This window comes from Taudactylus pleione, unplaced genomic scaffold, assembly GCF_031769625.1.
Source record: "Taudactylus pleione unplaced genomic scaffold, aTauple2 ptg000032l, whole genome shotgun sequence".
NCBI classification, from domain to species: Eukaryota; Metazoa; Chordata; class Amphibia; order Anura; family Myobatrachidae; genus Taudactylus; species Taudactylus pleione.
The window spans coordinates 2,531,261-2,819,618 of record NW_028284434.1 but is presented as its reverse complement, the minus strand read 5'-3'; the positions used below and the strand labels follow the sequence as shown (position 1 = coordinate 2,819,618).

General features: G+C 40.2%; 1 protein-coding gene and 3 pseudogenes across 1 annotated transcript; 3 read left to right on the top strand and 1 right to left on the bottom strand.

Moving 5' to 3' along the window:
- The first annotated feature begins 83,746 nt into the window (after nt 1-83,746).
- Nucleotides 83,747-283,511, top strand: LOC148538911 (uromodulin-like). The gene is made up of 18 exons (XM_088451930.1): nt 83,747-83,900; nt 84,245-84,292; nt 101,706-101,858; nt 159,959-160,197; nt 169,969-170,082; nt 188,870-189,065; nt 195,421-195,564; nt 213,923-213,940; nt 214,879-214,893; nt 224,463-225,305; nt 227,488-227,592; nt 232,489-232,697; nt 264,625-264,776; nt 268,158-268,397; nt 274,499-274,661; nt 278,132-278,231; nt 279,370-279,387; nt 283,147-283,511. The coding sequence occupies exons 1-18, from the start codon at nt 83,819-83,821 to the stop codon at nt 283,224-283,226; spliced, it is 2,919 nt and encodes a 972-aa protein (XP_088308056.1). The 5' UTR covers nt 83,747-83,818; the 3' UTR covers nt 283,227-283,511.
- LOC148538914 (RNA-binding protein 7 pseudogene) lies at nt 126,939-127,715 on the top strand (annotated as a pseudogene).
- LOC148538913 (5S ribosomal RNA) lies at nt 244,701-244,819 on the bottom strand (annotated as a pseudogene).
- LOC148538912 (5S ribosomal RNA) lies at nt 248,740-248,858 on the top strand (annotated as a pseudogene).
- Nucleotides 283,512-288,358: the final 4,847 nt, after the last annotated feature.

The following is a 288,358-nucleotide window of genomic DNA, read 5'->3' as shown; positions in this document are numbered from 1 at the left end:
AAGGTACCTGGTGAACCAGCAGGCAGACAACAGAGATCGGTAAGTTAACATCACTTACCTATGCACAGCATAATAGTGTATTCCAGTACCTGATGCTCTGGTTCTGTTTCTATGTGATTTCGAGGTGGAGAGGAATTGTGGAATTATCAACATACCAGTAAAGAGGGCTCGAGATTTTTCCAGCTTGGACAGATTACATCAACAATAACCACATTATCATCACACTAGTGCAAAATATATTGTAAGAACATACTGCCAAAAGTTTTTGCCACCAGGTTAAGCCAGTCACATTGATTATTGACCATTTTCATTAAGAACGCCCATCCAACAGCAGGTGGTTCACACCGGGACTTTTATTCCAGCCATTAACACTCTGAGTCTGAGCTCGACATACCTAACACTTATCATCACTTATACATATATATACATATATCTAATTTTTTAGTTAAGTGATCTCCAAGCGCTGAAGTACCTTTTTATATTTTAGTACTTCCTTCACGAGGTTAGGGTACCTCGTACACTTTAGCAGCTAGAGACCATTATAACACACCCTTTTTGTAGTGCAGACCTACCATATAAGCATTTGATCCGAATACCCTACAGGTTTGCAGCTCAAAGGATACTCACTCCCCCATACATGGGCCTATTAGATTCAAGAATATCTAGATTAGATAGGGCCAATACAGTGTTCACACAACTAGATAGTCAAAAATCATTAGATCCATTACATGACAACTTTTGCCAAACCTTTATCAAATTAGAAAAAATATTATAAAGAGAAACTAGGTTATGGTGGGCCAAACAGACCATACAATGGTACACTTCACACAATTTGATACCAAAAGGAATAAAAATGAAAAAACGACCGACTCATAATAAAGACAATGCTGTTTTCATAGAGAAATGGGACAAATTGTTACATGACTGCTCCATTAGTTTGATGAAATTAATCATCACAGAGAGGGAATCAGAATTAGAGACATTGAAAGGGGAAATAGAGAAATTAGATGCTACCCTAGAACCCCACAAGGCAGATCAGGAATACCAAACTTTAGAACAATTGATTAAACAAAAAGTAGATAGAGAGGAGGAATCAATTATCAACACAAAAAAATCCAAAATAATTAGGGATAGATTTGGGAGCACAAGGACACACCGACAAAAATCAAAGGTCTCCCCCAGAAAGAGAACATCATTAGACTTAGACTGTAAACATTTAAAACTAAAAATAAGAATAAAAAAATAAAGAAAGACAAAAATAAAAAAAGATCTAAGAATACCTCTGATTTTGGTGAACAACCCGAAGGTCAAAGGAGAGTGGGTACACCCATATATAAAAAATTGAATTTAACATATCAGCAGTTTATGACCCGACTACACACGAAACCAATAGGCAACAATGGGACAACAGACATCTTAAATTTCAGTACATATAGTGAGGATATTACAGACAATTTCTCCATTCACTCGTTAAATTAGTTACGTCCAGAAACAGACCATTACGTTAACACTGCTAGACAGTCATTTGAAAAAGGTTGGAGGGATTCATCAGCCCCTAATGACACTCTTATGGGGGGAAACATACTATCCCAGCCTACAAACATAAACAGCTCTGAATCACTGATAAGTGCCATCTAAGAGGACCTCTCATCCGCAAAAAAATGGGGGGGAAATATTTTAGAGTTGGGTACACAGATACCGCAATTAAGGAACCGAATCTTGACATCCCACAAAAGGAAATTTAAAAAAAGCAAATCTCTTCATGAGCCATTGGGAGGATAATAATATCTGGTCCTCCAGCGATCTTGGGGTGAACTTGGTTCTCTGGCGTAGGTATATAGATGCCATCTTGTTTGTGTGGCAAGGCAGTAAAACATCACTGGATGCCTTTATAACACGGAATAATGAGAATGATCGAAACCTCGTCTTTACAACACAATACAGTCAGGAACGAGTGCAATTCCTGGATCTGGACATATTTATCCAGAATAACAGGATACAGACAAAGACACACAACAAACCGGTTGATGTTAATAGTTACATCAAGGCTGACAGCAACCACCACCCCAGTTGGATCATTGGCATTCCCATGAGCCAGTTTACCCGAATTAGGAGGAATTGTTCCAATATTGAAGACTATATAACACAAGGTAACTGTCTTAAGGATAAATTCAGAGAAAAACACTACGATATGGAACAGGTTGAGGAGGCATTCAACAAATCACTTAGGAATCCCAGAATGCCACTTTTAGAGTACAAGGACAAAAATATAAAAGACTCAAATAATAAGTTCTACTTCATAACAAATTATTCAGGGGCAGCACACAAAGTGAAGAAGATCCTCAAAAAACATTGGTCACTACTCCACATGGATGACAAACTGCATTCCCTACTACCCAGTCAACCAGATATAGTCTTTCGTAAGGCTCCAGACTTAGATAGAAAACTAGAGATCACTCACATTAAATCAAGTAAAATTCACTATGTACAAAAAACCTTGGATGGTCAGAAAGTCAGTGCAGTCTTCTACCATTGCGGCAAGTGCTGGGCATGTAAACAATTACATTATAATAGCACTACTCCGACTACAGAAATAGCATCAGTCAGAACCAATAAGAAATATAGGATTAAGGAGCTTATTACCTGTGACACCAACAATGTGATATACATGTTGACGTGCCCGTGCCAACTCCAATACATTGGGAGAACTACCCGCCACTTAAAAATTAGGATCAGTGAACACATATCTAACATCAAAAAAGGATTTGTGGGACACAGTGTTTCAGACCATTTCAGAATGGTCCACAATAGCAATCCAGTAGGACTTAAGTATACTGGAACAGAGAAGGTTCAGTTTAACTGGAGAGGTGGGGACCATTTAACCAGAATTAATCGAGTAGAGAGCCACTGGATTTTTGAAATGAAAACCCTTCAACCAGAGGGACTAAATGTAGACCCATAAGCAATCATCTACAATAATAGAATGAGTCAGCAGGGATACTTACTGACCCCAATATTTTGGTCAGGTACCCAAGAGGGGTGTGTTATGCACATCCCCGGTATACAGTTGGAAGTGAATTAATATGCTATAATGAGAGATTAACACCATTGAATAGGAGAACAATGACACCATGTTTATTAGTCATACATGTTTATGAATAGCACCATTTCCTTACGAGAGAGATTCATTATTTTAAAGAGGCTATACAGGTCCAACACATTTACCTCTCCAAAAATATGACCTTTTTAAGAAGTACTAAGAAACAACACAAAAATACAAAAATAAAAAACGAACATATCTTTATGGTTATAATCATATTAATCCAATATAACATTTTTATAAATGCTGGTATAGATATATAAGCCATAATAGCGACAATAACCCATGGGGTTACTGCACAAGGAACATCTAGTGAAACATTAACGAGTGCATTTAACATGGTCATAAGCATGTAACAACATGTTTTAGAAAGCCTGAACACTTATGGATGAGAAAATCACACACAAAATGGCCGCCCCCAATGTGGAGACTATTTTTGATTACAAGCCATTATGAAACGCCCATAGGATGAAGCACAGCCTTGGGGAAAGACTAATATACCCATAGCACAAGTGTTTGTCCCCGTGAAGCCCACTGAACATGCGCACCTAAGCAGATTCACAGGAAGTACACACAGACTCTAGTGGCAGAATCGGTGCGGCAACAGGCACCACACATCTGGAAGTAACGGAACTAAAGATACATGCAAGCTCCGGTAAAGTATAAAAGATGTACTTCAAGCCCACTACACCACCTTCCCTTGAAAAAGTCTCATACAGAGATGAAACGTATTGGGACATTTTTTTTACTTATTTTGGACATACCCATATTTATATATATTGTTGTTTCCTTGTATTTGTCATCACCCCCACTTCCCAGTTTTATATACCTGTGTATACCTGCATCACTGGCTAGTGAGCAGGAATAAATATCGACTTTTTAGCCCTTATATTTGGTTACATTACTACATTAAGTGGATCATCTTCCATATCCTACCACCCGCACATCATTTACTCTGTGGAGCAAGGTACCTGGTGAACCAGCAGGCAGACGACAGAGATCGGGTAAGTTAACATCACTTACCTATGCACTGCATAATAGTGTATTCCAGTACCTGATGCTCTGGTTCTGTTTCTATGTGATTTCGAGGTGGAGAGGAATTGTGGAATTATCAACATACCAGTAAAGAGGGCTCGAGATTGGTCCAGCTTGGACAGATGACATCAACATTAACCGCATTATCATCACACTAGTGCAAAATATATTGTAAGAACATACTGCCAAAAGTTTTTGCCACCAGGTTAAGCCAGTCACATTGATTATTGACCATTTTCATTAAGAACGCCCATCCAACAGCAGGTGGTTCACACCGGGACTTTTATTCCAGCCATTAACACTCTGAGTCTGAGCTCGACATACCTAACACTTATTATCACTTATACATATATATACATATATCTAATTTTTTAGTTAAGTGATCTCCAAGCGCTGAAGTACCTTTTTATATTTTAGTACTTCCTTCACGAGGTTAGGGTACCTCGTACACTTTAGCAGCTAGAGACCATTATAACACACCCTTTTTGTAGTGCAGACCTACCATATAAGCATTTGATCCGAATACCCTACAGGTTTGCAGCTCAAAGGATACTCACTCCCCCATACATGGGCCTATTAGATTCAAGAATATCTAGATTAGATAGGGCCAATACAGTGTTCACACAACTAGATAGTCAAAAATTATTAGATCCATTACATGACAACTTTTACCAAACCTTTATCAAATTAGAAAAAGTATTATAAAGAGAAACTAGGTTATGGTGGGCCAAACAGACCCTACAATGGTACACTTCACACAATTTGATACCAAAAGGAATAAAAATGAAAAAACGACCGACTCATAATAAAGACAATGCTGTTTTCATAGAGAAATGGGACAAATTGTTACATGACTGCTCCATTAGTTTGATGAAATTATTCATCACAGAGAGGGAATCAGAATTAGAGACATTGAAAGGGGAAATAGAGAAATTAGATGCTACCCTAGAACCCCACAAGGCAGATCAGGAATACCAAACTTTAGAACAATTGATTAAACAAAAAGTAGATAGAGAGGAGGAATCGATTATCAACACAAAAAAATCCAAAATAATTAGGGATAGATTTGGGAGCACAAGGACACACCGACAAAAATCAAAGGTCTCCCCCAGAAAGAGAACATCATTAGACTTAGACTGTAAACATTTAAAACTAAAAATAAGAATAAAAAAATAAAGAAAGACAAAAATAAAAAAAGATCTAAGAATACCTCTGATTTTGGTGAACAACCCGAAAGTCAAAGGAGAGTGGGTACACCCATATATAAAAAATTGAACTTAACATATCAGCAGTTTATGACCCAACTACACACGAAACCCATAGGCAACAATGGGACAACAGACATCTTAAATTTTAGTACATATAGTGAGGATATTACAGACAATTTCTCCATTCACTCGTTAAATTAGTTAAGTCAAGAAACAGACCATTACGTTAACACTGCTAGACAGTCATTTGAAAAAGGTTGGAGGGATTCACAGATACCGCAATTAAGGAACCGAATCTTGACATCCCAGAAAAGGAAATTAGACACGGTAGAAGAGGCTGTAGGGGAGGCTAAAAAAAACAAACAAGATCCAGAGCCATTACAGACACCGGACACCCTATAGGAATTTTCAATGTGAGTAACAAAACATGAACACAATCCCGAATATTGGTACTGAATAAAGGTTTAAAATTCGCCCCAGACAATAAACTTGAAATATTTTCCACATATATGAACATTAGGAGCTTCACAAGGAAACTGAATATTAAGAAATATTTCCTTGACAAATAGGTTTATTCAACGCAGAATTCCAATTATGATAGGTACAAACACACGAGTCTAAAACCCCAGTCGACATTTAATCCCAGCCATCTCAAAGGTCACTATGTACACACCTTTGAGAAAGAAGTCATGAAAGATATTCATGAGATGAATATCAAAAACAGACGTACCACACCCAATTTAACTAAAATTAAGATGAGAGCATTACAAGATTTGAAAAATGACACGGATTTGGTCATCAAACCAGCCGACAAGGGGGGGGGGATTGTGTTACTTAAAAAAGAGGACTACCTCAAGGAAGCATAGGATCTTAGGGGATACCAATACCTATACTAAACTAAAGAGGGACCCCACACAACAATATCAGAAAGAACTAATGACATTACTAAAAGATGGTTTAATAACAGGGATTCTACACAAACAGGAATTTGATTTCTTGAATGCCCCCCACCGGGTGATCCCGGTATTTTATTATCTGCCAAAACTACACAAAGATCCAGCTAAACCACCAGGAAGGCCAATCACATCAGGGATAAATTCCATGACTGCCCCTTTATCCCAATATATAGATCAATTTCTACAGAAATACGTGAAGAAACAAATATCCTATTTGAGAGACACAACACAGGTACTTAACATTATACAGGATATGGTGTGGGATGAGCATTGTTGGTTGGCAACAAGTGACGTTACGTCACTTTGCACTGTTATCAACCACACCCAGGGTTTAGAAAGCATCAGGTATTTCCTGGAACAAGATGGAGAACTAGATCCCAATCAAATCACATTCATACCACGGGCCATAGAGTTTATCCTAACCCACAATTACATGTGGTTCGAGGATGAATTCTACTTGCAATGGTGTGGAACAGCAATGGGAATCAAGTTTGTCCCAAGTTACGCAAATCTCTTCATGAGCCTTTGTGAGGATAATAATATCTGGTCCTCCAGCGAACTTGGGGTGAACTTGGTTCTCTGGCGTAGGTATATAGACGACATCTTGTTTGTGTGGCAAGGCAGTAAAACATCACTGGATGCATTTATAACATGGATTAATGAGACTGATCGAAACCTCGTCTTTACAACACAATACAGTCAGGAACGAGTACAATTCCTGGATCTGGACATATTTATCCAGAATAACAGGATACAGACAAAGACACACAACAAACTGGTTGATGTTAATAGTTACATCAAGGCTGACAGAAACCACCACCCCAGTTGGATCAATGGCATTCCCATGAGCCAGTTTACCCGAATTAGGAGGAATTGTTCCAATATTGAAGACTATATAAAACAAGGTAACTGTCTTAAGGATAAATTCAGAGAAAAACACTATGATATGGAACAGGTTGAGGAGGCATTCAACAAATCACTTAGGAATCCCAGAATGCCACTTTTAGAGTACAAGGACAAAAATATACAAGACTCAAATAATAAGTTCTACTTCATAACAAATTATTCAGGGGCAGCACACAAAGTGAAGAAGATCCTCAAAAAACGTTGGTCACTACTCCACATGGATGACAAACTGCATTCCCTACTACTCAGTCAACCAGATATAGTCTTTCGTAAAGCTCCAGACTTAGGTAGAAAACTAGAGATCAATCACATTAAATCAAGTAAAATTCACTATGCACAAAAAACCTTGGATGGTCAGAATGTCAGTGCAGTCTTCTACCATTGCGGCAAGTGCTGGGCCTGTAAACAATTACATTATAATAGCACTACTCCGACTACAGAAATAGCATCAGTCAGAACCAATAAGAAATATAGGATTAAGGAGCTTATTACCTGTGACACCAAAAATGTGATATACATGTTGACGTGCCCGTGCCAACTCCAATACATTGGGAGAACTACCCGCCACTTAAAAATTAGGATCAGTGAACACATATCTAACATCAAAAAAGGATTTGTGGGACACAGTGTTTCAGACCATTTCAGAATGGTCCACAATAGCAATCCAGTAGGACTTAAGTATACTGGAATAGAGAAGGTTCAGTTTAACTGGAGAGGTGGGGACCATTTAACCAGAATTAATCGAGTAGAGAGCCACTGGATTTTTGAAATGGAAACCCTTCAACCAGAGGGACTAAATGTAGACCCATAAGCAATCATCTACAATAATAGAATGAGTCAGCAGGGATACTTACTGACCCCAATATTTTGGTCTGGTACCCAAGAGGGGTGTGTTATGCACATCCCCGGTATACAGTTGGAAGTGAATTAATATGCTATAATGAGAGATTAACACCATTAAATAGGAGAACAATGACACCATGTTTATTAGTCATACATATTTATGAAAAGCACCATTTCCTTACGAGAGAGAATAATTATTTTAAAGAGGCTATACAGGTCCAACACATTTACCTCTCCAAAAATATGACCTTTTTTAAGAAGTACTAAGAAACAACACAAAAATAAAAAACGAACATATCTTTATGGTTATAATCATATTAATCCAATATAACATTTTTATAAATGCTGGTATAGATATATAAGCCATAATAGCGACAATAACCCATGGGGTTACTGCACAAGGAACATCTAGTGAAACATTAACGAGTGCATTTAACATGGTCATAAGCAAGTAACAACATGTTTTAGAAAGCCTGAACACTTATGGATGAGAAAATCACACACAAAATGGCCGCCCCCAATGTGGAGACTATTTTTGATTACAAGCCATTATGAAACGCCCATAGGATGAAGCACAGCCTTGGGGAAAGACTAATATACCCATAGCACAAGTGTTTGTCCCCGTGAAGCCCACTGAACATGCGCACCTAAGCAGATTCACAGGAAGTACACACAGACTCTAGTGGCAGAATCGGTGCGGCAACAGGCACCACACATCTGGAAGTAACAGAACTAAAGAGACATGCAAGCTCCGGCAAAGTATAAAAGATGTACTTCAAGCCCACTACACCACCTTCCCTTGAAAAAGTCTCATACAGAGATGAAACGTATTGGGACATTTTTTTTACTTATTTTGGACATACCCATATTTATATATATTGTTGTTTCCTTGTATTTGTCATCACCCCCACTTCCCAGTTTTATATACCTGTGTATACCTGCATCACTGGCTAGTGAGCAGGAATAAATATCGACTTTTTAGCCCTTATATTTGGTTACACTACTACATTAAGTGGATCATCTTCCATATCCTACCACCCGCACATCATTTACTCTGTGGAGCAAGGTACCTGGTGAACCAGCAGGCAGACGACAGAGATCGGGTAAGTTAACATCACTTACCTATGCACTGCATAATAGTGTATTCCAGTACCTGATGCTCTGGTTCTGTTTCTATGTGATTTCGAGGTGGAGAGGAATTGTGGAATTATCAACATACCAGTAAAGAGGGTTCGAGATTGGTCCAGCTTGGACAGATTACATCAACAATAACCGCATTATTATCACACTACTGCAAAATATATTGTAAGAACATACTGCCAAAAGTTTTTGCCACCAGGTTAAGCCAGTCACATTGATTATTGACCATTTTCATTAAGAACGCCCATCCAACAGCAGGTGGTTCACACCGGGACTTTTATTCCAGCCATTAACACTCTGAGTCTGAGCTCGACATACCTAACACTTATTATCACTTATACATATATATACATATATCTAATTTTTTAGTTAAGTGATCTCCAAGCGCTGAAGTACATTTTTATATTTTAGTACTTCCTTCACGAGGTTAGGGTACCTCGTACACTTTAGCAGCTAAAGACCATTATAACACACCCTTTTTGTAGTGCAGACCTACCATATAAGCATTTGATCTGAATACCCTACAGGTTTGCAGCTCAAAGGATACTCACTCCCCCATACATGGGCCTATTAGATTCAAGAATATCTAGATTAGATAGGGCCAATACAGTGTTCACACAACTAGATAGTCAAAAATCATTAGATCCATTTAATGACAACTTTTGCCAAACCTTTATCAAATTAGAAAAAATATTATAAAGAGAAACTAGGTTATGGTGGGCCAAACAGACCCTACAATGGTACACTTCACACAATTTGATACCAAAAGGAATAAAAATGAAAAAACGACGGACTTATAATAAAGACAATGCTGTTTTCATAGAGAAATGGGACAAATTGTTACATGACTGCTCCATTAGTTTGATGAAATTATTCATCACAGAGAGGGAATCAGAATTAGAGACATTGAAAGGGGAAATAGAGAAATTAGATGCTACCCTAGAACCCCACAAGGCAGATCAGGAATACCAAACTTTAGAACAATTGATTAAACAAAAAGTAGATAGAGAGGAGGAATCGATTATCAACACAAAAAAATCCAAAATAATTAGGGATAGATTTGGGAGCACAAGGACACACCGACAAAAATCAAAGGTCTCCCCCAGAAAGAGAACATCATTAGACTTAGACTGTAAACATTTAAAACTAAAAATAAGAATAAAAAAATAAAGAAAGACAAAAATAAAAAAAGATCTAAGAATACCTCTGATTTTGGTGAACAACCCGAAGGTCAAAGGAGAGTGGGTACACCCATATATAAAAAATTGAATTTAACATATCAGCAGTTTATGACCCGACTACACACGAAACCAATAGGCAACAATGGGACAACAGACATCTTAAATTTTAGTACATATAGTGAGGATATTACAGACAATTTCTCCATTCACTCGTTAAATTAGTTAAGTCCAGAAACAGACCATTACGTTAACACTGCTAGACAGTCATTTGAAAAAGGTTGGAGGGATTCATCAGCCCCTAATGACACTCTTATGGGGGGAAACATACTATCCCAGCCTACAAACATAAACAGCTCTGAATCACTGATAAGTGCCATCTAAGAGGACCTCTCATCCGCAAAAAAATGGGGGGAAAATTTTTTAGAGTTGGGTACACAGATACCGCAATTAAAGAACCGAATCTTGACATCCCACAAAAGGAAATTAGACACGGTAGAAGAGGCTGTAGGGGAGGCCAAAAAAAACAAACAAGATCCAGAGCCATTACAGACACCGTACACCCTATAGGAATTTTCAATGTGAGTAACAAAACATGAACACAACCCCGAATATTGGTACTGAATAAAGGTTTAAAATTCGCCCCAGACAATAAACTTGAAATATTTTCCACATATATGAACATTAGGAGCTTCACAAGGAAACTGAATATTAAGAAATATTTCCTTGACAAATAGGTTTATTCAACGCAGAATTCCAATAATGATAGGTACAAACACACGAGTCTAAAACCCCAGTCGACATTTAATCCCAGCCATCTCAAAGGTCACTATGTACACACCTTTGAGAAAGAAGTCATGAAAGATATTCATGAGATGAATATCAAAAACAGATGTACCACACCCAATTTAACTAAAATAGAGATGAGAGCATTACAAGATTTGAAAAAATGACACAGATTTGGTCATCAAACCAGCCGACAAGGGGGGGGGATTGTGTTACTTAAAAAAGAGGACTACCTCAAGGAAGCATAGGATCTTAGGGGATACCAATACCTATACTAAACTAAAGAGGGACGCCACACAACAATATCAGAAAGAACTAATGACATTACTAAAAGAAGGTTTAATAACAGGGATTCTACACAAACAGGAATTTGATTTCTTGAGTGCCCCCCACCCGGTGATCCCGGTATTTTATTATCTGCCAAAACTACACAAAGATCCAGCTAAACCACCAGGAAGGCCAATCACATCAGGGATAAATTCCATGACTGCCCCTTTATCCCAATATATAGATCAATTTCTACAGAAATACGTGAAGAAACAAAGATCCTATTTGAGAGACACAACACAGGTACTTAACATTATACAGGATATGGTGTGGGATGAGCATTGTTGGTTGGCAACAAGTGACGTTACATCACTTTGCACTGTTATCAACCACACCCAGGGTTTAGAAAGCATCAGGTATTTCCTGGAACAAGATGGAGAATTAGATCCCAATCAAATCACATTCATACCACGGGCCATAGAGTTTATCCTAACCCACAATTACATGTGGTTCGAGGATGAATTCTACTTGCAATGGTGTGGAACAGCAATGGGAATCAAGTTTGTCCCAAGTTACGCAAATCTCTTCATGAGCCTTTGTGAGGATAATAATATCTGGTCCTCCAGCGAACTTGGGGTGAACTTGGTTCTCTGGCGTAGGTATATAGACGACATCTTGTTTGTGTGGCAAGGCAGTAAAACATCACTGGATGCCTTTATAACGAGTACAATTCCTGGATCTGGACATATTTATCCAGAATAACAGGATACAGACAAAGACACACAACAAACCGGTTGATGTTAATAGTTACATCAAGGCTGACAGAAACCACCACCCCAGTTGGATCAATGGCATTCCCATGAGCCAGTTTACCCGAATTAGGAGGAATTGTTCCTATATTGAAGACTATATAACACAAGGTAACTGTCTTAAGGATAAATTCAGAGAAAAACACTACAATATGGAACAGGTTGAGGAGGCATTCAACAAATCACTTAGGAATCCCAGAATGCCACTTTTAGAGTACAAGGACAAAAATATACAAGACTCAAATAATAAGTTCTACTTCATAACAAATTATTCAGGGGCAGCACACAAAGTGAAGAAGATCCTCAAAAAAACGTTGGTCACTACTCCACATGGATGACAAACTGCATTCCCTACTACTCAGTCAACCAGATATAGTCTTTCGTAAGGCTCCAGACTTAGGTAGAAAACTAGAGATCAATCACATTAAATCAAGTAAAATTCACTATGCACAAAAAACCTTGGATGGTCAGAATGTCAGTGCAGTCTTCTACCATTGCGGCAAGTGCTGGGCCTGTAAACAATTACATTATAATAGCACTACTCCGACTACAGAAATAGCATCAGTCAGAACCAATAAGAAATATAGGATTAAGGAGCTTATTACCTGTGACACCAACAATGTGATATACATGTTGACGTGCCCGTGCCAACTCCAATACATTGGGAGAACTACCCGCCACTTAAAAATTAGGATCAGTGAACACATATCTAACATCAAAAAAGGATTTGTGGGACACAGTGTTTCAGACCATTTCAGAATGGTCCACAATAGCAATCCAGTAGGACTTAAGTATACTGGAATAGAGAAGGTTCAGTTTAACTGGAGAGGTGGGGACCATTTAACCAGAATTAATCGAGTAGAGAGCCACTGGATTTTTGAAATTAAAACCCTTCAACCAGAGGGACTAAATGTAGACCCATAAGCAATCATCTACAATAATAGAATGAGTCAGCAGGGATACTTACTGACCCCAATATTTTGGTCTGGTACCCATGAGGGGTGTGTTATGCACATCCCCGGTATACAGTTGGAAGTGAATTAATATGCTATAATGAGAGATTAACACCATTGAATAGGAGAACAATGACACCATGTTTATTAGTCATACATATTTATGAAAAGCACCATTTCCTTATGAGAGAGATTAATTATTTTAAAGAGGCTATACAGGTCCAACACATTTACCTCTCCAAAAATATGACCTTTTTTAAGAAGTACTAAGAAACAACACAAAAATAAAAAACGAACATATCTTTATGGTTATAATCATATTAATCCAATATAACATTTTTATAAATGCTGGTATAGATATATAAGCCATAATAGCGACAATAACCCATGGGGTTACTGCACAAGGAACATCTAGTGAAACATTAACGAGTGCATTTAACATGGTCATAAGCATGTAACAACATGTTTTAGAAAGCCTGAACACTTATGGATGAGAAAATCACACACAAAATGGCCGCCCCCAATGTGGAGACTATTTTTGATTACAAGCCATTATGAAACGCCCATAGGATGAAGCACAGCCTTGGGGAAAGACTAATATACCCATAGCACAAGTGTTTGTCCCCGTGAAGCCCACTGAGCATGCTCACCTAAGCAGATTCACAGGAAGTACACACAGACTCTAGTGGCAGAATCGGTGAGGCAACAGGCACCACACATCTGGAAGTAACGGAACTAAAGAGACATGCAAGCTCCGGTAAAGTATAAAAGATGTACTTCAAGCCCACTACACCACCTTCCCTTGAAAAAGTCTCATACAGAGATGAAACGTATTGGGACATTTTTTTTTACTTATTTTGGACATACCCATATTTATATATATTGTTGTTTCCTTGTATTTGTCATCACCCCCACTTCCCAGTTTTATATACCTGTGTATACCTGCATCACTGGCTAGTGAGCAGGAATAAATATCAACTTTTTAGCCATTATATTTGGTTACATTACTACATTAAGTGGATCATCTTCCATATCCTACCACCCGCACATCATTTACTCTGTGGAGCAAGGTACCTGGTGAACCAGCAGGCAGACGACAGAGATCGGGTAAGTTAACATCACTTACCTATGCACTGCATAATAGTGTATTCCAGTACCTGATGCTCTGGTTCTGTTTCTATGTGATTTCGAGGTGGAGAGGAATAGTGGAATTATCAACATACCAGTAAAGAGGGCTCGAGATTGGTCCAGCTTGGACAGATTACATCAACAATAACCGCATTATCATCACACTAGTGCAAAATATATTGTAAGAACATACTGCCAAAAGTTTTTGCCACCAGGTTAAGCCAGTCACATTGATTATTGACCATTTTCATTAAGAACGCCCATCCAACAGCAGGTGGTTCACACCGGGACTTTTATTCCAGCCATTAACACTCTGAGTCTGAGCTCGACATACCTAACACTTATTATCACTTATACATATATATACATATATCTAATTTTTTAGTTAAGTGATCTCCAAGCACTGAAGTACCTTTTTATATTTTAGTACTTCCTTCACGAGGTTAGGGTACCTCGTACACTTTAGCAGCTAGAGACCATTATAACACACCCTATTTGTAGAGCAGACCTACCATATAACCATTTGATCCGAATACCCTACAGGTTTGCAGCTCAAAGGATACTCACTCCCCCATACATGGGCCTATTAGATTCAAGAATATCTAGATTAGATAGGTCAAATACAGTGTTCACACAACTAGATAGTCAAAAATCGTTAGATCCATTACATGACAACTTTTGCCAAACCTTTATCAAATTAGAAAAAATATTATAAAGAGAAACTAGGTTATGGTGGGCCAAACAGACCCTACAATGGTACACTTCACACAATTTGATACCAAAAGGAATAAAAATGAAAAAACGACCGACTCATAATAAAGACAATGCTGTTTTCATAGAGAAATGGGACAAATTGTTACATGACTGCTCCATTAGTTTGATGAAATTAATCATCACAGAGAGGGAATCAGAATTAGAGACATTGAAAGGGGAAATAGAGAAATTAGATGCTACCCTAGAACCCCACAAGGCAGATCAGGAATACCAAACTTTAGAACAATTGATTAAACAAAAAGTAGATAGAGAGGAGGAATCGATTATCAACACAAAAAAATCCAAAATAATTAGGGATAGATTTGGGAGCACAAGGACACACCGACAAAATTCAAAGGTCTCCCCCAGAAAGAGAACATCATTAGACTTAGACTGTAAACATTTAAAACTAAAAATAAGAATAAAAAAAAAAAGAAAGACAAAAATAAAAAAAGATCTAAGAATACCTCTGATTTTGGTGAACAACCCGAAGGTCAAAGGAGAGTGGGTACACCCATATATAAAAAATTGAATTTAACATATCAGCAGTTTATGACCCGACTACACACGAAACCAATGGGCAACAATGGGACAACAGACATCTTAAATTTTAGTACATATAGTGAGGATATTACAGACAATTTCTCCATTCACTCGTTAAATTAGTTAAGTCAAGAAACAGACCATTACGTAAACACTGCTAGACAGTCATTTGAAAAAGGTTGGAGGGATTCATCAGCCCCTAATGACACTCTTATGGGGGGAAACATACTATCCCAGCCTACAAACATAAACAGCTCTGAATCACTGATAAGTGCCATCTAAGAGGACCTCTCATCCGCAAAAAAATGGGGGGAAAATTTTTTAGAGTTGGGTATACAGATACCGCAATTAAGGAACCGAATCTTGACATCCCACAAATGGAAATTAGACACGGTAGAAGAGGCTGTAGGGGAGGCCAAAAAAAACAAACAAGATCAAGAGCCATTACAGACACCGGACACCCTATAGGAATTTTCAATGTGAGTAACAAAACATGAACACAACCCCGAATATTGGTACTGAATAAAGGTTTAAAATTCGCCCCAGACAATAAACTTGAAATATTTTCCACATATATGAACATTAGGAGCTTCACAAGGAAACTGAATATTAAGAAATATTTCCTTGACAAATAGGTTTATTCAACGCAGAATTCCAATAATGATAGGTACAAACACACGAGTCTAAAACCCCAGTCGACATTTAATCCCAGCCATCTCAAAGGACACTATGTACACACCTTTGAGAAAGAAGTCATGAAAGATATTCATGAGATGAATATCAAAAACAGACGTACCACACCCAATTTAACTAAAATAGAGATGAGAGCATTACAAGATTTGAAAAAATGACACGGATTTGGTCATCAAACCAGCCGACAAGGGGGGGGGATTGTGTTACTTAAAAAAGAGGACTACCTCAAGGAAGCATAGGATCTTAGGGGATACCAATACCTATACTAAACTGAAGAGGGATGCCACACAACAATATCAGAAAGAACTAATGACATTACTAAAAGATGGTTTAATAACAGGGATTCTACACAAACAGGAATTTGATTTCTTGAGTGCCCCCCACCCGGTGATCCCGGTATTTTATTATCTGCCAAAACTACACAAAGATCCAGCTAAACCACCAGGAAGGCCAATCACATCAGGGATAAATTCCATGACTGCCCCTTTATCCCAATATATAGATCAATTTCTACAGAAATACGTGAAGAAACAAAGATCCTATTTGAGAGACACAACACAGGTACTTAACATTATACAGGATATGGTGTGGGATGAGCATTGTTGGTTGGCAACAAGTGACGTTACATCACTTTGCACTGTTATCAACCACACCAGGGTTTAGAAAGCATCAGGTATTTCCTGGAACAAGATGGAGAATTAGATCCCAATCAAATCACATTCATACCACGGGCCATAGAGTTCATCCTAACCCACAATTACATGTGGTTTGAGGATGAATTCTACTTGCAACGGTGTGGAACAGCAATGGGAATCAAGTTTGTCCCAAGTTACGCAAATCTCTTCATGAGCCATTGGGAGGATAATAATATCTGGTCCTCCAGCGAACTTGGGGCGAACTTGGTTCTCTGGCGTAGGTATATAGACGACATCTTGTTTGTGTGGCAAGGCAGTAAAACATCACTGGATGCCTTTATAACACGAATTAATGAGAATGATCGAAACCTCGTCTTTACAACACAATACAGTCAGGAACGAGTACAATTCCTGGATCTGGACATATTTATCCAGAATAACAGGATACAGACAAAGACACACAACAAACCGGTTGATGTTAATAGTTACATCAAGGCTGACAGCAACCATCACCCCAGTTGGATCAATGGCATTCCCATGAGCCAGTTTACCCGAATTAGGAGGAATTGTTCCAATATTGAAGACTATATAACACAAGGTAACTGTCTTAAGGATAAATTCAGAGAAAAACACTACGATATGGAACAGGTTGAGGAGGCATTCAACAAATCACTTAGGAATCCCAGAATGCCACTTTTAGAGTACAAGGACTAAAATATACAAGACTCAAATAATAAGTTCTACTTCATAACAAATTATTCAGGGGCAGCACACAAAGTGAAGAAGATCCTCAAAAAACATTGGTCACTACTCCACATGGATGACAAACTGCATTCCCTACTAACCAGTCAACCAGATATAGTCTTTCGTAAGGCTCCAGACTTAGGTAGAAAACTAGAGATCAATCACATTAAATCAAGTAAAATTCACTATGCACAAAAAACCTTGGATGGTCAGAAAGTCAGTGCAGTCTTCTACCATTGCGGCAAGTGCTGGGCCTGTAAACAATTACATTATAATAGCACTACTCCGACTACAGAAATAGCATCAGTCAGAACCAATAAGAAATATAGGATTAAGGAGCTTATTACCTGTGACACCAACAATGTGATATACATGTTGACGTGCCCGTGCCAACTCCAATACATTGGGAGAAATACCCGACACTTAAAAAATAGGATCAGTGAACACATATCTAACATCAAAAAAGGATTTGTGGGACACAGTGTTTCAGACCATTTCAGAATGGTCCACAATAGCAATCCAGTAGGACTTAAGTATACTGGAATAGAGAAGGTTCAGTTTAATTGGAGAGGTGGGGACCATTTAACCAGAATTAATCGAATAGAGAGCCACTGGATTTTTTAAATGAAACCCTTCAACCAGAGGGACTAAATGTAGACCCATAAGCAATCATCTACAATAATAGAATGAGTCAGCAGGGATACTTACTGACCCCAATATTTTGGTCTGGTACCCAAGAGGGGTGTGTTATGCACATCCCCGGTATACAGTTGGAAGTGAATTAATATGCTATAATGAGAGATTAACACCATTGAATAGGAGAACAATGACACCATGTTTATTAGTCATACATATTTATGAATAGCACCATTTCCTTACGAGAGAGATTAATTATTTTAAAGAGGCTATACAGGTCCAACACATTTACCTCTCCAAAAATATGACCTTTTTTAAGAAGTACTAAGAAACAACACAAAAATACAAAAATAAAAAACGAACATATCTTTATGGTTATAATCATATTAATCCAATATAACATTTTTATAAATGCTGGTATAGATATATAAGCCATAATAGCGACAATAACCCATGGGGTTACTGCACAAGGAACATCTAGTGAAACATTAACGAGTGCATTTAACATGGTCATAAGCATGTAACAACATGTTTTAGAAAGCCTGAACACTTATGGATGAGAAAATCACACACAAAATGGCCGCCCCCAATGTGGAGACTATTTTTGATTACAAGCCATTATGAAACGCCCATAGGATGAAGCACAGCCTTGGGGAAAGACTAATATACCCATAGCACAAGTGTTTGTCCCCGTGAAGCCCACTGAGCATGCTCACCTAAGCAGATTCACAGGAAGTACACACAGACTCTAGTGGCAGAATCGGTGAGGCAACAGGCACCACACATCTGGAAGTAACGGAACTAAAGAGACATGCAAGCTCCGGTAAAGTATAAAAGATGTACTTCAAGCCCACGACACCACCTTCCCTTGAAAAAGTCTCATACAGAGATGAAACGTATTGGGACATTTTTTTTTACTTATTTTGGACATACCCATATTTATATATATTGTTGTTTCCTTGTATTTGTCATCACCCCCACTTCCCAGTTTTATATACCAATGTATACCTGCATCACTGGCTAGTGAGCAGGAATAAATATCAACGTTTTAGCCCTTATATTTGGTTACATTACTACATTAAGTGGATCATCTTCCATATCCTACCACCCGCACATCATTTACTCTGTGGAGCAAGGTACCTGGTGAACCAGCAGGCAGACGACAGAGATCGGGTAAGTTAACATCACTTACCTATGCACTGCATAATAGTGTATTCAAGTACCTGATGCTCTGGTTCTGTTTCTATGTGATTTCGAGGTGGAGAGGAATTGTGGAATTATCAACATACCAGTAAAGAGGGCTCGAGATTGGTCCAGCTTGGACAGATTACATCAACAATAACCGCATTATCATCACACTAGTGCAAAATATATTGTAAGAACATACTGCCAAAAGTTTTTGCCACCAGGTTAAGCCAGTCACATTGATTATTGACCATTTTCATTAAGAACGCCCATCCAACAGCAGGTGGTTCACACCGGGACTTTTATTCCAGCCATTAACACTCTGAGTCTGAGCTCGACATACCTAACACTTATTATCACTTATACATATATATACATATATCTAATTTTTTAGTTAAGTGATCTCCAAGCGCTGAAGTACCTTTTTATATTTTAGTACTTCCTTCACGAGGTTAGGGTACCTCGTACACTTTAGCAGCTAGAGACCATTATAACACACCCTATTTGTAGTGCAGACCTACCATATAACCATTTGATCCGAATACCCTACAGGTTTGCAGCTCAAAGGATACTCACTCCCCCATACATGGGCCTATTAGATTCAAGAATATCTAGATTAGATAGGTCAAATACAGTGTTCACACAACTAGATAGTCAAAAATCATTAGATCCATTACATGACAACTTTTGCCAAACCTTTATCAAATTAGTAAAAATATTATAAAGAGAAACTAGGTTATGGTGGGCCAAACAGACCCTACAATGGTACACTTCACACAATTTGATACCAAAAGGAATAAAAATGAAAAAACGACCGACTCATAATAAAGACAATGCTGTTTTCATAGAGAAATGGGACAAATTGTTACATGACTGCTCCATTAGTTTGATGAAATTAATCATCACAGAGAGGGAATCAGAATTAGAGACATTGAAAGGGGAAATAGAGAAATTAGATGCTACCCTAGAACCCCACAAGGCAGATCAGGAATACCAAACTTTAGAACAATTGATTAAACAAAAAGTAGATAGAGAGGAGGAATCGATTATCAACACAAAAAAATCCAAAATAATTAGGGATAGATTTGGGAGCACAAGGACACACCGACAAAAATCAAAGGTCTCCCCCAGAAAGAGAACATCATTAGACTTAGACTGTAAACATTTAAAACTAAAAATAAGAATAAAAAAAAAAAGAAAGACAAAAATAAAAAAAGATCTAAGAATACCTCTGATTTTGGTGAACAACCCGAAGGTCAAAGGAGAGTGGGTACACCCATATATAAAAAATTGAATTTAACATATCAGCAGTTTATGACCCGACTACACACGAAACCAATGGGCAACAATGGGACAACAGACATCTTAAATTTTAGTACATATAGTGAGGATATTACAGACAATTTCTCCATTCACTCGTTAAATTAGTTAAGTCAAGAAACAGACCATTACGTAAACACTGCTAGACAGTCATTTGAAAAAGGTTGGAGGGATTCATCAGCCCCTAATGACACTCTTATGGGGGGAAACATACTATCCCAGCCTACAAACATAAACAGCTCTGAATCACTGATAAGTGCCATCTAAGAGGACCTCTCATCCGCAAAAAAATGGGGGGAAAATTTTTTAGAGTTGGGTATACAGATACCGCAATTAAGGAACCGAATCTTGACATCCCACAAATGGAAATTAGACACGGTAGAAGAGGCTGTAGGGGAGGCCAAAAAAAACAAACAAGATCAAGAGCCATTACAGACACCGTACACCCTATAGGAATTTTCAATGTGAGTAACAAAACATGAACACAACCCCGAATATTGGTACTGAATAAAGGTTTAAAATTCGCCCCAGACAATAAACTTGAAATATTTTCCACATATATGAACATTAGGAGCTTCACAAGGAAACTGAATATTAAGAAATATTTCCTTGACAAATAGGTTTATTCAACGCAGAATTCCAATAATGATAGGTACAAACACACGAGTCTAAAACCCCAGTCGACATTTAATCCCAGCCATCTCAAAGGACACTATGTACACACCTTTGAGAAAGAAGTCATGAAAGATATTCATGAGATGAATATCAAAAACAGACGTACCACACCCAATTTAACTAAAATAGAGATGAGAGCATTACAAGATTTGAAAAAATGACACGGATTTGGTCATCAAACCAGCCGACAAGGGGGGGGATTGTGTTACTTAAAAAAGAGGACTACCTCAAGGAAGCATAGGATCTTAGGGGATACCAATACCTATACTAAACTGAAGAGGGATGCCACACAACAATATCAGAAAGAACTAATGACATTACTAAAAGATGGTTTAATAACAGGGATTCTACACAAACAGGAATTTGATTTCTTGAGTGCCCCCCACCCGGTGATCCCGGTATTTTATTATCTGCCAAAACTACACAAAGATCCAGCTAAACCACCAGGAAGGCCAATCACATCAGGGATAAATTCCATGACTGCCCCTTTATCCCAATATATAGATCAATTTCTACAGAAATACGTGAAGAAACAAAGATCCTATTTGAGAGACACAACACAGGTACTTAACATTATACAGGATATGGTGTGGGATGAGCATTGTTGGTTGGCAACAAGTGACGTTACATCACTTTGCACTGTTATCAACCACACCAGGGTTTAGAAAGCATCAGGTATTTCCTGGAACAAGATGGAGAATTAGATCCCAATCAAATCACATTCATACCACGGGCCATAGAGTTCATCCTAACCCACAATTACATGTGGTTTGAGGATTAATTCTACTTGCAACGGTGTGGAACAGCAATGGGAATCAAGTTTGTCCCAAGTTACGCAAATCTCTTCATGAGCCATTGGGAGGATAATAATATCTGGTCCTCCAGCGAACTTGGGGCGAACTTGGTTCTCTGGCGTAGGTATATAGACGACATCTTGTTTGTGTGGCAAGGCAGTAAAACATCACTGGATGCCTTTATAACACGAATTAATGAGAATGATCGAAACCTCGTCTTTACAACACAATACAGTCAGGAACGAGTACAATTCCTGGATCTGGACATATTTATCCAGAATAACAGGATACAGACAAAGACACACAACAAACCGGTTGATGTTAATAGTTACATCAAGGCTGACAGCAACCATCACCCCAGTTGGATCAATGGCATTCCCATGAGCCAGTTTACCCGAATTAGGAGGAATTGTTCCAATATTGAAGACTATATAACACAAGGTAACTGTCTTAAGGATAAATTCAGAGAAAAACACTACGATATGGAACAGGTTGAGGAGGCATTCAACAAATCACTTAGGAATCCCAGAATGCCACTTTTAGAGTACAAGGACTAAAATATACAAGACTCAAATAATAAGTTCTACTTCATAACAAATTATTCAGGGGCAGCACACAAAGTGAAGAAGATCCTCAAAAAACATTGGTCACTACTCCACATGGATGACAAACTGCATTCCCTACTAACCAGTCAACCAGATATAGTCTTTCGTAAGGCTCCAGACTTAGGTAGAAAACTAGAGATCAATCACATTAAATCAAGTAAAATTCACTATGCACAAAAAACCTTGGATGGTCAGAAAGTCAGTGCAGTCTTCTACCATTGCGGCAAGTGCTGGGCCTGTAAACAATTACATTATAATAGCACTACTCCGACTACAGAAATAGCATCAGTCAGAACCAATAAGAAATATAGGATTAAGGAGCTTATTACCTGTGACACCAACAATGTGATATACATGTTGACGTGCCCGTGCCAACTCCAATACATTGGGAGAAATACCCGCCACTTAAAAAATAGGATCAGTGAACACATATCTAACATCAAAAAAGGATTTGTGGGACACAGTGTTTCAGACCATTTCAGAATGGTCCACAATAGCAATCCAGTAGGACTTAAGTATACTGGAATAGAGAAGGTTCAGTTTAATTGGAGAGGTGGGGACCATTTAACCAGAATTAATCGAATAGAGAGCCACTGGATTTTTTAAATGAAACCCTTCAACCAGAGGGACTAAATGTAGACCCATAAGCAATCATCTACAATAATAGAATGAGTCAGCAGGGATACTTACTGACCCCAATATTTTGGTCTGGTACCCAAGAGGGGTGTGTTATGCACATCCCCGGTATACAGTTGGAAGTGAATTAATATGCTATAATGAGAGATTAACACCATTGAATAGGAGAACAATGACACCATGTTTATTAGTCATACATATTTATGAATAGCACCATTTCCTTACGAGAGAGATTAATTATTTTAAAGAGGCTATACAGGTCCAACACATTTACCTCTCCAAAAATATGACCTTTTTTAAGAAGTACTAAGAAACAACACAAAAATACAAAAATAAAAAACGAACATATCTTTATGGTTATAATCATATTAATCCAATATAACATTTTTATAAATGCTGGTATAGATATATAAGCCATAATAGCGACAATAACCCATGGGGTTACTGCACAAGGAACATCTAGTGAAACATTAACGAGTGCATTTAACATGGTCATAAGCATGTAACAACATGTTTTAGAAAGCCTGAACACTTATGGATGAGAAAATCACACACAAAATGGCCGCCCCCAATGTGGAGACTATTTTTGATTACAAGCCATTATGAAACGCCCATAGGATGAAGCACAGCCTTGGGGAAAGACTAATATACCCATAGCACAAGTGTTTGTCCCCGTGAAGCCCACTGAGCATGCTCACCTAAGCAGATTCACAGGAAGTACACACAGACTCTAGTGGCAGAATCGGTGAGGCAACAGGCACCACACATCTGGAAGTAACGGAACTAAAGAGACATGCAAGCTCCGGTAAAGTATAAAAGATGTACTTCAAGCCCACGACACCACCTTCCCTTGAAAAAGTCTCATACAGAGATGAAACGTATTGGGACATTTTTTTTTACTTATTTTGGACATACCCATATTTATATATATTGTTGTTTCCTTGTATTTGTCATCACCCCCACTTCCCAGTTTTATATACCAGTGTATACCTGCATCACTGGCTAGTGAGCAGGAATAAATATCAACGTTTTAGCCCTTATATTTGGTTACATTACTACATTAAGTGGATCATCTTCCATATCCTACCACCCGCACATCATTTACTCTGTGGAGCAAGGTACCTGGTGAACCAGCAGGCAGACGACAGAGATCGGGTAAGTTAACATCACTTACCTATGCACTGCATAATAGTGTATTCAAGTACCTGATGCTCTGGTTCTGTTTCTATGTGATTTCGAGGTGGAGAGGAATTGTGGAATTATCAACATACCAGTAAAGAGGGCTCGAGATTGGTCCAGCTTGGACAGATTACATCAACAATAACCGCATTATCATCACACTAGTACAAAATATATTGTAAGAACATACTGCCAAAAGTTTTTGCCACCAGGTTAAGCCAGTCACATTGATTATTGACCATTTTCATTAAGAACGCCCATCCAACAGCAGGTGGTTCACACCGGGACTTTTATTCCAGCCATTAACACTCTGAGTCTGAGCTCGACATACCTAACACTTATTATCACTTATACATATATATACATATATCTAATTTTTTAGTTAAGTGATCTCCAAGCGCTGAAGTACCTTTTTATATTTTAGTACTTCCTTCACGAGGTTAGGGTACCTCGTACACTTTAGCAGCTAGAGACCATTATAACACACCCTATTTGTAGTGCAGACCTACCATATAACCATTTGATCCGAATACCCTACAGGTTTGCAGCTCAAAGGATACTCACTCCCCCATACATGGGCCTATTAGATTCAAGAATATCTAGATTAGATAGGTCAAATACAGTGTTCACACAACTAGATAGTCAAAAATCATTAGATCCATTACATGACAACTTTTGCCAAACCTTTATCAAATTAGTAAAAATATTATAAAGAGAAACTAGGTTATGGTGGGCCAAACAGACCCTACAATGGTACACTTCACACAATTTGATACCAAAAGGAATAAAAATGAAAAAACGACCGACTCATAATAAAGACAATGCTGTTTTCATAGAGAAATGGGACAAATTGTTACATGACTGCTCCATTAGTTTGATGAAATTAATCATCACAGAGAGGGAATCAGAATTAGAGACATTGAAAGGGGAAATAGAGAAATTAGATGCTACCCTAGAACCCCACAAGGCAGATCAGGAATACCAAACTTTAAAACAATTGATTAAACAAAAAGTAGATAGAGAGGAGGAATCGATTATCAACACAAAAAAATCCAAAATAATTAGGGATAGATTTGGGAGCACAAGGACACACCGACAAAAATCAAAGGTCTCCCCCAGAAAGAGAACATCATTAGACTTAGACTGTAAACATTTAAAACTAAAAATAAGAATAAAAAAAAAAAGAAAGACAAAAATAAAAAAAGATCTAAGAATACCTCTGATTTTGGTGAACAACCCGAAGGTCAAAGGAGAGTGGGTACACCCATATATAAAAAATTGAATTTAACATATCAGCAGTTTATGACCCGACTACACACGAAACCAATGGGCAACAATGGGACAACAGACATCTTAAATTTTAGTACATATAGTGAGGATATTACAGACAATTTCTCCATTCACTCGTTAAATTAGTTAAGTCAAGAAACAGACCATTACGTAAACACTGCTAGACAGTCATTTGAAAAAGGTTGGAGGGATTCATCAGCCCCTAATGACACTCTTATGGGGGGAAACATACTATCCCAGCCTACAAACATAAACAGCTCTGAATCACTGATAAGTGCCATCTAAGAGGACCTCTCATCCGCAAAAAAATGGGGGGAAAATTTTTTAGAGTTGGGTATACAGATACCGCAATTAAGGAACCGAATCTTGACATCCCACAAATGGAAATTAGACACGGTAGAAGAGGCTGTAGGGGAGGCCAAAAAAAACAAACAAGATCAAGAGCCATTACAGACACCGGACACCCTATAGGAATTTTCAATGTGAGTAACAAAACATGAACACAACCCCGAATATTGGTACTGAATAAAGGTTTAAAATTCGCCCCAGACAATAAACTTGAAATATTTTCCACATATATGAACATTAGGAGCTTCACAAGGAAACTGAATATTAAGAAATATTTCCTTGACAAATAGGTTTATTCAACGCAGAATTCCAATAATGATAGGTACAAACACACGAGTCTAAAACCCCAGTCGACATTTAATCCCAGCCATCTCAAAGGACACTATGTACACACCTTTGAGAAAGAAGTCATGAAAGATATTCATGAGATGAATATCAAAAACAGACGTACCACACCCAATTTAACTAAAATAGAGATGAGAGCATTACAAGATTTGAAAAAATGACACGGATTTGGTCATCAAACCAGCCGACAAGGGGGGGGGATTGTGTTACTTAAAAAAGAGGACTACCTCAAGGAAGCATAGGATCTTAGGGGATACCAATACCTATACTAAACTGAAGAGGGATGCCACACAACAATATCAGAAAGAACTAATGACATTACTAAAAGATGGTTTAATAACAGGGATTCTACACAAACAGGAATTTGATTTCTTGAGTGCCCCCCACCCGGTGATCCCGGTATTTTATTATCTGCCAAAACTACACAAAGATCCAGCTAAACCACCAGGAAGGCCAATCACATCAGGGATAAATTCCATGACTGCCCCTTTATCCCAATATATAGATCAATTTCTACAGAAATACGTGAAGAAACAAAGATCCTATTTGAGAGACACAACACAGGTACTTAACATTATACAGGATATGGTGTGGGATGAGCATTGTTGGTTGGCAACAAGTGACGTTACATCACTTTGCACTGTTATCAACCACACCAGGGTTTAGAAAGCATCAGGTATTTCCTGGAACAAGATGGAGAATTAGATCCCAATCAAATCACATTCATACCACGGGCCATAGAGTTCATCCTAACCCACAATTACATGTGGTTTGAGGATTAATTCTACTTGCAACGGTGTGGAACAGCAATGGGAATCAAGTTTGTCCCAAGTTACGCAAATCTCTTCATGAGCCATTGGGAGGATAATAATATCTGGTCCTCCAGCGAACTTGGGGCGAACTTGGTTCTCTGGCGTAGGTATATAGACGACATCTTGTTTGTGTGGCAAGGCAGTAAAACATCACTGGATGCCTTTATAACACGAATTAATGAGAATGATCGAAACCTCGTCTTTACAACACAATACAGTCAGGAACGAGTACAATTCCTGGATCTGGACATATTTATCCAGAATAACAGGATACAGACAAAGACACACAACAAACCGGTTGATGTTAATAGTTACATCAAGGCTGACAGCAACCATCACCCCAGTTGGATCAATGGCATTCCCATGAGCCAGTTTACCCGAATTAGGAGGAATTGTTCCAATATTGAAGACTATATAACACAAGGTAACTGTCTTAAGGATAAATTCAGAGAAAAACACTACGATATGGAACAGGTTGAGGAGGCATTCAACAAATCACTTAGGAATCCCAGAATGCCACTTTTAGAGTACAAGGACTAAAATATACAAGACTCAAATAATAAGTTCTACTTCATAACAAATTATTCAGGGGCAGCACACAAAGTGAAGAAGATCCTCAAAAAACATTGGTCACTACTCCACATGGATGACAAACTGCATTCCCTACTAACCAGTCAACCAGATATAGTCTTTCGTAAGGCTCCAGACTTAGGTAGAAAACTAGAGATCAATCACATTAAATCAAGTAAAATTCACTATGCACAAAAAACCTTGGATGGTCAGAAAGTCAGTGCAGTCTTCTACCATTGCGGCAAGTGCTGGGCCTGTAAACAATTACATTATAATAGCACTACTCCGACTACAGAAATAGCATCAGTCAGAACCAATAAGAAATATAGGATTAAGGAGCTTATTACCTGTGACACCAACAATGTGATATACATGTTGACGTGCCCGTGCCAACTCCAATACATTGGGAGAAATACCCGCCACTTAAAAAATAGGATCAGTGAACACATATCTAACATCAAAAAAGGATTTGTGGGACACAGTGTTTCAGACCATTTCAGAATGGTCCACAATAGCAATCCAGTAGGACTTAAGTATACTGGAATAGAGAAGGTTCAGTTTAATTGGAGAGGTGGGGACCATTTAACCAGAATTAATCGAATAGAGAGCCACTGGATTTTTTAAATGAAACCCTTCAACCAGAGGGACTAAATGTAGACCCATAAGCAATCATCTACAATAATAGAATGAGTCAGCAGGGATACTTACTGACCCCAATATTTTGGTCTGGTACCCAAGAGGGGTGTGTTATGCACATCCCCGGTATACAGTTGGAAGTGAATTAATATGCTATAATGAGAGATTAACACCATTGAATAGGAGAACAATGACACCATGTTTATTAGTCATACATATTTATGAATAGCACCATTTCCTTACGAGAGAGATTAATTATTTTAAAGAGGCTATACAGGTCCAACACATTTACCTCTCCAAAAATATGACCTTTTTTAAGAAGTACTAAGAAACAACACAAAAATACAAAAATAAAAAACGAACATATCTTTATGGTTATAATCATATTAATCCAATATAACATTTTTATAAATGCTGGTATAGATATATAAGCCATAATAGCGACAATAACCCATGGGGTTACTGCACAAGGAACATCTAGTGAAACATTAACGAGTGCATTTAACATGGTCATAAGCATGTAACAACATGTTTTAGAAAGCCTGAACACTTATGGATGAGAAAATCACACACAAAATGGCCGCCCCCAATGTGGAGACTATTTTTGATTACAAGCCATTATGAAACGCCCATAGGATGAAGCACAGCCTTGGGGAAAGACTAATATACCCATAGCACAAGTGTTTGTCCCCGTGAAGCCCACTGAGCATGCTCACCTAAGCAGATTCACAGGAAGTACACACAGACTCTAGTGGCAGAATCGGTGAGGCAACAGGCACCACACATCTGGAAGTAACGGAACTAAAGAGACATGCAAGCTCCGGTAAAGTATAAAAGATGTACTTCAAGCCCACGACACCACCTTCCCTTGAAAAAGTCTCATACAGAGATGAAACGTATTGGGACATTTTTTTTTACTTATTTTGGACATACCCATATTTATATATATTGTTGTTTCCTTGTATTTGTCATCACCCCCACTTCCCAGTTTTATATACCAGTGTATACCTGCATCACTGGCTAGTGAGCAGGAATAAATATCAACGTTTTAGCCCTTATATTTGGTTACATTACTACATTAAGTGGATCATCTTCCATATCCTACCACCCGCACATCATTTACTCTGTGGAGCAAGGTACCTGGTGAACCAGCAGGCAGACGACAGAGATCGGGTAAGTTAACATCACTTACCTATGCACTGCATAATAGTGTATTCAAGTACCTGATGCTCTGGTTCTGTTTCTATGTGATTTCGAGGTGGAGAGGAATTGTGGAATTATCAACATACCAGTAAAGAGGGCTCGAGATTGGTCCAGCTTGGACAGATTACATCAACAATAACCGCATTATCATCACACTAGTGCAAAATATATTGTAAGAACATACTGCCAAAAGTTTTTGCCACCAGGTTAAGCCAGTCACATTGATTATTGACCATTTTCATTAAGAACGCCCATCCAACAGCAGGTGGTTCACACCGGGACTTTTATTCCAGCCATTAACACTCTGAGTCTGAGCTCGACATACCTAACACTTATTATCACTTATACATATATATACATATATCTAATTTTTTAGTTAAGTGATCTCCAAGCGCTGAAGTACCTTTTTATATTTTAGTACTTCCTTCACGAGGTTAGGGTACCTCGTACACTTTAGCAGCTAGAGACCATTATAACACACCCTATTTGTAGTGCAGACCTACCATATAACCATTTGATCCGAATACCCTACAGGTTTGCAGCTCAAAGGATACTCACTCCCCCATACATGGGCCTATTAGATTCAAGAATATCTAGATTAGATAGGTCAAATACAGTGTTCACACAACTAGATAGTCAAAAATCATTAGATCCATTACATGACAACTTTTGCCAAACCTTTATCAAATTAGAAAAAATATTATAAAGAGAAACTAGGTTATGGTGGGCCAAACAGACCCTACAATGGTACACTTCACACAATTTGATACCAAAAGGAATAAAAATGAAAAAACGACCGACTCATAATAAAGACAATGCTGTTTTCATAGAGAAATGGGACAAATTGTTACATGACTGCTCCATTAGTTTGATGAAATTAATCATCACAGAGAGGGAATCAGAATTAGAGACATTGAAAGGGGAAATAGAGAAATTAGATGCTACCCTAGAACCCCACAAGGCAGATCAGGAATACCAAACTTTAGAACAATTGATTAAACAAAAAGTAGATAGAGAGGAGGAATCGATTATCAACACAAAAAAATCCAAAATAATTAGGGATAGATTTGGGAGCACAAGGACACACCGACAAAAATCAAAGGTCTCCCCCAGAAAGAGAACATCATTAGACTTAGACTGTAAACATTTAAAACTAAAAATAAGAATAAAAAAAAAAGAAAGACAAAAATAAAAAAAGATCTAAGAATACCTCTGATTTTGGTGAACAACCCGAAGGTCAAAGGAGAGTGGGTACACCCATATATAAAAAATTGAATTTAACATATCAGCAGTTTATGACCCGACTACACACGAAACCAATGGGCAACAATGGGACAACAGACATCTTAAATTTTAGTACATATAGTGAGGATATTACAGACAATTTCTCCATTCACTCGTTAAATTAGTTAAGTCAAGAAACAGACCATTACGTAAACACTGCTAGACAGTCATTTGAAAAAGGTTGGAGGGATTCATCAGCCCCTAATGACACTCTTATGGGGGGAAACATACTATCCCAGCCTACAAACATAAACAGCTCTGAATCACTGATAAGTGCCATCTAAGAGGACCTCTCATCCGCAAAAAAATGGGGGGAAAATTTTTTAGAGTTGGGTATACAGATACCGCAATTAAGGAACCGAATCTTGACATCCCACAAATGGAAATTAGACACGGTAGAAGAGGCTGTAGGGGAGGCCAAAAAAAACAAACAAGATCAAGAGCCATTACAGACACCGGACACCCTATAGGAATTTTCAATGTGAGTAACAAAACATGAACACAACCCCGAATATTGGTACTGAATAAAGGTTTAAAATTCGCCCCAGACAATAAACTTGAAATATTTTCCACATATATGAACATTAGGAGCTTCACAAGGAAACTGAATATTAAGAAATATTTCCTTGACAAATAGGTTTATTCAACGCAGAATTCCAATAATGATAGGTACAAACACACGAGTCTAAAACCCCAGTCGACATTTAATCCCAGCCATCTCAAAGGACACTATGTACACACCTTTGAGAAAGAAGTCATGAAAGATATTCATGAGATGAATATCAAAAACAGACGTACCACACCCAATTTAACTAAAATAGAGATGAGAGCATTACAAGATTTGAAAAAATGACACGGATTTGGTCATCAAACCAGCCGACAAGGGGGGGGGATTGTGTTACTTAAAAAAGAGGACTACCTCAAGGAAGCATAGGATCTTAGGGGATACCAATACCTATACTAAACTGAAGAGGGATGCCACACAACAATATCAGAAAGAACTAATGACATTACTAAAAGATGGTTTAATAACAGGGATTCTACACAAACAGGAATTTGATTTCTTGAGTGCCCCCCACCCGGTGATCCCGGTATTTTATTATCTGCCAAAACTACACAAAGATCCAGCTAAACCACCAGGAAGGCCAATCACATCAGGGATAAATTCCATGACTGCCCCTTTATCCCAATATATAGATCAATTTCTACAGAAATACGTGAAGAAACAAAGATCCTATTTGAGAGACACAACACAGGTACTTAACATTATACAGGATATGGTGTGGGATGAGCATTGTTGGTTGGCAACAAGTGACGTTACATCACTTTGCACTGTTATCAACCACACCAGGGTTTAGAAAGCATCAGGTATTTCCTGGAACAAGATGGAGAATTAGATCCCAATCAAATCACATTCATACCACGGGCCATAGAGTTCATCCTAACCCACAATTACATGTGGTTTGAGGATGAATTCTACTTGCAACGGTGTGGAACAGCAATGGGAATCAAGTTTGTCCCAAGTTACGCAAATCTCTTCATGAGCCATTGGGAGGATAATAATATCTGGTCCTCCAGCGAACTTGGGGCGAACTTGGTTCTCTGGCGTAGGTATATAGACGACATCTTGTTTGTGTGGCAAGGCAGTAAAACATCACTGGATGCCTTTATAACACGGATTAATGAGAATGATAGAAACCTCGTCTTTACAACACAATACAGTCAGGAACGAGTACAATTCCTGGATCTGGACATATTTATCCAGAATAACAGGATACAGACAAAGACACACAACAAACCGGTTGATGTTAATAGTTACATCAAGGCTGACAGCAACCATCACCCCAGTTGGATCAATGGCATTCCCATGAGCCAGTTTACCCGAATTAGGAGGAATTGTTCCAATATTGAAGACTATATAACACAAGGTAACTGTCTTAAGGATAAATTCAGAGAAAAACACTACGATATGGAACAGGTTGAGGAGGCATTCAACAAATCACTTAGGAATCCCAGAATGCCACTTTTAGAGTACAAGGACTAAAATATACAAGACTCAAATAATAAGTTCTACTTCATAACAAATTATTCAGGGGCAGCACACAAAGTGAAGAAGATCCTCAAAAAACATTGGTCACTACTCCACATGGATGACAAACTGCATTCCCTACTAACCAGTCAACCAGATATAGTCTTTCGTAAGGCTCCAGACTTAGGTAGAAAACTAGAGATCAATCACATTAAATCAAGTAAAATTCACTATGCACAAAAAACCTTGGATGGTCAGAAAGTCAGTGCAGTCTTCTACCATTGCGGCAAGTGCTGGGCCTGTAAACAATTACATTATAATAGCACTACTCCGACTACAGAAATAGCATCAGTCAGAACCAATAAGAAATATAGGATTAAGGAGCTTATTACCTGTGACACCAACAATGTGATATACATGTTGACGTGCCCGTGCCAACTCCAATATATTGGGAGAAATACCCGACACTTAAAAATTAGGATCAGTGAACACATATCTAACATCAAAAAAGGATTTGTGGGACACAGTGTTTCAGACCATTTCAGAATGGTCCACAATAGCAATCCAGTAGGACTTAAGTATACTGGAATAGAGAAGGTTCAGTTTAATTGGAGAGGTGGGGACCATTTAACCAGAATTAATCGAATAGAGAGCCACTGGATTTTTTAAATGAAACCCTTCAACCAGAGGGACTAAATGTAGACCCATAAGCAATCATCTACAATAATAGAATGAGTCAGCAGGGATACTTACTGACCCCAATATTTTGGTCTGGTACCCAAGAGGGGTGTGTTATGCACATCCCCGGTATACAGTTGGAAGTGAATTAATATGCTATAATGAGAGATTAACACCATTGAATAAGAGAACAATGACACCATGTTTATTAGTCATACATATTTATGAATAGCACCATTTCCTTACGAGAGAGATTAATTATTTTAAAGAGGCTATACAGGTCCAACACATTTACCTCTCCAAAAATATGACCTTTTTTAAGAAGTACTAAGAAACAACACAAAAATACAAAAATAAAAAACGAACATATCTTTATGGTTATAATCATATTAATCCAATATAACATTTTTATAAATGCTGGTATAGATATATAAGCCATAATAGCGACAATAACCCATGGGGTTACTGCACAAGGAACATCTAGTGAAACATTAACGAGTGCATTTAACATGGTCATAAGCATGTAACAACATGTTTTAGAAAGCCTGAACACTTATGGATGAGAAAATCACACACAAAATGGCCGCCCCCAATGTGGAGACTATTTTTGATTACAAGCCATTATGAAACGCCCATAGGATGAAGCACAGCCTTGGGGAAAGACTAATATACCCATAGCACAAGTGTTTGTCCCCGTGAAGCCCACTGAGCATGCTCACCTAAGCAGATTCACAGGAAGTACACACAGACTCTAGTGGCAGAATCGGTGAGGCAACAGGCACCACACATCTGGAAGTAACGGAACTAAAGAGACATGCAAGCTCCGGTAAAGTATAAAAGATGTACTTCAAGCCCACGACACCACCTTCCCTTGAAAAAGTCTCATACAGAGATGAAACGTATTGGGACATTTTTTTTTACTTATTTTGGACATACCCATATTTATATATATTGTTGTTTCCTTGTATTTGTCATCACCCCCACTTCCCAGTTTTATATACCTGTGTATACCTGCATCAGTGGCTAGTGAGCAGGAATAAATATCAACTTTTTAGCCCTTATATTTGGTTACATTACTACATTAAGTGGATCATCTTCCATATCCTACCACCCGCACATCATTTACTCTGTGGAGCAAGGTACCTGGTGAACCAGCAGGCAGACGACAGAGATCGGGTAAGTTAACATCACTTACCTATGCACTGCATAATAGTGTATTCCAGTACCTGATGCTCTGGTTCTGTTTCTATGTGATTTCGAGGTGGAGAGGAATTGTGGAATTATCAACATACCAGTAAAGAGTGCTCGAGATTGGTCCAGCTTGGACAGATTACATCAACAATAACCGCATTATCATCACACTAGTGCAAAATATATTGTAAGAACATACTGCCAAAAGTTTTTGCCACCAGGTTAAGCCAGTCACATTGATTATTGACCATTTTCATTAAGAACGCCCATCCAACAGCAGGTGGTTCACACCGGGACTTTTATTCCAGCCATTAACACTCTGAGTCTGAGCTCGACATACCTAACACTTATTATCACTTATACATATATATACATATATCTAATTTTTTAGTTAAGTGATCTCCAAGCGCTGAAGTACCTTTTTATATTTTAGTACTTCCTTCACGAGGTTAGGGTACCTCGTACACTTTAGCAGCTAGAGACCATTATAACACACCCTATTTGTAGTGCAGACCTACCATATAACCATTTGATCCGAATACCCTACAGGTTTGCAGCTCAAAGGATACTCACTCCCCTTATACATGGGCCTATTAGATTCAAGAATATCTAGATTAGATAGGTCAAATACAGTGTTCACACAACTAGATAGTCAAAAATCATTAGATCCATTACATGACAACTTTTGCCAAACCTTTATCAAATTAGAAAAAATATTATAAAGAGAAACTAGGTTATGGTGGGCCAAACAGACCCTACAATGGTACACTTCACACAATTTGATACCAAAAGGAATAAAAATGAAAAAACGACCGACTCATAATAAAGACAATGCTGTTTTCATAGAGAAATGGGACAAATTGTTATATGACTGCTCCATTAGTTTGATGAAATTAATCATCACAGAGAGGGAATCAGAATTAGAGACATTGAAAGGGGAAATAGAGAAATTAGATGCTACCCTAGAACCCCACAAGGCAGATCAGGAATACCAAACTTTAGAACAATTGATTAAACAAAAAGTAGATAGAGAGGAGGAATCGATTATCAACACAAAAAAATCCAAAATAATTAGGGATAGATTTGGGAGCACAAGGACACACCCACAAAAATCAAAGGTCTCCCCCAGAAAGAGAACATCATTAGACTTAGACTGTAAACATTTAAAACTAAAAATAAGAATAAAAAAAAAAAGAAAGACAAAAATAAAAAAAGATCTAAGAATACCTCTGATTTTGGTGAACAACCCAAAGGTCAAAGGAGAGTGGGTACACCCATATATAAAAAATTGAATTTAACATATCAGCAGTTTATGACCCGACTACACACGAAACCAATGGGCAACAATGGGACAACAGACATCTTAAATTTTAGTACATATAGTGAGGATATTACAGACAATTTCTCCATTCACTCGTTAAATTAGTTAAGTCAAGAAACAGACCATTACGTAAACACTGCTAGACAGTCATTTGAAAAAGGTTGGAGGGATTCATCAGCCCCTAATGACACTCTTATGGGGGGAAACATACTATCCCAGCCTACAAACATAAACAGCTCTGAATCACTGATAAGTGCCATCTAAGAGGACCTCTCATCCGCAAAAAAATGGGGGAAAAATTTTTTAGAGTTGGGTATACAGATACCGCAATTAAGGAACCGAATCTTGACATCCCACAAATGGAAATTAGACACGGTAGAAGAGGATGTAGGGGAGGCCAAAAAAAACAAACAAGATCAAGAGCCATTACAGACACCGGACACCCTATAGGAATTTTCAATGTGAGTAACAAAACATGAACACAACCCCGAATATTGGTACTGAATAAAGGTTTAAAATTGGCCCCAGACAATAAACTTGAAATATTTTCCACATATATGAACATTAGGAGCTTCACAAGGAAACTGAATATTAAGAAATATTTCCTTGACAAATAGGTTTATTCAACGCAGAATTCCAATAATGATAGGTACAAACACACGAGTCTAAAACCCCAGTCGACATTTAATCCCAGCCATCTCAAAGGACACTATGTACACACCTTTGAGAAAGAAGTCATGAAAGATATTCATGAGATGAATATCAAAAACAGACGTACCACACCCAATTTAACTAAAATAGAGATGAGAGCATTACAAGATTTGAAAAAATGACACGGATTTGGTCATCAAACCAGCCGACAAGGGGGGGGGGATTGTGTTACTTAAAAAAGAGGACTACCTCAAGGAAGCATAGGATCTTAGGGGATACCAATACCTATACTAAACTAAAGAGGGATGCCACACAACAATATCAGAAAGAACTAATGACATTACTAAAAGATGGTTTAATAACAGGGATTCTACACAAACAGGAATTTGATTTCTTGAGTGCCCCCCACCCGGTGATCCCGGTATTTTATTATCTGCCAAAACTACACAAAGATCCAGCTAAACCACCAGGAAGGCCAATCACATCAGGGATAAATTCCATGACTGCCCCTTTATCCCAATATATAGATCAATTTCTACAGAAATACGTGAAGAAACAAAGATCCTATTTGAGAGACACAACACAGGTACTTAACATTATACAGGATATGGTGTGGGATGAGCATTGTTGGTTGGCAACAAGTGACGTTACATCACTTTGCACTGTTATCAACCACACCAGGGTTTAGAAAGCATCAGGTATTTCCTGGAACAAGATGGAGAATTAGATCCCAATCAAATCACATTCATACCACGGGCCATAGAGTTCATCCTAACCCACAATTACATGTGGTTTGAGGATGAATTCTACTTGCAACGGTGTGGAACAGCAATGGGAATCAAGTTTGTCCCAAGTTACGCAAATCTCTTCATGAGCCATTGGGAGGATAATAATATCTGGTCCTCCAGCGAACTTGGGGCGAACTTGGTTCTCTGGCATAGGTATATAGACAACATCTTGTTTGTGTGGCAAGGCAGTAAAACATCACTGGATGCCTTTATAACACGGATTAATGAGAATGATCGAAACCTCGTCTTTACAACACAATACAGTCAGGAACGAGTACAATTCCTGGATCTGGACATATTTATCCAGAATAACAGGATACAGACAAAGACACACAACAAACCGGTTGATGTTAATAGTTACATCAAGGCTGACAGCAACCATCACCCCAGTTGGATCAATGGCATTCCCATGAGCCAGTTTACCCGAATTAGGAGGAATTGTTCCAATATTGAAGACTATATAACACAAGGTAACTGTCTTAAGGATAAATTCAGAGAAAAACACTACGATATGGAACAGGTTGAGGAGGCATTCAACAAATCACTTAGGAATCCCAGAATGCCACTTTTAGAGTACAAGGACTAAAATATACAAGACTCAAATAATAAGTTCTACTTCATAACAAATTATTCAGGGGCAGCACACAAAGTGAAGAAGATCCTCAAAAAACATTGGTCACTACTCCACATGGATGACAAACTGCATTCCCTACTAACCAGTCAACCAGATATAGTCTTTCGTAAGGCTCCAGACTTAGGTAGAAAACTAGAGATCAATCACATTAAATCAAGTAATATTCACTATGCACAAAAAACCTTGGATGGTCAGAAAGTCAGTGCAGTCTTCTACCATTGCGGCAAGTGCTGGGCCTGTAAACAATTACATTATAATAGCACTACTCCGACTACAGAAATAGCATCAGTCAGAACCAATAAGAAATATAGGATTAAGGAGCTTATTACCTGTGACACCAACAATGTGATATACATGTTGACGTGCCCGTGCCAACTCCAATACATTGGGAGAAATACCCGACACTTAAAAATTAGGATCAGTGAACACATATCTAACATCAAAAAAGGATTTGTGGGACACAGTGTTTCAGACCATTTCAGAATGGTCCACAATAGCAATCCAGTAGGACTTAAGTATACTGGAATAGAGAAGGTTCAGTTTAATTGGAGAGGTGGGGACCATTTAACCAGAATTAATCGAATAGAGAGCCACTGGATTTTTGAAATGAAAACCCTTCAACCAGAGGGACTAAATGTAGACCCATAAGCAATCATCTACAATAATAGAATGAGTCAGCAGGGATACTTACTGACCCCAATATTTTGGTCTGGTACCCAAGAGGGGTGTGTTATGCACATCCCCGGTATACAGTTGGAAGTGAATTAATATGCTATAATGAGAGATTAACACCATTGAATAGGAGAACAATGACACCATGTTTATTAGTCATACATATTTATGAATAGCACCATTTCCTTACGAGAGAGATTAATTATTTTAAAGAGGCTATACAGGTCCAACACATTTACCTCTCCAAAAATATGACCTTTTTTAAGAAGTACTAAGAAACAACACAAAAATACAAAAATAAAAAACGAACATATCTTTATGGTTATAATCATATTAATCCAATATAACATTTTTATAAATGCTGGTATAGATATATAAGCCATAATAGCGACAATAACCCATGGGGTTACTGCACAAGGAACATCTAGTGAAACATTAACGAGTGCATTTAACATGGTCATAAGCATGTAACAACATGTTTTAGAAAGCCTGAACACTTATGGATGAGAAAATCACACACAAAATGGCCGCCCCCAATGTGGAGACTATTTTTGATTACAAGCCATTATGAAACGCCCATAGGATGAAGCACAGCCTTGGGGAAAGACTAATATACCCATAGCACAAGTGTTTGTCCCCGTGAAGCCCACTGAGCATGCTCACCTAAGCAGATTCACAGGAAGTACACACAGACTCTAGTGGCAGAATCGGTGAGACAACAGGCTCCACACATCTGGAAGTAACGGAACTAAAGAGACATGCAAGCTCCGGTAAAGTATAAAAGATGTACTTCAAGCCCACGACACCACCTTCCCTTGAAAAAGTCTCATACAGAGATGAAACGTATTGGGACATTTTTTTTTACTTATTTTGGACATACCCATATTTATATATATTGTTGTTTCCTTGTATTTGTCATCACCCCCACTTCCCAGTTTTATATACCTGTGTATACCTGCATCACTGGCTAGTGAGCAGGAATAAATATCAACTTTTTAGCCCTTATATTTGGTTACATTACTACATTAAGTGGATCATCTTCCATATCCTACCACCCGCACATCATTTACTCTGTGGAGCAAGGTACCTGGTGAACCAGCAGGCAGACGACAGAGATCGGGTAAGTTAACATCACTTACCTATGCACTGCATAATAGTGTATTCCAGTACCTGATGCTCTGGTTCTGTTTCTATGTGATTTCGAGGTGGAGAGGAATTGTGGAATTATCAACATACCAGTAAAGAGTGCTCGAGATTGGTCCAGCTTGGACAGATTACATCAACAATAACCGCATTATCATCACACTAGTGCAAAATATATTGTAAGAACATACTGCCAAAAGTTTTTGCCACCAGGTTAAGCCAGTCACATTGATTATTGACCATTTTCATTAAGAACGCCCATCCAACAGCAGGTGGTTCACACCGGGACTTTTATTCCAGCCATTAACACTCTGAGTCTGAGCTCGACATACCTAACACTTATTATCACTTATACATATATATACATATATTTAATTTTTTAGTTAAGTGATCTCCAAGCGCTGAAGTACCTTTTTATATTTTAGTACTTCCTTCACGAGGTTAGGGTACCTCGTACACTTTAGCAGCTAGAGACCATTATAACACACCCTATTTGTAGTGCAGACCTACCATATAACCATTTGATCCGAATACCCTACAGGTTTGCAGCTCAAAGGATACTCACTCCCCCATACATGGGCCTATTAGATTCAAGAATATCTAGATTAGATAGGGCCAATACAGTGTTCACACAACTAGATAGTCAAAAATCATTAGATCCATTACATGACAACTTTTGCCAAACCTTTATCAAATTAGAAAAAATATTATAAAGAGAAACTAGGTTATGGTGGGCCAAACAGACCCTACAATGGTACACTTCACACAATTTGATACCAAAAGGAATAAAAATGAAAAAACGACCGACTCATAATAAAGACAATGCTGTTTTCATAGAGAAATGGGACAAATTGTTACATGACTGCTCCATTAGTTTGATGAAATTAATCATCACAGAGAGGGAATCAGAATTAGAGACATTGAAAGGGGAAATAGAGAAATTAGATGCTACCCTAGAACCCCACAAGGCAGATCAGGAATACCAAACTTTAGAACAATTGATTAAACAAAAAGTAGATAGAGAGGAGGAATCGATAATCAACACAAAAAAATCCAAAATAATTAGGGATAGATTTGGGAGCACAAGGACACACCCACAAAAATCAAAGGTCTCCCCCAGAAAGAGAACATCATTAGACTTAGACTGTAAACATTTAAAACTAAAAATAAGAATAAAAAAATAAAGAAAGACAAAAATAAAAAAAGATCTAAGAATACCTCTGATTTTGGTGAACAACCCGAAGGTCAAAGGAGAGTGGGTACACCCATATATAAAAAATTGAATTTAACATATCAGCAGTTTATGACCCGACTACACACGAAACCAATGGGCAACAATGGGACAACAGACATCTTAAATTTTAGTACATATAGTGAGGATATTACAGACAATTTCTCCATTCACTCGTTAAATTAGTTAAGTCAAGAAACAGACCATTACGTAAACACTGCTAGACAGTCATTTGAAAAAGGTTGGAGGGATTCATCAGCCCCTAATGACACTCTTATGGGGGGAAACATACTATCCCAGCCTACAAACATAAACAGCTCTGAATCACTGATAAGTGCCATCTAAGAGGACCTCTCATCTGCAAAAAAATGGGGGGAAAATTTTTTAGAGTTGGGTATACAGATACCGCAATTAAGGAACCGAATCTTGACATCCCACAAATGGAAATTAGACACGGTAGAAGAGGCTGTAGGGGAGGCCAAAAAAAACAAACAAGATCAAGAGCCATTACAGACACCGGACACCCTATAGGAATTTTCAATGTGAGTAACAAAACATGAACACAACCCCGAATATTGGTACTGAATAAAGGTTTAAAATTCGCCCCAGACAATAAACTTGAAATATTTTCCACATATATGAACATTAGGAGCTTCACAAGGAAACTGAATATTAAGAAATATTTCCTTGACAAATAGGTTTATTCAACGCAGAATTCCAATAATGATAGGTACAAACACACGAGTCTAAAACCCCAGTCGACATTTAATCCCAGCCATCTCAAAGGACACTATGTACACACCTTTGAGAAAGAAGTCATGAAAGATATTCATGAGATGAATATCAAAAACAGACGTACCACACCCAATTTAACTAAAATAGAGATGAAAGCATTACAAGATTTGAAAAAATGACACGGATTTGGTCATCAATCCAGCCGACAAGGGGGGGGGATTGTGCTACTTAAAAAAGAGGACTACCTCAAGGAAGCATAGGATATTAGGGGATACCAATACCTATACTAAACTAAAGAGGGATGCCACACAACAATATCAGAAAGAACTAATGACATTACTAAAAGATGGTTTAATAACAGGGATTCTACACAAACAGGAATTTGATTTCTTGAGTGCCCCCCACCCGGTGATACCGGTATTTTATTATCTGCCAAAACTACACAAAGATCCAGCTAAACCACCAGGAAGGCCAATCACATCAGGGATAAATTCCATGACTGCCCCTTTATCCCAATATATAGATCAATTTCTACAGAAATACATGAAGAAACAAAGATCCTATTTGAGAGACACAACACAGGTACTTAACATTATACAGGATATGGTGTGGGATGAGCATTGTTGGTTGGCAACAAGTGACGTTACATCACTTTGCACTGTTATCAACCACACCAGGGTTTAGAAAGCATCAGGTATTTCCTGGAACAAGATGGAGAATTAGATCCCAATCAAATCACATTCATACCACGGGCCATAGAGTTCATCCTAACCCACAATTACATGTGGTTTGAGGATGAATTCTACTTGCAACGGTGTGGAACAGCAATGGGAATCAAGTTTGTCCCAAGTTACGCAAATCTCTTCATGAGCCATTGTGAGGATAATAATATCTGGTCCTCCAGCGAACTTGGGGCGAACTTGGTTCTCTGGCGTAGGTATATAGACGACATCTTGTTTGTGTGGCAAGGCAGTAAAACATCACTGGATGCCTTTATAACACGGATTAATGAGAATGATCGAAACCTCGTCTTTACAACACAATACAGTCAGGAACGAGTACAATTCCTGGATCTGGACATATTTATCCAGAATAACAGGATACAGACAAAGACACACAACAAACCGGTTGATGTTAATAGTTACATCAAGGCTGACAGCAACCATCACCCCAGTTGGATCAATGGCATTCCCATGAGCCAGTTTACCCGAATTAGGAGGAATTGTTCCAATATTGAAGACTATATAACACAAGGTAACTGTCTTAAGGATAAATTCAGAGAAAAACACTACGATATGGAACAGGTTGAGGAGGCATTCAACAAATCACTTAGGAATCCCAGAATGCCACTTTTAGAGTACAAGGACTAAAATATACAAGACTCAAATAATAAGTTCTACTTCATAACAAATTATTCAGGGGCAGCACACAAAGTGAAGAAGATCCTCAAAAAACATTGGTAACTACTCCACATGGATGACAAACTGCATTCACTACTAACCAGTCAACCAGATATAGTCTTTCGTAAGGCTCCAGACTTAGGTAGAAAACTAGAGATCAATCACATTAAATCAAGTAAAATTCACTATGCACAAAAAACCTTGGATGGTCAGAAAGTCAGTGCAGTCTTCTACCATTGCGGCAAGTGCTGGGCCTGTAAACAATTACATTATAATAGCACTACTCCGACTACAGAAATAGCATCAGTCAGAACCAATAAGAAATATAGGATTAAGGAGCTTATTACCTGTGACACCAACAATGTGATATACATGTTGACGTGCCCTTGCCAACTCCAATACATTGGGAGAAATACCCGACACTTAAAAATTAGGATCAGTGAACACATATCTAACATCAAAAAAGGATTTGTGGGACACAGTGTTTCAGACCATTTCAGAATGGTCCACAATAGCAATCCAGTAGGACTTAAGTATACTGGAATAGAGAAGGTTCAGTTTAATTGGAGAGGTGGGGACCATTTAACCAGAATTAATCGAATAGAGAGCCACTGGATTTTTGAAATGAAAACCCTTCAACCAGAGGGACTAAATGTAGACCCATAAGCAATCATCTACAATAATAGAATGAGTCAGCAGGGATACTTACTGACCCCAATATTTTGGTCTGGTACCCAAGAGGGGTGTGTTATGCACATCCCCGGTATACAGTTGGAAGTGAATTAATATGCTATAATGAGAGATTAACACCATTGAATAGGAGAACAATGACACCATGTTTATTAGTCATACATATTTATGAATAGCACCATTTCCTTACGAGAGAGATTAATTATTTTAAAGAGGCTATACAGGTCCAACACATTTACCTCTCCAAAAATATGACCTTTTCTAAGAAGTACTAAGAAACAACACAAAAATACAAAAATAAAAAACGAACATATCTTTATGGTTATAATCATATTAATCCAATATAACATTTTTATAAATGCTGGTATAGATATATAAGCCATAATAGCGACAATAACCCATGGGGTTACTGCACAAGGAACATCTAGTGAAACATTAATGAGTGCATTTAACATGGTCATAAGCATGTAACAACATGTTTTAGAAAGCCTGAACACTTATGGATGAGAAAATCACACACAAAATGGCCGCCCCCAATGTGGAGACTATATTTGATTACAAGCCATTATGAAACGCCCATAGGATGAAGCACAGCCTTGGGGAAAGACTAATATACCCATAGCACAAGTGTTTGTCCCCGTAAAGCCCACTGAGCATGCTCACCTAAGCAGATTCACAGGAAGTACACACAGACTCTAGTGGCAGAATCGGTGAGGCAACAGGCACCACACATCTGGAAGTAACGGAACTAAAGAGACATGCAAGCTCCGGTAAAGTATAAAAGATGTACTTCAAGCCCACGACACCACCTTCCCTTGAAAAAGTCTCATACAGAGATGAAACGTATTGGGACATTTTTTTTACTTATTTTGGACATACCCATATTTATATATATTGTTGTTTCCTTGTATTTGTCATCACCCCCACTTCCCAGTTTTATATACCTGTGTATACCTGCATCACTGGCTAGTGAGCAGGAATAAATATCAACTTTTTAGCCCTTATATTTGGTTACATTACTACATTAAGTGGATCATCTTCCATATCCTACCACCCGCACATCATTTACTCTGTGGAGCAAGGTACCTGGTGAACCAGCAGGCAGACGACAGAGATCGGGTAAGTTAACATCACTTACCTATGCACTGCATAATAGTGTATTCCAGTACCTGATGCTCTGGTTCTGTTTCTATGTGATTTCGAGGTGGAGAGGAATTGTGGAATTATCAACATACCAGTAAAGAGGGCTCGAGATTGGTCCAGCTTGGACAGATTACATCAACAATAACCGCATTATCATCACACTAGTGCAAAATATATTGTAAGAACATACTGCCAAAAGTTTTTGCCACCAGGTTAAGCCAGTCACATTGATTATTGACCATTTTCATTAAGAAAGCCCATCCAACAGCAGGTGGTTCACACCGGGACTTTTATTCCAGCCATTAACACTCTGAGTCTGAGCTCGACATACCTAACACTTATTATCACTTATACATATATATACATATATCTAATTTTTTAGTTAAGTGATCTCCAAGCGCTGAAGTACCTTTTTATATTTTAGTACTTCCTTCACGAGGTTAGGGTACCTCGTACACTTTAGCAGCTAGAGACCATTATAACACACCCTTTTTGTAGTGCAGACCTACCATATAACCATTTGATCCGAATACCCTACAGGTTTGCAGCTCAAAGGATACTCACTCCCCCATACATGGGCATATTAGATTCAAGAATATCTAGATTAGATAGGGCAAATACAGTGTTCACACAACTAGATAGTCAAAAATCATTTGATCCATTACATGACAACTTTTGCCAAACCTTTATCAAATTAGAAAAAATATTATAAAGAGAAACTAGGTTATGGTGGGCCAAACAGACCCTACAATGGTACACTTCACACAATTTGATACCAAAAGGAATAAAAATGAAAAAACGACCGACTCATAATAAAGACAATGCTGTTTTCATAGAGAAATGGGACAAATTGTTACATGACTGCTCCATTAGTTTGATGAAATTAATCATCACAGAGAGGGAATCAGAATTAGAGACATTGAAAGGGGAAATAGAGAAATTAGATGCTACCCTAGAACCCCACAAGGCAGATCAGGAATACCAAATTTTAGAACAATTGATTAAACAAAAAGTAGATAGTGAGGAGGAATCGATTATCAACACAAAAAAATCCAAAATAATTAGGGATAGATTTGGGAGCAAAAGGACACACCGACAAAAATCAAAGGTCTCCCCCAGAAAGAGAACATCATTAGACTTAGACTGTAAACATTTAAAACTAAAAATAAGAATAAAAAAATAAAGAAAGACAAAAATAAAAAAAGATCTAAGAATACCTCTGATTTTGGTGAACAACCCGAAGGTCAAAGGAGAGTGGGTACACCCATATATAAAAAATTGAATTTAACATATCAGCAGTTTATGACCCGACTACACACGAAACCAATGGGCAACAATGGGACAACAGACATCTTAAATTTTAGTACATATAGTGAGGATATTACAGACAATTTCTCCATTCACTCGTTAAATTAGTTAAGTCAAGAAACAGACCATTACGTAAACACTGCTAGACAGTCATTTGAAAAAGGTTGGAGGGATTCATCAGCCCCTAATGACACTCTTATGGGGGGAAACATACTATCCCAGCCTACAAACATAAACAGCTCTGAATCACTGATAAGTGCCATCTAAGAGGACCTCTTATCCGCAAAAAAATGGGGGGAAAATTTTTTAGAGTTGGGTACACAGATACCGCAATTAAGGAACCGAATCTTGACATCCCACAAATGGAAATTAGACACGGTAGAAGAGGCTGTAGGGGAGGCCAAAAAAAACAAACAAGATCAAGAGCCATTACAGACACCGGACACCCTATAGGAATTTTCAATGTGAGTAACAAAACATGAACACAACCCCGAATATTGGTACTGAATAAAGGTTTAAAATTCGCCCCAGACAATAAACTTGAAATATTTTCCACATATATGAACATTAGGAGCTTCACAAGGAAACTGAATATTAAGAAATATTTCCTTGACAAATAGGTTTATTCAACGCAGAATTCCAATAATGATAGGTACAAACACACGAGTCTAAAACCCCAGTCGACATTTAATCCCAGCCATCTCAAAGGACACTATGTACACACCTTTGAGAAAGCAGTCATGAAAGATATTCATGAGATGAATATCAAAAACAGACGTACCACACCCAATTTAACTAAATAAGAGATGAGAGCATTACAAGATTTGAAAAATGACACGGATTTGGTCATCAAACCAGCCGACAAGGGGGGGGGATTGTGTTACTTAAAAAAGAGGACTACCTCAAGGAAGCATAGGATCTTAGGGGATACCAATACCTATACTAAACTAAAGAGGGACACCACACAACAATATCAGAAAGAACTAATGACATTACTAAAAGATGGTTTAATAACAGGGATTCTACACAAACAGGAATTTGATTTCTTGAATGCCCCCCACCCGGTGATCCCGGTATTTTATTATCTGCCAAAACTACCCAAATATCCAGCTAAACCACCAGGAAGGCAAATCACATCAGGGATAAATTCCATGACTGCCCCTTTATCCCAATATATAGATCAATTTCTACAGAAATACGTGAAGAAACAAAGATCCTACTTGAGAGACACAACACAGGTACTTAACATTATACAGGATATGGTGTGGGATGAGCATTGTTGGTTGGCAACAAGTGATGTTACGTCACTTTGCACTGTTATCAACCACACCCAGGGTTTAGAAAGCATCAGGTATTTCCTGGAACAAGATGGAGAATTAGATCCCAATCAAATCACATTCATACCACGGGCCATAGAGTTCATCCTAACCCACAATTACATGTGGTTCGAAGATGAATTCTACTTGCAACGGTGTGGAACAGCAATGGGAACCAAGTTTGTCCCAAGTTACGCAAATCTCTTCATGAGCCATTGGGAGGACAATAATATCTGGTCCTCAAGCGAACTTGGGGCGAACTTGGTTCTCTGGCATAGGTATATAGACGACATCTTGTTTGTGTGGCAAGGCAGTAAAACATCACTGGATGCCTTTATAACACTGATTAATGAGAATGATCGAAACCTCATCTTTACAACACAATACAGTCAGGAACGAGTACAATTCCTGGATCTGGACATATTTATCCAGAATAACAGGACACAGACAAAGATGCACAACAAACCGGTTGATGTTAATAGTTACATCAAGGCTGACAGCAACCAACACCCCAGTTGGATCAATGGCATTCCCATGAGCCAGTTTACCCGAATTAGGAGGAATTGTTCTAATATTGAAGACTATATAACACAAGGTAACTGTCTTAAGGATCAATTCAGAGAGAAACACTACGATATGGAACAGGTTGAGGAGGCATTCAACAAATCACTTAGGAATCCCAGAATGCCACTTTTAGAGTACAAGGACAAAAATATACAAGACTCAAATAATAAGATCTACTTCATAACAAATTATTCAGGGGCAGCACACAAAGTGAAGAAGATCCTCAAAAAACATTGGTCACTACTCCACATGGATGACAAACTGCATTCCCTACTACCCAGTCAACCAGATATAGTCTTTCATAAGGCTCCAGACTTAGATAGAAAACTAGTGATAAATCACATTAAATCAAGTAAAATTCACTATGCACAAAAAGCCTTGGATGGTCAGAAAGTCAGTGCAGTCTTCTACCATTGCGGCAAGTGCTGGGCCTGTAAACAATTACATTATAATAGCACTACTCCAACTACAAAAATAGCATCAGTCAGAACCAATAAGAAATATAGGATTAAGGAGCTTATTACCTGTGACACCAACAATGTGATATACATGTTGATGTGCCTGTGCCAACTCCAATGCATTGGGAGAACTACCCGCCACTTAAAAATTAGGATCAGTGAACACATATCTAACATCAAAAAAGGATTTGTGGGACACAGTGTTTCAGACCATTTCAGAATGGTCCACAATAGCAATCCGGTAGGACTTAAGTATACTGGAAAAGAGAAGTTTCAGGTTAATTGGAGTGGTGGGGACCGTTTAACCAGAATTAATCCAGTAGAGAGCCGCTGGATTTTTTAAATGAAAACCCTTCAACTAAATGTTGACCCATAAGCAATCATCAACAATAAGAGAATGAGTCAGCAGGGATACTTACTGACCCCAATATTTTGGTCTGGTACCCAAGAGGGGTGTGTTATGCACATGACACCATGACACCATGTTTATTAGTCATACATATTTATGAATAGCACCATTTCCTTATGAGAGAGATTATTTATTTTAAAGAGGCTATACAGTTCCAACACATTTACCTCTCTAAAAATATGACCTTTTTTAAGACGTACTAAGAAACACCACAAAAATACAAAAATGAAAAACAAACATATCTTTATGGTTAGAATCATATTAATCCAATATAACATTTTTATAAATGCTGGTACAGATATATAAGCCATAATAGCGACAATAACCCATGGGGTTACTGCACAAGGAACATCTAGTGAAACATTAACGAGTGCATTTAACATGGTCATAAGCACGTAACAACATGTTTTAGAAAGCCTGAACACTTATGGATGAGAAAATCACACAAAATGGCCGCCCCCAATGTGGAGACTATTTTTGATTACAAGCCATTATGAAACGCCCATAGGATGAAGCGCAGCCTTGGGGAAAGACTAATATACCCATAGCACAAGTGTTTGTCCCCGTGAAGCCCGCTGAGCATGCGCACCTAAGCAGATTCACAGGAGGTACACACAGACTCTAGCAACAGAATCGGCGCGGCAACAGGCACCACACATCTGGAAGTAATGGAACTAAAGAGACATGCAAGCTCCGGTAAGGTATAAAAGACGTACTTCTAGCCCACTACACCACCTTCCCTTGAAAAAGTCTCATACAGAGATGAAACGCGTTGGGTCTTTTTTTGACTTATTTTGGACATACCCATATTTATATATATTGTTGATTCCTTGTATTTGTAATCACCCGCACTTCCCAGTTTTATATACCTGTGTATACCTGCATCACTGGCTAGTGAGCAGGAATAATTATCGACTTTTTAGCCCTTATATTTGGTTACATTACTACATTAAGTGGATCATCTTCCATATCCTACCACCTGCACATAATTTACTCTGTGGAGCAAGGTACCTGGTGAACCAGCAGGTAGACGACAGAGATCGGGTAAGTTAACATCACTTACCTATGCACTGCATAATAGTGTATTCCAGTACCTGATACTCCGGTTCTGTTTCTATGTGATTTTGAGGTGGAGAGGAATTGTGGAATTATCAACATACTAGTAAAGAGGGCTCGAGATTGGTCGAGCTTGGACAGATTACATCAACAATAACCGCATTATCATCAGACTAGTGCAATATATATTGTAAGAACATACTGCCAAAAGTTTTTGCCACCAGGTTAAGCCAGTCACATTGATTATTGACCATTTTCATTAAGAACGCCCATCCAACAGCAGGTGGTTCACACTGGGTCTTTCGTTCCAACCATTAACACTCTGACTCTGAGCTCGACATATCTAACACTTATTATTACTTATACATATATATATACATATATCTAATTTTTTAGTCAAGTGATCTCCAAGCGCCGAAGTTCCTTTTTATATTTTAGTATTTACACACAGCAAGCTTTTGCCCAAGGAGTCACCGTGCTTATACACAGATGGCTATTGCCCAAGGAGTCATGGTGCTTATACACACAGAGGGATATTGCCCAAGGAGTCGCAGTGCTTATACACACAGAGGAACATTGCTCAAGGAGTCACAGTGCTTATACTTACAGAGGGCTATTGTCCAAGTAGTCATGGTGCTTATACACACTGAGGGCTATTGCCCAAGGAGTCATGGTGCTTATACACACAAAGGGCTATTGTCTAAGGAGTCACAGTGCTTATTCACACAGAGGACAATTGCCCAAAGAGCCACGGTGCTTATACACATGGATGGCTATTGCCCAAGGAGTCACAGTGCTTATACACACAGAGGGCTTTTGCCCAAGAAGTCACAGTGCTTATACACACAGAGGGCTATTGCCCAAGAAGTCACAGTGCTTATACACACAGAGGGCTATTTCCCAAGGAGTCACGGTGCTTATACACAAAGAGGAATATTGCTCAAGGAGTCACAGTGCTTATACACACAGAGGGCTATTGTCCAAGGAGTCACAGTGCTTATACACACAGAGGGCTATTTTCCAAGTAGTCATGGTGCTTATACACACACAGAGGGCTACTGCCCAAGGAGTCTTGGTGCTTATACACAAAGATGGCTTTTGCCCAAGGAGTCACGGTGCTTTTACACACAGATGGCTATTGCCCAATGAGTCATGGTGCTTTCACACACAGAGGACTATTGCTCAAGGAGTCACAGTGCTTAAACACACAGATGGCTATTGCCCAAGGAGTCACGGTGCTTATACACACAGATGGCTATTGCCCAAGGAGTCATGGTGCTTTTAAACACAGATGACTATTGCTCAAAGAGTCACGGTGCTTAAACACACAGACGGCTATTGCCCAAGGAGTCAAGATGCTTATAGACACAGATGACTATAGCCCAATGAGTCACGGTGCTTATACATACAGAGGGCTATATCCCAAGGAGTCACGGTGCTTAATCACACAGATGGCTTTTGCCCAAGGAGTCACAGTGCTTATAGACACAGAGAGCTATAGCCCAAGGAGTCACAGTGCTTATACATACAGGGGGCTATGTCCCAAGGAGTCAGGGTTCTAATATACACAGATGGCTATTTCCCAAGGAGTCACAGTGCTTATTCACACAGATGGCTATTGCACAAGCTTTCACGGTGCTTATACACACAGGTGGCTATTGCTCAAAGAGTCATAGTGCTTATACCCAAAGAGGGCTATTGCCCAAGGACTCACAGTGCTTATACACACAGATGGCTATTGCCCAAGGACTCACAGTGCTTATACACACAGATGGCTATTGCCCAAAGAGTCATGGTGCTTATACACACAGCAGGCTATTGCCTAAGGCAGTGGTTCCCAAGCTGTGCGCCAAGGCACCCTGGGGTGCCACAGGACACTTGTAGGGGTGCCTCAGGACACTTCCAGAGGTGCCTCAGGTTGGTGGTCCAGCACCAAATCAAATTATTTATGGTCAATGTAATGTAAATATGTGGACAAGCAAAAGCGCAAACATGTCCCCCACCTCTTAACTGAGCCTAAGGATGACAGGTAAAACACAATTAACTTTACTACTTTACATTTTTTTCTGAATTTCTCAATAACAAATGTTTAGCTTAGAGGTGCCACGAAAACAATTCTAATACTCTAGGGCGCCATGATTCAAAAAAGTTTGGGAACCACTGGCCTAAGAGGTCACGGTGCTTATATATACAGATGGCTATTGCCCAAAGAGTCATGGTGCTTATACACACAGATGGATTTGGCCCAAAGAGTCATGGTGCTTAAACACACAAAGGGCTATTACTCAAGCAGTCACGGTGCTTATACACACAGAGGGCTATTGCCCAAGGAGTCACGGTGCTTATACACATGGATGGCTATTGCCAAAGGAGTCACGGTGCTTATACACATGGATGGCTATTGCCCAAGGAGTCACGGTGCTTATACACATGGATGGCTATTGCCAAAGGAGTCACGGTGCTTATACACATGGATGGCTATTGCCCAGGGAGTCACGGTGCTTATACACACAATGGGCTACTGCCCAAGGAGTCACGGTGCTTATACACACAGCGACTATAGACCAAGGAGTTACAGTGCTTGTATACATAGAGGGCTACTGCCCAAGGAGTCACAGTTGTTATATACACAGAGTGCTAATGCCCAAAGAGTCACAGTGCTTGTTTACACAGAGGGCTACTGCCCAAGGAGTCACAGTGCTTGTATACACAGAGGGCTACTGCACTTCCCAAGGAGTAACTTTAATTAGCAGAGTAGCGCAGCATCAGCGTGCAGTGTGCCCAACCCTATAGTCACTTAACAGCACAGCCAGTAGCCACTAGTCTGGAGTGTGGACACAGCCAAATTCTTGCAGAGCTCTGTGCAGCGTGTGTGCCGAGTAAGTCTGTCTAACAAATGGTGCCATGTCCCGGCTGCACAGCGCATTATATAGAGGCCGAACGTCATACAAGTCTTGAGATTCTGATGATGGGAGGATGAAATTCGGCCTCAAAGTGGGATCTGAGTCAGGCAGGAATACAAGAGCCGTGGCTCAGGCGGACTCAGATCCCCGGAGTTCGGAGCAGTTCAGATTCCACAGAATTTGAACTGCTCATCTCTAGTATACATTGTATAGACTATTGATATATATACAGATATATATATATATATATATATATATATACAAACTTGGTCACCGGCACTCAAAGAAATTATGAGCTTTAAAGAAATGTCCCGCTGGGGTGCTCACCCTGGGGTATATACCCCTCCAATATACTTCTGCAAGAAAAGCGGCACTCCCAGACTTCAGTCGACATAAGTGTTTACTGCATCAAAGCATCAACGTTTCGGGGTCATCCCCCTTCATCAGGATACAGTTACATAGTGAATTACAAACATTTTATACTCACAAACAGTGGCTGTGAATCCCCGCAGCGCGCCATCCAGGTCTCCGGTATCCGGCATCCAACTCCCAGTTTTCGACTATGATGTCACACCGGAAGTGACGCTTAGCCGGGTCCACGGAATGGCCTTGCTGCTAGGGGTGATAATTAACAGTGGTTAAAGCAGTGTCAATTGTCCACAAAAAAGTTTTGTAGACCACACAATAAAATAGTTAAATTATTATCAAACGGATATATACACATTATAACATGATGTAAACAACTCTTTTTTCTAATCCCATAAATCTCGATATATAACGATACTAAAACATTATTAACCTTATCCTTATACAAGAGCACCATCTAGTGGCCAATCTGTAAGCTAATAATATCACATTATAGTTGTAAAATTATACCAAATTGGCACTCCACACAGAAAAATTGTATATATATGCCTATTAATTGTTTTACTGAAATATCTATAATTAAAGTAGATCTCAACTCCAGTTATTAAGGAAGCAGTTTAGATTAAAAGCTTCATTTAATCCAAATGGGCTGACAGTATTCAAAGTAAATATCCATTTGCTTTCTACTTGCAATAATCTTCTAGCCCTATCGCCTCCTCTGATGGTCCAAGGGACATGGTCAATCATTCGATAGCGAAGCATGGCCATAGTGTGTCATTCTTCAACAAAATGTCTGGCTACCGTTTGTTCGCTCTTACCCTGTAATAAAGCCGCTCTTATAGCTGCCCTATGTTGCACCATTCTCTCTTTGAATTGTCTTTCTGTTTTGCCCACGTAGTGTAACCCACATGGGCAAGACAGAAGATATACCACAAATTGGAGTTCTTTCACTTCAGTATGTGCACTGTTTTTATGACTATCGGATTGTCACACCATTAACAGGAGACACCTGTGTAATACCTTTACTTTACAAGGCAGCCATAGCTGCTAATTGAGATAAGGATTGCTTGTCATTTTTTTGCTTGTTAGCTGAAGATATATCCACCATGTCTGTCACAGAAACTGAAATGGTAGAATCAGCAACATTCATGTTACAGTGTGATACACAGGATGTTTTTAGTTTTTCCGAAGTGGAGGCTTCCAATATTTTATATAGTGGAGCAATATTTGAAACAACAAAAAATGCCAAAAATTACGATTTATTTCGTGAGCTACTTAGGATGAAGAAACGAGAGGTTGATTTTCTGTATCATGGAATGACTTTATCAGAATATTACCACATGAAGCAAATACCTAGAGGATTTAGAGTCCATAACACTCCAACTATAGGGAGGTACAATGCCGCCCTTTGTACAAAATGGATATCGATCCTCAATAAGTGCTCTATGGACTTAATGCTTCTAGTGATAGAAGAGTCCACTAGAGAGTTAAATGGTATTAAAGAAAAAATTGCTTCATTTGAAACAGAACATGGTAACAGTTTTTCTATTGATCCTGATACTAATTGGATGGAGAAATTGAAAAATCAGATTGATGTTTATCGTAAGGAACTCATTCGTTATAAAAAATAAAAATTTCATAAAGTACAGTTGGATTACTCACAACACAGGGTGTATAATTGGCTCCACACTGCCAGCCGCCCCCTAGGAGAAACTAGACATGGACGGGGGAGAATACGTCAGTCGGCTTGGAGACGCATGGATCAATCGAGTTCTTCAGCCAGTGATAATGAGTGTCCTCAGTTGCAGTCTACAGCAAATCAATCCATCCCTTTAGGAGTAGATACCCGCAGCTCACGAGCGGGTTTAAGACCAAACCAACTAGGCGTGGGAGGCAATCGGAGAGGCAGAGGAAACAGACCCCCCAGAGCACGCAGAACCTAGTTTTTAACCTCTCTAATACTCCTTTATCCAAAGATGAGATAAGCATCTTAAACAAGGGTTTGAGTTTTATCCCCTCCAATGAACACAATTCCTTTCAGTGGAAAATAGATAATTACTAGTTACAACGTAATCTTAGACTGAAGGAATTCTATGGCAAGAAAGAAGAAAAAAAGATTGCTGAAACTCAGGAAATTCCGGCACGAATAAAAAGATTGGGCCCGTCTTCCCAGTTTGACACCCAATCCTTTAATCCAGCTATAAAGACTTTTTCTCGAATGATGGAAGAAATCTCTCAAAGGGTAGCAACTTTAGGATACAGAAATATGTCATACATAGTTATAAGGGGGGCGGATAAGGGATGCGGCGTGGTTGTTTTGGACATTAATCATTATAAAGATGAATGTGTACGATTACTGGCCGATGATGATACTTACATGGGGTTAGAACAAGATCCAATATTGAAGTTTAAAAAAGAACTCCATGTTTTACTATCATCGGCAGTATAGGATAAAATTATAACAGAAGATATGCGGAAAGCATTAGAGGTAGAACATCCCAAGGCTCCGCTTTTTTACATCATTCCAAAAATTCATAAGGATATGGTAAGACCTCCCGGTAGGCCCATTATCTCGGCAAGGGGATCCTTATATGAGGCGTTGGCGATTTATATTGATAGTTTTTTGCAACCATGTATAACCAATACGTTTACACATCTCAAAGACACATCCACATTGTTACGTGATTTATCACAGATCAATTCTACACCTAATGATCTTATTTTGGCAAGTATAGATGTGGTAAGCCTCTATACCTGCATTCCACATCAAGCCGGTGTTGAGGCAGTACGTCTATTGATTGAGAACAACACTTTGTATGAAGGTCCAGATATAGAATTTTTCCTTAAACTATTATTGTTTACTTTAACACATAATTATTTTGTTTACGATGGAAAGTTCTACTTACAAAAGTCAGGTTGCGCAATGGGATCTTGTGCTGCTCCAGTTTTTGCGAATGCATATATGTTCCTAATCGAGAAAAAACAATTTTTTGATTCAATTGAAATCAGTCGATGTGTCTTTAAATACTGGTGCTACATCGACAATCTTTTATTGTTTTGGACAGGAACTATTGAGGCTTTGCAATCACTGATAGAGCGACACAACTTATCCCCAAGTCCGGTAAAACTAATCATGACAGTTAGCAATGACAACGTAAATTTTTTGGATGTCAATTTAAGTATACAGAATAATAAAATCTATACTAAACTTTATGTAAAAAGCACAGATCGTAATACACTATTAAAATTTGATAGCTGTCATCCAAAATCGACAGTATCTAGTCTACCCTATTCACAATTTCTTAGGGTCTGTCTCATCAATAATGAGTCTGGTGAGAGAGATAGACAACTAGAAATAATGACGAATAAGTTTTTGGATAGGGGTTACCCGAGAAAATTAATTGAGGAATCAAAAAAGAAAGCCACTAACATTGACAGGGCGACATTACTGCAAGAAAAAAAGAAAACTGATACAGATTTAAGAGTAGTACCATGGGTTAATAGATTTTCTAGACAAAGTCATGAAATCACTAAAAGGGCGAAACAACTTTGGCCTATAATTACAACAGACCCACAATTGAAAGCTCTACAGAATAGTAAACTCTTACCAAGCTATTCTAGAGGAGCTAATTTGAAAGATTTATTAGTACGTACTGATGTCTCTTCATTAGGTTCAGTAAATACCCATTTTTTGGCAAGGAAAGCGGGTTGCCATAAATGCTTGGGCTGTGTCACATGTGGTTTTTTAATTACGGGTGACAAATTTAATCATCCATATACGTGTAAGACGTATAGTATTAGACATGCTTTGACATGTACATCTAAATTTGTGGTATATCTTCTGTCTTGCCCATGTGGGTTACACTATGTGGGCAAGACAGAAAGACAATTCAAGGAGAGAATGGCGCAACATAGGGCAGCTATAAGAGCGGCTTTATTACAGGGTAAGAGCAAACAAATGGTAGCCAGACATTTTGTTGAAGCAGGACACACTATGGCCATGCTTCGCTATCGAATGCTTGACCATGTCCCTTGGACCATCAGAGGAGGCGATAGGGCTAGAAGATTATTGCAAGTAGAAAGCAAATGGATATTTACTTTGAATACTGTCAGCCCATTTGGAATAAATGAAGCTCTTAATCTAAACTGCTTCCTATAAATAACTGGAGTTGAGATCTACTTTAATTATAGATATTTCAGTAAAACAATTAATAGGCATATATATATACAATTTTTCTGTGTGGAGTGCCAATTTGGTATAATTTTATAAATATAATGTGATATTATTAGCTTACAGATTGGCCACTAGATGGTGCTCTTGTATAAGGATAAGGTTAATAATGTTTTAGTATCGTTATATATCAAGATTTATGGGATTAGACAAAAGAGTTGTTTTACATCATGTTATAATGTGTATATATTCGTTTGATAATAACTTAAATAATTTATTGTGTGGTCTACAAAACTTTTTTGTGGACAATTGACACTGCTTTAACCACTGTTAATTATCACCCCTAGCAGCAAGGCCATTCCGTGGACCCGGCTAAGCGTCACTTCCGGTGTGACGTCATAGTCGAAAACCGGAAGTTGGACGCCGGATACCGGAGACCTGGATGGCGCACTGCGGGGATTCACAGTCACTGTTTGTGAGTATAAAATGTTTGTAATTCACTATGTAACTGTATCCTGATGAAGGGGGATGACCCCGAAACGTTGATGCTTTGATGCAGTAAACACTTATGTCGATTGAAGTCTGGGAGTGCCGCTTTTCTTGCAGAAGTATATATATATATATAAATATATATATATATATATATATATATATATATTATATATTTACATCGACAGTGTAGTGCAGCATTCCAGGCTCTTAAAAATGACAATACACCGGCATGTAGAAGGCAACGTTTCAGTGCTCGTTTAATTAGGCACTGTCATAAGGCTAAAAAAGTACTTTAATGGTATACAGTAAGTGCAGTAATACATGTGCATAAAATTAGACTTTCCTGGATCTAATTGTATGGTATTTGGAGCATTAAATATATTTTTACATTACAACACAAAATGATAATGAATCAGGAGCTATGGGCTTTGCACAATTTGCAGAAGCAACGAGCCTTGAGGATATTTATAGAGATTAACTAAGCATGAAAAAGAAAGATTTACTTTTTATATCACTGCATATCCTTAAGTGATTATTACTGGGCTAAAAAAATCCCTTCCGGACTACGAGTATGCAATTGGCCGCAATGATCCAACCTTTTGCAAAAAATGGGTCGGAATTTTAAATAAATGTTCAATGAACTTGATATTGTTAATTATTGAACAATCAACCAAAGAAATTAATTCTGTGAAAAGCAAAATCAGTATTTTGGAAGGCACCCATAAGTCTACTCTTGACAATGACACTGGCATTAATTGGTACGAGAAATGGAACAATCAATTACAGCTTTATAAAAGAGATCTTATAAAATGTTTAAATGACTAACATACTAAAGTAGACTTGGATTATGACAATCATTCTGTCTGCTGATGGACTGATAATACCCACCTTGCCAATTGTAGAAAGCCATTTTTTTTTAGAAAATTATGGCGTAGCCGTGACCAAGAATCATCTACAGAACATACATCCTTTAATAGTGAACCAGATACACCAGAAGGTTCAAAAAACTGGGTACATCCCCCTGGTGTCATAACAAGAGCAGAAATACAAGGAGACAGCACAGGCATTACACTAGACATGGCCAACAATGGAAAAGGCAGAGGTCGAGGACGTGGCGGAAGGCCACCACAGAGTCGCAGAATTTAGTTAGTAATTTATCCAGCTATGATCTATCCCCTTTAAAGAATCAAATATTATCTAAAGGGTTATCATTTGTCCTGATGAACTCGTTTAATACATTCCAGTGGGCCATAGAAAAACATTGAGTACAGAGGCAATTATGTTTTAAAAGAAGTTTTCAAAAAGTCTCCCATACTTCCTACAAAGAATGCTTCTTTACCAACCAATTTGTATAAATTATTACCTAGATCAACATGAGATCCACCATCATCCAAATCAACAATTAAAACTTTTATACGTTAATTGGATGAAGAAGTGGAGGCACAAATTAAATCTACTCCGACAGTGAGGAACAATTTCAGCAAAATGGAACATTGCACATTGGATATATTGTCTAAAAATAAAGATTTTGTATTCCGACCAGCGGATAAAGGTGGTGCCTTGGTTCTCCAAGACGCCGCAGATTATTTTGCTGAGATAGAATGACAGCTTAGTGATACCATTACATATGGGACATTAGATAGGTATCCTACTGCTCTTTTCAAAAAGTTATTAACACATATATTACAACAAGCAGTAAATGATGATCATATTACTAGTGATTTCGTTTATGCATTATTACCATCTTTTCCTATGGTCCCTATCCTATACACTACACCTAAGGTTCATAAGTCATTACAGTACCCTCCGTGAATGGCCGATAATTTCAGCCACAAAATCACTTTATCAACGGACAGCTGTCTATCGTGACACTCTTTTCCAACCTTGTATACAAGCTCATCCAAGATATTTATTAGATACTACTATTTTATTTTGGCAAATTAAAGATTTACCTAGATTTGATGAGGATATATGGCTGTGTAGCATAGATGTGGCAAATTTGTATACAGTGATTCCCCATGAGATGGGTTTGAGTATTATGCAAAGATTTTGAATTGGTCATCCTCTATATAATTGTCCCTGTATTGAGCTGGTTATGAATCTCATGAAAGAGAACCTTACAAAAAGTGTTTTCCTTGTGGATGATATTTTTTTACCTCCAATGTGTTGGCTGTGCGATGGGGTTCAGTGTGGCCCCATTGTACGCCAACATATTTATGTTCAAGGTTGAACATGAAATCTTTTTCTCTGATCCAACTATATACGAACATATACAGTAGTACACTATACTAGATATATAGATGATCTGCTGAACCTTTGGAAAGGTAGTAAAATGCAATTTGAAACCTTAATGGCTGAGCATAACTCTAGGGAACATCCCATAAAATTGACGTATACCATTAGTGATTAACACATTAACTTCCTTGATGTACAAATACCCATCACTAATGGGTGCATTGCAACTTCATTGTATACAAAGCCTATGGACAGCAATTATCTCTTACATATGCAGTTTTCATCCAGCTTCATCCAAAAGAGGTCTCCCGTATTCACAACTTTTACATTTTAGGAGAATAACATCAGACCCCCCCAATTAGCGGAATAACAAATGGACATAATCATTAAAAAAAATTTGGAAAGAGGGTACAGTAGGGAACTAGTTATGCAATCTAAACAAAAAGTTCTCAAACTTGATAGAGATAAATAATTAACCAAAAAAATAAGAACTACCCAGCCAGCGATTTCCCATGGGTCACGCAATACAATCCTAATAGTGATACCATCAATAGAGTCTCACAAACATTATGGCCTATGGTACAAACAGATGATGACCTGGGTCTCCAAAAGGTAAAATTGATAGTGAGCTATAGTAAAAAAGGGTCAGAACCTTAGAGATTACCTAGTTAAAACTAGGGATGTGCAGGCTCGGTTCTATTCGGTTCCGTTCGGTTTTTTTACCGAATCTTATTGGCTATCCAAAACTTGTGACAGCTGAAACCCAATAAGATTCGGGAAAAAAAAATGAACGGAACCGAGTAGAACTGAGCCTGCACATCCCTAGTTAAAACTAATATCAGTAAACCTAATGATAAACATAAAGTAGGTTTTCTAGTAGGTAGGAATGGTTGCCATAGATGTTCTTGTGCTACCTGTAGTTTCCTGTTTGCAAGTGATATATTTTATAACCCTCATTCTGGCAAATAATATTATATCAAGCATAGATTACGTTGTACCTCTAAATATACCATTTACCAGTCATCTGCCCCTGTCAGCTGTCATATATAGAGAAGATTGAGCGTTCCTTTAAGGAATGTATGACTGCTCAAAGATCGGCAATAAGAGCAGCAATTAACAGTGGGGCTAGTGATCAGCCTGTAGCCAGGCATTTTGACATCTAAACATACTTTATCATTATTGCACTACAGAATGATAGACCGTATCCCAACATCCCCAAAGACATATGGGGGGGGTAACCATGGCCTTAAATTATTACAAGCAGAAAGTAGATGGATCTATAGATTAGGTACCCTTGTTCCCAATGGCCTGAATGAAAATACAGATTTCCATCACTTTATATGATATGTGTTTCTATACCTTGTCATTTTTAAACATTCGCTTAAATGTTTATTTATATACTTCAATTGGGTGCACTCTATATACAGTAAGTGACTTAATATAGCGATCGATGGATTGTTTGAGCTTAATTTTTATTGAAGATAACATAACATGTGCGGATGTCACATCCTTACATATTGCATAAACTGTGAAATGTGTATATTTAGCTGGTATCATGTGTTGTGATAACCAGCACTTGGCATTATTATCCATTCTTGATTGTTTGTTCATCTAGTTTAGTGATAGACCTATGAGTGTATTCTACAGACAGCTTTAGCTACTAGTAGTTGAATAGTAACGTTTTTACATTATATCTGATGCTGCATTGTGTATTATTGTTATACGTATTGTTATGGTGATGAGTTAGTCATGCGTCTCAAGGGATGATGTCACTGATTGTGCGTAACTGTGCCGGGGAGATGCCCTGTGTCCGGTTTCAGCATACTGTACACGTGGTATTGTTACATTTTGTATTTAAGGCAAGTGTTATATGTACTTTTTTAGCCTGATGACAGTGCCTAATTAAACTAGCACTGATGCCGGTGTATTGTCATTTTTAAGAGCCTGGAGTGCTGCACCATGCTGTTGATGTAAATATATATATATATATACACACTATACAGTATAGATATCCATAGATCTCTCTGTATATATATCAATAGTCTATACAATGTGCACGCAACGCAGTTGCTAATATCAGTGGTGATATGCAAATTTTTGCTTTCGCATTGCTATCGCTGCCTAACAAAAGGATGCCCACTTCCCCTTACATCTGTATAATTTGGCAAAATAGCACAATAATCAATAACATCAAGTAACATCAGAACCATACGCACAGTTAAGGCAGGTCAGACCTCACTTAGGAACTGATAACTCTGTGCATGCTATGAGGCATTGGGCTGCATATGGCATCGCAGTGGATAATTTATGCACACCCATACAATGGCGTTCAAACACACTGGCATGCCTGCATTCATCTGACTACCCCCAAATGGCAAATGGCACCTACTGTCAATAACTCTGCGATCGGTCTGCAGTTCCGATCACAGTGGCTAGTTTGTGCACTGTGATGCATACGCATGTGCAGTGCGAAATAATCATCAGACTGCATGTGTATAAGCAACTGCATTGCTTGCTGAATCAGGCCCTATGTTTAGTGTGGAGATAGATCTTTTTCTATGCAACACCAAATATCCTACATTTATTAAGTTTTACACATGTTTTATTGATGACTTGTTTATGTTGTGGGTGGGTAGCAAAGGAGATTTCATTGATATGATGGCCATATCTAATTCCAGTCACCCTAACATCAAATTTACATATGAAATTTATCTTGACAAAGTACAATTCCTTGATGTACTAGCAACACTAATTGAGAGTAATATAGTTGCATCAATATTTAAGAACCCTACTGATTGTAACAATTTGCTGCTTGCCTCAAGCCATCTTCCCACATCGCTATCTAAAGGGTTGCTATGTTCACAATCCCTGAGGGTACACAGGATTTGTATTAGCCCTAGGGATGAGGCGCATCATATGGACGAGATGACCAAAAGATTTTTGAGTAGGGGGTTATCCATTTAATTTGCTAAATGAAGCCCCCCAAAAATTCAATGTCTATATCTAAAAAGGATACCTTGTTGCCAACCACACACACAAAGCTATACCTTGTTGCCAACCACACAGAAGGAGCTATCTGAATAGGTAATATATACAAGAAAAAATTTCATAAAGGCGCTGTAGGTGCCCAAAATTGTTCAATGTGTTACCTTCCTTGAATGTCGAAAAAAGAAAAGGTCTGTCCATTCTTTTCCTTACATGGAGTGAATAGCAAACAGTCCAAACTTCATCTTCTGGTGTTTATGATGGGTGATGCAATGACCAATAATGAGGCCTCTTTTTATCATATGCTTTCCGGGACTACTTTTATGATGTATGAAATGGTGAGTCCCTAAAATATAAGAAATAAATATAAATGGTGCAGTACATTTAAGAAAACAGAATTTATTAACAATAGTTTAACATACATTAAAAACAAATTGCCTGATTGGACTATAGACATATGTTCAAAGAATACCTAAATACAACATTCAATTTTCCAATGATACGTTCCACAGTTAATGTGTAGTGTGTGGAACTGTACCTTGATAGCTCAAATTTAAGAAGTAATAGTGTAGGCATGAAAGTTTGGAGTTCCAGATTTCTTTCCTTGAACTCCAAGAAGGAAAGCAGGAGTAAGTGTCCACTATTCCCAGCTGCCTGTCGGCTGTCAGGGTATCACACGGTATGGTTCCAAGGTCAGAATGAATACAGGTAAGCCCTCAATGCTGTCAACTTGTTTCAAGTTGAAAACAACTCTTCCCCAGGACTGTATGTCTATACCTGTGTCCAATATCCTCTATTTATGGGCTAGAGTCTAATTTACCTCTCTTTGACCCGGAAGTGACATCATCAATACTCACAGTGTGGAAAATGTATTCGTACTCCATAAGACCATCAGATGCTAATAAGACTTTACTAATTCATATGAAGCAGCCACATTTTTGTTTTCAGTTTTTCTGTGAAAAGAGGAAGTGCACATCCTATGATGCAGTTCTGGTGATCGTGTTCGGTCTGGAGGAAGAGCTCCTTGGAATTCTGATGGTGGCAGAAGGTTCATTGTTCTAATTCTCACTTAGTAATAGTGAGTTCTTGTTTACCAAAACCGGAAGTCTTACCGGCTTTCACTTCTAGTTTTCGGGTGGTGCCATTTAACCTCTATAGACTTTATCGGATATCCCAGAATTGAGAAAAACTCCACATCTATTACATTACTATCTAACAGATTAAAAAAAGTTGTTGTGGCTGCGCTAGTTCTGACACATATAAGTGAATAAACGAGTACTGAGGGCTTAGTTGCTGCTATTAGAATAATAGTAGATGGGGAACATCACTTGGCCCAAAGGATAAGATAATTGAGAAAAAAGATATATTCCCAGCGCACACCTGCTTGCTCCTCAAACTCGTGTTAAGTTAACTTCTATACATGAAAAGCAGAATATGGATGATTAATTAAATAAATAAATAATCAAAGAGTGAATAAAAACTCATTTATTTTAACATATACAGTTCATAATTTTAAAACCAAAATTTAGGGATCACATGAAACATGAAACATAAAAAAAACATAATACTGCAACATATACATAAACATAAAAACACATAGACATATACATCGTGGATATTAAGAAAACATTATTAATAGAACAATATTAATGTAATACATTCCATTTTGGAAATGGGGCATTTAGTGTAAATAGGTTATAAAAGGCACCGGAAATAGGCATAAGAGATTAATAGATAGTATATGGTATTAATGCCTAATATTGGTGTTATGTACTAAAGTTGGTTAATGTTAATGTTTTCTATAAGGGAAACAAGGAAATAAAGAATGGGAAGATTGAAGCTATAAGAGAGGAATAAGAAATAATCAGCAAGGCTGACAGTAATATGCAAACCCATCACTTCACTATACAGAATCATTTACCAACAGGAAACAGCTTATAGGAGCAGGCAATTCCAGTCACTCTTCACCCACGGTAAACACCTTACATTAAACTTTTGGTAAAAGCATAAAAAAGGATTACATAGCCGTTCAAGGCTTTCGATAGCAACGGGGGTGAGTAAAATGCAAAAGCCTATCTCCCCCTCAGTTTGAGAGACTGTGTACAATGTACCATCATCACACTAATAATTTTTAATGTTTAATGCAACACCCAGGTGGCATTTGATGTTTTGTAAAGTTTTGTTTGTATTGTCCCTTGTCTTATCCATGTATTGTGTATACCGGTATTAGGAAGCACATCCATAACATATTATTTTCAAATAACCATCCTATTTATATTCATATTTATATTCATATTTATTATTATGTAATATTTTTTTATCTTCATTTTTATTGATATTCTGAATCTATATTTACACAATCAGTGTCCTTTATTCTCAAGCCCATTAGTACCCAAATTTTGGTTTTATTATTATGAACTGTATATGATCAAATAAATTAGTTTTTATTCATGAATTTTACACTTTGATTATTTATTTATTTATTTAATTAATCATCCATATTCTGCTTTTCATGTATAGAAGTTAACTTAACTTTAACTTTTTGTTTGAGGTGCAAGCAGGTGTGCGCTGGGAATATATCTTTATTTCTCAATTACTATCTAACACACTGCACAGAAATGGAAGTCTTTATTTCCTGGACTGGATGCAGCCATACTTCACTTCAGTGTCCATGGTAACATGTACACATAGTCCTTATTAGATATCCCTTAAATGGGGCAAAATTTACATATATTCCCTTACTCTCTGACACATTCCATGGTACTGGAAGTATTTATCTTCTGTACTGGATGTGTTTATTCTTCATTATACATATTATCCATAGTAACAAATACACATATTAAGACATAATACATAATACAAAACATCTATCTGGTACCAGAAATTATGTTTAGGGATATAATTAGTATGTCAAATATAGCAAATAAGTATATATAAAGCTGGAAGTTTATACTTCACGAACTGGAAGTCACGACACAAATAGCTCAATTCTACCTGTAGTTTCCATGGTAATAAAACAATTGAAAGCTTTAAAACCTATAAAAATATTGCTATTAGTTTAAAACCTCATTTGAAAATTAGAATAGAATCACCTGGATGGAATATATATCTAAAAACAATAATAATTAAAAAAAATGTATACATGCTCAGCAGGGTAAAATGCAATCTTAGCAATAACAATCCTTATAAAAACCACTTTTATTCAAATTCTTCGTTCATCCCAGATGGAGCCAATTACATTTTACCTGTTGTATCCCCATAAAGCATTTTATACATCTCTTACAGCATTTATGAGCTGTTTTAAATTGTTCAGAAAGACCATGTGTATCTAGGCCCTCTCTGATTTTGCATACATGTTTTACCAACCGGGTTTTTAATGCCCTATATGTCCTTCCCACGTAATGCAGACCACAATTACATTCGATCAAATAGACCACATTACATGGGTGACATGTAATCAATTGTTTGACCTTATAGTCTATTCCCCCACCAACAAAATTATTATACTTGGATGTATCATTCAGGACACAGTTGCACATTGTGCGTGTACCGCAGCAGTGAAATCACCTAGTTTTAATTGAATTCACTGATGTTGTGGGGTGAGATGATTTTTTTAAATTGGATGCTTTTCTATAGATGAATTTAGGAATATTGGGGAGAATATTGTTCAAATGAGTGTCTTTTTTAAGTATATACCAATGATTTTTATTGATGGCCTCTAGTTTTCTGTAGTTGGTACCTTAAGTTGTAATAAAGAGACATTCAACATTAACTTTGTTAGTATCCTTCCCCCTTTTTTATTTCAGTAGGTCATACCTTGCTAATTCTAATACTTCCCTCTTTACTTTATCTATTTCCACCTTGATATAACCTTCGTTAATGAACCTTTTCGTCAATTCAGCTATCTGTTGTCTACAAACTTTAGTGTCACTGCAGTTTCTTTTAAGGTATATAAATTGACTTTTAGGGATAACCTTAAGCCAGTTAGGGTGATGTTCACTTTTTCTGTTGATATAGTGGTTAAAATCTGTAGCTTTTCTGAATCTCTTTGTATGTATGAAACTATTTTTTTTATATATCTTTACATCCAACATTTGATTCATTCAGTGCTAATATCAAATGTTATTTCAATATTTAGGTCATTCTGGTTCAATTGTTTATAAAACAAATCTAGTACTGCTTTGGAACCATCCCAAATAAAGATGGCATCATCTATATACCTATACCATAGGACCAAATTCAGCAACCTAGCTACACCCTCCCAATTGGTCGAGATCTTCCCAATGTTCCATAATTTGGTCCCCATGGCAGCACCCACTTTCTGAAGGTAATAGTCACACTCAATATAGTATAAACTCCATCCCATCTAAGATAAAATCTAATTTATCATTATTCTGTGTGGATTTTGTCAAAAAGCTTTTAGTAGCATCTAACCCCTTCTTATGATCAATGATCATGTACAATGAGGACACATCAGCAGATACAAAAAACATGCCTTCATTCCATTGGACTTCTTTCAATTTATTAATAATTTCAGTAGTGTCCGTTAGGTAAGATTTATTATTGGTCACTATGGGTTGTAGATAAAAGTCAATCTTTTCTGACAAATTTGTGGTTAAACTACCAATGCCCATGATGATGGGCCTGCCTGGAGGGGAAGTTGTGCTTTTGTGTAATTTGAGGAGTAAATATATAGAAGGGACCTTAGGTTGTTCTATATTTAGAAAATCATATTTTTTCTTTGTATTGGTTCCTTTTTTCAAGGTATTTATTTAGAAACTTTAAAAGATTGAATGTATTTTATTAGTCAGATAAACTTTGAGTTTTACATAAGTATCTCCATCGTGGAGCTGTCTGAGTATTTCTTTTATATACGTTTTTTTATTGAGTATTGCTACCCCTCCCCCTTTATCACAATGCTTAACTGTCTGTATCTTTACACAGGTTTTTTATCATTTTCTTTATTTGTTAGATTGTTTTTTTAATTATATTGTTTTTTAATATTGCCAGGTCATCTACCACTAATTTATTGAAACATTCGATAAAACTTCCCTTAATGTGTGTGTGATTAAATTTGTACTTTTTATAAAATTTGTTAGTGCTACTTGTTGTTGGTTTTCCATCAGAAATCGTGGATTCCTGTTCTTCCAATGGAAACATTTTTTATAGTGACTTTTCTTACTAATTTTTGAAAATCTGTAAAAGTATTTAATGGACCTAGATTTGTAGAGAGGGTAACTTTTAGGCCCATACCAAGTAGGTTTTGTTCTGATTCGGTATGTATTTATCACTATGATTAAAGATTTTCCCATTTTCTATATTAGGGTTCTCTTTATTGCATATTGTATGATTTTTAACTTCCCTTTTTACTTTTATTTTGCCACCCCTTTTACCCCTATATCTAATAGAATCAAGGACTACTCTGTGATGTGTTTTTTTTGTTCCCTTCCTGAAAAAGGTGAGTTTGGGGATTTTTCTTAAACCCCTTAAAATATCACATTTATTATGGGTATGGTAGTCTCAGGGCCATAGCTAGGGTACTGCAGCCGGTGTCATCGCACAGGGCACCACAGATCAGGGGGTGCTGTTTGGACCTGTCAAATTTCTGTTTATTATCATTCTCACTTGTAGCTTCCTCTAATTTCATCCCCAGCATCTCCTGGCCTCCCCTATCTCTTCCCTAGCCCTTCACCATGAGGCCATTCCCCTTTTTGGGTGTATTATGTCCCTTTGAAACATGAGGGGAGCGCCAATGCTCTTTCTGGCACAGGGCACCTAAAAGTCTAGTTATGGCTCTGGGTAGTCTTTAGGTGCATAACTCTCTTTTGGTCTTTCATACCTTCTGCTGGATTTTTGTGGGACTACCAAATATGATGAGGGTCTCTCTGATGTTGATTTATAGCTATTGGGTCTTTGTTTGAAGTTTCTGTGTTGGGGAACATAAAGCTATTCTCTGTCATCCCAAAAATCATTGCTTGATCGTCTATGATATTTTTGAAAGTGATATCTTTCTCTTCTTAGAGCTCTTACAGTGTATTATTTCCCTGAGTTAAGAGTGATTTTACTGTTATCCCTTCAAATGTTGTAGGTTTAATGTGATCTCACATATTTCTTACTGGTGTTGTCCAAATATTGCTCACAGTTACCCCATCAGATACATCCAAGTATAATAATTTTGTTGTTGGGGGAAAAGAAAATAAGGTAAAACAATTTATTATGTGTCACACATGTAATGTGGTCTATTTGATCGAATGTAATTGTGGTCTAACTTGGGAAGGACAACTAGGGCACTAAAAACCCAGATGGTAGAACACTTATGCAATTATAGAAAGGGACTAGATACACATGGTCTTTATGAACATTTTAAAACAGCTCATAAATGTTGTAAGACAGTACAAAGCACTTCATGGGGATACAACAGGTGAAAAGTAATTGTAGAGATCCGGACATAGAGAAATTATTCGTGAAAGCAGAAGTGTCCTGGATCTATAAATTAAACACCATTGCTCCTTCTGGGATGAACAAAGAATTTGAATTAAAGTAGTTTTTATAATGATTTTTATTGCTAAGATTGCATTTTGCATTTTACCCTGCTGAGCATGTTTACATTTTCTTTTATTATTGTTTTTCGATATATATTCTATCTGGTTGATTCTATTCTAGGAATTACTTCTATTTTTAATGGAGATTTTAAAATAATAGCAATATTTTTATATGTTTTAAAGCTTTCAATTGTTTTATTACCATTGAAACTATAGGTAGATTTGAATTATTTGTGTTGTGACTTCCGGTTCGCGAAGTATAAACTTCCTTTTTCATATATACTTATTTGCTATCATTTACATAATAATTCTACCCCCAAACATAATTTCTGGTCCCAGATAGATGTTTTGAATTATGTATTATTATGTCTTAATATGTGTATTTATTACTATGGATAATATGTAAAATGAAGAATAATCACATCCAGTCCAGAAGATAAAGATTTCCGGTTCCGTGGAGTGTGTCAGAGAGTAAGGAATATATGTAAATTTTGCCCCATTTAAGGAATATCTAATAAGTTATATCGCAGGGTGTTTTGGATATTATTTATAAATCTTAATTATTATAAGAAGAAATGAAATAATTCACACCAATACCAACTCTAAAATAAATGACAATGTTTTACTTAAAATCAAATCAATTATACATGTATTATGGTTTTATTGTCAAAGCAGACTTACAACATCAAAAAAAACATTAGTTCAACAACAGTGGCAAAATGATTATTTGCAATGCCTAGCCTAGACTCCCAAGGTGACAGCCAGCCCTGTTTATACTTACAGCCAAGCGCCCCGCCACTCTCTCGACCTACGATCTCTACAAACACCTGCCTACTTTAGATAGAGGGTAGGCCTCATATCTAGGCCTGAGGCCATTCGACATGTGACGTCCTCTGCAACTTACAACTAATATATATCCTGAATCATTTCTATATACTCTTAATTGCAATGAAAATAATGAAAGACATAAGCATGCATATATTCGTGAATTGCTGAAGGAATAGGTACAGTCACATATTCTGGATTTATCATAAGGACCATGTATACATGTTACCATGGACCCTGTAATTAAGTATGGATGCATTGAGTCCAGGAAATAAAGACTTCCGGTTCTGTGCAGTGTGTTAGATAGTAATGTAATAGATGTGGGGTTTGCCCCACTTCTGGGATATCTGATAAAGTCTATATAGGAGTTTTATGGTACCACATGAAAAGTGGAAGCAAATGCCGGGAAGACTTCCGGTTTTGGTAAATGAGAACTCACTATTACTAAGTGAGAATTGGGGACAATGAACCTATGCAGTGGTTCACTTCTGCCACCATCGGACACAATCCCCAGAAGTGTGTCATAGGTTGCACACTTCCACTTTTCACAGTAAAACTAAAATAAAAAAGGTGGATGTTTAATATGACATAATAAAGTCTTATGAGCTTCTGGTGGCCTTAGGGAGTATGAATGCTTATAGATAGGATACATTTCATTAATTTATACAGAATATTCTACACTGCAAGTATTGATGATATCACTTCTGGGTCAGAGAGAGGTTAATTAGACTCTAGTCCTTAAACAGAGGATATGGGACACAGGTATAGACACACAGCACTGAGGAAGAGTTGCTTCCAACTCAAAATGCATTGATGGCATCAGGGGCATTTCTAGAGAGGAGGATGCCTGTGTGCACTCTCTGACACAGGTCACCTCCTCTCTGTCCAGTGGCCGGCAGTGCACTGAGCAGTGCGCAGCCAGCGCCGGAGTTATATACTCTGGGCACTAGAGTGCACCCAGAGTCTATAGAGCATGCGCAGGTCACCGGGAAAATGCCATTTTCCCTGTACTGCACATGTGCAAATGGCAGCCGTGGCGTGCAATTTCCAGCCGTTTTTACAGCGCCGGACCCCCGCACTGACGAGGGACTCCAGAGAGGTAAGTAATACTATGGGTGCAGGGTGTGCAGTGTGGGGCACCCCTGGATGGCATTGAGGTCTTACCTGTTTCCATTGTGACCTTGGAACCATACCGTGTGATACCCTGACAGCTGACAGGTGTCTGGGAATAGTGGACGCTTATTTCCTGCTTTCCATCTTGGAGATCAAGGGCAGAAATCCGTAACTCCCCCTTTTATGCCTACACTTTTGCTTCTTAAATTGGAACTATCAAGGTACGGTTCCACACATTACACATATTAACCGAGGAACGTATCATTGGAGAATTGAATGTTGTATTATTGTATTCTTTGAACATATGTCTATTATCCAATCGGGAAACTTATTTTTAATTGATGCTTAAACTGTTGTTAATAAATTCTGTTTTCTTAAATGTACTGCACCATATATATTTCTTTCTTATATTTTAGGGACTCACCATTTTATACATGGTCACTGCATCACCCATTATAAACACCAAAAGATGAAGTTTGGACTGTTTGCTGTACACTCCATGTGACGAAAGGAAAGGATAGACCTTCTCTTAATTGACATTGTATATTTTATTGTGACATTAAGCAGTAGGGGTACTGCTTGAAAACGTAACAGGCTGCATGCGATAGGAGAGCGCCAGTACATAAACTCACACACATATACATATCAAAAAATTAGTCTGGGTTAATAATTGTTCTGCAAACAGTAATGTGATTACCAATACAGCTAAATGTTTTTGGTATTTGGTGAATACTGATACTGATTTACTCCTGCTTATCGGCTCTACCCTTCTTTGTTGTTATAAGCACGGATAAAATATCCGTGATTGGCTTATACACACTTAAGTGACAGATTTTTAGCCACTTAAGCAAGTACATTTTCTTAAGAAAAATCCTGGATACCTTGGATGTACTACTTGTGGCTATCGTGAAACAGGTGACACATTTGTGCATCCCTATTTCGGTAAAAAATTCAGGTTCAGACGACTTTTGACCTGCACAAGCAAATTTGTAGTGTACTACATTAGGGCTGCTATAAGACGGGAAAACAATATGCCACTTTAAAAAGCATATGGGCCTCCACATGTGGTCCATTAGACAAGCCCTTGACGGTAAGGATAATGGACAACCTGTTGAGAGGCATTTCAGGGAACACATCCATACTCTATTGGCGCTGCATTATAAAATGATAGATTAAGTCGCTGAAAGTTTGAAAGGGGTAGATAGGCCCAAAGCTTTCCTTAAGTGTGAAGCATGCTGGATACACACTCTAAATATAGTACACCCATTTGGCTTAAATGAAAATCCTTCTCTCACTTGTTTCAATTAACTATTACTTTTACTTTTGATACTGGTTTGTTATAATTGTTACCATGACTCTTATATATATATATATATATATATTGTGTTACAATGATATATATCATATATATATTTTATATATGTAAATATGCCACAAAGTTTTAGCTTTCATGGTACCATACTACACCTGCAGGGGTGCTCTTCTCCACATGCATGCAGGCTTAATTATACAATGGGTACAAAGGCAGAGGCAATGAAGTAAAGTTTTGATAATTTTGATAACTAAGATGGGTGAGTGCCTATCCCTTTGTGACTCTAGATAGATAGACAAATAGATAGATAGATAGATAGATAGATAGATAGATAGATAGATAGATAGATAGATAGACAGACAGACAGCTTATTTCTTCCTCCATATTATCAAAGGCTCAGAAAAGGAAAATCAGCACTCTATTACAAATACAAAAAGTCAGTTTTAATCCGTCTATTTTGGTGCATCATGGACCTTTTTCAAGGGCATTATGCACCAAAACAGCTGTTGGGGCAATGCTGTGCTGATTATGGCGATTGTTTCCCTTTGATGTGGATGTTCTTCATGCTGCTAGGTAGGGATGTGCACCGACCCCATGTTTTGGTTTTGGATCTGGATCTCCCCTGGTTTTGGATCTGGATTGGTTTTGCCAAAACCTCACCTCCGTGTTTTGTTTTCAGGTTTTGGTTTTGGATCTGGATTTTTTCTTAAAAATCAAATAATCAGCTAAATTCACATAAAATGGGCCTGTTTTTGTTCCTACAATATTGTTAACCTCAATAACATTTATTTCCAGTCATTTCCAATCAATTTTGACAACCTCACAATATTATTTTTCAATCTAGTTAAGGCCAAAATGTTGCATCCAGCTCGCTGGCTGACTAAACTAAGTGACACAGTGGGCGGCACTAACATGTTGCAGTTCAGCTTCCAATTTCCAACACATATACAGTGTGTTATGCTGTATGGGTTGGATACACCAATAGTGCATTTACTGTGACAGCAGTGTCGGCAGAGCGGGGTTGCTGACAGTGCCCCCAGTACATCACTGGGAGTCCAGGCTGCTGGGGTCAGGGAGAGGGAGTACTGACTGCTCGCTGCTGCATCAGCATCCATATGCTCCCTCTCTCTGCGCAATGTGCACAGTGCTGACTGTTACAGGGGGAAGGGTTTGCGGATGGGCCCCATCAACAAGCCCCGAACCCAGGTAAAGAACCCCCCCTGCACCTTTGCCAGCATTGCCAGTGTTTTTACTCACACTAATCCAGGGGGAATAGGTAGATGGTAACCGCTGGGTCTACACTGCACTATGAGGACCATTTTACAGTCCCTAACACTAGACTGTAACCCAGAGCAATGATGCAAGAGGGGGATGGTGGAGGGGGTAGATATACTTAAATAGGTAGCAGAATAGAATACAAAAATATGGCGGTGAGAATAGAAATTTTGTCTGAAAATACCTATATATAAGTTAGTATAGAAAGGTAAATAAAACAATGAGAAACCTTAATTCAGTATAAGGTTCTAAAAATTATACTTTTATTTAAATGTAGCTCATACCTTAATTATTTGCCAAGCCTGTCATCTGTCTTCTAACACAGTTTACTTTAATATTCCATTTCTTCCCCACTAAATCTCCATTTTTCCTTCACTCAATTATAACCTTTTATCATTACACAGATACACCTTCTTCCACTGTACTTTTACTTGCTTCTCAGCAAATCTCCTGCACTTTCTCTTACATTCATACTCTATTCCTACATCTAGATTTCCTCCCCAAACTCTACCCAGCCACACCATGACCATGTTTTCATCCAATTCCTCCTCCACTCAACCTTTATCTTTTCCCCCTTATCTCCTCCACCTCCTCCTTCCTTTATCTCCCCCCCTCTGTCTGCCTTCCTCCCTCTCCTCTCCCATTACTCCACATGTGTTCTCTTTTACCCCACCTGGGTCCTACTACCCCACTGCTAATCCTTCCTCCAAGCCTCCTCTCCACACCATGCCACACTACCTCCACCCACATCTCATTAAACTCCCTCCCTGTCCACCACCTTCATGTTCCCTTCCCAACACTGGTACCCGCACAATCTCTCCACTACATTCATCTCGGTCACCCAAATTAATCTCACCTTCTCGTAACAGCAACCCTGATAATCTCATTCACATCTCTCCCATAAACACTGTCCCTCTATCTTGTGCCCTCTGGAATGCCAGATCAGACTGTAATAAACTGGTTCCCACCAATGACCTTTTCATTTCCAAATTCTTGCATCTCCTAGCCATTACTGAAACCTGGATTTCACCCTCTGTCACCACTTCCCCTGCAGCTCTCTCTTCTGGGGGCCTCAACTTCTCTCACACCCCTCAGCCTGGGGGTTGCCATGGTGATGGTGTGGGGGTCCTTCTATCCCCAGGTTACTCCTACCAACTCCTTCCCTTTGAACCATCCCTTACATTCTCTACATTTGAGCTTCATGCTATATGCCTCTTCCAACCAGTACACCTGCGAGTAGGTGTCATTTACCACCCCCCTGGCCCTCCCTCTAAGTTCCTGGACAAATTGACTTCCTGGCTCCCTCACTTTCTCTCCTCTGACCTCCCCTCCTTTATCCTTGGTGACTTCAATATTCCAATTGATATCCCCATAGAATCCTCTGCCTATAAACTACTTACCCTTACATCTTCATTTGGTCTCTCCCAATCAATGGACCTCCTCACCCTCACATGTGAGTGGGCACTCACTTGATCAAGTCTTCACTCACTACTGTGATATATATAATTATTCTAACTCCCCATTCCCTCTCTCTGATCATCACCTTCTCTCTTTTAACCTATCTCTCTCTCCCTCCTCTCCTCTACCTCCAAAGGCCACCATCACTAAGCGTAACATAGAGGCTATCAATGCCAGTTCTTTATCTTCCCTGCTTGACTCGCTTCTCTCCCCTATTCTTTCTCTCTCCTGCCCTGAACAAGGTGCATCCCTATACAATGCCTCCCTTACTTCTGCTCTGGACTCTGTTGCACCAGCAATCACTACTCACCCTTGCAGATCCACACTAAAACCCTGGCATTCCAAATTCACCAGATATCTGCAAAAGTGTTCAAGAACCGCTGAGCGACAGTAGAGAAGATCACGCTCCAAGGCAGATTTTCTCCACTTCAAATTTATGCTCTCATCCTACAGTGTTGTCCTTTCCCTCTCTAATCAGTCCTATTTCAAGAACCTCATTTCCTCCCATTCCTCAAATCCCCAGCGTCTCTTCACCACCTTCAACTCCCTCCTCTGTCCACCCCCTCCATGCCTACCCTCCTCACTCACTGCCATTGAGTTTGCTACCTACGGTACTTTACATCCAAAATCGATTCCATACATCAGGACATCACATCCCACCAGTCCCCCTGCTCTACACCTCCTTATTTCCCTGATCACCCATCTCCATCCATTTCACCGACTCTGACATCTTTCTCCCCTGTATATGGAGAGGAAGTCATGGCTCTCATATGATCCTCCCTCCTTTCTACCTCCCCCATTGACCCTATCCATTCACATCTCCTCTGCTACCTCTCTCCTTGTGCCTGTTCCCATCTTGCCCACCTCCTCAATCTCTCCCTCTCATCTGGCACTGTCCCTTCTGCATTCAAACATTTGATAGTCTCCCTCATTCTTAAAAAACCTACCCTTGATCCCAACACTCTCTCCAACTACTGTCCCATCTCTCTCCTCCCTTTTTCCTCCAAGCTCCTTGAGCGTGTTGTTTACAAATGCGTAACTACCTTCCTATCCTCCCACTCCCTCCTTGATCCTTTTCAGTCTGGCTTCTGTTCTCTCTACTCCACTGAAACTGCCCTCACAAAAGTCAGCAATGACCTCCTTGCTGCCAAATCCAAGGGCCACTACTCTCTGCTTATTCTCCTTGACCTCTCTACTGCCTTCAACACTGTTGACCACCCTCTCCTGCTGCAAATTCTTCACTCCCTTGGTTTATGTGACATTGCTCTCTCCTGGCTGTCCTTCTACTTCTCCGACTGGTCCTTCTCTGTCTCTTCTCATGACTTCTCTTCCCCACCAAAGCCTCTGACAGTAGATGGTCCCCAAGGTCCCGTTCTTGGACCTCTACTATTCTCCCTCTATATGTCCTCTCTTGGTGAACTCATCAGCTCTTTTGACCTCCATTAGCATCTCTATGCTGATGATACTCAGACATTTCCTCCCCTAACTTCTCCCCCTCTCTCCTCACTCGTATCTCCAACTGTCTATCTGCTATTTCTTCCTGGATGTCCCAGCAATTTCTTAAACTTAATATGTCTAAGACTGAGCTGATCATTTCCCACCCTCCAACATAATCTCACTTCCCACTATTTCTTTAACAATTGATGGCACAACTATCTCTTCTAGCCCCAAAGTGCACTGTCTTGGAGTTATCCTGGACTCCTTCCTCTCCTACAAACCACATATCCAGAGCCTCTCACAGTCCTGTCTTTTCCATCTCAAAAATATTTCCAAGATTAAACCCTTTCTCACCAAGGATGCCACCAAAACCCTCATACACTCACTGGTCATATCCAGATTGGACTACTGTAACCTTCTATCTGGCCTCCCCAACTCCAATCTCTCTCCTCTCTAGTCTGTCCTCAATGATACTGCTCAACTCATCTTCCTCTCCAAATGCTCTACATCTGCATCCCCTCTTCTACAAGCCCTCCACTGGCTCCCCTTCCCTTTTAGAACCCAATTCAAGGTTCTCACACTTGCTTACAAAGCCCTCACCCATTCCTCTCCCATTTACATCTCTGACCTCATTTCCCTCCACTCTCCTGGCTGCCCCCTTTGCTCAACTAATGCATGCCACCTCTCATGCCAACTGATTACTTCCTCCCACTACCGCCTCCAAGATTTTGCCCGTGCTGCACCCGGCCTATGGAACTCTCTCCCTCTCCCTATCAGACTCTCATTCTCTTTGCAATACTTCAAACAGGCTCTCAAGACCCACTACTTCATCAAAGCCTTCCAGCTTCCATCCTAAATTGCTGCAACATGCCCCTTCCTCCATTTACCCCATCTGTGTCACACCTGTTTGTCTGCCCCTCCCCTTTAGAATGTAAGCTCTTAAGAGCAGGGCCTCTACCTCTTGGGCTTCTCCTTACTTTACTTTCACCTACTTCTTACCCCCCATCAGGGCACCTAACACTTGATTGCTTACGCTCTGTTGTATATCTAGGTGTTATGGTCAGTTATGTATCAATGTATATTATCCATGTCCTTGTCCTATTTTGTACTGTAAGTCAGTTGTCAAATTATTTTTTATGTACTTTGTAAGGCACTGCAGAATGCCATGTACATGTGGCACCATATAAATAAAGAATAATAATAATAATAATAATAATAATAATAATAATAATAATAATAATAATAATAATAATAAATATACTGTTTGGTATAATTGATACAATTGTATTCACAGTAAACTAACAATATTCAGTAATAATTAGCAGGTGATGTGCAGTGTAACCTGTACCTGCAAACAGTAGACAACAAGTGTAAACAAATGCATAAACAGTAACATTTAAAATCATAGATAAAACAATAGAAGATTATAAGTAGCCAGCAATGTGAAATTCTGATGCTGAGTGATTTATCAGGTTATGCTGTTTAAAATATGTATCATCTCTTCCTTCTGATTTTCCTATTCTCTTCTTGCAGATGGACCATAACACCCATCACATTTAATTGAGTGAGAGAGATAACTGTAGCTCCAAATGCCTATGACAAAATTTCAAGAGGTTTATTTGTATTTTTGGTGCAATTTCAGTGCAAAGCTTAACTATAATGAAGTGTAGAAAGTGCATATTCTTAACAAAAGAAAAAAACAATGACAAAAACCCTTTGTTTCACTTTGTTCACATTTGTTGTAATAATTTTTACGTGGTGATGATTTCATTATTATCTACTATTATTGTTCTTCTCATATTAGTATATACAGTTTATTTGCACCTATTAACAATTTAGGGCCTGATCCAGCAGATTGGGATTGGGTCCTGATATTTACGCTGATTGGGTGATTATTTGCCGTTGCACTGCGCACGTGTTATGATTGCTTAGCGATTATGTATGCACAGAGGATGTATTCGCAAAGTGAATGTCATGTGGTCAGCATCTGGGTGAGGTAATGGGGTGTTGGTAGGTGAACGCAGGCATGTCTGACTGTTTAAACACCATTCTGTGGTTGTGCTTATATTAGCCATTGTAATTGCTTTGCCAGCATGAGAGCTGCAGTTTTAAAGTCAGGTCAGACCTGCCGCAATGGCCTCATGGCTGCCTGATATTCGTCAATATTTACTGATGTTTATGCAGGTACATAACGTTGGACGTAGATCAGGAGGCAGCAGTGGGTGTCTCTATGCTCAGAAAAACTTTTGAACTTATAGCATATTTTTGCAGCTGTGACTGTATTAGTGTCCTCTGCTGGGCCCTGAGTTTCTGTGATGTGATCAATAGAGTAAAAATATTTGATTGTAGATATTAAGGTGTATATTTCCTAAAGTGCAGGTTTTTAGAAGCGGAGATTTTGCCCATATCAACCAGATTTTACTTAACAATTATCTAGCACTTTCTAGAAGATAATAGATATAATCTGATTGGTTGCTATGGGCCACATCTCCACTCCTAAAAACCTGCACTTTAGTAAATATACTGTATCTCTTAATATTTTCTTTTAAATGTATAATATTGTATGATTTTATTTTCAGGCTGTACCCAAACTTTTAATTTTGTTCTCCCACACTGATTGGAATTTCTCACACCCAATTTTTTTTTTAATAATTGTAGTCTTTGGGTGTAGCCAACCCCTAGGTGTAATTTGTACTCTTTCATAAGTTTGTTGGTGGAATTTGCCCTTAAGTTTTAAAAGTGAAACTTTCACTTATCAGTTACTGGCAGCACTGTCAATTTTCTTGACTGAGTGTTTTATTTGTGTTTTGGTGCAAAGCTAAAAACATTTTGATAAAATGTAGACGGTACAAACACTTAAAAAAGGAAAAGCAAACAAAACATTTTACTTTGCTTGGTTCATATGTAGCACAAGCTACACTGAATAAAATATTTCCCAAAACCTTTGTTCTCCAATTATTTAATAATATTTTTTTATATTTTTTTATGTACTTGTCATAATACAAAAAAGAAATAAAAACCTGAAAATGCACATGAAAGACAATCCATCAACACACTACATAAATAGCAAAATGATCAAAACCAGGAGCCCAAAATCTTCTTACACCACCACTTAATCTCAAGCCAATTGTGTGGGAAAATACTTATAGTACAACATAAATTGTGCATAAATGATAAGAGGTAAACTCCATGTTTAACACTTTTGTCCTACTGTTATTCTACCAGCAGTTGTGAAAAATCACTGCCAATAGAATAATGCAAATATACTGTGAAACATTTTGCCAAAATGTACATACTGCAATCACTATTAAGATGAGTAATAATTGCATTAATGTATGCAGGTATTGTGGTTGCTTAACATCCTGTATTTTTTAAACAGATGAAAATGGGACAGTGCTTTCAGTGGCCCCCCTAGTAATGTAAAGAGGTACTTAATGGCATTGAGTATTGGTAGGATCATAGTGGTAGCATTTAGTGCTACTGGAGGTTATCCAGTATTAGATATGAGGGATATTAGCTTTCAATCAATACATCATCAATACAGGTCTTAGTTCAGCTCGGATAGCAGTTTCTTATATGCACACAATCAGCCAATTGTTGCATTCTGCAAATGCGTATGCATCGCAGTGTGAGTGAGCGACCCAGTCACTGCGATCAGGACTGCGATCGCAGAGGCTATGCAAACCCTTTGCAGAGTGATTGGCAGAAATGGCCACTTGTGGTTGGTGATGGGGGGTGGTCATGCAAACTCATGCGTGCCAGTGCATCTCAACGGCGTTGCAGGGGCATGCATAAATTATCCACTGTGATGCCACACACAGCCTGGGGTCTCATAGCATGCGTAGCTGTTAGCAATTTCTGAGTAAGGTAAGGGCTTGCGCAACTGAAGCTGTGATGGTACTCAATTGTGCTGCTATATATTACGGATGTGCATAAAGTTTAGCTTGTTGATATTGCAGTTGAACTGCATTCGAATGCAATATTGCAATCCATAGAGAATCAGGCCCTTAGACATGAGCCCTACTTCCTAGTTTATGTCCTAGGAGATAGACCTTAGTAGCATGCTGGAGCCTATTACTTATAGAATGTGTCCATGGACAATGGGTTAGGGACCCCAGCATTAGATGTGGGCCAATACATTGATCCATTCACCACCTTGCACATGGAGAGCAGGGCTAAGTCTCTGTAACTAAATTAGTAGCTATTATTAATACGGCACCATCATAGCTCCAATTATGGTAAAGTAGGAACCTCAGACTTCTGTAGTACAGTCCAGTGTCCCCTCTCTTCCACTAGTATAATATGGGTTAGGTTGAGGTAGCTCTAGGCCTTCATTGTCAGTGTTCTTATTTCCACTAATCTAAGGGAAATAGGTAGACGGCAAACGCTGGGTACACACTACACTATAGGGACCATCCTACACCCCCTATGGATTCCAACCTATCAATTCCTACCTACCTATACCTAATTTGTCGCTATTTAGCATAATGAGTCGCACAAGAAATAAATGCTTTCAGACTTTGAATGTGGTTCCAAAGCACAAAAAGTTATTATTCAATATAAAAACAGATGGTTACACGCTGTGATCTAAATACAATTAGCGCAAATAAATCATGCAGACCCAAGGTACAGTTGTTACATACGCACACGCTCTGGACCCATATACTGGCATCAATATAGAAACCTCTATCATCAGCAAGGCAAGAAGACTGGCATCCAAGTTTAGAGAACTCACATATATACTATTACAGGGATAGGCAATACAATAGAACAGTTAGGCATGTTTCCATTGGTTCTTCTTCCTGGTTCTTCTGTTACAGTATAGTTCATAGGTCAATTCGAATGAACACAAACCAGCCTCCAACAGCCCTTTGTGTCCTTTTTCCTGCTGCATGCTAAATCTAAGCTAGTAACATTACAGAGTACAATTTAATGTTTAACTCTCTATAGTCCATAGTTTGCAGAAGCATGTTGCGATCTTCTCACCGATGATACCAGAAATCTGTTGAGACACAACACCAAACACAGTCTGCTTACCATGTACTAAACCTTAGATGTCAAATAACCTTTATTTCACCACGTTAATCATTACGGAATATACCTTGAATATTACACTTTAATACTAGTGAACCTTTTATGTAAGTGTGCAGTGTGTCAGTATTGGGGAATTGAGAAAAGACGCTAGCTTGCGTTGTGCGACTATGTGTTTGTGGAGTACACCATGGTACGTGTTTTGCAGGGTTGATCATTTCATATGTTTTAGTGACTGACTGTATTTATATGGTGAGGACTTTTAACTTCTATGAATTGCATGGGAATCGCACGACGCTAAATAATAGCATCGCCGTATGTACTTAAAATGGGCGAGATTCACTAAAATGGCGCTGGGCTGCCAGTCGAAAAATGGCGTCTCATTGCCATTCGCAAAATGGCGTCACACAGATTTCATTTTAAACCAATCCTGTCTCAGCCAATTATCCGGCTTCGACAACCCTAACACTAGGCTGGAGGCCCGGACAATGATACAACAGTGGGGAATGGGTTCAGACTCTAGGTAAACAAAGAGATATAATATGGTTATCTTTGACTAAATTTTACTTATTTTGTGTGCTGCCATAAACTATTTCCTTTACTTACTCTTGGATGTATCAAAATGTTTTGTTCACAGGAAATACACAAGTAACTCTATGGCTGACTCTCTGAATATATTTATTTCTATTATTTATATTATTTAGACAAACTAACAGAAACATTTATATACAAGTAATGTATACCATAAGGCACAAAAATGTTTCTATTTAATTTTGCACCAATATATTTTTAATTTCATTTCATTGCTCCTCATTCTTGGCTGACAGACATCTGACCCATTTAGTTTATTGTAAGTATACACCTGGTTACAGCTAGCACTCCTCATCCTGTAAATAATAAGGAAATGAATGCTAAATATGCCAAACAGCATCCTAAGGGTTTCTTCACCTCTATGAACACATTATATAAGGCTGGTAACATCAGTTTTTTCAAATACAATGTGTCTTATCTTTTGAAATGACAAGTTCATACGTTTAAGTCATTCATTAAAGGCAAACACGATGTATCATCTCTTCTTTCTGATTTTGCTGTTCTCTCCTTGTGGATGGACCTCGACAACTATTACCCCATCCCCATGGACAGGTGAGATAACTGCAGCTCCAATTGTACAGTATAAAAAAAATCAGGAGCTTTATTTGTGCTTTTGGTGCAATTTCAGTGCAAAGCTAATCTATGAAAAAGTGTAGAAAGTGTATAAAGTAACAAGCACAAAAAAACACAAAACAACTTTGATTCATTTAGTTCATATTTTGTGTGACAATTTTACATGGTAATAATTTCATTGTTGTCTAATATTATTATTAGTCGCATTTTAGTATATACAAGACATTTACATCTATAATGATAATGGCAAAAATGCCTGTTTGTTGAATTTAAGTATTTTCTTTTAAATTAACATTATGTCAATTATTTTTTTTGTTGTGCAGACTTTTCCACTACTACTGCTACTACTTCAAGCTTATGCACAGAGGGAGGTAAGAAAACAATGATGACTAATGTATCCTATAAAATATTACAATTCAGTAATGTTTCCAAGTATTACAAGTATAAATTAGACACATCCCTGTAGGGTATTATGATCCAGAAAAATTATTTTGAAAACTTAGTTTATTCCTCTTGCATTATTGTTTGGACTTGATTCTATTAGGTGCAAAGGGGGCGAGGTGCCATTTCTTCATATTCTTGGATTTTTGTACGTAGTCCTAGGAGGTTACAAACACAAATCCAAAAGTCTCGAGGTACCATAAATGTAGGATCGAGTCCATTATGTACTGCATTACACTTTTTAAAATACTTGCTTTTATGTCTTTAGGCAGATACAATATATATTTTTCTTTATGCATTGAACACAACTATTCATATTATTATTATTAATTATTATTATTATTATTATTATTATTATTATTATTATTATTATTATTATTATTATTATTATTATATTATTATTTTTCTTGGGGGTATATTTACTAAAGTGAGTGTTTTTAGAAGTGGATATGTTGGCCATAGCAACCAATCAGATTCTAGCTATTATCTTCTAGAAGGTGCTAGTTAAATGTTACGTAGAATCTGATTGGTTGCTATGGGCAACATCTCCATTTCTAAAAACTCACTTTAGTAAATATACCTGTTAGTAGTAATAGTAGTCAGTGATATTAGTATAATTTGCATTTTTATTAAGAAAGTCCATAGTTATGATATTGATTTGTACTTTAACTTGATAATGCTGGGAGGTGAGTCTTAGAACTATCTATTTTTAAATAATGAAGAAAATAGTGGCACCTACAGTACCCTCTATGTAGCTATGCTCACATTTTTGTCTGCCAGCTTACCCCCTCTGCTTTCACAAACTGTTGCTTCAGAGTGTGGAAAATATTTAATTTGCTAAAGAACTGATATAGAACTGGGAGTTTCTCAACAAATACTGGTTTGGCAAACTAATTTACCCTATATGGCACCCTCAGGCACATTCTATGTGCATTAGGTGTGTGTCTAAGTATTTGTACTGCAGCTCATTATTCTTTTTTCTATTTTTCCCTCTGGAATGCTGGGGGATATCCAATAAATTATTATTCTAACTAAAACTAACTATAAAAAGGTAATCTCCCAAAAACAAACCTTTTAAATGTATATTTTCTTACTTTTTTTTTACTAACTAAACACATGGAACATTGCTTATGCTGGGTATACACTATACAATTATCTGTCAGATATCTGTCCAATCTGGCTGGTTGGAATTAAAGCCTGGTAATATATGAGAGCATATGACATTCTTCCATATGTTCTCAAACACATGAAAATTGATAAAAACGATTGTTGAAAATGGTTAAATATGTTTGATTTAAATAATTTGTCTGAACAACCATTTTTGTCTGTTTTCCAGTGTTCATGAGCAAATGGTCGATTATCATTTGATCCCATACATTACCAGGTTTTCATTCCAACCAGCTAGATTGGACAGATATCTGACAGATAATTGAATAGTGTATGCTATACAATTGTATTACTAATGCCAGAGCAGAGATGACATGCATCTGAAAGTCAATGATCCTTTCATTGAGGATGCCCAACTGTAAAGTGACAAAAGGATTAATATCAGATTAATTTTTCTAAGACGAGTCTGGGTGAAACAAAAAATTATTTGTCCACCCTATACTCAAGCACATTCTATATTAATTTATTTCTCATAGAGATAAAGAAATCTTTGGTAGAATATCTAAAAAACTAAATAAATTACTTTTACTATATTTAAATAAAAAAACACTTGTCATGATTTTCCCCTTATATTTCCACTGTTATTACTCCCCTAGAAAACCACCAACAATCCCTAAGGATTAGCTCTAGACTTCTTTTCACATATGCATTACAGGTGAAACGCGAACCATGTGCCCATTGTGGAAGTTTTTTTACGGAGTTCAGGTGCTAAGAATTTCTTTCCTGGAAGAATTTTGACCTTGGTGGTTACTGCTAAAAGCAGGTCGGGTTCAGGATGGGCTTATCCTCTTGAACTTTTCACTCCTCCATGCAGCTGAATACCTGAGACAATGCATGTGCTTTGATGTTTTTGTTGCCTGGCCAGTAAGTGAGCACAAGATTGTAGTGGTCAAAGAACAGCGGCCATCTGGATTGATGAAAATTCGGACAGTGAGCAGTCTTGAGGTAAGTAAGGTTCTTGTTGTCTGAGTAAACCGTCATGGAATATTGCACCCTCCAACAGATGTTGCCATTCCCACAGGGCCAGCTTGATGGCTAACAATTACTTATCCATGATGGTGTAGTTTTTCTCTGATGCTGAAAAATAAACAAAAAGAGTACCACTTTCTCTCCTTGTCCTTCTGCGAAAGCACCACCCCAACCCCGTTCGTAGTGGCATCCACCTCTAGAAAGAAAGGCTGGTCACAATCTTGCCTCAGGATGGGAGCCAAGGTGAAACACTGTTTTAAGTGGGCAAATGCCTCCTTTGTTTAAGGAGGCCACACCCAGGTGTCTTGGATGTTCTTGGTGAGTGCAGTGATGAGAGCTGCAATGCCAAATAGTTCCTGATAAACTTCTGGTAAAAGTTGCAGAAGCACAAGATATGATGGCTCACCTTTAACTCACCGGTCAATGCCAGTTTAGAATGGCGGAAAGCTTTTAAGAATCCATTTGGAGACTAGAGATCAAAATGATAAACCCTAGGAACGCCAGCTCCTTTTCTTCGAAAGAGCACTTCTCTAACTTGCAGAAGAGCTGGTTAACCTGAAGTCATGACAGCACTTCGCATATGTGCTTACGATGACACACTATGTCCTTAGAGAAGATCAGGATGTTGTCTAGATACACCACTACTTGCTTGTATAACAGGTCTCGAAAGATGTTATTCATGTACTTTTGGAAAACAGCAGGTGCATTGCTTAAACCAAAAGGCATGACCAAGTATTCGTAATGACCATCCCGCATGTTGAAGGCAGTCTTACACTCATCCCCTTCTCGGATCCTGAGTTTATGGGCCTCACGGATATCTAATTTGGAAAAAACATTCACCTCTTTTATTTGGTCAAAGAGTTCTGAGATTAGTGGTAGTGGATACCGATCCTTGATGGTGATGGCGTTCAGACCTCAATAATCAATACATGGTCTCAGCCCACCATCTTTCATATTAACAAGCAAAAGACCATTTTCTGCGGGTGATATAGAATCCCTGATAAACCCATGTTCAAGGTTCTTGATGTATTCAGATACTGCTTGGGCCTCAGGAAGCGAGAAGGGAAACAATTGTGATATCACGTTTGGTGCATCTGTCTCTTTAAATTTAATTGCAGGTTGGCGCGTGCACCTCTAAGGGAGCCGCGGCCGACTGCACACAGCCACCAAGGAGGGAGAGAGTCCACTGTGGGAGCTTGGACACTCACAGCGGATGCCTGGGACTCCCCAACCGCTGTCCTACACTGACCCGGACCCCAGCTTTGCAGGACCCGGTTGAAGATTGAAAAATAAATTTGACTGGAACAATTTCACTGATTACAGTCAATTCAAAAATATGCAGTGTCTCAAATTAAGGGACACATCTGTGTTAGAAAGCAGTGCACTCCTGGGGGTAAATTTACTAAAGTTCAATTAGAGATTCATTTTTATTAATCTGTGAAATCTCCTGAGATCGAATTGAACTCAAACAGCAAAATCCCTCGGCAAATCTCAAATTACTAATAATGGATTTTGCATTGCATTTTGAAATCAAATCCGATTTTGTTTCGTGTTAAGAAGGGATTTTATGTTCAGTTTATGAAACCCCTTCCAAAATTTAAGCACAAATTCCATTAAAATCTAATGTAAAATAGAATGCAAAATCGAACGCAATTTCCTCATTAGTTCCTATTGGGCCAAATTTATCACATGCACACTAATAGGGAAAAAATTGGAAACACGTGCACACTCTAGAAAAGTGAAATTGCTTTATAATTTCTTCATAAATATAATATGCTCATCTTATATATATGTGTGTGTATATATATATATATATATATATATATATATATGTTGTATAACTATATATATATGTTTAAATGTATATGTGTATATATATATATTGTATACATATATATATATATATATATATACACATTTGTGAGGATATATATATACTGTATATATGTGTATATACATATAATTTTATTACAAACATGTTTTTGTTTGTCTGGCAATGTCGGCTGAACCCCACCATGGGGGGGACCTGTGTGCACCTTTGCTATGGGGCCATAGTAATATACTCCCTGGTGAGCTGTGTAGGACCCCATTCTGCTCAAGATTCACTCCATTACCAGAGTACATGTAACAGTGAGTACAGCTGTACCTGCTATCTTTCAATAAACCAACACCACTGGTTAAGTAACTGGGCTGTTCATAGTTTGAGTCATCCGCTTGTGTGTGCCTATATAACTCTGCAGTATTAACACATGCACACACATAATTTCCAACAATCTACACATTGAGATATACAGTATGCACATGAATTATATGCAATGTGTTAATAAGTCTGAAATGTAGTAATTATTATATAGAAATTATTTCAACCAGATGTATCTATAAATAAATTGAAAAATACCTCACAATTAGAATTTGTAACTACTGTTTTTGAGTGACATCTGATTTTAATATGTTACCAATAGTGCTTTTAATATTTTACCTTTTCTCCTTTTTAAGTTAAGCTACTTGTTTTACACATGTGACATGACAGTTAGGGGCTGATTGGTTGGTACTTTATCTCTCTCTACACTTAGTACATCTTCCTCCAAATATGAAAAGATTAATAATGAACTGCTTTGATCATTATATGTGGAGATATCAACATGACAATCTATTAAAATTCTGAAAGTTTTAAGACTTTGGGCAACTCAACAATGTCTCAACACATGTGATACCAGAGTTGTATTTACAGTTACTTATATAGTGCCTGCAAATTTCGTTGAGCTTTACAATTGGGAACAATCAGTAATAAAACAGGTTTACTTAATAACAGATAGACAAATAGATAAGAGGGTCCTGCTCTCTAGCTTACAATCTATAGGGAAATAGGAATTGATACACAAGGAGGAATCAGTATGAAATACCGACAGCTGAATAGCCATTGGTTCTCATACTGACGCCGGAAGCCTGAAGGTTCAACATCCCGACTTGGGCTGGTAAGTAGGCTAAACCTCCCCTGCCCCCCCAACCCTAACCATTTCTTGGTGGTGCCTAACCCTAGAACTCCCAGGGTGGAGCTTAACCCTAATTCCCCATGGGAGTGGCTAACCCTAACCCCCCTCCCAGAACCCTAATTCTAATCTTCCTGGGTAGTGCCACCCCGTATCCTAACCCTAACAGTTTCGGGGGATGCCTAACCCTAAATCCCCCTGGGGGTGCCTAATCCTAATCCACCCCGCGGCTAACGCTAACCTGTCCCAGCTTACCTTCGCTCTGGATTTCGGCATGGGGCTAAAGATAGGCATTGGATTTTGCTACCTATTACATAATGATCCAGCCAGATCTCAGAGGTTCTTGTTAGGCTGTATGATCCAATCACACAGGAATGTTGGCCTACGGTTGCCATGATGTGAAACTGAAGAAGGAGAATATATATAAAGTTACATGAGGACTGTATAGAGGGGATGTAATTGATTAGTATATCTTAAGGAGGTTTTTTTAAATTAGCAGTGTTTATGGTTTCTTTATCAAAGCAAATAGCAGGAGATATTACAACTTCAATCTCCCATATTAATTATTATAAATGTTATTTAGAAGCAAATTTAATGTAGAGTTATATATTACAGGCAATCTACAGTTGTTATATCTAACACAAGCTGAAACACACACACTACCTTAAGTGATAAACTGTGTGTAAGACCAGTAGATACATTTCCACAATATCTGGAAAGTAGAACTTGTATTAATTCCTCCGTATGTGCTCATAATGAATGTACAGAGAGAGAGAAAGACATAGTCAGTGTGTTGCTGCTAATGCCATTATACTGAACCAGGCTGTCAGCACTAATGATGATTGCAGATTGAACAATAATTATAATTTATTAGTAGTTTCAACTCAGACCCTCATATTTGCACACTACTCAAAATATATCTACATTTATTATACAACCAGATCACTCTATTCAATGAATTGTAATTTCACAGTATGCAGAAGTATAGTTCCTATTCCTCCATAATTAAGACTTAACAGATGTTACAGTGGGCTAGCGAGTTCCTGTAATAGCTTATACATTGTTACAACTACAGTGGGGATGTCAGAAGCAACAAGTTAAACATATGGCTTTAGTTGCTGCTACACTAATTAGAATGTAGGCCAGCTTCTTATTCACTTCTTATTTCTACTCCAGCTTCTTCTTCACTTATTATTCGTGATCCAGCTTCTTATTCACTTTTTATTCAAGATCCAGCTTCTTATTCACTTCTTATTTCTGCTCCAGCTTCTTCTTCACTTATTATTCATGATCCAGCTTCTTATTCACTTATTATTCATGATCCAGCTTCTTATTCACTTCTTATTCATGATCCAGCTTTTTATTCAGAACAAATTAGATTAAAAATATTAAATGAAGTTAGATCACGAAGGTAACATTGTATAAACAAAATATGTGTATTTTACAAAAACTTCAATTGAACTGTATTTTGCCTTGCCCAACAAGGTTTTGGATATGAAATAGGGTGGCAAAGTGGGCACAGGCTTTAGATTTATCACTTTGAATAAGTAGCTGTAGTTTTGCAAGAGGTAAATAGCCTAAAGCTGGCCACACACTAGACCAACTTTCATCCAACCATCCAACTAGTTGATTGGTTGGAATGAAAATCTGGTAAGGAATGGGAGTAAATGATGATCAGCAATTTGCTCCTAAATGCCAGAAAACAGATGAAAATGGTCGTTCAGACAAGTTTGTTAAATGTTTGATCTAAACAATTTGTTCAAACAACAGTTTTTGTCCATTTTCCGGAATTTGGGAGCAAATATACTCTTGATTGAAAATTCCCTCAGAAAGATAATGTCAAATAAATCTTAGTTACCGGGTTTTGACTTGGTGAATAATATGTTAGGTCAATGAGAGCTGTAGACATTGCTCATTTTGAGTTAGTAAGGCTTTTGACACTGTGCCACATTGCAAAATATTAAACTGGGAATTATGGGACTGGATTCAAAGATGGTTGTGTGGATATGATCTTGGTTGCAGGATGGACAACAGAGGATTTTAATAAATGGAATCTATACTCTTGATTGAAAGGTTACCGTGGGTTCCCCAGGGATCTGTAGTTGAACTAGTGTTTTTAATATTTTTATTGGTGACATTACACATGGTATCAATGGGTAGATATGCCTTTTACAGATGATACAAAAAGCTGTAACAGGGTATATGCACTGGGATAGGTAAACAAAATGATTGAGAATCTAGGTAGACTTGAGGAATGGTCAAGAGCATGGCAACTACAGTTTAATGCCAAAAGATTAAAAAAAATTTTCACTTGGGATTCAAAAACCCAAAAGCTCATATAGCATTTACTATAATGAAAACTACTGAGAAGGAAAGCGGTCAGTATTTAATGTGACTTATAGGTAGCCAATCAGTGTAACAAAGCAATGAGAAATACCATTCAGATGCTTGGTTGTAAAGGAAAAGGATACAGAAGTAGCAATGCCACTTTCTAGATCATTGGTATGGCCCACCTGAAATACTGTATTCAGTTATGGAGGCTGCATCTCCAGAAGGACATTCTGTAAATATATTAAAGACAATGCAAACAAGGGCAACTAAAATGGTGCATGGCCTGCGACACAAAACATACCAAGAAAGGCCCATATTTAATTAAGCTTCTAAAGAGGAAAAGTGGGAATGTTGATAATAGCAACCAAGTGAATTATAACTTCAATTATGGTGAATATCCTAAAATAATTAAATATATAATCCGATTGGTTGCTATTGGCAACATTCCCTCTTTTCCTCTTTACAATCAAATATAGGCCTAAGAGTGATGGGAGAGACACTAAGACAGGGCCGTATTAAACCATAGACGGGCCCGCAGGCCTTAAGCTATTTTGGGCCCCCTCCTGAACTTCAATCTGTCACCCCACTACAGCTTATAGCCTTACACTGGTATGGTAGGTACTAGACTGCAGTATAGATCCAATTTGAGGATCTCCTGAATAATTATATTAAAAAAATGTTTTAATATATTTATTGTGCAAGTAGAACTTTTCAGGAAAGCATATTCTGTGGGTATAATACGGTCATATTTTGTAGTGAATAATATGGCCTTGCACTTAGAAAATACACCCACATAAATCTACAATCTGAACTACAGGCTGAAATAAAATTAGAAGAGGATGTAGGGGGGCAGAAAAACCAAACGCCTAGACCCAAAACATCAAACACAGTAGGACAAGGCATATTCAACCTTAACAGCACAGATTTGAACAAAGATCATATCAGTATGCTAGACAAAGGACTCAAATTCACCCCCCTACCAATATGGACACATTCAAGACATATCTTGATATCCAGATGTTCATTGCAGATATTCTTCCAGAAGACGCCATTACTACAAAATAAACCTATAAGTAATGACAATTACAGAAATACCAACCATAAGCCATTGTCCAAGTTTTATCCAAGTCACATCATGGGGAACCACATAAACACTTTACAAGTATGGTTGAAAAAGACCTCCTACAACTTAGTAACCAGAAAAGGAAATCAACTAAGAACAACATGGCAGAATACCAGAAAGGAGGGCAACCTTTCAGTATCAGCAGCACACCCCGCACAGGCCACATTTCCCTGCACATTTAACAACCCTGTATTATACAGGCTGAAATTAAACTGAATGCCAGTGTAATATAATGTTATGATCTTTAGTTGATTGTTACAATCAGTGTGCTTAAAATAAAAGCATGCAATAATGAAACTACAACATATTTCTTTAGCCTTTTCTGTTGCAATTACTTATATATCCATCTGTCAAGATATTAAGTACAACAATAATCCTCAGGATGGCACTACTGCACTAATAGCCAGTGGCTTTATACTTGAAAATAATTAAAAAGGGAAACAGCACTAATGGATACAGTTACATATTCAAAATTGTCACATATAAATAAATGAATAATAAAGAACTGCTAATAAAGGACTTGTGGGTTAGTATATAAAAAATGTATGTACACAATTTATTCTGCTATAAATAATTAAAAAGCACAACAAAATAAAAAATGCAATATATACTGTGTGTATCCATTTACATTAAATACTCATGAATTAGTCCACCAGCCAGTAAAGGAGCCCAGTGACTGAAAAGTTGGGGACTGGTTAACGGTATGGCAGGAGGACACCACACTGTATCTCCCTCCGTATATGTCACCCCCCTCCCCCGGTTGGCTAAACATGGTGCTGGTTATTGAAAAATAGGGGGAAACCCCCAATTTTCCAAGTCCAGACCAGGATGAGAGGTCTGGGGCTGGTTACTGATTTGTGGGGGGGGGGAGGCTGTGTAGCTCTCACAAGAAAAAGAAAAAAATTGGGCACTTGGTCTCACTAGTGACAATACACACACTAAACTGCAGCTCTCTACAAAGGTAATTGACAACCTTTGGTTCTACAGAAAATAACACACTTTTGAAGTCCATTTAACCTAAAAAAAAGACAGCGCTGTTAAGCTGGTAGGAATACTATTTCATTTATTTAAGCACTTATTGTGCTATCCAACATCCAAAATTCATTACCATTGTAAATAAATCACATATAATAACTAGGGGTAAGCGGATTCGGTTCTACTCGGTTCCATTCGGTTTTTTAAACCGAATCTTATTGGCTATCCGCTGTCACGAGTTTTGGATAGCCAATAAGATTCGGTTAAAAAAAACGAACGGAACCAAGTAGAACCGAATCCCCTCACCCCTAAGAATAACATACGTAAATTATTTGTTAATAGTACAACTATATACAAGTTGAGTCTCCCATATCCAAATATTCCGAAATACGGAATATTCCAAAATACAGAATATTTTTATCATGACTGAGATAGTGAAACCTCTGATTTTTGATGGTACAATGTAGACAAACTTTTTAAGGCACAAAATTATTAAACATAAAGTATAAAATGACCTATAGACTGTGTGTATAAGGTATATATGAAACATAAATGAATTTCATTTATGTACACAAACTTTGTTTGAGCCACAAAATTATTGAAAATATTGTAAAAAATTACCTTCAGGCTGTGTGTATAAGGTGTATATGAATCATAAATGCATCCTGTGTTTAGATTTGGGCCCTATTCCTAAGACATTTCAATATGGTATGTAATTACAGGTTGAGCCTCTCATATCCAAAATGCTTGTGACCAGGGGAGTTTTGGTTAACGGAATATTCCGTATTTTGGAATATTTGCATTTTATTATGAAAAATCTTGGGAATGGGACCCAAATATACACACAGAATGCATTTATGTGTTATATACACCTTATACACACAGCCTGCAGGTTATTTTATACAATATTTTCAATAATTTTGTGGCTCAAGCAAAGTTTGTGTACAGAAATTAAATTCATTTATGTTTCATATACACAGCCTGTAGGTCATTTTATACATTATTTTTAATAATTTGTGCCTTAGACAAAGTTTACATTGAACCATCAACAATCTAAGGTTTCATTATCTCAGTCATGCCAAAAAAATTCTGTATTTCGGAATATTCCGTATTTCGGAATATTTGGATATGGGAGACTCAACCTGTATGCCAAAATACTGAATATTCCGATATCCAAAATACCCCTGGTCTGAAGCATTTTGGATATGGGAGACTCGATCTGTATACTAATAGCAATTTATCACATAAAAATTATTTATTAATACCAAGACAGCATATATTAAGTTATCAATCGATTATTGGTCACACGATGGACACCATTTGATTCCGGAAGAACTCTCTTAGTACGGAGCTGTACCATTGAGAAGCATGTCCTTTCCAAGAACTAAGACACATTGTTTGATACATTTTATCCTGTTATGTTGCACGATGGGATATACCAGCAGCTTAAGGTACAATAAGGAGAGTGTATGTGCACCTCAATTATATAGGACTGTGGGCCTAATTCAGACCTGGACGCTAAGCCAGGAATGCATGCTATGGCCGATAGTCGACTGTCTGTGCATGTGTATGCATCAATATGCGAATGCGCGAGACATTCACTGCGCTCGGGAATTGTGCGCTCCTAGTACACAGACTGGACGCTACTTTGAGTGAAAGACAGCGCCGTTTGTGGGTGGTAACAGGGGAAGTTGCTTGTGATAGGGGAGTGGTGCTGCGAACGCAGGCGTGTCTGGGCATCAAAACAGCATTTAATGGGTGTGCATAATTAGCATGGAAGCATCATTGTACATGTCACCTAGTTGTATTTCAGCCTGCAGTGATCGCAGTGCTTGCGGTGGGGTAGGGTCTACCTCAAGGGCTGCAAGCAGCTCCGATGGCTCTCGATGTTACTGATTTATCATACATTTCCTGGAGATGACTTGTGCTAAGAAAGAAAAGTGGGCGTCTTTAGACTGGCGTGCGATTGCTCTGCCATCGCTCTCTAAGACATATAGGGGAATTCAATATGGAGTGAAACTCTGTTTTTGCGTTAATATCATACCTATGACGTCATTATCGCAGGTTTTAGTTTTACACTGTATTCAATTTCAAAGACTTTCCGCAGGTTCGAAAAGTCTTTGAAAAAAAACAGGGATAACTTTTCACCACTGAATAGGTGGCGAAAAAAAGTACAGAATTGGGGCTTAGGGGTGCAGGCTTAAAAAAAATAGCCTGCACCCCTGGGAATGACATTTTAAAAAGAACTGTGTCAAAAAAAAGAAAAAAAAAATAGGGACACCCCAAAAAATTAATTTAAAAATGGGGGTGAAAAAAAAAATGGGAAAAAAGTGTTTAAAAATAGGGAAATGGGTTCAGGGCTATTCTGCAAGTATGCGGCAGGTGTATTCTAGAATAGGCTATTAGCGGCAGGTGCATAGTTGCAGAATTTTTAAAAACTTATTTTAGGGACATAAAAATATGCTAGTACCCATTTTCATGTACCCCAAATTTGATGGGACCACTTAAAAAAACGAAAAATATAACCTAAGTGCTCTTCTGCAACACTTATTCAATGTCGGGAAAAAAATACCTGCTGCGGCTATTTAAATCCCCGACTTTCATTTGCAGGCTAAAACGGGGGTACCCATAGTTTTACAACTTTAGGGGGGTCCTACTATTTTTTCAAAGAAAATTTTGTGGCAAATCCCACTTCGCCAGGTCCCATTTTCGTAGATTTTATTTTGAATACGGGGATAAAGCGGGCGCGCGCCCGATACTTTATCCCTGAAAAATCTCCGATGTGGAGCGAAAAGTCCAGCACTGACTTTTCGCTCCCATATTGAATACCCCTCATAGAGGGCGTCCTTAAGCCTTGCCGTGTGATCGCGGAATTTGCATACCCTGCCGCTGATGGCTGCGAAAGTGCGCTGCTTTGCATCTGGGCCTGAATTGCCCCCAGTGTGTGCTAAAGCCCAGAAAGCACAAGTATTTGAAAGCTGACATATGATATGCTGGATTGCTCGTACTTATATATGTTGAAATTAGTCTAAAATGGAGTGGATTTACAAAGGGGTCCATGTAGTAGAACGCTGTCTGTATGCTGGACTTGATACAATTGGATTGATATCAACATCAAAAGACAAAGTTGACTGGAAAAAGAGACACCCTTTTACTAATAACACTCATGTAAAGAGCCTAACTGGATAAAATAAGCAAATATATTTAATCTAATAATGATTGCTTCTACTATCAAGCTTATAACTTTTAAAGAAAATTCAAAGGATACAAATGAAATGTGAAAATAATTAGCTTCTTATTAAGTGGCTAGAGATTATTGAATTCTAATTTTCTACTAAACATCATCAAAATCGGAAGACCAATAATCGAATGATAACTTAATATATGGGGTTATAGCATTAATCAATATTTTTTATGTGATAAATAGCTTTTAGTTTATATAGTTGTACTATTAACAAATCATTTACATATGTTACTATATGTGATTTATTTACAATGGTGATGAATTTTAGATGTTGGATAGCGCAATAAGTGCTTAAATAAATGGATTATTATTCCTACTAGCTGAACAGGGCTTTCTTTTTTTAGGTTAAATTGACTTCAAAAGTGTGTTATTTTCTGTGTAGCTCTGCCCATTATTATGTAAATTTATGTGAGTTTTGTGGATCACAAGTTAGATTGTAAAGGTGTGCACACACGAATCAGCACTTTGATCGGGACTTCTGAATGTAAGTGAACTCTAAAGTAAAATAGCATCGAAAATATGATTGTACAAGTGTGTACCTAACTTACATCTCACCCCTCTGTCTCCCGGCCCAATCAACAGTGTGTTTAGAATGCTGTAAAACACGGATTTTAATCACTACAATACTGTGTATTTTTGGACTAAAACGTGTCCCAGATATTGGGATTCGGGATCCTGGGATTGTACTCTCTAGGTGTATACAGTTTTAGGTAAAGTAATTTTTAAATTAAAACAATGTAATTACCGCAATCATTTCCTGAAACATGTCAATACATTCCAAACCTTCATTATTCCAAAAGTAAATGCATTTTAAAATGTAGACAGAATTCATTTATTTTAGCATTAACTTTTTATGTCTGTTCCTCATTTGTGAAGACATTGGAGACATTTAAACTGTACTTAAGACCTGTATAGAATTAAGAAAAGAAGTACAGCACAGCACTAATGCATAAAGTGTAATTGTTACATATACATAAATTAATAATGAAGAATTGCTAATAAAAGACTTTCAGGCTAGGATATAAAAATTGTATTTAAACAATTTATTCTTGACAACCTACAGTATTTCATGCCCAAAACCTTGTTGGGCATGGGAATTGCTAAAGGGTCACATGTAAGTGACCACCCTCTGTGGGTTCCAATTGTCTAATTTTTGTGCACCCAAAGCTATTTAATACTTTCAAACCTAAAGCTACTTATTTAAATCTATAAAATTAGTACCTGTGCTGACCTTGTTGTGCCAGGCAAAATACAGTTGAAATTAATGTAAGGGACAAATTTTTTTGCATATACAATGTTACCCTAGTGATCTATCATGATTTATTTGTTTTTATATAACATGTTCTAATTAAGAAGCTGGAGCAGGAATAAGTAGTGAATATGTAATTGGCTAAATGAAAGGTGATTTCAGCCTCATAATGTCAGAGATATCAGCCATTGCACTTTTGTACATGTAGTGAGCCTGTCAGTGTGTCATTGGCAGAGAGTTAAACATGCAGCTAAGTTCATTAACATGAATAAGATATTGGTAACAATGTCAACGTGTTTTAGAACTAGAATATCGACAGTACATTTTTGTGTTATTGTTAGAGTTAGGTTTAAGGTCAGGTTTAGGGTTATGTTTATGGTTCAGGTTACGTTAAAATATGTAAAAACCTGTATGCCAACACTCAGGAGTCATGTTTAATGTCGACAGTATGAAAATGTTGACATTTTGTTAACTTAATGTTCATGCTGACATTCTAACAGTCAATATTCAGAACCTGTCAACTCATGGTGTCGACATTCTGAATGTCACCTTTTTATACCACACCTTTTCAATGTATGTGCACATCTTTCTATATAATTAAAATAGGTTCTTACCTTAAGCAGAAGAAGGACAGGCAAAAATAAGTTTATATATTTATCAGTAACAAAAGTGATATACTAGCGCAACAAATTTAAAATTCCTTATATGAAAATAGTCATATATAGTGATAAATAAATAGAAGTCTTGACAAAACACTCCTGAGATTAACAGGTGGCTGCAGTCTTCAAAAATAATCCACGTGGCAAAATGAGGAAAAGTGTGCTGAAAAATAATAAGAACAAAGACGTGCGCCTAATAGTGTAGTAATTTTAGATAAGTTTAAATAGTGCTCAAAGTGATAAGTAATGTGTGTACCAAAGGATAACCAAATATAGGCTTATCAGATGTCCACGTGTCCTTTCTAGAATCAGGATGTGTGTAGTGGCAATTTATTTCCGAATTGCTCCAAAGGGGGCAGAACTACCGTATGACCTTAAAAAAAAATTGTGGGGCTCCAATTTTGCCCACAGAAAGATGATATAGTGTAGTAGTTTTTGCAAACAGTATCAATAGTGAACATACATAAATCTGCGTACCAGATAATGAATAGGGTAGTGCATATAACTCCTCTGTGTTCCTGGTCATGTGAAACAGCCTTCCGGCTTCATATACCACAAATGGCAAACCTCAGACTGGAAATGGAGAAATTCTCCATAAATAAGGGTTTTATTTTGAACATACAGGAAACATAAGCACATAAAGGAGATAAAAAATTTTGAAAAACACTTATCTTTAAAAATGGTATAGCAGAATGTAGTCCACTTTTTAAAGGTGCAGGAGAACCAGTCCCAAAGCGTTTTGTTCTTCTGGACTTCCTCAGGGGTGATACCCAGGTCCTGGAGTGCCACTTTATATACCCTCTTAGCTTTTGCAGACAGGAAGATTCCAATGACTAGACAGGCAGATCTAGGGAAAAGACCGTATTCAATGCTGGGATAACAGTAATGACCAGCAGGTCATTATTATATTGTTATATACCAGCAGGTCATTATTGTTATCCCTGCATTGAATATTTTCCCTAGTACTGCCTGTCTAGTTATTGGAATCTACCTGTCTGCAAAGCTAAGAGGGTATATAAAGTGGCACTCCAGGATCTGGGTATCACCCCTGAGGAAGTCCAGAAGGAGGAAACGCGTTGACTGGTTCTCCTGTACCCTTAAAAATGGTGTAGCAGAAAGTAGTCCACTTTTTAAAGATAAGCGTTTTTCAAAATTTTTTATCTCCTTTATGTGTTTATGTTTCCTGTATGTTCAAAATAAAACAGTTATTTACGGAGAATCTCTCCATTTCTGGTCTGAGGTTTGCCATTTGTGGTATATGAAGCTGGACTGCTGTTGCACATGACCAGGAACACTGAGAAGTTATATGCACTATCCTATGCATTATCTGGTATGCAAATTTTTGTAAGTTCACTATTGATAATGGGCCTGATTCAGACCCACTCGCGAGCGGCTGTCCGCTCGCAAGTGGGTCGATGTTATGCACTGAGCATGCGCACGACGGAGGGAGCTCCGTCGTGCGCATGCGCCAGACGCGACGAGCGAAGGAAAGTCCTTCGCTCGTTGTGTCCGATCAAAGGGGGCGTGCTGTCAATGTTGATTGACAGCACGCCCCCTTTGGTGGGCGTGCCTCCCTGACGGGGGCGTTCCCACGGGAACGCCTCCCGTCAGAAGCCGGCCCACTGACATCACTAGTGATGTCAGTGGGAGTGATTTTGGCTCTGATAGAGCCAAAATCACTCTGGAGCTTGCGGTTGAAAACCTCAACCGCAGGCTCCGGCTCGCAATTTCGATGGTCGCGATGGTCTCGACCATCGCGGCCATCACAAAGCACGCTCGTACGGCTCTGAATGAGGGCCAATGTTTGCAAGAACTACTACACTATATCATCTTTCTCTGGGCAAAATTGGAGCCCCCAAAATTTTTTTTGAGGTCATACGGAAGTACTGCCCCCTTTGGAGCAATTCAGAAATAAATTGCCACTACACATGTCCTGATTCTAGAAAGGACATGTGGACATCAGATAAGCCTTTATTTGATTATCCTTTGGTATGCACATTACTTATCACTTTGAGCACTATTTAAACTTATCTAACATTACTACACTATTAGGCGCATGTCTTTGTTCTTATTATTTTATATATTTATCAATTAAATAACGATGACATGATTGCAATGAAAAGTACTGATCCATATTATTTTACTACTGTACTGTACAGGGGCATATTAAGAGAGAAGGAGGCCAGTCTCCGGCCAGTTCCCCTTCCTCTTTACTCAGCGCACTGAGCTGGGCAGTAGACTCTGGGCTCTAGTAGACTCTAGTGTTGTTCCAGAGTCTACTACACATGTGCAGGTCACAGGGGAAATGGTGCAGCAGCCATTTTCCAAGTGATTTCAAGCACCACGCCATTTTGCAGTGAATTGTAGTGAGCAGCTTACCACCGATGCGGGACTCTGAAGAGGTAAGTATTGAATAAATGGGTGCAGGGTATGCGGTGTGGGCCCCCTTGGACCCAGGGGCCTGTTTGCAATGCACACCTTGCACCCATAATATATACGCCCCTGGTACTGTACTTGATTGTTAAATTATATTTTGCTGATGTTTCTCGTTGTTCCCAGTTAAATGTATTTTGCATTCTTGTCTACAGAAATGAGTTCACAGTTCAATTAACTCCTAAACTCTCATATATCCCTAGAACTTCCATCATTGACCTATGTTGTGGACACATCTGGATCTATGTACTGGTGGTATACATATAATCTGAAAGAGATGACCAGGCTTCTATTCAACAGTCTTTCTGAATCATCTGAAATACGACAGTATTCTTTGATGGAATTTAATGATCCAGGTATGGAGTTTTTAAACTATATTAATAACTATATATTTAGTTTAAATGGTTGAATGGTTACTATTGTGGGGAAGACTGACAAAAGTAAGATATATCAGAACAATGGCTGCATGCATACCTCCCAATGGCATAGTGCAGAATAGCAGAACACTAAAGGTGAGAAGCTTGCTAAAGTTTATATTTTTGGTTTCATTGGGTGCACGGATTGGATGGATCAGTACAGGGTTTATTTTGTTCTGATTTTACATGAGGAAGTTTGGAGTATGATTACATGCAGCTTATACAATGATAGATGATAAAATGGGTAGTACTGTTCATTATATGCTTGAAGAAGGGAATTATTAAATTATGGAAATGCTCAGTTATAATGTCCTATTTTATAAGTAGCCACAGTTGTAAAATTATAAATGATAGTCTGTAAACTAGTATTTTGCAGCTCTAAGGGCAGTGAATTTTAAATTTATTTAAAGAAAGATATAGTATTTTAAAAAATGCTCAAATTTGCACTAAAACATAGCCACCAATCAGAAATGAGCCTTTATCTGTTTTGTTCAAGATAGACAATTAGAGCATATATATGATTGGCTGCTGTGGTTATAATATATATATATATATATATATATATATAGAGAGAGAGAGAGAGAGAGAGAGAGAGAGAGAGAGAGAGAGAGAGAGAGAGTCCAAGCTGGCCCGGCACTCGAAATGTAAGCGTATGCTCCGGTGCCCTTCCAATAGTAATAAGTAGAGTAGGATGTAGCAGATGGCACTCAGTGAGACTTCACAGCTCAAAAAACGACAATAGCACAGCTATGTACTGGTCAACGTTTCAGTGACGATACACTTTTATCAAGACATGATAAAAGTGTATCCACACTGATACGTTGACCAGTACATAGCTGTGCTATTGTCGTTTTTTGAGCTGTGAAGTCTCACTGAGTGCCGTCCGCTACATCCTACTCTATATATATCTATCTATATATATATAAATATATATATATATATATATACATATACACACACAGTATTATGGGTGTGCACTGGCCACATTTCATGTTTTGGTTTTGGATCTGGATCTTTCTTCTTGTTTTGGATCTGGATTGGTTTTGCCAAAACCACCTCTTCCGTTTTTTGGGTTCTGGGTTTTGTGTTTTGGATCGGTATTTTTTTGGAAAAAAGCATAAAAATAGCTAAAATCACAGAATTTGTGGGTTTTTCTGTTCCTATGTTATTATTAACCTCAATGACATTAATTTCTACTCATTTCCAGTCTATTCTGAACACCTCACAATATTGTTTTTAGGCCAAAAGGTTGCACTGAGGTAGCTGGATGACTATGCTAAGCGACACAAATGGACGGCACAAACATGTGGCCCATCTAGGAGTGACACTGCAGTGGCAGACAGGATGGCAGTTTGAAAAACTAGGCCCCAAAGAGTACATAATGCAAAGAAAAAAAGAGGTGCAAGATGGAATTCTCCTTGGGCCCTCCCACCCACCCTTATGTTGTATAAACAGGACATGCACACTTTAACAAACCAATCATTTCAGTACCAGGGTCTGCCACATGACTGTGGCTGAATTGATTGGTTCATTTGGGCCCCCACAAAACAAGCTGACAATTAATCTTTCCCTGCACAAACTGGCTCTACGGAGGCAAGATGTCGTCCTCATCCTCCTCATCCACCGATTCCTCACCCTCTTCCGTGTTGTGTACATCCTCATCCTCACAGAGTATTAATTCGTCCCCACTGGAATCCACCACAACAGATCCCTCTGTACTTTCTGGAGGCTGGTCTCCCTGGAAGAATTGATAATTAATTTTGATGAACATCATCTTCTCCACATTTTGTGGAAGCAACCTCCTACGCCTTTCACTGACAAGTTTTCCGGCTGCACTAAACACTCTTTCGGAGTACACACTGTAGGGTGGGCAACTTAGGTAAAATAGAGCCAGTTTGTACAGGGGCCTCCAAATTGCCTCTTTTTCCTGCCAGTACAGGTACGGGCTGTCTGAGATGACTACTTGGATGCTGTCACCGATGTAATCCTCCACCATTCTGTCAATGGTGACATTATCATATGCAGTGACAGTAGACATGTCAGAAATTGTTGGCAGGTCCTTCAGTCAGGACCAGATGTCCAAAATTGGTCCTGCCTACCCTACTTCACTACCAGCGGGTTGCTTAGGATACCAAAGTTGTTTCCTGGCAGCCCCAGTTGCAGGAGAAAATGAAGAAGGAGCTATTGACGTGTCACGTTCCGCTTCAGCTGACAGTGTTTTCACCAGCAGGTCTTTGCACCTCTGCAGGCTTGTGTCGGCCGGAAAGAGATACACCACGTAGGCTTTAAACCTAGGATCGAGCATGGTGGCCAAAATGTAGTGGTCTGATTCAACAGATTGACCACCCTCGAATCCTGGCAAAGCAATTGAAGGGCTTCATCCACAAGTCCCACATGCTGAGCGGAATCGCTCCATCTTAGCTCCTCCACGTTCTCCAGCTGGTTCTGCAAAAGCCTGATGAGGGGAATGACCTGACTCAAGCTGGCTGTGTCTAAACTGACTTCACATGTGGCAAGGGCTGAAGAACCGTGCACAACACGGAAATCATTCTCCACTGTGCTTGAGTCAGGTGCATACCCCCTCCTTTGCCTATGTCATAGGTGGATGTATAGGCTCAAATGGCCTTTTGATGCTCCTCCATCCTCTGAAGCATATAAAGGGTTGAGTTCCACCATGTCACAACCTCTTGCTTCAGGTGATGGCAGGATAGGTTCAAGACAGTTTGCTCGCACTCCAGCCTTTGGCAAGCGGTCACTGAATGGTGAAAGTGGCCAGAAATGTTTCAGGCCACCCAAAGCATCTCTTGCACGTCCTTGATGTGTTTCAGAAAATTCTGCACCACCAACTTTATTGTGTGAGCAAAACATGGGACGTGCTGTAATTTGCCAAGATGTAATGCCCGCACAATATTGGTGGCATTGTCAGATATCACAAATCCCCAGGAGAGTCTAAGTGGGGTAAGCCACTGGGCGATGATTTCCCTCAGTTTCTCTAAGAGGTTGTCAGTGGTGTGCCTCTTACTGTAACTGGTGATACACAGAGTAGCCTGCCTTGGAACGAGCTGGCATTTCTGAGATGCTGCTACTGGTGATGCTGCTGTTGTTGCTGCATAAGGCAATATATATACCCAGTGGGCTGTCACAGTCATATAGTCCTTAGTCTGCCCTGTTCCACTTGTCCACATGTCCGTTGTTAAGTAGACATTGGGTACAACCAAATTTTTTAGGACACTGAGGACACTTTTTCTGACATATCTGTACATTCTTGGTATCGCCTGCCTAGTGAAGTGGAATCTAGATGGGATTTGGAACCAGGGACAAACTACCTCCATCAATTGTCTAAATCCCACTGCACTAATGGTGGATACCGGATGCACGTCTAATACCAACATAGCAGTCAAGGCCTCAGTTATCCGCTTTGCTTCAGGATGACTGCTGTCGTACTTCATTCTCCTCTCTAAGGACTGTTGGAGGGTCAATTGCTTAGTAAAAGAAGTAGTGGTGTTCCTTCTTCCTCTCTGGGATGATGAATGACTCCCAGCAGCAAAAGCAGCAGCGGCAGCAGCAGGCATAGCAGTGCAGGATCCTCCGGATGAATCCCGGATAGGAGAGGAGTCAGTCATGCCAGTGACATGGCCTGCAGGACTACTTCCGATCCTGACTGAGGAGGAAATTGACGAGGAGGGAGTTGATGGTGTGGTTTGCAGGTGCTTGGATACAACACGACAAAGGGATTTAGGTGTCCCTGGACTGCTTATAGTCTTAGCCAAAGTTTCTGAACTTGACAGTAACTTATGAACGCGCTGCAGGTGACTTATAAGGGAGGATGTTCCTTGCTGGTTAATGATCCTAACCCTACTTTTTCCACCTTTACATATGGTACATATGGCAAGACAGTTGTCCGGATTTGGATAGAAATATTTCCAGACCAAAGAGGTGGAATGTTTGGTCTTCTGCCCAGGCATGACCGTGATGGGCTTTTTCATCCCACGGACAACTGTCTCCCGTGGTGCCTGATTTAAACAAACCACATCACCATCAGAATCCTCCTCATGAACTTCCTCCTCAGCGCCAGCTACACCAATATCCTCATGTTGTTCTTCAACAGTGACATCTTCAATTTGAATATCAGCAAGTGGACTGTGGGTTCTCCTTCCAGCACTTGCAGAGGGCATGCAAATGGTGGAAAGAGCCACCTCTTCCTGTCCAGTGTTGGGAAGGTCAGGCATCGAAACCGCCACCACACTTGGACTCTCCTTGGGGATTTGTGATATTTTCTTAGAACGCACAGTTCTTCGCTGTGCTTTTTCCAGCTTAACTCATTTGATTTTTGTAGCGAGAGGAGAGCTTCCATCGTCATGTGAAGCTGAACGACTAGTCATGAACATAGGGAAAGACCTTAGCCGTTCCTTGCCACTCCGTGTCGTAAATGGCATATTGGCACGTTTACGTTTCTCCTCAGACAATTTAAATGTATTTTTAGGGTCATTTTCCTGAACTTTGTCATTTGGGATTTTATATGCCCTCTACTATGACATTGGGCATCGGCCTTGGCAGATGATGTTGATGGCATTTTATCGTCTTTGTCATGACTAGTTGCAGCAGCTTCAGTACTAGGAGGACAAGGTTCTTGATATTTCCCTTTTATATTTTTATTGGACACATTTTTGTCCTCCATTAATGTGATATTGATAAGAGTACATGTGCGGCTAAGGCTCACACAAACACAGAAAAATATTTTAATTTTTTTTTTGGATGGAGCACACTTTGGGGGTTACAGCACCATTCAACAGATGAGCCAGCCGGCCCTTTACTTATGACACAGGCGCACGCTTGACGCTGCTACTTTGTTGATGCACATGCGGCTACTGCGCACACAATTCACAAACAGAAAAAAATATTTTTTTATTTTTTTTGGAGCGCACTTTGGGGGTTATACCACACTTCAACAGAGGAGCCAGAAAGCCCTTTACTTATGACACAGGCGCACGCTTGGCGCTGCTACTTTGTTGATGCACATGCGGCTACTGCACACACAATTCACAAACATAGAAAAAAAGAATTGTTTTTTTGCACTTGGGAGGAGCAACCCTGATTGACAGATCACCCCCTGGACAACACTGCTGCACCCCTTTAGGCATACAGCCTTTATGAGACACTGCACAACACAGCCCAGCCAGCCCCTATGGACTTTGGAGTGGACACAGCCCCTATGGACAACTGACTGCACAACACAGCCCAGCAAGCCCCTATGGACAAGAACAGCACAATTTAGCCCAGCCAGCCCCTATGGACCATAGCAGCACAACACAGCCCAGCCAGCCCCTATGGACAGCAGCAGCACAACACAGCCCAGCTAGTCCCTATGGACTTTGGAGTGGATATAGCCCCTATGAACAACAGTAGCACAACACATCCCAGCCAGCCCTAACTCCCACCCTCCCTCTTCACTGTCCACAACCAGAGTGAAAAATTACGCAGATGCGGGGACCTTTTATAGGGTCCAAAACCTGCAAGATCCGACAGCGGGATGATGACGATTTGCCTCGATGTCAGATCCGAGTCTGGTGGGAAAACTTGAGCCGGACTCGGTTCCCGTCTCGGATCGGGGGGGGTTTGGATTTAATGAATCTGAACCTGCTCATCCCTAATATATATATATATATATATATATATATATATATATATATTATATACACACTAAAATCACAATTTTGAATGTTGAACAGTATTCTGTGGGAAACTAAATTTATTATGTAAAGCTAAAGCTGTGTTTTAACAGAAATATTTATAGTTCTTTCCTTGCTACAACATGTGTAAGTAAATGTGTAGCTTTACTGTAACTTATTTTTGGTTAATTTTATATTGTATATACTGTATATCACTCATTGTCACAGAAATATGATCAGTGACTATATATTATAGAGATGAGCTTGCACATATGGGGCATTTTATAATCTGACATACAGTAAAGGACAATTTAATTCTAAAATACAGTTTTAAATAAAAAGTTTCTTTATCTGAATTGTGCATTTGTTGGTATACAATGCCAGAAATCCTTGCAGTGCGTAAGAACTACAGCACAGGCCAGATGCCAGTATGAATTGAACGCATACTGTACGCATTAACAGAGTGACACACTGACAAAGTCAATCATATCAGTAGAGTATTTGAGGCCATGTGCTGAAGCATTCACATCACAGGATGCATCAACTTTGTGTCAGAATCATATGTTCCAGGGGTACATCAGTCATACTGTACATCAGATGCACTTACCAGAGCCGTAACTAGACTTTTTGGTGCCCTGTGCCAGAATGCATTGGCGACCTCCTCATTATTCAAAGGGACATGATCCACCCAAAAAAGGGGAATTGCCTCATGGGGAAGGGCAATGGAAGAGATAGGAGAGGTCAGGAGATGCTGGGGATGAAATAAGAGAAATTTATAAGTGAGAATGATAATAAACAGATATTTGACAGGCCCAAACAGCGCCCCCTGACCTGTGGTGCCCTGTGCCATGGCACCAGCCGCACTACCCTTGCTATGTTCCTGGCACTTACAGTACACCTAAATCAACTGTAAATGTGCATATGCATATACTGTACTGTGGCGTAAAATGCACTCATTAGCAAATGTATTGTGCAGTATATATAGAATCTCTGAATTAACATTTTTGGCAATTAAAAAAGTAGCCCTTATATAATTTCCTACATAAATACAGTAATGTTACATGAACACTGCATATTGCTGGAGAGCTGCCACATCCCCATTAGATTACGGATTAGGTTTATTTGGAACATGGCTATTACTATGTATTATGTATGTTATGGTTGTATATCTTTTAGTCATTTTCAATGTTCTAGAACTGCTACATTTGGGGCGGTGTGGGTCTTTTTAACAAATACTAATAATGCTATTCAGTATATGAATAATGTACTGTCACTGCAACTCCAATAGCTCACATTAGTCCCATTGGGGGAGATATACTATAACAGCACTTATCGTGCCACTATAGCTCTTCCTTTTGTGCCTCGTATCGAGTACAAAACAGTACAGTACAATATAAAACAATACAGAAAAGGACATGGTTTATAAACATTGCTGCATTAGAGAACATAACATGCAAATAAGTAGCAGGGCATCACCAATCAAGTCTTAGGTGCTGTTGTGGGGAGTTAGAAGTAGATGATAGTATGAGTAGATGATAGTATGAGTAATAGAAGGAAAATCACATGGGGAAGAAGGGCCCTGCTCATTACATTCTAAAGAGGAGGAGCAGACAGACAGCAGTGACACAGATGGGGAAGACATTTAGGAAGGAGTAAGGACCAGTGGGTAAGGATGAGAGCTAAAAGGATTTGATGAAGTAGTAGCAGGGCTGGCGCTTCCATTAGGAAGATGCCTAGGGTGAAAAGGCCTGGGGGGGGGCACCACAGATGATGCATAGCATAAAAATTAAGGATGTCTCTGAAGAGACATCCTAAATCTATTTACTATAGTGCTACCAGCAGCATGAATCTTACAAATTGCTGTTGCCATCCCTGCACTTATTCCTTTCCCCTTGCTCTGGTCCGGCTAAAACATCTTTCATTAAAATGCATGCTGCAACCTGACAGAGCGTCTGTGCACTCCTCTCCCCTTCCTGTCCTATAAGTAATGCATGACATGTAGAGACAGAGCTCCACCTCCAAGACAATGAGGAGCTCCAAGCTGCTGCTGACAGTGCTGACTGAGTTTAATCTCAATGGAGCTTAGCAGTGTACCGAGAGGGGGTCCCTTCTTTCTAATAGCCACAGTAAGCTTTATTACTTTAAACATCATACCCTGATATAAGAGGATGTGTTCCCAATATACTTTATGTACTACTTATGCTGCACAAGGAGCCCTTACTCAGTAAAATTAGTACATAAAGTATATACAGTAGGGAAGCCTTATCCTCTTCTAACAGAGTATTTTTTAATTAAAAAAATATTCTTTCTGCTATTATTACATTTTGGTCTGTATACTGGAAAGAAGATGGCAGCATGGAGAGAAAATCTTTAACATGTAAAATACTTATCTGATATAGCTAAAAATATACTGCATTATGGGGTATATTAAATAAGCAGTGGGTTTTCAAAACCTTAGATTTTTGCAGATTTTGATAGATTTAAAAGGGCAATGATATTTTTTTGTGCTATCAGTGTTTATAAAGACAATAAAGAAATCCCCATAACATATCACAAAACAAGTCTGATTTAGTATTTACTAATATTTCTCTTTTATATTATGGCAGTTAAAATCAGCAAAAACTCGTGGGTTTTGAAAATTTGTTTAAACATATGCCATAATGTGTTTGAGGGGATGGAAAAAAGGGTTGGGGCAGGTGGTAGGCTGAAGTTTTGCCTAGCACACCCATAAACTTTGCACCGCCCATGAGGTCCATAAGGTTATTATTAAGCATAATAATTATGGATTTTTTAAGGATGAAGAAGTAGATACTATAGTAGACAATGTTAGAAATGAGTGGATGTGAGGCAAGACTTAAAAAATAAAAACAATGGTAAATCAGACAGGGCTATAAAAGCAAATCAGCATTGGTACAGATATGCAATCTGATGTATATGGAAAAAAAAGAACTAGAACAAAAACTTTCAAGCAAGGTGGCAAATTCTTGCAGTGTGTCTTTGTTACTGTATGTTTGTTAAACACACTAGCTAGCAACAAACAACTGCAATCCAGTGCAAACATGTTACTGTGTTTGTCATACATATTAGCACCTGAAATCCAGTTCTGAAAACAGGCTATTGTGTTTGTGTATGTTTGTTAAAGTGAACTTGCATTTGTTTTTCACAAGGACATCTGTCAGTGTCTACACTGAAGTATATAACATATACATTGTCAGTCACTTATGTATGAGGGCAGAGACAGTGTGATTTCAACTTCAAAATTATTTGTCCAAATATACTGTGCTATGTCTGCACCCCAAATGAAGAAAACATCTTTCTTGTTATACACATAATAATAATTGCAAAAAAATACATTTCACATCTTTTATTATAATTTAATTAAAGTTGTTTTTTTTAAGAGTGTGTGTTTCAATGAGGCAGCATATATTACTTTACTTAGTGGGTGTAGACGTATCCCCATAAGCTGCACGCCAAAAATTAAAAGAAAAAAAGCATTTTTTTGCTGGTGTTAAGGAGTCATTTTAAGTCTTTTAATACAATTCTATTAAAATTGTACTATATTAAGATTGTGTGTTCGTAGACAAAGCACATATTACTAAATTTAGTGAGTGAAGATGTTTCCTCATCAGCTACACCCCAAAAATAATAAGTGGAAAAAAGTAATTTTTTGCAGGTGTTAAAAACATATATTTCAAGTCTTTATTATAAGTAAGCATTTTTTTTCAAGAGTGTGTGTTTTGTAGAGGCAGGATGTATTACTGTACTTGGTGGGTGTAGAAATGTCCCGGTAAACTGCACCCCAAAGTTAAAAAGTGGAAAAAAGGCATTTTTTCTGGTGTCAACAAAACATTGTTTGTTCACTTGGTGTAGCAGTTACAATTAACTCCAGTAGCATTATTGTCCTGGTGTTAAAAAAAACAATTAATACTGGATCAGACAATAGAAGAGCAGGCGGTAAATTTACTAAAGTGAGAGTTTTGGCGGCTACCCCTGGAGCTGGCCATGAGTGAAAGATACTCCCCCTATATACATCTGCATTCTACCTTTAATAACCTTGTCACAACAGTGCAGTAAACATTATACTGCCAACCATAGACAGCGCAGTGGGTATTACACTACCAATCAAGGACAGCTCTTGTCAATGACATACTAGATGTTTAATGTTAAACCACTATTTTTAGGAGCTGATTACATGACCAATATTAATAAAGGTATATAAAGGCTTCTGTGTATATAGACACATCAGGGTGAAGATACATAGGCCTTAATGACGATTAAACTGTCAGAATGATATTTTCAAACTCAGAGTGTACCCCCCGCCAATATCTACACTGTATATGAACATACAAAGGAATAGACACTCACTATTATCACAGAAGATTCTTTATGAGGCATACAGTGTAATTTTATATTTGCACAATTTCTAACTTTTTCACTAATTCTCAATATCTTTTTTTATATTTCGCTATACACATGTTTGCTATGTACTGTACAATTTTAATTAATAGAATAAAGGTTATTTTTATTTTTATTTTTTTTCAGTGCACCACATATTGGTTCATTTTCCTCTATCAGTCTATGGCAGTACCCCCTATTCTTAAAATTACTTAATTTAGTTTGAAACAGGAATTACTCAGGGGCTTTATATTACAAAGTAATTGTCATCTTCCAGTGCAAAAGACATTCTTTTTCTAGGGTAGGCAGGTCTTGGAGATGTTAGCAGCAAACCAGAAAAATAATATTATTACTATGATAGTCAAGTCACAGGAAATGTAAATACAGTTGTATATATTATCATTTGGCAATTTAATTGCTCCAAATGAATAAGCACAGTCCACAAAGTGGTGATAGGGAGCTCTTGGACTTCTATAGAAGTTTAAATCTCACATTCCTTACCTCTTCCCCTTTCTGGGAGAGGATAATTTTTTGTGCCTGTTTGCTGCTGACTGATTTCTGATCTGCTGCGCATTGGTAACAGTATAAAATTTTAGTTGCTTGCACCGAGTTGCTGGTAATGCCTAGATCCAAGGCAGAGATACCTCCGCTCCTAATTTGTGGTGTTCCCTGCATTTCATGATGCTGCAACAAGCTAGTTAATGCCGCCAAAGATACGGACTGCAACTTCCAGTTTTTGGGTTTCAGACTTCTTCAAAAAGTCAACTGATGCGTTCCAAGGGTCAACTGACATGTCTCTCTACCGTATGACGTGGTGTTTTCATCAGAGGGTTGGTCACAAGTTGCAAAAGCCTCAATATAAATCTGCCAGGGGACTGCTGATTGGTTATCACTGTTCTTAATATAATTTAACCATTTCCATGTCTCAATTGCACATCCCTGTGTAAACCAGCTTCATTAAAAAGATAATACACAATTCAATAATAAAACCATGTCCATATGTAAAGATCTACTCTACATATTTATATTGCATTGAGGTGCCTAGACTGATGTAGATGCCCAAAAAATTTGTATATTGCATATATGTATAAGCAGGGCCGGCTCTAGCCATGTTCCACCTGAGTGCACAAGGGCGCCGCCTACAGGGGGTTTGACGATTTTCTGCAGCCATTTTACCCTCGCCGGCCCTGTCACTTTCTGGCTGTTCTGCCTGTCACTGTGTGCCGGGATGCCCACCCACCCAGCGGCCGCACGGCGCTTTTGGACACTTCCATGGTGCTCCAAGATTGGGCAGTGCTGGGCTAGGTGGGTGTGACCCCCACTGCCGCAGTACAGAGTGTGAATGGATGCAGCACACATGCGCATGCCATGCATTCACTGATGGGAGAGGGCTGGGGGAAGCCCAGCCAGTGATGGAGGGCTGGGCTTTACCCCCAGCCTAACATTATTTGGAGGCATGCCATGTGGGCACGCCTCCAAATAACATCATGTAGGGTGTGTGGCCTGTGTTAATTAGACCATGCCCCCAATTTCACCACGTGCGATGTAAGAGCGCCTTAGTAAGTGCCGGCACATGGTGCTCCGACCCCTGGAACTGGCCCTGTGTATAAGTATAACCACTTAATGGTCACTTATATTATCATTGCACTATCCACAAATATACACTATCTGGGGTACACTAACCATAACTTAAGGACTATTTGGAATAAAGAGATACAGGACCTGAGAAGATTGTACATTGGAGCAATGGCATTGGTCTAATTCTGCACTAAAATCTTTGTGAAGACACTGATGGTGATGTGTTTAATATAATCAAAGTAAAAGGTATATTTTGTAGCAATGTTTCAATAAGGCTAACAACAAAAAACAGTTTAAAGATAGATTCTGGAGGACTATATATAAAATGTTATAATAACAATATAATAATAACGTACTTAAAGAAATGAAATGAGGCAATGCAAAGTATTTCCATAGACTAGATGGGAGATATCAAGGTGGATAAAACTCCTCTTGAAATTAATTAGCAAGAATGCACAATATTTAGATATTACTAACTGAAGTACCCAGCATTATTAAGTTTTAATATGTAATGTTGTCCAAATCCATCCAGTGGAGGGCCCAGTAAAGGTCCCCTGAGTCAAAGTACTGTCTGGCATACTCTGCCTTGAGTTCCACCGGGACCCCCAACCACTCCATTAGACACCCCAGACCAATTGCCACCCCTCTGTGATGTTTTCATCCAAATCCATCCAGTGGAAAGCCCAGTACAGGCTCCCCGGGTTAAAGTTCTGCCCAGCATACACATCTACATGAGGTCTGACCGGGACCTCAACCCCCTAGTTCCAATATTACCACTCTGTGAAGTTTTTGTCCAAATCCCTCAAGTGGAAGGCTCAGAAGAGGCTTCATGGGTCAAATTTCTAACCCCTTAAACCTGTCAAAATTGAATACTACCAAATAGATCCTAAAGGAGGAGTCCACAGGGTATAAAACAAAAGGAAGAACCCTTAGTGGGGGCAAACCTTCTTATATGTGTAGATTAATTGAAGTAAAACATAGTTTTTAATATTCCTAAAAAATAAAAAAAACAAATCACCAGGCACATATAGTCTAGTAAATATAGGGGGCGATTCATACCTGGATGTTAAACCATGATCGCTCGCATCCAAAAGCGGCCGGGTATGCAAATTCCACGATCGCAATGTCTGGCGTAAAGATGCCCTCTATGTATCAGATGGCCTGATTCAGAGCCGCTCGTAAGTGGCCGCTCGTTCGTTCGGAGCGATGTTCGCACATCTGCGCATGCGTATGGGTATTAGTACGCATGCGCGAACCAGTCAGTGCGGTCAGAAATCGTGTGCTCGCAATATAGCGAATGCCAGCTAATTTGAGTGACAGGATGAGGCGTTTGTGGGTGGTAACAGGGGAAGGTGCTTGAAAACGGGGAGTGGAGATCCGAAAGCAGGCGTGCCAAACGGTCAAAACGGGCGTTTAATGGGTGTGCATAATTAACAAAGCAGCGTCATCGACCACGTCAGTTGGGTGTCTTTTAGCCAGAACTGCTCGCATGATTGCAGTAGGAAAATGCTACCACAATAATAGCGAGCAGTTCATTCGCCTTTCGATGTACTCGATTAATCTAATAAATAGCGGAGATGACGTATGATGTGAGCGGCCATGGGGTGTTTTTTACAAAAAACATCCGCATGTTTTGTTCGCTCGTTCAGACATAAAGGCGTCAACAGACCGCAAAGAGCGAACGGTCAATTTAAATAGCCAGCCCCTTTTTCAGGATGAGCGAGCGCAAATAGCGTCCGGCTCTGAATCAGGCCCTGAGAGCGACAGCAGAGTGAGCACATGCTGGTGTAAAGATGCCCACATTTCTTTCTTAGTACACTTCATCTCCAGGAAATGTATGATTAATCAGTAACAACGAGAGCCATCGGAGCTGCACGCAGCGCTTGAGCTAGACCCTACCCTGCCACAAACACTGCGATCACTGCAAGCTGAAATACAACCAGGTGACATGTACAATGACGCTTCCATGCTAATTATGGACGCCCATTAAATGCCGTTTTGATGCCCAGACATGCCAGCCTTCGCACCATCACTCCCCTGTTCACCTTCCCCTGTTACCACCCACAATTGGCACTGTAACTCATAGTAGCGCTCAGTCTGTGTACAATGAGCGCACAATTCCAGATCGCAGCGCACATGCACTGCGATGCTTACACATGTGCAGACGGGCGACAATCACCCATAGCGAACAAACGCGGCTTAGCGTCCGGGTCGAAATGGGCCCCATAGACCTTAATGGTAGAGAACACCCATCTGCTTCACAGTAAAGTGGAAAATATTCTTAAAAACAAATAGCACAACATCGACACTTTTTATACATACTGGTTGATGTACATTACGGGCTGTCAAAACGCAAGTTTCCAATATTGGTGAAAATATTAAAGCAAGGATTCAGGAGTATTTATATACTTCTCGATTCATAAGTGTTGCACTCTACTGGTAGCTTATGACTTGTTATTATGTTACCAATAGAAAAAAATGTAGCATGCAGAGTATAAATTGTCACATCTCATATATAATCATTGGTATGCTACCAATAGAAACAATGTTACTTGTAGAATATCAATTGTCACATTTCATATACATACAATGAAAATTAAAAATTGCTCTCACAAATAAATTGTAGTATTTGGCATATATAGTGCCAAAGGGACTAGAGATATTTAACCGCAACACATATATTTTGTAGTATCAGAAACAATATAAGCCCTTAATAAATCTATTTAAATTAACAGATCTTTGATTCACAGTGGTATGAGCCAAAAAAGAATAAATCAATTGCAGGTCTTCTGTAGACATAGGACATGAATCACAAATGAAGGTTGTCTGTTTAGACATCTGATCTCAATATAGCACATTCTTAGAAAATACACACACTGAATCATAACATGAGCAAAAAAATGTGGAGAGAAAACCTTATTCTAATATGGTGTGTATCGATAATGCAGAGATAGAGAGTTTATATAGCTGTAAATTAAGCAGCTAGTCTGAATGGAATTGGTATGTATGACTGCCGGACGTTTGAAATCCCAACATCGGCAGCCCAATGGGTGAAGATCCCGACAGCGGAGGTTAGTAGGCTATCCCTACCCCTTACCCCCCAACCCTAATCCTCCCTTAGGGGTGCCTAACCCTAACCTCCCCCCTAGTGACAAACCTAACCTCCCCCCAGGGGTGCCTAAAGCTACCCCCTCCCCACACCCTAAACCTAACCCTCCCAGAGGGGTGCTTAATCTAACCTCCCCTTGAGGGTGCCTAACCCTAACTCCCCCTTCCCCTTGCCTAACTTTAAGCCTCCCGGGGGGGTGCCTAACCCTAAGCCACCCCGGGAGTCCTTAAACCTAACCCCAACAACCGCGGCTAAAAGGTCCCGATGCCTGGCTTACCTTTGTTCGGTATGCCAGGTGTCTGGATTTTGGAGGGTGGATAATGATAGGCATCTGGATTTTGATGCCTATCATTAGTCCCATGTCGGGATTTGACAGTCGGGAAGCCGGCGGTCGGCATTTCAATTTGACAGTAGGGAAGCCGGCGGTCGGCTTCTTGACTACATACCCTATGAATGTGTGCCCATAGGCAGTGAACATACAGTAAGAAGGGGTCCGACCTACCAGCATTAACAAATAGGAAGAAAGAAACATCACTTCTGCTGTCCGTGTAGATGTTAACCAGCGTGCACCCTGATACTATAGAGTATTGCAGGTTGCTCCCATCAGACCAGATGAGACAGTGACTAGCGAGAAGGGAGAGAGAAGGGGTACCTGTACGTGGCTAAACCTGCATAGATATCGGGATATCTCCTTTAACCGAATAGCAAGGTCTGAGTCCCTGTCGATGCCGACAGGAACCTCCGTGCTGCTGGACGCGCATTTTACCCTGAGTCACCGGGCTTGATCACCAGTATCAGCCTGACCTGCTAGTATGCTGGTCATGGCTTAAATTCAAAAGGTCAGTCAATCATTGTACATGCCTCCATGATTGGCATGTGTAGGTAGACAATAGACAATTACAAACAATTAAATGGTCAATAGATTCAATCTGTGAGCACGTAGACAATAATTAGCAATTGCTATCACATACTGTAAATAGTATTCAAGAACTGTAATTGTCTGACACATAAGTTTTATAATAAACAAAGGAAAATAGAAAACAAGGTTAACAGAATAGACATTCTGTAGATTAAAGTAGGTCACTAAAAACAGGGAAAGTATAAAAATACAGAAAATTAAGATATATTATATAAAGGAGATTGTGATAAATCAAATTATAAAAGTGATATGTTGTAACCTGTTGCAAAAGAAAAGGTTTAAAAAGACTAAGCAAACTCATACAATAATAAATTAATAAATATAGGGGAATATACCAAAGCCTGTAGTAGTAGCAGTTGTTAAAAAACTATATCTAGACAAAATAGAAATAAATAAGGCAGTGGAAAATACAAACATTAATAAATAAATATTGATGTAAATAAAAAATGAATCTGGAATGAATGAAAATAAAAATACATAAAAATAAAATAAATAATATCAATAAACAAATTTAGAAATATAAGAGAAATAAAAATGCAAAGTATTAAGTGAAATAAAAGTAGAAAAAAGGGAGTCAGATAAGATGAAGAGATGGTGATACAGGTTGAGTCTCCCATATCCAAATATTCCAAAATACAGAATATTCCGAAATACAGAATATTTTTAGCATGACTGAGATAGTGAAATCTTTGATTTTTGATGGTTCAATGTACAAAAACTTTGTTTAAGGCACACAATTATTAAAAAATAAAATATAAAATGACTTATAGGCTGTGTATAAGGTGTATATGAAACATAAAATAGTTTCATGTATGTACACAAACTTTGTTTGAGCCACAAAATTATTGAAAGTATTGTTTAAAATAACATTCAGGCTGTGTGTATAAGGTGTATATAATACATAAATGCATTATGTGTTTAGATGTGGGCCCTATTCCTAAGACATTTCAATATGATATACAAATATTCCAAAATACAGAATATTCCGATATCCAAAATATCCTTGGTCCCAAGCATTTTGGATATGGGAGACTCAACCTGTATTGTGATATATAGGTGACACGGTAGTGTTGTAACTGGAACACAGGAAAATGTGAAATGGGAGCTTGGTACATGAAAAAAGTGGACAAGTGAATTAGAAAAGAAACTATGTATAATGTTACAGGATCTCAGTTGAGAAACTGAGAAAAGACGAAAGGCACAATAGATAAAAAAACTTATTTTGGCCTAGTCTGATTTGCACACTGTTACTGAAGGTGATCCTAGGGAGGGGTGAGGTAAAGTGGAATAAGTGAAATCCATTTTATAAATGTGAGAAAATAATGAGAACAATTAAGAAAGAAGAAAAAATCTTTAAGTATGTAGCAAAAATCAGAGACTGCAAGAAATGAAGGAAAAGATAGATACCCAGAAAGTGTATAATGTGTTGTAAGAAAAATAAATTATAAATCTCCCCCCTAGTTCCTAACCCTAACCTTGCCCCAGGGGTGCCTAACCCTAACCCCCCCTTACCGCACCCTAAATCTAGCCCTCCCGGGGGGTGCCTAGCCCTAACCTCCCCCTGGGGGTGCCTAACCCTAACCCTTCCCCCTGGGGTTCCTAACCCTAACCCTCCCCCTTCAGTATTTTTACGCCTATCTTAAGTCCCTAGTCAGGATTTTTTAGTTGATATTGAGACCCATCAAATTATATATACTGTATATATACACTGGACTTGTGTGGGTCTGTTTAGGTTAGAGGCACCCTGCAGCAGTATAAAAAGAAGTATGCCAACCTCAAAATTACACAGAATAAGCAAAAGAAAATACTGCGCTGTGTGTCCCTGTCAAAACAACATACATATACTGTACACATGTAAATTATCATTTATACATTTATTAAAAATGTTTGTAATACAGTACTACAGTATATTCCAATGAATATAAAATCCTACACATTAGTAGTAAATCTAAGCACCAAAAATATACCTATTAATATGACATGGTTCTATTAGTGCACCACAATAATCTATACAGATACTAAGGTAATGGACAACAACAGTAAATGCATATCCAATGGTACCTCAAATATGCAACAATGTCCTATATGCATAAAAAAGTAACTGTTCACAGATTGAAGAGTGTATGTACCGTGAATATAAACGTCCAGCACTTATTAAATCCAGAAGAATGAAGCTAGATGTGAGCAATGGGTCATACCTCTCAAATGTAATATAGTAAAGATATGTATTGTCCCATCACACCTAATCAAAGGTCAATAGGCCGATTATGGAGACGACTGAATATATCCCCTGTAATGGTATCCTACCACAGTCATGAAGGGTCTCCAGCACAGTTAGGCGGACCACGGCTCGGTCCATTCATATCTGCAGCAGTCCCACTCACTCACTCTGCCAGTGGAGAGGGAATTGACAGTGTCACCACTGCCAGCAGGAAGTAACAGCCGGATGCTTCCGTACTGCAAACCACCATGTCAGCTGCAAAGACAATCAGCGTGTCCAGCTAAGAAAGCAGCCTCCGGTCTCTTTGGTAGGAGAGATGGGGTGAAGCTGGTGGGTATCTAGATATCTTTATATTCCAAAGTGCTGGTTGGTAAGTGCAAAGGAGTAAAACAACAACGCGTTTCGGCAATGGCCTTTATCAAGCTGGATAACTCCTTCCTATTTAAACCGGATCCAGGATACTAGGAGTTATCCAGCTTGATAAAGGCCATTGCCAAAACACGTTGCTGTTTTACTCCTTTGCACTTACCAAGAAGCTTTTTTTAAAGCTTCTTGAGTTTACGTTAACACACAACTATTTCTTTTTCAATGGTAGATTTTACAAACAATTGAAAAGGTTGTGCTATGGGTTCTGCAGTGGCATATGTCATAAGTGTCCTGCTTCCGATCTTAGTACAGGAATCCTACAGTTATATTCTTGCATGCTGATTGCACAAATTCTTTCAATGGCCAAGGTGAAATACAGATGTTCAGATTAACAAAAATATATTAATTATGGTGTTCAAGTGATTATACTTGACTTTACGTCAAGTCATTGAGCATTTTCCTGTGAGTCAGTGTTCACCGTACTCTACTTCTCCGAGAAGATCCCCCGGGGCAACTGAGCTCACTATCCTACACAGACTAGCGGGATGCCACAGGTCTCATGACACATACATTGGATTTTAGCATATTTAAGTTTCTCAACTTACTGTACCAGGCATTGCAACAATTACCAAGAACCTCTATTAAGTATCTCACATTGATGAAGCATTTATGACTGTGCATAACATACTATATATGTTTTTATGAGACTACTGCAGTTGATGGTGTATGAACTTAAGTGATCAATCTGAGGACGCCCAGCTGGGCATATATCAACATTGGATATATCACTGCTGACACTGTAAACCAGACAGCGGTCCTAGTGTCACACTTTCCAGAGTTTGAATTCACATTGTATAAAATGTACTATTATGTTGTTTATTCATAGTAAAGACTCCTACAAACATGCATGACTGATTAGATTGCATCTATTGAATTATCAACAGTAATACATATTCATTCCCAGCTTAGGAACATTACTCCTCCCCCCTCCCCCTCTTATTTCAGGTGTAGCGCTTTGGTTACCATTTATTGTTATAACTAGTTACTTTTATATGCATATTGGACATTGTTGCATATTTGAGGTACCATTGGATACATATCTACTATTGTTGTCCATTGCCTTAGTATCTGTCTGTATAGACTATTGTGGTGCACTAATAGAACCATGTCATATTAATAGGTATATTGTTGGTGCTTAGATTTACTACTAATTTGTAGGATTTTATATTCATTGGTATATAGTACTGTATTACAAACATTTTTAATGAATTTATTAATAATTAATTACATGTGTATATGTATGTTGTTTTGACAGGGACACACCAGCGCAGTAATTTATTTGCTTACTCTTGATATTGAGACCGTCAGGATCGCTGATGCCAGTCTCATAACTACATCCATATATACTGTATATATATATATATATATAATTCCATAAGCTTGGCACTCAGCATGAAATTTGTACGTAGGCAGTGTGCCCTCCTGTAAATTGTAATACAGATGATATGCTATAGTGTGGCCTGGCAGCCTAACATATGTAAGGAAAGAGGCGGCACTCCTTGGTGATGAAAAAAATATCTGTAATCAAAACATCATACAGTATAAAAGCCATACAAGGTGTCAGTGTCGACGTTTCAAGGTCCTAAGACCTTTTCATCACTATCCTGATGAAAATGTCTCAGGACCTTGAAATGTCAACACCGACACCTTGTATGGCTTTTATATTATGTTTTGATTATAGATATTTTTGTCATCACCAAGGAGTGCCGCCTCTTTCCTTACATATGTGAGGCTGCCAGGCCACACTATAGAATATCATCTGTATACTGTATATATATATATATATATATATATATATATACCCATAGAATGCAAAACGGCGGTGGCACTCACGGTAAATAAGTTTAAAGCACTGGGTCAATGGACCACAGGCATGTTTATTAAATCAACGTTTCAGTCCATACAAACCTTCATCAGGAATAAAATACACACAAAATTCAGCTTACCTATATACATAAGAAGACAACACCATGAGTGTGCACCCCGCCAACACCCCAGAGCTGAGCCATGATGTCATCATCGTGCACTGCGTAGCACGCGTGGCGTACGGCAAACAGCTCACCATGGCAACACTATAAACATAAACAGTGCAGCCAGTAAAAAAGTGAAATCAGACAAACATATACATATACAAAACTGGTAACAATGCTAACAGTAGGGTATAGAAACCATATGATAGTACAGAGTTAATACAGACCATCAAGTGCATAGCTAAACGTGATGATGTTAAATGATATCAAAGACATGTAGGGAACTTACAAAAAGCATGTCAGGGACAGAGTTTCATTTAGCCCATGAGGCTGCACTGTGTTCAGGTGGAAAATCCACCTAGCCTCCAATTGCAACAGCGCGGTTGACCTGTCACCCCCCATTTAGAGTCAGGGATCTGATCAATCATTTCATAATGGAGGGCAGACAAATTATGCCTATGTTCCCTGAAGTGAGGGGCCACCAGCTGGTCATTGTCCTTCCCTGCTAAGGCCATACGTATTGCTGATCTGTGCAGCACCATACGCTCACGGAATTGTCTGGCAGTTTTACCTACATTTAGGTATCCGCATGGACACCTAATGTAGTAGATGACATATTGGCTAGTGCAGGTTAGGATATGTTTAATCCTGAATTTATGGCCATTATGTGGGTGCACAAAACTATCACTCGTGGTGTTGTTTTCTTATGTATATAGGTAAGCTGATTTTTTAATGTATTTTATTCCTGATGAAGGTATGGACTGAAACGTTGATTTAATAAACATGCCTGTGGTCCATTGTCCTGGGGCTTTAAACTTATTTACTGTGAGTGCCACTGCCGTTTTGCATTCTATCATTCCCGTTTTTGTGGGAGGCACCAATTCTATTGGTCCTGGAGGAAAAGTGCCAAGCCTGTGGCTATACTATATATATATATATATATATATATATATATATATATATTTATTTTATTTATTAACAGTTTCTTATATAGCGCAGCAAATTCCGTTGCACTTTACAATTTGAATCAAGATTAACATTATACTGGGTTGTAAAAGACATACATACATGACATACATAAGAGTAAGAGGGCCCTGCTCACAAGCTTACAATCTATAGGGAAATAGGTGTTGATACACAAGGAGAGGTGCTATTGCAAATTGGTCCAGCCCAATTGCAGATATTCTTGGTGGGCTGTATAATCCAATCACACTGGAAAGTTGGCCTAGGGTTAGGAGGATGTTCAATTGAAGAAAGAGAAGATGTGATAGGTGTTTACTATAAGAAGAGAGTTAGATAGGGAGCTATAAAAGGTTAGGTGGGCGGTCCTGGAATCTGATAAGCTTGTCTAAAGAGGTGAGTTTTCAGAGAACGCTTGAATGTTTGGAAACTAGTGGAAAGTCTTATTGTGCATGGGAGGGCATTCCACAGGGTGGGTGCAGCCCGAAAATAGTCCTGTAACCGTGCATGGGAACAAGTAATGCGCGGGGATGAGAGATGCAGATCTTGTGCAGAACGGAGATGTCGGGTTGGAAGATATTTTGAGATAAGTGAAGAGATGTATGTTGGTGTGGTTTGGTTAATAGCTTTATGTGTGAGTGTAAGTATTTTAAATTGAATACGGTAGAAGACCGTCAGCCAATGGAGGGACTGACAGAGTGGATCAGCAGACACTGAACGTTTGGTGAGAAAGATCAACCTCGCAGCTGCATTCAAAATGGATTGTAGTGGGGAGAGCCTGTTTTTGGGAACACCAATAAGGAGACTATTGCAATAGTCAATGCGGGAAATTATGAGTGCGTGTATAAGAGTTTTGCAGTGTCTTGCGTAAGATATGATCAAATTTTGGCTATGTTTCTTAGAAGTATGTAACAGGATTTAGAGATAGATTGAATGTGGGGAACAAAAGACAGTTCAGAGTCAAGGATGACACCTAGGCAGCGAGCTTGTGGGGTGGGGTAGATTGTCGAGTTGTCAACAGTAATAGAGATATCAGGTTGGTAACTGCTATTGGCTTGTGGAAATATAATTAATTCTGTTTTGGATATATTAAGTTTGAGGTGGCGAGATGACATCCAAGATGAAATGGCAGAGAGACATTCAGTGACGCGGACCAGCACAGATGGTGACAAATCTGGGGAGGATAGGTAAATTTGAGTATCGTTCGCGTACAGATGATACTGAAAACCAAAAGAGCTGATTAGTTTGCAAAGAGAGGTGGTATATATTGAGAAAAGCAGAGGACCTAATACTGAACCTTGTGGTACTCCAACTGATAGAGGTAGCGAAGTGGAGGTAGAATCAGAAAAGCGAATAGTGAAAGAGCGATTAGATAGGTAAGATGAGAACCAAGAAAGGGCTGTGTCTTGAAGACCTATGGATTGTAGTGTTTGTATGAGAAGAGAGTGGTCAACAGTGTCAAAGGCAGCTGTGAGATCTAGAAAAATTAGAAGTGAATAATGGCCTTTAGCCTTGGCAGTGACCAGATTATTTACTACCTTAGTCAGTGCTGTCTCAGTGGAGTGTTGGGAACGAAAGCCTGACTGAAGTGGATCCAATAAGTTGTGGGTGTTAAGAAAGTGTGTGAGGCGAGTGTAGGCAAGTCTCTCCAGTAGCTTGGAGGGGCAAGGTAGATGGGAGATAGGACGGTAATTTGAGAGAGAGTTAGGGTCAGAATTTTGTTTTTTCAAAATGGGAGTGATCACTGCATGCTTGAACAGTGATGGAAAGATACCAGTAGAGAAAGAGAGATTACAGATTTTAGTATATATATATATATATATATATATGGCTAAATATGGTACTAAATATGGTACTAAAAATGGCGCCACACTCCCTCGTTGATATCAGTGATCTGGATTTTATATGTAAAATATTCCTTTCACAATACACCTCCTGTTGTAGCAGTGGCAGCCTTCAACTCTCCAGTAGACCGTTGTTCATAAGGTCATAGGTAATTTATAGAAAACAAAAGGGTGAGAGAACAAGCGCCTTATGGTGTAGTAATTGATGGGAATTAATTATATAAATGGTAAGGTAATCAAATATGCGTACCCCAAATGTTGTAAGAACAATCACGTAGTCAGTATCTTTTAAACTTCATTCAATAGATCCTTTGAACATGGGGCTCAACCAAAGAGAAAGAGAGAAGAACACTCTCATAGTGTAGTAATTTTTTGAGTTTAATATAGAACAAATAACACACAAACAATATAATTACATTTAAAAAGTTTTTGAAAAGCTTATCTGAGTTGTCCAAACAAAACTGGATTTAGGACATCAGCAGTGTTACCACCCTCAACGCGTTTCGTCACTCACGCTATATCAGCTGGACTTCGTTAGGAGGATAGAGAATATACTGGCTAATCTGACTTATATACTCACTCCTATGATTAGGCAATTACTCTATATGGTATTTCCGGTTTCCGCCGTTTCGGAGCATTACGCGGCTGCGCGGGATCACTACAGTCTCGCGGCAGTATATGCGTTCCAACATTTGTTGTGTTTCCGCGTCTAAGTCTCCTGCGCAGGCGCGGGAACTCTCACGGTCACAGTGGGCAATCTACTAGATATGGTATTTTCGTTTCTGCCATTGTGTAGCATTCTGCGGCTGCGCGGGATCACTACAATCTCGCGACAGTATATGCGTTCCAACATCTGTTGTGTTTCCACGTCTAAGTGTCCCGCACATGCGCGGGAACTTTCACAGTCACAGTGGCTCAATTTCACTACCGCTACCATGCGGCACTCATATTTCATTCCATACCTATGATCAGCAATGCAACTAGCGGCTATCAATCTACTCCAACCTTTATACAATGTTGTAAAGTTTATACACATTTTTTATATAGCGGACGCCATTTTGTTGTAGACATATCTCTCACGTAGTGTTTTTTCAATATAAAAACGCTATTTTGTCATAGTTTGCTACATAGCATATAAATACACCACCATATCATTCTAGGATTCGGGAAATACTCATATCTCTCCTTTCATCCAAATAAATCAGACATATAAACAATATTATATCAGAATAATAAATACATAAATACATAGCTTATCCATTTAAAAATGACATATATATCTATACATAAAAATATCTATAACAGAGGTAACAAACTAAAATTACAAGGCTATAAATAATAGATAGTCAGATCAATATATTTTCTATATATCTAATATGTTTTATAATGGTGGCTTAATTTTGCCACATTTATGGGTATGCATTGTTATGATTAACACATCATTTGTTTGTACATTCTAGGGGTGTGCACCAGCCACTTTTCATGTTTTGTGTTTTGGTTTTGGCTATGGATCTTTCTTTGTGTTTTGGATCTGGATTGGTTTTGCCAAAACACCCCTTCCAAGTTTTGTGTTTTGTGTTTTGGATATGTATTTTTTTTTAAAAAGCATAAAAACAGCTAAAATCACAAAAAAATTTTTTCGTTCCTACGCTATTATTAACCTCAATAACATTAATTTCCAGTCTATTCTGAACACCTCACACCTCACAATATTGCTTTTAGGCCAAAAGGTTCACCGAGGTAGCTGGATGACTATGCTAAGCGACACAAGTGGGTGGGACAAACACGTGGCCCATCTAGGAGTGGCACTGCAGTGGCAGACAGGATGGCAGTTTGAAAAACTAGGCCCCAAAAGACGCTGCGCTGTGACTTATCTTGTCACCCATCGACTGCTGCTGCTAGGCACACAGGACGGGACTCAAGAGAGAAATGGGCACAGCCGAGGCTGATAGGATGCTGTTCGTGGGGAACTTAGATCCCAGGGCCACCAAAGAGATCCTGTTCGAGCTGTTTCTGCAGGATGGTCCTGCAATTAATGTTAAAAATCGAAAGGAGAAGGATGGAAAGTCGAAACAATTTGCTTTTGTTAATTTCAAATATGAGGAGTCTGCTGCCTATGGAATGAGTTTGTTAAATTGAATCGAACTCTTTGGGAGGCCACTGAAAATTCAATTCAGATCAGCAAGCAGCCATGGCTCCGCAGAAGCAAATAGCACAGCCTACTCACCACAAGGAAATGGCAATTTTACTGGAAACAGTCCAGCAACACATTACTGCAGGCATGATGGCAATGGGGAGTTCATGAAATACTCTGAACTTTCACCTCCTGTTCCAAACTATCAGAGATCTTACTCTTCTCCAGACAATCTTCAAAGACAAGCAATGATGAATAACTTCTATAGGTCGGAAACCCCTCATGGATCCAGCCCAGCAATGATGGCCCAACCCAGTTACTCACCATCACATTATCCACCTCACCAAAATCGGTACAGTCACAGATCTGATCATTCTCCCCCACACAGGTATGATTCCTCTTCCAGCCACCGATCCAGTAGAAGCCATAGCTCTCATCCTTATCTAAAGGAGAGTTACCACAGTTGCAGAGATGCATACTACAGAGGAGGTCAAGAGGAGCACTATCATGGCACTGATGGCTGGAGTCAAAGCCAGAGAAAATAGCCTAGGTGGCATTCATCTCACCACTAATCTGTCACGGTCACGTCTACTTTTTACTGGATCTCTGTTTGATCAGAAGACTCTCTTCTTTTACTTCTACGCAAAAAAAAATCTTTCCTTGAGCTGTTAGGTATCCTCTAAAGGACCAGAGTATTGAAAAACAGTTATCATCTCTCAGATAAGTGTTATAATAAACATGGCAAAATAGAACACATGGTTAACAGAAGAGACATTCTTTTAGATTAGGTTGCTGGGAGAGGGAATACGTGTTTTCTGATCAGAATTAACCCCCATACAAGAAACATCATCACATGGCTAAGGTATATAGATGACATGTTTTTTATATTGGAGGTGATGAGAACTCCTTAAAGGATTTTGTGAAAACTCTGATTGACAATGATGTCAACCTTAAATTGACCTTCAGCATTAACAAGGAAAAAAATCTCATACCTTGAGCTCCTTATTTATAGAGGTCACACTAACACGATTGAAACTTCCCTGTATAAACAAGAAACAGCAACCAATATTCTTCTACACTCTTCTTTCGAGATATTACGCAGGGTGGGAGGGAAGTGTGATCTGGAAAGGTGTAGAACAGCCCCACATATAGGCCTTAAAGGCATCATGCCTAATAGTCGGATCTAAATAAGAAACATTCTCTGATCCAAAACTCCCCCATGCAGCAACTAGTTTACTGCCTACCCCAATTAGAGACAACCAAAATGGGTTGAACTTTCAAAAACTTGCCCCCATATTTTGAGACCAGGAGTAAGTAAGTAGCACAGGAGAGTGGTCAGAGATACCTCTAGACAAATAAACACAATATGAGTGGTCCAATAAGTGCTGTCCCCATATACAACTCGTCTTCTCTCCTGGATGACTCAATGATCTCAAATAAGGAGAAAAGATAACATATAGTTATATTCCAGATTTAAACGTTTTTTTCTCAAATGGATGATCACACAGATAGAGACCACTCACCTAGAATAGGTGAGATATGTTCACATAAAGGTATCTTTATACATTCTACTCATCTGGTCCCAATTTTATTGGTGATATTCAGGGCTTGTTCCCTTCTGGGACGAGACTCACCTGGAATCAGATCTACCCATTCCGCAAAAGGTATCTTTACACCATGAAATCAGTATTCCTCCATTCGTCTAGATGATAATCTTATATACCGCATAACAAGAAGTCCACTTCTGATAAAATCAGTATTGTTTATTGTCCAAATATCATAAAAGGGTCTTCAATCCCATAAAATATAAAAATATTATCAAGCAATCTTCATAAAAAAGCAACAAGGTTGTCCCATGGACTGGAATAATATCCCATATAGGTACAAGGGCCACTCCACCCGGAATGGTGCGGACACCTAGCACCCAAGATGTAAAAAAGTACAGGGATAAATACCAGTCCAACTTGGGGTTCACCTTCTTATTCCACCAATGCGTTTCTGACTCAGAAGTCCTTCCTCAGGGTGTACTAAGATTCACAGGATCACCCTCCTATTTATACCTCTCAGTCCAAACAGGAAGTAAGATCCAAAGTGGATCAATCGTGGGTAGTCTCTAAAACATGGCACATAATCCATTGTACCAACATATACTAAACATAACTTACACATCACATAAGCTACATATAATGTACCCTAACGTTTAGGTCTCCCTCCGTTAGTGCATAGACGAAACTATGAAACAAATAATGCACACAATATATATAAAACGGACTCTAAGTGGGAAAATCCAGTCCATATTTTTAGAAGGGCCTCATTGATCCTAAAAACTAAAGTCCCAAATTGGCGCCAAGAGCAATCACGAGCATCAATGCTTGATCCATCATAAATGCACGTGACTTCCAGTATGCGGCTGCTACGTACACGGCACTTCTGGTTATTAGGAACCATCCGGACTTCTATTGTAGAGGACTCCAGGGAGCATTACAACATCCGGTCACGGCAGTTAGAGACCCGCATCACTTCCGGCTTTTGGAACGCACCCAGAAACATTGATACCATACATTAGTGTTCCGATTCAATACAACGGAATGTCCGCTATTTCTCTTATAGGTGCCATGTTGTAGAAGACCCAAGGAGTAGATAGTATTATGCAGATAGCAGCAAAATACATGCAGATTCCAATAAATGGGGAACATAAAACAAAAAACAAATCGATGTGTTAATAACACTGAAAACAGACCTTACATATGCAAATAAATAATTGTTATTATATAAACCAGATAATAGACAACTTATAAAAACCATTTGGTCTCAAAATTAACATTGAGGCCACACGGTGTCAATGTCTTTAACTGATATATCATTTCCATTTCCATCTGGGCTAATTTGACATCTCTATCATTCACCCGCCAGTTAATTTTGGCAGTTTTGATGCCACAAAAAGAAACCAGATGTTTAATATCGCAGCCATGTGATGATTTGAAGTGTAAAGAGACATTATGTGTTTCAAGCCCTTTCTTTATGTTTCTGCCATGTTCAGCCAATATCACTTTTAACATTCTCGACGTCCTTCCCACATACTGGCTGCCACACGAACATTCCAAAAGATACACACAGTAACTGGTACTACACGTAATGATTTCGAACATTTTCCCCGTTCTTGTAGATTTAAAGTGTGTAATCTTGGAATTAGTGGATCTACATGTTTTACACATAATGCATGTACCGCAATGGAAAAACCCTTTTGATTTAATTCCACCAACCAATGGTTTAATGATAGTGCTTTGCACTACCTGATCCTTAATATTCCGTGCTCTACGATACACGAATCGAGGTTGTGGCTCTATATGATCTTTCAGTAGAGGATCCCTGGTCAGTATACTCCAATGTTTGGACACCATTTTTTCCAATTGTCTGTACTGACTATTATACCTAGTTATAAATGGTATTTTGGGTTTATTATCCTTCTTCACACCGCCAGTTTTAGATAATGCTAGTTGTCTGTCTAAGTCGGCACCCTTCTGCTTTGCAGCACCTACCAATAGTCTATTATATCCCTTAGTTAGGAACTGTCCCTCCAATAAATCTGCCTGTGTTTCATAAGTGGATATGTCAGTGCAATTCTGTCTAATACACTGAAACTGACTATTGGGAATGCTTTTCAACCAATTATAGTGGTGGTTACTATCATTTTTTATAAATGAATTGCAATCTGTAGTTTTAATATAATTTTTTGTTTTTATACAATTATTCTCAATATAGAGAGTAAGATTCAAAAAATCTACAGATACCTCACTGATATTAAATGTTAACTCTATATTGAATGTGTTGCTATTTAAATGTTGGCAAAAGAGTTCCAAAGAAGCCTGGTCTCCCCTCCAAATAAACAAAATATCATCTATATAACGGCACCATGTCACCAGACTGGCTCCAAACTGGTGGCCATTCCAGACTGCCTGTGCCTTCCACCAGGCCATAAACACATTAGCATAATTTGGAGCCAGTCTGGTGCCCATGGCTGTACCCGTCAATTGGAGGAAGAAGGAACCGTCATACCAGAAAAAGTTATTCTGCAAAATCATATTGATACCATCCAAAATAAATGTTTTAGAATCATCACTTTTATAACTCTTATCCAGAAAAAATTGGACTGCCTTCAAACCCAACCGATGTTCTATAATGGTATATAGAGAGGTGACGTCAGCCGTCACCATTCTATATCCCTCTTGCCATACTATATCTGATAGGACATTAATAACTGATATTGTGTCCTTTAGAAAGGAAGGAGTGTCACATACCTATGGTTGCAACTTGCAATCAAGATAATGGGACAAGTTGGACAAGACTGAATTTGTGCCAACCACAATGGGCCAACCTGGAGGCCTCTCTCTATTTTTATGTACTTTCGGAGGCACGTATATCACCGGAATCGAAGGTCTATCTATTATTATATAGTCACGTTCTGTCTCCGTGATTATACATTTTGTGGTGTATAAAGTAAGAAAAACCATCAATCTCTTAGTTATCATCTCCGTTGGATTATTCCTTAACTTTTTATACGTCAAACTATCCGATAATTGTCTAACAATTTCCCCATTGTAATCCTCCACATCCATAATTACGACACTCCCCCCTTATCGGCTGGTTTAATAACAATTTGGGTGTTATCCCTTAAAGTTTTGACAGCATTGCTTTCCTCTTTAGATAAATTCATATTTTTAAGAGGTTTAAAACTATTTTTTTCTAAATCATCCTTTACCAGCCATTCAAAGGTCTCTATAAAGCAGCCCTTCTTTTGGGTAGGGAAGAAGGTGGACTTCTTTTTAAAAACTGAATAGTTTTCATTAGCTGTTAACAGATAATCACTAAAGAAACGTTTTAAAGTTAACCTCCTAATGAATTTTTGCTGAACAACAAAGACCTCAAAGTCCCTGACATGACTCGATGGGGTGAATTTTAAACCTCTCTCCAATATCCTTTGTTCATATTCATTTAATATATATTTACTGAGGTTATAAACCTTTGTTTTCCCACAGTCCTGATTGGCGGAACTTTTTCTGGTATGAGGGTTCCTTCTTCCTCCAATTGACGGGTACAGCCATTGGCACCAGACTGGCTCCAAGTTATGCTAATTTGTTTATGGCCTGTTGGGAGGCACAGGCAGTCTGGAATGGCCACCAGTTTGGAGCCAGTCTGGTGACATGGTGCCGTTATATAGATGATATTTTGTTTATTTGGAGGGGAGACCAGGCTTCTTTGGAACTATTTTGCCAACATTTAAATAGCAACACATTCAATATAGAGTTGGCATTTAATATCAGTGAGGTATCTGTAGATTTTTTGGATTTTACTCTCTATATTGAGAATAATTGTATAAAAAACTAAAAATTATGTTAAACCAACAGATTGCAATTCATTTATAAAAAATTATAGTAACCACCACTATAATTGGTTGAAAAGCATTCCCAATAGTCAGTTTCAGTGTATTAGACGGAATTGCACTGACATATCCACTTATGAAACACAGGCAGATTTATTGGAGGGACAGTTCCTAACTAAGGGATATAATAGACTATTGGTAGGTGCTGCAAAGCAAAAGGGTGCCGACTTAGACAGACAACTAGCATTATATAAAACTGGCAGTGTGAAGAAGGATAATAAACCCAAAATACCATTTATAACTAGGTATAATAGTCAGTACAGACAATTGGAAAAAATGGTGTCCAAACATTGGAGTATACTGACCAGGGATCCTCTACTGAAAGATCATATAGAGCCACAACCTCGATTCGTGTATCATAGAGCACGGAATATTAAGGATCAGGTAGTGCGAAGCGCTATCATTAAACCATTGGTTGGCGGAATTAAATCAAATGGGTTTTTCCGTTGCGGTACATGCATTATGTGTAAAACATGTAGATCCACTAATTCCAAGATTACACACTTTAAATCTACAAGAACGAGGAAAATGTTCGAAATCAAGGATTTCATTACGTGTAGTACCAGTTACTGTGTGTATCTTTTGGAATGTTTGTGTGGCAGCCAGTATGTGGGAAGGACGTCGAGAATGTTAAAAGTGATATTGGCTGAACATGGCAGAAACATAAAGAAAGGGCTTGAAACACATAATGTCTCTTTACACTTCAAATCATCACATGGCTGCGATATTAAACATCTGGTTTCTTTTTGTGGCATCAAAACTGCCAAAATTAACTGGCGGGTGAATGATAGAGATGTCAAATTAGCCCAGATGGAAATGGAAATGATATATCAGTTAAAGACATTGACACAGTGTGGCCTCAATGTTGATTTTGAGACCAAATGGTTTTTATAAGTTGTCTATTATCTGGTTTATATAATAACGATTATTTATTTGCATATGTAAGGTCTGTTTTCTGTGTTATTAACACATCATTTGTTTTTTGTTTTATGTTCCCCATTTATTGGAATCCGCATGTATTTTGCTGCTATCTGCATAATACTATCTACTCCTTGGGTCTTCTACAACATGGCACCCATAAGAGAAATAGCAGACATTCCGTTGTATTAAATATGAACACTAATGTATGGTATCAACGTTTCCGGGTGCGTTCCAAAAGCCAGATGTGATGCGGGTCTCTAATGTCACAATTGGTGTCTGTGAGTTACCTGTCTCAGGTGGTGATCGGGTTTCAATGGAGGCCGGCATGACTGGAACCACAGATGATGTAGATGAATAGCTCTTTTATTATAAGAAGTGGGTAGCAGTGAGAACTGCCTTTGGTGATGAGTGACTGGAACTGGAAACTTGAGATGTTGGAATGTGACCAGAAGGAACTTAGAGGGACCGGACTGGGACCGGCAGGTAGGCTGACTGAGCTGGTCAGGTTACTAGTAGATGGGCTTGCAGACGGATGGTAGCATGGAAGCTACTTGTTGTGACTTGGGAAGCCGTGGGTAGATGTTGGTAGCTGGGTGGCTACGTGGAGCGGCTGGATAGCCGTGGGTAAATGCTGGTAGCTGGGTAGCTACGTCCCACGGCTGGATAGCCGTGGGTAGACGCTGGTAGCTTGGTGACTACGTGGAAAGAACTGGTGAGCTTGGAACTTGACTCTGGACTGGAACAATGTGGACTGAACTGGAATAACATGACAATTGCTGAAGGGAAATCAGGTAATGCTGAGACGAGGGTTAAACAGGGTGATCCGGAAATGCTGTGACAAGGTTGGAACTCAGGTGCAGGCTGGATAGGATAATTGGGAATAACAGGTTTCAGGAAGGAATGGGTAGGTTTGGGAATTTTAGGTTCAGGGAAGGAGTACGTAGGTAAAAGGAGCCGGAGTTGATCCACAGCAGGAAGCAAGGCAGGGTGACACGATGCAGGTTTACAGAGTGCCAGTGACCAACCAGGAGTAGGACTAGCAGCAAAGCACAGGCCAGGTATTGCTGTAACAGGACGTCTGGATGCCAGGTATGACTATAGCAGGTTTTCGGGATGTACCAGGGGTTGCTGCCAGCAGATTTACTGGATTGCCAGGTACAGCTGTAACAGGTTTTCTGGATTGCTCCAGGGGTTGCTGTAGCAGGTTTCAGGGATATACTTGAATGCAGAAACAGCAAGAACCATACACCACGGGAAGACGACATGTTCAGGCCCAGAATGCTATCAGGAGAAGATATATATACCATGGGTCTGGCAGCAATTGGTGGATACAGACAGGTGGTCTGGTAGTAGCATTCTGAGTGGTGGAAGGCACAACATGCAGAGGGAGTATTCATCTCTGCAGCTCTGTGAATCAGAACCACACCTGTGATTCCAATCAGGGCTAGCAGTGCTCACAGTCAGAGGAGAGGCCAGGTGCAATAATCAGAGCAAATCCTCCAGGCAAATTACACACACAGATCCATGGGGAGCTGACAGGGGTAAGTCCCAAGGCAAAAAGGTGACAACTAGACAGGGTCGTGACATCTAACAGCCATGACCAGATGTTGTAATGCTCCCTGGAGTCCTCTACAATAGAAGTCCGGATGGTACCTAATAACTGGAAGTGCTGTGTACGTAGCAGTCGCATACCAGAAGTCACGTGCATTTACGATGGATCCAGCATTGACGCTCGTGATTGCTCTTGGCGCCAATTTGGGACTGTTGTTTTAAGGATCCATGAGGCCTCTCTAAAAATATGGACTGGATTCTCCCACTTAGAGTCCGTTTTATATATATTGTGTGCATTATTTGTTTCATAGTTTCGTCTATGTACTAACGGAGGGAGACCTAAACGTTAGGGTACATTATATGTAGCTTATGTGATGTGTAAGTTATGTTTAGTATATGTTGGTACGATGGATTATGTGCCGTGTTTTAGAGACTACCCACGATTGACCCACTTTGGATCTTACTTCCTGTTTTTACTGAGAGGTATAAATAGGAGGGTGATCCTGTGAATCTTAGTACACCCTGAGGAAGGACTTCTGAATCAGAAACGCGTTGGTGGAATAAGAAGGTGAACCCCAAGTTGGACTGGTATTTATCCCTGTACTTTTTTTCATCTTGGGTGCTAGGTGTCCGCACCATTCCGGGTGAAGTGGCCCTTGTACCTATATGGGATATTATTCCAGTCCATGGGACAACCTTGTTGCTTTTTTATGAAGATTGCTTGATAATATTTTTATATTTTATGGGATTGAAGACCCTTTTATGATATTTGGACAATAAACAATACTGATTTTATCAGAAGTGGACTTCTTGTTATGTGGTATATAAGGTTATCGTCTAGACGAATGGAGGAATACTGATTTCAGGGTGTAAAGATACCTTTTGCGGAACGGGTAGATCTGATTCCAGGTGAGTCTAGTCCCAGAAGGGAACAAGCCCTGAATATCATCAATAAAATTGAGACCAGATGAGTAGAATGTATAAAGATACCTTTATGTGAACATATCTCACCTATTCTAGGTGAGTGGTCTCTATCTGTGTGATCATCCATTTGAGAAAAAAACATTTAAATCTGGAATATAACTATATGTTATCTTTTCTCCTTATATGAGATCATTGAGTCATCCAGGAGAGAAGACGAGTTGTATATGGGGACAGCACTTATTGGACCACTCATATTGTGTTTTTTTGTATATTAGAAGGAGTGGTGCTCCTGAGTGTGGACTGAGCGGCAGTCCTTTGGGGCGCAGGTTGTTTCTAGATTTTGGTTTTATTCTTCACCTCTAGACAAATAGACCACTTCAGACACTGCCAATGATATACTGGAAAAGGTCGATACTAGATCTATATGAGAAAACAGATTATAAGAAGTTGAGTGACACATATATTGATTAGCAAGAGAATTACAAACTCTCCAAATTTCAAACCAGTCTGTTTCAGCGATCAGACTAGCAAATGGGGTGGGAGTGGGAAAGGAAGGAACACAACTACCACCTTTCTTCCATCAATCCATACAGTGGTCCATAACATTGTTAAAATCTCCCAAACATATCACCGTGGTGTCCGGGGATTTCACAACAAACATAGTCACCTGGCTGAGAATCTCATTACTATATGGAGGAGAAATATACACAGCTAGTATATGAATCAACATTCTATCTATATTAACACGAATAAATAGAAATCTACCATGATTATAAACCAAACTGGATTCTGACTGAAACTGCACTGACTATTTATTAATAACAAAAACTCCTCTTGCATTACTTGAACATTTAGAATGGTATATATACTCTATCCAGAGCTTTTTAGGGGCCAATATTTTACTACCATATAAGGTTGTTTCTGAAAGACAAATAATAAAAGCACAATATTTCTTAATTTGGGACATTTAGACCCCAAACGTTCCATCCAACTATGTTAATCTCTTTATTTACCACAGTCATAAAGCCTCAATGGATCTAATTGGGAAACAGAGCATACTAAGCTGCGTAAAAAAACCCCTCATATAGAATCCTCAAAGCGGGCCTGTACTGGCAATACATTAGCATGCATCTGAGAAAATAAGACACATGCATGGATGAATCTGAGATCCATTTATGCATTTGTGTTAAAAATTTAATTTGTGTAAAATAAAAATTAAAAAAAGGGAAATGTGCCACACCCCCCTCACCATCCAGCCCTGGGTTTTTCACCACCTGTCCTGACTGTGAAAATACAGAGGAAAAATGACGTAGGGGTCCCCGTATTAAGCACAGCCAGCACCAGGAATGATCAGAACCAGTCCTTGTTGCCAAAATACAGGGGACAAACAATGTAGGGGTCCCCCGTATTTAGTGCAACTAGCACTGGGCTCTCTGCTGGTCCTGGAAATACAGGGGAAGAATGAATAGGGTTCCCCTGTAGTTTCCAGATCCAGCACTGGACTTTTTCTAGTGGGGGCTTATGCCACAGCCAGGGGAGCCCTTTCACCAGGCCCCCTAGACAAAATATCAACCCTGACCACTAGTCATTCCAAGCCAGGGATCCCTGGGGAGCTTGGGACTCCACGAATAAAGTGGTCCCCCTCTTCATGGTGGTGGGTGCCGGGTTGATAGTGTGGTGTAAAAAAGTAGAAGTATAATATTGTATTTTGCAGTAGAACTACAGGTCCCAGCAAGCCTCCCCAGCATGCTGGTACTTGGAGAACCACAAGTACCAGCAAGAAGGGCAGGTACCTATAGTACCCCTATAAAATAAATATAAAAAAACAGACACTGTTTGTTTTATTATTTTATTTTACTGCACCTTCACCATGGGGTGGCAGCTTTTAAGCTCTTTTTCATAGTGCCACCTGCCCCAGGACTTCCTTTGCAACTTCACCTGGAGGGCGCCACCCATCCAGCACATCCCCGCCCTCTTCTCTCTTTGGCAGCTCTTCACTGCTGCATCCCCACATATGGATTGGCCTGATGGTGCATCGCGCTGGATTTATATAAGCCAGCCGAGGGGGCGAGGTGAGGATGTCACAAGCCATGATTGACTTGCGGCTGTCATCTTTAAATTTTAAAAATGGCGCAGTAGAACTTTTGTTGTAGAACTACAAGTACCAGCAGGCCTGTAATGCCCCGCATGCTGGTACTTTTGGTTCTCCAAGTACCAGTATGTGGGGGAGGCATGCTAGGACATGTAGTACCACAGCTAAAGACAATATTAACAATTCTATTTTTTTCCACCACATTTACACTATCAACCCGGCACCCACAGCCCCAGGGGTCCCGGGGATAGCACTGGGATATCAGCCTAGGCCTGGGGTGCCCTGTTGACACTGACTACCTCCCATGGGTCCTACTGGCCCCCACTTGCCCCGCCTAGGCTGCTAACAGCCACACTGCCACCACCTATCTCCCCTGTGTCTCAGCCACTGCTAATGCCCGCTACCTCCCCCCGGGTCCTTGCCACAGCAAATGTAGGCTTCCTTCCCCCGGTCCCGGCCCCCACCCGCAGAAGACAGCCATCTTGGTGCACCAAAGTGAAGCCACAGTGAGTACACCTGTGGGAGGCTCCTAGTGAGGTTGCGCAATTAATTGAATCTTCCTATCTTTATAATGGTGCAATTGTGAGGTAATAGTTTAAAAGCTGTAACTTTCTCATTTACCTGAAAGCCAAAAGGCCCTACCCTGGAACAATAGCTACTTAATTAAAAAAAACCCAAGCCTAAATTTGCCCCTTACCCTGAGTTATGTCTTCCCAAAAATCCACCATAGAGAGCAGCAGAAAAGTGGTCCTAACTGGGTGTCAGAAAAAACTGACAGTTGGAAATTTAGATTACTCCCAAATCCTCTTTTTTTTTTGCCCTGAAATTTGGCATGCAGCACTGAGCAACAGTTCTACCTATCCTTGCCAAATTTCAGCTCAGTAACTCCAATAGCTTTTGAGGCATAGCCCCATAAACACCAAGCCCCCCCATCAGAATTCTCTATGGAGACTTCTATTTTTTTCCATCCAGCTTTAATATAATATGCCCTTATAATACATATATAAATATATATATATACTGTATATATAGACATTTGCCTGGCACTCAATATCCAAAATTAGTGTGGGTGACCTCCGCAGAAATAACAAACATAAAGTCTCAAATGGGCAGCGGCACTCGACCAAAGAAACACAATTATTGCAGGGTTGAATAAACCTCTATATTCACTTCGACGTTTATAGCATGCAAAACCATGGATTTTCATCAGGAAGTACAAACAACATATAATACACTTACCTATAAACACAAGGAAACACCACGTGTAGCCGATCGTGTCTGCCAGGATCCCCATCTGACGTCATTGCTACTCACTGTGCAGTGTGCACTGTACGTCTGACATGTCCATCGCTATGGCAACCAAAATAAACAAAGTGGATAACACATACCACCACCAACACTATACAAAAATGTTTTGGTTAAAAAGCAGAACTGAGAAAAATGTACAATAATGAAAATAGGGGTTATACAAAACATATAATATAATAACCCTAACTGACGAGAAAGAACCAATTTATATCAATCTAAGTAGAAACAGAATATACTGGAAAAAAATACCAGAGCCTGAAATAGAATACAAAGAGGGGTCCAGAGAAAATTAATCTAAACATGATAATGGCAGTGTTTAATTTAGCCCATATGGTTGCAGTGTGTTGAGTCGGTGTATCCACCGTGCCTCAACCTGTATCAATCGTCGAGATCTATCACCCTCTCTCACACTCAAGGGGACATGATCGATCATTTTATACCGTAGGGTCGACAAACTATGTCGATGAGTTTTAAAGGGGTGTGCTACTGGCTGATCAGAGTCACCGCCACTCAGAGCTTGGCGGATGGCTGATCTATGTAAAGCCATTCTCTCACGTAACTGGCATGTTGTTTTCCCAATATACAAGAGACCACAGGGGCACCTGATGAAATAGATAACATGTAAGTACATAATTAATCTTATAACGATGTCCTGTGTTGGGGTGCACAAAACTGTCACCTGTTTCAAGAAAACCACAGGAGGTACAGCCTAGGCATTTATAATTGCCAGGTTTTTTTGACATAAAATGTACTTTAGTGGGATTCTCAAAGTTGGTAATATCATTGTGCACGAGCCAATCACGAATGTTCTTACCACATTTATAACATGGTAATAAAGTGGTATCATTTAATGTGGGAAGACTAGAATCAGTGCTAATTAACGGCAAGTACTTTTTGGCAGTTTTTATGATGGAACTACTGCCACTCACATCTTCAGTATTGAGCTTGGATTCTGTCACTACTTTCGGGCCAGAAGAGCTTTCTGTCTGGCAAGTCTAAGGGTACTCAGTGGGTAACCACTGTGATGAAAACTTTCAGTCATAATGTCCATCTGTAGTGCCTCATCCCAGTTTTTGAGGATTCATAGGATTTGTAGTGATCCTATTGATGAGGCACTACAGATGGACATTATGACTGAAAGATTTCATCACAGTGGTTACCCACTCAGGCCCGCCAAGAGCCATGGCGGGCCTTGGTAATAGGGGGCGTGGCCTAATCGCAGGAGGCGTGGCCATGCCCCCTTGCCGAGAAAAAATAAAATAAAATAAAAAAGAGTTGCAGCCCGCGAAGCGGCAATGCGCTCTGGGGAGGGGGGGCGCTCTGAGCCCCGTCAGCCCGGCGCAAAGCCAGGGGGGTGCAATCAGTGTGATTGCTGCCCCGCACAGGCATAGGAGACTGCTGTGGCTGCTGCTCAGCAGCCACGAGCAGTCTCCAACTGCAGCTCAGTACATGCTGTGTGCTGGGCTGCTTTGAGGGGGGGGAGTGGCACCGGACCCGGGCCCCTACCGGGCCCCTCAGAAAGCCTGGGCCTGGGTAATCTGTAGCCGCTCCCCCACTCACTCGGCGACCCTGTGCCCACTGAGTACCCTTAGACTTGCCAGACAGAAAGCTCTTCTGGCCCCGGAAGTAGTGACAGAATCCAAGCGCAATACTAAAGATGTGAGTGGCAAATTGGTCTGGGTTAATAGTTTTAGTGCCAGCAGTAGTTCCATAATAAAAACTGCCAAAAAGTACTGGCCATTAATTAGCACTGATTCTAGTCTTTCCACATTAAAAGATACCACTTTATTACCATGTTATAAACGTGGTAAGAACATTTGTGATTGGCTCGTGCACAATGATATTACCAACTTTGAGAATACCACTAAAGTACATTTTATGTCAAAAAAACCTGGCAATTATAAATGCCTAGGCTGTACCACCTGTGGTTTTCTCGAAACAGGTGACAGTTTTGTGCACCCCCACACAGGACATCGTTATAAGATTAATTATGTACTTACATGCACAAGTCAATTTGTTATCTATTTCATCAGGTGCCCCTGTGGTCTCTTGTATATTGGGAAAACAACATGCCAGTTACGTGAGAGAATGGCTTTACATAGATCAGCCATCCGCCAAGCTCTGAGTGGCGGTGACTCTGATCAGCCAGTTGCACACCACTTTAAAACTCATCGACATAGTTTGTCGACCCTACGGTATAAAATGATCGATCATGTCCCCTTGAGTGTGAGAGAGGGTGATAGATCTCAACGATTGTTACAGGTTGAGGCACGGTGGATACACCAACTCAACACACTGCAACCATATGGGCTAAATGAAACACTGCCATTATCATGTTTAGATTAATTTTCTCTGGACCCCTCTTTGTATTCTATTTCAGGCTCTGGTATTTTTTTCCAGTATATTCTGTTTCTACTTAGATTGATATAAATTGGTTCTTTCTCATCAGTTAGGGTTATTATATTATATGTTTTGTATAACCCCTATTTTCATTATTGTACATTTTTCTCAGTTCTGCTTTTTAACAAAAAAATGTTTGTATAGTGTTGGTGGTGGTATGTGTCACCCACTTTGTTTATTTTGGTTGCCATAGCGATGGACTCGTCAGACGTCGCGCCCGCTGCACAGTGCGTAGCGATGACGTCAGATGGGGATCCTGGCAGACATGATCAGCTACACTCGTGGTGTTTCCTTGTGTATATAGGTAAGTGTATTATATGTTGTTTGTACTTCCTGATGAAAATCCATGGTGATTGAAACATCGAAGTGAATATAGAGGTTTATTCAACCCTGCAGTAAATGTGTTTCTTTGGTCGAGTGCCGCTGCCCCTTTGAGACATATATATATATATATATATATATATATTTATTTTATTTTTTAAGGGCATAGTCGTGCCCTTATATTAAGGTTGCCTATAAAAGAATGTAATCCTCCATAGATAATTATTGAGGGGGCATGGTGTTTAAAGGGCTACACCTCAAAAGATGTTAAACGTACCAAGCTGAAATTTGGCATGAACAGGTAGAACTGTCTCTTGGTACTGCCTGCCAAATTTCTGGGGAAAAAAATGAGGATTTGGGAGTAATCTTAAGTTCCAACTGTCAGTTTTTTCCTGAAACTCTCAGTTAGGACGACATTTCTGCTATTCTCTATGGCATAACTCAAGGTAGGGGATGAATTAAGACTTTGGGTTTGTTTAAATAGGTAGCACTTGTTCCAGTGTAGGGGTTGAGAATGTTACAGTTTTTAAAATATTACCTCACTTTTGCGCCATTATAGAGATAGGAAGCTTCAACTTGTTGAGTTGCCTCAGTAGGTGCCTTCAGCAGGTGTACTCACTGTGGCTTCACTTGGGTGCACTAAGATGGCTGGCCAGTGCAAGTGGTAGTGGTGGTGTGACCCGGCGGAAAGAAATGGCTGTTAGCTGCAGCCAACCGGGGGAGGCTTAGCGGGCATAAGTGGCTGCGGGACCCGGTGGCGGTGCGGGCAGTGGTGGCAGACAGGTGCAGCGTGCACAGATCTGGGAGATCCAAGATGCCTGTATCTGTGTGTGATAAAAATAAACACAGATGCATGAACTTGATCAGTGAGATCTGTATGTGCTGCTCTATGTACAAAATGAAACTGTTAAAATGAAAAAACAAAACGCTGTGTCCCCCAGAAATGAACCAGCACCGGGCTATGCAGACCAAGTCCTGGTGGCACTAATACAGGGGATAAATGATGTAGGGGTTCCCCATAGTAAGCACAACCAGCACTGAGCTACTTAGAACCAGTCCTGGTTGCCAAAATATGGTAGACAAATGATGTAGGGGTCCCCTGTATTCAGCACAACCAGCACTGGGCTATGAGCTGGTCCTGATTCTGGAAATACAGGGGAAAAATGCATAGGGTCCTCCTGTATTATCCAGAACCAGCAGCAGACTTTTACTAGCAGGGGGCTAATGCCACAGCCAGGGGAACTCTTTCACCAGGTCCCTCAGCCAAAGCATCAACCCTGATCACTAGTCAGCCCAGGCTGGGGATCAATGTGGAGCTGTGGACCCCCACAATAAAGCAGTCCCCCCTCTCCAGTGCACCCCAGACCCAGGCTGATATTTCGGGGCTATCCCAGGCACCCCAGGCACCCCAGGCCGGTGGGTGCTGGGTGGATTGTGAATAGTGTGGTGCATTTGTTTATAGTAAAAATTGTCTTTTGCTGTGGAACTACAGGACCCAGCAAGCCTTCCCCGAATGCTTGTAGTTGGAGAACCACGAGTACCAGCATGCAGGGCATTACAGCAAAAGAAATACTAAAATAAACACAAAACACACACCATTGAAATAAAAATTTCATTACAACATACATACACACACACACATGTACACACACATGCACACACTATCTCATATACTCACCTATGTATGCCTGAAGCCAATCATGTCTACTTGTCCAAGTAGATAATTCACAGGGTACCTGTAATAAAAAAATCCATACTCACATCCTCCTATGTGTGGATCACATCCTCTTTGTTCCATGTAGCATCCCAGGGCTTGGCAAAAAAACCCAGCAAATACTCAGACCCACGGACAATAGTACTGTCCTATAAGGACAGTACTACCCAAATGATGGCTTCACAGTGGGATTTCACTATAGAAATCCCGGAGCAGAGTGCTCATTGGCTGAGGGAGGCGAGCCTTCTACCTCTTAGTCAATGAGCAGTTCACACCATTGACTTCAATAGTGAGAACTGTGAAAGTAACTTAAGGTTACTTTCATGCCCATTTCAAAATTGGCACCTCAGCTTATATAAGCCAGTGCAAGGCAATGGCATGGCAGTCTGATTTTGGGGAGGCAGCAGAGAATAGCTGCCAAAGAAAGAAGATGCCGGGCAAGTCCTGGATGGGTGGTGCTCTCCAGGTGAAGACGCCATGGTAGTCCTGGGGGAGGCATTAAGCATATAAAAGAGCTTAAAGAATGCCTCCCCCCGGGGGAAGGTGCAGGAAAATAATTTATTAAAACAATCAGTGTTCTCATTTTATTTTAATTTCTTTTACAGAGAAACTATTTATACCAGCTTGCTAGTACTTGTGGTTCTCCAAGTACCAGCATGCGGGGGAGTCTTTCTGGGACCTGTAGTCCTACTGCAAAAGACAATTTTAACTTTCATGTGCACCACACTACACTAGCAACCAGGCACCCACCGGCCAGGGGTGCCAGGGATAGCCCCGGGCTATCAGCCCAGGCCTGGGGTGCCCTGAAGAGGGGGACCCACCTCTATAAAGGGGTCCCCAGCTCCCCAGGGATCCCCAGCCTGGGCTGACTAGTGGTCAGGGGTGATGCTTCAGCTGGGGGACCACTAGAATGGTCTCCCCTGGCTGTGGCATTACCCCCCTTCACTAGAAAAAGTCTGGTGCTGGTTCTGGGTACTACAGGGGGACACTACACATTTTTCTCCTGTATTTCCAGAATCAGGACCCACTCAGAGCCCAGTGCTGGTTGAACTTAAAACAAGGGACACCTACGTCTTTTGTCCCCTGTATTTTGGCAACCAGAAAACAAAACAGGGAGCACTAATAGATAACTTGTATCATACTGGTGTATATTAATAATGTTAAATCCAAAACAAATGGAATTTAATAATAAGGATCTTTAATAAAATATTATATGAAAATATTGATCAGAAAAGATCTGCTCACTTCACTAAGCAATAACATCTGACATATTAGGCACAAACATTGAACAAGTTGTAAAATAAACAATTCTTGCAAATCAAAAGTATACAGTTATTCAACTCTTAATTGGATAGTGAATTAGCACATGAACATAGAAAAGTCCTGTTGCTGTAATAAAAATCAAATAATTAATGTATTGCATGATGTTATCCCGCAAAGTCTATGACCCATATATAATATCCAGCATGAAGAATTTAATAAGCTGTATAAATAGCCAATATTGGGTTAATCTCATAGATAGTGAAAGTACTTACCCGGTGAATAGCTGTGATAGTCACAGTAAAAGCATCCGCTGTCTGCACCACAGCTAATCCAAAACCGGGTAAAATAAATGATGCATCCACTGTGTCAGGAGCTGTAGGTATCAGCAGCTGCTAAAGAAACCCACTTTATCTGGCTGTGAGTCCACTTTATCTGAAGCTATGTATAATAGCGGCTGTCAGTTAATGGATGCTGGAAAATTGCTGGATTCGCCATGTTGTGCAAATAGCATGAATATAACCTGGGTAATCCCGGGCAGATGCAAGTGTCTCAACATACAAAATAAGGTAGTAGTGGGAGTCCTGATGCATTTCTTGGCCTTGTATCAACTGTCAGTTTTTTCAGAAGAACTTATGAATAAATAATAAAGGGAAGATAACCTCCATACCAGAAGATGGAATAACAGGATCAACATGAACAGAATCAGCAAAGGAGCCCGGGTACTTCTGCAGCTGTGTCAATCCTGGATCAGGTGGTAATAGAAGGTATAAATAATCCCTTAGCACCTAAGGATGTATTCATATTTATATTAAAAGTCCTTTATTTTACTAAATCTGCGCTATGAGCATTCTTTCATGTTTACTGAGAGCTCCCAAAGAAACCTTTATATGAGTACAGAATAAGTATCTTTGTAAGATATAGTGTGAGCATTTCTATATCCATCCTATTTGGTATGCTTTTGTTGCTGTTGGTGGAGGTTTATTGAAAGAAACCTTGATAATAGTTACGCTGCATACCTTAATGTCAACATAAATGTAAGCACTATTTCATATGTGCCTTTCAATGAGAGTGAAATTTAGGTGCCCTTATGCATGAATGTTTTGGCTATCATCCAGAACTCATCTGGCTGTTTATCATTTTTCATGGTTTACCTATCTATATGAACTTGGTTGTATCCTATACTAGCTGGAGTACCTGGCGTTGCCCGGGATTTTAAAAATGTTTGTTTACACATCATCCTCCAACAAACCTTTCCTTAGGCAGGCTTCACGAATAGTGTGACAAACTTCCCCATCAACAGTCCTAAGGTCTTTGATGGAAGTAGTGCCTGTAATGGTTTAAAGCAAATTTCGGAGATGGAAGCATTCAAAATTAGTTGGATGTACAGTGTAAACATGGCCAAGAGCTTCTGTTGCTCTGATACCAGGGTGACCATCTACAGCGACTCCCTGTTTTCTGTACATAAAAACTTTTTGAGAAGCATTCCAAGTGTAATATTTTGGAAGCTCACAGCACAGCAGGGTTCTTGCAAAGTCATAATTTTGACACGGGCCCTGATTCAGAGTCGGATGCTCTGACAGAGCGCTTGCTCTGAATCAGGGCCGTCCAGCTGAAATTTTAGAGCGGCCTCCCGGCCACTCGCATAGCTGTGGGTGACCACCCACAGCTATAGCGAGCGGCCAAAATGATGGTCGCGATGGTCAAGACCGTTGCGACCATCGGGCTTGCGACAAGACCCTTGCAGTAGGGTCTCATCTGCCGCAAGCCCAGAAGTGCTTTGGGCTCTATCAGAGCCAGAAGCACTCCCACTGACATCACTAGTGATGTCAGTGGGGCCGGCCCCAGACGGTAGGCATTCCATGGGAATGCCTCCGTCTGGTCAGCCACGCCCCCAGCACGCCCACCAAAAGTGAAGTGCTGTCAATCACCATCAACAGCACGCCCCCTTTGGTGCGAGACCCATAACGACGGCTTGGCCATCGTTATTCAGGTCTCGCGCATGCGCTCGACGGAGCCGCCTCCGTCGTGTGCATTCGCACTTGGCCAAAATCGACCCGCTTGCGAGCGCTCAGCACTCGCGAGCGGGTCTGAATCAGGCCCACAGTTCAAAGAAAGAAGTCAATGTTATTGAGTAATTTGGTGTAGTCAGAGAGATGAGAATGCTGGCAAAGCCTGCTAAAGCTCTCTTCGATAATAAACATTAAGATCATGTCAAAACATGACAACACAAAATCCTTGCTCCAAGGCCCTACCCATATGCCGTGAGGCCCCACAATGAGCGTCCAGCAAAAATTGTGTTTTTAATTAATTAAAAATTAACAGTAATTAATTTCGATTTCAAATTTTTTTAGTTGCCTCTGCCGTGTTTTAATACGCTCATATATACAATTTCACGATCTTCGCTTGTAAACTGTGGATTTGTATAGAAAGACAGAAGGACAAATTTTTGCTTTTATATAGTAGAGAAGAGAGAAGATAGTAGATAAGCTAAATCCTTTTCTAATTCCATACCTGACCTGTAGAGGGTGAATGATATTCCCAATGCAGTCACTATAAGCAAAAATTTAGTTTAATTAATTAAATATTTACAGAAATTAAGTTTGATTTCAAATTTTTTTAGTTGCCTCGGCCGTGTTTCAATATGCTCATATGTAAAATTTCACGATCTTCGCTTGTAAACTGTGGATTTGTATAGAAAGACAGAAGGACAAAAGGACAAATTTTCGCTTTTATATAGTAGATTGTGCTAAAACTGTTTTTTATTGTTTATTTATATAATTATTAAACTTATTATCATTTATTTTTATTGCGCCACAAGTGTTCCATAGTGCCTTACATATACATAAACAAATAAGTAACCAGCGACTTACAATACAATAGACGGACAAGGATAATAAACATTGCTATTTTAGCAACCTTTACACCCACATAAGCAGCCAAGTGTTAGTTGCCCTAGTGGGGAGTAAAATATAAATGAAAATACAGTAGGGAGATGCACAAAAGGGTAGAAGGCCCTGGTCAAAAGAGCTTACATTCTAAAATGGAGGGGCAGACAAACAGGAGTGACACAGATTAGGTAGGCGGGTAGGAAGGAAGATGTAGCAGCAAGTTAGGATGACAGCTGGAAGGCTTTAATGAATTAGTGGGTCTTAAGAGCTCATTTGAATGATTGTAGAGAGGTGCAGAGTCTGATGGGGAGAGGGAGGGAGTTCCATAGGTGGGGAGCAGCGTGGGCAAAGTCTTGGGAAGAAGTAATCAGTTTGCATGAAAAGTGGCATGTATGAAGTGAACGAAGAGGGCAAACATCAGTCCAAAGGGATACATTGACATTTGGAAACTATTAAAGCCTTACAGATACAGAAGTTAACATCTAGAACAGGACTGGAGCAAGGATTCATTACCTCTATTTGTTTGCATAACACACTACCTCAATGACTTCCTCTGTATTGTTCCTGCTAATTTTTCCAGATGTGCCAAACACATTTTATCTATTATAGCACTGTTCATTAAAACTGTGTTTAATTGCACATGAAAAAATGGAAGGGCCAATGACTGCTCTCTCTTTCCTAGGTATTGAAATTGAAACTAGAAACAATACAACAAAGGAATCTGTGCTGATAGATATTCTGATGAATTTGTATGGAAGAAAAAGAGCAGAGCACACTTTTAGTATAAATTTTAAAAAATCTAGATTTATTGTCTTATAATACTTTATCTTTGTACACAATATAATATAATATAATGATTCGCACCTGGTGTATAAACATTGCTAAGGAAAACTACTCTGATTGTGAGAGACCTGCACATGTGCAGGATCTGTACTGTGCATGGGCAGGTCCCCCTCAGCGACATCTGTCACAGTTCCCCCAAATCGCAGCCTGCCATTTGAGAATCGGGAGTGGGCAGGGCTTGCCTCCATTCCAGAAAATGGAGGCATATCGCGCCTGTTCTCTGTGAGTGCCGAGGCCAGGGTCTGTGTCTTCTGAAGCAGACTTCTTGGCCTTAACACCATAGCTGCAAGGGTCTATCTGAGTAACCTCATGGCTACTTAGTTTGCCGATGGTCTTTGGATGCAGCACTTGGTTCTGGGGGGACATCTATTTACACCACTTGACTCCTGCTGCATTTGTTTATGAATTGTATGATATTGCACAGATGATTCCGTGGCTGTGTAATACCGTACAACTCTGAATCAGACCTATAGTACTTAATTACATAAAAATATAAAAATAAAAAAATGGCAATAAAAAAGATTAAACATAGTAGTAGTAATATCCAACTGGATATATATAGATTAGGCGTTTTCTGTGTTTTGGTGCTTGAAAGGCCTATCGCTCTTGTATCGGGAGCAGCTACAGGTACAGGAGGTAACCACCCTCAATAATAAGTATTGTTTAGAAAAGTTGTCGTACCACAGTGCTAAACCTATGATTTGTAGCTCCCTTTAACATAATTTTAAGTGATCAATATTTCATCATATAATAGTGCATTTTATTAAAATTTTAACAATAAAGTTTTTTTTTAAATATTGATTCTTGCAGAAATTATAGGTTTACTGTATTATAGTGCATGTTCCCTATTACCAGCTGACTTTTAGCTGTTTCTGTGAATCACCATATAATAGGACAATTATAATGTGCCAAATATATAAAACAGAGGGAGGGAGTGTGTGTTTGGATCAATGAAGAAGACAAGGACAGTTGTGAATCGTAGTGCGGGTAAAAGGAATTGGGAGAGATGCAGTTGGATGGGAAAAAAATGTCCTGGTTTTACTGGAAATGTATAGGATAATTAGTTGGTCCAGTCTCCTCTGTTTAGTGACCGTACAATGTTCATACTTGTCCTATTAATCCTTAGGTGGTAGATTGTAGTCGCTGTGTGATAGGAGGCTCTCTGTTATAATTATCTGTGTGATTCCTTAGACATTCAGCGGTATTGTGTTTCTAATATTACTGTGTCAGGCCCACTAGACCCGTCAGTACTTACCCTTCCTCGCCGGGCTGGCTGTTATTTTCTTTGTACCATGGTCTATGGCGGCTCGTCGCTGACACTGTACTGGTGGCAGTTTCTTCCTGCACTGCCTTCATGTGCTGAGTTCAAGGATGACGTCACAAATTTACGGCACCTCCAGGCTGATGTTGCACCCTCGGCTTGCTTCGGCTCTTTAGTCCTGCACCGCCTCTGTGCGCCTTCATCCTCCATGTGCCTGGGTTTGCAGTTGATATCTATGGGAGAGAAAAGTGGATTGATAGTGCTGATTTGTAAATGTAGCATGGTCCAATGTGTTTCGGTTTTGTATAGCCTTTTTCAAGGTGTGTGGTCTGCTGCTGTCACAATCTACTATAACTACTTCCAGGATTAATTGTTTCCATTTTCTCATTGGATTTTCTCATGGGATGGGTGTGGTCAGGATTGATTGATTCTGCTGTTTAGCATGAGAATGAGTGGTGGGGGTGACATAGGGATAGGGGGATAAAGTGGTATTCTAACTATTATCAAATTTTGTGTAGTTTGTAGAATATATATGGGGTATTTGTAACATTTCATATGAGTGATTTTTGATCTGTTTATATGGATAGTTTGTTATTCGATATAAGTGATACAGTTATCAGAATCAGTATTTGTTTATGAAACAAGGAATGTGTTTTTTTGTTGTTTCAATTATCTCTTTGTTTGCTGAAAGTTGCATGCTGGAATGTGCTTTATAATATATGTTTATTCTCATTGTATCTATGTATCTCTGTCTTTACTGACCACTTTTTAATTATGTATCATATGTGCCAAGGTTATTGATCTGGCAGACTGACCTCTTTTTAATATAAAGTGAAGGTTTAAAGTATGTTTTGTATTTCTAGGTCTATGTTGAGACCACTAGGCCTAAGTGTGCCTAATGTCATTATCCATTTAATTTCTGCTTTATTTATTCTTCTGTTCAGATCTCCTCCTCTCCAATAACATTCTATTTTTTCAATTGCTGTGAATGTTAGTTTACTTGGATCTTGGATGTGTTATAGTTTGAAGTGTTGAGAGATGCTGTGCATCTCAAAACCATTAGCAATATTTCTTCTGTGTTCTCCAATCCTCTGATTTAATTGTCTAATTGTCTTGCCCACTTATTGTTATCCACAAGGGCATTCTAATAAATAGATGATGCCTTTTGTGTCACATGTCATAAATTGTTGTATCTGAAAGGTCTTTTGTGTTATATTAGAAGAGAATGTTGTCGTAGGTTTGGTTGTTTTGTTTCCCATGGTAAGACCATTTTAACATTTCCCACAATGGAAAATTCCTTTGATTTTGCGTAAAGTGATGATTGATGTTTGATGGCGATTGTCTGGTATAATATGATTGTGTACAAGTTGTTTTTTAACATCCAGGGCTTTTTGTAGACTATTGAAGGTCTTGATGGGAGACATTTTTAAAGTGTTTCATCTTTTCAATAATATATTCCAATTTTTATTTAGGATTTTTTTAATATTCTTTGAAGCTGTGTTATATTCTGTTACGAAATACACAGATTTTTGTTTTGTGTCGGTCTTATTCTTGCATTTGTATTGCAAGAGTGATTCTCTTCCTTTGTACAGAACCTCTTGATAGGCTCTTTCTATTAGTTCCTCTTTATATTTATTTTCCAGGAGTTGTTTTTTGAGTGTTTCTTTTTGTTGTTTGAAATTGTCTACAGTTGTACAGTTCATTCTAATATGGGTAAACTGGCTCTTTGGAATACTTTCAAGCCACTGTGGATGATGTCCACTCGTGGCCAGGATGAAAGCATTCACATCCACATTTTTGTAGTAAGTTTTTTTTGTATCTCCCCTTCTTGTATGTGTATTTCAAGGTCGAAAAACTGGACTGCTGTTTTGCTATATTGCATGGTGAATTGTAGGTTTCTTTTGTTATTGTTAATTTGAGTAATTAAATCTTTCATAGTTTGTTCACTTCCTTACCAGATGAACAGGAAGTCATCAATATAACATCTCCAGTGTACCAAATTTGCCGCAAAGTCTTGTTGTTCCAAACCGCTTCATGTTTCCAGTGGCTCATGAAGAGGTTGGCATAAATTGGGTCAAATGTGGTCCCCATCGTCGTGCCTTGTTGCTGTAACAGAAATTCAGTTTGCCTCAGTTCCATGTCTTCATCTTGGTCTAAATAATATTTGATGCGGTTAATTCCTTGTATATGGTTAATAACTGTATATAGTGAAGTGAGATCACAGGTCACCAGCCATCTGTTGTCATTCCAGGTTACCACATTTAGTGCTTGTATTGTTTGAGTTGTATCTTTTAGATGTGATGGTTGTAGGATGACATATTTTTGCAAAAATTGTCTAAGTACTGTGAAACAATACAAGCACTGAATGTGGTAACCTGGAATGGCAACAGATGGCTGGTGACCTGTAATATCACTACACTATATACAGTTATTAACCATACACAAGGAATTAACACCATCAAATATTATCTAGACCAAGACCAAGACATGGTACTGAGGCAAACTGAATTTCTGTTACAAGCCATAAAATTCATTCTCATCTACAAATATGTATGGTTTGAGGACACCTTCTACTTGCAGCAACAAGGCACAGCAATGGGGACCAAGTTTGCCCCCAGTTATGCCAACCTCTTCATGAGCCACTGGGAACAAGAGGAGGTTTGGAACAACAATGACTTTGGGGCAAATTTGGTCCTCTGGAGATGCTATATTGATGATATCCTTTTCATCTGGGAAGGAAGTGAACAAACTATGAAATATTTCATTACTCAAATTAATAATAGCAAAAGAAACCTACAATTCACCATGCAATATAGCAAAATAGCAGCCCAGTTTTTAGACCTTGAAATACACATACAAGAAGGGGAGATACAAACAAAAACTTACTAAATAATATAAGGAAAAGAATAGTTTCATCCTGGCCATGAGTGGGCATCACCCACAGTGACTTGAAGTATTCCAAATGGCTAGTTTACCCGTATTAGAAGGAACTGTACAACTGTAGACAATTTCAAACAACAATCAGAAACACTCAAAAACAACTCCTGGAAAAGAAATATAAAGAGGAACTAATAGAGATAGCCTATCAAGAGGTTCTGAACAAAGGAAGAGAAACACTCAAGAATAAGACCAACAAAAAACAAAAATCTGTGTATTTCGTAACAGAATATGACACAGTTTCAAAGAATATTAAAAAATCCTAAATAAAAATTGGAATATATTATTGAAAGATGAAACACTTTAAAACATTCTGCCATCAAGACGATCAATAGTCTTCAAAAAAGCCCTGGACGTTAAAAAACTACTTGTACACAATCATATTATACCAGACAATTGCCATCAAACATCAATCATTACTTTACGCAAAACCAAAGGATTTTTCCATTGTGGGAAATGTTAAAATGGTCTTACCATGGGAAACAAAACAACCAAACCTACGACAACATTCTCTTCTAATGTAACACAAAAGACCTTTCAGATACAATTTATGACATGTGACACAAAAGGCATCATCTATTTATTAGAATGCCCTTGTCAAAAACAATATGTGGGCAAAACAATTATACAATTAAATCAGAGGATCGGAGAACACAGAAGAAATATTACTAATGGTTTTGAGATGCACAGCATCTCTCAACATTTCAAACAACAACATATTCAAGATCTAAGTAAACTAACATTCACAGCAATTGAAAAAATAGAACGTAATTGGAGAGGAGGAGATCAGAAGAATAAATAAAGCAGAAATTAAATGGATAATGACATTAGGCACACTTAGGCCTAGTTGTGTCAACATAGACCTAGAAATACAAAACATACTTTAAACCTTCACTTTATATTAAAAAGAGGTCAGTTTGCCAGATCAATAACCTTGGCACATATGATACATAATTAAACAGTTGTCAGTAAAGACAGAGATACATAGATACAATGAGAATAAACATTACACTGTATATTGTAGAGCACATTCCTGCATGCAACATTCAACAAACAAAGAGATAATTGAAACAACAATAAACACATTCCTCATTTCATAAACAAATACTAAGGCCCGTATTCAATTTGGAGTGAAAAGCCGTTTTCGCGTGTTTTAGGCAAAAACGTTTCGCTGATGACGTCATTTTCGCCTGTTTTGATTTTACTCCGTATACAATTTGGAAGACTTTCCTCCTAGGCTGAAAGATAATGCAATGTAATAGGCACAAAAGTTTTGCCTATGAATAGCAGATGGAAAAAAGTGCAGAATTGGGATTTAGGGGTGCAACGTTGCGGGAACCCTCGTGCAGTCTTCAGACAGTCCCCCAAAGGTAAACTGTCTCAAAATTAAAAAAAAAAACACTTAAGGACACTCGAAAAAATCACTTTGAATTTTGAGATTGAAAGAAAAAATGTTGGGGGACAAAGATAAAAACTAGTGAACTTGACTCTGGGGGGGTCCCCAAGTATGCCCCAGGTGTTTTTTTTTCATTGCAGGTTCTTGCGGAAGGTGGGTTTTTCACGATTTTTTCAACTTAACTTTAGCAACTTTAAAATATGCTGACCCCCATTTTCAAGTACCCAAAATTTGCTGGGATAAGTTATTTTCAGCAAAAAACCTCCAGAATACTATTCTTCACCACTTATACAAAAACGTTATTTAGCAGCTATTGAGCCCATTTAAAAACACCAAATACATTCAGCAAACCAAATCGGGGGGTGTCATAGGGAACCCCCATGTCAGAGCATCTTTTGGGGAGTGTCAGGCTGATTTCACCAAAACAGACAGTACTTTCCACTTGTTTAAGTTTCACCGGGTCCCGTTTTCGCCTACTTTCAAATTGAATACAGCGATAGGCGGGCACGCATGCTATACTTTTCAGCCTGCAAAACACGCAATGTAGGCAAAAAGTCCGGGAGGCGAAAAAGTATCGCGGCTCGGCTCAAATTGAATACGGGCCTATTACTGATAACTAATAACAAGTATCACTTGTATTGAATAAAAAACTATCCATAAAAACAGATAAAAAATCACTCATATCAAATTTTACAAATACCCCATATGTATTCTACAAACTACACAAAAGTCAATATTAGTTAGAATACCACTTTATCCCCCTATCCCTAATGTCTCACCCTCACCACTCATTCTCATGCTAAACAGCATCATAAATCAATCCAGACCACACCCATCCCATGGGAAAATCCAATGAGAAAATGGACACAATTAATCCTTGAAGTAGTTATAGGAGATCATGACAGCAGCAGACCACACACCTTGAAAAAGGCTATACAAAACTGAAATGTGTTGGGCCACACTACATTTACAACTCAGCACTATGAATGCAAGACTTTGCTCTCCCAGAGATATCAACTGCAAACCCAGGCACACAGAGGACAGAGGTGCACAGAGGCGGTGCACGACTAAAGAGCTGAAGCAATCCACGGGTGCAACACCTGCCGGGAGCCGCCATAGACTTGGGACATCATCCTTGAACTCAGCACATGGAGGCAGTGCAGGAAGAAACTACCACAAACCACCAGTACAGCATCAGCAAAGAGCCGCCATAGAACCCGGTACAAAGAGACTAACAGCCTGTCCGGCAAGGAAGGGTAAGTACTGAAGGGTCTAGTGGGCCTGATACAGTAATATTAGAAACACAATACCGCTGAACATCCTCAGAATCACACAGATTATTATAACAGGGAGCCTCCTATCACACAGCAGCTACAATCTACCACCTAAGGATTAACAGGACAGGCATGAACATTTAACGGTCACTAAACAGAGGAGACCAGACTGACTAATTATCCTATACATTTCCAGTAATACCAGGAAATTTTTTCCCATCCAACTGCATCTCTCCCAATTCCTTTTACCCTCACTATGATTCACAACTGTCCTTGTCTTCTTCACTGATCCAAACACACACTCCCTCCCTCTGTTTTGTATATTTGGCACATTATACTTGTCCTGTTATGTGGTAATTCACATAAACAACTAAAAGTCAGCTGGTAATAGGGAGCACACACTATAATACAGTAAACCTATAATTACTGCTAGGTTCAATATTTAAAAAAAAAACCATATGTTAAAATTTGTATAAAATGCACTATTATATGATGAAATATTGATCGCATAAAATTATTTTAAAGGAAGCTACAAATCATAGGTTGAGTGCTGTGGTATGACAACTTTTCTAATTATACATATATATATTCAGTAATGAAACTAATGTAGAGTGACAAACGTGCTTATGTAATTAGTGTGAATAGAAACAGACCCTGTGGTACAACTAAATGACTATTTTAAAGTGCAAAGTGCATAAAACCCTTATTGCTACAAGCAATTTATATGTTGTTGTGTAAAAAAAAGTGCAAAAAATGTGCATAAAATATATGTAAAAAAAGTTGGGGGACATGATCAATTGCCCAGAGAATCTACCCCTAAAATATGTATAGAAAACAAAATTCCTTAGGTAACTGGGAATATTAAAAACTAGAACAAGTTTTATTAAAGCAGGACACCTAGCATAATCTGCACCAAGAGTATAAGGCAGTATGCAAATAAAATTAACATAGACACATGATAGAAAAATACAAAGCAGAAGTACATAAAAACTACAGTAGAGATGAGCTGGTCCAGTTCTCTGAGAACCAGATAATATAAAGAGTGACTGCGCTGAATGGACACCTATGCAGTGTGGTAACCAGAAAGATGAATATTCAATATGTGGACAATAGATGAAGTTATATAAGCTGCTGCTGTCTTAAACACAGTGGGCACCTGATAAATAAGTTAAAAAAAAAGATGGTGATAGCGCGGAATACATATGAATTACCGCCGGACACAAGTCTGGTGGTTCAAATCCCGACAGCGGCAGGCGACACGGCTGAAGATACAGATCGTCCCCAGGTAAGTATGAACTAACCTAACCCCCCAAACCCTAACCCTCCTTAGGGGTGCATAACCCTAACCTTCCCCCACAGTGCCAAACCCTAATCCCCCCTCTAAGTGCCTAAACCTAACCCCCTTCCCCAGTGCTGTGGACCACTTGTGGCACCCTATAAATAAAATTTAATAATAATAATAATAATAATAATAATAATAATAATAATGATGATGTGTTTCTCTGTGTTAACTGATGGCATTCATCTTTTTAACATGTAATGTTGATTTAATTTGTATTAAATATATGTTCTTTTAATACATCTGCCTTGTGACAGGTCAATTAGGTGTGATCTAAAACCCACACTGTCCATCCATTCTCCCATAAGAAATTTATATCAATTGCCCTATCACCATCTTTTTCTTACTCTGAGAACCGGACCCACCCGAACATAGGGGATCCGAGTAGGATCTGAGTCCGGCTCGGGTTTTCCCACCTGACTCGGATCCCAAAACGAGGCAAAACATCATCATCCCGCTGTGATTCTCGCGGGTTTTGAATTGTATATAAATCCCTACCTGCGGTGATCGGCGCCATTTGCTTGCTGAGTTGCAGGCTGTCAGGCTGTGCTTCATCCAAGGCAGGCTGTGTTGTCCAATACAGGGGTGTGCTTGACTGTTTTATCCAATACAGGGGTGTGCTGGGCTGCTATCCAATAGAGGGGTGTGCTGTGCTGGGCGGTGTTGTCCAATCCAGGCAGGGTGTGCTGTACTCTGTCCAGGGGGCTGTGTTGCCCATCAAGGGGTTTGCTGTGCTGGGCTGTTTTGTCCAATACAGGCATGGTGTGCTGTGCTATGTCCAGGGGGCTGTGTAATTTATCATTCCTTTGCTAATACAGGTGTGTGGTGTGCTTTCCATCAAGGGGTGTGCTGTCCATCTAATGTGCTGTCCATTCACAGGCTGCAAAAAAAAGTAATTCAAAATTAAAAAAAAAAAAAGTAAAAAATATTTTTTGTGCTGTACCCCACACTATGATGCTAAATGCCATACCCCCAGTGTATCCAAAATACCGTGATGCTGCTGGCTATATTGTGAGTGATGCTGTAGGTTCATCATACTGCAGTGTATAATTCATAAAGTATTGAGAGTGATGCTGTTGGTAAGTAATACCGCATTGTAATATATTCATAAAAAATATTCTGACACTATAAGGGATAGAATGTGATATAGAAAAAAAAGAGATAGTTGTATAAAGCACCAATCACATTTATATGAACTCATAAAATATAACTTTTATTAATTTTAAAATAAAAACTTTTTCCAAAAATTTTTTATATTTTTATTGCTGTTTTAAATCTTATATCTAAAAGACCTGTAACGAGGTTTGTGTATTCAATACCCCAGAGATTGAAAATGATATGTTGCAGTAATTTCATGTATCATAACATTACTATCTACATGTTACATTTCGACAACTTGTTTCAATACTGCACAGATACTCAAAAGATATTTTCTGTGGCTGAAGCCATCCTTACTTCATTTAGAATCTAGTTACTGTATGAAATCAGTTAATTACATAAATTATTGATATGACAAATCTCTGTATTAAACTGCTCGAATAATGTGCATTTTACTTCCTATACTGTGGAATAAAATGTATATTATGTATCATATATATATATATATATATATATATATATATATTATCTGTGTCTATTATCTTACTTCCGGGTACAAATGTAATCTCTTATCACTAAAGTAAATTGTATTTTTGACTCAATTTCTCACTTGTGGGATGATTCAATTGCTCACTTGTGGAGGGTCTATTGCAAATGTGACTAATAGTCCATGCTATAAATTACAATTTAACAGTGTGATGTTTAATATTAACCACTGATTTGCCACATTCAAAACTGTTAGTTGCTCCCATCAGGAGATTCGTATGGGCACAAATTAATTTATTGTCACTGTGGATTTATTAGGTAGTTATTCCTTGATTCAAATTATATATTATACTTTCCATGTCCTCAGAATAATCCTGGATAATGATCATGCATTTGCTTTGATAATTATTTATAGCACCACCAGTCATTCCATTGTGACTGAATAACTCCGTATAAATACTAATTTATGTTTGCTGCAGCATGCATTCAGCCTAATTATACAGTAGACAAATATCGCTGATCTATATGTGTCACAGAGATCAAATCCGCATATATTTTATTTATGGAATTGCTTTCACTGTCTGCGCTGTTTGACAACTGCTGTTTGAAATTACACTGTATCAGCCTGTCCATGCTTCAGTGTATGCTCCAACTGTTATACTGTATGTTGTAATTGATAGAGCTGATGAATTAATAAAGCCAGATGGCACAAATGCATGTATCAGCAGCTTTCACAGACACATTATTCCAATGGATTATTAACCAGCAATTGCTATTTCTAATTTGCTACAGCATGCATTCAGCCTAATTGTGCAGTAGATAAATAGAGCTAGGAAATATAAGCAAAGGAGATCAAATCAGCATATATTTTATTCATAGAAATGCTTTCACCATCTATGCTGTTTAACCTCAGCCGCTGTTTGTAATAACATTATATCAGCCCTTCTAAGCTACAGCAGAAAATCGGATACTCACCTGGCTAACTCACACACTGTCGCCGTGTCCCCACCACTGCTAACGCCCGCTACCAGTGCCATGGTAATATTTTATTAGCTAATTGACGCTGTTTCTCTTCACCTGTAGTTTTCAGTGAGTTTCCACAAACTCACAGTGGATGACTGCAGCCTTATATTTACAATTTCACATATCTGTGTATACTTGATACATATAAAATTACTTATAAAATGTATTTTCAAACAAGTGGAAAATAAGTTTATCTCTCATACATTTTTTGATTAGTGTCTGAAGAATATATTTTTTACATTAAAAACAAGAAACCATGACTTGTAGTGAATTGGACCAAATTGATTATAATATCTGCTGCAACTGATTATTAGTTATTATTTCTGTTTTCGTCAGATATCGGACCCCTCAGTACCACTTGCTCTGCCAACGACTTTGTCAATTACATTAATTCGCTTAATATCTATGGTGGCGGTGACTGTCCTAATTATGCGATGGCTGGATTGCTGCAAGCATTGGAAGTAAGCCCATCAGGTTCAATAATTGTATTAGCCACAGATGCCTCAGCAAAGGATAGTAATGACACTGATACAGTCAATCGCATATTTTCTCTTCTGGACTCTAAGCAAGCAACGGTAAGATATAACAGACTTAATGGGTCTATGTAGATTATGTAGATTATGTGGGTGTAAATGATAATAAAGGAGCCTGCAAAAATAGCTTATTTCAGCACATACTTTATGCAGAGCTGCACACATCCGATACACCAATAACAGGCATATATGAGTATTTCTGAAGGTCTGCATGAGACACATCTTCATGCAAACATCCTTATTGTACCAGGCCTGTGTTAGCTCACATTTTACCTAAAATGCAGAGCTGTTGAGCCTGTACACCAAACCTTCAACTCCAATGCTTCTGTTTTACTACTGTCTGACTCCTTCATAATTGGCAAATGTATATTAATGTATATTAATTAGTAATAACAGACTCTAGTCAAATGGCAGCACAAGGCATATTTATCATCACCAAGTAAATCATATGGCTGCATAGATTGATTGTACATGAAATATATTTATTTTATTAATATTCTTGGAAATTGAAAACCATGATAGTACATAATATATGCAAAAAACTATGCATTTAATACTTTTTTTAACCAGAAACAGATGATATACTAAACCTTAAAGCTAAAGAATATATAAAATTAAGAATAACAGAACATGATAAAATACAAGCTGTCCTCTGCTTACAGACTTTTATAAATTAATTACCAATTGCTTTCCTATATATATTTTCCTTTTATTTCCAACAAAACAACCACTGCTTTGCTGTTTTTTCTTTCTTGGATTGGTTTTACTTTCAGTCTCAACACTTTTATTGGCTTTCTCCTACTGCTGATTTCTATAAGATAATGATCAATCTCATGCGCAGAGATGTATAATATTATATGTTTTATTTTTTAGCTGGAGTTGGAGTTGGTGTTGGTAAATTTCTATGGACTCCAAATCCACCCATATTTGTCTCTGATTCTGATTCTGACTTCCCAGCTCTGCTAAAATGTTACTTTCATTTATTTAAATTGTAGAAACTGTTGCAACAAAATGTGGTATTATTTTAATAGGGTGTGAGAGAAGATTGCTTGACACCCACACTATGCAGGCTGTGTTTAAAAAATGACATAGGAGCTCATTGGTTGGTACTTTATCTCTATCCACTTTATCTCTCTCCAAGGTTTAGTACATAGACCCTTTAGCCACAAGAAAAGCTGAGAGGTATGCACAGAGCTTCAGGTTTTGACTTTGATCAGTGTGATGAGCTCCGCTGGGCAAGGGACTTCTTGTGTGCAAATAAACATTCTCAAAATGTAAAATGCCATGTGACTATTGTTAATTATAACCTTAATATTTAGTTTAATTAGCTTTGGTGTGGTAACACTTAAACTAACCAGCTATCTGGATAGTAAAAACCTTATTTTGTAAATATGTGTTCCTCATACAGAGGGTTAAGCAAAAAATAAATATTATTTATCTTGTTTTCTCAAGTAATTAGCCATTATGTGCACAGCTAAATATTGCAGAACCTCACACTACATTTTTATCTGCTGATTTGATACAGTACCAGTCTTTATGCAAGATATTATATCCACATAAACTTTATTTTGTATTATCTTCTTACTGCAGCTACAAAGGGCTCTGATACTTTTTTTTTTAATTTTGAATTCAATATCACAGCAGTATGCACTGATATAGATGTCTTTAGGTTTTGAAACAATTGAAAAAATACCCAGTACGTTCTTCAGCTTTTGGGGTGCTTCCAAAAAACACAGGTCAGAATCTCAGTCCCTGCGCCTCCACAATAATATACTGTAAACTTAAAAGGAGCACTCACCATATCAACAGTAGAGCCCATTAGAAAATATATTATCACCACAAACCACAACATCCTGCTTCACATCCTTCGGAATTGGTTGTCAGTTTAACAGATCTTTAAGAAACATAGCATCGAAGTTTCATATGATGTAACAAACACCCTCTTTCAAGCCAAGCAAAAAATGTATGTATAAAACCTGCACTCTCCTGGTGTCCATTTATAACAGTGCTTTGAACCATTGTAATTCGCTTAATCATATCATTCCTGGACTTTTGTCCAGAAATGATGATGTTCGTCCATGTAAGATGATGTTTAGCCTCTTTCTGAGTTCCGTTATTTTGGAGGGAAAAATCCGAACTCAACGTGCAAACTCGAACCTATCCGAGCCTGCACATCCCTAATATACATATATATATATATATATATATATATATTGTGACACAGTTAGGCTAGGGGTCCCTCTCCTGGGTAGAGGACTCCTTCCTTACACACACACACAGCAGCAGGGAAGCAGCACACCAGTCTGGATGCAAGTACAAGCTGGTCGGCGCCAATCTTTATTGTACAATGTCAGAAATATAAAGAAAACATAAATATAAATCCTAGCCCTCGCCAGCAACAACGGCACAGCACAACACTCACAGTTAGGTTTCCAAGTGTCTCTGAGCAAACTCCCTGCCTGCTCTCCCAGGTGAGACAATCAGCCCTCAGCATACTAGGCTTATATTGGCCACTCTTAGGTGGAAACCCTAACAACCTGTTACTAGGCTGCGAGAACCAAAACCTGGAGTGGCCATGGGTGGAGCCCTCCCTCTCCATTCACCCACAACCCCCAGGTCCCAAACCGGCTTTTCAAAAAGCCGAGACTCAAGCCTGCTACACTGCAGACTTTCTCCTGGAGGTTTAAAACACATAAGACAGGGATCTGGGACAAATGTACCTGCCACAGACCACTTTACCAATGATCCTATCACATATCCCCCCCTTTGTTTCGACCTGTGGGGCGGAACAACTGAAGCCCCCAAACAATGAACGCGTGACAGCGCGTCAGTATTGGCCAGCTGGCTTCCTGGCCTGTGTTCCACTGAAAATTTAAAAGTTTGTAAAACCAAGAACCATCTCGTAATTCTCGCATTACTGTCCTTATTTTCGGACATCCACTTCAAAGGGGCATGGTCAGTGATCAATTTGAACTTTCTTCCAACCAAGTAGTACCTGAGAGCCTCTAATGCCCACTTTATGGCCAATGCCTCCTTCTCCACTGTGGCATAGTTTCTCTCATGTACATTCAACTTTCTACTTAGATAGAAAATAGGGTGTTCCTCACCCTCCTTGTTCAGGGACAGGACCGCTCCTATACCTACTTCTGATGCATCGGTTTGTACTATGAATTCCCTTTCAAAATTAGGAGTCATCAGGACTGGTTGAGAACACAATGCTACTTTCAACTCCTGAAAAGCTTTCTCTGCCTCAGAACTCCATTCTACCATGACTTTTTGTTTGCCTTTGGTCAGGTCAGTCAGTGGGACTGCCATGGTGGCAAAGTTGGGTGTAAACCTCCTGTAGTACCCCGTAATTCCCAAGAAGGCTCTCACCTGCTTCTTATTCAGAGGCCGTGGCCAGTTTTGTATGGCATCAACTTTATTGAGCTGAGGCTTTATCAGGCCTCTGCCAATGGTGTATCCCAGATATTTTACTTCCTCCATGCCTAGACAACACTTTTTTGGGTTGGCTGTCAAACCTGCCTTATAGATGGAGTCCAACACTGCTTGTACCCTGGGTAAGTGAGACTGCCAATCAGGACTATGAATGACCACGTCATCCAGATAAGCAGCCGCATACCGTCTATGGGGCCTTAGAATCCTGTCCATCATTCTTTGGAAGGTAGCAGGTGCCCCATGTAGCCCGAAGGGCAACATCTTGTACTGAAACAAGCCCTCTGGTGCTGAAAAAGCTGTCTTTTGTTTGGCACTCTCGGTTAACGGTACTTGCCAATACCCTTTGGTTAGGTCAAGAGTGGTTAAATACCTTGCCGTCCCTAGTCTCTCAATCAGTTCATCCACTCTTGGCATCGGGTAGGCATCGAATTTTGAAACACTGTTCAACTTTCGGAAGTCATTGCAGAAACGCACACTCCCGTCGGGCTTTGGAATCAACACAATGGGACTTGACCATTCACTATGTGATTCTTCAATAACCCCTAACTCTAGCATATTTTTAATTTCTTTTGACACTGATTCTCTTTGTGCTTCTGGTAACCTATAGGGCTTTAGATTAACTTTAACCCCTGGGTCAGTGATTATGTCATGTTTAATGACCGAGGTTTTCCCAGGTACGTCAGAGAACAGCACCCTATTTCTGATCAGAAACTCCTTGACCTCTTGTTGTTGAATTGCCGACAGGGTTTTTGCCACTGTCACTTCGGGAACTAAGGGCCCTGGATTTACTGGAGGGGCTCGGATGGCCGACAGTACCGTTCTATCTTTCCAGGGCTTTAATAGATTTATATGGTATATCTGTTCCGGCTTTCTTTTCCCCGGCTGGTAAACTTTGTAATTGACCTGTCCCACTCTTTCTAAAATTTCAAAGGGCCCTTGCCATTTAGCCAAAAGTTTATTTTCCACAGTGTGAACCAACACTAACACTCTGTCCCCAGGAGCAAAGCTGCATAACCGGGCATTGCAGTTGTATACCCTCTGATGTGCCTGTTGAGCCTGTTCCAGGTGCTGTCTCACTATCGGCACTACCGCAGCAATTCTCTCCTGCATTTGAGAAACATACTCAATCACCGTTTTGTAAGGACAAGACTGCCCCTCCCATGTCTCTTTGGCAATGTCTAGTAACCCCCTTGGGTGTCTCCCATACAACAAGTCGAAGGGTGAAAAATTGGTGGAGGACTGGGGAACCTCTCTTATGGCCAACAATAAATACGGCAATAAGTAATCCCAATCCCTACCATCCTTGTCGACCACTTTCCTAAGCATGTGTTTTAACGTCTTGTTAAACCTCTCGACCAGCCCATCGGTTTGGGGGTGATAAACCGAAGTTCTTAACTGTTCAATTTTGAACAGGCGGCATTACTCTTTCATGACTTTTGACATAAACGGTGTACCCTGGTCAGTTAGTATCTCCTTGGGTATACCCAGCCTGCTAAAGACATGAACTAGCTCTCTGGCAATGGTCTTGGTTGACGTATTGCGCAACGGGATCGCTTCCGGGTACCTGGTAGCGTAATCCATTAAGACCAGAATATACTGGTGTCCCCTGGCAGACTTCATTAAGGGTCCAACCAAATCCATCGCTATTCTTTCAAACGGCACCTCTATAATAGGCAATGGAACTAGTGGACCCTTAAAATGTGGCCTGGGAGCATGATACTGACACTCAGGGCAGGATGCGCAAAAGTCAGACACCTCTTTATGAAGCCCGGGCCAGAAAACCTCTGCATTATTCGCTCAGTGGTTTTCTCTACCCCTAGATGGCCTGCCGTTATATGACCATGGGCCAGATCCAACACTGTTCTTCTGTAGGCTTTGGGAACTATTAATTGTTCCACAATATCTTCCCCCTTCTTAGTCACCTGATATAACATATCCTGACACATTGCCATGTGGGGATAGGACAAAGGACTATCAGGGTCTACGGGTTTACCATCAAATACTTTTACATTCTCCCTGGCTTTTACCAAAGTAGGGTCATTCAACTGCTCCATGGCAAAGACCTCTCTTCTGACCTCTAAATCAGGCAGACGATCACCTGGCCCAACAACACTTCCCACCTCAATGGGAGGCACATCAGTTGGCGGGCCACCGTCACGTTCTGCATTCTCTAGTTCGCCAACCATAGTAGAAAAAGGGAATAACTCTGACTCAGAAGAAACTCCCTCCTCCACTACATCGACAACCTTCTCAAATGGATCGGGGTTGTTCACCTCTGGAACAAAACGGCTTTCCCACAACTTCCAGAAGTGAGCAAAATCTCTCCCCAATATTGCATCGTACACCAGACCATGGACAAAACCCACAGAAACTATAGCAGAGCCACATTGTGTCTCGATGTTCACCTTGGCCGTAACATAATATCGAGTATCCCCATGTATGCAAGTCACACCAACAGTTTTCCCTGTATGCCTCAAGGGGTTCACCAGCTCAGCTTTTATAAGTGTCACCAAGCTACCAGAGTCTAACAGTGCCTCTACTCGGTTGCCATCTACAGTGAGTACACACATGTGCTTATCAGTCTCAACCTGCCGGTCAGCCGTACAGGCTGTCTGTGCAAAGAAAGACCCCCTGCGGTAGACATGAGCAGTATCACATTGCATAGGTTCAGTTGTAAGTGAACAATTAGCGGCAATATGTCCGAAGCCACCACATCGGAAACACTGAGTCATATTATTGTCTAGTCGTTTCGGGGCAAGAACCTTCCTGGCCTGGCAGGCCTGTCTCCAGGTTCTACACCCTCAGTCTTAGGTACATTCCACCGCCCTGCACCCTTCTCCCCTGGAACAGTCTTACCAGTGTCTGTGGGAGTTCGCTGGTGAGCCATCGGGGCTCGGTGGGGCATACTCATCAGCTCCTCAGCCACCACGTACATATCCACCAGCTCGACCAACTAGTCCGTGGACTTAGGGTCTGCATGGCTCACCCACTTGCGCAGAGTCACAGGTAATGATCACAGGTACCGGTCCATCACGACCCTTTCCACGATCTGTGGTCCCATCAGCGTCTCGGGCTGTAGCCATTTTGAGGACAGATGGACGAGGTCATGCATCTGTGAACATGGAGGCTTGTCCCTATAGAACTCCCAGCGGTGGACCCGTTGGGCACGAACAAAGGTGGTGACTCCCAAGCGAGTTAGGATCTCCTGTTTTAGTTTTTTATAGTCCTTGGCATCAGCCAGGCATAAGTCAAAATAGGCCTTTTGTGGCTCCCCAGACAAAAAAGGTGCCACCAGACTTGCCCACTGCTCCTTGGGCCAACTCTCCCTTTCGGCCGTTCTTTCAAACGCGGTGAGATAGGCCTCCACATCATCGCTCGAAGTCATCTTTTGGAGGAAGTGACTGGCTCGTATGGAGTGAGTGGGGGTGGGAGGACCAGTAGTAACCTCTCTGGGCCGGGCGACCAGGTGCTGTACAACCTCTCTTATGGCCTGGCTGTTTTCCTCAATGGAGACCTGTTCAAGTCTGTTAGTCTCCTGCTGAGCTGCTGTAGCTTCCTGCTGAGCTGCTGTAGCTTCCTGCTGAGCTGCTGTAGCTTGGAGCAAGGCCTTAATAATGTCCTCCATTTTGTCCTGGGGTGTAGGTTGGAAGCTGAACCTTGCCTCTCTGAGCATTGGCTGACACCTCCTCTATGGGACTCCAAGGACACAGTGTTATTTCTACACTCACAAATTGGGTGTCTGTCCCTTTAATTTTTAAATGGAAAGTTTTCCTCTTGCTGCAACTTCAGTGTGTGTGGTTGCCCGCATTTTCCACCATATTGTGACACAGTTAGGTTAGGGGGTCCCTCTCCAGGGTAGAGGACTCCTTCCTTACACACACACACAGCAGCAGGGAAGCAGCACACCAGTCTGGATGCAAGTACAAGCTGGTCGGCACCAGTCTTTATTGTACAATGTCAGAAATATAAAGAAAACATAAATATAAATCCTAGCCCTGTCGGGGCACTAACTTCACAGGTAGTTCCCTCACTACCAGAACCTGGCAGGGCCTAATGCCCTCGCCAGCAACAAAGGCACAGCACAACACTCACAGTTAGGTTTCCAAGTGTCTCTGAGCAAACTCCCTGCCTGCTCTCCCAGGTGAGACAATCAGCCCTCAACACACTAGGCATATATTGGCCACTCTCAGGTGGAAACCCTAACAACCTGTTACCAGGCTGCGAGAACCAAAACCTGGAGTGGCCGTGGGTGGAGCCCTCCCTCTCCTCTCACCCACAACCCCCAGGTCCCAAACCGGCTTTTCAAAAAGCCGAGACTCAAGCCTGCTACACTGCAGACTTTCTCCTGGAGGTTTAAAACACATAAGGCAGGAATCTGGGACAAATGTACCTGCCACAGACCACTTTACCAATGATCCTATCACAATATATATATATATATATATATATATATATATACACATATACAGATCAAGGATATATACAGTAACAGTCAAAAGTTTGGACACAGCTTCTCATTCAATGGTTTTTGCTTATTTAAATTATTTTCAACATAGTAGATTAGTACTGAAGACATCAAAACTATGAAAGAACACATATGGAATTATGTTGTAAACAAAAAAGTGTTAAACAAATCAAAATATGTTTTATATTTTAGATTCCTCAAAGTAGCCCCCTTTTGCTTGGATAACAGTCTTGCTCACTCTTGGCATTCTCTCAATCAGCTTCATAAGGTAGTCTCCTGTAATGGTTTTCCAACAGTCTTGAATGAATTCCCAGAAGTGCTGAGCACTTGTTGGCTGCTTTCCCTTCACTCTGCAATCCAACTCATCTCAAACTAGCTCAATTGGGTTTAGGTTGGGTGATTGTAGAGACCAGGTCATCTGACGCAGCACTCCATCACTTTCCTTCTTGGTCAAGTAGCCCTTACATAGCCTAGGGATGTGTTTGGGGTCATTGTCTTGTTGAAAAACAAATGATGGTCCCAGTAAGCACAGACCAGATGGGATGGCATGGCGCTGCAGAATGCTGTGGTAGCCATGCTGGTTAAGTGTGCCTTGAATTTTGAATAAATCACAATAATAGCACCCCCATGCCATCACCGCAGAAGGGCCACACCATCACACCTCCTCCTCCATGCTTCACTGATGCTACTGTGGAATTGCACAAGAAGGATGAGGATGATATTCCTGTAGTAATTGGCGCTGCCGCTAATAAGGATGAGGATGTTGCTGATGAGGATGTTGATGTTGAGGAGGATGTTGTTTGTGCAAATAAGGCAACAGTTGTTGCCCATGGTATGAAAAAGCCCAGTGTCATACCTGGGCAAAAGACAAAAAATTCCTCCTCTCGTGTGTGGAATTATTTTCACCGAAATCCGGACAACAACTTTCAAGCCATCTGTACCCTTTGCAAAGCAAGAGTGAGTAGAGGTAAGGACCTTAACCATCTAGGAACATCCTCCCTCTTGCATCACTTGCAGCACATTCATCAAACGTGTTTGCAAAATGTAGACAGTTTGGCTAACAAAAATGTAACAACGAGCAGTCCAATGTCACCTCCTCTCTGTTACATCCAAGTGCCTGCGATCTCCACCACCAACAATAGCATCATCAACATCCTCAATCTTCATCAGAAGTAGTCCTGCATCCAATTTCTGAAGAAGAATGACTGACTCATCTCCTATCCGTGATTCCTCAGAAGGATTCTTGACTGCTACGCCTGTTGCTGCTGCTGCTGTGAGTGGGTCTTCATCCCAGAAGGGGACCAAGAGGAAGTCTACTTGTAGTACTTTAACAAAACAATTGACTGGTAAACAACCCTTTGCAAGGGGGAGCAAGTATGACAACAGTCACCCAGTTGCTCAGCGGATTACTGATGCCATAACAGCTATGCTGGTATTAGATGTGCATCCAGTATTCGCCATTAATAGTGTGTGTTTTAGACAGTAAATTGAGGTCCTGTGTCCCCGCTACAATGTCCCTTCTAGATTCCACTTCACTACAACAGCAATTCCCAGTCTGTACAAGGACATTATATGTAATATAACTTTTCTATTTTTTGTATATATTTTTGTAATATCAAATCTATTGAGTTTAGCATATTTACAACACTATTTACATTTTAATTATCGTAGAGTGTACTGATCTTTATATTTGTTGTATGCATGCAGCAGTGTTTTTCCTATTCCTTAGTTTCATTTTTGTCTTTCAACAGCACCTTGGTTCATACATACTTATAATAAAATAATAAAAAAAAATTATAAATATTTTATTTATATAGTTTAATTCCAGGGTAATTGTTTTACTTTTAAACAAAGTTTTTATTACATAAGGGGTTACAAGTAAATATGTATTTTTGGCTCGTCTTTCACAGGTCTATATTTTGTATGCATACCCATGTGGAAGTACATCTGATTACGATTTTCAGATCTACAAAGATATTGCTTCTAGCAGCTACGGACATATTTTTCAATATGCAGACACTGATGTAAGTAACAGTATTTGTTTATATATTAGTGTATTGACAGAAATGTGTACCTCAGTCTAGAGCTGGTTGGAAAATCCTAGTCTGGGGACAGTACCACTGCAGTAGCCCACCATAGAGGCACATCCTTAAAAGTGTATAGCACACATGTGCTAAAATTATGATACAAGGACAGTCAAGTATTTTTGTTTATTTTATTCCTCAAATCGGGGTGTAAGCACCCAACCTAATCATACTAACCACATATTCTCTCAGAGAGCAGGAAGGTAACTGAAATGAGGACAACCAAATCACCAGGGGTCTCCAGTATACATTGAGGCTGAAAGGTGATGTCACAGACAGGAGTAGAACTGACAGCTTCAAATGTTCATTGATAGTAAAGAACACTTGTTTTCTGAGTGCTATAGCATTGTGGAAGTTTTATTTCTGATAAATACATTGTTTTTTATGTTTATTTGTGGTAGTGGAAACACATTCTTTGGTTTGAGGGCTAAAACTGTTGAATCATTAAAGCCCTGTTTCTCAATCTTTTATTTACTAAAAGATGTGACCCTTTTCATATTATTTTAGTATCAAATAAATGTATTACAGGGCTTTTGGAGCAGTTTTCACAAAAAAATACTCCAAGCCCTTTAATTTGCATAGTTATAGTAAGAAGATTGATATTCCCATACTTGTAAAGGGTGGTCTGGCTCCAATTTACACAAGTAAATGCCCTGTGATAAGAACGCCACCTGGAGATGGTATTAAGCAGCGTTCCCCCCATTTCTCCTACTCTAACTCAGCCATCTCTGTCTGCTGGCAGGGAAAGCAGAGCTCCAGTAGGTGTTTGTGATCACATGGCATGTCTGATAGGCTGCAGCACTGATCATAGTGAAAAAGTTAAAATAAAAAAAAAAACACTTACCTGCACCCACACCGGTTATTGATGTGCTGGTGAGGTCCTCTGGGGCTCCAGCCAGCTGGTCTCCGGGATCCTGCTGTGTGACCCCGGTTAGCCTCTTTATGATACAGAGCAGCTGATTGGGGTTACTTAGCACAATCCAAGAGACCAGCTGACCAGAGTCCCAGGGGACCTCACTGGAGTACCAGTTGGGCAGGTAAGTGTAAGTTTAGCAGCGGCATGGGGGGGAGGAGTCATAGCAATGCTTTGTCACTGTCAGGGTATTTTTTGCAAAAAGAAACCCATAAAAGTGTGCAGGATTTGCACAGCCAGAGCTTTCTAGCAGGCTCTGTCCCTGCATGCCATATTTGATACATCCTTGTTATAAATAAATAGAGCCCTAATAGTTGTGAATTATGCTTTTCTAAATTTTATGTTGACAACATTATAAGGGGCTCTATTTATTAACATTATTTTTACAAAAATATAGTGAAAAAGGGTGTTTTCACACCCTTTTCACATTATTTTAGCATCACCTACAGTTACTAAAGGGCAATTGGAGTAGAATTCGAAAAATTCTACTCCAACCCCTAAGTACCACTTATTTTTAGTAATCAGATCACATTTCCCATAATTGTAATGGGAAATGTAATCTGTGTGCAAGTTACTAAAATAAAATGTGAAAAAATACTGGGGGAAGCCCTGTGATAATATCCAGGGTCTCCCCCGGTTACCAGACTCCTGCTCTGCTATAACGGGCAGAGCAGAGCCCGGAGCTGGCCCCAATGATCAGTTGTGTGGTCTAAATAGATACACTGCTACACTGCAAAAAAAAGGAAAAACAACAAACTTACCTGAGTCCAGGGACCGGAACTTTATCGCAAGCTCTGTCCCTGCAATGGATTTGTAGTAAATCCCTGTTATATTGCCTAATATCACAGGGATTATCACACTACAATCTGCATTACAAATGCGGATTGTAGTAAATAGAGCCCATAGTGTCTACAGTATCATTTAAAGTGCACTTATGAACCTTGCTAATACTATCAATACTAATAGTTCCAAATGTAAAGGGCAACAGAATATGCTGAGCTTTATAAGAAACGTAATAAATAAATATTAATAAATACATTACTACACCAGCTGTCCTATTATTTTATGTGCTTACATGGCAGACATGTAAGCACAACAATAGCAACACTTAGATGCATACAAGCAAGGTTAATGCATATTGTATATAAACAGAAGCATATATATATTTATACATATAACAGCATTCTTCTAAGCTTGAAAATTACTGCACTAACAGGAGTGTTGAGTACGTTATGTAGAAAAGAATTGCATATGGGTGTATAAAAATGGTTGACAATGAAAAGGTCAACACCCAAAGGTCGATATGGAAGAAGATCGACATGACAAATGTTAGAGAGTAGAGAAGGTCGACAGGTACAAAGGTCAAGAGGTTGACATGGAAATGGTCAACACCAAAATGGTAGACAGATGTTGTTTTGTTTTTTTAACCCTATTCTTTACCCTAACGCTAAACCTAACCCTGCCCTTGGTGCCTAAGCCTAACCGCAAAGTAAGTACCTGAACCTAAATGTCCCTTCAGCAGCCGAACCCTAACCCTCCGATAAGTGCCTAAACCTAACCCTAACCCCCAAAAAATGTGACAACCATTTATGTGTCAAACATTTCCTTGTTGACATTTTGAACCTGTCAACCTTTTTTACAGATCGACCTTCTGTACAGTCAACTTGTTGTCATGTCGACCTTCGTCCATGTCGACCAAACAACTGTCAACTTCTTCCTTGTCGACTTTTCGAATGGTATCCTTGCAGACAAATTTTAGAAAATGTTCTTGTTGACACCATAATCCTGACACCACGATCAAAATCATGGTGCTAGTAATACTGTATGTTGCCGTCAAGAAAGTCCCAAACATTGTGACCCCAAACCCTAATAGGAATACACAAATAACAAATATGCGCCTAGTTGTGTGCACAATTGTTATACAAATGCATTAAAACAACCTACTCAACAACACACATTAACTAAATATGCAAATATTGTGTGTATATATAAAATATATATGATTCAGATTTATCAGAAAGTGGATAAAAGGAACAAAAAAGAGCAAATAAGAATTAATCTGCATGCAGGAAAATACTCTTTTGCATGTAGTGAACAAATACTGGCAGGGCTAATACACGGTTTCTGGGGACTTTAAGCAACATTTCACCCACCACCCCTGCTCCCTGAAATTCATAATTTGCCATGCATTAGTGTCCCCATTTTATAATATGCCACACAGTACTGTCCCAAATTTATATTATACAATATAGAATTGCCCAAACTAATGTGCACACAGCAGAGCCCCAAAATCAGGACATATACATGATGGGGCAGCACTGAACAGGATATGCAGATGATGGGTAGAAACAGAACAGGACATACAGATGACGGCGAGGTAGCACAGAAAAAAAGACAGATGACGGGGAACAGCCAGTGCTGGCCTGACCATTAAGCACGGCACATAAAAACCTCACCCACCTGTCTTGCCTCTTGCTCTCACAGAGATAAGTGGAAAGGGAGAGAAAGCTAGGGGAAAGGGAGACACTGGGCGGTGCATGAGTAAAGTGTAACTTCCCAGCTGTAATCAGGTCTGGTCACCACTAGGAACATCAAGGAGCAGGACATACATATAATGGAGGGAAACAGAACAGGAGATACAGATGATGGTGAGGCAGCTCAGAACAGAAAATATAGATCAGCGGTGGCCAACCCATAGCTCTCGAGCCGCATGAGGCTCTTCTGAGCTTCTAATGCGGCTCGCGGCTTGGCAGACCCCCATTGTTACTGGGATTGCTGGTCTCTAAAGCCATAAGAGGCTAAAGAAGCCTCTGATCGCTTCACAGGCCAGTGTTCCCAGTAATGCAATACGCGGCTGATGTCATGACGTCAAACGCGATGTTAGGAGCCCGTGCATCTGCTGGATCCAGTTAGATCCAGCATGCGGCAGAAGAAGAAGTAGCAGAGACGGAGCGGCGGCAGAAGCAGCAACAGCGATGGCGCGGCGGGACTCTGGAGCCCTGACGTCGTGGAGTGGTGCCAGCACAAAGGTAAGTTTCTTCATAAGGGGAGCTAGCGCTGGGGGCATGACTACAGGGAACATTGCAGGAGGGGAACTGCTACAGGGGGCATTGCTTAATGGGCACATCTACAGGGGTCATTGCATAAGGGCCACAACTACTGGGGGCATTGCTTAATGGGCACAGCTACAGGGGGCAGTGCTGAAGGGGCACAATTATTGGGGGGCATAGCTTAATGGGCACAGCTACAGGGGGCATTGCATAAGGGCCACAACTAATGGGGCATTTCTTAATGGGCACAACTACAGGGGGTATTGCAGAAGGGGCACAACTGCAGAAGGCATTGCATAATTGGCACAGCTACAGGGGCATTGCATAAGGGCCACAATTACTGGGGGCATTGCATATGGGGCACAACTACAGGGGGCACAACATAATGGGCACTGGCATTCTTAAAATACATATTGAATTCCAGAACCGCATAAAATACTTTATGTGAACGTGGCTATTTCAATGTTTTCTATGTTGCTCTGGCTTTTTCTTTCACTTCAACAGTGAAAAATGAATATCGGGAAGATTATGGAAAATGTTTATTTTTAATGTCCTGGGCTCGCCCCCAGCGTGACTAAAAACGGGGGTGTGACACAAGGTCATGCTCCTGCAAATGTCATACCAAAGGCATGAACAAAAAATGGGGCATGGCCTATGGCATGCGCATGCTAACGGCTCTTTCGATTGACTACATATATTTTTTGGCTCTTTACCTCTGACTGGTTGGCCACCCCTAATATAGATGATGGTGATGCAGCACAGAAAAGGACAGATGATCTGAGTCAGCGCAGTACAGGACTAACAGATGATGTGGGGGCAGCACAGTACAGAACATAGGGATAATAAGGTAGGGGTGGCTGCACAGAAAAGAACAGATGATGGGGGCAGCACAGAGCAGGACATATCAGGGGCATACAGATGATAGGCAGGCAGCATGGAACAGTACAGATAATGGGGGCAGCACAGAATAGGACATACAGATGATAGGGGGGCAGAATGGAACAGGACATACATCTGATAGGGAAGGGGGACAGCACAGAACAGGACATAGTGATAATAATGGGTAGCATACAAAAGTACATACAGATGATGGGCAGCAGCACAGAACAGAACATACATACAGGGCCGGTGCTACCATTAGGCAGCTGCCTAAGGGCGCCGGTTAATGGAGGGTGCCACTGAGTCCACAGGGCGAGTGTGTGTGGGGTGTTTAAAGAGTGCTGGCAGGCTTGTGTGAGGGGGATTTAAATAGTGCTAACAGGGTGAGTGTGTGTGTGGGGTTTAACCACTTAACTGGCAAATATTTTTTCCAAAAACAGCTCAGAAATTGTTGGGTTTTTTATGATTAAATTAGGTCAAGAACAAATATTTAAAACTTATTCAACACTTTTTTTACATAAAAAAGTAAAATAACATAAATAAAATGTTTACATTTTTTTGTAAAAATCTGAAAATAGACTAACATTGATTTCTTTATCAATGTATCTAGCAATCAAGATACATCAATTATCGGTGCAGATGATGGGTGTTGGGGCTGCTGTTTCCCCGGTGATTGCTCCTTTCTGCAGCTGCTGGGAATTCATGCTACTGTAACATGGGGCAGCGCTGGCTTCACTAACCCAGTGGCTGCTCTTCACTGCAGCCTCCAGGTACACACTTACAGCCGTATTCAATTTGGAGCGAAAAGTCTGTGCTGGACTTTTTGCTCCACATCGCAGCCTTTCCAGGGATAACATATCACGCGCGTGCACGCTTTATCCCCATATTGAATTTGAAACCAGCTAAAACTGGGCCCGGTGATACTAGGATCGGCGAAAAAAAATGGGAAGTTTCAGGAAATAATTGTAGGACCCCCCTAAAGATGTCCAGACCTCGGGGATCACTATGGGTACCCCTGTTTTTGCCTGGAGAAGAAAGTCGGGGTTTTTAAATAGCTGCAGCAGGTTTTTTTCCCCCGACATTGAAGAACTGATACAGAAGAGCACATAGGTTTTTATTTCTTTTTTTCTAAAAGTGGTCTCATCAAATTTGGGGTACATGAAAATGGGTACTAGCATATTTTTAAGTCCCTAAAGGTAATTTAAAAAATTCTGCAAAAATACACCTGCCACTACTCTGCGCAATAAAAAAAACACCTGCCACATACTTGGGAACCCCACCAGTATTAATTTCGTTAGTTTGGCATTTTGTTTGACTATTTTTTTTTCACCCCAAAATGTAAAAAAAAATTTTTGGGGTGTCCCTATTTTTAATTTTTTTATTTTTTTTGTACCATTTCATTTTAAGGGGGCATTCCCAAAAGTACAGGCTATTTTTTTATAAGCCTGCACTCCTAAACCCCATATCTGAACTTTTTTTCACTTGCTATAGCTAATTGAATAATGATCCCTGTTTTTTAAAAATGACCCTTGACCCCATTTACGAAAAAAACGGGAATTTTCGGGAAATATGCCTGGGACCCCCCTAAAGATGTCCATACATGGGGTATCACTATGGGTACCCCCGTTTTTGCCTGCAAAAGAAAGTCGGGTTTTTAAATAGCTTTGCAAGGTGTTTTTTCCTGCCGTGGCTATTAGAAACCCTGATTTCCTTCAGGAGATAAAAATTGGGGTACCCATAGTGATCCCCCATGTCTACACATCTTTAGGGGGGTTCCTGGAATATTTTCTGAAAATTCCAGATTTTATTACCCTCTAAAAAAACTGAATAAAAGTTTTTTAAAAAATGACATTGGGCCCCCCCCCCCCCCAAAAGCCAAACCAGCCCCAGGCTTGGCAGGCAGTACAAGTTTCTAAAAATATGGGGAACAAAATGTGTAGGGTTCCACCGTATTTTAGAAACCAACACCAGGCTGCAGGGACTATTGCTGGTTTTAAATATAGGGGGCAAAAAAGACGTGGGGTTCCCCCTATATTTAAAACCAGCACCAGACCCAACCGACTGGGGTGTAATGCCACAGCCCGGAGACCCAATCACTGGGGCTCCAGGTCCAAAGCATTAGCACCCCAAGTCGGTCAGCGCAAGCCGGTGATCTCGGTGGAGTCGGGGACCCCCAAAGAAGGGTCCCCCCTCTCCCGAGCACCACAGGCTTACACTGAAGCCCGGGGCTCTTCCACATACCCAGGGCCGGTTCTCCCATTACGCATGGTACGCAGCTGCGTAAGGCGCCTCATAGTGAAGGGTGCCTCAGCTGCGTACCATGCGGGACGCGGGCAGACTGTGTCTCTGTGACACAGCTTCACCGTGTGTGTAGCGCTGACCGGATGGAGTTTGGTCAGCGCTACACAGCACAAACACACAGCCGCTGCCGGCGGCAGATGTGTGTATGTTTTAGCAGATGATGAGAGTCAGACAGACTCCATCGGCTGCTGCTCCCACTGGCAGAGCTGGACATCTTCCGGCTCCCGCAGTAGGGTAATGGGAGTGACGTCATGACGTGACGTCACTCCCATAATGCAAAGTGGCGGACGGAGGAGCTGATCTCGGCAGCGGGACCAGGAGCAGGAGCTGGTGTCAGGTAAGTGTTTTTTTTATTTTTTTATTATGTCTCTACTGCGGGGGGAGGTTGATTACTACTGGGGGCACTACAAGGGGGGGACTACTGGGAGCACTACAGGGGGGGAATACTACCCGAGGGCACTACAAGGGGGGATACTACTGGGGGCACTACAAGGGGGGGAATACTACTGGGGGCACTACAGGGGGGGGAAATACTACTGGGGGCACTACAAGGGGGGGAAATACGACTGGGGGAACTACAAGGGGGAATACTACTGGGGGCACTACAAGGGGGGGGGGAATACTACTGGGGGCACTACAAGGGTGGGAAATACTACTGTGGGCACTACAAGGGGGGAATACTACTGGGGGCACTATAAGGGAGGGGAAATACTACTGGGGGCACTACAAGGGGGGAATACTACTGGGGGCACTACAAGGGGGGGAAATACTACTGGGGGCACTACAAGGGGGGGAATACTACTGGGGGCACTACAAGGGGGGGAAATACTACTGGGGGCACTACAAGGGGGGGGAATACTACTGGGGGCACTACAAAGGGGGGAAATACTACTGGCGGCACTAAAAGGGGTGAATACTACCGTGGGCACTACAAGGGGGGGGGAAATACTACTGGGGGCATTACAAGGGGGGGAAATACTACTGGGGGCACTACAAGGGGGGAATACTACTGGGGGCACTACAAGGGGGGAATACTACTGGGGGCACTACAAGGGGGGGAAATACTACTGGGGGCACTACAAGGGGGGAATACAACTGGGGGCACTACAAGGGGGGAATATTACTGGGTGCACTACAAGGGGGGAATATTACTGGGGGCACTACAAGGGGGGGGAAATACTACTGGGGGCACTACAAGGGGGGAAATACTACTGGGGGCACTACAAGGGGGGAAATACTACTGGGGGCACTTCAAGGGGGGGATACTACTGGGGGCACTACAAAGGGGGCTACTACTGGGGGGACTATTACTAGGGGCACTATATAATGGGCACTGCATAGGGGGGTACCACTACTGAGAGCACTGCATGGGGGGAGTGCTATTGGGGCACTATATAAGGGGCTTACTACTGGGGGCACAAGGGGCACTGCACTGGGGGGACCACTACCGGGGACACTGTAAAAGGGGCACTGCATAGGGGGCGCCAAAAAAATACTCGTTTACCAAAAAATTTGGGCTAGGGTCGGCCCTGCCCATACCCCTGGAGCGGTGGGTATGGGGGTAAAAAGGGGGGCCAAATAATGTAAAACTATTGTATTTTACAGTGGAACTACAAGTGCCAGCAGACATGCGGCACCTGTAAATTCACTGTAAAATAAACAGTTATTTCAGTTTTTTTAGAGGGTAATAAAAACGTGAATTTTCATAAACTGTTCCAGGGACCCCACTCAATATGTGTAGACAAGGGGGATCAAAATGAGTATGCCCATTTTTATCTCCAGAAGGAAGTCAGGGTTTCTAATAGCTGCGGCAAAAGCATAAATGTGACTTTGAAGAAAGTGATGCAGAAGACCATTTAGAATTTTTGGGGGGGAAAAATAACTATGCCCAGCAAATTTGGGGTACTTGAAAATAGGGGTCAGCATATTTTAAAGTTGCTAAAGTGACTTGAAAAAATCGTGAAAAACCCACCAGCCGCAAGCAGCTGCAATGAAAAAAACACCTGGGGCATACTTGGGGATCCCCCAGAGTCAAATTTGCTAGTTTTTAACTTTATCCCCCAACATTTTTTTTTTGGCCCCCAAATTCAAAGTGCTTTTTTTGGGGTGTCCCGAATTTTGAATTTTTTTTGACACAGATTGTTTCAAGGGGTCATTCTGCAGGGTGCAGGCTAATTTTTTTAAGCCTGCACCCCTAAACCCCAATTCTGCATTTTTTTTCGCCTGCTAAAGGCAGGCGAAAATTTATCCCGTTTTTACATTTACTTTTCGCCGGCAGCGAAAACTCAATGTGATTGAATATGGGGATAATGAAAATCGGTGAAAATGACGTCATCGGCAAAAAACTTTCGCCGATTCTGACTTTTCACTCCAAATTGAATACTCCTGTTAGAGGCCAGTGATCACATCACTGTAATGATTTCCTGGCAGCTGCAAGGAGCAGCACCGGGTACACATAGGCAAAAGCACTCACACTGACATCACTAGTGAACGCCTCCATGGGAACGCCACCATCTGAGCAGCAACGCCCCCGGCACGCCCACCAAAGGGGGCGTGCTGTCAATCAACATCGACAGCATGCCCCCTTTGGTGCGAGACCCATAGCGACGGCTTGGCCGTCGCTATTCTGGTCTCGCGAATGCGCACGACGGAGCTCCCTGTTGTGTAGCGTGACTTTTAGCGCACAGAGGATAGTAGGTGGGCACATCTGCAGATGATAAAGGAGGCATCCTGAAACAGAACATACAGATTATGGGCAGCTGCACAGAACAGGACATACATACAGTGTATCCGGAAATATATAGGGCAGTACAGAACAGGGCATACATACAGTGCATCCGGAAAGTATTCACAACGCTTCACTTTCCAAATTTGTTATGTTACATCCTTATTCCAAAATGGAATAAATTAATTTTTGTCCTCAAAATTCTACACACAATACCCCATAATGACAACATTTAAAGTTTTTTTGAGATTTTTGCAAATTTAATAAAAAAAACACACTAAGAAATCACATGTACATAAGTAATCATGGCCTTTGCCATGAAGCTCAAAATTGAGCTCAGGTGCATCCTGTTTCCACTGATCATCCTTGAGATGTTCCTACAGCTTAATTGGAGTCCACCTGTGGTAAATTCAGCTGATTGGACATGATTTTGAAAGGCATACACCTGTCTATATAAGGTCCCACACTTGACAGTGCATGTCAGAGCACAAACCAAGCATGAAGTCCAAGGAATTGTCTGTAGTCCTCCGAGACATGATTGTCTGGAGGCGCAAATCTGGGGAAGGGTACAGAAAAATATCTGCTGCTCTGAAAGTCCCAATGAGCACAGTGGCCTCCATCATCCATAAATCCATAAATTGAAGAAGTTCAGAACCACCAGGACTCTTCCTAGAGTTGGCAGGCCATCTAAACTGAGCGATTGGGGGAGAAGGGTCCTAGTCAGGGAGGTTACCAAGAACCCGATGGTCACTCTGTCAGAGCTACAGTATTCCTCTGTGGAGATAGGAGAACCTTCCAGAAGTTCAACCATCTCTGCAGCAATCCACCAATCAGGCCTTTATAGTAGAGTGGCCAGACGGAAGCCACTCCTTAGTAAAAAGCATATGGCAGCCCACTTGTAATTTGCCTAGATGCACATGAAGGACTCTCAGAACATGAGAGACAAGGTTTGAACTCTTTGATGTGAATGCCAGGCGATATGTTTGGAGGGAACCAGGCACCACTAATCAACAGGCCAATACCATCCCTACAGTGAAGAATGGTGGTGGCAGCATCATGCTGTGGGGATGTTTTTCAGTGGCAGGAGCTGGGAGACTACTCAGGATAGAGGGAAAGATCAATGCAGCAATGTACAGAGACATCATGGATGAAAACCTGCTCCAAAGCGCTCTTGACCTCAGACTGGAGCGACAGTACATCTTTCAGCAGGACGACTCTAAGCATACAGCCAAGATTTCAAAGGCATGGCTTCAGGACAACTCTGTGAATGTCCTTGAGTGGCCCAGCCAGAGCCCAGACTTGAATTCAATTAAACATCTCTGGAGAGATTTGAAAATGGCTGTACACCGACGCTTCCCATCCAACCTGATGAAGCTTGAAAGGTGCTGCAAAGGGGAATGGGCAAAACTGCCCAAAGAGATGTTTGCTAAGCTTGTGGCATCATATTCAAAAAGACTTGAGGCTATAATTGCTGCCAAAGGTGCATCAACAAAGTATTGAGCAAAGGTCGTGAACACTTATGTACATGTGATTTTTTAGTTTTTTATTAAATTAATTTAGCAAAAAATTGAAAAGAAACTTTTTACATGTTGTCAATATAGCGTATTGTGTGTAGAATTTTGGAATATGGCTGTAACATAACAAAATATGGAAAAAGTGAAGCGTTGTGAATACTTTCAGGATGCACTGTATAATAGTGGGTAGCACAGAACAGGACATACTGATTATAAAGGCAGTACAAATTAGGACATTCAGATGATGGGGGGCAGCATAGAACAGAATATAAAGTAAATTTGGGGTAGCAAAGGACAGGACATAGAGGTAATAGGTGGGCATACAGATGATGGAGCAGGACTGAACAGGGCAAACAAAAAATAATGCAGCACAGAACAGGAGATACAATTAATGGGGCAGCACAGAACAGGACATACAGATGATGAGGTGGTTTGGAGTATGGTACAAGATATACTGATGATGGGGAGCAGCACAGAACAGGACATACAGCTAGTGGGAAGGGGCAGTAGCATCATGAGGGAGATGTGGCGGTTGCGGGCCACACTATGGTTTCACCCTGGTAGGGGGTCACACCAAAATGCCAAATGCTGCAGTGACAGGAGCCAAGTGCTGCAGTGTGACATTCCCCTGCAGAATCCGGCTCCTGTCATAGAAGAGGAGCAGACTGCCCGTCTCCGGGGGCAGCTCAGCATCTCCGGTGATGCTGGGCAGCCCCCAGAGTGATGTTATTGGCCACGCCCCCTGCTATTTAGGTCACGCCTCCATGTGTGGTTTCCACTGAGCGCACTAGGTGTCACTAGACCCGGTGATGCCTATCGAAAGGGGGCAGCACAGAACAGGACAAACAGATGATGGTGAGGCAGCACAAAATAGGACATATATATGATGGGGGCATCATTGAACAGGACATACAGATGATGGGTGGTCATAACCGAAGAGGACATACCAATAATGAGGGGGGCGACAGCACAGAACAAGAAATACAATGAGAGATGCGTTAGCACAGAACTGGATAAACTGTACAGATGATGGGGGGCAGCACAGAACAGGACATACACATGATGGGGGCAGCACAGAACAGGACATACACATGATAGGGGCAGCACAGAACAGGACATACACATGATGGGGGCAGCACAGAACAGGACATACACATGATGGGGGCAGCACAGAACAGGACATACAGATAATGGGTTGTCAGAACAGAAAAGAACATACCAATAATGAGGGGGGGGCGACAGCACAGAATGAGAAATACAGACAATGAGAGATGCGTTAGCACAGATGAGGGAGCAGCACAGAACAGGACATACAGATGAGGGGGCAGCACAGAACAGGACATACAGATGATGGGGCAGCACAGAACATGAGAAGCTGATGATGGTGACGCAGCACAGATGAAGACATACAGATAACGGGGCAGCACAGAACAGGACATACAGATTAAAGGGCCTGATTCATTACAGATCACAATTGCCATTACACATGCAGACGGCCGATTGCTGCACACTGCACATGTGTATGCAGAGGCACTTACAACCACGCAGTGCTGGGGTGGAAAGGGACATGGCATAAACGTGGGAGGCATGACCACGTTCCCTTAGGATAAAATAAAGTGAAAATAAATTGCACGAGGAGAGCGCTGTGAGACCCTTAGCCGGGCGGAAAGCAGAGGGGGGGGTCAGCGTGATTGCTCCCCGCCACAGGCACAGAAAACTGCTTGGGCTGCTGCAGGGAAGTCACAAGCAGTCTCCCACTGCAGCCCAGCACACAGCAGAATGCGCTGGCCTTCTGTAAAGGAAAAGGAAGGGAGGGTGGCACCAGACCAAGACCCCACTGGGCCCATCCAGCAAGCATGTGCCCAGGTAATTAGTAACCACTTCCCCCGATCTCCGCACCCCTGTGTGTATGCATTGCAGTGCGCATGCGCGAAGGCATCACTGCGATTGCAGAGACCAAGCAGACCCATCACAGAGTGATTGACAGGAAGTAAACATTTGGGGGAGCTGATGAGAGGGTGGTCAGCAAAATTCAGGCAAGTCAGTGCTTTTCAACACAGTTACTGGGGCATGCATAGTTTAGCCACTGCCATGGCATACTCAGCTTGCGCTCCCACTGCGTACCGGAAGGTTAGCTATTTCTGAGTAAGGTCTGACCTTGTGTAATTGTGCATGATGCTCCGATGTTACTTGATGGTACCGATGTTTTCGCTGACTTGCAAGATTTAATGGATGTGAGTAAGGGGAAGTGAGCATCTTTATTTTGGGATGCAATGGCATTGCGATTGCAGACATTAGCATATTATCACAATGGGTCTGCATGCATAATCGCAGCTTTGATCTCAGATGATGGCAGGGCAGCATAGAACAAAACATACAAATAATAATGGGAAAGAACATCCATATTTGTCCTGCTACATCTTTGCCGATTGCGCTACAAACATGCGCACACATCATGCCATGCGATTACCCGCAGCACCATACACACTGCAATTGCACCATGCATTTCTATGGTGGGCGCAATTTGCTGCATATGCAGCAAAGATGTAGCAGGACACATCTGTAACAGAACATATAGGTGATGAGGTTTGTTACAGTACAGTAAAATACATACAGATGATGGGTGATAGCAGCACAGAAAAGGACATGCAGATGATGGTGAGTAGCACAGATCAGGACATACATATAATGGCAGGCAGCACAGAACAAGATATATAGATGATGGTGAGGCAGCACAGAACAGGACATACAGATGATGGGGCTAGCATAGAACAGGACATACAGATGATGGGGGCAGCCCAGAAGAAGGCATAGAGATGACAAGGCAACAAAGAACAGGACATACTGATGATTGGTGGCAGTACAGAATAGGACATACAGATAATAAAGGGGGAAGCACAGAACAGGACATACAGATGATGGGGCTAGCAGAGAACAGGACATACAGATGATGGGGCTAGCAGAGAACAGGACATACTGATGATGGGGCTAGCAGAGAACAGGACATACAGATGATGGGGCTAGCAGAGAACAGGTCATACAGATGATGGGGCTAGCAGAGAACAGGACATACTGATAATAAAGGGGGAAGCACAGAATGGAACATACAGAAGATGAGAAGGGTGGAAGCACAGAACAGGACATACAGATAATTGGGGTGGCAGCACAGAACAGATCATACAGATTATGATGAGGGCTGTATAGAACAAGACATACACATGATTGAGGATAGCACATAACAGATCATACAGATGATTGGGGGGCTGCATAGATCAAGACATGAACATAATTGAGGGCAGCACAGAACAGGACATACTGATGATTGGAGGGCAGCACAGAACAGGACATACTGATAATAAGAGGGGAAGAACAGGACATACAGAAGATGAGGAGGGCGGAAGCAAAGAACAGGACATACAGATGTTGGGGTGCGGCAACACAGAATAGGAAATATAGATGATTGGGGTGGCAGCACAGAACAGGTCATACAGATGATGATGAGGGCTGCATAGAACTAGACATACACATGATTGAGGGTAGCACAGAACAGGACATACAGGTGATGATGAGGGCTGCATAGAACTAGACATACACATGATTGAGGGTAGCAAAGAACAGGACATACAGGTGATGAGGAAGCAGCACAGAACAGGACATTAAGATAATGAGGAAGGCAGCATAAACAAGGACATACAGATTATGGGGGACAGCAGCACAGCACAGAACAGGACATACAGATAATGAGGGAGTGGCAGCACAGGACAATACACAAAGGTGATGAGGAGGGCAGCACAGAATAAAAAACAGAGATGGAGGGCAGCACACAATAGGACCTACAGATGATGTGGTGGGCAACACAGAACAGGGCATACAGATAATGAGGGGACAGAACAGAACAGCACATATAGATGATAAGGGGGACAGCACAAAACAGGACAGATGATGTGGGGCAGCACAGAATAGCGCAAAGAGATGATGGGGGAAGCACAGAACAGGACTTACAGATGATAGGGGGCTAGCATAGAATAGGACATACAGATGCTGAGGGAAGCAGCACAGAACAGGATATACAGATAATGTGGGTAAGCATATGCTCACAACATACAGATGATGGAACAGCACAGAACAGGACATACAGATGATGGGGCAGCACTGAACAGGACATTCAGATGATGGGGCAGCACAGAACAGGACATTCTGATGATGGGGCTAGCAGAGAACAGGACATACAGATGATGGGGCTAGCAGAGAACAGGTCATACAGATGATGGGGCTAGCAGAGAACAGGACATACTGATAATAAAGGGGGAAGCACAGAATGGAACATACAGAAGATGAGAAGGGTGGAAGCACAGAACAGGACTTACAGATGATAGGGGGCTAGCATAGAATAGGACATACAGATGCTGAGGGAAGCAGCACAGAACAGGATATACAGATAATGTGGGTAAGCATATGCTCACAACATACAGATGATGGAACAGCACAGAACAGGACATACAGATGATGGGGCAGCACTGAACAGGACATTCAGATGATGGGGCAGCACAGAACAGGACATTCTGATGATGGGGTGTAGCACAGAACAGGACATTCAGATGATGGGGTGTAGCACAGAACAGAATATACTGCTAGTGTTAAGGGGGGCAGCATAGACCAGGACATACAGATGATGGTGAGGCAGCACAGAATAGGACATATGATGGGGGACATTGAACAGGACATACAGGTGATAGGGGGCAGCGCAGAACAAAACAGACAGATGACGATGATGTGTGGTCAGCAAACAACCAGAATTAGTGATAATGATCGAGTGCAGCACAGAACAGGACATAAAGATGATGAGTGGGACAACAGCACAGAACAGGATATACAGATGATGGGGACCGCACAAAACAGGACATACTGCTAGTGGGAAGGGGATAACACAGAACAGGACATACCAATAATGAGGGGGGCAGCACAGAACAGGACATACCAAAAATGAAAGGGGCAGCACAGAACAGGACATACAGATGATGAGGACAGCACAAAACAGGACATACTGCTCGTGGGAAGGGGATAACACAGAACAGGACATACCAATAATGAGGGGGCAGCACAGAACAGGACATACCAAAAATGAAGGGGGCAGCACAGAACAGGACATACAGATGATGAGGACAGCACAAAACAGGACATACTGCTAGTGAGAAGGGGATAACACAGAACAGGACATATCAAAAATGAAGGGGGCAGCACAGAACAGGACATACAGATGATGAGGACAGCACAAAACAGGACATACTGCTAGTGAGAAGGGGATAACACAGAACAGGACATATCAATATTGATTGGGGGCAGCACAGAACAGGACATACAGATGATGAGGGTGAGGAAGCACAAAACAGGACATACAGAAGATGGGATGTGGCAGCAGAGAAGCAGACATACAGATCATTAGGGGATGGCAGCACAGAACAGGACATATATATATATAATAGGGGGTAGTACAGAACAGGACATACAGATAATAGGGGGTAGTACAGAACAGGACATAGAGATGATGGGGGGGCAGCACAGAACACAACATACAAATGATTAGAGCAGCACAGAACAGGAAATAAAGATGATGGGGAAGCACTGAACAATACACACAGATGATGGGGCAGCATAGAATAAGACACACATATGATGGGGAAAAGCACAGAGCAGGGCACACCAATTATGGAGGGGCACAAAACTGGACAAACAGATGAGGGACAGGACATACAGATGATAGCAGCAACACAAAGCAGTACATACAAACAACAGAGTAAAGCACAGAACATAACAGAAAATGGATGGGCAGCACAGGACAGGCCAGATAATGTGGGGCAGAACAGAAAAGGAGACAGATAATAGAGTGAGCAGCCAGCAACAGGACATACAGCTGATGGGGAGGGTGGGGTAGTACAGATCAGGACATATAGATGATGAGGGCAGCACAGAACAGGACATACAGCTGATGGGGAAGGTGGGATAGCACAGATCAGGACATATAGATGATGAGGGCAGCACAGAACAGGACATACAGTTGATGGGGAGGGTGGGATAGCACAGATAAGGACATATAGATGATGATGAGGGCAGCACAGAACAGGGCATACAGCTGATGGGGAGGGTGGGATAGTACAGATCAGGACATATAGATGATGAGGGCAGCACAGAACAGGACATACAGTTGGTGGTATGGCAGAACAGGATATTCAGATGATAGTGGGGGAGCACTGAATAGGACATACAAATTATAAGGGGGCAGCACAGAATTGGACATGAAGATGATGGGGAGGTGGAGGCAGCAGAGAATAGGACATAGATGCTGGAGGTCTGAAGACACAATGTGAAAAGAATATATAATATAGGGCATTCAGGGGAATGGAGAAGGACATAATACATGGGTGTATAAAACATGATATAAATCATACAGGGGAAGTGAGGGAGTGTACTAAACAGACTACAAAGTGTGTGTAGGGCACAATACAGGTCGGATGGGCACAATTTTGGACATACAGATGAGGGATATCATAAAACAGGACACACAGATGGAATGCATATAGTAGATCTAATGGGCCTTATATAGGGCACATAGGAAACACCTGGGCCTGGGTGACAAGTTTTCCTTGTTCACTCTCAAATACATCTAAAGCTGGCTACTCCACTGCCTGGAGGGCTGGAGAAATAATACATATTGATGATGATGATGATGATGATTTCACCACAAGCTAGCCTTTTCTGATTGGTTAATGTAATATTGATCTTTCCTCATGATAGTGTTTATATCATTAGTATTGCAATTGAATTAAAATTGTGGGTGCTTAATTTCCATTTCCAATTGGACTTCTGCTGGAAAGAAGATTCCTACTGATGTTGCATTTAATTTATATTTGTATTTAATTACATTTTATATAAATACTGTAAATATGAGTTTCACATTTATGAACAACTGTCCAGACAATATTCATGTGTACAAGACTTTCCCCACACTATCTCTATGTTATAGTGGGGCATCTTGAAATGAGAATAACTGAGCAACTGTATGCCTATTGACATATTTTCCTTGTGTAAATAGTTTCCTACTGTATGTAAATTTGGGTCACATGATATCCACTTGTCCCTCAAAGAAAAATTATGAATATTTCATCAGCTAACTAAAATTTTCAATTACTATTAAATTGTGATCATGTATATACCCTTAATAGCATTGCCTTATTGCAAATGTTTCTAGTGTAATTATCAGTAATATACTATATAAGTAGTTCTTTTAATTTACTTTAAATGTATACTGTATATATTTACTTTTGCTACCACAATTGACTTCTTTTAGGTGGCAAATTTTTTCGAGATCTTACTCCAGATTCCACTTAACAGCACAACACGATTGCTCTCCATTGATCAAGAAATGGACAATTACTATGACAGTTATAGCTATGATGCTACTATCTCAGTATCAACAAATTTTACTTTCCTAATGGTAACTACAAATTGTTACAGCTGTTCAATCATCATTAACTCACCTTCTGGTAAGAACATAGTGCTTAAATTGTGTTATTGCAGTTGTGTAGATGTTGTATTACACATTCAGACAGACTTATTGTGGTAATGTTGGGTGGTGTTGTACTATCTATAAACCATATTTTATGGCACGGGTGACATTCAGGTTTCTTACAATCTTTGGGCCTGAGTCAGCAGCGGACATATTTGCTATCACAGCTGATAACATGGTAACATGGTTAAATCCCCCTCCTTTTTCTACTTAGTATGACCCCTCCCTTTCATGCACCTGATTAGTACTGCTAGATTGATTGAGCAGCTGCCATTTTTGTTTGTTTGTTATGAGTTGCATGAAGGAGCCAGCATTAGTAGGGCATGCTGGTTCTAGTAGTGCTAGTTGGAGTTCCCAGGGGTGACTGCCAGGTAAGCTGGCTCTCAATTTGGATGCATTTATGTATGTGCCTTTATCATGAGGCCTTACATTTGACAAAATTATATATGTGCCTTTATCATGAGGCCTTATAATTGGTATATTTTACATTTGGGGTGAGCGTTTGGGCGTAGGGCCCCCGGGACTGGTCTGGCTGGGCCTCCTCAGGGCATCACCACTTAATACACATAGTTGCTTTTCACATCACCTTTTATGTTTGTTTATTATTCATGTATTTTTTCACATATATTTTAACCTCTCATTCCACACTTAATGATTACTTACACACAGCTATACTTTACACTGCACTGTCACTCTTTTTCCATTTTCGTGTGATGCCCTGGGGGGGTCCTGGGCTGGATGTTTTTTGGGGTGCACTGCGCCCCGGACGTGAACCCCTTAGTGTTAGGGACTGCTGGTAACAGAGAAGCCGTGACGTGGCCCAGCAGCCTCCCATGTATTTGCAAATGCATGCAACTAATATCTCTGAATTTCTATGACCATATAGTCTTCATATATTGTTGCAGGTATTATTCAGTGTGCTGAGGTACAATAGGGGGTTAAATCCCCCTCCTTTTTCTACTTAGTATGACCCCTCCCTTTCATGCACCTGATTAGTACTGCTAGATTGATTGAGCAGCTGCCATTTTTGTTAATTTTATTATATTGCATGGTAGTGCATACAACACATATTAGCTGAAATGGGAAAAATTGACCCAAAACAGGTAGGTTCATGCAGCATTTGATCTCAGGGATGCAGTCATAATCCCAGCACATAGAAGTAGGGAGAGGGTTGGGAAACCTACTGACAGGTGTCAGTATCCTAGCTCTGTCAGGATGCTGGTTTCAGGATTTCACCCACAGGGATCCTGAGCACCGGCATCCTGTACCAAACCCAATCTCAGCATAATATGTTAATGCTCTTATTCTGAGTAGAATATATTTATTCAATATCCTGTTCTTGTAATTGCACTGTAATTGATATTGTGCACATGTGTGAGTACATGCAGCATTGAGACATAGCACAATACACAAATGCTAATAATGCTGGATACAATGTTGTCAGTGGAAATCACACCACCAGCCAGAACTAGCAAATGATTAACAGGCATTCATGACATCCTTTCAAAGTAAATACATTTTTAGCATGAGAGTAAAAGTGGAGGATAACAGTCAGGGGCGGATTCGGATGGGAAACCAGCCCGGGAAAATTCTGTAAGCAGCCCTAATGGGGGTGGAGTTTGTTGAGGGGGTGGGGTCTGTGGAGGGACAGGATACTCCCTCCTCATAGAGCCTGATAATTATGCTGCGTACACACAGTATGATTAAACAGGACGATATGAACAATATCATTATCGTTAATATCATCTTGTTTCCGGCCCCCTCAAATGACCAAACGATGGTCGATATAGATATCGACCATTGCCCGTGCATGCAGGCCAACATGGTCGATATCGACCATGTTAGCCTTTTTACTATAGGGACCCGCAATCGTTGATCATGGGTCATTATAGTAGTTGGGGGGTTGCTGCATGTGCTGGATGTTTGATCCAGCGCATTCGGTATGATACACCGCCAGCTGCATGGCAGGAAATCCCGGCAATGCCAGCCCGACATGGCAGGAAATCCCGATCGTGGAGAAGGTAAGTATAAGCTAACCTAACTGTACCCCCTAACCCTCCTTTAGGGTGCCTAACCCTAACCTCCCCCCTGTGCCTAACCCTAATCCCCCCTGTAAGTGCCTAAACCTAACCTCCCTTCCCCACTGCCTAACCCTAAGTCCCCCGGGGGGGTGCCTAACCCTAACCTTCCCCCGGGGGTGCCTAACACTAACCCTCCCTCCCCCTAGCCTAACCTTAACCTCCTGGGGGGTGCCTAACCCTAAGTCCCCCCCGGGAACCCTAAACCTAACCCTCCCCACGCGGCTGTCCTATGATCGGGATGCCGGGCGCCAGTTTCCCGGCGTAGGTTAGTTAACCCTCGCCGAAATTCTGAAGTCTAGATGCCGGCGGTCGACATTGTGACCATTGGCATCATAAACGTATACTGATCCAGCACATGCAGGACGATCAGATAATGATCATTATCTGATGGTCTGACCGTGTGTACCCTACATTAGTCAGCGGCAGTTGTGCCCATCTCTGTGTCTTTTGCTGCATTGGTGCCTGTGACTTAATGCTAATGCTGCTACATATCCCTTCCCTGGTGCACATCTGTGTGTCTGAATGTGCAAGGACTGAGACGCCCACTGTCAGTGTCCATAGATGCTGCAGTCATGCTTTGTGCTTCTGTATATGCCAACATCTGTCTCACCATTAAAACTTGACTGAGCTCTACGCTAAGTGCAGATCATCTGTCTGACTATGGCAGGGCCGGTGCAAGGTTTATTGGCACCATAGGCATTTCTTCAGCCTTACACCCCCCCACCTCGATAGCTACACATGCCCTTACACAGTGCCCCAGTAGTGCTGGCAGAAGTGGTCCCCCCTATGCAGTGCCCCCAGTAGTGGTCCCCCCATGCAGTGACCCCAATATAGTGCCCCTACTACAGGTGTGGCCCCCCTATGCAGTGCCCCCAGCAGTCCCCCACCTGTGCAGTGCCCTTTATATAGTGCTCCCAGTAGTAACCCTCCCTTTGCAGTGCCCCCAGTAGTGGTCCCCCCAATGCAGTGCTCCTAGTAGTAGTCTCCCTCCCAGCAGTGCCCCCATTAGTAATCCACCGAGTAGCAGCTCTCCCCCAGCAGTGTCTCTAGTAGTAGTCCCCCCCAGCACTGTCCACAGCAGTAATCCCTTCCTATGCAGTGCCCCCAGTAGTGGTCCCACCAGTGCAGTGCCCCCAGTAGTAGTAGTCCCCCCAGCAGTGCCTCCAGTAGCATCCCCCCCAGCAGTTATCCCCCCATGTACTTCCCAGTAGTAGTCCCCCCAGAAGTGGCCCCAGTAGCAGTCCCCCCAGTAATCCCCCTCTATGCAGTGTCCCCCAGTAGTGGTCCCACCATCAGTACCCTCAGTAGTATTCCCAGCAGTTCCCTTAGTAGTAGTAGTCCCCACAGCAGTGTCCTTAGTAGTAGTAGTCCCCTCCCCAGCAATGCCCTTAGTAGTAGTAGTCCCCCCAGCAGTGCCCTTAGTAGTAGTATTCCCCCCCTCCAGCAGTGCCCTTAGTAGTAGTAGTCCACCCCAGCAGTGCCCTTAGTAGTAGTAGCCCCCCTCCAGCAGTGCCCTTAGTAGTAGTAGTCCTCCCTCCTCCAGCAGTGCCCTTAGTAGTAGTAGTCTCTCCCCCTCCAGCAGTGCCCTTAGTAGTAGTAGTCTCCCCCCCAGCAGTGCCCTTAGTAGTAGTAGTAGTCCCCCCCTCCAGCAGTGCCCTTAGTAATAGTCACCCCCCTCCGGCAGTGCCCTTAGTAGTAGTAGTCCCCCCCTCCGGCAGTGCCCTTAGAAGTAGTCAGTCCACCCTGGCCAGACACACATGAAGATAAAAAAATACTCCACTTACCTTAATCCACGCTCCGGCATCTGATCCTCCGTCTGGCGTCCTCCCGAGCCGGCATGCTCTGCATGATGGGAGAGATGATGTCTCTCCCATCACTCACTGCAGGAGCGGGATGCCCAGCTCCCGCAGTGGGCACAGCATCCAATGAGAGTCTGACTGACTCTCTTCAGCTGCTAAAACAAACACACAGCTGCCGGCGCCGGCGGCTGTGTGTTTGTTATACTAATAGTGTAGTGCGGATGGCACTTATGTGTGGTCCACATTAACGCCCTGCAGTGCCAGCACACTTAGGCAGCTGCCTAAGTTTGCCTAGTGATAGCGCCGGCCCTGGACTATGGTCTCCAATGTGAGTGATTCAGCGTCTCTGTATGAATCCACTTCCAGTAACATGCCTATGTCACTCCAATAACACCCCATACTATTGATATCTGTGTCTGATTAGCCAACACCCTGTAACCACACAGGATCTCCCAAAACATTTCTAACACTCCTCAATGTGTCTCCCATAATTTCTCTCAGTACACGCAGCACCCCTATAATACCTTTCAGTATAAAGTGTCCTCCACCATACTAGTCTGCAGTACACACAGCACCCTCATATTATCCTATTATCCCCCAGTATACATGGCGCCCTCAAATTACCCCCAGTACACACAGCACCCTATTACCTCCAATACACACAGCACCCTATTACCCCCAGTACACACAGCACCCCCATTTTATCCTAGTAAACACAACACCTCCATATTACCCCCCATATTGCCCCCACAACACCTTCATATTACCCCCCATATTGCCCCCACAACACCTCCATATTACCCCAGTACACATAGTGCCCATATTACCCCAAAGTACACACAGTGCCCCCATATTAACTCCCAGTACACACAGTGCCCCTGTATTACCACCCAATACACACAGTGCCCCCTTCCCCCATGTTACCCCCCAATACACACAGTGCCCCTTCCCCATGTTACCCCCCAATACACACAGTTCCCACTTCCCCATGTTACCCCCAATACACACAGTGCCCCCTTCCCAGTGTTATCCCCCAATACATACAGTGCCCCCTTCCCCCGTGTTATCCCCAATACATACAGTGCCCCCTTCCCCCATGTTACCCCTAATACACACAGTGCCCCCTTCCACCATGTTACCCCCAATACACAGTGCCCCCTTCCCCCATGTTACCCCCAATACACTGTGCCCTCTTCCCCTGTGTTATCCCCAATACATACAGTGCCCCCTTCCCCCATGTTATCCCCCAATACATACAGTGCCCCCTTCCCCCGTGTTATCCCCCAATACATACAGTGCCCCCATGGTACCTGTTTTTTTTTCATTCCTGTAGAAAAGGCAGTGACTCAGGCGAGGTCATCAGGAAGAGGAGGGCTGACTAGGTTCAGCCCCGATATGTGCAGTGCCCTGTGCTGGCTGGGTCATTTAGTTGGTGAGCAGCACAGGCTCACACCCGCGTAGTGACCACGGAGAAGGAACAGGTCCCACAGCACTTCCGCTGAAAGCCACCACCAGTGAGAAAGGGAGGGGGCGGGCCCATGTGCGGTGGCTATAAAGGCTCGTGCCGGTGCTGTCAGTCACTGTCATAGTGACCAGACTGACATCTCCAGCCCTCGCACGGCGGTCAGTCAATGTATGACAGCACAGATAAGTAGCAGCCACCACCGGCTCCCTTTGTATTGCAGCTCGCACTGTGCTGCATCTGCTCTGCTGCATGTGTGTGCCTGTCACTGGAGGTGTGCTGCGGAGGGGCTGGAGGTGGGCCGTCAGTTTTGAGTGATGGTCCCGGGCTCCGCAAAGGCTTATGTGAGGAGCTACTGCAGCTGGGCATGCACAGCAGCTCCCCCATCGGCCATTTTTTTAATGTCACTAAAGTTTTTGCACGCAGAAGCTGTACAGCATCAGCAGCAGTAGAACGGGGAAACAGAGGCTCATGGAAGGGGGTCAGTCATTGCTGTGCGGGCTGGGCGGCTACCAGCCACCAAGAGGACCGGCCCAGCGGGAACTAGCCTGGCATCCCGGCGGCCCAATCCGCCCCTGATGACAGTTATTAAAATGCTAACCAGTATGTTGAGTGCAAAAGCCTGATGCATGTTTCTCATATGACTTAATCATAGGAATGCAATAAGTGTTGTTATGTTTTAATTGTGTATATGGGTCATTAGAATGCTTAATTTTTTTTTCTGTATTGGATTAAATCTTATCAGTCCGTGAGTGGCCCTTGTCAGAATACTTTTTTCTTTATTTTATTATACCTGATAGCCTTATTTCTTGGTGCATCTCATTGTCATAATACAGTAATTGACATTATTAGCTATTTGATGATTGGGAAAGCATGATGTACTATTATTATTGTCTGTGTGGACATTCTCTTTTTCTTTTGCTTTAGACTTTAATAGAACACAAGTTTGCTTTCTCATTTACAGTCTTCAAAACCTTCTATTTTTTATAGGTGTCCAGGCAAATACCAATAGTATGGTATCACAATACTGGGGTTCATTTATCTATGTGGAAAATCCAGACACTGGACTTTGGACAATCAATATATCTGCTATATATATATACCAGTATTCTGTACGCGTTCTGGGATATAAAGGTACACTACAAATATATAAATGTTAAATTAATAACAATTTGTGGATATCACAAAACAGTAAAGTTTTTCCTTGTAAAATCAAAAATTTGGAGGTCTCTGAAACAGAATTACAATATGCAATTGATATGTTTTTTATTTTAAAACAAAATGAGAAAAATACTGTATGCATTGTATTTTATTAATAATAATAATAATAATAATAATAATAATAATAATAATAATAATAATAATTGATTCCTATTATTTCACCATTTTTAAATGCTCATTCCTCCAAGTCCCCTCTGAACCAGATTGTCTGAAATACTCCCTTTGAGTATCCAAAGTCAACGACCTCCTGCATAACAGAAGAGCTACTGAAAAGACATTTTAAAGGCTAATTTCCCTTTTAGATATACAGTAAATTTTAAAAAGTGAGCTCCGACTTCTTGCTCCCCTTACTTGAATTATTAAGGAATTATATGCTACTCTAAAGACTAAAAAAATAATAAATTCCGTCTTTGGCACTAGATATATTTTTTATATAATCAAGAATCAGAATATGTAAAAATTAAACCTGAAAGAAATCAAATGAAAAAGAAATATGCAAAAGAGTCAACACTGCATTCAACATTAACTTATTTAATGAAATTATTTGATCCTAATATGCATCAAATTATTAATAAATGTATAATTTAATTTTTTAATAAATAAAAATATAAATGACAATTAAAATAATTTGGTTAGCTTTAAAACCTCACAGCACTGAGGTCTTGGGTTTAATTCTCACCAAGGCCCTATCTGCATGGAGATTGTATGTTCTGTCTGTGTTAGAGCAAGTTTTCTCTGTGTGCCCCAGTTTTCTACCACAAGCCAAAAACATAAGTGTAAGTGTAAATTAATTGGATTATAACAAAAAAAAATTAACCCTAGTGTGTATATATGTGTACATGTGAATATAGATTGTAAGATCAACTAGGTCATAAATTGATGTGCATGACTAAATGTTCTCTGTAAAGCTCTGCAAAATGTGTGCACATAAAAAAATGTAATACATTAATTAAAAGAAACATCTTAAAGCAACCTAGAAATCTACATAGAACACCCTCTTGTACCAATATTTATACTCCTGAGTCAATAGTAACACTGTAATATTAATTGTAATCTAGGAGAGTGGTGACCTCACCAGCAATAGCAGGTCCCAAACCCACTCCGGTTCTATTTAGAGGAGCGCATGATAGATAACTTGTTGTTTATTAATATTAATTGTTGTTCATACTCTTAAATGTTATACTGCCTTTTGCGGTCCACAAGAAAGTTCCAAACTTGTTAAATTTAAAGTTCAAGTCCACATAATGGGACCACTGATAAATATGATAGATTCAATATTAACATATTATATAATTAGCAGTGATGTCCTGGTTAAGCCCTCAGAAAAGGGTGATAATGTTGTCCTCTGGCCTACAAACATGTACTTGGAGGAGGCTAAGAGATAACTATTTGACACTCATTGCTATCAGTGGATACTTTTGGATACTTCTAAATCTGACTGAAAACTATAATACTATATATAACAAAATGATCAGTGAAACCCTGTCTGGGAATGGATACCTACAGCTTCAGAACCTCAAGACTCCAACATTCTACATGGTTTTTAAAATTAACAAGAATGCCAAATCACCACTGGGCCAACCCATGGGGTGTATTTACTAAAGTATGAGTTTTTAGAAGTGGAGATGTTGCCCATAGCAAACAGTCTGATTCTAGCTTTTATCTTATATAAGGTGCTAGTTAAATGTTAAGTAGACTCTGATTGGTTGCGATGGGCAACATCTCTACTTCTAAAAACTCTCACTTTAGTAAATATGTACCCCATAGTGTCTGGCATAGGAGGCTTGTCAGAACAAGCCAGCAATTTTTGGGATCTCCTTGAGACACTGTTATATGCCTACCTTGAACCTTCTTATGGCCAGGACACCTCAGATGTCATAAGAAAACTAAATTGCTTCAAACTGGGAGAGGGCCAATACCTGATCATATTGGATGTACTGTAAAAGCCCTCTACATCACATTGATACAGGTGGTAAAAATATTAATGTTGACAAAAGGTTTTAAAGATTTTCATGCTTTTCTTTTGAAATTATTATATTTCATAGTACACAAAAAAAATCTTTACCTTCAATGACGAATATTTCTTACAATTCAGGAGCACTGCAATGGGATCAGCATGTATGTCTACATATGCAAACCTGTTTTTAGGATGGTGGGAGAGGGATATAGTATTCATTGAGAACAATGACAATTTCACATCCCACATAATAAATTGGATTAGATACATAGATTTTGTGTTTATTGTCTGGAATGATGATAAAGAGTTGTTACTGTCTTTTACATTAAACATCCTATCATTTCCCTGCCACCATCAAAAATGTCACCAAAGGAGAATTTATGTGCGGTAGAAATTGCTCCGATGACAATAGATTCAATGAGCAAAGCCTTGAACTATCTAATAGACTAAGAGAAAGAGGCTACAGTAATACATTCATCAAAAAAGTAAACAAAAACCAAAACATTGCAGCATGCCTACAGAAAATCTCATCTTTCATGACAATAAGAAAATCCCAAAGGTGGAAAAGCTCAGATTTGTTGGGAATTTTTGACTACTATGGAAAGAACTAAGAAACGCCATTCAGATATATTGGCCAATACTATTAATTGGTAATGACTTATCTAAGAAACTGGATAAATCTGTATATATGAGTTGGTGGAGATCCAGAAATTTAAAATACCACTAGGTGCATAGCCATTATACCAAAAACCTCCTGAAAAAAATCTCCTGAAAACAACATCAATTGTAGGATCATATCCTTGTTGCTTATGCAAAACCTGCCAAAAACAAAATAAATCAAAGAAAGATTTGGTAAAACAGAAGGCATTATATACTACTTATGTACAGTTGTGGAAAAAAGATATGTGGGTATGACCACAAGGTCAATAAAACACAGAATATTAGTACATATTTGCAAAATCCACAATGCGTCTACAAATTTACAAATAATGAAGCAGCTTACACTGTGGCTCGGAATTAAATTTGAAATATTCCAACAAACAAATGGATCTTATCATGTGTAGTCTTGAGAAAAGTGAATCTTCGTATAAGGAGGGGTAATCTTACAAACTTTCTCTTGAGCAAGTGAATGGACTTTTCATTTAGCAACACTTGCATCCAAAGGGATGAAATAATTAATCAATTATGGGGCCTTCTTACCTACATAATTTTATTTACATCTTCTAACATATTGTCTTACAGGTTTATCACCACTTTGGTAGTCCTCCATTTTTCTCTTTCACTTTTTCTTTCCTTTTAATTTTTCTTCTATTTTTATAGATGCATGTCTTCACATAATTTTTTCAAATATCACTTACACTATTATATCAATTTTCAAAGTATTTATAAATTCACTTTTTTTCTACCATACCTCTTTTTTTCCTGTCATATCTTTTCACTATCATATTTCAGTAATTGCCATACACAACAAACACTTTACTAAACACAAATCACTGTACCTTATATATAAACAAACTTTCACTGAGCCATTTTTATAAGATTATTTGAACATGATTACTTCACTTACACAATTATTTTCCAGAGATTTCATCTAGTGTATAAATTAGAATGTATTATTCTATTTAGAAATATATATTCTTAACACTGGTCACTATATTTCCAGACATGTGTATTGTGTATATATATATATATATATATATATATATATATATATATACACACACATACATACATATATACATGCACACACACAAATGTATATGGACAACAATTTTTAGCCAATTCAATAATTAACAGGTGTTTTCTTCAGACCCGTTGCCACAGGTGTATAAAATTAAGCACCTAGCTATGCAGTCTCCATTTGTAAACATTTTAGATACAAAATTAGAGCTCAGTGACTTTCAACATGTCACTGTGATAGGATGCTACTTTTGCAAAAAGACTGTTTGTGAAATTTCATCCCAGCTGGATATTCCATGGTCAACTGTAAGATATATTTTAAGAAAGTGGAAAGATAAAGAATATACTGCGCTAGGTTTCAGTATATATATATAGAGAGAGAGAGAGAGAGAGAGAGAGAGCGCAAGTGCGGCACTCAGAGGGTTTAGAATGCAAAAGAAGGATTTTACTCCTGTGGTCAACGAATTGACATTTTAATCAGGACAAACTATACAACATAAACTCACCCTTTTATTTGTTCACCCTTCACCATGCTGGAACGCTGACTCCTGCTGGTCCAGTCGGGAGGTCGCGCTCCTGATGACATCACCTAAGTGCTCCCATTACCATAGTTACAATCAGTGTGACTGCAAACAAAGGAAATTTAAATGACAGTACATATCAGTATTATAAACACCCATAAAATGGCTAACCCCGACCAAAGTACTGCCCCTGGTACAAGGTTGTGTACGCGAATGCGTTTATGCTTGAAGTAGAGAACCGGTTATTTTTTTCGGATCCAGATATACGTGCCAAGGTACTATATTATACTCTCTATAATGATGATATCTAATTGATTTGGACAGGGTCTGCACTTATATTGAGTCACCTTATTGATGGTCACAATCAAGTGAGAGCCCTGTCAAATTCACATACAAGATATGTGAGGATAGGATTGATTTCCTTGATGTTACTATATACATTAGGGAAGCAAATTACAGACCACAATATTGTTAAAGATACCGATCGCAACACATTAATTGTATCCAGCAGTTTCCATCCTGAATCTATTACACACAGTCTTCCGTACTCCCAATTTTTGAGGGTGCGCAGGATTTGTAGTGAACAGTCGGAATTGACAAAACAATTGAATATAATGTATAACAAATTTCTTGAAAGAGGTTATGATCCAGTAATACTCAATTTAGCTAGAAACAAAGCATTGGGTATCCCACGGGAACAAACACTTCTATCTAAGAAGTGTAAGGAAGGATATGAATGATACCATTGAATCTGGTGGGCCAAATGATTTTAATAGTCATAAAATACGCAAATCTATCAAATCTAACTGGCATATTATGATATCTGATACTGAAACCAGAGTATTCAAAAACAAAACCATTTTGCCTTGCTTTTCACGAGGTAAAAATATTAGGGATTACTTGGTCAATACTGACATTAGCAATATGGGGAAGAGTTGAGTCTCCTCTTGCTTTATGCCACTTAAAAAAGGATGTTATAAATGCACAGGGTGTGTTACCTGCAACTACATGCTGACAGGAGACACTATTAAGCATCCAATGTCTGGTCGGGTATTCAACATCCAGCACAGATTATCTTGCCATAGTCGTTTTGTGACATATTGCCTGTCAATGTTGTAATATTTATGTTTGGAAAACAGAAAGACAATTTAAAGAAAGGATGGCATTGCATAGATCGGTAATGAACAACCGGTGGCTAGGCACTTTGACAACATGGGCCATTCTTTGACGTCTATGAAGCACAAGATCATAGACCACATTCCCCCACTGACAAGAGGTGGGGATCGTAAAAAGCTATTGTTCCAGAGGGAGTTGAGTTGGATATTCCGATTGGACTCCTTGGCACCCAAGGGACTCAATGAGTCCCTTGGACTACAGAATTTCTTATAAATACTTTCTATTAACATAACTTTTTTATAAATATTCTATTTCTCTTAGAGGGGTATTCAATATGAAAGGTTAGCTTCCCTGGAGAAGTTAACATTTCATATCGGAGTTTTTTTCTGCGTAAAGGTATGGTGAGCACTCCCGCTTATCCCCATATTCAGAATAAAATTAACGAAAACGGGAAACTCCAAAGTTGGATTTGCATAAAGTTATGAATTTTTCCTTAAAATAATTGTAAGACCCCCCTAAAGTTGTAAAAACATGGGGGATCACTATGGGTACCCCCGTTTTAGCCTTAAATTGTAAGTCGGGGTTTTAAATAGCCGCAGCAGGTGTTTTTTTCCGACATTGAAGAAGTGATGCAGAAGAGCACTTAGGTTATTTTTTTCATTTTATTAAGTGGTCCCATCAAATTTGGGGTACATGAAAATGGGTACTAGCATATTTTTAAGTCCCTAAAGTAAGTTTTTAAAAATTCTGCATTTGTGCACCTGTCGCTATAATTCTATTCTAGAAAACATCTGCCGCATACTTGCAGAATAGCCCTGAACCTATTTCCCTATTCTTAAAGAATTTTTTCCCATTTTTTTTTTCCACCCCAATTTTTAAATTAATTTTTTGGGGTGTCCCTATTTTTTTTAAAACTTTTTTTGGCACAGTTCTTTTTTAAATGTCATTCCCAGGGGTGCAGGCTATTTTTTTTAAGCCTGCACCCAAAAACCCCAATTCTGCACTTTTTTTCGACACCTATTCAATGGTGAAAACTTATCCCCGTTTTTTAGCAAAGACTTTTCAAAACTGCGATAAGTCTTTGAAATTGAATACGGTGTAAAACTAAAACCAGTGATATTAACGCAAAAAAGTTTAAATGTGCGATATTAACGCAACAAACGATGTTATCGCACCCATATTGAATACCCCTATTAGTCTCTTGGATCCTTTGTGCATTCTACTTTTCATGCACCTCATTATGCATTTAGCATGTAATTATTTTTTCTTGCCACTAGATGGCGATATTGGCATCATGTTTATGCTGTTTAGGCTTTATTATGTCCGTGAATAGATGAGTTACATTTGCAGGAATATTTTTTAACCATGTGTCTTCTACTTATTCTTTCTTATGGTTACACTCAGTTATGGGTGTTTTTAATACTGATATGTACTGTCATTTACATTTCCTTTGTTTGCAATCACACTGATTGTAACTATGGTGATGGGAACACTTGGGTGATGTCATCAGGAGCGCGACCTCCCGACTGAACTAGCGGGAGTCAGCGTTCCAGCATGGTGAAGGGTGAACACATAAAAGGGTGAGTTTATGTTGTATACTTTGTCCTGACGAAAATGTTAATTCATGGAAACGTTGACCACAGGAGTAAAATCCTTCTTTTGCATTCTAAACCCTCTGAGTGCCGCACTAGATTTATTTCTACAATTGTGAGTCTGTAGTCTGGACGCATATGTGCAGGCAACGAGGTACAGTTTATTGTTTCAGTTAGTGCCGGATCCCTTTGGAATATATATATATATATATATATATATATATTATATATATATAATATTAAAATTTGAAGAGAATAAAATTGCAACAAATATCATTAAGTGATCAATATCGTTATCATTAATATTGTGCATTTTTATCATACCGTATGTACGCACCATAAGTTCTACGCTAAATCACACCTTGTGTATAATTGGAAAATATGAGCCTGTAGCAAATATAAATAGTTACACTTTATCTCAGTTATTGGTGATCATAATATGATACAGACATTGATACGTGTAACATACTGTACCAGACAGATATAAAAATTACAATAAGAAAAAGCACAATATAAAAAAGGCAATTCTGTTATTTAAAAGATCGTTTGCTCATAGGTACCAGCTTTATGTTTGCATATACTGTATGTCAGATATGTGCTTGTTCCACTTGTGCACACTTACTTATTCAGCCGGAATGTACATGATAAAAGTTTATTATCTGTACCACAGTTAATAAGGTGTCAGTAGCTTTTGGTAATATATGAAATTATCTGTGCTGGCATCCCAGCACAGATAAATACTGACTTGTATCCGGCATGTTCTATGTACCATGGATAATAATAGGCTCCCCCGACACTCCCCGTAAATGGTATCTCCTGCCATCTGGGCACTCAAACCGGCGGCAAAGTGATGACCGTCTCCTCTGCTCACTCGTATATATATCCAGGCTGAAATCTAGCGCAGTATATTCTTTTTTCCACATGTTTTGCATTCATTTGAAGTTAGCACAAAACTTCTTATACCTGTACTTGCTGCTGGTTTTTTTAAGTCTATTGTAGACTTATGCGGGCCATACACCATGCGAGGTGGTCCCCAGACATGGTGTGATTGGGTGGCCGACCAGCCGATATGCAGGCTCCCCCCTCCCTCACCCACATAGCACTGCATGGGATCACACATCGAATGATCCTGCAGTAAGATCAGGGGATGCGATGTACGACCCCCACGGGAGCATCCTCGGTCCGACATCAGGCCCATACACGGTGCGATATAGCAGCCAAATCGCACCAATCAGTCAGATCGGCTGCTTTATCACACAGTGTATACCGGGCTTTTGTTGGCGAAATCGGATGATTTTGCAGCTGATTTCGCCAACGAAAAAAACTTCAGTGTTTGCCTAAAAACTGGAAAAAACTTTTCTCCAGCTTAGGGCTGGTGAAAAAAATGTGCAAAATGTGTTTAACATATTGGGTCCAAAGTACGCAAGTTACGATTTTTTTTTTGCTAAAGTATCATTGGGGGGGCTGTCCAAATGGTTCTGTAAGAAATACTCAAATTTTTACCAAAAATACGGATTTTGCACATTTTTCCTCATTTCTCAAAAGAGAAGTTTTCTCCATTTTTACATGAAAAATCAGTGATAAATTATCGCCGGTGATTGAATCCGGCTCTTAATTTGGATTAGCGCTGGGAGACTGGTAGTTTTTCTACCTCATGTGGTATTATTAAAAAGTGGAAGCATTTAGGAACAGCAGCAACTGTATATATATATATGCCATTTTAATTATTTTAATTCTTAATACCAGATTTTTTTTTAGTAGTACTCCGGACCCTCACCCATGAGAATTAGAGTCCTCTGAATACACGTGATTACAATAGCTAAACAAATATATGATATATGTAACAAATTAATATCCACAGTGATAATTTTGTTCCAATTATTACTTAATAATTCTCAACAAAATATAAATGTAGATACTGTATATCCACAGAGTTATAGCCAGATACCCAAAGCTATCATACAGGATTGCCTTTAAGATCACAATAATTGGCTATACTTACTTTAAAGAAACAGCTTGGTGTGCTCACTACTAGGCTGTACTGTGAGCAAGTTTGAAGGCAAAACTGGCATCTGCAACCCAATTCCTGGGTCCCATTACAGCATTCACATGACCCACGCCGACATTGCAACCAGTGAATTAGCCTGTCTCCCATTGGGCATTACCTAAATTCCTCTCCACTGCATTGTAGGAGCTGCACCATAGGTAAGTGGTGCTGATGCCCGGCACTGCCTAGCACAACAGAGTAGTGGGCCAAAGACCTCTTGTGATTGTGGTCGCCCTCTATTGCATTATTTCACTACAGCGCATGGTCCCCTGCTCCCTCATTTACTGTTAAATGCAAAGCACAACAGTAATAAGCAGAAGTAGGGTAACCTATGCAGCGCTGGACCTATGATCACTCTACATAATGGGTCGCTTATTATGAAGCAGGAAGCTGTGTGATCATTTATACCCAGTCCTTTGTGGCAAGATTTTTTTCCAGTTAGTAAAGAGGACAATATAGATTAATCCTATGTGAGAGTTACTTATGGTTATACTGCAATGCTTTCAAAGGTGATATACCAGATTTAATTATATGTGCAGTACTGTAGTATTGGTTATTTCCAAAATATACACTTGTCCACACTGGTCTACACCTTTATGTATACATTGTGTTAATGCTGCAGATTCCATCTTTAATGGTCAGATTACTATTGCAAACTATGATTTAAACTGTATGTGATGCGTGAACATGAGTGATATGTGTCATTTGTAAGGACTATTAATTAATTTCATATGTTGATAAAGGTGCTATTACTATATAGGTACCACAATTCCTGACATTTGTCTTCTAATTATATTGGGATTCATAGCACATCACTGGAATGTGGTTAATAACCTAAATCAGACTACTTAATTGTATGTGTTAGATTCTGCATATACTTACCATAGCTAGACTATCATGGTACTTTATTTTGTGATATATGTTGTGCCATGATGAGACACAATGGGGGTGATTCAATTCAGAGCAATGATGAATATCCTGGGAATTAGTTCCTGAAGCCATTCAAATAACTGCGCTGTTACCACTATAAAGAGCCACTATACAGTATGTACTATATTGCTCACTTTTTAAAATGACATATTAAAAGTTATGTTTTATCCTATTTACAATTAGCATGTTTCAGTAGATCTTTTAGGCCCCTATTTACTACAATCCGCATTTCAAACATGATTGAGTTATATCATAACAGGTATCACAGCATGCTGTGATACCTGTTATGATATAAAACTCAATAAAGGATTTTACTTGGAAGATTGGTGAGTGCACCCCATTTTTTACAATTTTATATATATATATATATATATATATATATTATTATGTATATTTATAATTTTTTTTCTTTATATAACACATAGATATATCTATCTATATTACAGTATGTCCAAGTAATAATGGAGACAGCATTCAGGGACTCACGTTGTGAGGTTCTGGCTTTGTTGTGGACCCAGGGTGGTAAAAGGAGCAGACACTGAAGCAGATTTAAAAATAAACATGGAGTTTTTAATGAGTGGCTTAACAGACATGAATGTGGCAAAACAGAAAGTCCAGGAGTAGCACTAAAGTGCACTTGGGAAACTGTAGTGAAGCAATGGGAAAAAGTCCAGGTAGTGGTATAAGAAGGTAGTCCAGTATTCCAGGGTTTGTGAGGCTGAAATGAATTGCAGGTTGAAGTGAATTGCAGGCTGAGGTGAATTGCAGGCTAAAGTGAATGGCAGGCTGAAGTGAATGGCAGGCTGAAGTGAATGGCAGGCTGAAATGGATTGCAGAGAAATAATGTCCAGGGAAACTGGACATTATTAAGTGGAGGCAAGATGCAGGGTAACAACTCACTCAGGTACTCAGGCAAGGGAGAGGCAATGGAGGAGGCAGGAGCTAGCGGGGCTGGAACTGGCAGGGTGAAGCAGGCTAGGTAATGATCCCAACAGACAGGTGAATGAGCACAGGAACTCTCTCTCTCTCAGCTCTCGCTGAGGAACACGTTGCACTGGCAATGGGACGAAGCTCGACACTCCCTTAAATACCCAGTGCTGCACTGTGACAGGCCAGAGAGAGCATGTGACACACCAGGATAGGGCGACTAATTCACATGACCGGAGGCAAGATGGCGGCGCCCATGCCAGAGTGGAACGGAAGCTCCACCAAGCCTAACCAGACCAGAGTGACAGTATGCCTGCACAGGACTACGCACAGCCAATGCACCCTGCCAGATACCAGCACCACCACCAGACACCCCTCGCCATAGCGTCCTCATAGGTAATACCTGCCGGCCGGCATGCCGAGAAACCCTGGTCGGGACACACATGATGTCTTGATAAAAGGGCACACAGCCCTGAAACATTGATTTACGATATACTCAGGGCTCCATTTACTAACGAAACATATCCCCTTTAGCGCTCACTTAAAAGGGGTTATGTCATCCTTTCTGTATTTAATAACAGCGGTAATCTACGATACCGCTGTTTTCACAGCATCGCTCTCGCCATCTTTTAGATGGTGAGAGTGATGCAGTCCCCACTGCCGGCAATGGAGACCCGGCGGTGCCTTTCCGGTTTCAGCGAAGCCTTCCAGGCACTGCCGGGTCCCCGTGTCATGCAAAGTCGCGCATGCGCATAACACTGGGGCTCCGTTGCTGGCAGCGTTAGGCTGCAAGCAGCCCAGCGGAGGACCTCGCCGAGGATTTCGCTGGAGCTCACAGGAGGGATAAGTATTAGTAAATACTAGTGGCATTTTCGTTTGTATCACAGTGATACTAAACGAAAATTGCTGCTGGTATTTTCGTTCATTTGTAAATGGGGCCATGAGTCTGTTGTGAGTCTCTGAGTGCTGTTCATTATTACTTGGACTACATACCACCAGCAAAAGGTACCAGGGCAAGGTGTAAAGGTATTAGGAGTGCCGGCCAACACAAGATTTTATATATAATACAACCCACCCTACCCCCAGTCTCTGGTTCATACCCTACCCCCTTGCCCCCTAAACATACAGTACCACCCAGCCCATGGACATTCCCCCCCTGTACCCCAGGGATGTAGACTGCTCACCATATTTTTTTCTTGTGTAGGCCAATGTGTTTTTATTTTTTCCCTGCAGGGGCAATGTGGTTTTTCTTCCTGTGGGGGTCAATGCATTTATTTGTCTTTTACCTGTTGGGAGTCAATGTGTTGTTTTTTCCTGTGGGGGCCAATGTGTTTGTATTTTTACCTGTGGGGGCCAATGTGTTTGTTTGTTTTTTTTTGTGGGGGGCCAATGTGTTTTATAAATTTCTTGTGGGGGCTCATGTATTTTTTTTGTCTGTGGGGGCCAATGTGTGTGTTTTTTCCTGTGAGAGCCAATGTGTGCATTGTCTTTTACCTGCGCATGCATCTGAGTTACACCGCGCATGCGTCCTGATCGTGTCCTTACAGAGTTGCAGTATGAATTCAGACGCATGCACCAAGAAGTGTACTAGAAATGTGTTGGGCATTCCTGGCTGGTTACAGAGTTGCAGTATGAATTCAGACGCATGCACCAAGAAGTACACTAGAAATGTGTTGGGCGGTTACAGAGGGTTGGCTAAAGAGATGCTGAATTGTTCACATTGGAGGCCATATTCAGATGGATGATCTGCTCCTAGCATAGGGCTGGTGAAAGTTCCCATAATGCGACTGATGGTGACATCTAAAGATGCAAAGCGTGATTGCAGCGTATGTAGACACTGACAGTGGGGATCTCAGTTCTTGCATATTCGGAAGCACAGCTGTACACCAGAAAATGCTGTAGCGTCTTTAGCATAAGGTCACAGACGCAACTGTAGCAAAAGACACAAGTTAAACCGCAACTGTGTCCTACTCAGAATCAGGTCCCATGAGGAGGGATCCCGCCCCCTCGATAGACCCCACCCCCTCAACAGACCCCGCCCCCATTAGGGCTGCATCTATAAATTTTCCAGGCTGGTTTTCCATCCCACTTGTTAAAGTGAACCTGCACTTTTTTCTGCAGTTACTATATTGTTTAATTTTCCAAAAAATATTCTACAGCATTTGAGGTAACTGTGCCCCAAGAAGACTTTTTTTGTGTGTATTTTCTCAGTTATATATAAAACATTTGCGAAAAAAATGTTTCCTGTTTAAAAAAAAAAGTGTGTGCAAATAATTGTCAGTGTTTTTCTGTGTAAATAACAGTGGGTATGGTGGTGTCCCCCCATTATTTACACCCAAAAACATCTCTCACAAAGATGACATGTCTCCTGCTTTAGTTTCTGTAGTTAATGATGCTGCCAGAAAAAAACTGACCTTTCCCAAGAGACCGACTGGTGATGAGGAAGAGTCAGCTCTGCGAGCCGAATGAAACACCATTATGACATCTGGTCATGCTTAAAAGAATTGCCCCAAATTTTTGACACCTCTATTATGACTCGATCCGATATATTAAGCATCAATAGAATGGTGTTTTTTAGTAAATTTTGAAAACAAATCCAGATCTACAACCAAAACACTTGAGGGTGGTTTTGGCAAAATCAAAACATGATGGTGAGTTAGAACAGAAACAAAAACACAGGAGTCCATGCACATCTCTACTTGAAAATATTATATTACATCGTAAAACATCATAAAAGACATGCATCTAATCAACTTCTGTTACTCATGGTGCGTAGCACAAATATCATTGTCAGCAGAAATGTGCTTATATGTACTTTTATAGCCAATTAATACAAACATTAATATATATATATTAAAAATATAAATTTGACCCAATGTTCTAGTAGTGTAGTTAAGCAGGGAAACTAATTAGAAATATATATATGTATATATATATATATATATAATATATATATATATATATACACACACACATACACATATATACACACACACACTCATATTTGCCTACTCGCCCAGAATGGCTGGGAGGCTCCCGAAAAAAGGTGGACAAATCTCCCCTGGACCCCTCCCCTTGCTCCATCACCAGACCCCCTTGCACCATAACACAAACACAATTAACTCCACAGCTGAATTGCATCATTGTGGCACTTCCCTCTGCTTCACAATGCTTGTAATCTTGGCAATGTGTAGTAGGTGGCGGGTTGTGATGATGCAATCACAAGGTCACACCCCCACTCTGCCCTTAATACAACATGATGTGTCCCCACCACACCCCTTTATGCCTGTCAGGACTCTGGATTGCCTGGCAGAGACCTAGGTACCTGTTCACTGGTGGTATGGGAGGTTTGAAGTAGAGATGGTCATATATAACTCCTCCTCATACATGTATGAATGATGATACATATGCAGCAGGGCAGTATCGGAAGTAAGGTACATAAGAAACACTAGGACTAATACTTTATAGACACTGGATTCAGACTGGGGTTGGACAGAACAGGCATTGGGACCGGATTGAGACCGGACTTGGAGTATACACTGGGGCTGGAGTGGAACCAGACTAGGAGCACTGTCTGGGAAAGAGTGTGACCAGACTTGGAGAATGCACTGAAGCCAGAGAGTCACAGGACTTGGAGCATACACTGAAGCTGGAGTGGGACCGGACTTGAAATATACACTGGAGTCAGAGTGGGATCGAACTTGGAGTAATCACTGGCACCAGTGTTGGACGGGACTTGGAGAATAGACTGGGGCCGGAGTTAGAGAATACACTGGAGCCAGAGTGGAATCATCAAGGAGCCTAAGACCAATAGCTGGGAGAAGAGCCTAGGACATGAATAATCAATGATGCATAGGCACTGATTGCTGTTAGAGCAGGATACTTATACTCTGGATCTAGCAGGGATTTGGCTGATTTAGTCAGGTGTACACTAACCTGGCTATAACTAGAGACCATCAATCAGCTGACCAGGACCAATATAGTTGCACCCCCAGTGTCCAGAGTCGGTGTGAACACCACCAAAGCTCTGAGCCCCCAGAGACCACCACCACACTGGGAGTCTAATGGCAACGCAGTCAGATGTGTGGGCCTGCTATTGCAGCACCCAGTGTCCGGGCCCTGTGGTAACGCTGCAAGAGCTCCAGGCCCCTGAGACCACTGCCATGATGAGGACTCATCACCAGCACACTGTGAACCCCCAGGCTGGGACCCCTGCCAAGACAGAACAACACACCCCGAGGGTAAGGACGGTTCCTGACAGCTTCATCCGCCTCACTATGCTGACCAGATTGTTGGCAAGCATGATAAATGTATATATCTATTTAGAAAATGATGTGGCATATTAAGACAAACCCCACTATTATGAATGGACACACTAGATCGCATGACTGCACACCACACCTCTACTTCCCACTGTTATCTGAATCTCATCACAAAGTCACAGCTGTATCACTCATTAAGTGTAAAAAAATCTCTCATAGACACTGCTCACAGAAAAGCAGCACATCACTGCTTCACTGACAGATATACACATTTCTGACAGACATACAGTATTTAAAGAAATGTCAAAATTACTACATAACTCAATGGACCTGACTTCAGTCCTTAAAGTCTTGAACAGAACTTACCTGAGCAGCCACTTCAAAATACAGCACAGCAAACAGTGAGTAGACAAGCCAGTCTTGACCCTGAAGCAGCATTAATCACTTCCTTCCACTTCAATTCACTGTTCCACTGTTAGGCTTGTATTTATTTGTGGACCCGGTATCTGAGAAAAGTCTGTATGGGTGTCTGGAGGTGTGTAGAGAAAGCTGGCAGGCCTGAGGAGACCTCCTGGCATGAGGTGGAGAACACTTCCCTGATGGGGAATCGAGCCCGGGTCTCGGCAGGGAGGTGCCGGATCATACCCACTAGATCACCAGGGACTTCAGTGTTGTAGACAGAGTTGTTTGTATAGCAGAGAAGAGTGTAGCAGTAGATTGGCCAGGCTGGTACTGGGTGTTACTGTGGTAGATCTTGGCAACATATTAACCAGGCTCAAACTGGGTTGTCGCTGTAGTCCAAGATCCAGGAGCACTCAGATGGTAGCAGGACTGGATGCAGGCTGAACACCGAAATGGGTAGTGGATGGTGATACCAGGAACGGCACCAATGGAGTAGGAACCAGCAGAAACTCACTGTGCAGCATGGATGAGATATACACAGGCGTGGTACTGGTTCAGGTAACTGGAACAGGCTGAGATTACCTGTGCAGCCAGTGGAATATCTGTCACCGGTGTAGAACACTTGCAGGAATCTTTGCAGCAAACAGGAACAATACTGCACCAACGGAAATCCAGGATTGCAATAGGAGCACAGCATAGCTTACTCAGTAGAGACTGAGGTTAGACATTGTACTGGTGATTTATTAGAGCCAGCATATATACCCCAGGGTTACCCAGATAGGCTGAGCAGAGTCAGGTGGTACAGGAAGGCTCAGGCTGTCACTTGATTGGCTGCTACAGTCAGGTGATCGGGACTTGTTATTACAATACTCTAGAGCAGGCTCTGATGTTGTCTGTGGCCTAGCAGACCAGGAAATACTGAAGCCTGCGTATCTAGGACGTGACAGAGAATGCTGGCAGAATCGGTAAGTGACCCGGCGGCAGGGGGAACAGACCCGGGTTGTGACATCAACACATTTTCTTTCCAAAATGAACCACTCTTAAATTGATAGTAGTAATTAATGTTAATTGTTTAAAGTTACACCACCTATTCTGAATGTCCAATTGTTTTATTCACATACACTCAGTTATCAGTTATCTAGTTAAATGTTTATTCAATAAAAATAATTAAAAATAATTCTAATTAAACAGCCTGTTCTAAACTATTTTTTTCTCCTATTCTGTACCTGTTTCACTCTACATCATCTTCACTATTTTGTCACAACAAGGACCATTTAGTAAGATAGATATACCACTCTTGGGTGTGTGGTCAAGCTCTCTTATACGTATGCCTTGGTTGGTTGAACGTGCATATATCAGAGCGCAACCACTCACAGAATACATGAGAATACATGAACAGTTTATTAATTCTCATATAACATTATATTAGGCTTTACTGAATTCAAGACCTGTGGAGTTAAGTTCACAACTTAAAGATACCATGACAGAACATTTTGAATGTATCACCCCCTCTTATAGTCGTTTGGTTTTGTTCAGTGTCCATTATTGATACTTTGCCAGACGAGCCTCTTTAGCACATACTGACATTCTTTGATAGAGTATGATACTTATTATTTTTTTAAATGTTTCTCTTTTGTTAGAAAAGTATATTTTAATTACAAGGTTTCTCTATCACATCAGAAGAACCCACTTTGTTTTAGAGTTAGCCATTGTAATTTCATTCCATTGGTAACTTCTTTTTATCTATTCTTTTCAAAAATGCTTGTTGCATGCTTTGGGCTTGTGTAAATATTACGTTGTTTTAGTACTGCCAGCAAAGGTTTCAATATCTCATCTTGTTCTAACAGAGCACTATGGAGGAGGTAAAGCTTGGAGAGAGAATAAGTATAGAGAAATAAACTACTAACCAATCAGCTCCTAACTCTCATTTTTCAAATACAGCCTGTAAAATGATAGTTAGGAACTGATTGGTGAGTACATTATCTCTCTCCATTTTATCACTCTTCAAGCTTTGGTAAATCTCACCCTAGATTTATTTTTAATGTAACTGATATTAGTCGCTCATGAATTATATTCAGTCACATACAGTATAAAATAGGCCTTTTTTTTCTTCCTCATTACTCTTTGTCTTAGTACACGTATGTTGGGAACATGTTACAATAAAATCATTTATGTCTATTTTAAGACCTTCATAATATGCTTCCATTAAAATCCCTACAGGATATCCTTGGCTTTTGAAAGTTTTAAAAATAACAACCCCTAACACAACTGCTACAAGTGGAAGGGTAAAAGTAGGAGCAACTGGTAAAAGCATAAAGCACAAATACTTTGCAACTTAGGAATACTCATTCATTAACCATTAAACTCTGCTAACATTGTTGAATGAAATTTGTTGCAATAGATCACATCAACTATCTTGTGTCCAAAATGAAAAGAATCACATATGGAACTATGATTTGTCACCATTGAGAACTGTTTGTGTCTGTTTCAGAGATCCCTTGTTTTAAATAGTAAAAATACTATAGTTATTAGGCCTCCATATGTGAAACATAATTCATTAACTATATAAATGTCAGCTCATCCTTACTATATTTTCACTACTGGTCAGCCAGGTGTAATAATGGCGAATTAATTTCCAGATTTGTAATGGAAACATTTCTTAGAAAGAATGTTTTAGACACTAAGAAAATTATAGAATTATAAAAACAGAAATGTAAAATTATCAGTAGACAGATGATATACAGGTGGTCATTGCTTTTCCAATAGGAAGGGGTTTACAATTATTGCACTTCAAATGCTTCTTTATGACTTATTGTCTGTTATTTCTTGCTTTACAGGCAGCAACAGTATATCAAGTAAGTAACCTCCACCAGAGCTGTAACTAGACTTTTTGGTGCCCTGTGCCAGAAAGAGCATTGGCGCCCCCTCATTTTTCAAAAGGACATAATGCACCCAAAAAAGGCCCATGGCTTCATGGGGAAGGGCCAGGGAAGAGATAGGGGAGGCCAGGAGATGCTGGGGATGAAATAAGAGGAATCTACAAGCAAGAATGATAATAAACAGAAATCTGACAGGTCCAAACAGCGCCCCCTGCCCTGTGGTGCCATGTGCCATGGCATCGGCCGCACTACCCTAGCTACAGCCCTGACCTCCACTTTATTTTAAAAAAAAAATCCAGATTGTAACTATAAAAAATGTGTATTTAACACAAAGTAAGTATGGTTTATTGTCATATGACAGCTTCTAGGTGTATAGTGTTCAGCAATCCAGCGTCTGCTCATGAAGTGGCCGCTGTATGATACAAAGAAGGCAGAGTGAGTGCTGAGTACAGGGAGGAGACATGGAAGTATTCATCTTTCCTGCTTTTCTTCTAGCGAGTGGCTAGTTTCACCTCATTACACCATGCTGAGGTGGGACATTTTTATAGAGAAGCAGGACAGAAAGCTGAGCTTTATGTATTTCTATGAATCACTCTACCCATACTAGTGTATGGGGAAGCAATTCTAACACTAAGCAGAGGCCTCACTGGAGAAATCTTACACTTCTCCAGGGTAAACTCCTTCTCTAAATATGACAAAGAAGTACAGTAAAAAGCCCTGTGTTTTTACAGGTGATTTGTTATATTGTTGCCTATCTATCTGCAATTTGAAGCCATCTTTAGTATTTTAAATTAAGTTTTGAATAGATGGCTTCATCTACTGGGATGGGTTTCATTTTAATAGTACATACATAATTAACTTCTTAAATATTCTGATTTACAAATGCTAATTTTATATTTCTTCTTTTTTTTAAGCTGAGGAGATGTCATGTAAGTATATCCCCGAATAAAGTTGAGATACAGTACTGTATATGATAACTCACAAACTAAACTTTAATCCCCAGCCACCAGTCCAATTTAGCATTGCATTGGACTGTGTAATCTCCAAAAATGGCCATATATGGAAGCTACACGATAGACAGCAAATTAGAAGAGCCAAAATGAGTTTAAGATGTGGTTTCTCTCAGGAACCTGTAATTTTGAAATTCATACAAATCTATATAATAAGTGAGAAAGTGTGTATGTCTGTCTGCCTTTTTGTCCTTTATGCATGGCCAAAGTTTTGGAACTAGCTCCACCAAATTTGGCATGGTGGTGTAGTTTGACCAGGATTAGGTTTTTGCCTAGGTTTGAATTTCGTCAGGGCCACACAATGTCACACAGTGTCGGAAAATGGGGACACTTTAAAATTATACAGGTTCCAGGGCTGACTCCAGTGGAAATTGGCAGACTGTCAAAATCATGTGAGATCGCTACAAAATTATAATTTAAAACCACAGCCTGAGAAAACTTGAAGACTCATGCAAGTTCATAGTAAATCCAATCTGTGTTTGCATGTAAGGACATAACTAGAACTTTGTGGGTCACATAGCAAGATCTTAAAAGGGCCCCCAAGATGTAAAATTTGTTCCCACACAGACCTCATTCAGGTTATGCCACACATAGCCCATTCAGGTTATGCCACACAGTAGTACCCCTTATACATATATTAAGCAATGCAGTAGTAGTGTCCCTTATACATTATGCCACACAGTAATGCCCCTTAAACTACCCAGTAATGCCCCTTACACATTATACCACACAGTAATGCCCTTTACAGATTATGCCACATGTAGTAGTGCCCCACATAACACATTATTCCACACAATAGTAGTGCCCCTTACACATTATGTCCCCAATAGCAACTCACCTCCCTGTGTTCCTCCAGCAGCCTCTTGACTCTCCCTGTGTGCCATCAGCAGCCAGCAGGTGTGCACCCCTGGTGTCACAAATGGTGTCTACGAGTTACTTGTCTCAGGTGGTGATCGGGATTCAACGTAGACCGGCATGACTGGAACCACAGATGATGTAGATAGCTCTATTTGCAAGATTTGTGTAGCAGTGAAAACTACCTTTGATGATAATGACAGGAACTAGGAGGAGCCGGACTGGGACCGGCAGGAAGACTTGTTGAGTTGAACTGATGAACTAGGAAATTGACTCTGGACTGGAACTACGTGGCTTGAACTGATGAGTTTGGAACTTGACTCTGGACTGGAACCACGTGGATAGAACTGATATGACAGGAACTTGACTCTGGACTGCAATAACGTGACAATGGCTAAAGGGAAATCAGGTAATGCTGAGACAAGGGTTAAACAGGGTGATCCTGAAATACTGTGACAAAGGTTGGAACTCAGGTACAGGCTGGATTGAATAATTGGGAATTGCAGGTTCAGGAACGAATGGGTAGGTTTGGGATTTAGGTTCAGGGAGGGACTGGGTAGGTAGAAGGAGCAGGAGTTGATCCACAGCAGGAAGCATGATGCAGGTTTGCAGGATGCCAGGGACCAACCAGGAGTAGGGCTAGCAGAGCACAGGACTAAGGTCAGGAGCACAGGAACTCACTATTAGCTGATGCTAGCAGGATGTCAGGATTGACAGGTATTGCTGTAGCAGGTTTTCTGGATTGCACCAGGGGTTGCTGTAGCTTGTTTTCTGGATTGCACCAGGGGTTGCTGTAGCATGTTTTCTGGATTGCACCAGGGGTTGCTGTAGCAGGTTTTCTGGATTGCACCAGTGGTTGCTGTAGCAGGTTTTATGGATTGCACCAGGGGTTTCTGTAGCAGGTCTTCTGGATTGCACCAGTGGTTGCTGTAACAGGTTTTCTGGATTGCACCAGTGGTTGCTGTAGCAGGTTTTCTGGATTGCACCAGAGGTTGCTGTAGCAGGCTTTAGGGATACACAAACAGCACGAACCATACACCACGGAAGTACCAAGATGTTCAGGCCCAGAATGCTATCAGGGGAGGATATATATACCCTGGATATGGACAGGTGGTCTGGCAGTAGCATTCTGAGTGGTGGAAGGCACAACATGCAGAGGGAGTATTCATCTCTGCAGCACTGAGTCAGAACTACACCTGTGATTCCAATCAGGGCCAGCAGTGTTCACAGACAGGAAAGGACCCAGGTTAAATAATCACTGTGGAAGGAATGCAGGGAGTAGTGCTGCAACCAGCATGATCAGAGCACATACAAGTCCATGGAGACAGTTAGCAGGGGTAAGTCTACAGGCAAAAGGTGCAAACTAGACAGATTTGTGACAGTACCCCCCTCTTTATGGGTGAACTCCAGACACCGAGAAAAAACAACAACTTTCTTTCAAACATGACATTCCAGGAGCTTCAAACACAGGGACACCATATCTCTGAAAACATCTCTTCAGACATCTTCCCAATTCTCAATTTGTTGGGGTACTTGGAGTGGAAAGTCTACAAGGGAGATAGTTCAAGACCTTCACCGATTCTTCTTTTCGCTGCAAGAACATTTTGTGCCAACCAATGGACATCTCTGGGAACTCCTGTGGAAATATGTGACTGGGAAGGACAGGATCAGAATTTTGGGAGGTACAGTAGGACAAGAAGGTGTGCACACAGGTCATGTTCAGGGTTACAGATTCAGTAGTGCTGCTTTCTTGGGATGCCTGGAATTCAGCACGCTGGCCCTTGAAAACTTGACCTAGTTCGGACTTCAGGGGAGTGGAGGACAAATTCTTGGTAGCACAAACAGACTGTTTGGACAATATTTTGGAACTGAGAACTTCGCTAGAATTTTGGTTTACAGGGCAAGGACAAAACTCATTGATAACAGCTTCACTGAAAGTTTTTATATTTAGAAGCATTGGATCATTGGAGGCGTAAATAGGGGTAACCCAGTCCCAAGCTTTACCTTGAAAAGATGGGATAATAAACTCTACAATATTAGTAGGCTTGACTCCACATGGCAAAGAAGAATTCATCATAGCGAAGAATTGTTTCAATAAAGCATAGTATTGAGATAAGTCCCCATCAAAATAAATACATGCTGGAGTATCCAACGAATCCTGTGTGTTCAAGGATTGCAGAGCACATTCAGGTGCAGGGCTGGAGGAAACTTGAGGATGCTCCGATTGGTGAGGAGTTGAAATAACTGAAGCTGACAGATGTTCGGAATTCGGACCAATTGATGGAACAGGGAGTCCTGGGGAGCTAGAGACAGTAGCATCAACCATCAAAGCTGAGAACAGACTACAGAGATTGTCATCCACTGCAACAATATTTTCAGGAGATGCTGAACAGGAACCATGATCAGAATTAGAAGTACACGACACTCCTCTCTGGGGACTGGAATCTGAAACCCGCTCCTGGGGTGCGAGACTTGAGACCCCCTCCAGGGGTGCGAGACTTGAGGACCCCCTCCTGTGGTGCTAGACTTGAGAGCCCCTCCTGGGGTGTGAGACTTGAGGACCCTTGCTAGGGTGCGAGACTTCAGATCCCCTTCTGGGGAATGAGACTTGAAACCCCCTCTTGGGGTACAAGACTTGAGACCCCCTCCTGGAGTGTCAGACTTGAGACCCCCTCCTGGGGTGCCAGACATGAGACCCCTTGCTGTGGTGCCAGACTTGAGACCCCTTGCTGGGGTGCCAGACTTGAAACCCCTTGCTGGGGTGCCAGACTTGAAACCCTCCTGAGGCTGCTGACTGGAGTACCCTGCTGGGACAAGCAGAATCCGGGCTGGGGCCAGAACGGGCAGAATCTGGGCTGGGGCCGGAATGGGCAGAATCTGGGCTGGGGCCAGAACTGGCAGAATCCGGGCTGGCGCTGGAATGGGCAGAAAATCCGGGCTGGGGCTGGAATGAGCAGATTCCGGGCTTTGGCCAGAATGGGCAGAATCTGGGCTGGGACCGGAACGGGCACTGACGTTGACACTTGGAACCACTACTGGAGTTGCAAAGGGAACAGTCTTTAATGAAGTGGTCAGAACTCCCACAATAGAGGCAGAGCTGTAAATCTTTGCGCCACTGGCATTCAACCACAGAGAGCTTGGGGCATGGGTAACTATGATGTCTGACATTACTTGGTTCAGAATAATCCTTGTTTCTTAGGGATTCCAAGGCAGAGGTTTTAGTTGAGACATAGGCAGCAAAATTTTTCAGATCATTACTGAATTTCTTAGAGCTGAGTAGAGCCTGAAGCTGTTCCAGCAGTTGATGGAAGGTAGTTAGGGGTTCAGGTAAGGTTTGGGTAACATCTAGCTGGTTATTCAGGATTTGCAAAAGCTGTAGCACTTGATGCTGTACGGCCTCCTGTGAATCCAAGCGGGTGACCAGGTTATGGAAAGCATCTAGGGCCTCATTCAGAGGTGGTCAGAGGATGCAAGCGGTCGCTCAGAAACTGGGCGGCCACTTGCATCCTGACCGCCCGCCTCTGTTGCGGTCTTTAGGCTGAGGGTTAACATCCACAGCTCTAACGACCGCTAGGGTAGGGTATCACTTGTCGTAAGCCCTGGAGAGCTTCTGGCTCTGTCAGAGCCGAAAGATCTCCACTGACATCACTAGTGATGTCAGTGGGGCCTCCCCCAAACGGTTGGCTTTCCCATGGGAACGCCTCCATTTGGGCTGCCACCCCCCCGGCCCACCTTCCAAACGGGGCGAGCTGTCAATCAACATCAACAGCTCGCCCCCTTTGGAAAGAGACCCGCTACGGCAGGCGCTGTCGGTCGTAGTGGGTCTCATGCATGCGCACGAGAGAGCCGGCTTGCTGCCTCTGAATAAAGTCCCTAGTCCCTTATTAGGTGCTTGACCCACCACCATCGTTGTGCCTGAACATTGTGTCACAAATGGTGTCTGCGAGTTACCTGCCTCAGGTGGTGATCGGGATTCAATGGAAACCAGTATGACTGGAACCACAGATGACGTAGATAGCTCTATTTGCAAGATTTGTGTAGCAGTGGAAATTGCCTTTGATGATAAATGACAGGAACTAGGAGGAACCGGACTGGGACCGGCAGGAAGACTTGTTGAGTTGAACTGATGAACTAGGAACTTGACTCTGGACTGGAACTACATGGCTTGAACTGATGAGCTTGGAACTTGACTCTGGACTGGAACAACATGGATAGAACTGATATGACAGGAACTTGACTCTGGACTGGAATAACGTGACAATGGCTGAAGGGAAATCAGGTAATGCTGAGACAAGGGTTAAACAGGGTGATCCGGAAATGCTGTGACAAAGGTTGGAACTCAGGTGCAGGCTGGATTGGATAATTGGGAATTACAGGTTCAGGAAGGAATGGGTAGGTTTGGGATTTAGGTTCAGGGAGGGAGTGGGTAGGTAGAAGGAGCAGGAGTTGATCCACAGTAGGAACCACGATACAGGTTTTCAGGGTACCAGGGACCAACCAGGAGTAGGGCTAGCAGAGCACAGGACTAAGGTCAGGAGCACAGGAACTCACTATTAGCTGATGCTAGCAGGATGTCAGGATTGACAGGTATTGCTGTAGCAGGATTTCTAGATGCATGGGGGTACTGTAGCAGGTTTTCTGGATTGCACCAGGGGTTGCTGTAGCATGTTTTCTGAATTGCACCAGGGGTTGCTGTAGCAGGTTTTCTGGATTGCACCAGTGGTTGCTGTGGCAGGTTTTCTGGATTGCACCAGTGGTTGCTGTAGCAGGATTTAGGGATACACATGGATACAGAAACAGCACGAACCTTACACCACGGAAGTAATGAGATGTTCAGGCCCAGAATGCTATCAGGGGAGGATATATATACCCTGGGTCTGGCTGCAATTGGTGGATATGGACAGGTGGTCTGGCAGTAGCATTTTGAGTGGTGGAAGGCACAACATGCAGAGGGAGTATTCATCTCTGCAGCACTGAGTCTGAACTACACCTGTGATTCCAATCAGGGCTAGCAGTGTTCACAGACAGTAAAGGACCCAGGTGAAATAATCACTATGGAAGGAATGCAGGGAGAAGTGCTGCAGCCAGCATGATCAGAGCACATACAAGTCCATGGAGACAGTTGGCAGGGGTAAGTCTACAGGCAAAAGGTGCAAACTAGACAGATTCATGACACACGGTACTTACACCACTGTTTGCATGCCTCTTAGCAAACCTTGGGGTCCTTTTCAGGATCAATGGAATGGGTTTATAGATGAGGACAATGCAGAGCGAGCCCTAGGCATAGGCATTCTAAGCAAATGCCTAGGGACGACTGGAATGCATAGGGGCATTCCAGGGCTCTGCCGATGCCCTCCCCAGTGTTCACAAATACATGCTATAGTGCGTATTTTGCCCGATATCGGGCACTGGGGACCCACTTTTTGAAAGTTACCGGGTCCCCGGGGATGCACTGTGATGTGGCCAATCCCTGACAGTTGGCTGCAGCACAGCGCGTACCCCTGCAGCAACAGACACAACGCTGTCTGTTAGAGCAGCCAATGACAGTCAGATAGACTCTCATTGGCTGCTGCTGTGGAAAGCCGTGCTGGGATCAAGTGTCTGATCCCAGCATCGGCACAGCATCCGTGCCCGGTGCTGGGACAGTGTTTGATCCCAGCGCAGGGTAAGTCACCACGGCGGGTACCTGGTGAAGGGACCGCCTGGTCCCTTCCACCAGTGGCGGCGGGAGAAGCTTGGCTCCAGGCGAGAGCTGAGCGGAGCTCGCTGCCCATAAGCCAAGTAGCGGCGGTAGTGGTCTGGCACTGGCCACGAGCTTTTGGCTTGCAGTCCAGCAGCCAATAGGAGGCAGACGCGATGAGCCAATCGTGGCTCGTCGTGTCATAGCCCCGCCCACTTGTGGCATGTTTAATAGACGCTGCTGAGCAGGAACGTTAAGTCCATCAGTGGAGGGGAGGAGTGAACACCTCCCGAAGACAAGTGAAGAGCGGCGCGGCAACTGGACGGGCCAGCGGCAGCAGACTGAAGCTGAGGACCGAAGAGGACTGCAGGGGAGGAAAGCAAAAGAGCTATCGATGCTCCCTCCCGCAGACTCTTCCACCGTGCAGGTAGGCGGCCTTGGGCCACTGTTATTTACCCCTCCCTAGACCACCAGGGTTGTCGGGCACTAGGCCCGTGGCATAAATTCAGGCAATAGGCCTGTAGGTATATAGGCAGGCACAAGGCCCGGGTTACATAGGGGGCATTAGGCCCAATTGAAGGGATCTGCCCCCCCCCCAAATAGGTGTGTGACCTGGGCATTAGGCCCAGGTCACTAAAGGGCAAATAGGTGGGTCCCCAGTAGTTGACCCACCAATTTGCCTTTTAGTGATCTGGGCCTAATGCCCAGGTCACTCATATTTGAGGGGCAGCTACCTCCACTGCATAAGGGGTTTGAGAGGTATATGGGGGACTCCTGGGGGCACTGCAGAGGGGAACTACTACTGGGGGCACTGCAGAGGGGGGCTATCACTGGGGGCACTGCAGAGTGGGGAATACCACTGGGGCACTGCAGAGGGGGGCTACTACTGTGGGCACTGCAGAGGGGGACTAAAGGGCATTAATGTGCGGCATCATGTGTAAAGGGCATTAATGTGCGGCATCATGTATAAAGGGCATTAATGTGCAGCATCATTTGTAAGGGGTATTACTGCATGGAATAATGTGTAAAGGCTGGGCATTGCTCTGTGGCATAATGTGTAAAGGCTGGGCATTGCTGTGTGGCATCATGTGTAAAGGGCATTAATGTGTGGCATAATGTGTAAAGACCAGGCATTTATCCTTTGATAAATATGCATATTACCTCCCCCCAGTGGTGCCTAACCCTAACCCCTTGCCCCCCTCCCCGTAGCCTAACCCTAATACACTCCGGGGGGTGCCTATCCCTAATCTACCCCCCAGGAGTTCATAAATCTAACCCCCCCCATTCTGGGGAAACTTAACATGCTTACCCAGGTATGGACGTTAGGGGTTCTTGCATCAGTATATGGACAGGTGGCATCCCATCCGCCAGCAATATAACTACATCCGCATATAAACACTTAAATTGCTGGTGGGATTATCTGCTAGGGGGCACCAGTCAAAATTTTGCCTAGGGCACCAAATTACCTAGGGCTGGCTCTTGGACAATGTAAACAAATAAAGCCTGCAGGTTTACTTCAGGGTCCAGTCTTCAACTCGGGAAACACCGGTTATTCCAGCTAGTAGAAAATAAAAATGTAAATTATTTCCTCTTGGTGATTATATCAAACATATATATATAACACCTCCACCTAACAGTTACTGTGATAGCACTGCTACATAATGAAAATGCTAAGGTGCGGTTTTGTTAAACACAAGGGTAATTTAATAAATATTAGACAACTCCAAATTAGGGAATAAATAATCTTCCTGTATCTTGACAAAACAAGCATTTTCAATAATAGATCTTGTCCTGTACCTGTGTAAGGATAAAAATCATTGTGTGAAGATTTATAAAGCTACTGAAATTCTTGGAGGCTTCAAAAAAATTGTAACTGGTTTGATTATTGTACTTAATATTGTTGTCTGTCTCTTAACTATTCCCCTATTAATTCATGAATTAGCAATTTAAGTAAATAATTGCTGAAAGACTGTAGAGGTTGTAAGATATCACTGCAGTTTGTTTGGACATCATATTTGAGCTTTGTTTGCTATCTAAAATAATAAAAAAAATATTATTATTTCACCATAGAAGTAAATGTACTAAATCTTTATAAAGCTCTTAACTATAGGAAATGATTGGGGGCAGGATTCATCAAATTGTGTATTCGATACCCATATCCCCCCAGATGTGGGGAATGGGAGACTAAAGAAGATTGTGACACTGGACTGGTATCATTACTGCCTGAGTGGTCCTAATATAATAGAAATATAATAGAAACATACAATGGGCACATTTTTCTATAATGAGCATGGGCCCCAGTATAATAGAAGACTGATGAGTATTATTGCTAAAATATCAAAATAAGTAAATTAAAAATACAGATCCAATTGTAAACTAAAGTTTAAAAGAATAAAACATTGATTACAAGCCATCATTTACCCCTTTAATATCAAACAAAATATTTTATCTTTGTTCCTGATTCGCCATAATGCAATGGGAAGAAAAACCTGTTTTTGTTCAACTGTAATCCAACATGAAATACAAATGTTTTGTACAGAAGGTTCGCATTGTGGGTGACGCTTAGCAAATGTTTCATTTCAATTTTTTCAAACAAACAAACAAACTTTGCATGAAATGGAATGCAAGCTGTCATGTATTTAATGCTTGATGACTTAAACACTGTATAGGATAGTACTGTTTGCTAATGGTCCGGATACAGGTGCCGGGGTCCTTACCTGTTGGGATTTCGGCTCCGGTATTAAGACCGTCGGCATCCCGCACGCCGGGATGCCGACTACATCCCTTGCTAAATCCCGGCATGAGTGCTAAATTATATTGATTTATAATTGTGATGAATATAAATGATTTCTGATTTAATTTATTATTATTGTCTTAGACATCACTTTTAATAAGAAATCCATTCCAATCTGATATCTATTCCTAACAACTGTATCATTGCTATTTTTTGCAGCCATTTGCTCAAAGTGCAGCACCGATGCTTCCTGTACAAAAGTCATGTTGTCCTATAGATGTGTCTGCAATGAGGGATTCAGTGGTGATGGATATTCATGTGATGACATTAATGAATGTTACTATTATTATTACTGGACGGACCCTTGCAACCCTGGTTATTGCATCAATACTCACGGCTCATATGACTGTGAATGCTACTCTGGCTTCAAATCAGAAAATAAAACATGTGTCGATGTAGATGAGTGTTCAAACCCAGAACTAAATAGCTGCCATCCATTAGCCATTTGTTCTAATCACTATGGATCCTATTCATGCTCCTGCCCAGCTGGATATTTTGGAGATGGATATACTTATTGTGAGGTAGATGAATGCACAAGAGAGGTATGTGGGTTTGCTAGAGAATGCATTAAAGCCAAAGGTTCCCATACCTGCCTTGATCCGTGCTACAGCTATACTACACTAAATGAGCCTACCAGGAGCACATCATATAATTCTAACTACTACTGTTATTATTACTATTATTACTACTATTATTACTCTAGTTACTATTGTGGACGTTCTGACTATTACCTTACTGGATGGTACCGTTTTGAAGGCAGTGGGGGAATCCGCATTCCTGAGTTTTGTCCTGTTCAAGGTAGTTGCTACACCAGGAGCCCCATGTGGTTAAATAGTAAACATCCTGACCAATCAGATGGAATTGTAACTCAAACAGTTTGTACTTCATATTATGGTGATTGCTGCTACTGGACATCAACTATACAGATTAAAGCTTGTCCTGGGAATTATTATGTATACAAACTCAGTGGAACTCCAACCGACTATGCTGGATATTGTACAGGTAAGCACTGTAAAGTCATATACTGTATATTAATAAAGGTTACATGGAGTGAGCTTTTGTCCTAATATTTACTGGCTAGTGATGCAAATGTGAGAGAGATAACACTTCACTAGGGTGTCAATTATAGTACATCTATGCTAGACTAACACAGATAACAATATAGATCCTGATTCTGAGTTAAACGCATCTGCCACTGCTTTTCTGTATGGCTGTGGCAGCCTACTTATTAAAGAATGCTAATGCAATAATCCACACATATATGACAAAGATCTGTGTGTCTGCTTGTGGAAGCAAATCCCGCCCACTGTATTTACATCCGTAGCCACAACCACCACCATTTGTATCTGGACTTGCACCCACACCAAGCAAAAGATCTACTGTATTTGAAATAGGCATTTAATTTCTGTCCACACTCTATAAATGAGCACAGAAGCCGGCTCACAGACCCACAACACTCCCATGACACTCCTACTAGATGGAACAATTCCATGCTGTCCAGTTATCATTCAGAAGCACCCATTTCACAGAAAGTGTGGTCCAATGAAGGATGGATCAATCTAGACGCACTAATGAACCATGGACCTGATTCAACAAATACTGTAAGATAATCCTGAAGCAGCTGCAAATTTGCATGCAGCTGCTGTGCAAAGTATGCAAATGTTGCAGCTGCCGGGTTTTTATTGAGACATCCACCATTGGCTCCAGAGGCGCCTGTGTACAAATACAAATACACAGCTCGTTCACAGATCAGTCAATTATCAGACTTCTGAATAACCATATGGTCATGCAGAATGACCATGGGAGACACTAGAGCCATTTTTACTGCACACAGAATTGCAGTCGCAGGCACAGACATGCCCCACAAACAGCCACGACATGACTGTGTTTAAGTCATCACCTTCCCGTTACCACTCACAAATGGTCCCTGCCTGTCAATCATTCTGTAAATGAACCCTCACTGCAAGCAAAAACAACGAAAAACTAGATGCATGAGCAGATTACCGATAATTACTCAAACTGAGCAAACCTCACCATTGCCTCATCTCTGAATCAGGCCCTATATAGGTGTGTGTATGTATTATCCGATCCAAATGCACTCACCGATTTCTTACTGTGTCGCATGTGCCATATGCTGAAATCCACAATATCTGTCTCCATTTCCACTTGTATCTGATTCACAATCATGTCACTAATCCTCAGTTGTTCGCAAACTGTATTTACTAATATTTCTCTGTTTCTCTGCAAATTCTGCTGCCAGAGGTTATTCCACGCACAATAAACCCAAGAATGTACATGTCTCATCATGTGCCCTATACTTGGCTCCAACCCCGATGTTACAGACAGGCACAAACCCATACTTGCCTACTCTCCCAGAATGTTTAGGAGACTCCTGAATTTCGGGACGTTCCTTGAGTTACATCATTAGCGCTCTGCTCCCAACTGTGTGATGGCTCAATTTGTGGCACTGTGGAATTGGGAATATGATGATGCAAATTGCAGCCTACCATGTCCCCCGTGTATCACTTGGACCTCTCTCTGGTCCCTCCCAGAGGTGATATACTGTATACAAAGTAAATAAGTATGCATAAACCTCCAGCACAGATTTATGATTTATTTTGATTTATTTCATTAACAAAAAATATATAATTAAAAGTAACTACCGTACTAATAATCAGAGAAAAACTTACATTTGTGGCCAAAAGTCTGCCCCTTTTGCAGCCAGCAAAACGTGACTGGCCTGTTACAATGGAGAGAATTGGGAGGTACCGTATGCTGGTTTCTATGCAAAATACTAGATTTACATCTTCAGTCCCAATTAGAGATCAGTTCTGTAGCATGTGCTGTGCGAAAACATGCAACATACACACTACAAACAGGCACACATTCAATTATGCTTCAGTCCAAATGTCTGGGTCAAAACTATACTACACTTTTACATTTCATGTTTTCCCTGTTGTATTTGTGCTGGCAAAATCAATGATCATGTACTGTATAAATAGAACACATGGATGGAACAGTATCATTTACTGTTAAATTTTTCTTATTCTTTTATTTTCCATTTGTTCTGTACCAGATCATTGAAACAGTCAAATCTAAGTGGCAATTTTAGTTTGTGATTCAGTTATGTGTCTGTTTTTTTATTTTTATTAAATAAATATAATGATACAATATTTCCTTTCAGATCCAGCCATAGTGACAGATTCTAGCTCATGTGCTGATGATGAAGAGTTGAAATTGGTTGACGGACGATACAAATGCTACTGCAAAAGTACTGATGATGTATCTGGTATGTTCAAATGCATTTACTGTAAAGGACATACAGTAGGGTCTGAATCATTAAGGATCTCAATTGCGTTGGCAGCTCCGCAATCACACGCAGGTCTGCTGTGTAAATAGGCTAATGAATGCAATCGCAATGCCGTCGGCACAGGCAGCATAGAGACGCCGACTACCTCTATCTCGCATCCGTAATACCTTGTAGTTCTGGGTATACATCAGTATACCTTTGAGTAACATCTGCCCCTCACGCAGAATTACAGCAGCCCTGACCTCACTTAGAAATTGCTAACCTCGTTGCACGCAGAAAGTACTCTTACTTATAAGTTGTGTATGCAATCACAATGGCTAATTTATGCACGCCCATGCAACAGCATTCAAACAGTGTTTCGCTGCCCACCCCCCCCCCCAGTCACCACCCCAAAACACTCACTGCCTGTCGATCAGTCTGCGATGGCTCTATGTGGTCTGTGCGATCGCAGTGGTACAGTCGCACACGTGCACTGCGCATCAGGCTCACAGAACATAGTTTTAGGTATTACAATGCTTTGTCAAAGGCTGGTAGTATTGTTCTGGCTAATGTAGAAATGATCAGAGCTTCTATAAGGTATTACTGTGCCCAAGGCATTAGTTGAGGTTTGCTTCTTGTTAATAACAGTGATGTAACGACTAGATTTAAAGTGGCGATTTATTTAAGGCGAAACCAATCTGGTTTTGCCTTTAAAAAAAAATGCTGCTCTAAACTTAGAAGCTACAGTGCATTAGTGAAATCTCATCGCTGTCTACAAATGTAATCTTGCATTTGAATCTCAGTTGTAGCACTTAAACTAATTTGCATTAATGGGTGTGAACTATATGCTTTTGCCCAAGTCCAGTCCCTCCAAGAGGCACATTTGTGACTAAGGTAGAGCAAACGTGGGATATTAATAATAATAATAATAATAATAATAATAATAATAATAATGCAGCTTGTCGGTATGTGAATAAGAAGATGGCTTCTCTTAATCAGACAAAGATATTTAATAGGATAAAATAAATGCATATATAAAGGATATGCAGTACACTACAAACACATAGATGAACAATAAAAACATACAATTTAGCTTAGTTAAAACAGTATTGCTAGATGCTCAAACATAAAATGTAAGTGCAGTTGTTAAATTATTATTATTATTATTATTATTATTATTATTATTATTATTATTATTATTATTATTATTATTATCTCCTCAATCTACTTTTACAGCTTATTAGTTATATTATTATTATTTGTATATTTTAATATGATTAAATCACAATTTATATTTTCTTTTCGAACTGGGACTTGTTTTTAATTAAGTGCAGCACATGAGCACATCATATCGATGGTTAGATGAACTGCTGTACAGATAAAATGGCATAACAAAAAACAGAGAAAATCCCTGTACATATCACTTCTCAACATGTACAGTACTAAAGGATTTTCTCTGTCTTCCTCTTGGAGGGTGAAACAGAACAAAATTTTGTAAATATCCTGTAACGGCCACAATGAGATTATAGAGGGCACATTTTAACTGTAAAAGATATTGGTGTTAAGGGGTAGGTGTAACGGCGGGTAATGGCACAGTGCAGGGCACCCATGCATGAGGAGAGTGAGAAATAGGTACAGTATATAGGAGGATGGAGGTGGGGACCAAGATGAGTGAGATATTGGTTGAAGTGTGGAAATTATCATTCTGGGCTAAGGCTGAAGTGACTGCACAGGCAGCATTACTTAATGTGTGAGGAGATGGAAGAGGAGAGTACTGGGGGTAAAGGTGAGCAGTACATGAAAAAGCCTGTCATTATATCAGATGGGTACTAGTACTAGGGATTGGCATCAGCATTCCCAATAACTCAGCTCTGGGTTACATCCCCTAACCTCCCAATACTGACAGTGGGCAACTGGTAATTTTAATTATATGTAAAATTACTGTATATTAAAAATGTCTGCCCCCCTTCTCTCTTCAAACCCAATTTGCCTCTATCTCACTCCCCAGTCCATAGCTGCCCATCACCCCTCCCTCTCACCCCATAGCCTATCCCTTCTCTCTCTATCTCTCTTCCCAGACTGCTCTCTCCATATGCAGTAAGTGTGAAACAAATTAGGCATTGGGTATGGGATGCAGGCACTCAGGGTCACGGTGGTCAGAATCTCAATGCCGGAATCCTGACTGGGTGATAATCCCAACAGAAGGAGGTAAGTATGCTACCCTTCCCCTACCCCTAACTCTCCAGCCCCGCAACCTAAATGTAACTCCCCATAGCCCAAACCTAAACCTCCTCCCATGCAGCCTAAACCTAACTCTACCCCCAGTCTTACTCTAAAACTCCCCCTAACCCTGTTACTTACCTCTGGTATGCCGGTGGTCAGATTCTGACATGTTGGGATCTTGGCGCCGGCTTTATAAGTGCTGGAATATTAACCATATCCCTAGTTGAGATATGTTAAGGTTTTTGTATTGAAGTCCTATATTAGGTATGCATGAGCTGTGACTCATAAGAGTTGATTTAGTAACCCCCTTTTAATTGCACTGGTAAATATTGGTTGATTCAGCATGTTTTACCCTGTGGGTCATTCAGTTAATTCCTATGGAATTGTGCCATGTTACTTAGCAATCTTTTGCTACAGCTTTATACTTGAATTGTTCTTCTGGTCCTATTGCCCTTCTGGCTAAGATAGACATTTTGTAAGCTTTCTACCTGCCACCTCTACAACCAGAGTCCTACAGATTTATGGGGTTCCCTCCCCCCTAACCCAAAAACTTACTTTCGGGATGTCGGCAGTCTGGATACCTGGCTTCTGACTGGTGTCAGGATTCCATTGTCGACATTCTGAGCAACGGAATCCTGACAGCTGGGACAGCCTGGCTCTGTGCAGAGCTAAGCAGCAGCAGCCTCAGATAGGAGGGCTGTACTTTTTCCTTCCCTAGCTGCCTAATGACAGTTCACACATACACACCTGCACAGAGAGCTCAACTGAAGAAGGGGGCACTGCAGAGTGCAGAGCTGGGGTGTCTGAGGTGACCCAGCAGAAGCTGGGTCCATTTACTAGTAAAAATAAAAATGTTGCCATTTCCCTTGTTTCTAGAAAATACTTAAACCAATACTATGACGTGAAGTGATAACACCTTGCCTGTGCTGCCCTTCTGTTATAATTCTCTATGCATACAGTTGCATTCGTCTGATGACACCTCATCAAGTGAAGAGATGTACACTTTGGCAGAACTCGAATGGTTGCTACCACAGAACTTATATATAAAATTAATGGATCTGTTTGTTCGTTTGTTTGATTGTTGACTGTCTGGTTATACATTCATACACCCTTGCACCGATTGAGATGAAATCAATGCAAGGTGACCCAGTTGGATTCTGGCCAAGTTTAAGGGGGTTTTACAGTCCCAGTCAGACCTCCCATTGGTGTATGCTGGGCAGAACTTTGATTCGGACAGCCTGTTCTGAGCCTTCCGATTGATGAATTTGGATGAAAACTTCACAGAGTGGTAACATTGGATCCAAGAAGACATAATAGGAGGTTGAGGTCCTTGTCAGAACTCCCATTGGTGTACACTGGGCAGAACTTGAACTGGGGACACTCGACAGAACTTTGACCCAGGGAGCCTATTCTGGCCCTTCCACTGGATGTATTTGGATGAAAACTTCACAGTGGGTTGGCAATTTGTCTAGGATGCCTACTGGAGTTGTTGGGGTCCCAGTTGGATCTTGCGGCAGAGTGTGACAGGCATAACTTTGACCCAGGGAGCCTGCTCTGGGGCTTCCACTGGATGGATTTGGACAATATCACATAATTTAGATGAAAACTTCACAGAGTGGTAACATTGGATCCCAGAAGACATACTAGGGGGTTGATATCCCAGTGGACCTCCTGTTGGTGTATGCTGGGAAAAATGTTGAACCAGGGAGCCTGTTCTGAGCCTTCCACTGGATGGATTCAGATGAAAACTTCACAGAGGGGTGGCAATTGGCCTGAAATGCCTTATAGTTGTTCTGGAATGCCAAACTTAATAACTTGAAAATGAGGTCCCCATTGGACCTCCTGTTGGTGTATGCTGGGCAGAACTTTAACCCAAGGAGACTGTTCTGGGCCTTCCAATGGATGGATTTGGATGAAAACTTCACAGAGGGGTGGCAATAGATCTGGAGTGCCTGCCAATTGGTCTGAGATGCCTAACTTAATAACTTGAAGTTTAGGTCCCAGTCGCACCTCCCTTTGGTGTATGTTGGGCAGATCTTTGTCACGGGGAGCCTTTTCAGGGCCTTCCATTGGATGGATTTGGATGAAAACATCACAGAGGGGTGGCACTTGGTGTGTGATGCCTACCTTCAACAACTAAATCTAGGCAATACTGGGTACTTCAGCTAGTATTTAATATATGGTGCGTTTAGGAAATGGGTGGAGTGGGGAGTAGATAGAGGGTAAGGAATCATGTGAAAGAGGAACTAATCTAAAATGTTGTTGATGTTATTGCTAGAAGGTGAGCTTCAGTGCTTACATTCATTTGACAGTCAGCACATCTTATTTTTTCTTTCACTCACCTGTTCTTTGGAAGATGCATTAGGTATGAGGAAGCATAATTCAAAATATCTCTCTGTCACTGAATCAGTATATACAATGCCCAATGTACATGTTCTTTTAACTTATTTTTTGTTTTATGTTTTAGTCCTGTACACATTGCGCTACACTCAGCAAACCCAGTTCTATTTTATTATACAAAGAGTTACATAAAAATGGAAAGGATTTTATTTTGATTTCATTATGCCTTGCAGAGTGTAAGAAACAAAGAATGCTAAGTATTCCTATTGGGAGAAAAGTTGTCAGAAATACAATTTTAAAATGGCCTCACAATATTGTGCTTCCTTTTTCTAGCTGTACAAGACCTGCGCCCTCAGCTAATATGTGGTAGTCAGGAAATACAAGCTTCCTTCAAGGAGTGTCAACTAAAACAGTTCAATTTGAACACCAAAAATGTGCACCTGAGAGACAAGAGCTGTGTAGGATTTTCTGATTTCAACATGACAAATACAATATCTGTGGTATCCATCTTAAAAAATGGAGTGTGTGGAAATGAGTTGGTGGTAAGTGATTCCCATGGATTTCAATAAACTTATATGATTACCAAAGCACATTCAACATAAGGTCTTCATTTTGTGTCCCTCTAGTACCCTTGTTTTGTGTCATCCCAGCCCCACTTGCTACCACCATCACTGTGACAATTACCTCCAAACATTACTGTTACGTATCTCTAATAACTAAATCACTTTTATCTGATTTAAAAAATAAAAAAAGAACTTACTTAAGCAAATTTGCAAATTTTTTGAACTTCTTTTAGAATATATTACAGAGAAAGTTCCCATAGGGCAAATGCTGAGGTGTAATGACTAAATTTGCAAAATTCAAGGCTCATCCAATACTGTCCAATGCATCATTGAGCTGTAGGTGGTGAGGCCATAACAACACGATTCACCAGGAACTTCTGGAAGAGTAGGCCTGTAGGTACTTAAGTACTTTTTCTAACACGAGTGGACACAGACAATTATATTTCATTTGTACACTATGGGCCTGATTCAGACCCATTCATTAGGCTGCGGTCTCACGCAGCCTGACGATTTTGTGATCTGCACATGCTTATGCATCGCAGTCAGGGGCTGGCTGGCAACTTTCAGCCTGGGGGGGGCAAACAAGAGCAAGTGGCCCAGCTTTTCTTGTCTACAATTTATAAAATGGGCGTGACAATAGTGTTGGTGTGTACCACAGGCTGATGTAAAGTAAACTACTACATGCATGATTTTTTAACCTATATGGTACGCATAATAATTACCTTTTTTTTCTCTTCAATGAAACTGAATTAATTACACTATAAGGCACTTGTTTTTGACCTTTTGATATATATATATATATATATATATATATAATTATATATATATATATATATATATATATAGAACATTTTGGAGTGCCGGCCTGTCGCTTTGTATCATATATATATATATATATATATATATATATATATATATATATATATACAGTGCTTGAAGTGTGCCGGTATCAAATGGTATGTCATACTGGCACTTCACTTCGGCACCTGTCTGGCACTTTCCCATCGCCGGTCAACAAGTGGCTGCTTCCTGCTTGTTTAAATTTGGCTCCGCCCACAAGTCAATCATTATTATTAATATTTTACTTATATGGCGCCACAAGTGTTCCGCAGCACCTTACAAAGTACATAAACAGATAATTTTACAAGTGACTTACAGTACAATACAATATAGGACAAGGACATGGATAATATACATTTCTACATTAGTGAACATAACACCTAGATATGCAACAGAGCATAAGCAACCAAGTGTTAGGTGCCCTGGTGGGGTGTAAGAAGTAGATGAAAGTAAAGTAAGGAGAAGTATAAGAGGGTAGCGGCCCTGCTCGTAAGAGCTTACATTCTAAAGGGGAGGGGTAGATAAACAGGTGTTGCACAGATGTGGTAAACAGGGAGGAAGGAGCGTGTTGCAGCAAATTAGGATGGGAGCTGGAAGGCTTTAATGAAGTAGTGGGTCTTGAGAGCCCATTTTGAAGGATTGTAAAGAGGAGGAGAGTCTGAGAGGGAGAGAGTTCCAAAGGTTGGGAGCAGCATGGGCAAAATCTTGGAGGCAGGAGTGGGAGGAAGTAATCAGTTGGCATGAGAGGCAGCGTGCATTAGTTGAACAAAGAAGGCGGACAGGAGAGTGGAGGGAGATGAGGTCAGAGATATAAATGGGAGAGGAATGGGTGAGGACTTTGTAAGCGAGTATGAGAATCTTGAATTGGGTTCTAAAAGGGAAGGGGAGCCATTGGAGGGCTTGTAGGAGAGAGGTGGCAGATGTAGAGCATTTGGAGAGGAAGATGAGTCGAGCAGCAACATTGAGGACAGACTGGAGAGGAGAGAGATGGGAGTTGGGGAGGCCAGATAGGAGGAGGTTATAGTAGTCCAATCTGGATATGACCAGTGAGTGTATGAGGGTTTTGGTGGCATCCTGATTGAGAAAGGGTATAATCTTAGAAATATTTTTGAGATGGAAATGACAGGACTGTGAGATGCTCTGGATATGTGGTTTGTAGGAGAGGGAGGAGTCCAGGATAACTCCAAGACAGTGCACTTTGGGGCTAGAAGAGATAGTTGTGCCATCAATTGTTAAATAAATAGTGGGAAGTGAGGTTATGTTTGAGGGTGGGAAATGATTAGCTCAGTCTTAGACATATTAAGTTTAAGAAATCACTTGGATATCCAGGAAGAAATAGCAGAGAGACAGTTGGAGATACGGGTGAGGAGAGATGGGGAGAGGTCAGGGGAGGAAAGGTCTGAGTATCATCAGCATAGAGATTATAATGGAGGTCAAAAGAGCTTATGAGTTCACCTAGAGAGGACATATAGAGGTAGAATAGTAGAGGTCCAAGAACATAACCTTGGGGACCACCTACTGTAAGAGGCTTTGGTGGGGAAGAGAAGTCATGAGAAGAGACAGAGAAGGACCAGTCAGAGAGGTAGAAGGACAGCCAGGAGAGAGAAGTGTCATGTAGACCAAGGGAGTGAAGTATTTGCAGCAGGAGAGGGTGGTCAACAGTGTCAATGGCAGCAGAGAGGTCAAGGAGAATAAGCAGAGAGTATTGGCCCTTGGATTTGGCAGCAAGGAGGTCATTGCTGACTTTTGAGGGCAGTTTCAGTGGAGTGGAGAGAACAGAAGCCAGACTGAAAAGGATAAAGGAGGGAGTGGGAGGAGAGAAAGGTGGTAAGGTAGACAATACGCTCAAGGAACTTGGAGGCAAAAGGGAGGAGAGAGATGGGATGGTAGTTGGAGAGAGTGTTAGGATCAAGGGTAGGTTTTTCAAGAATGGGGGAGAAAAGGGCATGTTTGAATGCAGAAGGAAAAGTGCCAGATGAGAGGGAGAGATTGAGTAGGTGGGCAAGATGGGAACAGGCACAAGGAGAGAGGTAGTGGAGGAGACGTGAAGGGGTAGGGTCAAGGGGGGAGGTGGAAGGAGGGGAGGACCGGATGAGAGCCATGACTTCCACTCCAGATACAGGGGAGAAGGATGTCAGAGTTGGTGAAATGGATGGAGATGGGTGTTCCAGGAAAGTATGAGGTAAAGAGCAAGGGGGCTGGTGGGATATGATAAACTGACATATGGAATCAATTTTAGATATAAAACAGGTACCAAAGTCAAGGGCAGTGAGTAAGGAGGAGAGACGAGGAGGGGGTGGACAGAGGAAGGAGTTGAAGGTGATGAAGAGATGCTGGGGATTTGAAGACTGGAAAGAGATTATGTTCTTGAAATAGGACTGTTAAGAGAAGGAAAGGGCAGCACTGTAGGATGAGAGCATAAATTTGAAGTAGAGAAAATCTGCCTTAGAGCGCGATCTTCTCCACTGTCGCTCGACGGTTCTTGAACACTTTTGCAGATATCTGGTGGATTTGGAATGCCAAGGTTTTAGTGTGGATCTGCGAGGGTGAGTACTGATTGCCGGATCAACAGAGTCCAGAGCAGAAGTAATGGAAGGCATTGTATATGGAAGCCGCTTGTTCAGGGCAGGAGAGAGAATAGGGGAGAGAATCGAGTCAAGCAGGGAAGATAAAGAAATGGCATTGATAGCCTCAGTGTTACGCTTAGTGATGGTGGCTTTAGGAGGTAGAGAAGAGAAAGGAGAGAGATAGGTTAAAAGAGAGAAGCTGATTGTCAGAGAGGGGAAATGGGGAGTTGGGAAGGACTAGATCAAGGAGGTCCATTGATTGGGAAAGACCAAATGAAGATGTGAGGGTAAGGAGTTTGGAGGCAGAAGATTCTGTGGGAATATCAATTGGAATATTGAAGTCACCAAGGATAATGGAGGGGAGGTCAGAGGAGAGAAAGTGAGGGAGCCAGGAAGCAAAGTTGTCAAGGAACTTAGAGATGGCCAGGGGGATGGTAAATGACAGCTACTCGCAGGTTTACTGGTTGGAAGAGGTGTATAGCATGAATCTCAAATGTAGTGAATGTAAGGAATGGTTCAGAGGGTAGGAGTTGGTAGGAGTAACCTGGGGATAGAAGGACCCCCACACCACCACCATGGCAACCCTCAGGCTGTGGGGTGTGAGAGAAGGTGAGGCTCCCTGAAGAAAGAGCTGCAGGGGAAGTGGTGTCAGAGTGTGAAATCCAGATTTCAGTAATGGTTAGGAGATGCAAGTTTTTGGAAATGAAAAGGTCATGGGTGGGAACCAGGTTATTACAGACTGATCTGGCATTCCTTGTGATTCAATGCAAGTTTAATAATAGTGAATATTTTCCTTGATAGCCTTATTTGTGACTATCATATACATACTTGTATAATCAGATACTCTAATTGTATGTGATACATGTTGGATAGTATAACCTACTATCACATTGTGACGTAGATTTAGGGGGTACTCATGTGCCGCTTTTTTAATCACATTTCTTTATTTCATATTCACCTCTATATTTTTTAATCCATTTTCGCTGCTCTTCTTAATATTCATTAATAAAAGTTACATTTTAATATTCAATTATGTGCACCAACAGGGACATTTCATTCCTTTTCTCTTCTTTTTTGGCAACTATATTGTAGATGTCCTTGGTAGCACCCCTCATTTGATGATTTTGATTTTTGGAAAATATAAATGTGAGGGTCTTTTCTCCTCTTTAGGAGCTATTCTTGTGCGACTAGATATTTGTTAGTCTGAGCATTCCAGAGGGCACAAGATAGAGGGACAATGTTTATGGGAGAGATGTGAATGAGATTATCAGGGTTGCTGTGACGAGAAGGTGAGATTAATTTGGGTGACCGAGATGAATGTAGTGGAGAGATTGTGCGAGCACCAGTGTTGGGAAGGGAACCTGAAGGTGGTGGGCAGGGAAGGAGTTTAATGAGATGTGGTTGGAAGTGGGGTGACATGGCATGGAGAGGAGGCTTGGAGGAAAGATTAGCGCTGGGGTAGTAGGACAAAGGTGGGGTAAAATAGAACAAATGTTGAGTAATGGGAGAGGAGAGGGAGGCAGACAGAGGAGGGGAGATAAAGAAAGGAGGAGGTGGAGGAGATTAGGGGGGAAATGATAAAGGTGGAAAGAGGGGGTAAAGCAGAGGATCAGGTAGACGCTAAGTGGAGGAGGTATTGGATGAAAACATAGTCATGATGTGGCTGGGTTGAGTTTGGGGAGGAAATCTAGAGGAAGGAATAAAGTATGAATGTGAGAGAAAGTGCAGGAGATTTGCAGAGAAGCAAGTAAAAGTACAGTGGAAGAAGGTGTATCTGCAATTACAAAAGGTTATAATTGAGTGAACGAAAAATGGAAATTTAGTGGGGAAGAAATGGAATATTAAAGTAAACTATATTAGAAGACAGATGACAGGCTTGGGAAATAATTAAGGCAGAAAGAAAGTATTTCTAAGAGATAAACTGATATTGGCACAGATACAGTACATTATGATTTTAAATATTTGTGAAACCAGAGAGACAGCACAAATATTATCAAGTAATGTGACAAATTCTTACAGTGAGCAAACAGAGGGCCTGATTCAGAGCTGAATGCTCTGAGCAGAGCGCTTGCTCTGAATCAGGGCCCTCCTCCATGAAAATGGAGCGTCCACCTGGACGCTCATATAGCTTTGGGTCACCACCCACAGCATATACGAGCGTCCAAAAAGATGGTCGCGATGGTCTTGACCATCGCGACCATCGGACTTGCGAAGGAGACCCTGCGGTCGGGTCTCCCAGCCGCAAGCCCAGGAGTGATTTTGGCTCTATCAGAGCCAAAATCACTCCCACTGACATCACTAGTGATGTCAGTGGGGCTGGCTCCAGATGGTAGGCGTTCCCTTGGGAACGCCTCTGTCTGGCAGGCACGCCCCCGGCACGCCCACCAAAGGGGGCGTGCTGTCAATCAACATCGACTGCACGCCCCCTTTGCTGCGAGACCCCGAGCGATGGAAAGTCCGACGCTCGTTGGGTCTCGCGCATGCGCACAACGGAGCTCCCTCCATCGTGCGCATGCGCAGTGGGGAACATCGACCCACTTGTGAGCGTACTGCCGCTCGCGAGTGGGTCTGAATGACCCCCAGAGTCCAGTGATTAATGTCCAGGTTAAGCAGACATCAGTTGCTTGTAGAGAAGAGATTGTGAATTTATATATCTTGTTTATACTTTGTCCAAATGTTATGGTTTTTGTATGGTTTGAGGTTAGAGTGGTCTCCTTCTGTTTGACTTCTGTTTAATGCTGGTATAACACCAACATTTGGTTAAAGTGCACTTGTAAAATTATGCACCTGCAGCCTTCCAATGGAACTTAAATAGTGAATGCTGGAATGTGTATGCAATGATTCATAGAGTGTAAGCTCCACTGGGGCAGGGACTGATATGAATGGTAAGATATTCTCTGTAAAGTGCTGCAGAATATGTGTGTGCTATATAAATAACTGGTAATAAATAAATAAATGATTACAATCAACCCCCAATAACCTCCCACTAAAATAGCTAGTAATAAAATTCCTAACACAAACAAACAAGGAATACCACAAAGCTAAGATGAACTTGGCCTAGTTATCAACACACTGTGCAGATAGTTTAAAATGAGACATTCTGCAGCAACAATGGAATTTAGATTGATATACATAGTAATCAGTAGATTATTGCAAACATCAGAATAAACTTGCATCAATGTTTGATTTAGATATACCTAGTAATCAGTAGATTATTGCAAACATAAGAATAAATTTGCATCAATGTTTGGTTTAGATATACCTAGTAATCAGTAGATTATTGCAAACATCAGAATAAACTTGCATCAATGTTTGGTTTAGATATACCTAGTAATCAGTAGATTATTGCAAACATCAGAATAAACTTGAATCAATGTTTGGTTTAGAAATACCTAGTAATCAGTAGATTATTGCAAACATCAGAATAAACTTGCATCAATGTTTGGTTTAGATATACCTAGTAATCAGTAGATTATTGCAAACATCAGAATAAATTTGCATCAATGTTTGGTTTAGATATACCTAGTAATCAGTAGATTATTGCAAACATCAGAATAAACTTGCATCAATGTTTGGTTTAGATATACCTAGTAATCAGTAGATTATTGCAAACATCAGAATAAACTTGCATCAATGCTTGGTTTATATATACCTAGTAATCATGGCTCGCAGAGCGGCAGCCAATCAGGGGCAGCCGGAGGCATACTGGCACTCGGCCAGCGCTGCGACTATCACTGTACCAGTGCTGGTCACTGAGCAGCTGCGTGTTTAAATTTGGCACCGGCCATGAGCCAATCACGGTTCACAGACCGGCAGCCAATCAGTGGCCACCCCTGATTGGCTGCTGGTCCACGAGCTGTCATTTGTTCATGGCTGGTGCCAACAAGGACACAGGTTGGGGAATGGCCCAGGGAAGGGAGTGCCGTGACCACGGTCACCAGAGCAGAGCAGGGTGAGGTGGGCGGTGTGCTGCAGTGTGAAATATGCTGTGTGCTATGTTGTGTGGTGTGCTGTGCTGTGACTGTGAGGGATGGTGTGCTGTTGGTAGGAGGAAGTGGGGATTTGGAAGTATCAAAGCTCAGGATTTGTGCCTGCCTAAGTAAATCCCCCCTGATATTTCCATACCCCACTTCAAAATTTCCACTTTGACCACAAATACACACACACACATACAGACACACTTAACAGCACACACATATTTTAAATAACAAAACTAAGCCCCCCTGCAAAGTGTGTGTGTGTATATATATATATATATATATATGCCCTACTCCACCCTCCACCTACCTACATGGTATGGGTGTAGAATACAGGAAGCAGGCTGTCCTCCACTGTGAGGCACTCATCTCTGCCCTCTATGACTCTCCTTCATGGGTGCCATTAATTGTATTTATTTCATACAACTCTTCTTAGGTTCTTCCCACTCCCCAAATAAGTGATCACAGTGCACGTGCGCCTGACAGTCTTTGTGATTGGGAAGAGATTGCCCTGAGCACACAGACTGCCTGCTAGTTTGACTGACAGAATGTGCCATTTGTGGGTGGTGATAGGGGTAGGTCCTTGACAATGGGGGAGTGGTGGTACAAATGCAGATGTGCCTTGGCGTTAAAACAGCGTTCTTAGGGCGTGCATGATTAAGACGGAGCATCATTGTCAGAGCCGTAACTAGACTTTTTGGGCCCTGTGCCAGAAAGAGCATTGGCGCCCCCTCATTTTTCAAAGGGACATAATGCACCCAAAAAAGGGCCATGGCTTCATGGGGAAGGGCCAGGGAAGAGATAGGAGAGGCCAGGAGAAGCTTTGGATGAAATAAGAGGAAGCTACAAGCATGAATGATAATAAACAGAAATTTGACAGGCCCAAACAACGCCCCCTGCCCTGTGGTGCCCTGTGCGATGGCCCCGGCCGCACTACCCTAGCTACGGCCCTGATCATTGTACATGTAATCTGGCTGTTTAAATCCCTACAGCACTCACAGTGCTTGCGGTAGGGTAGGGTAAGCCACAAGCGCTGCATTTGCAGTCGATGGTGCTTGATGTTACCGATTGTTATATACACTTCCTGGAGATGACATGTGCTGCGAAGGGAAAGTGGACGTCAAAAGACTGGCTTGCGATCGCACTGCCGGTGCATGCTAAGCCATAGTGGACATCCTCTTGTCTTGCAGCACAATCGCTGCCTATGTATATATTATCAGCTGAGCAGCAATGCGTGAACGCATCTAACGAGCGAGTCTGAATCGGGGCCTGTGTTCCCAGTTTAAAATTCCTTTGTCTCTGTGAGTCACCCACTTTCTGTCTTCTTACATTCTGGGTCTGAGACATGGCTTTTTCTAATTTTTTGCAGACCATACTTGCCTACTCTACTGGGAATGTCCAGAAGACTCTTGAATTATACAGAGGGCCTGATTCAGAGCCGGACACTATTTGCGGACGCTCATTCAGAAAAAGGGGCTGGCTATTTAAATTGAGCGCTCGCTCTTTGCGGTCTGTTGACGCCTCTATGTCTGAGCGAGTGAACGAAACATGCGCTCGCTATTTTGTAAAGACGCCCCTTGGCCACTCGCATGATACGTCATCTCCGCTATTTATTAGATTAATCGAGTACATCGAAAGGCATATGAACTGCTCGCTATTCTTGTGGTAGCATTTTCCTACCGCAATCATGCGAGCAGTTCAGGCTAAGAGACAACCAAGTGACGTGGTCGATGACGCTGCTTTGTTAATTATGCACACCCTTAAAACGCCCGTTTTGACTGTTTGGCACACCTGCGTTTGGATCTCCACTCCCCGTTTTCAAGCACCTTCCCCTGTTACCACCCACAAATGCCTCATCCTGTCACTCAAATTAGCAGGCATTCGCTATTTTGCGAGCGCACGATTTCCGGCCGCACTGACTGGTTGGCGCATGTGCATTACGAGTTACGACCGATATGCTTGCGCAGATGTGCGAACATCGCTCGGAGCGAGCGAGTGGCCGTTTACGAGCAGCTCTGAATCAGGCCCAGAGCCCTCCCAGACTCCCAGGAGAGCAGACCACCCTCCCATATTCCACTTTCTTTTCTTGTAAAGTGGGCATGGTTGGCCCTTGACATGATTTGCATCATCAATCCTCAACTCCACTGTGTACGGATGTATATGTTTTAATACTCAAGAATGGGCAGAACCTGATGATACAAATGACTGTACAGTATGCTGTCATGGGCTCGTTTGGATTGTGGAGTGGAGCAATTGTTGTTATGTGAGTCATGTGACTACACTCATCCACATACGCTTTGGAAATATTAGTGGGCAAGTATGGTGTAGACACAGTAACACCACAAATGTTACTAAAGATTAAGAACTCCTGCAAATGTATTATACATACAGTATATATATACATATAAATTTCAAGAACTGGCAATCTACAGGTAGCTGAGACCCATAAATAAGTGGCTTGGGTGCCTTCCTCCAGGATACAATAACATCAGTGATATCCAGAAGAAATAAACAGGTGGCACTCCAAGACTTGTGATAAATAGTGTATTTCAAATCCGATTTGAAAGACACTATTTATCAGAAGTCTTGGAGTGCCACCTGTTTATTTCTGCTATATATATATATATATATATATATATATATATATATATATATCAAGCAATAGATGGGTACAACGCCACTACCTGTGTGACTTACTGAGTGAAACAAATAAATATTCAAATGTATAGCAACTTAGCCTATTATTTTTTTCGGCGTCCGCTCTGAGACAATAGTGTAATACTAGTGTGAGTATTTTTAAAAAGTGAAAAACAAGAGAATTGACAATCAGGCGACTAGTTTGCTAGATGTGTAAATTCACACACAGTAAAATGTACAGTAGATAAGTTAATGGTTTACAAATGTAGTTATACCTCAAACCATATAGAGGGGCGTGTTTCACGCTAATTAATAAATATAATAAACCAATAAATAGCAAAGTGCTTAGTGCAAAATATGATATATCTGATTACATCTAGATAAAAAAAAAAAAAACATTTTTGTTGAACTCATATAGACAACAAAGTGCTAGTGCAAAAATATAATGAATCTGAAACAAAGTGCTAGTGCCAAGTATAATAAAAATTATGACAATTTATTGAAAAACAGTGCACATAAAAATATATAAATAAATATGACCATAAAAACAACGACTGGCAGTAAATAGATAAAAACAAAGTAGAGGAAAGTTGATATTTTTAAGCAGCTTATCTGATTGAAGGAGAGAGGTAGTTCTCCACAGTGCATGAGGCAGCCAACAGTCCCAACGCGTTTCGTCACTATGACTTCATCAAGGGGATATTGCTTCAGTGTGGTGGTCCTGTATTCATACCACACTGAGTTCAAATGAGAGTCAGGTGTTCACCCTACTTCCTTTGTCTTAGGGAGACCTCAAAACCAAGCGATTTCATAATTCAGCAAGCCATCATTTAAAATAGTTTGTGTTACAGGGTTTCCCATAAAGAAATGTTAGTTATAAATAGTCAAACGGCGATCTTTTAAGTTCAACTTCCGCCCTTTGTGAACTGGCCTCTGCCCTTAATTGGAGCGTCACATCCGTTCCCGGCAGCTGTGTTAGACCATAGCGCACGATCAAGCACTTCCGTTTTCTTCCTCGTGTTCCGAACTGGGCACGTCACTTCCGCCCGCCGTGTGTTGACGTGTTCGGAGGTGAGCCGTGTCACTTCCACCAACCCTTCTGTCATTTCGCTCCAGGACGCGGCACATCACTTCCGCCCTTAATAGATGTGTTGAGCTCTTCCGCCCCATTGTTTTCTCCGGACTTATTGCTTCCGCCCTTCTTGTCTATAGAATTAGTATGTTTTTTGCCCAAGTGTGAATAATGAGTAGGTGGTGTCTTCCATATTATCTGAAACTAAAATAATAAAGGATAAGCATTCCATTTAAGGAGGGTAATCTGTTTTGATGCTGGATATATAGGTTAGATCATTAAATGATTAGTCTAAGTATAACATTCTCCTTAGGCATAGATATATATTAGAATAATAATATATTAATAGTTTGATCTAAAAAACACTATGAATATGTACTGAATTGTTTTATGTATATAATTATATTGGATATTGTAAAAAGGAATTTCTTTAAAAGTTCAACCAAGAGCAGCAGAAATTCAGGGATATAATAAGTTGTGAAATGTTCTTAAGGTATGGGGATCATTCTTTCACTCTTTTCCTTGAAGAAGAGGTTCCAAAGACTCTGAAAATTTCTTGGATTTTCATATTGGTCCGACTCAGACAAACGACCTCTTTTCATCCAGTTAGATAGTTACAATCGGTTTTAAGATGTACTTGAAGTATGGGGATCATTCTTTTACTCTTTTTCTTGAAGGGGAGGTTCCAAAGACTCTAAGGATTTCTTGGATAATCATATAAGTCAAACCCAAGATCCACCTCTTTCCATTCAATTGGGTAGTTAGAATTGTAAAGTTCTGATATCATTAATCACTCCTTGGCCTTAAGGCTTGCAATTGTGAATATGCTATAATTCCCTTTTTAGGCATTATCATTCTCTAGCCTGGTTATATTCCAAACCGCCGGCTGAATTTGCAGCACCAGGTATTCTCAATGGGTTACCTTCCTTGGTACTAACCTGGCCCAATCATGCTTTGCTTCCAAGATCGGACGAGATTGGGCTCACACATGATGGTATGGCAGCAAATACATATTTCGATGGTCCATAATGCCAGATATTCTACCAAACCTGGACTTCCCTCAGAAGATGAACCTTCAGGGTACTACTCAGGCCCCTCCATAACCTGGGGGTATATTGGTAGATAGGAATGGAGCATATCACAAGAAAGGAGCAATTTCGTAGTATTCATTGAAGCCTTTCGGTGCCAGTGTGTCCAGTTCAAACAGCCAGAACATCTAGATGTAATCAGATATATCATATTTTGCACTAAGCACTTTGCTATTTATTGGTTTATTATATTTATTAATTAGCGTGAAACACGCCCCTCTATATGGTTTGAGGTATAACTACATTTGTAAACCATTAACTTATCTACTGTACATTTTACTGTGTGTGAATTTACACATCTAGCAAACTAGTCGCCTGATTGTCAATTCTCTTGTTTTTCACTTTTTAAAAATACTCACACTAGTATTACACTATTGTCTCAGAGCGGACGCCGAAAAAAATAATAGGCTAAGTTGCTATACATTTGAATATTTATTTGTTTCACTCAGTAAGTCACACAGGTAGTGGCGCTGTACCCATCTATTGCTTGATACTTCTTTCTTTTTGGTGTTGATTGGGGGAATAGCTGCCTATACTTGTTTAATATGTTTAGAAATAAAGATCGTGTGAATAAAAGGAGTGACCTATGCCAAAGAGTGTTCAATGAAAACACCCCAATATGTGAAAATGTCCCCACACAGAACATGGATAATATGTTCTGGGAAATGGAAAAAATGCTCACAAAAGAAGTAAAGGCATGGTGGGACATTAGGGGACTGGAACACTATTTATCTGTTAACAGAATCCCAAGAGGTCTAAGACTTATTAAGAATCCAACGTTTGGACTGGATAATTCAGATTTTTTAAAAAAATGGGATGACATTTTACACAAATGCTCATTAGAGCTTATAAAACTAATAATTGAGGAAAAAAAGGCAGTACTCTCAAATTTAGAGAAGGAAATCATTAGAATGGAACCCCAGATGGAAGAACACAAAGAAAAAGAGGAATTCAAAGAAAATGAAAAAGTACTACTTAGAAAGGTGGAGAGAGTAGAAGAATCAGTCATGAAGAGCAAAGAAAAGAAGTTTATTAGAGATAAGAAGGACTACGAGTTGAATAAAGTTAAGAATTGGATGAGATTCCAGAAAAAAGAGAGAACCAACACCAGATATGAGTCTGGAGAAGGACTTAGCTGGAAAGTAGCACCCACAAGAAGGTTTAGCTACAGAAGAAACAGAGACCCCACTACTTATACTGGCCCAATAGGACTTAAACCTAGAAATAGGTTTTCCACATTACAACATCTGGACTCAAACAGTGATAATGAGCTTTTTTTATCACCAGCACAAGATCATTTAAGCAACAAAAATCCAATGTTCAGAGAAACCACCAAAACAGCCTCCCCCATGAAGCGAAGGTACAGAGAAGAAGAGGAAAACGGGGTGGCAGGAGGAAGAAACCAAAAAAGGAGGAATTTTTAATAGATCCGAAATCCAAAGGCATATTTAATTTATCCCAGCATACACTCACTAAATCTGAAATAACGTTATTAAGCAAAGGCTTGAACTTTGCCCCGACAAGAAGCATGAACAAATTTGACACTTTTATTGATTTAAACAAGTTTGTGAGAAATCTCACACTCAAACGACATTTCCTGAGAAAAGAATCAGCACCTCTAAAGAACTATATTGCCCCTAATTCAAAATCCGGTCTTAGAGGTAAATCAACATATTACCCACTGGAATCAAAAGGGACTCACATAAACGTTTTCTATGAAATGGTAAAGAAGGACCTTTGCAATAATCAGACAAACTATGCACCAATAAAAAAACAAAATCTAAGTAATAGAGAAAAGGAGGCACTAAAAAACTTAAAAGAAAACCGTGAGATAGTTCTAAAACCAGCTGATAAAGGGGGGGGGTTTGGTTATCATGGATTATGCTTACTACTTAAAAGAAGCACATAGATTACTGGATGACCAAATTTCTTATGAAAAATTGACCAAAGATCCAGTTGAAGAATATACAGAAGAACTTAGAATCATTCTACTCTTTGGTTTACAGAGGAATATTTTAACCAAAGAAGAATTTCAATTCTTAATGAAATCAAACCCCACAACCCCGATTTTCTATTTTTTACCAAAAATACATAAGTCACTTACAGAACCTCCAGGGAGGCCTATAATAGCAGGTATTGACTCCCTCACATCCAACCTCTCCAAATATGTTGACATCTTTTTACAAAAATATGTTATCAAACTAGAATCTTATCTAAAGGATACTACGAGTGTATTACAGCAAACCGAAAATATAACATGGAGATCAACTTATAACTGGATAACTATCGATGTACAATCATTATATACATGTATTGAGCATGAAAAAGGTATCAACGCATCAAGAATGTTTTTAGAGTTGGATGAAGAAATTGAAGTTCCACACAAAGAGTTTTTATGTGATCTTATGTCTTTTATACTTACTCATAATTATTTAAAATTTTTAAATCAATTTTATCGTCAAATCTGTGGAACCGCAATGGGTACAACTTTTGCTCCCAGCTTTGCGAATTTGTTCATGGGATGTTGGGAAAAGAATTATGTTTACAGTAATAACCCTTTTAAAGACAATATCATTTTTTATAAGAGATATATTGATGATAATTTAATTATTTGGGAAGGATCGGAAGAATCTTTTAACGATTTTTTAATTTTTATTTCAAATAACAATATGAATCTTAAATTTACATCAAATTTTAACAACAGAAGCATTGAGTTTTTGGATTTGATTTTAACATCAGAAGGTGACCAAATTTGCACAAAAAATTTTATAAAAGGAGTAGATGCGAACAGCTACCTGCATTACAAAAGCTGTCACCTGGACAAATGGAAGAACAACATACCATACTCCCAGTTCTACAGAATTAAACGTAATTGCAGCAATGCTAACGTCTGTAATGAACAACTTGATATTTATGCAACCAGGTTTAGAGAAAAAGAGTATCCGGAAGCAATCATCAATACAGCTATGCAGAAAACGAAAAACCTACAGAGAAATAATCTACTACAATATAAGACGGAGAAACCACAAAAAGAAGAAATGGTACCATTTATTACAACATATAATGGACACGAGAATCATATTAAAAAATCTCTTAACAAAAACTGGAATATCCTTCTGATGGATCCTTTACTCCAAAAGATCCTACCGACAAAACCACAGATTATATATAGAAAATCAAGGAACTTAAAAGATTTACTGGCACCGAGTATGCTGAGGGATAAAGGAAATGAAAGACCAACTATGAACACTTTGAAGTGCAATGGAAGCTATAAATGCGGACATTGCAATATTTGTAAATTTCTTCACCCCAAGAGAAAAACATTCACGAATTCGGACGGATCTAAGGAATACACTATAAAGAATTTTATGAACTGTAACTCCACATCAGTGATATACCTGTTAGAGTGCACATGTGGACTCAAGTACATAGGAAAAACCAAGAGACCACTAAAAATCAGAATTCAGGAGCACATTAGGAACATTAGAAACAGAGTTGAAGGACATGCAGTCTCCAAACACTTCTCAATAAAACATAATTCGGATCCCGAAGATATCACCTTCAAGGCAATAGAACACGTTACTCTGGGAGAAAGAGGTGGGGATTTGGGCAATCTGCTATCAAGAAGAGAGATGTTCTGGCTGTTTGAACTGGACACACTGGCACCGAAAGGCTTCAATGAATACTACGAAATTGCTCCTTTCTTGTGATATGCTCCATTCCTATCTACCAATATACCCCCAGGTTATGGAGGGGCCTGAGTAGTACCCTGAAGGTTCATCTTCTGAGGGAAGTCCAGGTTTGGTAGAATATCTGGCATTATGGACCATCGAAATATGTATTTGCTGCCATACCATCATGTGTGAGCCCAATCTCGTCCGATCTTGGAAGCAAAGCATGATTGGGCCAGGTTAGTACCAAGAAAGGTAACCCATTGAGAATACCTGGTGCTGCAAATTCAGCCGACGGTTTGGAATATAACCAGGCTAGAGAATGATAATGCCTAAAAAGGGAATTATAGCATATTCACAATTGCAAGCCTTAAGGCCAAGGAGTGATTAATGATATCAGAACTTTACAATTCTAACTACCCAATTGAATGGAAAGAGGTGGATCTTGGGTTTGACTTATATGATTATCCAAGAAATCCTTAGAGTCTTTGGAACCTCCCCTTCAAGAAAAAGAGTAAAAGAATGATCCCCATACTTCAAGTACATCTTAAAACCGATTGTAACTATCTAACTGGATGAAAAGAGGTCGTTTGTCTGAGTCGGACCAATATGAAAATCCAAGAAATTTTCAGAGTCTTTGGAACCTCTTCTTCAAGGAAAAGAGTGAAAGAATGATCCCCATACCTTAAGAACATTTCACAACTTATTATATCCCTGAATTTCTGCTCCTCTTGGTTGAACTTTTAAAGAAATTCCTTTTTACAATATCCAATATAATTATATACATAAAACAATTCAGTACATATTCATAGTGTTTTTTAGATCAAACTATTAATATATTATTATTCTAATATATATCTATGCCTAAGGAGAATGTTATACTTAGACTAATCATTTAATGATCTAACCTATATATCCAGCATCAAAACAGATTACCCTCCTTAAATGGAATGCTTATCCTTTATTATTTTAGTTTCAGATAATATGGAAGACACCACCTACTCATTATTCACACTTGGGCAAAAAACATACTAATTCTATAGACAAGAAGGGCGGAAGCAATAAGTCCGGAGAAAACAATGGGGCGGAAGAGCTCAACACATCTATTAAGTAAGGGCGGAAGTGATGTGCCGCGTCCTGGAGCGAAACGACAGAAGGGTTGGTGGAAGTGACACGGCTCACCTCCGAACACGTCAACACACGGCGGGCGGAAGTGACGTGCCCAGTTCGGAACACGAGGAAGAAAACGGAAGTGCTTGATCGCGCGCTATGGTCTAACACAGCTGCCGGGAACGGATGTGACGCTCCAATTAAGGGCAGAGGCCAGTTCACAAAGGGCGGAAGTTGAACTTAAAAGATCGCCGTTTGACTATTTATAACTAACATTTCTTTATGGGAAACCCTGTAACACAAACTATTTTAAATGATGGCTTGCTGAATTATGAAATCGCTTGGTTTTGAGGTCTCCCTAAGACAAAGGAAGTAGGGTGAACACCTGACTCTCATTTGAACTCAGTGTGGTATGAATACAGGACCACCACACTGAAGCAATATCCCCTTGATGAAGTCATAGTGACGAAACGCGTTGGGACTGTTGGCTGCCTCATGCACTGTGGAGAACTACCTCTCTCCTTCAATCAGATAAGCTGCTTAAAAATATCAACTTTCCTCTACTTTGTTTTTATCTATTTACTGCCAGTCGTTGTTTTTATGGTCATATTTATTTATATATTTTTATGTGCACTGTTTTTCAATAAATTGTCATAATTGTTATTATACTTGGCACTAGCACTTTGTTTCAGATTCATTATATTTTTGCACTAGCACTTTGTTGTCTATATGAGTTCAACAAAAATGTTTTTTTTTTTTTTATCTAGATGTAATCAGATATATCATATTTTGCACTAAGCACTTTGCTATTTATTGGTTTATTATATTTATTAATTAGCGTGAAACACGCCCCTCTATATGGTTTGAGGTATAACTACATTTGTAAACCATTAACTTATCTACTGTACATTTTACTGTGTGTGAATTTACACATCTAGCAAACTAGTCGCCTGATTGTCAATTCTCTTGTTTTTCATATATATATATATATATATATATATATATATATATATAATATATATAAAAACAGAGGATGCGCTATCTCCAATTATCAGAACTAGTTTATTGTTCCCTTTTACCTATTAGGATTGTGTAGTTGTATCCTGTAGGTTTTAGTTCAGCTTGGGTTTAATTATGCCTAAGTTTGGGTATTTATACAGGGTGGGGGGTGGGTACGGGAGGTTTGTTCATTTGTTTTTTTTTCTTTTCTTAATATATATATATATATATATTTTTTTTTTTTGTTATGCCACACTATTTCTTTGGTAAGATCAAATCTGATTTATATTTATATAAGTTATAATGGTAAAGATCTTAACATGGAGTGTTCGGGGGGTTAATGATCATGTGAAGCGCTCTTTGGTCCTTAAAATGGTTAAGCAATATGGGTCTGATATTTCTTATTTAATGGAAACCTACTTAAAAGACCCTGGGTGGTATTGAGTCATTCTTCTCGCACTTTGTCTTCCAGGGGTCTCTCTCTCTATTCTTATAAATAAATCTGTTCCTTTTTCTTTTTCTGCTGTTCAGACTGACCCTTACGGATGTTATGTATTTTTAGAATGTGTAAAAAATTCTAAGACCATTTGCTATTAGCAGTATATATTCCCCCTCCTTGTACCTATGATGTTTTGAAACAAGCTGCTGAATCTGTGGCCTGTTCTCCAGCTACTCCAATACTAAGGCCCTGATTCAGACCCACTCACAATTGGGCGTACGTACGTTCGGCGTACGTAAAAAAATATTTAAATTCAAGCACTCGCTCGTATTTTCGTACGCAGCTAAAAATCCGCCCCAAACTCAGCCGACTCCTCCTCTAACTAACGAGCGTGCCAAATAGCGAGCATACATCCCCGAAATGGCTTGAAGGGAACGCACGCACAAGTACAAACCGGAAGTGGGACTGTCAGATTCCGATTACCTGCTCGTTTTTTCTGCCTACCTCCCTCAATCGTATCATGCCAATCAATGTATCAATTAGCTTAATTGTTTTTTTTTTTCAACACAATGCAATAAACTTTAATCTTGTCCGTGTTTGTGTTTGCTCGCAGAATACGTACGGCTGAAACCTTCGCTTTTATTGTTCAAAAGACATGTTAGCCCCAATTAAACAATTGTTCTATTTGTTTGTATCCCCACAAATTTTCTGTGGTTCATTTCTTTATATAAATTTGCTTACGCATGTCACTGCATCAAGCCTATCATAACTCTCAAGAGATTTGTGGCCCTGTCGAACACATGACTCATACACTAACCAATAGAATTTGTCCTGTTAATTTCCCAAATACATTAGCCAATCAAATTTTTTTGGGGTGCTTTATTAAAAATATTTAGCCAAAAAAACACCATTGCCATCATGAGATCCGCCGCATTCACCAGGCACGAACTGCTGGTGCTGACGGAGGTGATGGACAGGCGGATCACCAGTCAGCCTCCACCCATCTCAAATAGCCGAAAGCATTCCGCATATGCAGAGGTACGTCGCCGCCTGCGCTCCTTCGGCTCACGCCGACATATTGGCCAGCTGGAGCGCAGGTGGTCGGACCTGCACCGGCGTACGCCCCGCTTGCTGGCATGCTTTCGCATGCAGATTGCGGAAAGTAAGTTTTCTGGACTGTGGTTTTCAAGTTTATCTTGTGGGCCCTAACTGCGTGTGCATGTTTTCATGTCTGTCCTATTGAGTCATTGTAGTCATATCTGCATGTGCATGTTTTCATGTCTGTCCTATTGAGTCATTGTAGTCATATCTGCATGTGCATGTTTTCATGTCTGTCCTATTGAGTCATTGTAGTCATATCTGCATGTGCATGTTTTCATGTCTGTCTTATTTAGTCATTTTTTTATTTGTTTTATTTTTTTTTTTATTTATGGATTCCTGTTGAAACTAACCACAATATTTTTTTCATTTTTTAGGGGCACAGCAAAGACTACGGCGTCATCGCCAGACAAGATGCCGGTCCTGGCCCCTCTCTCCAACCCCCATTTCCTCAATTACCCCCTCCTCCCCAGACCCTGTGGCCGAGATTTCAGGTCTACTTCCCCTCCAGCCCAATTCCCCCTCTCCTCCATCCATCCCTCCTCCAAATACCCCCTCCCAGGATTCATCAAACACCCTGCCCCTAGGTTTGGGGAATGTAGCCACCTCCGAGGTGGTCCAGAGAGTGGCTTCTGGCTCTGGCGTTTTGGAGAACGGTATGTTTTTTAATTTTGTTTTGGCCACCACAAACTGTTTGTATGTAATCATGTGTCGTCCCCATTTTTGTTGGCTTTCTGTCACCTTAGGGTATTTTTGGGGGTTGTCTTTACCTGTTCCTGCTGATGTCACCATACACATATCACACCTGTCTGCATTTTTTTAGGGCCCTTGTATTTTTGGCGTAGGACATTTTGGGGTGCTGGGTTTTATCCGTGTAATGTTTTGGTTTGCTTGTTTGTGTTTTTTTAGAATGTTGCTTCATTATAGATTTATTAATCCCCAAACTTTTGTCACCCACAGAGGTGCAGAGGCGTCGGGCAGAAATCTGTGATTGTGTGGCCCATATGCGGGAGCAGGTCACCGGGCTTCTGCAGGGCCTTGACCATCTATTGGTCCTCCTTAGGAATTAGTTTTTTTTTTTTTTTTTAAATTGTTTCCTAATAAATCAGTTTTAATTCAAGCTCTGTCTCCTGCATTTTTAGTAAATCCAAGATTCTTGACACTGACATAAGTAGACTCTTCAAGCAAGGATTGCCACAGAATCTCACTACAGATTGTGTGTTGTATTTTGAATGCAAACAGGCACAAGAAACACCTCCCAGTATCAATGTCATTTTCCTTTTTTTGGGGTGGCCAACATGATAGTTTACAACATTTTTCAGGTTCCTATTTGGTGGCCAATCTGCTTAGGCCAATCTTACGAAGGCAACTGATTGTACAGGATTCCTTGGTGTGTTGGTTAGTACCCCAAAAACATATTACATTTTAGCTCCACTTGCTTCATTACTGGGTTACCCCTTAGGTAAAATTAACGTTTGGGAGTTTGTTTACACTTGCTTCTAACGTGCCCAAAAAGGAAACAAATTACACTCTCCAAATATTTATTCACAACAGAAATCAAAATACAAAGTGGTCACTCACAAACAAAACACACAGTGATAATCAGAAATACACCACATACCAAAAACACGAAACAAACACACAACAAATCAAGAACTGGTTGACGGAGGTCCATGCCCACATGATTTCAAAAATATGGCGTTGCAATATTGGTGTCATAATATATTCCAGAAGTTTCCACATAAAGGTTTTTGAATGGTAGCAGGAAGTAGTCATCGTGGGAGTGCCAAAGATTATGCAAACAAACAGAAGATGGTGCAAGAATTAATATCAAAAAAGATGAACGCTAAAAAACCGTAACACATTGGGTATACACACTGTTGTTTGGTCAATAATTATCTAAAATATCGGGCCACCACATCATCGCGTATGGCCCCCCCACATACTGACCTCCGACCAACCTCGGGGGGGCCATCCTCAGGTAAGGCATCCTCTGGCTGCATTGGAACACCACTCCTAATGGCGATGTTGTGAAAGATCCCACACAGGACCACAATTTTCGAAACCATATCCGGCAAATACATGAGCTCGCCACCAGAGCGGTGGAGGCATCTGAATCGGCCTTTTAAAAGGCCGATACAGCGCTCCACCACTTGCCTGGTGGCTGTAAGTGCGGTATTAAACTCACTTTGTGGACCTGGTGTGGGAGCCAAATAAGGAGTGAGCAGCCAGGGCATGCAAGGGTATCCACTGTCTCCTGTGAAAAAGAATAGACAACATCAGGATCACTGAGTATCAAGCTTATCATTGTTATGTACTAAAGGTCTCCACTTACCCAGACGCCACGCATCACCAGCTTGTAGGTTGTTTAATTTGTGCCATATCCCTGATTGCCGGATGACGAAGGAGTCATGTGCACTTCCTGGTAATTTTGCATTCAGGGACAGGATCTGGAGGAAGGCATCACATACCACCATTACATTCAGGGAGTGATAGTGTTTACGGTTGCGAAATATTGCCTCCAGCCATGCTGGAGGCTGAAGTGGTATGTGAGTACCATCCACAACCCCTATGATGTGTGGGAAGCCAGCTATTTGGTAAAAATTGGCCTTGGCCACACTAAGGGCACCCATATCCAAAGGCATTTTAATAAAATGATGGAGGTGCTTGAAAAGTGCCTCCATCACTGCCCTCAGGATCCAGGAAAAGGAGGATTGTGAGATGCCCGGCACTATTCCCACCGTTGTTTGAAACGATCCTGAGGCACAGAAATGTAACACCGCCATAAATTGCGTAAGTGGTGGTATTGCTGTTGGACTGTCAATTTGCCGCTCAAGATCATTCTCTATTAATGAGAGAGTGTCTATGATGATTTTGGGAGGAAGACGGTAGCGTCTTAAAACCTCATCATCGGGCATTCCAAAAAGGGTGACACGTGTTCGAAATATCTGGGGCCTTGCACACCTACGATGCCTACGCCTGGGACGAGATTGAGGTTGGTCGGCTTCCGGGAGCATGGCCAGAACAATCTGCCCAAGATCAACCTGAAATGGCAAGATTTGAATGAAAGGCTTTGGACCCACCCCAAAAGAAAATTAAGAACAACTTAGCTTGATGATACCATCCATTGCTGCTTATATGCCGGGGTATTGTCATGATACATCTAAACTGAAATTAATCCCAAAAATAATTTGTAAAAGTTTAGTCTGTGCATTTATGTTTCTAAAATTTGTGCTAGACAAAACATAAAATAGGCGAAACACACATTTGGACAAAGAGCAAAACGACATTGCACACAGTACATCAAAATGGGTTGAATGTAAGCCAAAAAAGCGAAAGGGCAACCACAAACAATTTTACAGGATTAATAAGCATTTAAAAATGCGCGAATTAGTTTGCCAAAACAAGTTAATAAACAAACAGAGAAAAATGCGCTAATTATTTCGCCAATACAAGTTAATAAACAAACAGAGAAAAATGCGCTAATTATTTTGCCAATACAAGTCACTATACAAACAGAGAAAAATGCGCTAAATATTTCGCCAATACAAGTCACTATACAAACAGAGAAAAATGCGCTAATTAGTTCGCCAATACAAGTCACTATACAAACAGAGAAAAATGCGCTAATTAGTTTGCAAATACAAGTTAAAATATGGACTTACCAAGAGCAAATATATAAGATTCCAAATCAAAAGGTCTTTGGGTCCGAAAAAAAAAAACACCTAAAAGAGATGAAATTATGGATCAAAAAATTAAAAACAAGAAGAAACACAATGAGACACCAATTGAACCAAAGTTAGACTTCTCAAAACTTACCAAATCAAGAAACGAGGCCAAAAAAAAAAAAAAGCGAACGGAAAATCAAAACGCAAATCTAGCAAACAAAATAAACTCCAAACGCCAACTCCTTAATCCACAAACAAGAAACTCCAACCAAGGTAACCTCCAACAATCCAAAAACGCCACCTCGACTCAAGACACACCAAGCCATAAATGGTGTTTCGTTTCCCGCACAAATTAAGGAGGGATCATAGGAACGCACAATCAATGATGCGGCCGCAAAATAAGGACGCATGTATAAATACGTCACGAAAACATATTTAAATTCTGGTGTATTTCTTGTTTGGACCTCAGACATGGCTACAGACCAGGGAAACAATGGACAAGAGTCAGGCGGTAAGTCTTTCATGCATTTTGGCTCAATGATTAATTTGAAACATAAGATTGGGCAAGTTGTGAATTTGAGAAATCTGAATATTTACACAAATAGGTGAGGAGGATGACATGGAAGAGGCTGCTGGGCCCAGTATTCCGGCCAAAGCTGCCAAAAAAAAAGGCAGCCACATTTCACAAGAAAGGAGATGGAGGTTTTGATTCAGAAGTGTGTGGACATCCTGCCACAGGCAGACAGGAATATGAGTACAAGCCAGAAGTGGAGAATGTGGGAAGAGGTAGCCGTTGCTGTCAATAGGGTGGGTGATTATGTCCGTCTAGCCCGGGATGTCAAACGGCGGTAAGTAAACACTTGCCCCCCCTAAAAACAAACCCCATTTTAAACAAAGGATAATGGTTTCCATTTTATCCCACAGATGGGCCGACTTCAAATATCGCCTAAAGCAAAAACTCGCGGACAGGGCTAGGCATGCAAGGGGGACAGGTGGGGGCCCCACCCCTGTGTCATTGGAGTTGACGGATTTAGAAGAGCTGGCACAGGGGTGTGTGCAGCCTGTGGAGGTGTTTGGCATGTCCAACATGGATACGGACATGCCAGACTTTGCGGCTCCTCATGTTGTCCAAGGTAAATCTTGTGATGTCACCAACTCTAAAATGTTAGTGGGCCAATATGTAGATTCTAATGTGTGTCTTTTCTCATTTTTCCAAACAGAGACACAGGCGGATGAGTCTGCTCCAGAGGGGAGCCTTGGCCGCCGAATTTCTGCTGGCTCTGCAGGGGAGGAACCAGTACATCCGGCTGAGGACCCTGCAGAAGCCAGTCCAGGGCAATCCCCCTCGCAGGCAGTGGCCCTCCTCACAGAACTCAATTTCAAATCGGATTTCCATACGGAGATTCAGCAGAGGATGGACGCCAGTCTGCTACGGGTGACTGAGGCCCTGGAGCAAAATGCTGTGGCCAATGTGACCATTGGTCAGGCCCTGGCGGAAAATACCAGGGCCAACTTCCGCATCGCCAATGCCCTGGAGCAGCTCGTTCGCCAGCACATGGTGGAGCCGACCTCCCTTCCTGCCGGAACATCAGGATCCTTGACCTCTGGCACAACATCAGCCAATCCTCCAAATGTGCCTAGCCCTGTGCCTAGTCCAGAGGCCACAACATCTGCCTCTGGACAGGCAAGCCCGATGACATCCCGGACCCGGTCTGGCGCCCTCCCTCCCCCAGCCAAACGGGTGAAAAAACGGTGAAAGCAATGGCGACTTTTCCCACACTCCTTCTGTGCTTGGCTCATATTCCTTTCTGGTCAAAACTTCCCTCTCCTTTCTTGTGAATTGTTTTTAATTTTGTGTTCTACATTTCATAAATCTTTTATGTTGGCCCAATTATTGTAACTTTGGAAATGAACCCTGCAAAAAAACTTCGCCAAAAATTGATTTTATTGTGATTTTTTGTTTGAGCAATAAAACAAAAAAACAAAACTGACATTGTATTCTCACATTATTGTCAAAATGGATTACATTTAATCCAGGGCCAAAAGGCACAAACTGGCAAGAACCACATTTTACATGCCAACCCCCAAAAAAGGGCTCTTTAAGGAACATTTCAAATTTAACATAACAAGGCAAATTCAACAGGCCAAAAGAAAAAGGTAAAAACCAAAAAAACATGATGAAATTATTGTTACAATAGGCCCTAACCAACAAATTGAGCCCCAAAGAAAGTATCACAAATGTACGTAAATTGATTGTGTAATCAGCACATTAGCAGCTATGATTTCCACCTGCGTACGCTTTTGTGCTAACACAAAAAACTACTTTCAAAACACATACCAAGCCGGTTTTCAATCCACCACTAATTGCTGTTCAGACCACCCGCGATTAATCGCAGCAACATCGAGGAGTGCCGGGATGGAGGAGAAGGCCATCGCCAATGTGGTCGAGTAAGCCAGACCCTAAGCTGTGCGAGCATTTTGAAGGGAAAGAGGATCATCCAGTGACGTATGAGCCGGTCCGTACACATTTTACGCTCGCATCTGCTAATGTATGTACGCTCCAAAAACGCCTCACCACGCCTGCGTTTTTCCATCTCCACCCCCGTCAACACCCAAAAACGTCCTGTTCTGTCAATCACATTTGACATGTCACTTCCTGTACTCTATTTGACGAACGAGACCAAAAAAACTCGCAATCTGCCATACGCACGTGCGCAGTGTTACACCGACGCATGCGCGGTTAGTCAACATCGGAATGCAACGAGCGTACTGCTGTTTGCGAGTGGCTCTGAATGAGGGCCAATGTCTTGGAAATTATAACAATATAATGGATCTGGCTATAGATAAATGGCGTGAGTCTTCGGATTCTCTCCCTACAGGATTTACTGGTTTTGCAAATGTTATAGCAGATTTGGGATGGATTGATGCGTGGTTGCTAAAATATCCTGTGTATGGCAATTCTCCTGCATTTGCGCCACAAATCGATAATTTTCTAGATTAGACTTAGCCTTGGTGTCCCCTTCTGTGATGCCTAATATAACTAATATAGAGTATAAAGCCAGAGGGGTTTCAGATCACTCTCCTCTTTTGGTAAACGTTAATATGTGCACTTCTAGGGGTTTACGGCTTTAGAAAATACACCAATCTTGGCTCCTCCAAATGGGTGCAGGCTCAGAATTGGAAGAAATGTGGGAAGGCTATTTTGCTGATAATGTTCACCTCTGTGACACTGGTTTGGCATGCCTTTAAGGCCTTTTTACGTGGGTCATTCATAAAAAGGGTGGCAGTACTTAAAATATTTTACAGACAGAAAGAAAATGCTTTGGAGATGACTTGCAGGAAACTCGAGTTGGATTATCTGGGGAACAGGTTGGAATCTTCTCGTTTGAAATGGTTAGCTGATCAGACTGACTGGACTGATCATTTAGGAAAACGAAAAACTGGAAGCGCTGTCCCTGAGGACTTCAAAAATCAGTGTGATAATATCTAATATCAAAGTTTAAATTATCACAATCAATGGAACTGAGCTAATCATAAATGGACAATACCATGAGCACATTAAAAAATAAATAAAAATTTTGTATTTTTTTTATAAGAAACAAAAAAATTGAATAAACATACAAAGATAAAGAGAAAAATAATAAAATTTGAAACCACATGGGATTAAATACACATCAATTGTAGTGATATAATGATGATGCACATATAGTGGCTTAAAACCAACAGATTGATATTGCAATAGAATCGTAAAAAAGCTTGCTGAAATTGACTTGGAACATCGACCTGTAACCTACATAGAAAAATGCCTTAATTGGCAACTGGATTGTTACACACTAGCAGTAAACTGCAACAAAGTTGTCAGTATATGTCAATAGACACTGCAAGTGGTGATGATAGCCACCATTAGTAACGATTTGGTCAGAAATAGGTGTACACCTCATGCACATAAACAAACGCCGGGAGTATATCCCTGTAGCACCGCTAGCAAAGTCCCAATTCTTGTCTGTATTAGGGGTCCCAAGTAGGTACAGGGACAATAAATATCCTGACAAAAAGACACTCCGGAGCCAGTGGTAAGTGCGGTCAATGTGGAAATAACAGTACTATTGATGAGGTACTTCAGTGTCCAGTGAATGGATTCCACAGCCGCCGTCCGTCCGGGATGAGGCCTTACACGAGTGCACTTGTGGCCGCCTGGTGAGAGACTGTCAGAGCTCTTGGTCGATACACGGGACAGCAATACTGCAGTGTAGGTCCCTGCGTTGGTGTTCCGGCTCCTGTCAGGCTGTATTGTAGATGGAATTTTGCCACAGGGATTAAGCTGGGGACCATAAACAGCGCGTTGCCGGGAACTCCTGGTTATACTCCGGTCAGGCTGCGGTGTATGAATAGTTCACCAACGTCAAGTTCAGAGGTGCATAATCAGCAAGCGGGGAATGAAGGCTTGACTCGTTTCTCAGCAGTTGCTGTTTCTTCAAGAAAAAAAAAATTAAATATTTATTTTTTAATGTGCTCATGGTATTGTCCATTTATGATTAGCTCAGTTCCATTGATTGTGATAATTTAAGCTTTGATATTAGATATTATCACACTGATTTTTGAAGTCCTCAGGGACAGCGCTTCCAGTTTTTCGTTTTCCTCTATGGTATATTGTGAGGGTCAGCTCCTCATTCGGCAGCAGCAGTCACCTGAGACCTCTTTGATTGGGTCCTGTGAATTGAAAGGTATCATCATTATTTTAATATTATCATTTATCCTCTCTTGTTAGTATAGCTCCCCGATTGTGTGTTTTGGACTGATCATTTGACTGATAAAACGAACCGCAGATTATTGTTCCGTTCCCACTTACATTAAATGCAGGCTGCCAGAATTGGTAGCTTTTTGGCTCATTTAGTACTGCTTTTGTTTTGGAACTTATTGGGCCCAAAGGCTCTGTAGTCATGTGTACACCTGATTAGCAGAGATTTTTAGTTCTTTCTATAAAAGCTATATAAAACTAAGCTGACTGTAAGTATAGATTCCTTGTCACATTATGTTTCCTCTGCCATGCTCCCCAAATTGTCATCTGAGGCCTACACTTTTTTAGGCTTTCCTTTAACGTTAGAAGAGCTAGAAGTGCAATTATGTCTGTCCTTGGTAATAAGGCACCTGGATCCGATGTGATTCCCAGAGAACTACTGTATATAGAAAACATGCCCGTACATTTATTCCATGAATTTGTATATTTATGAGGAGAATTTGTTTCCTTCATCCATGTCTGAAGCTACGATTGTTGTACTCCCCAAGCCTGGGAAGGAACCTAGGTACCCGGATTCATATAGATCAATATCTCTAATTCTCACAGATGCAGAAATTTTAGCTAAGGTCCTTTCTATTCGCTTGAACAAAGTGATTACTTCAATTATTCATGCGGACCAAACCGATTTGATGTAATCCAATAGGGGGAGCTATAATAAGTAATTTCAATCAGCTAAATGTGATGCAATTCAATAGAACCCAATAGGGGGAGTTGTAAAATACAGTCCTTATTAATCAAGCTGATTATGTTATATACTAGTTATTACAGCTTCCTTCGAATCACTGATAGTTTATATATCATTTGAATTAGCACTATAACTCATTAACGCATTTTGCAGCCCCATAAGAGGAGTTAATATAATATAAATATAATCTTTATAACCCTTATGGGAGACACTACAATAGAGATATAACATACTTATCAAATAAATTCAAGTTTAATATGCGATGTACACCATTTAGCACAAATGTTAATGTTTTTTGATTGATATGTTATCAACACTTCTCAATATAACACTTCTTAGAGACTATCAAACCTATTAATATATATGATTGCTGCAGTTGATTGTTTATTTCTTAACCCAATAGGGGACACAAAGATTTGTATCAGGAACTGAATACATGTTCCCATGTGACAGTATTCCATGAATACAAATAGGTGGCCCTCATAGAGGACATTGTGCATAATATAGCACCCATTAAATCAACCTGGTTTCTTTTCTACATTTAACAACTAAAGGTGTAATGGCATACCATAATCAATAGATGGCAGCATAATATCACCAATGGAATTTATATCTTGGTTTAGTTTCAATACAGTATATCTAACTACAATTGTGGGTAGTACATGCAGGGCTATTTGATTTCAACTATATAAATATATGTTATGATTAATGACACTGGAGACAACAACATTTAATAGAATCTTTACTCAGAAACAACTGAAAGGGACACAGAGACAAATTAATTATTAATAATTTAATATCATTTGATGACACACATTTGTTTCAATGTTTTTATTATATTTTTTTCTTGGAATATTTCACTAATAAGGCGAAATTTTTTTATAAATAATTTATTTAATAAAAGTTATATTTTATATATAATTATCCTCTATGTGCGCCAACAAAGAGACAATACCCTTTTCTTCTCTTTTTTGTAAAGAACTGAAAAAGGAAAGATCCTTTAGTTACTGACATATGAAAAGTTATAGCTGGTACGAGGTTATTTTTACTCTGGGTGCTGGAGTTTATGATTTCAACATGAGTGGAGTGTTTCTAACACATATTTGTGTCTGTGTTGATCTTCACTACTTCTGCATGCAAGCACTTTAACACGTATATGTTCATATATATTGTTTCAGATTACACTGTCTGCTTTTGGTTTTTTTTCTGTTTTCTTTGAGATTGCATCGTGGGGATTAAACAAAGATTTTGCAAGGTCTTATCTCTAAACCTTATGGACTTAGTCTAAAAATTCTTGCTATAGAAACCACTAATCAGAATTAGTACACTGAAGGCGCCGTTCCTTTTGTAATTAATTCCTTTTGTGATTTTCTTGAATAGATCACATGTTGGAAGGTTTGGCAGCAAACTCAAACAAGGAGTGTTTATAATAATGATGCACAAGCCACGTGCCTTATTTTCTTTCTACACACATTATTTATGAGCTTTGTGCACCACTTACATTAATTTGTATCATATATATATACCGTATGTATATATATATATATATATATATATATGTATATATATATATATATATATTGGTTTGTTTCTTTTTCTGTACAATTGAGCCATAGATAATCCTATGTGTAGCACCAAGCTGCCAGGCACCGTCCATAGATGAGCTGTGCTGGATGATGGGTACTGTATTTCGTATTTTACTGACAGGTGTATTATGAAGTCAGAAACCTCTAAAGATAGGCGGCCACTAGTTTGCCTGTGTAGTTGGATCAGCAGATACTACTGCTAGGTTCAGAGGTCTTGGTATACTCTAACCTCCAAAGGATAGTGTATTAATAGAAAGTGTCTGTTAAGGTCAGGAGGCAGGTGACTGTTGCACAATTTAGTGACCAATGGTGCCTGAAGGACACCTGGGATCAAGCAGTGATATTTATTGCAAATGTTACCAGTGATGACCTCATTCAGTAACTACTTTTGTGGCAGTCTTATTGCCCAACAAACTGTGACAATTCAGGCAAAAATGTAATAGAAAATGTAAAATAATTGTCAGCTTTTTGCCCTCATGTTACCCTAAGCCAGTTCCTACAGTATGTCTTCCAATAATAAATTTGGGTTTTGGTGCATAATTAGTAATTATAGAGAATTACATCCATTAATTATCATTTCTTATCACTCTTTATCACATCACAAAGAAGTTAAGTATAGCTCGGATATAACTAAAATAATATCCACAAAGACATGGGCAACAATTCTTGCGATGTGTAAGAAGCAAAGTTATCCGACCATTTTACTTCTGGATTTGGGACCCGGCTATTCTACTGTGCATACCTGGTCTGCTAGTTGTACATGTGAATGCGGACTGTACCAGGGAGGGATCCTACAGATCCCTGAATGGGATTTTTCACAAAATTGTAGCCTGTAGGCTACAATGGCTAATGCCATCTGAAGATGGTGTTCGCTATCAGGGCCAAGTTCCAGAATAGTTTACATTACAGAACTTGTTAAATTTGGCTTTTCAGCAATTCCCATAGAAACCTAGGGGGCTGCTTTTGTGATGAAAAACAGGGGATAGCAGCAGAAATCTGATATCTACTACGGTTTCCCTTAAAGCCAGGAGATCTATAGTGTTTGTGGGAACAGAAGCCTCTGAAAATGAGACAAATATTCTTCATGAAAGTGGAAGTTCACATCATCCAGTAAATGTAGTATGAATGTAATTAAAAACCAACAAAAACATGTCATGTCCTACATTTATATTTAGTCACCAGAAGACTTTTACCTAATAAATTCCACTTTTATAGTTTATCCACACGGGATCCTCATGAAATTTGGGCAATTAGCTGTAAACTTTAATGAGGTAGGGGCAGATGTGAATAATTCAAAATTATCTAGAAAGGGCGATGTAATATGGTGGTGCTATACAAATAAACATTATTATTATTATTATTATTATTATTATTATTATTATTATTATTATTATTATCAGCTAAACTACTTATATTACCAGTAGACAGTAAACAATATCATTCATGAATTAAAATAAATATAATAATACATTTTCTTTGCTTATTCTCAATTCTACCATATCTATAAGCCAAATTCCTAGTGCACAGTTATCTGTTTTGTAGGTAAGCAAAGTAGAGTTTGGGAAAGTTATGTCTGTCCTGTGTCCATCTATTGTCCCTAGAGTCCAGTTTAATTGTATGCAATAATACTTTGGTAATATTCTCATTAGTAATAGTCCTTTCATTATACAGAACAACAAAACGCATATTACCTTCAAAAACACAATTTACCTATCAATGAACTCATCAGTTGGTGGAGAGGATGTTGTCAGTATAGATTATTCTTGTGTATACCCTCTGGATATGCAGCTCTCTCTTGACACAGCTCTTCGACCCTTTTCAAGGTAACTATGCAATAGTGTGCATGAACTATAATTAACAAGTGATATAACATATCTATTAAATGCAAAGTTCTTGTGAGAGCGGGCTTAATGCTATTTGTATCATATAGTCTTCTTTTATTGTAGCTAATGCATGCTTGTCTTAACTCTCCATTATACAGTGCTGTAGAGTACACAGTGACTTTAAAAATTAGAATAAATAAATTAAATTTTATGAATGGCACTTTATGTTATTGTGATAGATGCAATATAGTTGCTTTCACAAAATTAAAACCTGTGATTATCTGGACTATTCAAAATTGTCTGTCCCAAGACTAATCATGTCTGTGGAAATACTCAGTTGTGAAGGAAGCTTATTAAATATGTTATGTGCAAAGGTCACTCAAGATGCATCATTTATACATGCTGTCACATTGTATGTTATAACATTTGCATCTATCTCAGACATACATGCCTACTCTCCCAGGAGTCGCAGGAGGCTCCCGATTTTCAGGTAACCCCAGCACCCCCGGAATAATAGACATATCTCCCGCATCCTGCCCACTTCCTAGTGAAGTGGGCAGGATGGTGAGATTTTACGGGGAATTTTGGGTACGCTGGGAAGGGGCGAGCGAAATGGCGCAAGTCATGCCTAATGATGAATATAGTCTGGCCCCACCCCCCAAAGATGAAAGCCACAGGTACCCTCTGGCTGCTCCCAGAAAAGTGCCCGGCAATGTCGGTAAGCATGATCTCAGATCACCTGCCATTCTGCATGATAGCATATATCATGGCTTAATCTGTTCCCATACATATTGTTTCCAAAAATATACTTCTTTAATTTTCTAAAATAATATTCCTAAAAAGTAATGCTATCAATACTGACATGTCTTCTTTCAATGTGCAGTCATGCACCCTGGGTCTAATTCTGAGTTGTGAGCAAAGCAAAAAAGAGAAAGAAACTTTACACCTTGGCCAAACCATGTTGCACTGCAGGAGAGAGTTAGAGATTTATACAGGATGAGAGAGGAGCATGACCAAACTAATATTTAAATTGCTTACAGTGTAAAACTAAAGCTGCATGCAAAACAAATAAATGTATTTGCTCCCCTTTTGGTGCAAGATGGTTTGTCCAGCTGTAAAGTTGCATTTTGCCTTTGTTCCCAACTCATAATCAGCCCCTACATCCCCATGTGTGTAACTGCTATATACAGAAAGTAATAAGGAAGTTTCATATTCTCTGTGTAAGAAGCAAGACATCTGTAAGATAAGTTAAAACTGAAACTGAAAAATTCAACCTGCAAGTGGAAGTTACAGTAACATCTTTATTATGGAATTGGTATTATATACCACCGGACATAAGCACGGCGGATGTAATACCGACGCCAGAAGACAGAATGGAGAAGATCCCGACATGGTAAGTATTTGGGCTGTCACTAACTCTCTCTCCCCCTAACCCTAACCTTCCCTTAGGGGTGACTAACCCTAACCTCCCCCTAGTGCCTAACCCTAACCTCCCCACATGGGTGCCTAAACCTAACCCCTCCTCCTCGCACCCTAAACCTAACCCTCTTGGGAGGGAGCCTAACCCTAACCTTCCTTCGGGGGTGCCAGACCCTAACCCCCCCTTCCCTTAGCCTAACCCTCCTGAGGGGGTGCCTAGCCCTGAGTCCCCCCCGGGAGTCCCTATCCTAACCCACCTCCACAGCTGTCTGCTCCTGCCACCCGGCTTACCTTTGTTCGTTATCCCAGCGTTGGGATCCAGGCATAGGGTTAATGATCGGTGTTGGGATTTCGACACCTATCATTGGTCCTATGCTGAGATTAGACAGTTGGGAAGTCGGCCGTCAGCATTTTGACTGCTGGCTTCCTGACCGCATACCCTTTATTACTACACAAGGATTGTAGTACATGAAACACAGATGAAGATAAGTAGGATGCTAAAACCAATCAGGGGTCAAGTCTATGCAGGGAATGATATCACTATATAACTATACCAAGGTGTAAATTATGTATGATTTTTTAGCACCCATGATCGAATTGCAGTATACGTTTATACTGTACCATAGGAATGTATCATGTTGCACACGCAGGGACAGGGGCCCTGGTCTCTTCACTCCTTGTGACAGGACTCCTGTGTATGTGCGGTCTTCATTGCCAGGAGGGCCCTCTTCTGGTAAATTTTGCAAAATGTAGACCATAGGCTACAGCAGTACAACGCCATCTTCAGATGGCATTACTGTAGCTGTGGGGGCCAAGCTGCTTGGTAAATCTGACAGCATCATATCCCCCATAGAAACTTATGAAGGATGCGACTGCTATCAGAAATGGAGGAAGTACAGTAGATATCAGCGATATCTACTGCGGTCCCTCCATAATAGATCTTCGGGATACTAAATATTTGTGGGTGTACCCCAAAGATGAGCTGAATGATAAATAGACCCCTTAATCTTGCAATACAAGTACAGTACAGTAGCTCCATCCTTTTCATATTTTGAGCGGATGGAGCCTAATGTTAAGTAGAAGTTTCTAGGAGGCAACTGAGTGGTGAGTCTGATGGAAGTGTCATGACAGTGACTTGGTCATGTACCCTGACTTCTGTCTTTGATTTAGCTGTTTGGAAGCAGATGGCACATCTGTTTCAGATGGATTTTTGGCACCCAGCATTGGGCTTGTGTAAGTCCACATACTAATGATGACTGAAGCATGGACAAACAACAAAAATACAGAGGGCAGTGCAACCAGGACACATGAAATCCAACAAATATGCACACAGATGGACAGATAGCTTAATTAGTGTATCTTAGTCCCTAGGCTGCCAAAGCCAGATGTGTATGATTCAGAATCCAGCCCATTGCAATCAGACAGCATCAGCTCTACAATAGTGTAACTTTCTGTCTCGCAAGTAACTGATCCTATCCAGTGACACCCTCATGCACTATCACACAGACATTCATGTACATGCCCACAGAGACACAAATGCATAGCCACACAATCAGAGATGCGCATGTACAAAGAGACATACATACATGCACGGACATATTCATGCTCAAAAAACCAAGCGTACAAGAGACATGCAGACATACATTGTAGAGAAATGTATCAAACCTTGAAACCAATTAATTTAACAGTCAGTTATTTGCTGCCCATATAATAAGCAACTCTCTCACCAACTGCACTTTGACATGTAACATTCACATAAAACCCACAATTGTATACAACCATCTTCAACAACCAAACTTAGATCCATCCAACTGGCCTTAACTCATATTCTGTCCAGGATATGTTGTTCTATTTGCACCCCCCTATGGTCTATGCACAAACAATAACTACATGCATCTTTTCATTATTTAAGATGATTTTGATCATGCCAAAGCATAACATTAATATTTTTTCTTGCTACAGCTCAGCTGTTGTGGGAGGTAATGGGCAGCTATTGGCAACTATTGCTCTCTACCAAGACTCAAGCTACAAGATACCCTATGAGGGCTCAGAGGCTCTACTGACATCGAAAACCACTTTGTATGTTGGAATAATTCTAAAATCAGGAGATAACAGAACATTGTCTGTGCTCCTGAAAAATTGCTATGCAACTACATCAAGGGACCCATCTTCCTCAGCAAAATATGAAATCTTGAAAGACAGGTTTGTAATTAGCATATTACTCTATTTTATTTAATAGACTCTAGATGATTTTTCTTTTGAGAAAATAAGTCTCATTCTGAGTTGGAAGAAACCTTTTTTTTTTTAAAATACACATTTTCATAAAGTTTGTGCATGCCAAAAATTGCGTATCTGTTTGCATGCACACAGCTGTTTGTTAGAGGTGGACACAACCACAGATACACTTGTCAGGAGTTATATCTGATGGGTGCACTCTACTCTTGGAGCAAAGATCCACACTACTATATTTGAGTGTTTGGAGAGTTGTATATATCTTGCAGTGTGACTGTCTGCTATCTGTATGCTTGGCTTGATGCTAGTCATCAGCAGCTGCAGCGAGAACTTGTACCAGCCTATACTAAGGGCTAAATATAAAGCATTATATAATCTTTTCATGATCCAACTAACCAACTGAATGATTATCTGACCAACTAAACAAACATGAAGGGCAAAATGTAATAGGGTGAGACTTTAGAAAATGTGAGAGTTTAGCAATAAAACTGTCACACTAATACAATGATTGAGTTGTATTTTCAAAACAGGAAACACCTGGATGAAAGTTTAAATCTTCAGAGTTTTTTGAGTCTGAAAAACATGCAAGTTTGTATGGTATGTGACTTTATTATATTGGCTGAGTTTAAAAATGTGACAGTTTTCTCTCACATATTCTAAACTCTCACCCTATTACATTTGGCTCAAAGTGTTCTCCATTAAGCTAACCAACTTTTTCAGCAGACCAGTTAGCTTCTTTACAACTGAACAATTATAACATCACTTTTGTATAAAAAAGAGAGAAAAATAAATTATATTTAAAACGGGCCTTCATTCTGTCTCTAAACACTTTGAGGAATCCTGCCTCAGTGCTGGCCTCTGTCAAGCTGTGATTACCCAGTTGGTAAATAGATGACTTAAAAATCTACCAAGTCAGTGCTATATCCAGATATCTGTATACATATTTGTTACTATAAAAAACTTACAATGAAAAGTGAGCACTATGTATGCAGATAATTTGACAGCAGAAATATGTGTAATTTCCAAATATATTCAATAACATTAGTCCATAACCATTTTGATTCACATATGAAGTCTCATGAATAGGTTCTTGCCTTAGGGGAAATTCCACTATTTAATTTTATAATTGCATTATATCTTGAAAGAATGCAAAAAAAAAATTAAAAAATAACCAAATAATCAAACTGTTGAACAATTATAAAAGCCTTGGCTTCCGGAAAAGACTGCCAAAGTCCTGCCTTTTTGTGGAATTTCTTGAAATGCTTATGCTAAAATCTGTGCTCTTTACTGGACATTTGCAGAGAAGAAAGCTATGAGCAGGCCACACCTAAAGGTGTTCCTAAACCAGACAGGGACTCGAGCACATGCCAGTCCGAAGTAATTACTTGGCTATACAACCCTGTGGGAGCAGAACTAAATGGACTATTTTTGTTTAGTTGGGTTGGTTAAATCAAACATGTTTGATTTGACCAACTTGTCTGAATGACTTTCAGAGAGTAATAAAAGATAGCGCACCTGGAATCCTATAGCAGCTTCTATATTCTCTATTTTACAATGAGAAAGAACAGTTTAAATCTTAAGAAGTGCTGGCTCAAACTATATATATATATATAAATATATGCAATTATAAAATATTGTAAAGAAATGTAAAATAAGACTCTAATATACCATATTTTGTGTATCAAATGGATCTGCAAAACCATTCAAACGAAAAGAAAAGAAGAACTGAAATAAATAAAAAATAAAAAATAAATATATATATAAAGAAAATAAAATTCAAATAAAAATAAATATAAAATAAAAATAAAATGAATAAACAAATAGACCACAGTGATGTTTATGCTCTTTAGGGGTTGGATGGGTGCCTGCTGCTGTACTGCAGTGCTGCGGGTTACTGTCCCTACCTTTCCCTGAGACACGGGGTTCAGCTTTCTGCACACGCCTCCAAAGCCGGTGGTAACTTCGGCGCTCAGTGTTGGAGGGACACTTGCACTTTGTCCCGTTCTGGATGCGGTGTTGGCCACTTGCCGCTTGCTCTAGCTCGCTGCTGATCCACTTTATTCTTCAGTCCCCTTGCTGGCTAGCTGGCAAGAGTGGGGAAATGCCGATGCTGTATTTGTGGTGAAAAAAAGCTCCAACGCATTTCGTCCACGTGATGGACTTTATCAAGGAAGCCAGGCTGCCAGTCACTGTTTCCATTAGTACTCTGGGGTTTCTGATGATTGGCTAATAGGTGCTATTGCACCAGTGATGATTAATTACCTCATTAGGGTTCTACACTGTATTAGTAAGATACTTCAAAAATACTTTAAAATCACCTTGTGCAAGTCATATATGCTGCTGGGATTGGTTTAGCACATTAAACACTGAGTTACTTTCTTACCAACTAAGACAGAGACTCACAGAAAGAAACAAAGAAGAAAAGAAAAATCCAACGGCATCATCAAAAAAGAGAACAAGACTTGAATCTGAGGAGGATTTTTTAGAATTCCTAGACGAAATAGAGGATCCACATCCGTCAAAGTTTACCCACAAAAAGAGGTAAGAGGGGAGGAAAACGACTGAACAAAAAAACGAACTCAAACACCAATTCTATTCTGGGAAAAGGCATATTTAATCTAAGCTCAACCACACTCAATGAAGGAGAATTGAGCCTATTAAGCAAAGGCTTAAAATTTGCACCCCAATCGAAACCTAACAAATTTGAAATGTACATAGACATGCATAAATTTATACGCAAGGTCTGCTTGAAAAAATACTTCGCAAAGGAACCGGCCTTAAGGAATGAAGTATTAGTCCAAAACAGCACAGATCAAGAATTCAAACACACACATTTCAAGCCGCAAAGTCATTTTACCCCCTACCATGTGAAAGGAGCAGGTCTGGAAACATTCCAAAAACTGGTGGAGAAGGAAATTGACATGTTACCGGAGAAATAAAAAATGAAAATGAATTTAACAAAAAGAGAGAGAGAAGCTTTTATAGGAACTAAGAACCAATAAGGATATCACAATTAAACCAGCAGACAAAGGCGGTGGCCTGGTCATTATGAAAACTGCAGATTATAAACTTGAAACGGCTAGACTTCTTATGGTTACTGAAACATACCAAAAACTTGAAACAGATCCGACAGAGAGATATGAGAAAGAACTAACAGAACTTTTAGATGAAGGTCTACATTTAAGTATACTAACCAAAAATGAATATGCCTATCTCAACACAACAGAACCCAGACTACCAGTCTTTTATCAAATCCCAAAGATTCATAAGGACAAAAGAAATCCCCCGGGATGCCCAATAGTATCAGGCATAGGATCTATCACATCCAACCTATCTGGATATGTGGACTGCTATTTGCAACCAATTGTAGCTGTACAGAAGAGCTATATAAAGGACACAACAGCAACACTACAAAGACTAGCAACGGTCGAGTGGAAGGACTCATTTATACTTGTTACTTGTGATGTCAAATCACTTTATACATGTATTAGACATGCGGATGGATGTGCCCATACCTACCATTATCTGTGCAATCAATCGGACATTCCAACCAGTCAAGCTAATTTCATTATGAGCTGTATAGAATTTATTTTAGAACACAACTATTTCTTGTACGAGGGCAATTATTACATACAACAGACCGGGACTGCAATGGGTAGTCGATTCGCACCAAGTTATGCGAACTTGTTTGTGTCTAAATGGGAAGATGACTATATCTGGGAGAACAACCCCTATGGAGCAAATATACATATGTGGACAAGGTATATAGATGATGTGCTATTGATTTGGGACGGAAGCCAAGAAGATTTGCAAAAGTTCTTGACGTACATCAACTCGAATAATTTTAACTTGGAGTTTACATCATCATTCAGTAAACCTAGCATTCATTTTCTGGATCTCAAAATTTATATAGAAAACAACAGGATTGAATCGAGAACTTTTTAAAAAGAAGTGGATTGTAATAATTATTTATTGGCATCAAGCAATCACCATCCTCAATGGATTAGAAATATACATGGGGGACAATTTCAAAGACTAAGGAGGAACTGTTCCAAGGACTCGGAATTCATAACACAAAGCAGTAAATTGAAGGAGAGATTTGTAGATAGAAGCTACAACAAAGAACTACTGGAAAGCAGTCTAAAAGCAACATACAAAAAGAATAGGAATGACCTTATTAAATATAAGAAACCAGAAGAAAACAAGACACCACAGGTTGCCTTAATCACAAAATATAACAGCAACACCAAGCTATTAGAAAATATACTGACAAAACACTGGCATATTCTCAAGACAGACCCACTTTTAACAGAGATCATCCCACCAAAACCAGAAATGATCTACAGAAGAGCAAACACCTTGAAAACGTCATTAATCTCAAGCTATATTCCACTGCCAGGACCAAGTGGCAACAAAAGTAACAAAGGATTCTATTACTGTAACAATTGCAGAGGATGTAGCACAATGAATACAGTATCAACTAAAGGAGTTACGAATTTTCAGTCACAGGTCACCAATAAAGAATATACGGTGAAAAAAAATTTAACATGCAACACCGCAGGAGTTATTTATTTATTACAATGTGATTGGGATGCACAAAAAGAAAATTGAAGACAAGAATCTATGAACACATTAACAATATTAGAAAAGGACTAAGAATGCATATTGTCTCAGACCATTTCCACATACAACATAATAATGACCCAAAAGGATTAAAATGTATGGCAATACAAAAAGTGGACCAAGACTGGAGAAGAGGAACCTATCTACATCGCATGTCAAAAAAAGAAACCCAGTGGATCTATGAGCTCAAAACCCTGCACCAAAGGGGCCTTAATACAGATTTTGAACTGAGTTCATTTTTGACGGACAGATAATTTTTATCTTGAGACCATACTCATAGTTCATTTTATAATGTCTGCAAACCATTATCTTATTGTTTTAATTTTCACTCAATTTTATTTTACTCATTTATTTATTTATATATATATTTTTATGATTTATATTTATTATTATTTTTATTTACTTTAATCTCACCCATTTTTCTGCTTATTTATTAATATAACATGATCACACAGTATTTAATGTGCTAAACCAAACCAAGCAGCATATATGACTTGCACAAGGTGATTTTAAAGTATTTTTAAGTATCTTACTAATAAAGTGTAGAACCCTAATGAGGTAATTAATCATCACTGGTGCAATAGCACCTATTAGCCAATCATCAGAAACTAATGGGAACAGTGACTGGCAGCCCGGCTTCCTTGATAAAGTCTGTCACGTGGACGAAACGCGTTGGAGCTTTTTTTCACCACAAATACAGAACCGGCATTTCCCAACTTTGGCCAGCTAGCCAGCAAGGGGACTGAAGAATAAAGCGGATCAGCAGCGAGCCGGAGCAAGCGGCCAACACCGCATCCAGAACGGGACAAAGTGCACGTGTCCCTCCAACACTGAGCGCCGAAGTTACCACCGGCTTTGGAGGCGTGTGCAGAAAGCTGAGCCTCAGGGAAAGGTAGGGACAGTAACCTGCAGCACTGCAGTACAGCAGCGGGCACCCATCCAACCCCTAAAGAGCATAAACATCACTGTGGTCTATTTGTTTATTCATTTTACTTTTACTTTATATTTATTTTTATTTGAATTTTATTTTTTTATATGTATTTTTATTTTTTGTTTTTTATTTATTTCAGTTCTTTTCTTTTCGTTTGAATGGTTTTGCAGATCCATTTGATACACAAAATATGGTATATTAGAGACTTATTTTACATTTCTTTATAATATTTTATAATTGCATATATTTATATATATATAGTTTGAGCCAGTGCTTCTTATGATTTAAACTTGTCTGAATGACTGTTTTCGGCCATTTTTGGCATTTGAGTGCAAACAAATTATTATTGTTTTCTGCCATATATTACCCAATTATCACTCCAACCAGCCAACTAGTTAATGTGTGTTAAGCTTAAGGTACAATCCATGCAGTGACCACAGCCAGTATCTTGTCTAACCTATTCAAATTCTCAATCAAGCAAATTATTTAATTGTTGTTGGATATTGTTTTTTTACAGCTGTCCCAGCAATCAGGACTCCACTATTAATCTGATTGAAAATGGAATCTCTCAGTATGGACGCTTCTCAGTTCAACTCTTTGGATATGTCAAGGATTCAAATGTTGTCTATTTGCACTGTGACATTCATGTTTGTAATAAGGCCAATGAGACATGCACACCTGTGAGTACAAGCCAAATGCAACAAATTACTGCTACAGTGTAATAACAGTATGGATTATACAAATACTTAATTTTCTGCTAACACTATCATCTCCGGCTAATGAGTTCCAAAACTAAGGTCTGTAGTGCTGCAAAATGGCTGCTTTTTGCAGTGTTAATAAAAAAATATATTATAATAATGCTTAATAATCAGAATAACTACTAACTAGAGGTGTGTGCTTAACCTTGTGATTTGGTTTTGGCAAAACCACCCTCAAATGTAATGGTTTTGGTTTTGGCAAAACCACGCTCAAGTGTTTTGGTTTTAATTTTGGAGTTCTTAAAAATTGTCATTTGAAACTGTTTACATGCAATTCAAAACCCGAGATTCAGTTTTTAAATCTGAATTCCGGACTAACAGCGGACCTGAGGTGGGGACTCTGTTCTACTCGGAACCCCAAAGTTTGGGTGTGTTCAATTTTTAGGAAAACCAAACTGCATATCTCTACTAAGAATCATGCATAACATACAGTATGGTCGGTATCCTACTGTAATCTATATCTCCAAAAGAAAAAAAACTGTGTTTTAATGATATTATACTGTACACTTTCTATATTTATTTTTTCTTGGGACACCTCATTATTTACTTGCATTCTTTCCACACTTTCCTGTATGATACTCAGTCACTGCCCGCTCCAGTCCTTACAATTTATATAACATCAAGCTTTACTTGGCAACCACACTAACATTTCTTTATCAAGTCTGAATATAATATGGGTCACACATAGGGCCTGATGAGTTGGATGCAGAAGCTCCCGCAGCTGCATTTATTGGTGGTTGTCTGTCTGCGACTTTATGCAAATGCTCCTACAAAATCCTTCCTTGTGTACATCCATACAGCCAAAGGACTGAGGTGCAGCTGTCACAATATGTTCACACAGTAATACTGATTGCTGCGTCCTTAGATGCCACCATCAGTCACACCATTGAAATTGGTACCAGCCCTATGGCAGGTGCAGTTATTCCATCCGACTATGAGCTCCTATGTGAGCGGTCATGTCTGTGTACACAACCACTTTCCCTTACACTCCTGTGACACTCCCATAACATGCCCATCCTTGTGAGTTTGCTAAGCCACCTCCGTGTCACCATCAAGGTACACCCACTTAAATTACAAATGTGACTCTCTAAGAACATAATCAGGACCTATGTGCAGTGACATCACCCCCTGAATTAGGCATTTAGTCACAAAGTCGCAATGCAATTACTTATATAAATATATATATATATATATATATATATATAGTAGTGCAAATGAGACCAGCAGCACACTCTTGGTAGCAGCAACAATGAGGAGTGCAAACACATAATATGATATGTAATAAAGAAAGAAGGAGTCAGCACATCCATATCAATCCATAGAAAATGTATTAATCCAGTAGAGAACAAATGTCGAGGTTATTTGAGGGGCTTGTGAGCAAAGTCATAGCAATAGTTCATCATGGCACAAACAGCAGGCAATCATGAAAATACTCATCACAAGTCCTCCCTCCAGAGAGTAGCGCCCGACAGCCGTTTCGGTGTCAATCCGACACCTTCATCAAGGGCATATCATACAAACCACAACCCCTGCCTACATATACACCCAACAATCAAAGTAAAGCATACTCACCTGTACATAGACGCACAGCGGCGGGTCATGAGACCATAGCTCAGACACACGCCGGATATGCCGGAAGTGACGCTCCTGGACCGGAACTGGTCACAGATAACCAAGACAACCTAACAACAACGCGAGCACCGGAAGTGACGATCCGAAAAACGGATCGAGTCACCAGTAACCAGGGCAACGCAACTCAATGAACAGTGTAAACTAAATTAATAATAAATAACTCCTTAGGTAATAGCTCAAATAAACACTGTCTACAAAGAGAGCACCAGTATAAAAGCGCCATGTACTCCAAAAGGTTGGTTACTCCAGCATATTGGTACGTAATGTAACGTAGCGAGCATGATCCACATCATTGGTGGGTGTATAATAGACAAAAAGATATTTACAAAAGAAACCCAAAGAAAAAAAGTAGAAAACCATAATACAAAAACAATAACAATACAATGAAAAAAAAACAACAACAACATTTCCATAACAGCGAAACCACCAATATAGAGAGACTAAATAAAGTATACAAAAAACTATAAAAAACAACTCAATGACAGCCCCTCATTAAGTCCGTGCGGGGTCACAGTGTTAAGTCGACTAATCCAGAAACATTCACGTTGTAAAAGCAATTTATTACGATCTCCTCCTCTCCTTAATGGAGCAACATGGTCAATAGGAAAAAATAAAAAATCTTTATTAGTGTGACCATATGCTGCAAAGTGTCTCGCTACCGGAGGTGTATTAGCATCCACAGCCCGTAAAGCCTTCTTAATGGACGACCGGTGTAAGGCAATCCTCTCCTTAAGGAGCCTTATGGTTTTACCAACATAGAGCAATAGACAGGGGCACCTGATGAGATAGATAACGAAACGGCTGTCACAGTTCAGATGGTATCCAATATCATATGAAATGTTGGTACTTGGATTAATAAATTGTGCTCCAGTCTGAAGAAACGGGCAGTTCACACAACCATGACATTTGAAAACTCCATTCTTTTGTCGCAACCACGTATTAAGCTTCGTGGCTCCAATGTCGGTTTTAGCCACTGCATCTTTAACATTACTGCTACGTAGTAGCTCGTTCAGACTTAGAGGTGTGAATAGACTGCAATGTGCGAATGGATCATTTGAATAGCCACCCCTTGTTTTTGAATGAACGAACGCAAATAGCCTTTGTTTTTTATGTAATAAAACTTTTGTCTATATTTGATGCACGATGTGGCGCCCCCTTTTTGTGCTCTAATATTTCAGATTTCTACCCATTCGGATCTGAGTCTGTGTGAGGGGAAGACGCCGGCTGATTGCTGTGGCTGCTGGCCTGTGCACTATGAAACCAAAAAGACACAGTCCAGTGTGTCTATGTGAAATCACTTCAGGACTGTGGTATCCTGTCCTATTTCATGGACTATTTTGTACTAGTGCACTGCCTTTTTTTGTTTATTTATATATATATATATATATATATATATGTATACACAACAATGGCTTGGCACTTCTCTTCTGTTGTAATGGGTGCCCTCCATGAGTAACAAGTAAAAGGCAAAAGCAGTGGCAGCAGTACTCCCCCAATAAAAGATACTCCAAGCAGGTTACACAGAGCCTATAGCGTTTACTTCTTATATATATATATATATATATATATATATATATATATATAGATAGAGAGAGAGAGAGAGAGAGAGAGAGATTTGTAGCTATAAATTTGCATAGCATTGTCACACTTAATATAAAACTGTTCAACATAGATGATACAATACGAATGAATAATTCACAGATACTAGCTTCCACTTCACCATTGTCCTGTTTCAACTACAGTATTTTTACTTCTTCTAGCCCTGCTCTGGAGTGAGGTCTCTCAGTACCATCCGTAACCTCCGTACCAACGATGAAGCTAAAGATACAACTTTGTCTTTGGGGCCTATAATTAGACAAGGTGTGTTTACTTATTTGTATATAAAAAAATGTGTTAATCATCAACAATAAATGACACTCTAAAAAAAATATTAATTGAAAACATTTTTAAATTGTTGGACACTTTGATTCTGTAGCTACGTCTCTAGCATATGCTACTATCTATGTGCACTACACTCCTTATTACAACAGGTTTTCATCTTGGTAATTAATCAATTTATTTTTGTTTTATTCCATTGAAGGATAATTGTACCCATAAGCAAAAATTAAACAAATAAAAATAGACAAACAAATATACCTGTAGATGCATGCACCTCTTGAACATCAGTTTTTCTTTGCATACCATATAAGTACACAGTAAAATGAACACTGTTGAGATTCTATAATTCTCAGGAATGTCCAGAGCCACACATCTCTGAGAGTTGATGTTCCCTCCATCACTGTTAGATCCAATCAGGGTTGGAATTATCCACAGGGGTACAGGGGAAATCCCCGGTGGGCCCCACTGCATAAGGGCCCCACCACTTGCTTTAATGTCAGTTCCAGACTGTGCACTTGAATTATACATTGTTACTCTGTTAGATGGTCAGTTACATGGTCTCTATTGTCTGTCCAGGCCTTTGGGGACATGCACCATCCCCTGTGGTAACTGAACACTCCCCAAAGCATCATGCTCCAGTCATACACTGGATCCAATGCTATATAATGTACTTACTTTTAAGCTGCTAGTATAGTATATTGTATTGCTCTATAATACTGCAGTATTGGATTCATATGAGATCAAACTCCAACCTTTTCTTAATTCATTCTTAATTAATTTGCTGTAAAATGCATTTTGATGGTACAGACGGCACCTCACTTAAAGTAGTGCTCAATGCCTCTTTGATGGTTAAACTGTACGGAATCCTACTCCATTGGTCTCACATTCAAAGCTTTGCATACTACAGTACACTCATTGAAGTTGAAAGACCAAAAACTGAAAGAATGGTCATAAAAATATGTGGCCTTGCAAGAATTGTGTGTGTTTAGTGGGATCTGCATGTGGTTTGAGTGGGCTGTCTGTGGCCAAATGTGTCCTGATTTTTTCACATGTTGTGAGATATGAATAAACAAAGCAGAATTAAATCATTTTGTATTAATATATTTCTTTATATCTCCAGAAAATCCAACCAGTGATGGTGAGTACTCCATTTACTATGCTACAGTCATAACTGTGATCATATAATTTTGACATACATATCCATAACTGGTGTATCTTCATCATCATTCCAAAAATTGCTCATATTGTCTAAAAACACTTTCCTGTAAATATCATCCTCCATTTTTATAGCACTGTCAAGCCATTTCTATTCCTAGGTTTCCTAATGTACATGCAAATACACAACAATTCCCAGCTACCCCAAACAAAACCAAAAAGTGCCACATTAGACGCCAGATATATCTGATATGTTGTGATAATACAATTCCAATATATCACTCTTCTTTACCAAATGCCCTCCAGTATTCTCACCAGTTCATGTCAATCAGTTAATAAATGCTGTATTTCTACTACAGATGCGTGCAAGCAGATGCGTTCAAGCCTCTGTGTTTTGGTTTTGGATCTGGATTTCTTTTTTTTTTATCATTTTTTTAAATCCTATAAAACAATACAGATTCAATTTCTTCATCAAATAATAATTTAGAATAATTATACAGGTTGAGCATCCCATAACCAAATATTCCAAAATACGTAATATTCTAAAATACAGATTTTTTTTTAGCATGACAAAGGTAGTGAAACCTTTGCTTTTTGATGTTTCAATGTACACAAACTCTCTTTGAGCCACAAAATTATTAAAAATAAGGGTCCCATTCCCAAGATATTTCATTAAGGTATGAAAATATTCCATAATACAGAATATTCCGATATCCGAAATACCCCAGGTTCCAAGCATTTGGGATATAGGACACTCAACCTACAGCAAAAATACAGATAATGTCACAGTAATAATAAAAAGTGGGAACTGGATTTCTTTTATAATTAATATAAACAGCTAAAATTATGTAATTAGGACCTGTTTGTTCATTACAGATGGACTACTAGTTCCAGCAAGCCAGCCCTGGCATGCTGGTACCAGTAGAACAATAAGTGCCAGCATGCATGGACATTGAGAGCCTGCTGGTACCTAAAGTCTGCCCTTAAAGAAAATATTAAAATAACCACAATACACACACTGAAGGTTGTAAACAAAAACCAGCCCAGGCTGAGAGGTCCAGTGTTGGTTATGGATTTAGGGTGAACCACATGTATTTCTTTTAAATTAACCATTTATTCTATTTTTTTACATATAACTAATCTGTGCAGTGCTTTCAGTTCACCCCACAAAGTATGGAGGACATCAGGGAGGAATAGGAAATATGAAGTAGACAGTGAGGGATTTACATGCAACCCAAACATGCAAGAGCCTACATTTCTGGGATTGTGACATTTTGCCTCGTTTTGAGACTGTAATTTGGCTGCAGGAACTGAGGCATGCCTCGGTTCGACTCAGAATCCCCAATTTCGGATGTGTTTGGTTTTCAGCAAAACCAAACTACTAATCTCTAATTTTCACCTTTAATTTGTATCTAGTTTGTTTTGTCAAATACAGATGTAGCCATTTTATCTTTAGGTTGCATTTTATTGCTGTTTTTAGTGCTCAACACAATAAGAATTTTACAGCTAAACTTAAATAAAAATGCTTTTCTCCACCAGACACTCCTAATAAAAAAATAATGGACTTAGGGCCTCATTTATCAACAAGTTTTATCATTCACAAAGAGTGATAAAAGTTGTTGCGTATGATAAATGGTGCTCCAGCCAATCAGCTCCCAACAGTCATCTATTTGAAAAAAATGACAGTTGGGAGCTGATTGGCTGGAGCACCATTTATTACACGCAATGAGTTTTATCACTCATTGTGAATGATAAAACTCATTGATAAATCAGGCCCAACGTCTTCTATCTAGAAACCCTTTTCCCGCTATATATAGTTCTAGACAGTCTAGGATGGTTTGCACCACTAAAACAAGATCATGAGCACAAAGTGTTCAAGAGAAGGCAAATATGGAGGAAGACTGAAATATATAGCCCTTTCATCCACATTGGCTTTAATACATAAACACCTTAGTATTTCAGGAATCCCAAATGGAAGGTTTATTTATGCTTTAAGTAGCAAGTTAAGTAGAAAAGAGAAAGGGGGTTATGATAAAAACTTTCATATATATCAAGGGTTTCAAACAAGGTGCAGGAGAGAATCATACTTCAATGGAAGAAAAGTATCAGAACACAAGGACATGTGTGGAAACTGTGGGGAGGCAGGTTTAATGGAAATTTGAGGAAAAAATATTTCACAGTAAGGGTAGAGGTGGTAGATTTTAAACAGTAGATATATTTTAATATGCTTGAGATAGACAGAGATATTCTTACAAAGAACTAAGGATCAAATAGGATTGAGGTTACCATACGGGTTAACAAGGAGCAGACTAAATGGGCCAAGTGGTTCTTATCTGCCATCAAATTCTATGTTTCTATGTATGTTTGAGCATGCAAGTGGTAATTATACTTCTTAGCTGTCTTCTTTCAAATCATTATTTGCTTTTCTAAATTTCTGGAGGGCTGCCAGTCACACATGTCATGACAGAGGGCCTGATTCAGACCCGCTCGCGAGCGCTATGCACTCACAAGTGGGTCAATGGTGGCCCAGTGCGCATGCGCACGACAGAGCCAGCTCCGTCGTGCGCATGCGCAAGACTCGGATAGCGATGGGCAAACCGTCTTGTACCAAAGGTGGTGTGCTGTCGATGTTGAGTGACAGCACGCCCCTTTGGTGAGTGGGCCGGGGGAGTGGCTGCCCAAGTGGAGGCATTCCCATGTGAACGCATCCGTTTGGGGGTGGCCCCACAGACATCACGAGTGATGTCAGTGGGAGAGATTTCGGCTCTGTGAGAGCCAAAATCTCTCTGGGGCTTGCGGCCACGAGACCCTACCACAAGGGTCTCATCGCAAGCCTGATGACCATCTTCCTGGCCGCTCTCTATTGCTGTGGGTGGTCACCCACAGCTATGCGAGCGGCCAGGAGGCCGCTCTAAAAAACAAGAAGGCCGTCCCTGATTCAGAGTGAGCGCTCTGTCAGATCGTCCGGCTCTGAATCAGGACCAGAGATCAGAGGTGTATTCTCAAGCCTGTCTACATCATATGCCATGTAACTGTGGTTGCAATGGTAATTACATGACACCATGCACACCCTGCAGAATTTTAAATCTTTAATAGCATCCTGAAAAAAAAAGGTAAATGTTAATTGTCAATCATCTGCTTATAGCCTGACCCAGTGATGTTAATAGAAAAAGTTTTTCATAGAGTTACAGCTTTAGGAGGGAAGCAGAAGATGCATTCATGTTCTACTGCAAATATGATCAGCAATAGTAATACAGGTTGAGTCTCCCATATCCAAAACGCTTGGGACCAGGGGTATTTTGGATATCAGAATATTCTGTATTTTGGAATAATTGCATACCATATTGAAATGTCTCAGGTATAGGGCCCAAATCTAAACACAGAATGCATTTATGATTTAAATACACCTTATACACACAGCCTGAAGGTAATTTTAATCAATATTTTCAGTAATTTTGTGCCTCAAACAAAGTGTGTGTGTACATACATGAAATTCATGTATGTGTCATATACACCTTATACACACAGCCTATAGGTCATTTTAATCTTTAGTTTCAATAATTTTGTGCCTTAAACAAAGTTTGTGTACATTGAACCATCAAAAATCAAAGTTTTATCTGAGTCATGCTAAAAATATTCTGCATTTCTGAATATTCCGTATTTTGGAATATTTGGATATGGGAGATTCAACCTGTATAAGATACCAGTCTAATTATGTTTCTCCTTCTCCCTTCTCTTTTAGGAGCAACCTTCCTGATGTCTCGTATGATGATGACGGTTATACTCATAACAGGGAATTTGCTATTTGTTATTTACGGTTAGCAATAGTCCCCTGCAGCAACTTATTATTATAACAAAAAAAGCTAAATATTACATTGCTTTATAGCATATTATTAGCTATTATATACAACACATATATTGAGATTAATTAACAAATCAATTTAAATTAAACTCTAATCTGTTGATTCAATATATAATAAGCTTCTGTAAGTTAAAATTTAACTTTTAGCTCCTGTAAACTATATTAATCATTTGTTAAGGGATCTGTACCTCTATTAATAAAAGGATAATTCATTTACAATATTAAAATAAATCTAAAATGAAAAACATATATTTCTTATTTCATATTGCTTTTAGTGTTACTTGAAAATTCAATACCATATGAGTCAGAATATGATTTCTGAAGGTCTAAAGCAATGCATACATTACATACATTATCCTGACAATAGAGTGCCACAGGGAATAGTCTGGAGGTTATATACTATATGTTACAGTAAAACACCAAATAAGTCAAATCCAGCCTTGACAGTGTCAGAACTCCAAGAGGTAGTGAAGCCACTTGCCTACAGGCACCAACTGTCAGAGGGGCAGCAGGGGCACACAGATAAATCCATCTATAATTGCAGCCAGCAATTATAGATGGATCTATTGGTGGGGTCCATGGATCCACTGTCTCCTCTTCAGGCACCACCAGTGGTGGCTGATGGCAGTGCAATAAAGTGTTTTTTTATGTTTATTGCGAGCCGCAATAAACAAAATAATATTGACCCAACAACTGACAGTACCTTCACAAATGCATTGGATCAGTCAGAGTAGCAGAAAGATGCAGCCAGAAGACTCAGGAGAAGGTACGTGGAGCCAGAGGGATATTAGGGGCTGGCTAAAAACACAGAGAGAGGGGGACTAGCTATGGGGACTAACTGGAGATAAAGAGGTGGGCTGGCTGAAGAGACAGAGTGGGACTGGCTACAGAGACAGCAAGAGGGGTGCTGGTAGGTGACAGTGGGAGCTGGCTAAAGAGACAGAGAAAGGGAGGCTGGCTGAAGAGACAGAGTGAAGGGAGTTTACTGGAGTGACAGAGAGGAGCTGGCAGGAGAGACACTGCAGGATAGCTGGAGAAACACTGTGCTGGCTAGAGCTAAACACACATGGTTGAGGAGAGAGACCGGAGCAAGCCAAAGCCTATGGGGGGAGGGGGCACCGCCAACTAGTTTGCCTCTTGGTGCCTGGCATGAACTTATGCTACTGAGCCTTTATGCAATAAATTATCTAGGCTTTGCTAATGTTTTGATTCACAAAGCCACTATAGCATGCCTTAATGCAATTAACAAAGGTTGTACTACTACTGTTTTGATTAACACGCTGTATTTCCTAATTTATTCACCCCCTAATTACATCTATTATACAACTGTGAGTGATGTCAGTCAAAACTGTTTTTTGCTAGTCTGATTAAGTCTGAATAAGTATAACCAAATGTTTTTTTTGTGAATACTAACATTAATGATTGCATTATCTATTAATTTATTTTTGACTAGTATTGACGAAGGGGCTCTGCTGGAAACAGTTTTCACTTGTAAAATCTGATTTGGGGTTTTTATTGTAACATCTACAGTACAATAGTCAGATGCCATTCATACATACATTATACTTTATAAACACACTGAAATACCTGGTTGTACATCAATGATCATCAGATTGGATTGTAGCTGTGCAGATGTTGTAGAAAAGCTGCATTTACAGTATTTCCATTACACCTGAAGAATCATAGTAACCAAAGATGAAGGTACAGTACATGAAATAAAGGTGCTTCTATTATAGCTAGTGTTTGTGAAGAGGTGTGTATAGGAGTTAGATTGGGATATAGGCCCTGATTCAGAGCCGGACGCTCTGACCAGAGCGCTCGCTCTGAATCAGGGCCCACCTCTATTAATATGGATCGTCCTCCTGGACGCTCGTATAGCTGTGGGTCACCACCTACAGCATATACGAGCATGCAGGATGATGGTCGCGATGGTCTTGACCACCGCGACCATCGCCACTGCGAGCAACAGCCTGCGGTTGAGGTTTTCAGCCGCAAGGCCAGGAGTGATTTTGGCTCTATCAGAGCCAAAATCACTCCCACTGACATCACTAGTGATGTCAGTGGGGCCGGCTTCAGACGGTAGGCGGTCCCTTGGGAACGCCTCCGTCTGGCAGGCACGCCCCCGGCACGCCCACCAAAGGGGGCATGCTGTCAGTCAACATCGACAGCATGCCCCCTTTGATGAGACACTACGAGCGAAGGAAAGTCCTTCGCTCGTCGCATCTCGCGCATGCGCACAACAGAGCTCCCTCCATCGTGCACATGCGCAGTGCAGACCATCGACCCACTTGCGAGTGGACAGCCGCTCGCGAGTGGATCTGAATGAGGGCCATAGTCACAATGTTGACTTTAATAATGTAAATAAGAGTTAGATCAGGATGTAGTCGAAATGATGAGATTTACAATGTCAACGTTGAATATTTCTGCATGTACAGAACATTGACATGTTCACAATGTCAGTATCTGAAATGTAAGCAAATGAAATGTCAACATTCTGCATGGACCAGAGGGGGAAGGTTAGGGTAAGCCTACAGGAGGGGAAGGTTAGGATGTGGCTCTAACCCAGTAAGCCATACCTCAGTTTTATCAAGTTATAGACAAGGTGTTAATTAACAGAATATAATAAATTCTAAAGGGAAAATATTTTCATTAGCGCAGATTCTCTTAGTGGCTTTTTCAGCCCTAACAGCAAAACTGTGGCAAGGCATTGGAGAATTGAGGAGTGCATAGTGTGGATTAGTAGTTATGTATTTTCCATGGTAATTGCCTAAAGTTTAATGGTGTCACAGAAAATGAACATTCTCCATGGAATATTTATTCTCTTATTAATAACTACAGTAGCTGGGATACCCGGCATTGCTTGGGTTGAAGGCTGGACCCTGAAGTACATTTGCAGCATTGTCCTTGCCTATAACCCCATTCCATTGATACCGAAAAGGATCCCACTGTTTGTTAACATGAATGCAAACAGTGACATAAATACAGTGGGTGCAAGTGGTGGGGCTCATATGGTGCCCAAGCTGCCTCTGTAGCCCACCACTCCCCTTGCATCCAGTCACACACACGAGGTGGGCCAGTACAGTGAGGCCCATCAAAGGGGGCATTAGCAATGTTGATTTGTTGCCAGCCCACCAGCTGTTTACAGCTGGTGCACTGGCAGGCAGTCATGGAGAGACAGCCGCCGCTGTTTGTGAGGTAATTGGAGCTCACAGACCAGCAGCTAATCAGCAGTGGTGGAACCTGATTGGCAGCTGGCTTGCAAGCTCTGATTAGCTTGCGCCCAGTACCAGATCAAATTTCTCTGGTGCTGTCTGTCCATGTCTGCAATTGGCTGCTGGTGTGCCAGCTGTAATTAGCTGGTGTCCCGGCCCCAAATCCACACCTGCTGATGGCACAAAGGAAGAGACAAGAGGCTGCTGGAGGGACACGGGGAGGTGAGTTACAGGGCGGGGGGGCATAATGCTTAAGGGGCATTACTATTGTGTAGAATAATGTGTTATATGGGGCACTACTACTAGTATGTGGCATTATCTGTAAAAGGTATAATGTGTAAGGGGCATTACTGTGTACTGTGTTCTAGTTATAACCTTGTATGCAAAAACAGGGGCTCTGGATTTAATATGAACTTGCCTAAGTCATCAAGTTTGCTCAGATTGAGGTTAAAATGATACTTTTGTTGCATTCTCACATTGTTTTTGGCAGACTGCCATTTTCTTTGGAGCCAGCCCCAGAACCTGTGTAATTTAAGAGTGTCCCCAGTTTTAGAGATCCTGTGACAGTGTGTGGCCCTGACAAAGTTCAAACCCAGGCAAAAAAATCCTGGTCAAACTATACCACCATGTCAAATTTGGTGGAGCTAGGTCCAAAACTGTGGGCATGCATAAAGGACAAACAGACAGACATGCTTTCTAACTTATTATATAGGTTGTGGATAGGTATACCTGCCTACAGGGTTAGACTGTAGTAAATGAAACATTTTGCTGGTGTTGAGAGCAAAATCTATTTCTTAATTTTTTTTCAAACTTCAAAGTTTTGTGGAACTCAGAAAGCAATAGGCAGGGTCAAAAGGGGAGAGCTTTCTGTGCATGTGCTACATATATTAGAGATATGCACTGACCACATGCTTTGGTTTAGGATCTGGATTCATCTTCATGTTTTGGTTTTGCAAAATCACCCTTAAGTGTTTTGGATCTGAATTTTTTTTTTTTTTAAAAAGATAAAATGTTTTTAATAAAAACAGCTAAAATCAAGTAGTTTTTGCAATTCAAAACCCAAAATTCGGATTTCAAATGCGAATTCCGAACTGCCAAAAGATCATAACTGTGACTCGGATTTATCCAGATCTCCTTTGAAGTTAAGAAACGTGACTTGGATCTATCTGAAATTCAGATGGATTTGGATTTCTGGAGAACCAAACCGCACATCTCTAATATACATTATATACAGTATATACTTCTTTGTTTGGTCACAGCGAGTGGAAGATCTTCATACGTTTCATGATGGCAGATGAAGAAGACATGTCTGTGAGATTATGTCAGAGATGTGTGATTGAATTTTGTGTTAAACTTGGAAAAGAAACTCATTAAATTTTACGGCAAGCATACGGTGGAGAAACAATTAGTCGTGCTGCAGTATTTCGGTGGTAGAAGCACTTCAAAGAGAGTAATATGTGAGTGACTGATGAAGCACATTCTGGGAGACCATCCACCACAGTTACAGAAGTCAATATTGCCAAAGCTGCTGAGATATTGCAAAATTACAGAAGGTTAACTTTACGCAAACTTTCGGCTTCACTGGGCATCTCATTTGAATGGGTTCAGCATATTGTGACAAAGGAACTGAAAATGCATCACGTGTGTCCCAGATGGGTACCCAGAAATCTCATAGAAAAACAGATGCGATGACGAGTTGAATCGTGCAAGAACACTGTTCAAATGTTGGAGAGGATACCTGATTTCCTGACATCGATTAAGACGTATGATGAAAGTCCACGTAACGTTAACCTTCTGTCATTGTACAACATCTCCGCGGCTTTGGCTTAACACAAAAATTCAATCACATTTCTGACGTAATCTCACAGACAAGTCTTCCT

Bases quoted from the DNA above. Each gene is read 5' to 3' on its own strand.
- LOC148538911 (XM_088451930.1), top strand. From the start codon at position 83,819: ATGTATCATCTCTTCTTTCTGATTTTGCTGTTCTCTCCTTGTGGATGG. The intron at 189,066-195,420 runs GTAAGAACATAG...TATTTTTTATAG, and splicing joins CATCATTAACTCACCTTCTG to GTGTCCAGGCAAATACCAAT. The intron at 274,662-278,131 runs GTGAGTACAAGC...TACTTCTTCTAG, and splicing joins CCAATGAGACATGCACACCT to CCCTGCTCTGGAGTGAGGTC.